The sequence below is a fragment of the Pleurodeles waltl genome, chromosome 6, assembly GCF_031143425.1.
Source record: "Pleurodeles waltl isolate 20211129_DDA chromosome 6, aPleWal1.hap1.20221129, whole genome shotgun sequence".
In the NCBI taxonomy this organism is placed as follows: domain Eukaryota; kingdom Metazoa; phylum Chordata; class Amphibia; order Caudata; family Salamandridae; genus Pleurodeles; species Pleurodeles waltl.
In genome coordinates, this window is record NC_090445.1 from 876,104,580 (window position 1) to 876,392,937 (window position 288,358).

Here is a 288,358-nt window from a genome sequence, read left to right on the forward strand (position 1 = left end):
CACTCAGTAGGAGAGAGGCCATCTGGAAACAAATTGTGGACAAGATTAACAGTGTGGCTGAAGAACGCCGGACAGTCACCGAGTGTAAGAAACGCTGGCATGACTGCAAACGTAGGACCAAAGAGAAAATGGCCAGTAAACAGGAAGGCAGCAATGCAGACTGGAGGGGGGAGTCCAGCACAACAGGAGGCCCTGGACCACATGGAGGAGATGGTCGCAGCCGTCATCCCGGAGGAGATCGTCACAGGGATTCAAGGACTGGACAGCGCAGACTACCACGACACTACGCACATGCAGGGTAAGTCGCATGGGGAATCTTAATACAATAATGGGGACTGTAAGCAGGGGGGGGATACCTACTACACAATGCATGTAAGTCAGCACATATATGAAGTGGCATGGGGAAAGGGGCACGGCAGGGGGGCATGCCCAGTACTGACTGAAGCTGGGGCACGACAAAATACAGCAACAACAACAGTCCCACGGGGACATCCTGTAATTACAACAAGAGAGCCAAGGGATAGCAGTGACAGGTGGGAAGGACACTACCTCAAATCCACATCCAGGCACTTGTATTGCAAAATCTATTCCCCATCAACTAGGTCCCTACCTGTAATGCAGTAGCAAATACACCAACTGTAACTTAACTGCAACCACAGTTGACAATAACACCTCTCATCTCTGTGCAGCTATACTACCAAATGGCAGGAACCCCACCCTGGAACATACATACCTAAATTAGGGGGTGAGGATGACATCTGCAATTACTCCTAGAAATAAGACAAAGGTACCAGTACACTCAAATGCCGAATGTCCATAACTGACACATACAGAAGCCTAAGTAAACAGCAATAGGAGCCACACAGCACTAACGATACACACATGCTGCATACGTCAGGGTCCCTCCCGTGCCTGGCTAACAAGGCTACATCACTAATGTCATACTGCTCAGACAACAACATTGAGGAGGGGACACAGGCAACTGGTCACTGAAACACACCTGCAAAGTCGGACAAACAAATAGGACATTCATACGATAAACAGGCCAATCCAATTAAATACACATCACCCAACATCATCTCAAAACATCAAGAATGTTTACATCCATACCACATCCTAACATTGACATGCATAGGTAATGCCACGTGACATGTACAGATCATGCAATGTGAATAAAAAGTGTATGGGGCAGGGCCTGAGAGGCAAGTGTGCTGCCAGGGCAGTCACAACACCCACAGTCAGTCAAAGTGTAGTGTTGTAAGTGTAACGTATACTTTGCGCATTAGCTTCAGGCTTTAGGCCTTTGTGCATCTTACCCTGATTGTACTTATACTCATTTGCTCACATCTAAGTGCCTCAGAGCAATTTGCACTAAATGATTCTCATTGCCCTTCCTATCAGTTAATGTAGCAAATAGTCAGTCCTAGGGTGTTTTTAATTAGTCAAATCACACTGTTTTGCCTACTTCTGCACTGGAGTTTGCCAGAACATATTCACTCTGTGCCCCAGTCAAGGATACCGTCTGGTACGTTGCTGATAGATGTGGTAGGGGTTAAGGTTTGGCATTCCTGCGTAGGGAAACTTTGTCATCACCATGACATATGTCTTTTACATTCACTTCCTTGTCCCAAGACACGCATGGGGAGTTTCCAAACAGAAAATCACAGCTAGATGCTGCCTGCCTTGCTGCTGATGCACAACCAGATTCCAGCCCATTCCTCTGATATGAGGGATGATGTCTCCCCTGTGATTCTGACAGGCAACCTCCAAACTTAACATGCTGTGCTATACATAGAACATGCAGAGGGAGAGTAGAAAGTGTTAGGCACCATGAAAGCTGTGTACTAATGTATTACTCTCCTGCGGACTATTTCAATTCTAACAGTGTGTATTGTTTGTGTAATTGGGGCTCACACCTAAATTCCTACAAGTCAGTTGTACAATGAAAATTCATATCAAACTAATACTGTCTTTGTCATTTGTGTATGGGAACATACCGGAAAAGATAGAAATGTGTAGGACCTGAGTGACCACCACTTCCCTGAGAAGTTCCAAAGATGTCATGCGCTCGGATGTGTAAACATTCCTTTGATGTGGGAGACCAGAGGCACTGCAAGTTAGTCTTAGCTAAATTGAATATCTGGGTGACAGAGTTATTTACAAGTGGGTCAAACTTAGTCCCCCACACCATTAGCTATCCTGCTGCCTAGAAAGCCAAGAATCACATGTTGGATAATGAGAGCCCACCCTACAAAATGTCCCTCCATAACAATAGTGAAACACCGAGTGAGGAGTAGGAGAAAAAAACGCCTATTCCTAAATAATTACAAAGCAACAGCTAGAGGCGATCAGGCAGACATGTCTGATAGCTCCATATCAAACATGTGACACACAGGTGGGCCATAGACCTACAACAATGCCCTATGACGGACAGCAGATACCTAGACAAACACAGAGTACAATGTTAAGGCATCCAAAGGCTTGTATCTTACTGCAAAATTGTCACAACACAGACACACTAATTGTACCCTGTTTCATTGCAGAGGAACACGGATCTCCTGCTGATCTGCCTGTCCATGAGTTCCCTGATGACATGGATGACGAGACCATCAACCTCCCACAAGAGACCATTGACATGGTCCTTGAAAGCCTCCAAACCCCACCTTCAGTCACAAGGAGGAGCACAGAAGAAGCAGCCACCACAGTAGAACCACCCGCCACCCCAATTGTAAGACCTGCCAGCTCCAACACAGCTGAGGACTCTGACGACACTGGCACCAGCTTCGAAAGAACTGTCGTTGGGGTCCAGCGGGAGCTGGCAAAGGAGGTGCTGGTGGGGATGCAAAATATGGCAGCCAGCCTTGAGGGGGTGCGTTCGTGCATGTTGTCAACTGCTGATCAGGCAGCTGCAATGCAAGCCAGAACTTCGCTCTTGGAGGACATTTCAAAAACACTGAAGGAAATTGGCACAGCTGTCATCCAGTTGACACAACAACTCCAACTGCAAGCCACTCAACGTATGCACGAATGCAACATAGAACCCCTCAGGGCCGACCTGGCTGCCTACCATCGGGATGTGGCTGCCATTCTGAAAAACCAGCAGGCCCTCCTTGCTGCAGTACTGCCCTTCCTTACTCAACAGGGATCAGCCCCCGGGATGTCTGCCTCCATGTCTTCTAACACTGAGGTGTGTGTTGCCCCTTCACAACCAACAACAACAAGGACACACCAGGCAACACACACATCAGAAGAAGAAGACATTGAACAGATAACATTCACACGCAAGAGTACCCGGAAGCCCTAGTCTCTGCACCATGCCCTACTCTGACCAAGGTCCTACGTTTTGACACTTGCCAGTCTCACTACAACTAACCTCAATGACTGTTCGGCAATCCACTGTATGACTTGTCCACCTTGCCAGTGAATGTTTCTCTCCTACCATTTGGCATTTCATGTTCCTCTGCACTGTCTGTGACATCACCCCAGCATGTCAGGAGCATCATCCACACCCCTTCTGTAGGATCACCATGTAATAATGCACCAGAAAGGAGTCAGCAAACATGGTGAATGGACATTTTGCACCACACCACCTATAAATAAATATCACCTGCACACCTATTGTGTCTCTGTGTCATTTCAAAATTCAACTGTGCAGTAGATAACTCCAAAGTGGCTGTGTGGCAACCATGTCGATTCTCTATACTACTGTCCTGATTTCATGTATACTGAAACATCTGTGCAGTGGCCAGGATTGCATCATAGCTTTACTATACTGAGGAAAATAACTGATGAAGGGACTAAGCACACACAATCATGCTGTGTTGGACAGAATGATGCACCATCTATAGCTATTCTACACAACTAATGGTGGCTGAGAAATGTAGGCACCATGCAATACTAAAATTTGAAATTATGCTGTAGAATGAAAGGAATGATAAACAAATTACACAGCATCAATCACCCTTACGGCGTATACTTCCATGAAGGAAATTAATGCTGAATCAGTACACACATGATGTAGGTCAGCAATGACAGCAACAAGACAAGAGTGTGAACAAATCATCATCTATAAAGCTCTCCCTGAACTTCACAATGCTGTCCGACCTATCGATTTACCTACAATAACAAGTCTGGAAGCACTCTTTGTGAAGTAGGATACATACCAACCCCAAACCTTGATGATCAATGCACACTACCAATGGTGGCTCTCCAACATGGTGGATACTTACCAAGTTAGCACACGGGTAACTGGCATGTTAAACCTCATAAGCCTGGGGATAGCGAGCATGGAACACAAATGTCATACTTAAACTTTCTGCTACACTGATGTCAAGGCCATGAAAAGGTAGCACCTAACGCATCAGGTAAAGGGTTAACAAATTTTTTATTGAAAAGTAGTAATAAAAGAGGCAACTAAGGGAAAGGTAAACCTACACTAATCTAACCTGACTACTACTAACCCACAACTGTCCCTAACTAACCTAAGCTAAACTTACTCTACACATGTAACGAAACGATCTAAACATCAACCCCCCACCCACCATTAAGAGACAAGACACATGCAGGACAACACTTACTAACCTACACACATACTATACTATCCTAAACAAACATATATATATATATATATATTTTTTTTTTTTATTAAACAGGAATCCCAACATTGCCCCCCACCCACCCACCCACACAAAAATATTAGATAGAAAGAATAAGGACCCCCCACCCTCTTACCTAACACTAACTAAGCTAATTTCCTATACTTATCCTATAACTAACCCCCCAAACCCAACTAACAGTATGAAAAAGGAAAGAGGTGAGAGGGGAGGGATAAAAGTTCAGGAGGGCAAAATGACTAAAGATTTGCCCTCCGAAGTGTGCGCCGGATGGAGCACACCTTCTTCTTCACCTCAGCCATGTCCTCTGTCAGGTTGTCCACCTTGCAAATTAACCTGTCCAATTTTCTAGACAATGCCTGGAAGGCTGCAGGGTCAATAGGAGGGTCAGTGCTGGTCTGCGTGCCGGTGGAGGTGGATGTTGGTGCTGGAGTGGAGTGGCCACGGGACAGCCCTGCTCCCAACACACGGCTGGGTCCAGGTCTTGATGAAGATGCCTGGTCCGTCGCTGGGTCCCCTTGGGCAGACCTGGTGGTTGTAGTGGGGGTGATTGTAGCTGGCACCGTTGGGGGAGCCTGTGGTGTGGCATACCACGCCCCGGATGCCCGATCCGAATTATATCTGCGGGCCATCCTCCGATACCCACACTGCACCTGCAGGATGTGCCTGTACCTCATTGCACGGCGCTCAAAATTGTTGCGCTCTGCGGCACTCAGGTTTGCAGCTGTGAAGAGAAAAGGGAAATATTGAGCATTGAATTTACAGTGGGTTGAATACCACAATGGGTCATTTGTCCATTACTATAAATGTATTGTTTGCAGCAATTGTTACAACATAGTTCACGGAAAGGCTCAGAGGAAGTACATGTGAATCATGCATACCTAAGGTCATATCACACATAGCATATCCATGTCTCAAAATGATGGATGACATCACCCTAAACTACTCATCCAAATCATACCTAAGGCATTTGACATTATGGCACCAGCTCTTCCGCATACTGACTTCAGTACATATGTCATTCTATGTGATAACACTCACACTCCTCACTCAATGGCATTTGGAATTAGTTGTGTGCTAAGATTGAACCCCTGGCCCAGAATCATATGTCCAAACTAGGGGTCAGATGTAGGAATTTAGAAAAATCAACTAGCAATTTGCAAAGCAGAACGGTGTCTCTGACACCGTCTGCGAGTCGCTATGGGGTCCCTAAAACCCACCTCATGAACATCAATGATGTGGGTTCCAAGTTGCCCCACCTTAGCAACATGGGCACTCACGGGGATGGAGGCCTGCTGGGACCAGCAGAACTCCATAGACGTGACTGCTTTTAAATTAAGCAAGTTATTTTTCCCCAAGTGTATGGCCGTTTACCGGAAAGGAAAATGAGCTGCAATTAGTTTTAAATCACAACAATTCAACTTGGAAATTTTCACTGTAATTATTGGTCCCTTAGACCACTGGCTGTTTTGCGCAGGATTATTTTAGTCCACTCACAAAGGTGAAGCTTTACAATGAGGACCCCTTCCAGTCAGCAAGTTGGTTACCATCCACTTCAAGTGGATGATAACAGCTACTCACTTTGCAACCACGTACTCGGTTGCAAATGGGATTGCCTACCACTGTGATTTGCAAGTAGGTCTGGTAAAACCCTTTAATATTTCAATTTTGAAAAGCATTTTGCTAATATGTACATGACCACCAAATACATTTTGGAATAGGAAACAGACGTTTGCAAATCCCACACATATATTTATGCCATTTGCAACGTGTAGACATTTTTCTCACTCTGGCCCAAGGTACTAACTCAAGTCACAAAAGGTGTTAAGGACGTGTAACATACTGGTTGCTACAGTCCTAGGTACCCTGTTTCACAGTAAGATCCCAGTCTTTGTGGGTGGTGTGGGAAGAACAACCAACAATCCCATGTTCAATGCACACCCAGGAGTGTACAGAAAGTTCAACAAGTTTGTGCCTTCACACACAACACCTATGAAGGGCTAGCAACACGTTGTAGTCAGCCCAACCTTGTCACATCCCAGGTCCACACATGTCAAACTGGTATGACTTAGCCCAACATAACATACTATTAGTGAGGCATGTTTAACAACACACACAGAGGAGGTAGTACACCCAGTCACATGATTCAACTGAACACCTAGGGCATTGCACTCAAGTCACACACACTTCGAGTTCACCTTGTGGAAGTACATGCCCCCGTAAGATCCAACCTACAGTGTACACAGTCCATCCTCAACTAGGAAGAAGCATTTGTCATCAAAGCCATGTGCCTAAGCTATCTGGGAGACTGTCAGTCTGATATACAGACTCAGTTGATGGCAAGTCCCTGACCAAGTCTAACATTGACCAGTGTATTAAAAATGAGTCATACCATTCCCAATTGCCGGCCTAATTGAATGGGCTACAGCCCCTCAATCTGAGAGATGACTACGTATTGCTTTGCAGAAACATAATTCAAATTTGATATCACACTAAAACAACCAAGCCAATGAATGGCCAGCACATCAAATCATGAATTCTCTTGAACACACAGTAATCCATCATGCTTCATTACCAAACAATGAAAATAGCACTCAGGCGACACTCACTGTAGGTATCGGGGTCGTCAAAATGGGCCACCTCTCCCACGGTGTACGGGGCTGGTCCACCTGTAAAGCATGAAACAAAGATTATACTCAGGCTGGGTGAACGGACAAATGATTTCTGTTACAATGACACTGTGTGAATATGACATGGTAATGATAGACTTTCACACATGCTCATCCTGCATGGATAACTTTGTATTCAACATTATCATTGGATGAGTCTCCTGCTCCAGTGTCACACCCTACTACACTCATGCAGTGGCCAGGACAGTCATGTGTCGTCCAAGTTAATACTCCATTAGTATGCCCCAACAATAATGTTAACCATACATCTCAGCATGTGCATCCCAGAGAGACATTCCAAAACTGGTTCCATGAGGACTGCATGACCACTCACAATCCAACAGGCTATGTGGACAGGTTCAACACACAGCAACCAGACACACATGTGACATATGTGTGAACAACATGACTAACTTCATGTGACGTGAAGGCAACACACATGTATAGCATCATCATGTGTTTCCAATTTTCTGTCTAGCTATGGCGTCTGCATATGTAGGTATGTTGTTTCTACATGACGTACTCACTGGCCATTATGACCAGTGGAGTACAAATAGAGCAGTTCACGTGTTGCTTTTCTGACCCAAATGCCACACTACATTACATGCAGCTACAGGCATCTGGTATGTGTTGCAAAAATGAGCCATCGGACTGGTAGCATAGGTCTTCATACACATTCTGCAACAAATACACATTAGGACACATATGTATACCTTGGTAGCGCAGCATTTGCAACATTTTGTGACGCAGACAGGGGGCGACTTAGCAAAATACAAATAGATGTTGGATTTGAATGCTGTTATTGCGTGTACATGTGTTGAAAAATATGGGGATTTATGTGTATAACCATGGGCCTAGGTTTCCCTAGCATTACACAGTCAGCTACTTATTTTGCAGATTGGCTAACAATCATCACATGTTCACACACAGATTTCTATCATTCCCATTTAATAGATTTTTACTCACCAACATGGCCACCAATCCGGAGTCACAGGTGGTCAAGCAGGTCCTGTTCCCTGGTGACCAGATCTGCCCAGCGGTGCTTGAGTTGGTGTACATTTCTCAGACTCGTAGACCCGGACCAGGTGATGGCGCACCTTCTCCCACCGGATTTTCCTCGCCTCCGTGTGATACCCCTGTATCACACGGCCCCCAGCTTCCAGCATTAGTGGCAGGAAATGGATTACTAGCCATAGGAACCCCCCCAATTCGTCTTCACCCATCCTGGACAGGCGAGGCCTACCTGACATATTGAGAGGACTAATGCTGGACAAAATAAATATGAAAGTAAAAGTGGGAAATGGGGAAAGGTAGAGGTGTGAAAGAAAAAGAAGAAGGAGAAAAATAGCCCAAATAACCCCCCAAACTATGCTACCCACAACAGACTCCCACTGACAATACAAACTATCACAGGTATAGACAAAATAACACGAAACAGACTGAGACAATGTTATACAACAATAATAGATTGACACTAAGACAAAATACAAGGCACACAGGACACAAAAGCAGTAAAACACAGGACAACACCTTTCACACAACCACACAGTCTAGATAAATCTGAGACTGCAAAGTGAAAGTGAAAGTTAACTCCCAGTACAGATTTTGTAAACAGGATATCCTATTACATCACTTCCTGCAGAAAATGGCCGCTGTTTTTATTTTCCCGTTTTGCGTCATATTTTCACGCATACACAGTTGTGCGTCATTTTTTTTTGACGCATTACAGTGCACATGATGCGGAGTGAAAAAATATGATATGAATATTGATATTTTATAATGTACATGAGATGACCAACATATTGTCCATGTAGCGTCAATTTTACCACGCATACAGCATGGGCGTCATTTTTTTTACACGTACAGTAGTGCACATGATGCGGAGTGAAAAAATATGATATGAATATTAATATTTTATAATGTACATGAGATGACCAACATATTGTCCATGTAGCGTCAATTTTACCACGCATACAGCATGGGCGTCATTTTTTTTACACGTACAGTAGTGCACATGATGCGGAGTGAAAAAATATGATATGAATATTAATATTTTATAATGTACATGAGATGACCAACATATTGTCCATGTAGCGTCAATGTTACCACGCATACAGCATGGGCGTCATTTTTTTTACACGTACAGTAGTGCACATGATGCGGAGTGAAAAAATATGATATGAATATTAATATTTTATAATGTACATGAGATGACCAACATATTGTCCATGTAGCGTCAATTTTACCACGCATACAGCATGGGCGTCATTTTTTTTACACGTTCAGTAGTGCATAGGATGCAGAGTCAAAAATATTGTGGATGTCAATTATACTTTGAAGGCAAAATATTAAGACACTTTTGGATACATTTGTATTTGACTCTGCATTGTGTGCACACATGTACGTGAACAAATTATGACGGCCATGCTGTATGCGTCGAATATGGAGCAAATTTTTCCTTATGTCTTCATGTTTTTAGCTTTGGAAAGGGGATTTGTCATGGTCAAACAGTGCGATGTGATACACATATGTGTTTGTATATGACACATGTCCGTTGTTTTATGTATAGAAGGCATTCACACTGTAATGTTTGGGATACGTTAACTAATGTATTGACCATATTTGACGACATATTTGGTGTAATTGCTGATGGCTATTTTGAAATGATGGATGGGATACCATTATGTATTCCGTCTCCAAAATGTGTCCACATTTATGATGGTGATGCTTTTATCTGTAGTCCTAACAGGGAGTGGGAGAGTCACTTTCAGTTTTTATGGGGCTGAGCATGTCCCATTATGATTTTGTGTTTCAGATTTGTGTTGGACTTGTGACATGGAGGCCACAGATGTGCCTTATGCATGTGTGTGGTTCACAAGTACATGATTCTTGTATGTTTTGGGGGCGGTAGAGGTGGACTTAGGCCACCAGCACCCTAGGATTTGACCATCCAGAATAGCTACTGTATCCATGGAGTATATTTATTATATCATGGCAAACCTGCAGCAGCGGGCTAATGTAAGGCCATATGGTATGAATGACTGTTGACCATTCATTCATCTCATTAGCCCATTTGACGTTTGCAGTAATAATGAATTGGAGCAAACTTGCATACCATTTTACTATGACTATGTTTGCAAGACTCTCAGCGTTCCCGATGTGATAATGAGAAGAATATTTTGGTTGTCTGTGTCCCTTTCTGCATAAACTGGTTTAGTGTCATGTTACAATCTTCCTGCTAGGTTCAGACTGGGACACAACTGTGATGGTCTACTTTCAAATATTAGATTGATTGTATGACATATGTGTACATGTGTGTTGGAATGTGGATCCACTATCACCTGTCTGGGTGTATGTTGTCACTGTAACTTCAAGGTCTCCTCCTGAGTTAGTGGCAGCTGATGTTGTAGCTATTGTGTATTGCTCATATCACACACTTGAGAGTAGCCATTGATGACATGGTCACGTACACATGGATGGTACCACCCAGTCTCTGAACACGTGTAATGTGACTTTCAAATGATCTCCAATTTTGGGCTGGATGAGAGACTGTTTCAGTTGTTTGGATCCGGCATGTGTAATTGTCACATTTGTACTCTTGTTGGGCTCTGTCTATGGTTATGTATCATGTCACATCCTACCCTCTGTGCATACAGTTGTGATGTTTATTTTTGGTGTGATGAATTTTAATGGCATTCTTGATCAATGAGACGACATTCATCTTCAGCTATTTCAAACTAAAGGTGGTCAGAAATGAATAGGCCAAAGCATGATGTGGTGTTTGTTATCTGTGTTTATTTACAAGTGTGGAATACAAGTGATTATAATAACTCAAGTAAAAAAATTGTTCACAAGCTGTTGGCGCCTACGCACTCCTGCTGCTTATAGCAAAGGGGTATACATTCTGCTGGGGATAGACCGCGGTGGCTTGTCCTGTCTGGTATAAGGGACCAGGGAGTGCTTGAATGCCAAGTTATGAAGCTCAGAAGAGCACTTGATGCATGAGCATGTAATGGCATAGTCACTTCATCAGGTAAGAAGTATGCTGAAAAACGCTTTGTGCAGACTGATGCGGATTCCAAGCATTCTAGCATAGCATTAATGCAGAACTGGAGAAGTGTGAGAGGCTGAGATATATGGCAATCTGGGAATACCTTAAAGAAGGTTGGAGGTCTTATTGTTACTGGTGCCATTACCTAAGTGGAACATATTCCACTCCTCCTGATTAAGGGGGGATGGGCCTAATGGCATAAAGTCACCAACAGGAGAGGCAGTGCAAGAGTCCCTCAACAACCTTTCCACCAGATGGTTTTGGTGGATGTTTATTGGGGATGGTGTGTCTCTGGAGTTGGCAAGAATATAGTTGAAGTGAAACAGTAGTGGGAATGTGGAATGGAATATGTACCATAGCAGTTCAATAAAATCAAATAGTTTTGTGACTTTTCTTTAGCAAAGGTGGTTTGGGGAGCAGGAAGCAAGGCACGTTTTGTCAAAAAAGTAGACTGTTGTATATCTAAACAGTGCAGGTTAGGTAGTGTGCCAAAATGTTTATTTGATGAATGGAAGGTTTTAGGGCATGCTGAGTGGCAAGGGTGGGGTGATGTGGCAATATTACTTGAGTCAAGAGGTATCATTATTTTGATTTTGTTGAGTATACACTCCTAGAGAAGACGGCTTGGAGGGCTGGCATGAATTATGGGGCAGTACACAGCCAAGAACAGTACGCTGCAAACAATGAACAGGGGGAACTCCTATGGTGGTCGAAGAACACAGACAATGTCGTCCTCTATATCTGTTTAGCTTCCTTGCTCAACCCTTATTTAATGGAAAGGTAAACAAGTAGCAATTTTAGGATAAGAATTCAGCTCAATAAGTCCACTATATCCATGTGTAAAATACTTTGGGTTCTTTTTCCGAGTGCCCTAGATGTGGGGACTGATAATTTCGCCCCCTCCCTCCCCCCGAACACCCGGAGTTAACAACATCGGAAATCAAAGCATTTCAAGAATGCGTAATTAATGGGGATTCCTATTTGTGAAATGATAATGCTGGGTCTAAAGTCTCTGGTAATTCCTCATTCTCCCACGCCTTTTCTCCAGCAATGTCGGTTGTAGTATCCAGGTGAATACGTCATACTACTGGCCTTGGTTTTTTTCATGTTATTGTTTGTTTAAGATAGTAACATGGTCATACGTTAAAATGTGTGGAGTGGGTGGAGCTTGCTGTGCTCATAATGAGACCTGTCCCTTTTACCCTCTGGCATTGTTCCATCTTTTGTGGTTCCAGCGGTGGCAGGAAGAGGCGTACCCACTGTTGGAGGGTGGCTCCCGACGTGGGATTGTAATCTGCTATCAGTGGACTGACAAGCGAGAGGGGATGCACTGCTGGCGCTTCATTTTTTGTATATGGATTGTCTCCCTATCGGACAGAGGAGGATAAAAGATGGCACCCATTACCCAGATGATGCATTTTTTATGATTACTGTATTTTGACAGATGTTTTCCCTCCTGATGCACCAATGAGGATGATTGCCCGCAAAGCCTATAGATTGCCAATGAGAAGTCATCAGAAGGGAGAGGGACTGCTGGGGACAGTGATGGCTATTTTGGAGAGCACGTCCGAAAGAGAGTTGCTTCTAAGGCAACATCCAAGAAAAGTGAAGCAAAACTGGCGTACCCCAAAATGCACATTTGTGAAGATTACAACAGATCCATGCACCAGAGAATAGTGCTGTTGCAGAGGGCTGAAGATTAAAAGAGAGTTCCAAGGTCTAAAAGTTGAGACCTCATTGTGTCATCTAGCCACCTATTCATTCCCCTGTATTTCCATTACATTGGTAGCTGCATGGCCTTTGGAAACCCAAGTCAGAGCTGCAGCATTGTCTCCTTGTGCTTTTATGTGGTGTCCACAAGTTATATCGCGAACAAATAACTGACTGCTGCAAAACCTAGATAGGAGTGGAGATAGACCGTCAGGTGGCCTCCTACCCTCCCTCCATCCAGCCAATCACAGTTTCATCAGTTCACCCATTTATGAAAGTAGACCAGAGTTTCTTAAGGTATATATAATCGTTTTCAAAGCTGGTTAGGCAGAATGTGCTGTGTGAGATTACCGCGACTGCAGCCAATGCTTTTCATTATACTTAATATGTGTTATAAAATATGAGATGCAGGTAAATCCTCCAACCATCACTTCTTAAAGAGTATAATAAATAATATGCTTTTTCCATTTGTGGTTTCTATGGCTAACCTTTAGTGGTTATTTCCTAAACCGATTACTGCAATAATAACAACATTTATTCGTGCTTTGGTGGAACTTAGTGTCACCAGTTGTTCCCTTTTATTGGTGTCCTATTTGCAAATATTAACTCTTTGAGGTACAATGTTCCAGTCAACAAAACATATCAATTAAAAGTAACAATACGTTTAGAGAGCACCTTAGTTTCTTGCAGTCTTTCCAAATGCCATCAATGATGTGGAGAAGTCATCGCGTCAACCGGTGAGGCATGAAAGTTGAAATCTTGAACACAGCAGAGCGATTTTACTAACGACCTTAAACGATCTCTGTTCAGAATTTCTTTCACAGGGTGTCAATTGGGTGTGTAAAATTATATTTTTCCCTGAAAAGTTTGTGATAGTAACAAACTTAACAAAATTATAAAATGTGTCACTCTTCCACGACTGATGATAGTGAAATTTCCTGGAAGATTTCTTCCACACAATCATTTTGAGAAAGAAAATTCGTCTCCAAAACACCTTAGGTTTCCAGGGGATTTCACCAGCAAGCCATTTTATGAATAACTTTTCCTCTACTCCTTTTCAAGTCTTTGATAAAAACTTTACAAACTCGGCAAAAGTCAACTTTCAAATATCACACACCTCTTCTTTTCATGGCCATTCACTTTGTAACTTGCCCTCAATGATAAAAACACACAGTCTCTGCTTGAGGCATATAGAGCGGCATTCAAATTGGTTGAATCAGACATGTCTAATTTTGCTTTAATGTTCGCCCACGAGCACCTCCCTTGCTGGTCATATTATTAAACAAGGTCACTTTTACATTTCGCTTCACCAATTTATCACAGTGCAAACAGTACAGCACATATCATCATCAGTGTTATTTCCAAAATGTAAGCTGCGCAGCAGGAGTGCATACATCCCTGAGCTAGTGTTATGTGTCGAAAAGGCATTTCCTCAGTTTCGAATCTCAACAAAAACGTGAATGCTACATTTGAGATTGTCAAGAAAATTGCATTGTTTTTGCAAGAGAAGCTGCAGTTGGCGACATTACTGCTCCTATAACACTGAGAGTCCAAGATGGACCCCAAGTAAGAATAGTCCACTGAGGCGATTGAAGAATTCCACATGGCTCAAGTTTGCTCTGCCTATTGCATTGTACAAATAAGTTGAAGGTGATTCTATGGATGTACAGTACAATACAGGGTACAGATTGCGGACTTTTTCCAGCATGACTATCTTCACAATAAATACTAAGAATAAACATTTTAGAATAAAAAACAAAAGTGTTCTTCAACTGGTTCCACAATTGCTTTGGGTTACAGAACATTGCCTTCTGTTAGCACCGCATCTGGGACATTTACCATTTCATCACAATGTTTTTTGAGTGAATCCATGCAAATGAAAAGAAGCCTTGCATTAGGTTTCTGCCACAAACGCATACAATTGATAACACCCAAATGATAATGAGAACAATAGTCCATGAAACCTATTGTGATGGTAGATGTAAGGAAACACAAGATAGGAACATAAGTTGAGCATAATTCATTGGTGGGATTCCTTCTCTGCCATTGACGTAATCGGAGCTCCTAGTTGCAGAGTATAGTCATTGTCAAGGAGAGCTTTGTTAGCCATCGTATAAGTCACTCCTTGCACAGAAGCTCTTGAGCCAAGTGTAGACGGCACTGACTCACGGTCAAGGAAAAACCTTCCAAAGTGCAGCACATGCTCATTGTCCTGAAGCATTAGCTTCTCCTTCAGCGCACGGCTGTTAAAGTTTGTTTGGGGATCTTATGGATATGTTCCCAGGTTTTCTATATTTCTTCAAGATGTGTGAAAGTTTTAAATCTTGTTTTGAACAAGTACTTTGAAAAACTGTGCTGGCAGGTGTGGAGAGACTTTTGGCATGCCACCTCTGCCGGTCTGTGTGGTTTACACAAGGTTGTTAGCGAGTCTCTGCTGATGCTCAAAGGAATCCTGCAGGTCAGATCTGTAGGCATCATCTGAAAGAAAAAGCACGATGGTTATTTGGACAGTTTGTGGTTGTGGTAATTTTGCTGAGGCCATTAGAAACAGCAAGTAACCCACCTGTGATATGTAGCTCATGCTCTTGTGAAATTCACTGAGTTCTGTACATAACGCTATATATCTGATTGTACCTTTCACTCAATGCATGTGAAAAATCAGGGTGCTAATATATCGATGTCTCACATTCTATGAATAGTACAACAGATACGTCTGTGCTCCACACTGCCCCTTCTATTAGCTGTGAATGTCACCACCTGTACTCTTTCCAAGCTCTTCAGACCCATAGTTACTCTTCCCTATTGCCAACAAATCAGCTGGCTATTAGTGAATCACCGTCCATGCTCTAAGCTCCACATCCTTGCCTTTGAATTAATGTGTGGTACTTCATCTAATGGCTGAGACTGGTCACTGTTACTCCAGAACTGTATGATCCACATGTCTGCCTGGAGAGGTTCTGAAGATATTGTATCATGAAATGTGATTGGAAACGAAGGCCATGTGCAGCGGGGGAATGCACAGCGAGTTGAGTGCAGGGCCCAGCCATGGGCCTTTTCCTGTGGGCAATGCTGCTGCACAATGCCAAAGAACATAAAACCCAACTGCGCAGGTGCAGTTATGATATGAATTCCCACAAGGTCAGACATGGAAAATGGAGGCTTAACATTTGGGGGAAGGACTACAACACTCTCAATATATCCTCAACCTTCAGTTGATGTATATGACACCGGGTTTAGTGCCTACCAGTTAACTATATACTTCTGTTACTAAGTGTAGTCTAGGTTTCTGAAGTCATCTTCCAAGCACATCACAGTAAGCTCTTTCATGTGTTCGTTCCCCGGGTCAAAGTAGTTCCTCTGCAGGCATTCCATGTTCTTGTAATCCTGGGCAGAGGACAGGAGGAAGGCTTCTCCATGTCATAAGCTTGGAAAAGACAAACTTTTTGCCTTGATCAAACATATCTCGCAGCTGGTGCTTGAGATGCATTGATGCATAGAAAAACATTGGCTCTGGATGAAAATGTTATCCTTTTACAGAGGGTACTGGGGGGATGTGGGAGCCAGTCACAAACTGTGCCACATTCTGATATCATAATTCATAATTGGCTAACAATCCCAAACGCCGTAGATTACCATTAAAGTGGCAAATGTATGTTGTGTCTGGGCACAGCAAGGGAAAGAGCTTTGAATGCAAACAACTCAGTTTTTGACAGTCTTTCGTTTCACTCAAGATCTGTCATGGCAGAATGTAAATGTGCATTACTTTCAGCCTCCCAGAAGAGGGACACTGTATGCACATTGTCACAAGAACAACCTGATATTGTGCTAGAGTGCATGTATTCACTCAGCAGATAAGGAACAAGAATACCAAAGTATGTAATATGCGATCTGCACTCATAATGCATACCATAACCCTCACAAACTACTATGGGGTGCTAAAGATATGGGTATCAAGAAAATGTTGCACAAGGAAACAGATACACACTCTCTCAGGAGAACAGGTAAAAAGGTTTGTGACTGTACACTGAAGATCTAGCGGCCACTAAATGTCAGCTTCAGCTCATCCTTGTGAGGTGACAGCAGTCTTCCTCCACCATGATTGCCTTGTGCTCTGCTGGAGAAGCGAAATAAACAAGTATTGGTCAATTGGTCAAGCCTATTGGTTAGGCCTTTGCTGGTGGATGTGAGGGATTTTATACATATATATATATATATACATATATCGGTCACAACTAGTAGGTAGTTATACTTAGGACCTAGCTTCTACAGAAAAAGCATTTTTGACTTGCCTACATCTTTGGCTCCCATTAATGAATCTTCACAAAATTTGACGCCCATTTCAGCTGCTGTCTGGAGAGTAGTGTGATGATCTGTCAAGCAGGGGCAGAGAACAATCGGGGATCCCAAGACGTGTTTTCCCCATGTTAAATCCCATGGGGTTTGTTAAACCGACTACAGCGTGAACTGCTGGACGGAATTACACCAAATTTGACAGAAAGGTAGCAGTTGGTCTAGAAAGCGCTGTTTTTGTTATTTGGTTCAAATCGGTTCACACATTTTTGAGGTAAAAAAGAAAAATCTAATTTGTATATGTAGGAGCATGAACCCTCCCAATCTCGTGCTGAGATCTGATTGGCTACTAACACTTCAACCAGGAAGTTATGGCAGCCATCTTGGAGTCCCTTAAAAAAATATCAAAAAAAGAAAAGGGGCCAGGGTAGGGTCACCTTGAGTTCCTAGTCTTGCTCTAGGGGTCCCCCAGGGACCCGGCCATGGGTAAAAAGCATTTATTCTAAATCTTGGAAAACTCTGCCGATGGATATGCAGATTGTTCTGAGAGTCTTAAAAAAAAGAGCGGTCTCCTGTGCTTTTCCTTTTCTTTGCCCCCGGATGGGCCAGGTCCCGGGGGCATTGAGGGTGAAAAAGGAGGTGGGTTCACAGGGCCCCCCTCCTAGGGTTTACTGTAGCCCCCGGGACTGCCACCTTCCCAGCACAAATCATTGTAAATTAATGCGGGGGACCTTCGAGGTCCCCCACAGCCTCACCTCCCTGGGGCTGAAATAAAATAAGGAAGGGGCCCATCATAAATTCCTGGCACCAGGGACCACCACCTCCCAATGGCTAAATTAAACATTGGAGAGGGGCCACAGGGCCCCCCTCGTGGAGCCCTATATGGCCCTGGGGACTGCCACCCTGCCACTCCAGTTCCTGCTATGTACTATGGTGCCCACTCCGGGACATAACTGTTTGCTTTTGCTTGGTGCGATCTTTGACAGCTCTCACCAAGCAAAAGCAAACAGGAGCTGTCAAAGTGTTTCTTCCTGCTGGAAGCAGAGGTTTCATCTCTATCCCTGCCCACGGAGATGCGGGCAGGGAAAGAGATGAAACAATTGCTCCTGCACACAGGGAGCTTCATGTTTAGCAGCTCCTTGTGTGCAATAGCAATGCCGGTTCCTGCAGAAGGCGGGCAGCCAGCTGGTACCGCGGGGGTCTTGAGGCAACCCCTGAGGTCCCATTGAACACTTTGTGTCCTGGGGGCACCCAGAGACATGGCTAGGCCCTGGGGGAAATAATATAGTTTAAGGCCGGGCCCCAGGAGATGGGGCCCCCGGGGTCCCCTTTCCCTTTTGAATGATGGCCAGGCCCCAGGGGATGCATTATGTATCTACTGGAGCACAATCTGTATGTGACTGTGACAAGTGGTTCTTTCTTGTCCTCTCCTGGTGAGAGCAGAGTCCATGGTTCTTCTTTTAAACTGCTACAAGTATGCAAATGTGCAAATCATCTGGAAGCTCCACCCACTTGGCCCCATACCGTCCACCTTAGTAGTATGCCAAGATCTTCCCCCTATTGTCAGACTGATGCACAGCTTCCCAAAGGGCCCTTGTTGCATTTCCTGCCTATTTTTGTGTTGTGTTCTTATATCAGAGGAATATGATGACATTTCCTCTAAACAAAGAAGCACTTACATCACATAGATAACAGAAAGAACCCTAATTTGTGGAGATTTATGTCTTTGTAGTCTCGCTGGCCTCTCTATAGGAAGATTTCATGTTATCACAGAATTCGAGAGAGAGATGCACCAGGAACAATCATGTTGCCAAAATACACACAAGGTCACTGGTGACATGTCCTTGTGCTCAATTATGCAGCTGTAGTGTAGGATACATACTGGACATTTACCCAAAGAAACAGAAAGAACTCCTTTGGTGTAGATATTTTGTGCAAAACTGTGTACTCATGTTGGATAAACAGGCAGGTGAGCTACCTTTATTGACGAGTCACTCACACAGCTACTGACAAACTCACACACCAACTCACAGATGCACTCAGACACTCACTTAGACACTCATGCACTCACACACAGACCCACTCACTCATGTGCTCACTCACAGACCCACTCAGACACTCATGCACCCCCTCACAGACCCATTTAAACATTCACACACCTACTCACAGACTCTCTGAGATATTCATTCACCCACTCACAGGCACACTCAGGCTCACACACCATCTCACAGACCCACTCAGAGACTCATGCATTCACAGACCCACTCAGAAACGTATTCATTCACTCACACACTCAGAAACTCATGTACCCACTCACAGATATACTCACTCACGTACACACTCGCAGACCCACTCAGACACTTATGCACCCACTTACAGACTCACTCAGACCCTCATGCACCCAGTCACAGACCCACTCATACACTCACATACCCACTCACACACCCACTGAGGTACACATGTACAGACTCACAGATCCACTCAGAAACATATGCATTTGGGGTTGGGTGGTTATAGGGGGTTGACCATAGGGCCTGGACACAGGGAAGGCCCTGCGGTCAATCCCGCAGTGCACTGCCAAAGGTGGTGCATGGCACAGGGTTGAGTGGTTATATGGGGTTGACTGCATGGGGAAAACCTGTGTTGGGACCCCCCTTTTGCTTGGCCTCCGCTTGACGAGTTACACTAAAACTTTCGGGACAGCAGCTGAATGAATTAGTGTGCGAGTTTTGAAAATTTTGTGAAGATTTATCAAATGGCTGCAAAGTTGTTGGCAAATCTACATATATATGAATTTATATTAAATACATTGGTTCAGAATTAACTTCAGCATCTGAAAGTCAAGTTAACGATCACAGCAATGATATGAAGTAATACACCTCTCCTGGGTGAGAGTCATACACATGGGTTAAGAGTCTTTCAAAAAAATAAAAGCAACTTTCCAAGATTTCTAATCAAGGAGATTTAGTGGCACAGACTGATGGTACTCCATTCCATAGTGCGCCTATATTATATATATATATTACCTACTGGCAGTCACCAGTAGGTAGTTATAGTTAGGACCATGTTTCCATAAGAAAATCGTTTTTTGACTTGCCTATATCTTTGGAACCATTTGAGGAATCTTCACAAAATGTTCCAAAAAAAAGTGTTGCGCTGATTCTTGTTGCGCATGGAAAGTTTTGGGGGTGATCCATCAAGCGGAGACAGAGAAAAAGGGGACTCAAATAAGGTTGTGTTTCCCATGTTAATTTAAGAATTACACCAAATTTGGCAGAAAGCCAGCTGTTGGTAAGCAGATTACACTTTTGCTTATTTGGAGTAAATCCGTTCAGTAGTTTTTGAGAAATTTAGGAAAATTCAAATGTGCATATCTCTGGCCGGGAAGTATTCGCAAACAAAGACGAGCTTGTGCAGAGAAATACACATCTCTGATTGGCTGCCAACACTTCAAACCAGAAAATGTTGGCAGCCATCTTGGGACTCAGCCTGAGCCAAGTCCCAGACAAAAGGTAAAAAGAAATGAAGAAGGGCCAGGGTAGGGACATCCGAACCCCTTAGCAATGGTAGGGAGTCCCAAAGAGTCCTTAGGGCCCCCTCATGAGCAATAAATTGCCCTTTTTTGGCGGATCCATAGATTTGAGGATCCTCCTCAGATCCTGGGGAAAAGCAAGGCCCTGATTGGCTTGCTGTAACCTGACACAAATACTACTGTGAGCATTACAAAAAACACAGAGAAATTCACTGACAAAACCAAAGGTAACTGGGACTTTATAGTTCGATTGACGTTTTACCCAGACAAAACTATATAAATTCAGCAGTTATAGTTATACGTACCTGAAGAAACTATAACTCATGCGGGAAAGTAACTTTGAGCAACCAGTTACAGTTTCTTAACATAAGTATAACTATAAGTCTAACTAAATCTGCTGAATTTCTATGGTCTTGTAAGGGTAAAACGTCAATCTAACTATATCGTTCCTGTAACTTTTGGTGTTTTCAGTGAATATATTTTATATATATATATATATATATATATATATATATATATATATATATATATATATATGCACACATTATACCTAAACGAGATGCATGTGCATCTATGATGCAATAACATGTTAAAGGTTAAAAAACTAACATAGTATTTTAATAGACAACTACGTGTGCTTCCTAAAAGCAGAACAGGATATAACCCTCTTTAGTTTTAATGCACACTAGACATTTTCTTGTTTTCTCAAAGAAAAATACTATTTGCTTTCATTTATTATAACCCGAAGACATAGTTTAATCAGAAAAGAATCACTAGAGAAAAACGGATAAACAATGGAAATAAAGAGGCACTTGCATATTAAAGTACTGACTGAAAAGCCTTGCCACTTAAGTGCATTTCCTATTAGGCAGAGGTTCCCATGTGATCATGAAATGTTGTCACACAATGCAAGAGAGCCAATGGTTGAAATAGACTGAGCTATTCCGCATTCTGTATGCTGCAGTGGATGGAAGCAAAACTTAGATGATAGATGAACAGTCCAATAGAGGATGAGGGCTGATCCAGAGACCCTCTATGAAAATAACCATGTATTTTTGTGTTTATGAGTAAAAGCTCCCTCTGGGACACCGCACGTGGTATCCTAGATGCCAACTTCACTTGGATAAGAATCAGAGAGCAGGGTAGAAGATATGTTGTGGGCCATCACAACCTCCCTTTTCATTTCAATAGGAGCCCCTGTCCAAAGGTTACTTTCAAGTCAATCCTCCGTTGACAAGAGCTAAAGTTTCGAAATTGAGACTGTGAAAAGCAGTAAAGGACTTTAATTTATTATGCACTACGAAAACTCTTCTGACCTTGGCAAAACCCTCTACATCTAGCTATTTCAATACTGTCAGATATTCCTTGTGGCCACATAAAAGTTTAAGTATGTTTTTTTCTGTACTCAAATTTCATTTCCTCAATTATTCAGTAAGTTTCCCAGGCATCACTTGTTTCCAGGCATCGGATGTCTCCCCCTCCTTTTCTCAAAGTGCCTCGAAGCTTGATAACTGTTGCACATTGTGCACCATCTTGAATGCTGCCTCACAAGGTGGACATCTTTATACAGAAGGAGAAGATAAACCGTTTCGTGAGTGGAATCCTAACTCCTAACTCCTTATTGGAATGTTTTGTAAGCAACATGTGGTCAGACTCATGACATTGCAATATCCAACCAGGGAACATGGCTGAGTTTTCAGTTCACAAAATGTGATAGCCAGCAAACTGAGTCAGTCAATTCACAATGTCTATTAACTATCCATTCACATGTGCCGTTAAGTTTCTTAAATTGAACATGCTTCTCCTCAGGGCACAACTGGCGACAAGCTAATAACTGGGGATCCACACGAACTGTAGTTTGACAGGCTATTGCAAATACTTCAGAGCGTACTGGAACATCTCAGTCCACCCATCTATTGGTTAATGCATTTTATTGTCTAACGGCTGCATGGGGGTCTACGTACCCAGTTAATGTACGGTCGCTGCAGCAACACTTGTTGCACCCACTCATCGTTGACGTCCTTCTTACCTGTGTGGCAGCTGTGCATCCAGATGTGATGGCCATCGTATTTACAGCGACACTTCATCACGTTGTTAGTAAAATCTGACTCGGCCATTTCAAATTTAGGATTCACGACAACCTGCACAGGAACAAAGAGTGCGAGAGAGATAAATCCCAAAGAACAGAGGACTCCCATTAAAGGGTCATTGAAAAGGATATGGGCGAAAATTGAAAGTCTGAACTGTGAAATGCTCTGATTTAAGCACAGCTTAAAATAGAATTTTTATGGATGTTTACGAGGCCTGCCTGCTGGCGAGCCACATGAGAATATATGCGTAACAGTAAATCCTGGATTGCTGTCCCTTGCCTGTGAGGTTTGTACAGACACTCACAATCAGGTCAGTCGCAGCGTGTAATGGGGTCTATGTTCTACTATCAGTCATCATAGCTACTGCTCCTTTAGTAATAAGTGGCGCTGGCCACGGAAGTGAAGCCATGGTGTTGTTAGATGGGATCCATCTGCTATGATCCTGTAGGGACGTGATTGCATCCATCATGTGCAGAAAGACCCTTGTCAACTACACTGATAACTGACATATACAGACCGGGGGTATATTCCACTATCGTACACTGAAGCAACTGAAACTGTGGACAGGGCATGGGAGGATGCTGTATGTGGTACTTAAATACATTGGTTCAGAATTAACTTGAGCATCCGAAAGTCAAGTTAACGATCACAGCAATGATATGCAGTAATACATCTCTCCTGGGTGAAAGTCAGACACACGGGTTAAGCGACTTTAAAAATAAATGCAACTTTCCAAGACTTCTCATCAAGGAGGTGTAGTGTAATATAGACCCAAGGAGCTATCTTTGACTAGATTGGTGATTACTTCTGACAGAATATGCGTGTGAAGTCCCTTGAATCTGCATCTACATGTAATACAACTTCACATCTACTGTAAGTCCTGAGATACACAATGTTCATTACAGGGAGTGCAGAATTATTAGGCAAATGAGTATTTTGACCACATCATCCTCTTTATGCATGTTGTCTTACTCCAAGCTGTATAGGCTCGAAAGCCTACTACCAATTAAGCATATTAGGTGATGTGCATCTCTGTAATGAGAAGGGGTGTGGTCTAATGACATCAACACCCTATATCAGGTGTGCATAATTATTAGGCAACTTCCTTTCCTTTGGCAAAATGGGTCAAAAGAAGGACTTGACAGGCTCAGAAAAGTCAAAAATAGTGAGATATCTTGCAGAGGGATGCAGCACTCTTAAAATTGCAAAGCTTCTGAAGCGTGATCATCGAACAATCAAGCGTTTCATTCAAAATAGTCAACAGGGTCGCAAGAAGCGTGTGGAAAAACCAAGGCGCAAAATAACTGCCCATGAACTGAGAAAAGTCAAGCGTGCAGCTGCCACGATGCCACTTGCCACCAGTTTGTCCATATTTCAGAGCTGCAACATAACTGGAGTGCCCAAAAGCACAAGGTGTGCAATACTCAGAGACATGGCCAAGGTAAGAAAGGCTGAAAGACGACCACCACTGAACAAGACACACAAGCTGAAACGTCAAGACTGGGCCAATAAATATCTCAAGACTGATTTTTCTAAGGTTTTATGGACTGATGAAATGAGAGTGAGTCTTGATGGGCCAGATGGATGGGCCCGTGGCTGGATTGGTAAAGGTCAGAGAGCTCCAGTCCGACTCAGACGCCAGCAAGGTGGAGGTGGAGTACTGGTTTGGGCTGGTATCATCAAAGATGGGCTTGTGGGGCCTTTTCGGGTTGAGGATGGAGTCAAGCTCAACTCCCAGTCCTACTGCCAGTTCCTGGAAGACACCTTCTTCAAGCAGTGGTACAGGAAGAAGTCTTCATCCTTCAAGAAAAACATGATTTTCATGCAGGACAATGCTCCATCACACGCGTCCAAGTACTCCACAGCGTGGCTGGCAAGAAAGGGTATAAAAGAAGGAAATCTAATGACATGGCCTCCTTGTTCACCTGATCTGAACCCCATTGAGAACCTGTGGTCCATCATCAAATGTGAGATTTACAAGGAGGGAAAACAGTACACCTCTCTGAACAGTGTCTGGGAGGCTGTGGTTGCTGCTGCACGCAATGTTGATGGTGAACAGATCAAAACACTGACAGAATCCATGGATGGCAGGCTTTTGAGTGTCCTTGCAAAGAAAGGTGGCTATATTGGTCACTGATTTGTTTTTGTTTTGTTTTTGAATGTCAGAAATGTATATTTGTGAATGTTGAGATGTTATATTGGTTTCACTGGTAATAATAAATAATTGAAATGGGTATATATTTTTTGTTGTTAAGTTGCCTAATAATTATGCACAGTGATAGTCACCTGCACACACAGATATCCCCCTAACATAGCTAAAACTAAAAACAAACTAAAAACTACTTCCAAAAATATTCAGCTTTGATATTAATGAGTTTTTTGGGTTCATTGAGAACATGGTTGTTGTTCAATAATAAAATTATTCCTCAAAAATACAACTTGCCTAATAATTCTGCACTCCCTGTATACAGACTGATGATACTCCATTCCATAGTGCGCCACTCATTATGTTGTAACAATAATAGCCCAGCATTATATCCCCCTGCTGAGGGCTGCTGCAGTTATAAGTCTCTGAATCCAAGTTATAACAAGGAAGAGGGACTTTAACAATCAGTATAGCCTAAAGTTGAAGGGAATAATGCCATTAGATCATTCCACCCATTTAGGGAAGAATGTTCCAAATTTAAAAGGGTTAAATAGAAAGGCAAATGTTGAAATGGTGGCTCAAAAGGCCCATACCAGGCATTACTAGCCCTGATCCTCTCCATCGTTTTCAGTGGAGGTCTCAACATTTTTTATAAGCCTGTTTGTGTGAAGTATGCTTTCAGTCAGAAATCTATAATCTGCCTTTCAGCAAGTTTTGCACTATATAAATACAACATATATACAAACATTCATACACACATAGTTTATCAGACAGTGGGTAGCAGCCATTAAAGGAGAAAACAGGCCTCTATGCTAAGGCACTGATGTATATTCTAATGGTGAGGTGCAGTCTGCGAGCATGAAAATAACGTTAATGATTGGACTCTATTTTTTAAATTGCTTTGTATTTATTTGGTCTTTCAATATCACTTTTTAACGTTGACTTAAAGTGAGGTAAAGTAAGTGAACAAGGAGCCATTTAAATTACCCTCTTCCCCAAATCAACCTGTTCCAGGCTGCTGATGTCATAAAAAATGTATTTTAACATTCTCTAGCTTCCCTATTTAGGTTTGCTGTTCAATCTTGTCACTAATTGTGACTATAAGGAGATTTTGGTTGTTTCAGAGATTTAGAAGGCTTCCAGATGCCACATTATGCTGAGTACCTGGAGTGGGGGAGGGGCAATGGGCCTGTTTGATTGCTTTTTACCCCCTACTCCCAGGGACTGTGGTATTACAGAATGGGCTGCAGATGCTTCTGCAACTCTTTTTGTAATACAGATTGAGCCTGTGCACATGTATCGCTAGTGCGAGCTCACGTTGGCCTTCCCTCATTTGCCGGCCCCATGCACAGGAGGGAAATAGTTGCTTCTGAGCCTGCACTGTATTAGAGATGTGGGCAGGCAAAGGAGCTGGCAGGGGTGAGGGGACCTGCACCACAGAGAACTGACATACTGTCAGTGCGCTCCTCCCCCCAAAAGTGAGCCTTGAAGGGCAAGCTCCTGCAGGCAACTGCAGTCACTCACTTCACCCGCCTGCAGGGGAAACTCTGCCCCTTTTGAAAAGCAGGCTTCATTGCCCCCTGTAAAGTGAAAGGTGGAGTGGTTGCTTCAAACAGCCTGTCTGCCTTTCATTGATTTGCTTGACCTAGGTCAGGTGCATGTTTGCGACTGGCCTGGTGGCAGGGCATTTACTGTAAAAGGATATAGCGACCATCTGTGCCTGGATACCTTGTTAAAGATGTGCAGTGGTGCAGATCAGGGCAGTGCACCCTTTACATAATACGACCTGAGGATACGACCTGAGGAATGTAAATACCATAAATTTTTCTTTTGGTTCTCATCGAAGATTGGCTGAGAAATGATGATGAATGGAGTTTACCAGGGCACCACCATCATACATCTCCCATTTTCATTTGTATGGCACACTTAGGCCCATATTTAAGAAAAATTAATCACAACTGTGCTAGCTCAGTTGTGCATAATTTTTCTTAACTCGAGCTAACGCCATTCCCTAACGCCATCCATGCGCCATAGTTAAGAAATGATGGACGATGGCGATAAAGAATGGTTAGTGCCTCAAACAAAGACGCAAGTCAGTGACGGATTGTGTTAGTGGAAATGGCACTCATGGGTAAAAAATGAAGGTAGGCTGATTAGCGGCAAAATATCCTGTGGATATTTTGCCAGCTAGTCAGTCTAGCATCAGTTTTTGACACACAAGATGGCAAAAAATGACTACTGTCTAAGTATAGACAGGAGTGATTACCACAACCCCAATGCCCACCACAGGGACCAGTGTCCCCACGACAAGCCCAACATACTCAGTGCCAGCCAGGGGGCCCCATGTACAGGGCCCCCAGTGGCACACCACACACATACATATACATTTACTGGGGTGGGCTCCCTCTTCCAGTAGTGTCCCTGTGGTGTGGGGAGTGGTGATGCTGAGGGTTTGGGTGGGCATCTATGTGCCCATTCCATGGTGTTTCCCCATGGAAATGGGCCTACCAGCACTTTAACACCTGGTCTGACCAGGCGTTAAATAAAAATGCTAATCAGGCTCAGTGCCATTATTTAGGACTGCCTCCTAGTTGCACGTCGTTTCAGCGTCAGGAGTTAAATATGGCCCTCGGGGGCTAGCATCATTTTTAGGAAGGGAATGCCTACCTTGCATCTCATTGTCACAATGAGACACAAGGTGGGTTGGTGCTTCCTAAAAATGGCGCTAACGCCAATATTTTGACGCTCGACGGGTCTAGCATCAAAATATAAATATGGAGTTAGGTTACCGCTGCTTTAGTGTCAAAATAAATGACCCTAAGGCGACGCTAACTTTCCATAAATAGGGGCCTAAATCTGTACACTGAAGGTGGCCGTGGTTTGGTCCAGAACTGTTGGCATTTTATTGCTGCAGAAAACATACAAACAAAGACAGAGGTCATCCCAAAGAGAAGTACTTGACTTTGAGTTGAAGTGGACTGAGTGGCTCATTGCTCAGTTTTATATGGTCTGGTTACAACAAAAGCACTACCTTAGAAAGCTTGGGAGGGACAATTTATTGCTGACGTTGAAGCACTATGTCGGGTGACCAATTTTTGCATGATGGTATACTCACTATACTACAAGGAATGATCATGTGAAGGAAGAAATCACAACCAAGAAAAAAACAAATAGAACATCTCTATACAATTAGCTTGTTATCTGGAGCAAACTCAGTGGCATAACTTGATACAATTCTGTCATTTAAACATATTGTTTTTGTATTTATTCTGAAAATGAACATGTTTGTGTTGTATGTCAAAGTACATAAATAATGATAAGCCAAATTAGTGTGCTCAACCTATCCACTGTAACGCGAGGTTTGCATAGGTAGATTTCTTATTTTTAACCCCACATACACACACCTTTATAATACATTTTAATTAACAGTTTGCACTTCTTTAGCAACCTGTGAACATGCTGAGTTCAAGGCCATAATTGTAGGGCAGGCGAATAACAACAGTCAATGTTTTGTGCCGAGAGAATTAACCACATTTAATGCCCTTAGCAGGGTTCAATGAGGTTTAAATAAGGGCTGACTATGCAGTTATCTGAAATAAAGGAGACACAGAACTGGGGCACATCATTAGCTGCAAATGCAGCAAGATTCTGGAGTAATTCTTCTAAAATCTTCACAAAACAAAAGCCCTACCTACCTTTCGGAAGAGAATTACAGCTCTTCTGTTCAGTCTAATCACTGGCTTTACTTTGGGCAGTTCATAGCCCTTGTGCAGCATTTTCTTTTATCATTATCGGGGTTTCAGGTGTTCCAGAAGTTCACGATTATAGCAAGAAGAGTTGGCAGCTCGCTAAAAGCATTACTTTGATGACACCGTAAAGACTCCTCCCATAGGTCTTTCTACCGAATCTTTCTGCTATTTCTACGTGCAGCAATGCCTATATCTACTTTATGCATGCCTCTCCTGTGGCACCTTTTCTGCATTACTGGTAATGCAATCAATAATAGAAATATGAGTAGCAACTCAAAGGCACTTACTTGGAAGATGTAATCCCCTGGATCGACGTCTGTGATATCCACCCACTGGCAGTCAATGTCATGGCGGTACGTGTCCCAGCAGCCCACTGTCACTCCCTGTTCTCCAAAGTTAGCACACGCGTAGCGCCTTTCCATACCTGAGCAGAAGGTAATGTCAGTACTGGATGCAGAGTAGCAATGTTTCCATTACTGTTTTTATTTGTTTATAAAACTAGGAGATAGCATGATTAGCAAAAGAGATTGCTGGTTGATAAGGTTTCTAATTTCAGTGAAAAGGGTTTGAAAACACACTTCGGGGGCTCCCTGCACAAGTAACACCATCCTTGTTTGACTGTATTTAATTATGCTTGAAATACACCAGAAGAGTAATTCAACATTTAGAGCTATTTCTTAGCATAGAAATGCCCCGTTGTCTTCAAAATGGGCACGAGGAATAATTGTTGAGCTAAGATATAGTGCTAAGTGCAACCAAAAACAAATAGCAAGTGTGAGCAGACTTTCCTGCTTCCTAAATGTGCTCCTAAGGTGGGATTTTCCCCCAATTTACTACTTGGCATTTATTTTTCCAACATTGCAATGCATTTTGGGCCTTGTAATATTGCATTTAGCATTGTATGTATAGGCGCAAAACTGTGAGTGGTTTTGGGTAACAAGTCAGGCCTATTTGGAAGTGTCATACATGACATCGGTCAATTTCCAGATGGGTATGAAATTTGGAAAAAATATGAGGCACGAATAAACATCAATTTGCGTCGAAATGTTTTTAGGTGCTGTTTAAAGTTTTTCATACTTTTGGTTCCTTTACTTACAATATATTTTTCAAGTCACATTTGAGATTTATCGTAAAATATGTAACAACACCTTTTCTGGGCTATTCTTTTAAAATACATGTTTTCCTGGAAATACTACAAGAAATGTATGGCTTGCTTTCTTTTATTGTGCATATTTTTATTTTTATTGGAATAATTTGAAAAAAGCACTAGATTTCAGTTTTGTCTCCTAATATGTGAGAGCGTGTACTCCAGGCCCCGCTGAAATTCTACAGCTAGCTTGCAATGTTTAATATTTTAATAAAACTGAAAAATATGTTTGCCATTTTGGGGGGAACTGAGCTGGAGAAATAATTTTACACCAGACGAAAATTGAAAATTCTCAAGACCATCCCTGTAGATGGAGATGTTTTCTTGAAGATGATCAGTTTTGTGATTATCTCCATCTCTAGGGGAGGTGTGAACTTAAAGAGGAGAGCAGAGTTGTCTGAGTCTCATGGAAGCCTTGAGATTTAGAGGATTATGTTTAGGGCTGTTGGAGAGAACTGGCTCTATTTTGACGATGAAGAAAGACAAGAGATCCTTGCAGCACTTTTGGGAAGAGGGTAGCAAAGTGATGTATATATTGAAAATTTCTTTGGCAAAGTTACCTACTTAAGAGATCCTGACTTTACCAGATCAGAACATAGCTTCAGGGGCGTAACAATAGCCCCTTCAGCCCCTGCGATTGCGGGGGGCCCTGAGCTCCAGGGGGTGGGGCCCTCAGCACCACACATTCACACACTGGCTGTCACTGTGCTCGGGTGGAGGGGCCCCCGGCCCTCAAGCTCTTGACTGAGTGGGAGGGGCCCTCAAGGTACCTTGCAGGGGGGCCTCCTTCACGGTTCTCTACACCACTGCATAGCTTTTGACGCATGTGGTGAATGATGAATGCAAACTTGCCAGAGTGAATTTAGGTCACAGTCTGACTAGCTTACAACTCACTTGTTTCACGTGTTCATGGTCGATGTTTGAACCATGCATTTTCTGAAGGTCACTGTTACAGGCTTCTTTGCTGTTGGAGCTGAATTAAGGTTGTTTGTGTCTTTAGGTAGATGTCCATTGATAGTGTCACAAATATTGTGTGTAGATCTAGAGGTAGGTAAAAGATTGTGACTATCTAGGTGAATAGGTCATAAGCAGTATTAAACTAGATCTAGCAGTGTCCAATAATTCATAGTTGAGTAGGGAAAATCAAGTTTAGAGTCTTTCAGGATTTAATTTGAGGCACGGAACATGGTTTTCCATTGATACAAATGTTAATGGTCAGCGAGGCATTGTTGACATCAGGTAGTTTGCTGACAGAAAACAATCCTTCTAGTATTCTCAGTACACGGAAATCTGCAAACCACCTGGTAGATGTGAAGCCAAGCTTGAGTATATGGTGTGTTAAGCCTTCTTTCAGGTGGTAAATGCCAAGTGCTTCAGGACCAGACCAGTTAATGGGAAGGCCCAAAGAGTTACTGTACTAAATAAGGAGAGTTAAGGAAAAAGGAAGAGGAAATGACAAAGTAGGCTGGAATAGGACATAAGGTGAAACAGGATCATGCACGGCCCTACTTCAACTGCCTAAAAGAAAGGTGTGAGATGTGCTGAATTTGCCATTAAGAATGTTACCCAAGTCCCTAGTCCAGAGATATTAGTAACATACACCAGTGCGTAACAGAAAGCCACGTGGGCCAGAGAGAGTGAGGTCTCGAATATGGTTACTTCAATCAGTGCATTTGTAACACATTTTTAGGAAAGTTATAGTAATGTATATAGTCAGATCAGCTTTTCCCCTAAGCAAAGGGATGGGTTACAAGAACCCTCTGTATCATGGGACCCTAGATCTTTGAAGAAAGACTGGAGTATGGGACTTAGCCAGCTCGGTGTGAATATTTACTGATTTATGTTCTGCATCAGCTGGGTTCCTGGACCCAGATAGCTAGGTCACAGCATCAGTAATATAATGTGAGATGTGCTGAATTTGCCATTAAGAATGTTACCCAAGTCCCTAGTCCAGAGATATTAGTAACATACACCAGTCCGTAACAGAAAGCCACGTGGGCCAGAGAGAGTGAGGTCTCGAATATGGTTACTTCAATCAGTGCATTTGTAACACATTTTTAGGAAAGTTATAGTAATGTATATAGTCAGATCAGCTTTTCCCCTAAGCAAAGGGATGGGTTACAAGAACCCTCTGTATCATGTGACCCTAGATCTATGGAGAAAGACTGGAGTATGGGACTTAGCCAGCTCGGTGTGCATATTTACTGATTTATGTTCTGCATCAGCTGGGTTCCTGGACCCAGATAGCTAGGTCACAGCATCAGTAATATAAGGTGTTACATAAAGATATTGGAAATGTATGCCGTTATGTATATAGATGAAAGTGCTCTGTGAAGATATTTCCATCCACACAGCAAAGAAGGAAGAGTACCAGCTCCAGCACAGGTTGGTGCAAGTTAAAATGCAGTCTGGAGAGCAAGGAGCTTTGGTTGTGCTACGTGTTCAGTTGCTGAACCGTACAGTATTGCATTGCTTGCCCTTTAATATTACAGGCAGTGTTTTCAAGCATACTGCTACCTCCAGTTGGATAATAATTGTATCTGAGGAGGCCTCCACCTCAATGTTCTGGCCTAGTCAAATGACAAGCGTATTGCATGGCTCCTTTCCAGCATTGGCACTAGATTTTAGTTCATTAATTCCTTCCAGAAACCACTGCCATCTAGAATTGCACTTACAATACCGCTCCAAGCGAGAGAAAGCACTAAAGGCTTGCTAGAAAGTTTCTTAAACTTCAAAGCAGCTTTCAACAGTATCACAAGACTGATTTCTAGAAGCATTAAATAATAGTAGGACTTTATCAGCAAGAAACTGTCCATATAACAGGCTCGTCTAAAGCGGGGTTCGAGGGAAGGCCAGGGGTCACTATCGAACAGGACTTGCACTTTATGAGGACTCCTGCTCATGATGCAACATGTAGTTATACATTTCTAAGTAAAGATGCTCTATTTATTAATACTAGACAGGTAAACTTTGAAAAAGGTCCTTCTGTTAGGTAAAGCCATGATCCAGCCTACTGGCCCGACCCCGCAGTAACTTCTGAAATACCTATGGGCTTGGGAGCTTTGCTATGCTATTTACAGGTTCTGTCTAAACGCTTGAACCCCTATGGAATAGACAATTACTTCATAATGTTTGCTCTGTTTTTTTAATCGTGTTTCGCTTTTTTGGTCTTCCTTTCACACATATGTCGGGTTCAAATATCTCAGTCTCCAGCTCTCAGCTACTCCAAAAATAACATACCTGCACCACAGTATGTATCTTCTAAGCAAAAGCTTGCTTTGTGACCTTGTGCGACCTTGGATCCGTTCAGCGTTAAGAGGTCGTAGTGCGTGAACACTTCAATGCTGTGGTAGTGTCTGGGGGAGGAAAGAGGGAGCTGGTTAGTGAGACCCAAATGACCAGTCTCTGTGATGTCTGACAACAAAATCATTACATTCAGTCACTGCCCAATTTAAAGCGGAAAAGGCGCGTTTAGAATGGCGTCTGAAGGGCTATAATTACAATCTAAATTGAAAGTCTAACTTTATAGTAACCTTTGAGCAATCTTAGCAAAATGCACATTAAAAAGTGTCATAACGGCTCCGTCTCCGTGCGTCAGCGACAACAGAGTTACTTTCATTATACATTGTTTAAAAAATAAAAAGCAGAACAGTATTCTGATATTTCACGGTTATGTGCATGTGTGATTTTGATGCTAACTTTTTATGTTTCTATGATGTTCTTCACTAGTATAATCAAACTGAACTCAAATGTATAGCCTCAAAAAGAGGCCATACAGTAATCGCATGGTGCCCTAATGTAGTTAGTTTACAAAAGGGTGAAAAAAACAAAAACATTTTAACTTTAAACATAAAGGTTCAAAAGCCCATAAAAGATTGGGGACTTTTTAAAAATAATTAATACGTTTTCTAATGTCATGTGTTAGAAATTGGGTCTCTAGTTGGCAGGAGTATGCACCCTGTCGAAGTAGGGACCCCAATCCTAGTCAGGGTCAGCTAGATACACACTTAGAGATAATGTGCTCACCCTCTGGTAGCTTGGCACAGAGCAGGCAGCTTATCTAAAGAGGCAATGTGTAAAGTATTTTGTTAAACACACACACACGCGCAAGTGCACACACACACACACACACACACACACACACACACCCACTCTCTCTCTCTCTCTCTCTCTCTAATCTCTCTATCTCTCGCTCTCTCTATCTCTCTCTCCCCCCCCCACCCAATGAACACACCATGAAAGACTCCATGAAGGTCTAGGAGAACAGATAATATTTATCTGAGTAAAACAAGACCAATATGACAAAAACCCAATCAGTAGAAATGTTCTTTGAAGTCGCGAGGGACCAGTGCAAATACAAAGTTCAGGCCGACCTCAATGGAGGGTAGGCCGGTTCGAGAGTCCATGCACCCAAACACCTTGGATGGAGCAAGCTTTGAAGTTGAGGAGTAAATGCAAAGGTGTTGCATAGGTTCTGGCCTGTGCAGTTGAGTCAAAGCATTGACGTTGAGCCTCACAGTTGGGTCCTGCATAGGTGTTGAACTCCATTGAGATGAATGCGATGCATCATTGTCGAGCCGCGCAGGCTGTGGATCCACTGTTGGCGAACAGCCTGTGCGTCAATGTCAAAGGGGCACTGTGTTGTTCCGAGCAGTGCAGTGGGACAATGCATCGGTTTTTGCTGAAAGTAGTTGCAGAACTCACTTCTGAGGACCAGGACTGGAGGGGGCAATCCAGGAAAGGGTAGGACTCACAGATGGCAGAGCCCAGCAGCACCAGGAGAGTTGCACGCAGTCTTTTTTGTCCCTGAGACTGCAGGAAAACAGGAGTCAAGACAGGAAGCCCTTGGAGTCACTGTGGGTTCAAGTGAGATGGGTCCAGTCCTTGTCCTCAGGAGGGCAGAGATCAGCAAGCAGCAGGGCATCTCAGCAAAGCAGAGAAGCAGTTCCTCAGAACAGTCAATCCATTCTAAGTGACAATCCTTGCAGCACAGTAGCCTTTACTTTAGCAAGGTTCTTCCTAGGTCCAGTAGTGTACTGATTTGGTAGGGTCAGAGCCTCAGTTCTTATACCCAAATGTGCCTTTGAAGTGCACAGGATCCTTTCTTCCTAGTCCTGGCTCAAGACTACCAGTAGGGGGTAAACAGCCATTTGTGTGGGGACAGGCATTTTCATATTCGTGTGCCAACTCCCCTCCACCATTCCTGCCCAGGAAGGCCCATCAGAATGCAGATGAATGCAGATGAGTCCTCAGACACACCTAACCTTCCTGTGTATGTGGCTGTCTACAAAATGCACAAAGTGTAGCTGTCACCTACTCCAGGTGTGTATGAGAGACAGAATACAAGACACACTGAGCAGTAAGAGCAGAGAAATGTGCAATTTCTAAAAGTAGCAAATCTGAAATATTAATGTTAAATCCGATTTTACCAGTAAAGAGGATTTATCATTACCATTCTAAAGATATGAAACCCGACAAAGCTACTTTTTTCTGATCAGAAATTACAGCTTAAAAATATATTACTTAATTCCCAATGCTAACTTGTGAAAGCAGTAGTGAAGAACAACTTTGGGAGTTTTTCACTACCAGGACATGCAAAACTTAAAAGTATATGCCCTGCCGTTTACTTACATAGCACCGTGCCCTATGGGCTACCTAAAGCCTATCTGATTGTTTACAGTGCTCATTGCTTGGGTGGGTCACAGAACAGATACTGCACAGAAAATGGTTATAAATGATTGGTCATGATGCAGGATTATTCCGTCCCTATTCTTTCCCTGGAAAGTAATGGGGGTTTTGGGGGTGGGGGAGGGGCAGCCATCCACCAGGTGGTCTCCCCCGTGGGAAGATTGGGGAAGTGGAGCTGTCCACAATTGCTCTGGGCTGTTTGGATTATTTGGGCTATTATTGGCTATAAGTTTGCCCTCTAGGTATATAGCCAGACATTTTAAGTGACCAGCCACCATTTTCGGGGCTGCAGGAAGCCAAACCACTAGGAAGGCGAGGCATGAAATTGAAGGAGGGGAAGAAGGGGAGGGAAAGGAGCGAGGGCTGCTGAACACAGCTGGCATAAGTTGGCAGGGTGAAGGTGAGATCGAGAAGATTGCAGCATGGTGAGGAAGGGGCAATATTGCTGTGGAAGGCAAAGAGCAGCCATTATTTAAATTGGAAGCAGCGGGGTGACTTGAGAGGGCCCCAGCTGGTGCAACAGTAATGCTTCAAGGGGTATCAGGTGGAAGGACTGCTTAGTAATCAGCGAAAGATGTGTCAGTATTGAAGAACCCCTCAAAAAAGTCACGTCACTTCCTGTGATCTCATTATAGCTGCAAATGACTGCATGATACCATTCCCGCTAGTCTCGCCATTTTGGTGACTTGATATCAACGGTCAAACATATTCTGCACATTTCAACATAGTTTACTTGAAAGAGTCTGTAACCTTTTATTTCCTGTGGCTGTTCACTATATTTTTTCCATTTTTGTATTATTTGAAGAATGAAGAAGAATATACCCTTCTGTGCAAATCTAGCCCTGAACCAAATGAAACTACTGCAGCATCTTTTTTAAGGTTCATGAGCTTTCTTTCCCTTGGGAGAAACATTCTCAAAGCAACTGGGAGACTCAAGATGGCCCAATGTGTATGACTTCTTTATCATCTCCAGAACTGCTGTTATTGGTCCTGGGGAGCTTAAGTTTTGTTTTGTTCATTTCGCTAATGCCTCTCTTGGTCATCCACAAACTCTTTTCTGTATCTGAAGCATTGAACAAGAAAATGATCTTCTGATCATGCACTGGTTGAGGAATCTGTTCCAAAGGAACCATTTTCAAGATTAAGTAAAGAAATCACTGATACTTTCATGCAAAAGCGATTTCATCTAGTGTATCTCTTCTAATGTATCAAAGAGTGCAATCTGCCGCTGGCCTTGGGATACCCACGATGAATCAGCTGTCACCATATTGTAGACAATCCTGTGTGACACACAACAGAAAATAGAATGCACAGAAACCACTTGAAAAACAAGGTCTTGGTACGCGTGATCTGGCTACGGATTTGTGTCCTTGAAGAGAATATTAAGTACCTCAGATATAGGATTTGCAAGGTATGTGAGTTGAGATGTGGCCAAGACAGTGTGGGATGGATTTGTGTTCATTGACTTTCCTTACACTTCATTAAATGGCTAAGTCACACTTTCCAGTCCAGACAGAAAGCTGCAGAAGGTTTTAAAAGGCAAGCAACGGAGGGAGATAACTCTCACAATGACAGTGTAGATAGACTATGCAAAGGAAACAAAGGACCAGATGTACGAAGCATTTTTCCGATCGCGACTAGAAAAATGTTTTTTCTAATGTGCAAAATGTGATTTGGTAAAGTGTTATTGAATCACAATTTGCACTTGCAATTCGGTGACTGGAAGGGCTATGCTTTGGGTGTCCCTTCCAAATACCAAGTCGGTATGGTATGCATTACTGTTTTATGACCGAATTCCAGTCACAAAAAGTGATATTTTACCACCATTTTAACAATGGTGGTAACCCATTCTCAAATGGAAAGGGGTCCTCTTTGGACTCTTTACTCTTTAAGAATGTTGAAAAATAATTTTTATGTGCCGGCAGTGGTCCCTGGGACCACTGTCCACTCCTAAAAAATGAAACTTCAAAGCCTCATTTTTTTTCTTTTTAAACACACCCCAATTCCCTTTAAGGAAAATGGAGTTCATTTAAAACAAACTATTACTTTGTTAAAAAGCAGTCACAAACATGGTGGTCTGCTGACCTCAGCAGGCTACCATCCCTGTGATTCCTCAGGGGTTGCAAATTGTGACCTTCTTCGTTAATATTCATAAGGCAGGTCGATTTGCAGCCCACTAAGAACTGCTATTTGGGAATAAAGCATTCCACACATTAGGAATACCGATTTCCTAATTGTGGGTACTAATGTATGTACATCTGGCCCATAATGACCTACTCGCAGTAAAAAGAAACATGTGTCTCTGTGATGTAAGCCAACTGCTCACATTCTTTTTGTTTTTCTGTACTCTATAGAGCCCCTCCATGGATTCATAGCTTGAAAACCGATTTAGAAACACAATGAAATGATGCAGGGAGGATCTTGGCCAGAGTCTAGTTTTAGAAAGCCAGCCATTCAGTAAATCGAGGGGGGAGATATTAAAGCACAAAGAAGCAGTTACTGAATTTAACGACTTTGCTCCAAAGACGGATATTTCTTTCCTTCCTTTGTGTACTTTTGTATTTTCTGAAAAGGATAAAAGGAATTGCTTTGGCAGTTTTTAGAAACTGTGAATATTGTGATGAATCACAAATTCAGGGCCTGATTTATAGTTTGTCTGATAGAGTACAGTCTGCCAGGGAGGCAGCGAAATTATGTCCACCACCTGATGGACTAAGGACCACCTAATTTTGAGATCACAGCCGGTCCAGAGGTGTTCTTTGTACCCTGATAGGAGCCACTGTCATGGTGGTTCTCGTCAAGGTACAAAAATATTTGGAGGACATCCTCCATCAGTTTTGAAGCTGTTCACCAAACTTTAGAAGCCCTTTTGTATTTCAATAACAAACTCCCAAAGGGTGAGTTTGCTATTAAAACAATTTAATAATGACCCCCCAATACCAGATAATGTTTTTTCCTTGTTGTGACAATCACTATTAGATTTTTCTCCTCTCATGCCAGAGTTTGCCTACAGATGACAGACAGGAAAAAATAGACAGCACACCATCTACCCTTCATTGGGGGGGGGGGGGGTTGGGGGGTCAGTGCGGTGCATTTCTTGATGGACTCTACTCCATAAGGCCATTGGAGGTAGATTTCTATTGACAGAGCCGACATCAGCACTGCTGACAGAAAGCTGATTGTCCACCTGATGTCCACCTGGCTCTAAATGAGGTGGGCAGACCGTTAAATAGGCAGACAGGGACTCTTTCACATTTGCGATGTAGTATCCTGTCCACCAAACTCTAAATTAGGTCCTAAGTCTTTTATTACATAACACATCCATGAAAAGCTTTGACTACATTACCCACAGTTCTACCTGGCTGTCTGCTTAAACGAATATGGTATAATATCTAGTCATTACATGTTGCGAATGCCATTTAAGGGAGTGTTTCTTGACTCTCCACATGTGTAAGCAAGTGCCATGTATGTGTGAGAAGCTTCAGTACAAGGCTGGTAGATACCCCAGGCAAAAATATATTTTGCCATTTGGGCACCCCCTTTCCTGTAGCAACAAGGTCTTTATTTTGAAGTAATTTGATGCGGAGTGTCAAACTTTTCTGGTGCTGAAAAGCAGCTGCCTTGCTGCGGACTTAATGTAGCATCAGTTGTGTATCTGAGTATTGGTGGGAAAATCTGATATATCTGGTGTTTACCATGCTGGTGACACGTAGAAGAGAACACATCACACCAGTGTATCTACTGTGGATAGGGGCCAGTGGGATGCCTCTCACTAGCTTCACTCGTACTGTGGATAAAATTACAAGCGTTCATCCAAATAAAACTTTTAATCACAGCCTCAGAGAGCAAACCCCTATGTGTCACTCTAATTACCCGGGTGGTGCAGAAGACAGTAGCGACCACAAAGTATGCTCTTTCATCCATAATTGAAACCCAGTGGGAAACCACAGGAAGCACTATTTCAGTGCCTTTCCCAGAAGTTGTTCTTCAGTTTAGAAGACGGACTACAATATGCTACCAGCTTTGGCAACTCACTGCTAAACAGAATTTAACTCCTAGACATTCAAGCACTGTTGTGTGTCAGCAGATCTCAAGGATCTTGTGGGTCATGGTCAATAAAAATGACTATGCACCGCAAAGAAAAAAAAGCTGTTTCCTTTACCTAAAGTTGCATCTCCAAAATAAGAAAACCAGAATGTCACTTTGAGCCTGACTTAGATCTTGGCGGCGGGGAATACTCTGTCACAAATGTGACAGATAATCCATCCACCATATCACGGTCCCATAATATGTTATGGAAATCGTAAAACGGTGGATGGGACATCCATTGCATTTGAGACAGAGTAATCCTGCCGCCAGGATCTGAATCAGGCCCTTTGTTTGGTGACCCTCGGTCCTACAATGACTTTATTCACTCAATGGAAACTTTTATGCCTGTAAGATGTGTTGATTATATGTTAAACCACAAGGCTACAGAGATGCCTGAAACAACATACAAGTTGACACTCCTCGCCAAAGGCAGCCAGTTTCTTTCAGCAAACCAGTGCTCTAATGCAGTTGCAATCTCGTCCATGACTATGGACGGGGGAATGGGGCAGGTTTGTATTTGCAACTAGAGTTATATTTGTTTCCTTTTGTGGTTGCAGGGGTTCACCCTTTCATTTTGACTCTCCCCTTGAACCAAACCTTCACCAAATCCATGTTCTGTCTCCACCTCTGAAAAAAAAGTGACAAGATTGGCTGTGACTTTACTTCACAATTACATAAAATGCTGTACGTGCACCCTCTACAAATTACGTATTTCACATTTCAGTATGAAATCGCATGGCCTGTGAAGCTGAAGGCAACGGCTCAAATAACTAAGTGGAGAAGGAGATGTGGCCTGTGGGTTCCAGGTTCTAATCCTGGTCTAGGCACTTGCTTCAACATACTGGGATTCTTGGCAAATCAATTAATCTCCCTGTGCCTAAAAAATGTGAAATGTATTTGTGTAATCCCCACTTGATTACACGATCTCATAGATTGGCTTCCAAACAGCCCTCCAAATAATGTATAGCGCTCCTTAGTTAGGTCTGGGATACATGACTAACAATACTTACAAACTCAAGTTACTTTTACCCATTTCCTCACGGCACACTGCACCAACCCAAGTGGGCCTGAGCGAAAGAAAAGGAACATCCTTCAGAAAACTGGCATCTTCTACCAGAATACATGTAGGATGCTATGAACTAATCAGGCAACTTCCTGGTATTCACTGATTAACGTATTAGCCAATTAAAATGCAGCATTCTGATGTAGAGGGTTGTGGCGATTCACAACAGATATAATGACAACGATGTAAGGTCAGATTCCATCAATGATTCATGTATGGTTGGTATTAAAAACGAGTACGCCAAATTGCAAAGAAAGTATGCTGCACAGAGGGAGGGAAAATATATCTTTATTTTGAAATTAGCCCTTTAGTGTTTCAGTAAAGCACAAGAATCCTTTCTGTGAAATGGACAGGTGGCAGTGCAACTGATTAATCGCCAGCCTTCTTTCACTAGTGGTGGCTGCTGAAAATGTAAAAGTTATGGGGCATAAACAGCTGCCCTGAATTTCTTTTTTTGTTTTGAAATTCTTTATTAGAGGGATACACCAGTTCAAAGAAAGGAGGTCATGTACATAGCCAATCTGAATACACCATCATGGTTTTAGTGAAGGATAGACAAGAGCAACGACTAATTTAAACCGGTGTGTGTGGGGTGGGGTGGAAGGGACTTAGAGTAAGAGAGAGGGAAAGGAAAAAGAAAAAAAAGAAGGGCCAGGAGGTTAAGAAAGAAGAAGGGTGGGGGAGGAGATCTTCAGCAGGGGGGTAGTAGATACAAGCACATTTATATAGAATCTAATTGGGGGAGTGTCTCGTCCCTGCTAATGAGGAACCACCTGGAGCCTATCGCGTCCCAGGGTACCATAAAATCCTGGCATGCTGTCCTCCTTATGACATCTATATGGCGTGTCTGCTGACCGATGGCATGTGGGTTGAGTAAGCTATCTTTTGGGCCGGGCGCCGGTGGTCGTATTCCATGATGTTGAGGGTCTACATATAACTTACAGACAGCTGCACCTTTAGCACTTATGGGGTAGAGGGGAACGTAGAGGATGAATAGAGTGACAGTCGATGTCGAGACATACAATCGGGTCATGTCTCTTGGTTGGAAGGACAGGTGGCTTAATAATGAATGTGGTACATCTATAACTGAATGGCACATTTCGTTGGGAAGGTGTGAAAGATGCGGTTAGTGTCAGGATAGAAAAGGCTTATGTGCCGTGAAGGGAAATATGTGAAGGAGGGGATAGCGGGTAGTGAGGGTGCCAACTGCACAAGGAGAGTTGAGGAGAGAAAGAATACATTCTAGGAAAGAGAATGCAGAGAGAGAGAGAAGGTAGCTTAGTGTGAAGAGTGAGGAGTTGAGAAATAAGGGAGGGTGGGAGCTAGAGGTACACACTTCGATCTAGTGCCACAGAGCTGTTGAGCACCCATCGCCCATTTGTTGCCCATCCATTGATTGCTGGTGGGGTACGGGTGGATCGGGACAGGAACGGGAGGAAGGGATGGAATGGAGGGGAAGGGGATGGGAAAGCTGAAGATGCAGCTATGCCAGTGCTGACTTTCAACGACTGGCAACTGATGACCAGTAGGGGTGAGGGCAGCAAAACAGCGGCAGGGTGCAAATTATGGTGCCTCTGTGAGAAAGGGAGTCCATATCTAGTTAAATAAGGCCGTCTGATCTGGTAAGTTATAAATTACCCGTTCGTATGTGGTACCATTTTCCCTATCCACTCCTCTGGGGCAGGGGGGTACGGTCGACCTCCAGTGGCGGAGGATACATATCTTTGCTGTCGCTAGCACAGTATGTAACAGTCTGTTGGGGTCGGGACAAGGTGGGGGGGATCCCATGTCATGTAAGAGCATTAGAGAGGACAAGAGCTGCGATCAGAGTTGTAAAGATGAGCTGAGTTTGGATCCCACCGATTCCCACAAGGGCTGAATTGAAGGACATTCACATAAGACGTGGGGCAGATCGCAGTGGGTCTCTGGACATCGCCAACAGTTTGCGTGAGGTAGGAGTCCCACTCTATGTAATTTCACCGGTGTCCAATACCAATCATGGATTATCTTAAAGAGACAGAACTTCAGCCGGACTTCTCTAGTACCTCTATCTAGGGCTTCTATTATGTCCGACCAGTCTTCAGGATCATAGTCCTTCTGCAGTCGGGCCTGCCATTTACAGCGTAATATTTAAAGAAGGGGTGCAGGTATAGATGCCGCGTTATCACCTAATATAGGCCTGCCATCACCCCTTTATGATGGCCCTATGTCCTGAGATAGGCAATTATGGGCGAGGTCTGGACTACCCAGGGAACAGCTCCCATACTCTGGAGTAGGCAGTGTTTAGGTTGGAGATAACAGCATTCCTGGTGAGAAAGGAGACCGTATTACTCCCTAAGTTCCCAAACGGCTTAAGTACCCTGTCATCTATAATCTGAGCCAGGCTCTCAATATAAGCCTCATTCCATTGTGGCCAATTGAGGGGGGCACCTCCTCGACGTAGGCCGTCATTGCCCCAATATGGGGCCTGAGCGTATAGAGAGGAGTGTATTTCAAGGAGGAGGTGCACCCTGCTCCAGGCTGTATGCATTGCTTTTAAGATCGGGTTGACTGGGCTGGGCTGGGCTGGGCTGGGGAGGACAGACATTGTATAGTCCGCTTAGGCCACCTCGGTGTGAGAGCAGCTGCCTTTCCGTGACCACCCACTGTGGTGAATCTAGTAGTCTGGGAATCATGTATGCTAGTTGGGACAAGTGCAGGGTAAGAGCGTAATTTCCACCGAAGGAAGTCCCAGACCACCACAAGCGCAGCGTGCTATGAGCTGTGCGGACGCTAATCGGGGACGTGTGGAGCCCCACAAGAAGGCTATGCTTGCTGCTTCTATCGATCTCAGGGACCGGAGGGGCACTTGGAGGGGTATCATACCCAACATATATGTAAATCATGGTAATGTGACCATTCTCACAACTTGTACTCTACCTCACATTGAGAGGCCTAGGTGAGACCATTTTTCAAACTCCAGTTTCATGCGAGCCATGAGTGGGTCCAGGTTATCTGCCACATCGGTTCTAGTCCTCGATTGACATGTATTCCCAGGTATTTAAGGCGGTTCGGGGTGCATTGAACCAGATATCCGTGTATCACAGCTTGTGTTGTCAATAGTGAGAGGGGCAACGCTTCGCTCTTATCCCAGTTTACCTGGTAACCTGATATCTTTGCAAAACCCTCAATGGTCTTGAGTAAGGTTGGTAGGGAGTGTCCCAAGTCCGCTAGAGTAAGTATGAAGTCATCCGCATACAAATAGATTTGAGAGACTCCCCCCTTCAGAGGTATCCCTGTTATCAGCATAGACTGGCAGATCGATGCCGCAAGTGGCTCCATTGCCAGCAGAAATAGAAGTGGCGAGAGGGTACAGACCTGCTTCATCCCTCTGCGGATTGGGAAAGAGTCAGAGATAAAGCCTCCGCAGTTGACTTGCGCCATGGGGCAGTCATAGAGCAGGCGTACTTTGGCAATGTATTGGTGCCCCATCCGATTTTTTGCAGGGTCGCAAACAGGTTGGCCCATTCAATGCGGTTAAATGCTTTTTCTGCTTCTAGGGACAGAGCCAGAGCTTCATCCATCAATCATCTGGCTTTCCACAGGATGTGGGAGAGGATGCGCAGATGATTCCTGTAGGTACGTTCTGATACAAATCTCACTTGGGTGTAATGGATTAGAAATGGGATAACCTTGCACAGGCGGGCAGCCAAGACACTGGCCAAGATCTTGATATCTCCGTTCAGGAAAGAGATGGGTTGAAAACTGCCATAAAGTAGGGGATTCCATCCCAGTTTTAGTATGACTGCTATCGTTTCTCTATTGGAAACTACACCCAGTGAGACCTCGCTACATGCTTCCGTAAGGGCCTCATGTACAGCACCAACCGCCTCTTCACCGGGCCATTTATAAAATTCCACAGGGAAGCCGTCGTCCCCTGGCAATTTGTGGGAGGTTGGAGATCGCTTGTGTTATTTCAAGCTTGCTAATCTCTCCATTTAGAAGGTCCTGGCCCTCAGCCGAGAGACGGGGGAGGTTGGTGTTGTTTAAAAAGGCCTCTATATGGGCAGGGCTAGTCATTGTTTCCGGAGTATAGAGGTGTTGGTAAAAAGCCGCAAACTCATTGACTATTTCCTGTAGGCAAGTTAGTATCTCCCAACTGGAGAACACTATAGCTGGTATGGCTTGTGCAGCCACTCTCCGACGGAGTTGTGATGCTAAAAATCCTTGCTCATAGTGTCGCCCTTACAGGCGTTGTAACGCATATTTGGCCTGTGACTTATATAGCACATTGAGGGCCCTACGGGCACGCTCCAGTCACTGGCATGTGTGTAAAGTTGGATAGGTAGTGTATTGTTGTGTGAGGTGCCTTATGTCGTCCTGTAATGATATGTGAGTTTTGACCACTGACTCCACGTTGCACTTAGCATAGCACTACACCTTCACATTAGTGACCATCAACTTCATTTTGCCTATTGACTTTATTTTAGCATTAGACACTGCCACGTTAGAAGCTGCCAGTAGTTTTCCACTTTGTATTGTGCCCATGTTTTTATTCTTCATGTTCTTTTACCACCAAGGCTTAGGCTGATAAGAATGTACTCAGACGCAGGGAATGGTCTTGTTTTGAATTGGAACCTTGGGATTGAGGCCAAGTCCTGACGTGTTATTTTCAAGGCTGGCCTAAAGCAATCAGCATTTTTTGAATGAATAAACTTCTGCAGTGAGAGGGATGTTCTAGACTTTTCCTCTCTTGTTTGTTCAAAGTATAAGAGGCCGAGACCAGCTGGACCGGGGACAGAGAGTGTTTGCAGATCTCAGGAACATCCAGGACCCTGGAGTGTGCCATCCTTCCCGTGAGGATAAGTGATCTCTCTCTCCTTGATCGATTCTGGGATTTGGCGATCTGATGCTGAATAGGAGAGAGATGAAGCAGTAATGCCCATTTCTCATGGTGATGTATATTTTTCAATTCATTATTTGCTTTGCATTATAATATAGATGCGTATATTTGCTGTGTATATTGCGGTGGAGAATCATTTGTACATTCTTTCATTTCACTGCTGTGACCATTTTTGAAAGTGTGCTTTCAGCATGCTAATCTCCTTTCAGGAACCTTGCGTACTGAAATAATAAATGTCTTCTTAGGACTAAGAAGCGCATTCCAGAGATTTTTGTCAGTGCATGAGTGTTTCAGCTCGGTCATTAGTGAAGCAAAACACGTCCTCTAGGACCTTCTGACGGGCCTTTCTATCCTTGTTGGCCATTGCCGCATCTCCCATCATTTGCCCGTGGGTGGTTGTTTTAGCTGCTGCCCACGTAACCCTCTGAGAGGAAACAGTGCCTGCGTTTTCACGCACGTAGGTGGACATATGGGTCCGTAATTGCGCTTTGCCCTGAGGTGAGCGGTAGCGGTGTATGGCAAAGTGCCAGGCCTTGCGGCCTAGGAAGGGAAGACCTACGTTGAGGGCCAGGAGGACCGGGGAATGGTCTGAGATGCCAGATTCCAATATTTGGGTATCCTGAATTTGGGCCACTACGCTGCGTGACACAAGGAAGTAATCCAAGCGTGATTGGGTTCCATGTACCGACGATAGGAAGGTGTATTCTCTGTCAGATGGATGCGTAAGCTTCCACTGGTCCAATAGTCCCTGATCCGTCATCACATCAGTCAAGATTGCTCTTGTCATGGTTGCTGCTAACATCAAGGGGTCCCATTCTGTCTAGAACTGCACCTCTGGCTAGATTCCCATCACCCCGATCATGTAACGGGTCACCCCTATTTCTGTCAGTAGGCGGTTGATTTGCAAGAAGAACTGCTGTTTAGTGCCAATTGGTGCATATACGGAGCCGACACATATCAAGGAGTCTCCCATTTTGAGTTTGACGAACACATATCTCCCCTCTGTGTCTAACCATGATTTTGTGACAGTTACGGGCAATGACTTCCAAAGCAGGATCGCCACACCGCATTTCCTTGAAACTCCGGTCCCTGTCATTTGTAGCGTAGGACAGCAGCTAAAGAGCGCCTTCCCCACCCAGTGCCGGTGAATTTACTTGATTTAACATTGTCGAGATGCGTCACCTGAAGAAGAGCTATATCTGCCCATTTGGATTGGAGATATGACAGTAATTGTTTTCATTTTGCAAAGTACGTCAAACCATTGACATTCAAAGATATGATCTGGAGTGGGTGTCTCGTAGTTGTAACTGGTCCAGCCACCCTAAACTGGAGGTGATGGGCCGAGAGTATGGGGAGGAACTGTGGTCACAGAAGGGGACAGGTGTTGGGTGTGATAAGTTGGGTAAGGACGGCGTGGGAAAGAGAGGGAGGGGCCATTGGGCGTTGGGTACCCACCTGCGTCGGTGTAGGGGTATGGAAGAGAATAGAAGAGAATGGACGTAGTTAAGATGGGGGGTAGAGGATATGAAGGGGAAGACAAAGGGGAAAGAAGGGAGGGGGAGCTGAAAGGAAAGATACAATAGAGAAAGGTAAGAGAAAAGTGAGAGAGAGAGATGGGAGGGAAATTAAGAGCTATCCTAAATTTCAATTAGGACAGAAAGTGAAAGTGTCCTCCCGTTCCCTCATGTGAGTTTTCACAGGGGTTCCCCATTCCTTCCCAAAAAAGTTAGGAAAAAAGGGCAAGTTGTGTATTTTGCGAGTGGTTTTACATGCAGGTTCCAAAGGGGGACTCATAAAATATTTGAATATTTCCACATTGTCAACAACGATGGGTGTTGGTGGCAGGGGAAAGGGTTATGACCAAGAAAGCTTTTAAAACATGTTGGTGTAACATTGCATTTTTTAACACAATTATTAAAGATTGGTTGTAGAGTTATCAGGTAGTTTATTTACTCTTGGTATGTAAGGGAAACAGTTCTTAGCATTTCCAAAATGTTGTCAAAACCCCTTTCAGAGAGCCAGGGGCAAGAAGGGGTTATCGGGACCAACTGTGAGAGTGGTGGCCTGTTACTCCTGCTATCCTGGGGCTCGACCTACTACGGGTCCAAGTACTACCCCTTTGAGCACTTGACTGTCAGTGATAGTGCTGGTCGACCATTCCAAACCCTATTGAAGGGGAGGTAGGTGTGAGACATACACAGGCGCAATACAAACAGCAATGACAATCAGCTCTAACCACAAGTCTAAACTTAGGCCAAAAGTCTAACTTTGCTACAAGTAAAGTTAGACTTTAGGTCTAAACTTATACTTTTGGTCTAAGTTTACCTTTGTGAATCGGGCTCCTTACTTTTAAGGAAAAAGTAGTATTTTAATATAAGAAAAGATGCAACAACTAAAGAATTGTAATTGTATTTATATAGCTCTACTACCTCTGACTAGGTGTCAAAGCGCTTTTTAGCAGGTAGTGTGCTACTCTGGAACCCAAAAAGAATTAGTGGTGAATTAGTACAGGGAAATATGAGGTAATTTGAACAGTGGACATGCAAATCTGTATGTTGGATTGAATAGGATAATAGAGGGATAGAAGAGGGAAGAGTCTAGAAAGTGTTATTTAGAAGATCATAATAGTAATATGAGATGTGGGATTAGTAAAAGGAGAGACGGAGGATGGAAGATTCTCTAGAAATGGATTAGGGAGATCATAGGAGTAAACCGAGGTTTGGAATGAGTCAAAGGAGGGATATATGAGGGGAGAATTTAGAATGGGTTGTTCAACAGATCATAGTAGTAAAATTAGGTTTTGGGTGTGCGAAGGAGGGGTAGAGGAGGGAAGAGCCTAGAAAGGGTTATTTTGAACCTCATTAAAGTGTTGCTGTATTTGAAGCTAATTTAGTTATTTGTGTATTTTTATAACTATTTTTCACATTCAATGGTTCTTTCGTACGTGAAGTTTTATAATGTACAAATTGTGATTTGTTGGAGAGATGGACATACCATGCTGACTTTGCAGTTCCTGTACTTTCTATGCACGAAAACTGTATATAAACCATTGAATTTGGGGGTGAGTTAGAACTCCTTTTGAGATCTTTCCTACGGGTTGCGATTCTGTCCTACATTTACTGATTTACTTCTGAACTTGATTTAGCATGTTTATGATTTTGCTAGGATGACATTAGCATACTCCCCGCACACCCATGTCCCTCAGAGTCCAAGTTTAGCATGGCTAAAGACTTCTGCCATCTTGAAAATGCCCAAAGTGGATAGGGTTCTCGATGTAGCATCTCCAGACCATAATTACAGAACACTCCTGACAAAACAGAAGAGAACTGAACCTGCAAACTGAGAAGAACCCTGAAAGGACTGGTCCTGCTCACTGTTGTACCCAGAACAAAGAATTGAACTTCAAGGGTTATACGGCTGACCTCCTTTTAAAGTTACATGGCACAACAACTGTCCAGCTGACCAGTGGCATCTGGACTTGGACTGGACTCTGCTGTCTGACCTCTGTCTAACACCTTGACAGACTCCAAGTACCTCCCCTGATATCTGAGACGTCTTTAGAAATGCACTCCTGTGGTGGGTTGCGATTTAGAGGACCAAAGTCATAAGGTAAAATCACTGAATATGACATATCTGGATCCTACCTGCACTCCATTGTGGTCAGCCTCAAATTCTGCCTAGGTCCAAATCTATTGAGACAATTGACTATCTTTGGCATGTTATTCTTTTAGGCACTATTCTTCCTAAGACTTTAAAAATGTTTATCCTTGGTTCTCCTTGTGTTTTTTTTTTTTGGTTTGGTGTCATTTTCTTTATAAAACTGTACTCTATTTTCCTAACCATGTTTGGGTTTTTCATTGTGTTGCATTTCAAATTTATTGCTGTTTTGGTATTCCACAAATACGTTATAGATTGCCCAAAGATAAATCTGTCTGCTCTCTGACATAGTCACCAGGGGTTAAGCTCGGTGTAATTTCATGACTTTGAGTGTCACCTTGACAAGGTAGTGATTAGTCTTTGAGGTGGGTAGTCATCCACCCCATATAATAGGCAATTGCTTACACCAAGGATACAGTATTACTTTTCTAACAGTTCTAATCATATATGTAAAAAATGTTGTCTACATATAAAGGCCCATATTTATACTTTTTTAGCGCCGCATTTGCGTCATTTATTTATGCAAAAGCAACGCAAACTTTCTTAATACAATTGTATTTTGTAAGTTAGTGCCATTTTTGCATCACAAAGCGGCACAAATGCGGCGCTAAAAAAGTATAAATATGGGCCAAAGTCTTTTGGCATTATGAAAGTAAATGTGAAGAGGCTGGATGTTTTATATTGGACGTAGATATCTATTAGACTGTTTTTCTGTTACCCTGCTCTTGCAGTGGCCCTCCGGCCACAAGATACACCTGGTGCATGTTAAATTTATCCCTAGTTATGCCGTGAAGGTTTTTGAAGGCTTGGCTTACTCCCAAGTTTGAAGTGAATGTTTTTTTCTGAATCGTCTTTGTAGTTTAACCAAAATATTTAGGCTAATATCAGAATCATTTATGGGAAACCTTGGACAGTGAAAGGTTTGCTTTTGCTAAAACTCACTGTTCAAAGCGGGGACATTTACTGAATTTTTAACTGTTCTGCCCTTTTGGACTCTCTCAGTAGAATGGTAGGTATTGGGAAGGCTACAGTTGCGCCTTCCCCACTTCTGCTTAAGGGAGGAGCCAAATATGCCTTCATTTCTGGCAAGCTTTTGCAATCCAGACAAATGAATCTGAGATGGCTGGAATTTCGGTAAACTCTGTCAACAGTATTTAGATTTTGCATTGAATTACTCAGGTTGGGAAAGAATGTTGCAAATCAATTTTAAGACTCCATTTCACCAGGGTTCGAGATTCATGCACCAGAAGATAATTTTTTAGGAATTACTATTTTCTGTCTCCGATGAAGATATGGGGGCTTGTTCAATTCGAATAAATGTCATGGTTGTGGGATTTTTAATGAGGGAATAACAAAAAATTAAGGAAATACAAATGTATACTAATAGTATAGAGCAGTTTAAAGCATATCAAAGACAATTTAAAAGGTCACATGTTTCTGCTTATTTTTCACAAACAGGTTCGATGGGAAATCAATGCCTGAAAACTGAAACAAATATAATAACTGAATTTATGGTCAGTGTTTTATGATATTATAGACTAATTTACAAGTACTTTTTATATTTATTGTCTGTGTAATGTCACAGTAAACATAAAGGTTGTATGCTTTGGAACCTATGAAGTTCAGAATTAGCTGGGTGAAAATTGGGGCTGAGCCATGATTCAAGAGTGTGTACATCATGTAGGGTCTTAGACATTGTGGTCCTGTTTAATTCCCTGTAGTCAATGCATAGCCTTAGTTCATTGGACTTCTTTGGAACTAAAAGCACAAGATGCCCCAGCAGGTGAAGAAGATCATCCAATTAAACCATACTGTAGGTATTCATGTAAATATTGTCTCTGGCCTTCTTTTTCAGCTTCAGATATGGAATAGCTCCTGCTAAAGGGAACCACAGCTCCTGGATCCAAGAGTGTGGCACAATCAAAATCCCTTTAAGGTGCTAAGAACAGCTTCTTATGTTTCTCAAAAATGTAAGAGTATTGCTGAAACTGGGAAGGAAGGGACTGTAGGACATTAATCATGCTGGGATCCTGAGGCATATCTAGGACCTGATTTTCGGAGTCCGGTATTCTTCAGAAAAATAGCAGTTCTGACAGCAAAATTGATTGGAGAGAGAAATTGCCCTGATTACCCAATCCACATTTGGGCTGAGGGATCACCAGAAGTCAGAAGGCACATTCAGAAATGCCCCGTTTGAATGACCACGACCAGAATGTCAGACCAAGCAAACCACAGAGTATTGTATAGGATGGTTCCCACCTTTGCAGGACTACTTGCAGTGGAACAAGGAGCTCTGGGCCAGGACAAGAAATCAACTCTGGATATACCAAAAGGCAGAGGATGCCTGCTCTTCCCACCACACTCCCTCCCCAGGCCACTTGAAAGGATTGCAGTTCCAGCAACATTTGCCACCACCCACTAACTCCCCCCTTCTCAGGTGTCCCTTGTCAATTCTAAATGCACCTTTACACATGCCGCTCAGTTTTCCGAGTCCTCCCACACACCTGCAAAGAAAAATAACCCCAAGTATCGCCCTATGTAATTATTTGATTCATATTAATACATATGTTGGATAGTTGTAAGTTAATATTTGTAGATGTATTGGGGGCAGTACAGGTCTGTAAGGACATAGCTGTACTTGGATTTCAGATAGGAGGTAGCACAAAGCAGCCAGGATTAGTGTAACAGCAGAACGTATTCACATTAGGGGTGTGCAAAATTCACCTAATTTCCTTTTGGGTGATTAATTTGAAATTCAAAATAAAATACCTTCAACTATGCAAAATAGCTCATGATGCAAATCTACCATTTGATGCTATATTATTCAGTGAAATAATTCCTCCTGTATATTTTTGACACAAGGATGCATTTGGAGATTAAAAAATGAGTGCAACTAACAACATTTGCTAATCTTCTGAGAGAGAGAGAGGGAGATTGTTTTCACTAAACAAAAATTTGGCAGATTGTAATTTGTGGGAAGTGTGGTTTGATTTGTTCGTAGTTTTGATGAACTATGAGTGCTATTAAAAATACATTTGAAACAGTTCATCCTCTGTGGCTGAACCATTGCCATCTTGCCGCTGGGTATGTCCATCCCACTGATCCACATCGTCATCACCCAATCCACCACACTGCCAAGCCCCATCACTATGCATTGGCACACAGTATCCCATAGCTTTATTGTGCAGCATGTAGCACAGGACTATGACCTGAGACACATTTTTCCTGCACATGCACAGGAGCTCTAACGCTCTAGTGTTCAGGCACCCGATGCAATCTCTGTGCAGTTTAAACGCACATTGGATGTTCTGGAATATGCCTCACTGCAAGCACCTACAGATGGCGTTGGAGGACCGTGGACACGCATCACCAAGCAGTTCTGCAAAGGATACCCAGAGTCACCCACAGGAGAATGAAAGGTATGGCATGACCTAATTTAACTATCAATACACAATGCATGCAGGGACTTTGCCCTACGATGTAAGTATCTCATTCTGAGTTGTGTGAAGTGAGATTATCCATAGGTTTCCCCCATCATTCTGCTTCATGCAATTACAAGATAACCAAGCATACAACACAGTGGTGATACCTCCTGGGGAAACTCTGTACTTGGATATTCTGCATCCAGAGCCAGCTGTGGCCAACTAAACCAAAGATTTACCACAAAAAAATCTTCCAGGTCAGAACAGGCAGTAAATTAATACAAATCACCCGAAATGAATTGTATTTTTTTTAATAGCAACATAATTGCCGTAAATAAAAATGGAACAAGTTAAAAAAGGTACACAGGTAGCATTTAAAAAAAGTTGATAAACACTCATATTGACCTGTTTTATAGTTTGGTGGATGGGTTACTTCGACACAAATGTGACAGATCTCCCATCTGCCGTATTACAATCCCATAGGTTATAAAGGGATCATAATACGGCGGACGGGATATGCCTAATATTTGTGACAGAGTAACCCCCTCCACTAACTTCTAAATCAGGCCCATATGTCATCATCCAATCTAAATGCAAGTACATTTATTATAACATTTACATCATAAAAAATGCAGCTGATCCCACTTAACCAATCTGGGTCATATATACTGGCAGACAAAACGTCCTCAAACTTACACTGCCAAATCTCGATTATGGATGAAGCACAGGCCCTATGTGACTTACAACTCAGTAACAACGCTGGGTAGAAATGCAAGTAAAATAGGTAGTACATTAGTACTATGTGCTTCCTTTTTTCTTGTGGATTAGTTGTAGGAAGTTTGTTAAGTTTGTGCTCATGAGTTCACAAGTGTTCAGTAATGTTTTTAGCAGGGATAGAATAATGGAGGTGGACTAGAAAAAGGGAAGCTGTGAGTTGTTATTGGGAGTAGTAGATACGTGTGCTTGTTAGTTGGGTGAATTTGATGAAAATAAGGCAAAATGTTCAAAAGGACGCTTGAGAGTTCATGGTAGTCTGAATGGTTTGGAGGTCACAGAGGAGGGATAGGACACAGGTTGAAGGGATTTATTTTTTTCAACATATAACTGAAATTATACAGCCATACTCACACATTTAAACTTGCAATGATGTGCATGCATACATATATGCACTTGTCACTTAGTAAAGTTATACTACCTGTCACATGTACAAAGAATCAGTAATATTTTCATGGTCTGATATACAATTGTGTGTTGTGGCTACATAAACAATGTTTTTCATCCCTCTTTATTACTGTATCTGCTTGAAATAGAAGCATTGTGCAATGTATATTTTCTCCTATTCATACATATATATATATATATATATATATATATATATATATATATATATATATAGACACACACATACATATATACATATCTGGGTGTATAGATAGATAGATAGATATATAGATAGATAGATAAGGTTTCACCTTAATAAAGATCTTGCATGAGGCATACCAATGGGGAAAGAAGAGAAATGAATTGCTATATGGGAGAATGAAGTAGGAGAGTTCAAAGAAACAGACTAATGAAAGAGACTGTTAGGCTCATCAGTGATTTCAATAATGAACAACGCAAAATAAGACAATTGTAAAGAAAAACTGGCAAATCCTCCAACATTACGTACCAAAAGACCAGATCACTGGGTGGCACACTCATGAACAGTTTCCTACAACCACTGTGTGATAGTAAAGATTGGTTAGCAAGTATTGATAATGGATTTTGGAAATGTGGAAAATGCAAAGCATGCTCTTATTGCATCAACATGAGAGAATGTAAAACCTTTGAGGCAAGAAATTGAGCTATTACTGAGAGGATTACATGTAATTCAGAATATGTTGTATGTATTTTGGAATGCATGTGCCAATAAAGCATGATGGAAGCACTGTTAATAAGATTAAATCCAGAAAATAAGAATTGTCCAACACCTGAGAGATATCTAAAACCAGAAGTGGACTTACACCATGGCTAAGCATTTTTAGGAGGTGCATAATGGAGATCTCACTGGATTTAAGTATTACGGAATAAGACATATTAAATCAGATCTATGTGGTGGGGACTGTGAGCCTGAATTACAGAGATGTGAGTCAAGGATGAACCTCCAAATGGGCATAGAATGCCCTAGAGGACATAATTTGGATACTAACCAGTGCTAAACTGTGTGTGCTCTCTCCATAAAACACGGTTTGATTGCCATGTACCTGATTGGCATATTTAATTTACATGTAAGTCCCTTGTAGAATGGTATGCCATATACCAAGGGCCTGGACATTAGGTGAGAGTTTGTATACCTGAAGACCTGGTGCCCAGATAGAGGGTGGGGGATGATATAGATAAATGAGGTAGCCCTGAGGGTACACAAGGTTCCAGAGGAGTACTGGCGGGTTGCTTGTAGTGGTATATGACCATGGTGGGGAGGGACACACTCCTGACAGTAGGTCTAGAGCACCAGACCAGGTATGCCCCCCATGAAGGCCATTCTTCTTTCTAAATTTGAATAGACCCCTGAGAAATTCAGACAGAAGTTTAGGGACAGCAACAAACTTCCAAATCAGTTTTGGGTGGACCTCATTGGTTTCGCCAGCAAGGCACTGCAGGACTGGGTGAGGGACAGCAAGGTATATAATTTCAATGGACTGTACAACCTAATCTTGAGAGAGCACATTCTCAATACCTATTTTACAGAGCTGGACCAGTACCTGGTAGATGGTAAGCTTGCTGACCCCAGGAAGCTTGCTGAGGAGGCAATCCTCTGGGTCAGCACCATACTGTCCAAAAAGTTATCTGGCAGTGACTCCAAGAAGGGTGGCTCAGGATCCCCCCAGCAGAAGGAGGGAGAAGTCAAGAGAGACCCAGACATGTCTCAGGCTAGGGGGCAAGGAAAGGCTTCAAATGTCCCTTCTGAGAAGAAGGAGGGAGGTCTGATGGGCTGATGCCAGGACACCCCATTTCTAACCTAGCTGCTTTGATTGTTCTCAACTAGGACACAATCAGGTGGACACTGTCCAAAGAAACCACCCACTTGTGGGAACTCTATAGGAGAGCCCATATGGCCTTAAGGGAAAGTAGTTCCCAGGGGCAAGAGATAGAAGATACTCTAATCTCCCTTTGTTGGGAGATAGACTTAGAGGGTAAACTTGTGATCCCTGAAGGTGGGAGTCATCACTTCAACCAGGTGAAAGCAAATGGGGTCCCTGTCACTACTCTGAGGCACACCAGTGACAGCTGGACGAAGGTAGTGGAAAGGTTGGTTTCCCCAGAACAGTACACCAGTCAGGTGTGTAGGGTAAGCCTTGCCCAGGGACAGGTCTCTGTCCGTCCCATGGCCCTGGTATTCTGGAGTGGGGTGGAGAGGTGACCCAGAGAAGGACCATAGTCAGTCCCCAGATGCCCATAGACTGCTGTAGAGGCCCATTTTCCGCGTTCTAGTACCTTAGCAGGCTGGCTTTAGGCTGTAGGGAGCTCGTATTGGAAATGGCCTCTGAACATGTTCACCCCCCAAAACTTTAGTTTTTCTCCTCCTACTTTTTGCTGGATTTTTGCTTGTTGGCATTTGGACTCTGTGCATTTTAGTACTGCTAGCCAGTGCTAAAGTGCTTATGCTCTCTCCCTAAAACGCATACACCTGATTGGCATATTTAATTCACATGTAAGTCCCTTTTGGAGTGATATACCATATACCCAGGGGCTGTAAATTAAATGCTATTAGTGGGCCTGCAGCACTTATTGTGCCACACCTACTTAAGTAGCACCTTACAATGTTCCCTGGGCCTGCCATTGCAGCCTGAAGGCAGTGCCCCACTGCCATGTTGACTTGGCACATAACCCCCCATTGTAATACATATAAGTCACCCCTAAAGTAGGCCCTGAGTAGTCCATAGGGCAGGGTTCCACTGTTATTAAATTGTAGGACATGTGGTTTTATGTTTTATAGGCCCTAGTAGTGAAAAACTCCCAAAATTGTTTTTTCGCTACTGTAAGGACCACCCCTCCCATAGGATAACATTGGGGATCCCTTATTAGATTTAATAAGGTGTAATCCCTAACCCAGAGGTGGTAGTTTTGTCATGTTTGGTATCTATGAACTTGTAATGGTAAGCCGTCTTTAATGGTAAAGTCTGATTTATCTTTAAAAATTTGAAATTGCCATTTTAGAAGTTGGCATTTTCCTGCCCTTAGCTCTCTGTGCCTGCAGCCTGCCCTAGGTTACATAACTGGGTGTAACTGACAGTTGAGACTTTGTGAATTCACCCCAGACAGTCACACAATAGGGGGATTAGTAGGTGGGCCGAAGCTAATCACAGCCTGACTTCCAGCTGAAAAGGCTGAGCCCTGCCACCACATAATAGGCTTAATGACCCTGTATTGTCAGTGCGGGCAGCGAGGAGCCAGGACAAGGGGTGGGAGGGGGGCAGAAAATTCCTGTGACTTCAGAGAACCCTTATGGAAATGTCTCTTAACACCTAGAAGCAGGGCACCAGGGTTTAAAAATAGAGCTCTCAGACCTGCTCCTCGGTTCACTACTGGACCTGTAGAAGGACTCTCGGAGGACTGCCTGTTGCTGTGACATGCTGTGCACTCTGCAAGACTTCTGCTGAACCTGGAAGGACTACTGTGCTGCCTGGAGCCTGTTTGGAACTTCCAGAGGCCAGCCCTGCTATAGAGCCCTGCATCACCACCTACACCCAGGACTTCAGAAAGTGACTCCAAGGGCTAGTTTAGTTGGTCTCCTGTTCTGTGCCGCAGGGGCATAACAATCTCCCACCATCTTAAACCTGCACCTGAGCTGTGGATCTCTGAGAGGTCTCCATTCATTCTTGGACCATTGAATGTGGTGCTAAAGGTACCCAGGTGGCCATTTTCCAAAACTGAAGAGTTGCTATTTTGATCCTTAAACTTTGAAAATTCATAGAAATTCAGACCTCTGGTTCTACTAATTCATGTTCAGAGTTTTGGTGTCAAATAATTTATTAACATTTTGTCTATTTTTCTAAATTGGTTTGGGATATTTATTGTGTTGTGTTTTCACTGTTTGTTTAAGTCGGCAAGCCAAGTAACATTTTTTGGGTTTTTTTCAAGGCCTGTTAAATGAACACAAAATGATACACTACCACCACTGCTCTATGTTAAGAAGTGAGGATGGGCACAGTAGTCATATGACATTACGAGGGAATGCGTAGGTAGCCCCTCTGGGTCAAAGAACAGATTGTGGGATTTCACTTGACCACATAAATAATATCCACAGTCTTTTACAGTCAGCATGCAAGGGTCATCCCGTTTCGGTATCAGCAGAGCACTCCACCCCTTCTAGTCCACTGGTCATCACAGGCAAGGAGGCAGAAAGCTAGAGCTTCAGGGTAAGTGGTCTTGACTATGTGAGTGATGGACCCTAAACTAGCAGGGAGACTATAAGACCTTGGTCCCTATCCTTGCTCCAGCAGCTAGAAGTCTTGGTGACCTTCTCTCTTGTTGAACAGCTTATGATTTAGTACCTGGTCCTTCGTTATTCTTATTTTGGGAGTGGACTTCTTTGAAGTGCCCTCTCTCTGTCTGCCACAGCAGGATGGACTCCAATTTTGGCTGACCCACAACACAACCGAAGGAGTAACGGGGATCACACCTGGCTGACAATCTCCATGGAAATATGCCTTACAAATATGCCTCTACCATGATTCCCTTGTCCTACAGTGCCACCCTTTCAGATCGACCATCTTACAGTACAGTGAGCCCAGGCCCCACTGACCCGTAACTCTACCTGGAATCAAAGAGACCTATGATGTGCTTAGCGGATGCTCTGCCCCCATTCTTCCAATGTGTGTGTTCACACCCCAAATCACAGGAATGTCAGCAATCTGCATCTCCTGTCTGGGGATTGCAGTCCTCACCTTCACTAGCCTTTCCAGGCATTAGACTTCCAAAATGGAACCCACTGGCCTCCATTTTATGGACCATGCACAGGCACATATACATCCCAGTACACGCCAGCATCATGTGTTACCTGCCCATGTACACAGTCACACAGTAGGCCCAGTGTAAGTTAAATACACAGCACTGGAACTTACATGAGTGGGCACGTAGGCAACACTCCAGTGACACAGGTAAAGGACTGTTCACACTAAGGATTCTTCCTAAACACAAAACAGGTATGTTGTCACCAATGAGCTTGTATCACTTAACTCCTGGCAAAAGCAGTAGTCCTCTATCAATGAGAGGGGAATGCGTGGACCTCTCTTCCTGGTTTAACAAGACCACTATACCATGAGACAGGCCTAGGCCATGGTGCACATGAATAATCTATGTTCGCTGATAACCAGATATCTACCAGGGATCCAAATATCCATGCAGCTGGAGCATTCAGAACAAAGGTGCACATATGTCACCATGCAGGAGACTTTTCCATCCCAACAGATGCATACAGAATTTTCTGCACTTCTACATTCCTCCTCATTTTATTTCCAATGTGCCCCTTCTAAAAAGATTCTCAGTTTCAGAGTATGTTTGAGAATCTAAATAAAAGGGGCAAGAGCTAAAAATGAAATAATTGCCACAGAAGAAGGTCTCTAAAGCACAAAGGAGATCACGTTATCTAATAGGCTGAGCTACTGAGAAGCTCAACACATGCAAAAGAGCATTGTCCAAGATTTGAGAAAAGTGAAGGCCATCTTTGTTCCATGTTCTTCTATGGTACAGAATACAGCTGTGATATTCTTTCAGATTACATGTGAGGCTGAGTGGTTCACTGTTATAGATTGCTGTCAGGCATTCTTTTCTGTACCATTTCATGAGGAAAGTCAGTTCCTCTCTGATTTCTGGTTCCAGAACCGTGTTTGGCTTGGTGCCAAGCCCAGAAGAGGTATACCAAGAGTTCCTTGATCTTCAATCAGATGTTCAAAAAGAATCTTGAGTCCCTAGTCATGGCCTGCAACCCAATCCTAGTTTAATATATTGACAACCTATGGGGGATGTTGAACATACAGGAAGCTAGTAAGCAAGACACCATTGCTCTGTTGAGCCACGTAGTTGAGAATGGACATAAAGTGTCCCCTGAGCAAGTTACAGTACTGTCAAAAAGAGTTGCATTACCTTGGGCATGACATCAAGAAAGGATTGCTGAAGGTGTCACAAGAAAGGATTTCAGTAATCCTTCAAATGAATCCGCCAGCTACCCGAAGACAAGTTAGGATGTTTATGGGAATGGTGGGCTACTGCCACCAGTGGATCCCCAACTCTTCCCTAGTGGCCAAGCCTTTACAGAGGCAACACACAAGGATGGGTCTGATCCGGTACTCTGGGATAACAATTGCTTTGTTGCCTTCCTCGAGCTGAGTAAAAGTCTCTGTTGTGCCCCGCCACTGTTAATTCCTGATTACAATAAGTCTTCTGCTACCTTTTGCAGTGAGAGGGAGGGCTGCTCCCTCTCAATGCTTACACAAATGCATGGCATTGCAAGAAGACCTGTGGAGGCCTGTGGTCTACTTTCCTGCTACATTTGACGCCGTAGCAGCAGCGCTGCCCATCAAAACTAGCCAGGGGCGCCACAGTTTGGGAACCACTGAGCTATTTCTAGTTCGGACACAATAAAACTGCAGCCAGTGGTTCACAAACTGTGTGCGGCGTCCCTGGCTAGTTTTTATGGTGCACCAGGGAGCTGCGGCTCCAGAAGTGTGAGAATATTGTGATGGATCATCCGGTTGCTGTGTTTGTGCCCCACTCAGTGGAGTTGTTTTTGACCCAAACCCACACACAATATTTGACAAATAGCAGGTTAACACGTCATGAACAAGTTATCTTGGTTGCCAAAAATGTGAATGTCATAGGCTGTGCTACTTTGAATCCTACTACAGTTACCCCATCCTGAAGCTGAGGAGAAAAGAGTGTGTTTTCGAGCATGACTTTCTAGACATCACTGAACTATGCACAAAGCCAACACCAGATATTCAAGATGAGCCACTACCTGAGTCTAATTTCATACTGCTTGTGGATAGGTGTTGCTTGAGAGATCATGGAGGAAATCTGAGAGCTACCTACGCAGTATGTACAGTCTCAGGCGCAGTTGAAACCTTCTGACTTCATTGAGTTCTTTGTGCACAAGGGGCTGAACTGGTTGCTCTTACTAGAGCCTGCTGTGTTTCTGAACAGCAAAGAGTGACAATTGTCATGGATAGTCAGTATAGCTTTGGTGTGGTTCATGGTTTTGGAATGTTTTGGTCACAATGAGGTTTCATGACCTCTTCTGGAAAGGAGAGTATGTCCATAACTTGCTAGAGGCCCTGCAGATGCCTACTCATATTGAGGTTGTGAAGTGCTCTGCACACCACAGCAGAGATGACTATGTGACAGTAGATAACAAATAAGTCGCAAAATATTGTGCCAATAGAGATTGTACATTCAACCTGGAACACTACAATGAGACAACAGATGAGACCAATTACAACACTTTGTTAACTACAGCTGAAACTTGGGAGGAAGTTAAGAGAATTCAGGAGGACGTGCCAGAGGCAGAACAACAAGTATGGATCAGGGCAGGTTGTGTCAAAAGAGATGATGACATTTGGGTTTCAGCAGATGGGAAGACCTGTGATGCTAGATAGTCTGTTGCCTCCTATGGCTAGACATTTTCACAGTTCTGCCCTTGTAGGCTGTGATGCCATGGTTCATTTGTTTTGGCAGACTGGCTAAAGTATGCGTTTTAACATCTTTGAAATGGCCATGATACTTTCCCCCTTGTGTTGATGAGTCTTCACAGTATTCCAGATAGGAGGACAGGACTGCCCTCCATGAGACAATCATGGGCAGAGCAATAGGACTGCCAGCTATGTTTGTGAATGCACTTGTGAACATTAGAGATGATATGATTCTTGATTATTGGCTGATGTGGTGCGTTCTCTGTCTCACTAGGTCTGAGCAGCCACAGCCCCGCCATATCAAGAACAGTGCAATCACCTCAGTCCTGGCAACTGGGTCCTGGTGAAAGAACAAGCAAGAAAGTCCTGCTTGGAACCTTGTTGATGTGGACCTTTCCAAGTTATCTTTTGAAGACTACAGCAGTTAAATGCAGAGGTCTTCCCAACTAGATCCATGCCTCCCATACTCACAGAGCGGAGTGTCCCCTTGGTAATGTGACAGCATCCTTCCCAGAAGTACTGTGGTGCCCGAGAGACAGAGGGAGCAGGCCACACAAGCTGTTGGGGACCTACCAGAGCTTGAAACCACACATGTTTGGTCTGAGGGTGGGGTCTCAAAGAGCCAACAGCTGAAACTGAGACAAGACAGCCTCATCCTATGTTGGTGGATGAGTCAGAAACAGACCCTGACAAAGGGCCAAGTGCTGTGAGAATACAAGTGAGACCTGGAGACTGCTGGCCAAGAAAGCAGGATAGAGAAAGACTGAGTCTGCTTGAAGGATGACTATCTCAAATTATTCCAGAGGATTCTGAGGATTCTGGCTTGAGTGGCAATGAGGATGAAGGACCTGCACTAAGGAGGTCAAAAAGAGTAGGGGTACCCTGTCACAGGTACTCCTCACCTGAAGGGACATACTTTGCTACTGATGCCAGAGAGAGTGAATTTTTAGATATTGAAAACAACCGTACAAATAAAATTGAGCCTCCTTGAACTGAACTTTGTGGCCAGACTGTGATATAAAATTACTTTGCCACTGAATGCATAGACTCGATTAGTTATTGTTGTGATTTCTGAGCTGTGCACATATTACCAGCTTAAAAGGAACTTTGATAGGGAATTAAGAAGAGTACTGAGGCCCTAGGCAAAGCTGAGGGAGCGTAAGGTTGTCATTTAGAAGAATGCAGAGTAGGGCTAAGGACATCTTATGAAGATCTGTAAATAAAAATCATCACATTTATTGGACTTCATTTTGCCATTTTGCACAGGTGGAACTCGACAGAGAATACTCTGCTGCTGCTATATTCCACCCAACGATCTAGTTGTAGAGGAGTCATGGAAACTAATAACACAAATAGAACTAGAAAAATAGTGGTAGGCACATTAGTAGTTGCAGTTGTGATATTAATCATTTTATTGATAGGGCTAGTTCACCTACAGCTAGTGCAGTGGAAAACAAATCCAAAGTTGACCCCACACCTTCACATCCCATTGGTAATAACAGGAATTATTCTCTTAGTGAAAAGCTGTTACATGTAGACACATCTAGAGGATATTTTTCTTTAAATGCTTATTTTAAATTGCTTTATGAATACATCAACACTGTGGAGGCAAGGGATTGCTATGTTTGTACACAATTACCAACATCAGCTGTAGAAAGTATCGCATATCACCATATTCCCTTGAATTATGGAGTTAAAGGTAGTCTTTTGTTAAGTTTGCTTTATGGGCCAGGACATTTTCAATATTATTTTTTTAAATATGTTTTAATTCTTTTTGAGATTCCCAAACTGGAGCATTTGAACAGCGGACCTGCTCCAAAAGAAATAGGGATAGTTGTGAGGTTCTTTAGACCCATCACAACATTACATATTGTCTATGCGCATCTAAACAAATTGACTTGCATCCTGACAGATGTTGAGAAGAATCTTTTGAACTTAGTTGAAGATATGAGAAAGGATTTAGGCCTGTACTATACTTTTTTAGTGCCGCATTTGCGAAGGGATTTAGGCCTGTATTTATACTTTTTTAGTGCCGCATTTGCGTCATTGTTTGACGCAAAAGCGGCACAAACGTACAAAATACAATTATATTTTGTAAGTTTGCGCCGCATTTGCATCAAAACGGGATGCAAATGCGGGTCTAAAAAAGTATAAATAGGGGTCTTAGAGTCTGCATGGAAGGCAGAGAAAGACCTTAAGAGCCAGCATAGATGGGCTAAGGAGGAAACTGAGCATTACGTTGCTGGAAACCTAGCTGCTTTTACATTGCACTGGAACATTTGGGTTTCAGCAGATGGGAAGACCTGTGATGCTAGATAGTCTGTTGCCTCCTATGGCTAGACATTTTCACAGTTCTGCCCTTGTAGGCTGTGATGCCATGGTTCATTTGTTTTGGCAGACTGGCTAAAGTATGCGTTTTAACATCTTTGAAATGGCCATGATACTTTCCCCCTTGTGTTGATGAGTCTTCACAGTATTCCAGATAGGAGGACAGGACTGCCCTCCATGAGACAATCATGGGCAGAGCAATAGGACTGCCAGCTATGTTTGTGAATGCACTTGTGAACATTAGAGATGATATGATTCTTGATTATTGGCTGATGTGGTGCGTTCTCTGTCTCACTAGGTCTGAGCAGCCACAGCCCCGCCATATCAAGAACAGTGCAATCACCTCAGTCCTGGCAACTGGGTCCTGGTGAAAGAACAAGCAAGAAAGTCCTGCTTGGAACCTTGTTGATGTGGACCTTTCCAAGTTATCTTTTGAAGACTACAGCAGTTAAATGCAGAGGTCTTCCCAACTAGATCCATGCCTCCCATACTCACAGAGCGGAGTGTCCCCTTGGTAATGTGACAGCATCCTTCCCAGAAGTACTGTGGTGCCCGAGAGACAGAGGGAGCAGGCCACACAAGCTGTTGGGGACCTACCAGAGCTTGAAACCACACATGTTTGGTCTGAGGGTGGGGTCTCAAAGAGCCAACAGCTGAAACTGAGACAAGACAGCCTCATCCTATGTTGGTGGATGAGTCAGAAACAGACCCTGACAAAGGGCCAAGTGCTGTGAGAATACAAGTGAGACCTGGAGACTGCTGGCCAAGAAAGCAGGATAGAGAAAGACTGAGTCTGCTTGAAGGATGACTATCTCAAATTATTCCAGAGGATTCTGAGGATTCTGGCTTGAGTGGCAATGAGGATGAAGGACCTGCACTAAGGAGGTCAAAAAGAGTAGGGGTACCCTGTCACAGGTACTCCTCACCTGAAGGGACATACTTTGCTACTGATGCCAGAGAGAGTGAATTTTTAGATATTGAAAACAACCGTACAAATAAAATTGAGCCTCCTTGAACTGAACTTTGTGGCCAGACTGTGATATAAAATTACTTTGCCACTGAATGCATAGACTCGATTAGTTATTGTTGTGATTTCTGAGCTGTGCACATATTACCAGCTTAAAAGGAACTTTGATAGGGAATTAAGAAGAGTACTGAGGCCCTAGGCAAAGCTGAGGGAGCGTAAGGTTGTCATTTAGAAGAATGCAGAGTAGGGCTAAGGACATCTTATGAAGATCTGTAAATAAAAATCATCACATTTATTGGACTTCATTTTGCCATTTTGCACAGGTGGAACTCGACAGAGAATACTCTGCTGCTGCTATATTCCACCCAACGATCTAGTTGTAGAGGAGTCATGGAAACTAATAACACAAATAGAACTAGAAAAATAGTGGTAGGCACATTAGTAGTTGCAGTTGTGATATTAATCATTTTATTGATAGGGCTAGTTCACCTACAGCTAGTGCAGTGGAAAACAAATCCAAAGTTGACCCCACACCTTCACATCCCATTGGTAATAACAGGAATTATTCTCTTAGTGAAAAGCTGTTACATGTAGACACATCTAGAGGATATTTTTCTTTAAATGCTTATTTTAAATTGCTTTATGAATACATCAACACTGTGGAGGCAAGGGATTGCTATGTTTGTACACAATTACCAACATCAGCTGTAGAAAGTATCGCATATCACCATATTCCCTTGAATTATGGAGTTAAAGGTAGTCTTTTGTTAAGTTTGCTTTATGGGCCAGGACATTTTCAATATTATTTTTTTAAATATGTTTTAATTCTTTTTGAGATTCCCAAACTGGAGCATTTGAACAGCGGACCTGCTCCAAAAGAAATAGGGATAGTTGTGAGGTTCTTTAGACCCATCACAACATTACATATTGTCTATGCGCATCTAAACAAATTGACTTGCATCCTGACAGATGTTGAGAAGAATCTTTTGAACTTAGTTGAAGATATGAGAAAGGATTTAGGCCTGTACTATACTTTTTTAGTGCCGCATTTGCGAAGGGATTTAGGCCTGTATTTATACTTTTTTAGTGCCGCATTTGCGTCATTGTTTGACGCAAAAGCGGCACAAACGTACAAAATACAATTATATTTTGTAAGTTTGCGCCGCATTTGCATCAAAACGGGATGCAAATGCGGGTCTAAAAAAGTATAAATAGGGGTCTTAGAGTCTGCATGGAAGGCAGAGAAAGACCTTAAGAGCCAGCATAGATGGGCTAAGGAGGAAACTGAGCATTACGTTGCTGGAAACCTAGCTGCTTTTACATTGCACTGGAAACATAAGGGGAAGGTGTGTATAGTTAAAGAGAAATCCACAGTTGACACTGTATATGTGGGTAGGGGTAAATGTGATCACACATTTGAAGTAAGAGGAAATTGGAGGTTGTCCTTGGATGGAGAAGATCCTGTCATACCTGGAGTTTATTTTATTTGAGGAGAACATTCTTACTTTAAATTGCCTAAGGCAGTGGTTCTCAACATTTTGACTTCTGTGGACTCCTCTTTATCATTACTGCAACCCTGGTACCCCCACTGAGTCACTACTGGAATCTGGGTACCCCTCCAACTGAGTCGTTACTGGAAGCTTGGGACTCCGGCCTAAACATTGTCAATGATTTGAACCGCAAAACAATACAGAGAAAAATACAGAAACAAGCATTCATCCAAGAGATACACAAATGATAACACATTTTACTTAATTTGCAAACAAATAAAAAAAAAAATAATAATAATTTTACCAGGAAGGTTGGAGCTTTTCTAAATTCAATTAAAGCCACACATCAATCATACTATATTCTGTTTGATGCACTAGCACTGCTCCCACAAATCAATTTGAGGATACTAATCTAATTGTTAGTCTCCAATTTCAAATTCCTTGACATTTACAGTATGTTTTACAATTGTTAATTGTACATTTAGCCACTTGAATTATATGCACGTTATGAATCTGTTAACATTAATTATCTAACTGGTTGTGGACCCCCTGAGGAGGCATAATGGACCACCAGGGGTCCCCGGACCACAGGTTGGGAACCACTAGCCTAAGGGATGGTATTGCATATGTTATCTAGCTGTTGTCTCTCCAAAGATATATAATGTGGAGCATTTTAATTATCCATTATGGGAAATTAGTTTGAGGCCTAAATGAGGTGTTAGTGCTGGAGAGTTAGTAGGAGACATCTTTGGTGCAACACTCCATCACTAGGAGTGATTTTGAATGACTGAAGATCAGTAAGCTGTCTACTATGGCTGATAAACTGTCCACTAGTACAGCAGGAGCTCGTTGTTTGTATTTAATGAAATGGTAGCCATAAGATCTATGTTTTTTTAGAATCGTCTTGCTATAGACATTCTGCTCGCCAAGGAGAGCGAAGTCTGTAGGATAACCGTTCAACAGTGTTCCACCTACATAGCTGACAAAATGAAGGATTTGAAGGCATGTATTGGGAACATTTTAGGGCTGAAAGAAGATTTGGAGGAGCTGGAATTGACAGGTGCTTGGGAAGCAATTGGAAATGGAATTAATGCAGTTGGCAAATAGTTTAGAAATTTAGGAAGTAAAATAGTACGTTCTGTTTTGGGACCAGTTGTGATTATCACCATTTGTGTGAAATCTTTGGTTTTTATCCTTAAGATGTATAAGAGGGAAAAAGCAAAGAAAGGTGTGAAGAGGAAGGGAGAAGAAATTGAACTGGAGAAGTGTCAGTGTAGATAAGATGAGATGAAACATCCAGAGGAGGCTAGACAAAATTACATGAAACCTATGATGTTTTGATTGGCTCATCTGATAAGAGTCTTATCTTGATTTGTTATCAAAGGGTGGGAGATTGGAGTAGCATATTTCTGGCTGCACCCCTACACATTACAGAAGTAACAGGAGAATGTAATCAATATAATATACTCTGTGTGCCTCCTTAACTTTATTCATGTAAAGTTAGGCATCAACTATATTACTGAAAGTTCGGTGTAGAAACTAGTGTTTTCATTTATACATGTGAGTTCTTATGTTTAGTTTAACATATTGCCATATTGCCATTGTCATATTTACACTTGTATTTTGAAATACTGCATTTATTGAAAGCAAATTGCACATGCATTTGTAGTTTTATTGTTCATGTGTACCATTTATTCTGATATTATGCGTGAGTGGTTAAAAGCACATACTAAACGTGGCTTGCTAAGTTAGCATGAGCAGGCCTTCATTTAACCTGTGAAATGCATTCTTTTTCCTTTACATGTTTTTCTTTGCCGGTGCACATTCTTGGTTTCTTAGCTAGTGAAAGGAGTATTGGTCATTAGCGATAGAAAGGCCTGAGAAGAAAGATCTTGGCTCTGACTGGACGATTTAGCAAGCATAGAAATCATCCTATTCTTTTCCTATCTTGGGCGAAGAAAATCAAGGCTAACATGGTTGTTGGTGTTCCATTGGATGGGAGAATCGCTCCATTGTTGCGAGTGCACCTTTTGAGAAAGAGAAATAACTGGGTTTTTAATGACGTGTTCCAAAGATAAAGATGCTCCTGGAACTTTCCACTTTAAGTTAGTGTTCACATTGGTAGAATTAAAACAGATTCTTTTAGACTCCAAGAGGTACAGACCTCTTAGACTCCTTTGTCCTTACAATGTTTAGCTTCATGATAACACTGGATTCTTTATTGCTGAAGACTTCTAATGAAGTCCTTGCGATGCTGACAACTACCTTGCTCTGTCCCAAGACCCATAAACCTTATCCTTTTTATTCTAGAGCCTATCTAGATGTCCCGATTTTTGTTCCTGCTGAATAGAAAGAATCTGAATTATTTTTTAGAATGTACATTTTTATTTCTGAGTTTTTGCATTGCTGTGACTATAATTTGAATATGTTGAGGAGACTGAACTTGTTTCATTTTACCAAATCTGATTTTTTACCCTCATAATCTGATTTTGATATGCTCATACAATGAAGTGATTACTAATTCTGTAATTTTGATATGCCTGATGTTGAGGAGACTGAACGTGTTTCAACGTTTCAGCTTACCAATTCTGATTTTGTACCTTTATAATCTGATTTTTTATATGCTCATACATTGGAGTGATTATTAATTTGTAATAAATTAACTAAATTTCAATATTGATTCCTGGTCCTCTTTGTGTAGCCAAATGAGCTCCACGGAATTGTAAATTGTAGATTTGACGCTAACTCTTTTTCCTCCCAGTAAACTGAAAAGATCTACTGCTTCCATGCGTATGCCTGCAGGTGGACCTAGGAAATGAAATCATTATGTTACGGCCTTGATTGCAACAAGAGTATAATAACTGCTTGTACCTAACAAAGTGAACTGTATGGTCTCGCTCATTTTGTTGACTGTTGGCTGCTAATTCTGCACGAAACGTGGGTCAATGAAGTATAGGTAATGGAAGGTTTATGGTTCTATTATCCGTCCAACAAAAGCAGCAATATGGAAACTGTGCCGTGCCACAAAAATGATAGCGTACATAACGTGGTAAACTAATGCTTGTGGCCACTAAAATTGCATAGACATGCAGTTTTACTGATAAAACTATATAGCTTTATAGCACACAACCGATAATCTTAAATAGTTATCATTTGTGCATCAAGTAAAGTGCCTTGATTGTATCAATCTTATTAAAATGTATGTTTCCATAACACTTTTGAATTTTAAAAAAAGGGCTTGATGTGTGCTTTCCTATTTGCTGATATAGTTTGAAATGTGTATCGTTATTTTACATTTTATTCTGTGTTAGAAAAAAAACCTGACATTCTATTCTATCCTTTCCTTTCATTCTGTGTACCCCAGCAATATGTTACTTGTCACTTTTACAAAACATTTCACTTTGGGTTAGATAAAGGACAGTAAAAAACAATCTGTATATTAAAATGTGTAAGCAACAAGTTTGTCACTAGACAAACAGCCTGACATACGGTCTTTGTCTTTGAACACACAGCAAATGTGACAAGATAAACACAAAATGTTAAAACATCTTTATAGCTCATTCACCTTATGACCTATAGCATGATTATTTTGGGGGTGCTTCAGCCCCGCATCCCACCTAGTAGCACCTATGAGCGACAGTCCACATTCAGTGCCAATCATGTCCTCTAAAATACCGCAACGTCGTCCCAGCCATCTGCTCTCAAACTTCACACTAGTCTTTGACAGAGGCTAAAAATTAGTCATCAAAATTTGCTACCTGTTATTGCGCCCATCCACGCCCCCTCTCTCCGAACAGGCATCATCTTTTATCCCTGATCTGGGGACATCCATAAGTACCAGGTCACAAGTTCACAACATGGTCAGGCGAGCTGTATTTGAACCCTGTCCCTGAGTACAGAATTTCATTTAGAACAAGGTGATTTCATTTTCCCTTCCTTGCAAGCACTGGCATTAAATTGGCTGCTCAGTTTTCCCCTGACCATGCTGCAGGTAGTATTTCAATGTGCCTTTATCAGAATGAGAGGTGCTTTGAACAGTTCGGAAAGAGTGTTCACAGAAGGTTACTTTGAGAGCTGGATATTCGAAAGCCATGGCTGGAAAGGTGGCGTGCAGCGCGCTGTGATGTGGTCAGACATAAAGGGCCGGGTTCTTCGTTCCTACAGTCATGCCAATATTATTCAAGATTACCTATACCGACCCAGGGAGAACAGAACAACGCCCTAACTCAAGAAAATAAATAAATGAGAAAGGTTCGTTTATATAAATCCATGCAGTCACTGGGTGAGAGGTGGGGTGCAGTGAAGGAGAGAACACGTTAGCAATGTTTGCGGAAATCATTAGGTAGGTAGAGGTCTATCCCTGTGTGACTACGGTGAAGATTTCTAAATCAAGACACTTTATATTTGTATTAGGAAGGAATTCTGATTCCGCAAAGTGTGAAATCTAAGACGTATATGATAATGCTTCTTCACAGTTGCTTATGAGCACAAATGAAAGGAAGATGAGTAGGAACGGAAACACTTGAAATTCAGTGTCTTGCTCTGGTATGGAGCTGCATATGCATGCCTACTTGTTGGGAAAGACCGCCTTTTGCTTAGTATTCCCCCATATTTTTGCCTTCACTATCCTGTTTTTACTGAACCCATTTGTGTTGGTATTAGGACTCTGCCCACTTTATCCCTGCTAACCAGTACTAGAGTGCTTGTGCACTCCCTTGCAAACATGGTAAAATTGGTATTCACCTAATTGGTGCATTCAATGTACTTAAAAATCCCATGAAAATGATACTATGTGTACACAAGGCCTATATGTTAATAACTACCAGTGGGATGCGGCACTCATTGTGACACCCACAAAAGTAGCAGTGTAAAACATGTCTCAGGCCTGCCCTTGAGCTTGTGGTGCAGTTGTTAACTGTCATTTCGAACTGGCAAAGTAAACCTTTTGCCAGGCCCAATCCTTCCTTTTTAATACTTACAGTATAAGTCACCTCTAGGATAGGCCCTGAAGGGTGATAGAGCAAAGTGCAAGGTATTTAAAAAGTAGGACCTGCGTACTTTAGTATTACATGTCCTTGCAGTGATAAAACTCTTAAGTAATTTTTTCACTGCACTTTCATCGATTAACACTAGGTTACCTTATTACATTTAATAAGTGATAACTTCTGTTTGGGAAGAGCTAGAGAAATACTTCTTCCACTCATTGAATTTATAAATTAAAATACTCTGTATTGGTAAAGATGGATTTTAAATTGCTATTCTCAAAATGCCTTGTTTAGAAAGTTGGCATTTTTCTGTCTAAACCAAACAGGCCTTTCTATCCCAGCCTACACAACTGTTAATGGCTTTTCTGTGGGGTGATGTGTATTGCTTTCAGACAAGGGACAAAAGGGCCTTGAGTGTGGGGAGGGATTTGCTCTCCTGAGCAGGGTGGCCAGGATGCGTTGTACCCAGCCCTTCTTGAGGTTTAAAGGGTTGTATGTGGTCTATATCCAGCCCCTTTCTGACTACAAGGATGACTGCCCTATAGCTGGCAAATATAGCTCACACCTAGACGGATTGGAGCCACATCCAGGTAAAAGAGAAGAGCTGTTGAGAACTAGTTCAGGGTTGGACAAAGGTGGTGACCTCCACACAGTGGATTGGTAATGGGTATAAATGTGACACTCTCAGAAGAACAGTCCTGGACTTGTGGAGACTCAGAAGAAGGACTTCCATGCTGTCTGGAGCCTGAACGTAGACTGGGCCTGTTTGTCTTGAATCCAGGACCCCAGAAGTGACTTTAAGGGTAATTTGGCCGACCTCCTGTTGACAATGACGGACCCACATTTCCTGCCAATACGTAGTTCTGATTGTCCGGAAGCTCTTTGTGCTGAAGACGACCTCAACACCAACGTGAGGTTCTGGCTGAGGCAAGAGTCTTCAGCAACTCACCATCAATAAGCCTCTTTCCTGATCCAGCTTTAAGCCTAACTGCTGAAGACCTGGTTGATGAGTGCTTCTAATGTGAATCTGGACTAAGTTAGAAGGTACGTTCCATTGGACAAACCTGGTCCCCTTACCTAACCTGCACTTCATCTCAGTCAGACTTTGACCCTGTCCAGCACAACCAGGTAAACGTGATTGGCCCTTTTGTGCAATTTGGTGATATTTCCACTGAAAACTTAAAAAATTCACATCTCCAATTCTATTTATTGGAGTTTTGTTTTTTGGTATCATTTTATTTATTAAAAATTACTTTGTTTTTCTAAATTGGTTTGGGGGTTTCCTTGTGTTGTGTTTTCACTCTATTACTATTTGAATACTGCATAAATACTTTACACATTGCTGCTAATTTAAGCCAGACTGCTTTTGTGCCAAACTACTAGAGGTTTAAGCACAAGTTTATTTACTGACTTTTCTCTTTTTACCCTGTCAAGGATTATTTTTATTACTTGAGTGAACCTATCACCCCTCTCTACTAATAACTCAGTTTCTTACAGTACTGTTCTGGTGTTCTGCCACATCCTTCTGCCCTCCTGAGGCCTATGTATTCAGATCCTGGTGGAATCACAGGACACTTTCTTAATACTTGAGATTGTGAGAGGAGGAGTTCCCAGGGCAGAGAGAGAGTGTTTCCTATGGAGCAATCTACTCTAACCTTTCTGCTGTTGGTGTTGTGAAAGACAATAAAATTGTAGGCCAGCATCCTTAGGTGTCTTTTTGGCTGGTGGTGTGATAAGCTCTGTGAATTAGCAAAAGTGTCTGTCATGCAGCCTTTTCTGATTGAGTAGATGTTGGGGCTGCTCAGACCAGCATTATGATCTGATTTGTGAACCCTTTAAGGCATGGTTAATTCTCAAGCATCCAAGTCAAAATGTTTGATGAGCAACAAATTGCTACCGCCATGGCCCATTATTTTTGTTTTTTTAGATGGATCTGGGTGCCATCTCCAAACATGTATAAGTTAACCTCACACACCCCTTATATGTGGGTGAGAGAGACAGGTGTGCACTGAACTGGGAAGGTGAGAGGAATGAACTTTGCAGCACTCCTCAAGTGTTTGAGGAGAAGAATGAAAGCTTAACTAAGTAGGTGTGACTTTCCAGGTTTGATATGAGCCATGGGATGGTGGTAACCTTTATGCCTGCAGCCTGTTATGACTGATTTAGCATGACCTTAAGGTAAATGGGGACAGTTGGTGCACAAAGGTGCACTAGTATCATATTGCAGGCCTTGCCTTTTTCTCTAACCCTGACCAATCCTTCCCCTCTATCCAGCAGGATCATTTTGGTTCCACATTTGCAGCAGAGAGAAATCAGGCCGGCACTAGGTCAGAATGATGCTTTCCTCCCAGGTTGAAGGTTGCTCTTTATCAGTGACTCCATAAGTGGCAAAGCCAATAGTCACCACAAAGTCACCTTAATACTTAGCACTTGCTCCAAGAAGCTAACATAGCTGCAACATCTTTGTCTCTGTAACAGATAATTAATTTAAGCCAAGGATGGTTCATGCATGTTTCAGATCTAATCTTTACATACAAATGTTCATACCTACTACATCAACATTTTGCAGACTTGGCATCATTTGACATGGGGTTTAATTATCGCAGACTTTTACCTCACTGTGACAAATTGCCTTCTAATCTGAAGCAGCTGCTTCTCAGGGCAAGCAATAATATTGTAGAGGAATCATTTTAACAAGCATTGGCACAGCCTAGGAGTGTCCTATGCCAGAACTATTGGCTTTGCCAGGATGTTTTAGCCATGTAGTACACCAGTGTGGCTGCTGTTCAGCATATCTAAAAGTTATTGGGGTAAAGAAGAGGGGCATAGAATGTCGTAAAGTGGAGTAGAGTTGAGTGTTATGGAGTGGTATAGAGTGATGTAGAGTAGAGTTGAGTGGTGTGGAGTGTGATGGAGTGGCATGGAGTGTTGTAGCGGAAGATGAGTGTTGTAAAGTGGAATGGCATAGAGTGGAGAGTAGATTTCAGTGGTTTAGAGTGGTATGGAGTGTTGTAGAGTGGAGTAGCATAGAGTGTTGTCAAGTGGTGTAGAGCAGAGTGGAGTGGCATATAGGGTATTGTGTAGAGTGGAATAGAGTGTTGTAGAGTAGAGTAGCATGGAGCGGAATAGATTTTTGTAGAGGGAAGTGGCATAGAGTGAAGTAGTGTAGGAGAGTGGAATGGCATTGAGTGGAGTAGAGTATTGTGGAGTCGAGTGACGTGGAGTGACCTAGGAGGTCATTCTGACCCCGGCTGTAGGTGTTAAGATGGCGGTAGTACCGCCAACATGCTGGTAGTACATACCGCCACATTATGACATTGGTGGGTTTGCTGCAGCCAACCCGCCAATTTACCATTCATACTGCTACGGCAGTAGCAGCCGCCAGGCCAGAGATATCAATCTCCAGCCAGGCGGCTGCAATAGTACCACCATGGCATTTTGAGCCAGCCTACCACCATGGTTTTCATGGTGTTAGCAACACCACGAAAACCATGGCAGTAGGCCCTACCAGTGACAGGGAATTCCTTCCCTGTTACTGGTAGGAGGCTCACCCACCCCCCAAACATTCCCCAGATGCCCTCCACCCCCCTTCAACCACGCTCCCCCTTCCGATCCCCCACCCCCATAACACACACACACCCGCAGACATGCACCACACATACACCCACTCACTCACACTGGCATACACACATACATCCAGTCATGCTCGCACACATCCGTGCACACATTCACCCTGACATGCAGACATGCATTCACAATTCCATTCTTACATGCATTCAGACACATGCAAACACCCACGCAAACACACACTCACACATTCATGCACACAACCCCCTGTCACACACACAACACCCCCTTCCCCTTTTGGAAGCCCAACTTACCTTCATCCAGCTGGTCTTCCATCAGGGAACGGGATGGGGCGCTGCTACCCCCATCAGCACCCGCCAGCAGAACACCACCAGGCCATATCATATGTCATGATATGGCTGACGGCAGTCTACAGGCATGGCAGTGCTGGTGGTAGCAGCGCCACCTAACTACCATCTGCCAGTATGGCCACGGCCGGATTTCAGCCCTTCTTGTGGCGGAAGTCCGGCTGTGGTCATAATCTGGTGGACGGATGGTAGCCCGGTGACGATCTTTTGGCAGCCGTCAAAGCGGCAGTAGGCGGTTTATACTGCCAATGTCATAAATTGGGCCATAGTGTCTTAGAGTGGAGTGGGATGCAGTATATAGGAGAAGTGTGTCATAGAATAGAGTGGAGTGAATTGGCATGGAGTGGCATAGAGGGTGCTGCGTAGAGCATTGTAGAGTGGAGTAGTGCTGTAGAGTGGAACACCATGGAGTATCATAGAGTGGAGTAGAGTTTAATGAAGTAGAGCATCATAGAGTGTAGTGTTGTAGAGTGGCCTTCAGTCAAGTGGTGCAAAGTACAGTGGTGAAGAGTAGATTGGCGGTGGCATAGAATGCATTGATTGTGAGTGAAGTGGAGTAGAGTGCATTGGTGTAGATTAGTGTAGACTACAGTGGCATAGAACAGAGTGGTGCAGAGTAGATTGCAGTGGCGCATAGTAAAATGTTTTGGAGTAGAGCGAAGTGGCATACAGTGAAGTGATTCAAGGTAAAGTGGTGTGGTACAGTGCAGAGGTGTAGAGTAGAGAGACATTAGTGCAGTGGCATAGTGTAGAGTGGTGAGGGTTTTTGTGGCATGAAGTGCAGTGGTGCAGAATAGATTAGAGTGGCGTGGAGTGATGCAGTGTGTACTGGCATAGGGTGCATTGGCATCAACTGCAGTAGAGTGGAGTAGAGCTGAGTGGTGCAGGTTAAAGGGCAGTGGCATATAGTAGAGTGGTGCAGAGTAGAGTGGTGCAGAGAGGTAGCGTAGAGGACAGTGGTGCAGAGTAGAATAGAGTGGCATAGAATGCAGTGACCATGAGTGCAATTGTGTAGATTGGCACAGAGTAGAGTGGTGCTGGGGTCAGTGGTTAAGAGTGCAATCTTGCAGAGTAGAGTGCAGGGGTGTATAGTGTAGTGACATAGAGTAGGATGGCACAGAATAGAGTGGCACAGAGCACAGTGGTGCAGAAAAAAAGTGGTGTAGAGTACAGTGGTGCAGAGTAAAGTGACATAGAGTGCAGTGACATAAAGTGCAATGGTGTGGCATGATGTAGCATGCAGTGTCTTAGAGTGTAATGGGGCAGAGCAGAGTGGTATTGAATTCAGTGGTTTATTGAGCTCAGTGTCCTAGAGTGCAGTCTTGCAGAGTACAGTGTCCTAGAGTGCAGTGGGGTACTGTGCAGTGGCACAGAGTAGAGTGGCACAGAGCAGTGGCATACTGAACAGTGGTGCTTAGTACAGTAGAGTGGTATAGAGTGCCACATTGTAGAGTGCAATGGTGTTGAGTTCAGTGGCAGAGTGCAGAGTAGACTGCCATAGAGTGCCATGGTGTATACTAGAGTGCTGTAGACTGCATTGGCATGGAGTACAGTGGTGTAGAGTGGTGCAGAGTAGAGTAGCATAGAGAGAAGTAGCGTAGAGTACAGTGTTGCAGAGTAAAATAGAGTGGGATAGAGTACAGTGATGTAGAGTAAAATGGCATAGAGTGCAGTGAAATAAAGTATTGCAGAGTAGAGTATAGTGGCTTAGAGGGCAGTGGTGCAGAGTATACTGGCATAGAGTCTAGTAGGTAGAGTGCATTGGGTTTGAGTAAAGTGGTATGGAGTGCATTGGCATAAAGGACAGTGATGTAGACTGAAGTGGCACAGAGTAGAGTGGAGTGGTGCTGAGTGGAGTAGCACTGCGTGCAATGGCACCATGTGCAGTGGCACTGAGTGCAGTGGCATAGAGTAGATTGTTTCAGAGTAGAGTGGAGTGGTGTACAGTAGAGGATGGTGGTGTAGAATGCAGAGTAGATTAGAGTGCATTGGCAATGAATGCAGCGTTGCATAGTAGAGTGACATAAAGAGGAGTGGTGCAGAATGGAGCTGTGTAGAGTGCAGTGGCAAAGAGTGCAGTGGTGCATATTAGATTTGTGTGGGGTAGAGGACACTGGCATAAAGTAGAATGATGGACAGTAGAAAGCCATAGATGAAGTGGTGTAGAGTGGAGCAGATTACAGTGCAGTGATGCAGTGTGGAGTGGAGTGATGTACTGTGGTGTGGTGCAGAGAAGAGTGGAGTAGCATAGAGTCGAATATGCGGAGTGTGGCAACACGCTGCTATTACAGACAACACATCTTCAATCAAAATGGCCATTTTATTTGCACTGACATACAGTTTTACTTATAAAAGTATACTGTGCACAAATGATAATGTGTGGAAGTGTCAATACCTAGTTTATTGATTTGTTTTGACTGTATTAAAACGTTTGTCCCCACCACCCTTCATAATTACCAAAAACTGTACTTCATTTGTGGTTTTCTAATTATGATATTTACTGAAATATCTGCACACTTAATACACACTCAATTATTTTGTTGTGTGCTACAAAACAAATAACATCGTAAAGCCATCCTCAAGCACACCCCCAGTAGCCAGAATTATTGTCATGTAAATCATCTAGCTTTGAAGTCTGAGAAAGAAATTTAAACACCAAGCTACCTGGAAGACAGAGCCTGACAACTGACCTCTGTCTTTGAATGCACAGCAAATGTGACACGATGAGAACATGATTTAAAGGTCTGCTCACTGAAATCCAGTACTGGGGGAAAATACAGTAAATAGGGTTTGGGCAAGGGAATGGATGAACCCAAGCTTGATAGTCTTAAAAACAGAGCCAACAAATAGACAGCAAACAAATGTGAGTTACAAACCACAAAGTCAATGGTAAGAAATGGGTGGAATGCTTTCGAGGTGTCCCCAAGATGTCATTAGTGAACCACTGCGAGGCATCAACCTAAAACTGGGACTTGGGGACTCAGTCAAATTGATGCCCATGCTGGAAGCTTGCACATGTTTCCTGCTAATGGTACACATTTCACTAAAGCAACAACAAAGAAATGTAGGCATTAAAGCTTCACCTCTATAGAATGTATACACATTCTATAAAGATTTCAACTGAATGAATTATTAAAAATGGTCTCTGGGCAAATAACAATATGTCTCCATGTATGCAATGAAATCATCCTCGTTATCAGCCTTAACCTGAACCCACAATCTTCATGAACATGTTCAAATATTAGCATGAGATTGCCCCAAAATGTGCATCAATTCTTAATCAAAAATACATCATACTATTTCTAACATTTGCACGGTGCTCATGCAAAATGTGAACTAAGCTTTTTCAAAACAAGTGCAACACTTTCTTAAACACGCATTAAGCTTCTAACATAGTTACTCGTTTCTCTGTGCATTCACGATTCTTTCTCAAAGCATCAGTAGTTTTTGTCAAATTATCCTTAAAAATTCTCCAAATTTCAGCAGGGCTCTTTAATCTAGGTATTCTGCCCTACATGTATACTAGCTGTGCGCTGAATTAGCGTTTTTTTAAATGCTAATTCCATGCAAACCTAACTCCATATTTATATTTTGGGACTAGATCCATCTAGCGCCAAAGTTATGGAGTTAAAGTCATTTTTTGCTAGCGGGTAAGAACATTGTGTCAATGAGATGCAAGGTAGGCATTCCCAGGCAAAAAATGACTCTAAGGCCCAGGTGCTTCCCATGCACAAATGGTGCACGGGAGGGAGGCGGGCTTAAATAATGGCGCTAAGCTTGCTTAGCGCCATTATTTAACGGCTGGGTCAGGGCAGATGTTAGGGGACCTGTGGGCCCATTTCCATGGTGGAACACGATGGAATAAGTCCATAGGTGTCGTCTCCAGGTCCCAGGGACCCCCCCCCGCCCCCCACCTAAACCAGAGGGACAGCAGAGGATGGGGGACCCCATCCAAAGTAAGTAGAGGTAAGTAGAGGTAAGTAATTTGCATTCTTTTTAGGGTTGAGCCGGCGTTGCATGCGCTCACGCATGCGTATCGCAGCGAGACGCTTTAGGTATTAGAAAAGGGCTCGGAGCCCTGTCGAAGTCACGTCAGTGTTTTTCATTGGTTCGTGGGCTTGCCTATTTAAATCTGCTTGCTTTCATTAGTCGAAGGCATGCAAATGTCATGCCTTTTCCGGTGGCTAGCCCTCCTCGAGCACATCGATCAAGTACAGAAAACATGCGAGGCTCGCTGTTTTCTGTCCGGCTCGTGGACTACTTTTTCTCTATTTCCCTAGCGCGATTTCGCTTGGCAGAAGTCGAGCACTTTACACAGTTAATTGCACTTTTTCGGGTTATGTACATAAATGCACTTTTGCCGATAGGTGAAAAGTCGGGTTAGGAGTTTACAACGCTATCAGCTCTAACATGAGCAAACGCGAGACCCGTTGCATTGCAAATGCTTGTTTTTAATGCCATTGGGGGCCATGAAAAGGGCCCCCCTACATGGCACTGGGTGCAATGGCCATGCCCAGGGGACCCTTGTCCCCTGTGATGGCCATTGGGGTGGGCAGCATGGCTTCTGTCTTTTATAAGACAGGAGTCATGTGGTATGGTAGGTTTTGCATCAGGAACTGAGGCTGGGACGGTTAGAGTCATCATTTTTTACTCTAACCAGCCTAATGTAATTTTTTGATGCAAAACCCCCTTCTCCCATACAGCTACCTCCACCCGGCTAACATAATTTTTCTTGACATTAGCCCTCCCATTGCACCGGATTGCACAATTCGATAACTAGGATGCCCGGCCAGGGTCCTGGAATGGCGCTTGCTGGCGGTAAAGTTTTTCACACAAAACTGCGTTAGTGCAGTTTTGCGTGAAAAAGTATAAATATGGGCCTATGCATCCCTGAAATGATCAACCCAGTTAGAATTTCATAAAATGAACACACTAAGGCCCATATATATGTAATGTCAGGTGTCCACATCTACTGCCCTTTTGCAAGCACCACTTCTAACCCTGTTCTGCCATCTCCGTTTTTTTCCCTGTGCCACAAGTGCAAGTTCTGCTGAACTCCCACGTGCTCCATTTCTTTGCCAGTCCTGCCAGCTCCAACTATGGCCCAGCCCTGCCATTTCTTATTCAACTCAAGTTCTACTCCCCTTCTTCATCCCTCTTGGCAGTCCCACTTCCGTGCCACTCCTGAAACTGCAGTTGTGGTCGTCAGTTCCAAAGATTCACCCTTACAAGAACCGACATGCAATTGTGGTTTGGGGCTTTTTTGATCTGTGGGAGTTTTCCTTCTTGGGATTTTTGGCATTAATTTCCTGAGGACAGATTTTCTGCATCCAGTGCTACTGCGAGGGGTCGCCTTTACTTCGTAACCTCTAAGAAAGATGTAAAGAATGAACCCTATGTCTAGCCCTAAAATGCAGGTGTCTCTGTTATTTAAACTTAATTTCCCAAACACCAGATTTAGTACTCATACTTTCGATTAACATAACTGTGCATTATCAGGCCAATCAATACTGATTATACTACTGAAGCCTATCTCATTAAGCTTGCTCTGTCACGAGTGACAATACCTTCAAAAAGAATAATCATGGATGTCTTCCTTGAGAAATCTAGTACCATGTGATAGCTGCATGTCTGCTAATACCTGGTGTCATTGATCTCTGAACTGTTCTTGACTTTTATGTTGTGGCGCTGGGCATAGGATTGATTGTCACTTTTGGTCAAGCATGAGACTGATGTGTGTTCCATGAAGATGGGCTTTTTTGTTTTTGTTCTGTAAAGCTGGTCATGTCATCAATGGGCGACTTGAGGAAGTTACTGTGTAAGGGCTCCTTGTCTGGCACTGCCCACTTGTAATTGGATGTGTTTTATGTCTATTCCACGTAATGAATGCTTGCTCTTTGAAGCTTTTCCTGTAATTATTGCTAAATATGTGAAGCTGATAATGCAGTTGATGTGTTTGCTTCTAAGGGCTGTTTCAATTAGATTACCACCTGCCACCATAAAGCACTAGTTATGAATAAATACCTTATGTCTGTGAAGCTGCCCATGAGAATAGCATATGTTTCGAAAAGGTGTCCAAATTGTTTTTGAAGGTTTTACTTGATTTGGATTATTTGTGAGGATAGTGATGTAATTGAATCTCCCCTAAAGCTTTTGATTGTTTTGTAAGTTGTCAGGTGAGTTTCATGTAATGTAATGTAATCGTTTCATGTAATGTAATGTTATAGATGGTATTTATTTCGTGAATCCAGCCATATTATTGATGCTGGCCCTGTTACGTACGCATTGTGATTAATGCTTGTTCACTAATATTGCCTGTGCAATATATCACTTGTTATGCAAAGCAGGGTAGTTGTTAGCACTTGCTCTATGAAATTGCCAGTGTGAGTGGTGGACATCCCCTTTAAAGTATGTCAAGTGGTGGAAAGTGGTGCTGATGAAAGTCCTAATGATGCTTATCTGATACGATCCATGCTTGCGGCTTCTTTGCCACATGATATTAACAGTATTACAGATGCATGAAACAGTGCAAGCCTTTAGATTTCTCAAGTGATGGTGCAAACCCTAAAATGTGAAAATGAATGGTTTTAATCTTGGATTATAGCCTAATCCGTGACAGAAAACCGTTCACTGAAGTTGGCCAAGTTTGATTTGATGTCATAACAAATTAAGATGGTGTTGAGATTGTCTATTGCCCCTTCAAGATGTCTCTTTGTGGTTTGTAACAAGGCGCTTTCTCTGTTCGCTTGGAAACTACCTCGATAGCCACAGTTTGGTGAATGAAGTAGACCGAGTGAAGACACCCTTACCAGTAAAACATGTCCTTGTCCACCTAAAGCTAGATTTGTGTTTGATGTTTGGTTAAGGAAGATGGCTGCTGGTTCGAGTGTTCTTGCCCAGTGATTGATATTCTGTCCTTTAGAACTACCACTGAGATTGCTGCTTTTTATAATAAGATGGTCGAAGACCGGATACTTGTTCTGCTTGTCCTCTGTGAGTCTTTCCATGATCTTTCAATTTGAAACAGTCAAGTGCATCAGCATACATGATGTATTCTAAAAGCTGTATGATGTAAATTGAACTTTGTTTGCAGTCTCCATGGTGCCAAATCCTGGAAAGAATGTCATGTTTCCTTTCCGACAGTCTGTTTTGGCAGTCGTTATGATTCCAACTTGGCAAAATATATTTTGAATGAATTGATCTGTTCAAAAATCTTTGTCATGATGGATTTTACTTGTCAGAGGCAAAGTAAGAGTTAGTAATGAGCCTTCAGTGTGCTCTTTTTCTTTAAAAAAGGATGTTATTAAGTCGTAATTGGACCACACAGAAAAGACACAGTAGGGAGCCAACATAAACCCATAAAAGGCTTACAGCACACTTTTGCTGATCAAAAACATGAGTTGGAATGAAACAGGATCGGAATGAATAAAATGCACACTTTGTAATGAAAGTGATGGCCCTGGGTTATCCTGTGTCTATTTTCTGCTATTCTTTTGTGATAAATATGTTGAAAAAAAGTTTTCCTTAACGTAATAGCTCGGCTAGTAAAAACAGACCAGACTCACATGTTTTGGCTGCTGGATTCAAAGAGGGTGTTTACCTCTTATCTTTCTGAGAATAATTCAGATTGTGCTTAGATTTTTAGGAAATCTACTTAAATTAAATGTCCATACAATTAATCTAAATTGAACTAATTTCAACAGTCAATGCTTATCCTGAAATTATGACTTTAATCGGTGAACACCACTTATCTAACATAACATAATGGCATTTCTAAAGAGATTACTGTAGTGGATGTAGGTAACAGCCATTTTTAGGTCGAGCATGGTGTGCAAGTGCTGCTTTTCCCAACTGTTGGTATGTATCTGGGCTTTTAACCCCACCCACCGCACGCCCATCACTATCACTGGTTCATGGGCTTGCCTTTCAAAAATCCTATGTTATCAAGGGTAAATGCTTTTTGTTGTCCCTTCCTGGGTCAGTTTTGTTACCGCCTTAGGGACCGACCTTGTTATGTGGATAAATTGCATTTTTGTCAATAACTTTGACTGCAAGCAAACTTCTTTTTCCTTTTGTGTCTCTCCTTCGTGCTCATGGCTGCAATGGCATTTTGAATTGACTCGTCTATGTTGACTGTTTTACTTTTTTTATATCCTTGTGTGGCAAGAAAAGTTTAGTAAGAAATTTACAACACTAATAGCTCTAACTCATTTTTCCAGTTTCAGCACTGTGCAGGAAAGATAAACTGAGCTCAACAAAGGGATCCTTTGATGAGCGGGCGCGAGGGAACTGGCCACAAACTTCTAAAACTGGTATTTCTTTTCCTTTTTGAAACCAGACATTTGATTTATGTCCATGTCCTGTATTGTCCTCTCAAAACCTCCTCTGTGTCTAGCCAACTGGTGTTTTCCTCAAGATATAAGATGGTATGTATGTTATTAGTATTATTTATATTTGCTAACATGCTTGCTTCTCCTTACGAGGAACGCAGAGGACAGTTCTTTCCGTGATGATTTAACATCACAACAGTTGCCTCTCATTAGCTATCTGCATTATCTTTAACATACCTAGATATACAAAATAAGGCAGTCTGCGTATGAGCGGCACACAGGCAACAGTATTTGCCCCATCTAAGTCCATGGGTCTCACAGGAGCATGGTAGATGCCAGCGGGGATGTGCTCTCCCCCCTGTCTCCCTGGGCCTTCTATGACTTCTTGGCTGCTGCACAATGACATTCTCTGGGAAACCATTGAGCTTAATCGCTCCCTTCCGCTTCCTGTCCGTTCCATTCTGCGGGGCACATGTGCTGGCATACAGCCTCTTAAAGGGGAGGCCAGCGGCTTCCCTGTCAGGCAGCAGGTACCTCACAAGGGTATGTAAGCAAGCACAACATGTAGGGGTACGTGAACAAGCACAACACAGGTCTGTTGCGCATCCACACCACACCAGAGAGGGCTCTATGAGCAGGCACATCACAGAGGTGCATGTGGGTAAACACACCACACAGCGATACATGAGAGCAGGTACGCTGCGCAGAGGCATGTGAGCAAATATATCATACATTTAAAGTAAGCAAACACACCACACCCCATAGACACATCACCCAGATACAATACGCATAGGTATGTGAGTAGTCATGCATCATATGGGAACACGAGCAGGTCTATCCGTTGTGGGTATGACAGTGTGCAAATCACACAATAATTTATTTCGAATGTTGCACAGGAGTCTGTGTGTGTGTGCGCACGTGTCAGCTTAAATGGGGCCCTGTGAATGTTTTGAGCCCCCTGACGAGCTGCTCCCCTTACCACAGGGCAGCAGGGGCCCTTGTGATGCCCCTGGCACCTAGGTTATTTGTGGGATGTCTGTCAGCATGTCTCATTTTGTGCCTTCCATGTCTCTGTTGTGTTTTTTATTTCCCAAACTTGCGGTGCTGCTTTTTAGGTCGAGCGCGCAAGTGTTCTGACTTGTTGTAATCTATCTGTGGGGTTTTAACCACACCCACTGCACCCCCATCACTATATCACTATCACTCGTTCACTGGCTTGCCTTTCAAAAATCCTTTGTTATCATTAGTAAATGCTTTACGTTTGTTCCTCCCTGGGGCAGTTTTGTTACCGCCTTGACCATCGACCCTGTTACATGGACAATTGCACTTTTGCTCATATGTTTGACTGCAAGCAAACTTCTTTTTCCTTTTGTGTCTCCCCTTCGTGCTCATGCTCATGGTGGCAGAGGCGCTTTGAATCAGCTTTCTTATATCATCTGTTTTACTTTTCATTTTCAGTTTATGTGGCAAGAAAAGTCCAGTTATGAATCTGCAACACTAATAGCTCTTTTTGATTAAATGTGCAGTTTCGCACCTTTGCCACTGTTCCTACATCAATGCTTCAGCCTTGGTGCCCAGACCTGAATTTGATCTCATATTCCTCCTGACAGATGAAATGTCTGGGCAGAGGACACGACAGTGAGTTGAACTGGTTGTTTATCAGTGTTATGACAAGTAGTATGCCTACACAGAGCTCTGTGCTGTCCTAATGTTACTTACTTATAAGGCCTGGCACAGTAAGGAATTCTACTCATTCCGAATGCCATTCTAACCCTGTTTGAAATGCAAACAACCGTATGCACCCAAATTGGGACTCCAAATAGTGCTTATATTTTGCATTTCTTTCCTTACACACATTTAATCAGGAAATTTGATCAGGAAATATTTTCTAATTTCACAAAAGGAAATGTTAACTATCCCTAAAGGACATTTAGGCCAATGCCAGTGGGAAGAAAGACAAGGTTCAGGGCAGAGAAGGTCAGCTTTCATAAGAAATTCATCTATAGGCATCCAGTCAAATCCATGTACGTTTACATTTTCAAAGGCCAATACTTCAAGCTGTTGCTTGTAAAGCGTGAATCAGCAAGTGCTTCGTTATTAACACTGTCCTCTTCCCAGGTATGAAATCCCGTTACCTCAGGAAATTCCACTAAAAAACACAGTATTGCTATGTAGACCACAGCTTAGGGATTTCTAATCGTAGGCAGTACCAGGCTACATAGTGAGGGCTAGGTTAGAATCAAGTACATAAATCATCAAAGGGAATTACTGTAGACACAGATTATCCACTTGTTTTTTGTATCATTTTGCTTTTTGTGCCTGTATCCAACATTTTCACCATGCCAGGAGGAAGAACTACAACAATAGTCTTTGCAACTATTTTTACATGGTATTTTCCTTACCACATTATTTTCCTAGCACAGTTTCCTCCACGTAGTACATGAAGGAACATGACACACAAAAAAACAGGACTGAGTACCATTTGTGTCTTCTTTTACTTTTTGGTATTAATACCATAGCCAGTAATTACTGGTGCAGTAGGGAGCGGCATTAAGCAGGTGCAGTTTTACTTTGCACAACGTGCTCATTCTGTCTAGATCATCTCTGGGTGCCCACACTAAGTTAGTATGGACCCCAAAATAATGACCCCTCCTATCATTCAGTATCTTTTTTGTGTTCTCTCATGGTTGGAACTTTTGTCTTACAACTGGGAGTAGTTTGTGTTGTAAGTGCCTTGTTAGTAATAATTCTCTAGTAGAGCTGCTAGCCCTGAAGATGTGTAATGTACTATTGCTCTCTAGGGGCTAAGAATATGGTTGCACTGCATTACTTTCTGCCATTTTGTATTTACATGGTTATGCGCTCTAGGGGCTGACAGTATGGTTATATAACCATGTTTCTTTAAAATTATATTTTTGTTGTGGTGCCCTCTAGGGGCTATTTTGAGCATTGCAGTCTAATGCCAAAAGTTTATTTCTGATAAAGGTTTTTTATTGGTTTTACATGATGATTGTATATGTTTTACGAATCTCTCCTTATTGCAGTTATGACAATGATTCAGGCCAACTTAACATCCTTATTACACTATGACTGTTTGAACACTCTTGATATGTTTGGGTAACCCTTCTAGTTTAATTCTCTCGCTTGGCTGTCTTGTGTCTTTTTTTCGGGAATTGTGTTAGCCAGCCAGCAACTCTGATAGTGGGGTGGTGAAAGTGGTATTCTATTGGAATTAGCATTGCAGATTTAAATTAGGATGCTAAATGCCAAAATTTTCATTTTTGCTGCAGATAGATGAAGAAGGTAAATGGAAGTGCTTTAGTTATATGCAGGGCCACTGGAATTATGTGGCAGGAAAAGACCAATTTATGAGGGAGGGTTGACCAATTTATGTGGCAAAAAAAGTCCAGTTATCAATTTACAACTCCAACTAATGCAAGATCTATTGCATTGCAAATGCTATTTTGTATAGGGAAAAGTGTTTCATGAAGAGATAAGCTTTTATTTGTTCTGAATTGCAGGAGAGTTCAAGCAGTTCTGATGTTGGTGAGGATGTTGATCTGGGCTCTGCAAACCTAGACTCAAAAACAAAAGGTAGGCCTTCTAATTTCTTGCACATTTTTGTTTCCAGTGTGGCAATGACCTGACTTGTGCAATGGGCGTTAAGGGGCCCAAGGAAAGTGTTTCTGCACTGTGTGCTTTAATATGTGCCCAAAAGTGTTAAATAATAAATACATTCTAAAACTGTAAAGGTCATGGGAGTACAGCGCGAATTTCAGAAAGACACTCAAAAGTTCCATGACACTCTTCATTGGGAAATCATGAAACCAATATGTGAGAAAGGCGGAACTGCTACGAGGAATCTCAGCACAGAGCTTGGCCCTGTCACTGAGAGAACTTCTGCCGTTGCTGGCTTTTGGAGATGGTCGGACTCCAGCTATAGTTCACAAGCCACTGCGCTGAGACAGGTTTCTAAATTCTGGTTTGGCACACCATCCACCCAATATCACAGCAATGAGTCAGAGGCTGCCAGCCATGGAAAGGGCTCTCTGCGGCTGGATGACTGATCTCAGAAAGTCAAATTGAAAGTCTAATCACAATGAACCAAAGTAGCAAATGAATCTACATGACATTTTTATCTGTGTATCTTTCGTCTGAGTGGATATTAAATGTATGTTTTATGGTGTCGGAATCTCCAAAACTGCACTCCTATAGTGGGCATTAAAGCATGGAGACTAAGGTGATGCAATAGAAGAACACTCAAAGTAAATCTGATAATTAAATGTGATCTTAACTAGGTAAGGCGTGTGTGACCCGAGCGATAGCTTTGCTGCCTTTACACTGTACACGCATGGCCTGTGTTTCCTGAGTGATAGCTCTGCTACCTTTTAACCTCACCTGAAAGACCAGTGTGACATGGCTGATAGGTCTGTTGTCTTTACATAGTACCTGCAAGGCCTGCATTCTCTGAGCAATAGCTCTGTTGTCTTTATACCCTACCTGCAAGACGTGTGAAGTGTGGGATAGCTCTACTTTCTTTAATCCTATACCTGTAAGACCTATATGACATGACTAATAGTTCTGTTGCCTGTAAAATGTTCTGCAAGCTAGGCAGGACTGCACACTAAATTCAGCCCTGGCCAAAAATATTCAAACCCGTCCCACAACTCAGGAGGCTCAGGACTAGATTAGGGCCATTGGGGCATGATTGGGACCTGGCAGCCCCATTGGCCTGCGGCCTACTGGGAAAATGCCAGAGTGGCAGAAAGGGCAGTCCAGCTATTCCTGCAAAACATGTGACCTGGCAGATAGCTCTGCTGTCCTTGCACTCTACCTGTGAGATCGGTGTGACCTGATGTCTTTACACCCTACCTGCAAGACCACTGTTCCCTAGTGATAACTCTGCTGTTTTACATCCAACCTGCAAGACCTCTGTGAATTGAACCATAGCTCCACTCTCTGTACATGCTACGTGTGAGTTCAGTGTGACCTGAGCAATACCTCTTCTGTCTTCACACCCCACCTGCAAGACCTGTGCGACGAGTAATCGCTCTGCTGTCTTTACATTTCACCTGTAAGAACAGAGTGATCTGACGAAAACCTCATCTGTTTTACACTCTACCAACAAGACCTGTGTGATCTGCTAGTCTGTCTTTACATCCTACCTGATAGAAGGGTCCTGAGTATTTTGAGGACATGCTAAGTATTTGCCTATGGTGATATCTGTCCAAAGGTTAATCAAGAAAAAGAGCTAACAGTAGCAGTCTTGGTTTTTTCCATTATAATATAAAAGTCATATTAAGTGTTTTTCCATCAAGCCTCACAGAGACATTATTTAATTGGGTACCATTCAATATCTGTTCCCCCTCTCCATCCCATTTCTTTCCTGATTCTGTTTATATTTTCTACACCAGTGGTTCCCATGCTGTGGTCCGGGGACCCCTGGGAGAAGCCTACTCAGAGGCTCCGTGGCTGCGTAGAAAATTTAAGAATATTAATAGATTACGTCCCCAGTTTCAGTAATGACTCTTTAGGGGGTCCGCATAATTCAATAATGATTCAGTGAGGGGTTCCCGGGTTCCAGTACTGGTAAACTGGGGGTGCACACAAGTCAAAACGTTGGGAACCACTGTTCTACACCCACTGATTACCCTTTCTTTTGCCAATTGTGTAGAATATAGAAATAATGGTGATGCATATACATGGTAAAATGTAAAACGTGGTAATTTGCATATTTAAATTGAGAAAGTGTCCATTACAATGTGGAATGATATACATTACAACACATATTTAGAAGGGTTTATTGAAAAGTCACTAAAGTACCCATATTGGTTCAGTGATAAACACCTCAGCCTCCTAGTGTACACAAACCGCATGAGCAGTGTCCTCTAGCACGGACATTTGGGAGGGGATTTAAAGCTTTGCTGCGGATGTCTTAACTTTCTGCTATAGATTTTCTGCAGGTCCAGTATGCTCTTGTGGTCACAAAGTTCTAGACAGGTTCATATTAAGACCCTTAATGTTTTTTACAATCATGTGGCTGTGGAGTAGTTAAAGAGGCCGGTTTACGATACCTGTGGCACTCGTGCCAGATCCAAGAGTGGCGTCCAGCCCTGGGTCTGAAGTCTGCCCTGCCCACGTTGTGGATTTGGGAGGAGAAGCGCAGCAGCCTGCGGTGCCCATAGGGCCAGACCATGTCATCAGCGGACTTGGAGAGGCAGTTCTCTTCGTGTGCGCAGTAGAGCATATTGAGGGGCCGGTCCTCCAGGTAGGCAGACTCCTCCACCAGCTGAGCATTCATAACCAAGTCTGGGGCACCTAAGAGGGAGAGCAAAAAGACCTGTTAGAGGAGAACTAGAAAAAATACCTTCGATAAGAGACACAAGACATCTTCAGTAAGCGAATCCAAGTCTTAAAGTGACACAGCCTTGCCCAAACCTATAGCTACTCAAGAGGCACATGCTTGCCCAAACCTCTAGCTACTTAGTTGTGACTAGGCCTGGGCGGAGTTCACGAAGTAACCAAAAAACTCCATCGCACTAAGTGGAGTTCCGCAAGCGGCAGAGTGCGTTAGGTAACAGTGTTTGCGTTAATTTTAGCACCAGGTGTTTGTCCCATGTTTAAAAATCAGTGCGAATGGCCCCCGCGCAGTTCAAAAGGGTGCTGCTTCTTTTCTGCCACTTGAGTATATTTTCTACTGGAGCAGCAGCTTCCTCAATACAAACAAAAGGTTTCTCCACGTGACTGGTCGTGACCATCTGTGACCGCCCATAGTGAGCATGAGTGAGGAAAAAGTCTGTTCCGCTCTGTGAAGTTTTTAGGAACTCCGCACTCTAAGCGAAGTGCGGAGTGGGAAAAACTCTGCAAACTCCGCTAGCGGAGTGGAGTTCACCGCCCACCCTTAGTTGTGACCGAAAAGGAAAATATTAATTGACTAACTTCAGACATGAATGGTTAAACAGGATGTCACCTAAAGAGCCCTGATCTCAAACTTAACACTGTAGCCAGTAGCCCTCACCTCCAATTACTATTCACAGGAGTACTCGGCGGGTAGTATTTTCCCAGTGAGTGAATAAGCCAGGGAGTCAGTGACCCACTTAGTGAATAAGTAAATAAGTGAGCATTAAGAGAGTGAGCGAATACCAATGTGCGTAAGTTATGTGGTCATCTGAACTACAATCTCAAGATTAATTATCTTTTAGTTCTGTTGACTGGGTCTGTCACATTTTTAAATTATATTCCATAAAAGAAGGCCCTATGTTTCAAAAGGCTGAAGCAAAAACTGCTCTTTTCTATCCATTCTCACACTTGATCGATGCAGTCATCGGAGTGTATGTGGGTGCTCACTGCACTGATATCACAGGATAGTCTCAAGCAACAGGTCACAGGAAAGGGAAGACATGCTTTCGTATAGTGCACTCAGGACTGAACTCCTATGAATAATAAATGTTGCACGTTTAACAAAAATTGGTGAATTTCTGGCTTGGATAACACACCTACCATCTTTAAAAGTAATCCCTGCCACTTCAATGGAGACAAGAAATGTGGGTGGACTATTTAATGCTTATCTCTCACTCGCATACCAATTCCAAACTAGAGTCAATGGTTCTTACCTTGCGGCTATACTTGCCCTTGATAACCCCCCTCTTTCTTTGAGACCTCAGACAGGTAGAGTTGATGAGAACTATTGAGATGGCCTTCCTAGACATCTTCAGCATCAACGCCCCAGGCCTAGGAAGGCAGACTGTGACTGAGCCTGCTAAGCATGACCACCGGAAACAATTCTCAACAGAAGTGCATGTCAGAATCTCACGACTTTAATATCGGGCTACCATAATATCTTAGCAAAAATACTGACAGCAAAAATATCAAGCAGGTAAGTATATGCAGATAAGTATAGATTTACTGTTCTAAGCGCCACGTGTATTTACTTTGAATATATATATGTTGCTGAAGTACATGCATTTACAGTTAAGTTTAGTAAATACTTACCTACAAATACTTACCTTCTCTATATCTTGATTGTTAATATTTTTGCTATAATATTCTAGTAGCACAATATTAAACTATTGATATCCTTATACCATACCACTGAAAGTGACCTACTGGAACCAATTGTTGCAGTTCAAAGTGTCCTGCAAAATAGACAAGGCCTACTTGAGTGACAGACTTGAGCTGGCCACTTGGGGACTTGCAGGATGTTACATCCTACGATGGACTCGGCAATAAACCTGCACATGACTATGCACATCTGCACAATCAACACGTTTGCAAGTGGATAAATCACGAGGCAGGTCCGTGGAAGCTTAGGGTACCCAAAGGTGGAGCACCATGAAGGCAAGTCAAAGGTGAGACATGAATTACATACACTTCATACCAAAACAGAACATCTTAATTTTGCCGTCCTTGAGCACTACTGAGCAGGGCCGTTACTCACGAGCGAAACTGAGGTTCTCGCTTTGCTTATCCTTGTAATTCTCTTCAACATCCTCTAATCTTTACATTGTGTAAACTTTGCTCAACTTTTAAGTGGGCAAAAAGTGACGAGCAGTGCTTTACATAGCAGAGCAAATCTAATACAGTGACCTAATCAAAATGCTGTACGTGGGCAAAGGAACGAAGACAAGAATAAAGTCAAAGAGTAATGGTATAGGAAATTGGGTTGTGGATGTAATATACTGCTCCTTAAAGAACTGAGTCGTCAACTCGTTCCTTAATTGGAGCACCACTGGGACAGTCCTCATGGTTATGACGATGTTTTTTTCATATATTTGGTGCATAGACAGAAAAGGCCTGCTGTCTTGTTCTTTTATTGTTTACACTTCTTAGTCTTGAGTCTGATAATGTTCCGGCTCTGGGTATCCCGAGAATCACCAGAGATGTTGAGGTTATTTGCATGATAAGTGGAGGTGTTTGAGATGATAGCTTTGTAAGTGATGCAGCTGGTATGAAGAAGGTGCAGGTCGACAAGTGGTACCAATGGATTCCATCACAATGGGGGTGATACAATCATATTTCTTCACACTCTTGGTCAGAAGTGTTGAGGTGTGAGGGGGTCGGTGTGGATTCTGTGAGGTAGCAGAGTAGGACATTACCATCAACCAGGTGATAGAGTACAAGGGCGTGAGCAACAGTTGTGATGTTGTTTTCTGGACAAGACTTTCTGTATAAGACAGAGCTGTTAGCAGGCTGTCTTTGTGGTTTTTGGCTATGTGTTCCTTGAGGGTGAAGTTGGTGCCCAAGGTGAATCCAAATTACTTGGAATTCAGTGAACCTTGGGCTTCAAAGCCATCAAGGTTCATGTCATTGAGCCAGTTTGCACTTTTCTTGTTTGTTATTCTAAGCAAATAACAAAAATTCTGTCTTGGTTGGGATGAGCTTCAGGTGAGCCCTAGAGATCCAGGTCTAGATGATGTGCAAGCAATATTTGAGGAGTTGGATGCCAGAAGCAGAGGAGACTTTCAAGTGGAATTGTGGTATTGTTGGCATATTGGTGAATCTTGATGCTGTTATCTGCAAGTAGAACTCTTAAGCAGCTCTGTTAAAGGTTGATGAAGAAAGGAGAAAGTATGGAACCCTCAGGGACTCAACAGGTGATAGGAATCTTTTGTAACCTGGACGTGCCCATTGACCAAACTGGAATTTGGTTGGGAAGGTATGATGAGCACTAGTGGAGGGCATTGTAGATTAATCTGATTTGAGCTTCCAGGGTGAGTATAAGAGTGTGATGGACGAATGTTAAATGCAGCTGTGAGGTCTAGCAACATCAAGAAGCAGAGGTCACTTTCAAACACTGGCCAAGAGGACATAGACTACAATATGTTATGCTGTGACCTCCATGTTGCAGTGTGGTCTGCAGCCACACTTGTGGTTGTGCAGACGATTGTTAGTATTGATGTGATCTTGGAGTTTAACATAAACAGCTTTGTCAATGATTTTGCTGATGAATGGTTGGTGAGTAATGGGCTGGTAGTTGGCTAAGTCATCTGGATATAGTATAGTTTTCTTTAGGGACAATGGTAATTAAGGGTAAGAGAGTACCCTAGAGAAGTGACTTGTACAGAGTTCAGTATGTCGAAGCAGTGGGTGTCAAAGATGAAGCAGGCTTGGTGTTATTGAAGTCCTATCAGATCCTTTGTATTTTTTCACTGAAGAAGAGGTTGATGGCATTGCACTTTTCTGTGGAATGAGGGCTAGGTGGGTCCAGCAGCGGGTTGGTGCAGTTCTTGATTGTTTTGAACAGCATTTTTCTTCTTTTGGTGGCTTCATTCAGGGTGTTAGTATAGTAATTTGCTTAGGCTGATGCTGCGAGCCATCTGTGTGTTGCATGGTGGGACTTCTGTATCATGAGTCCCTTGCCAGTTCTGTTTTAATTCCATTTTTTATTGTCTGTGGATAGATCGTTTACTGTCAGGCAAGATCTTTAGAGTACCAGGGACCTTAAAGCTTTGCCTTGCACTTGCATGTTGTAACTAGAGTCTGGATATACCCCCCAAAAATATTGAAGATGTTTAGATGGGTGATGACATTGAATCTGTAGTTCATATGGTGAGACATGAGTTCAAGCAGTAGGTTGTCTATGGAAATGTCTTTGAAGGATCTTGAGGTTTGGTCTTCTCTTTTGTGTTGACCTTGGATTGGTGGTAGATTGCAAAGTAGGGAAATAGGGATGCCAAAGACATTAGTCCAGTCCAGAGGTAGGGGTGGTTTTCATTGGTTTGTTGGTGATGTTGAGAAGACAAGTTCAAGGATGTGGCCTTTTTGAGTTTGCTGGTTATGTGACATGCAGTGCCACGTTGAGTGAGTCAATGAGACTGAAAAAGGTGTCTCTTGTTTTTTTTATTAGCTTGTGTTGTCTGTTACATGGAATTCAACCACGAGGGTAGTGTAGGCATGCTGAATTCATCAATGAAGTCCTTGTCCTGTTCAGAAAGTCTGTAGATGAGATGGAAGGTGGCAGTCTGAATTTCAGAAATTGGGAAGATGTATGTCAGGAGCTCTAAGGTTTTGAGTGTTATTTGCTTTCTTAGGGTTTAGGACCAGGCAGACCTATGGATGACAGTGAGGGCTCACCCCTTCTTATGTGTGGGGTACACTTTATGGATGCTCTAGAAGTAGCCTGTCAAAATTGTCTGTGGCTCTCTTGTTCCTCAGCAAATTATTCCATGTGGTAAAACTGCTGCTCACATTTTTTTGTTTTTCCCTCTGCTTTTCTCTTCTGGACACTCTTACCATACATTTCTCAGTAAAACTGTTTTGAAGACTGATTATCATTGGAATACTACTAGTCTTTGTCAGTTTTGCCATTTTCAGGCATTTCCTACTCATGCATATTCAATGAAAGCTCATCAGCAAAATTGTTTGCCAGGCTATAGCCTACTGTAATTGTGAAAGTCTACTTATTTAACCCCTACCCATCTTTGACAAGGTGAAGGCTTTACTCTCACTGACGATGTGAACACAGTGAGCCACATTTGTCTCTTGTACCTGTAAGGGGACTTATGGAGAGGCTTCCAGCATGGTCGCCCCCTCCCCATTGGCTTTTTTTTCTGTGTTATACTCTAAATTCCCCAAGAAGGCAGGTGGATCACTCAGCACTACCTTGGCACCGCCAGTGGATAGTCTATGGCAGGGAAGGCAAGAGGTTTATAATCCTAGGTGACCTCCTTTCAACTCTCTTTCTCTCTTCCCATGCAAAGCAACAAATTCTTGTTCACCTGTCCCTTTGATTCAGTCATAATAAAGGGTTTTTAATGCGGATGAAAAATCCGGTAAAAACAAAGACCATGGACAAGCTCATGGCACCTGCTGTCAAGTTAAATGTAGTCTTAACTGATTTTGATATGGATTCTGGGCCGGCTTGAAGTAAAATGTGGTCTGCTGGTAGCATTTATCTTTTAACTCTTCCCTGGGAGGAGGCTCTACCATAGTTGTGTCTTCATTTGATTTGAGGGCTTTGATTGAGATTTATCACAGGTGGTTGTCCCTGGTTACTTAGCTCAGTATTTTATACTCCTAGTGTGTCACAATGTAAAGAAATAATATCATAATGCATTACTGCTGCTTGATACCAAATGGTGGTCATGTCTATCTGTGAAAAATTCCTGAGTGTGCGTACTGTGAATCGCAGTTATCCAGGTAGAGCGGTTTCTATTGAACCAAGAAATATATGAGTCATCAAATGTGAATGCACAAGCAATACATATACTGCTCTTGTTTAATCCAATAAATGCAATCCATTGCGTCCAGGCAAACAGCGTACATCCCTTGAACACTACATATTACATTTTCATTTTATTAATACAGGCACCCAGAAAACAGAGTTAGGCCCTGATTATGAGAGGGCCAGAGTTCTTCAACCACTGCACAAACTACAGTTTGCGAAGTGGTCAAAGTTCTGAATTGTGCAAAGTTTTCTGCAAAAGAGGCAACAATTACTGTATTTATTGTGACATGCGGAATTCAGTGGGTTGAGCACCAAAATATGCTTGCTATTCCTAAACAACTCAGAATAGTTGAGGTTTATCACAGCATATAAATTCCAAACCCTGGAGTGTGGGAATTCATTAGGCACGACACATAGGGGGTCATTACGACCCTGGCGGCCGGCGGTAAGCTGGCGGTAACACCGCCAACAGGCTGGCGGTGTTCCGACAGCTATTATGACCGTGGCGCAATAGCCACGGCCATACCGCCGGCCACTCCAACATACTGCCAGGCTTCCGCCTGGCGGTCATAATCCCCAGGGCAGCGGTGCAAGCACCGCTGCCCTGGGGATTATGAGTCCCCGACCGCCAGCCTGTCCGTGGCGGTAAACACCGTCATTGAACGGCTGGCGGTAAGGGGACTTGGGGTGCCCCTGGGGGCCCCTGCACTGCCCATGCACTTGGCATGGGCAGTGCAGGGGCCCCCAGGCAGAGCCCTGTCGCGCATTTCACTGCCCGACTTTTGGGCAGTGAAATGCGCGACGGGTGCTACTGCACCCACTGCACATCAGCATTGCCACCGGCTCTATTACGAGCCGGCAGTAATGTTGATGTGACTTTTCCGCTGGGCCAGCGGACGGTAACACTGTTACCGTCCGCTGGCCCAACGGAAAAGTCATAATAGGGAGCCAGGAATACTGCCGGCAATGGCGGTATTCTGGCTCCCGCAGCCTAGGTCGTCTTTTTACAAGACCGCCGAGGTTGTAATGACCCCCATACACTCCTAATCAAGGCTTTAGTAAGGCAGCCCCCATTCTTGCAATAGACTTTCAGAGTATTCACTCCCAAGCTTTTAAATATAAAGTGGCTCATACACATTATTGTTGCACTTACTTTGCGCACAGGTGACTCCAGCAGAGAAACGTCCTGCTCCTCGAGGGCAGTGCACCACGCTGTGCTTTTGGCACTGTTGGACAGACAGCTCAGTGCCGGAGCACCTCACTCCACTCATTACCACTTCACCTGCCCCAGGTGTACCCTGCCAGTACCACGTGTCCTGAACAAAAAATACACAGAAGGAACAAAAATTACAGGAATCCAGACTAACCTTAAAAATCTATAAAGTATACAAAAAAGTGGTGGATCTGATGCTTGACTTAATCTCAGCCACTGGTAATTACTCAGAGCCACATCCCAATCCATATAGTCATGTGAGAGAGGAGGTGGGACCTGGATTGGCAGCGAGGCTGAACAGGAGGTCGGGGTTTGAATAACTGCCTGAGCACCCATGAAGTCCCTCATTGCTATCCTTGGCAGCCTCTTTTAACCTCCCTCAATACACAAAGGTGTCTGAAACCTCTGCTTATGTTCTGAGACAGTGGGAAGGTTGGAAATGCTGCAGTAGTCATAATGGACAGCTCGAAACCTACTCTAATTAAGGATTTCCAGAACATATTTCAGTTCACTGCATGATATCAGTGTTCTGTTGGGTAAACGAGTGAAGAGAGGCGATACTGTGTGATACAAAGTGGCACCATGTGAGTTGCTAGAGCTAGAAACCTCAAACATCATATCATTCCTCTCCGCCTCACTCTGCACACCATCCACTACCTCCCTCTAAATCACACTACACATCCAACGGAAAGCTACAAAAAAATCAACCTTCAGACTTCGAGAAGGGTATCTCACGTGATGCTAAAGTGATGTACTTATCTAGAGAAAATGCAATACGAACAACTGCACCATGACAAACAAGGCAGAAATACGAGGAACCTCTGACATACAAAATTCAATCACTACATTGTAAAACAGGTTCCTGTAATAATCACACCTTTGGAGATGCAAGTAGTCTGTAGAAGATGCTGGGCACCAACCTGCAGTGCTTGGCTCCCGAAGCCGAGTCCCAACTGACGGCACACCACCATGGCTTCATTCAGGCCCCAGAGATCACTGCACACAGCTCCCCACTTTAGAACGCCATTCACCTCTGCCAGCACCTCCACAATGCCTTCATCAAGCGTTCTCCCACCAGTCAGGCGCGCCTACATGTAGGAAATAAAAGTATAATTTGAAGACATATTCAGGAAAAACAATCATTCAGTAATAGGAAAGAAAAAACTTTAGACTCCACAAAACTAAAAAGAGACACAAGGGTTGAATAGTTATTCATGCCAGATAGAGGGTAATGCCAAGGGTGGCTCCTCCATAATGACAGAGGAGTGTGACCCCACTGCCAGCAGCGGCAGCTGCAAACCTTTTCCCCAAAAACTATAATAAACTTTGTTTATGGAGAAAAGGGGTGGGGCCACGGGGATGATGAGCAATGACGGGGAGTGCTCAGCACTCCCCCTCACTGCGGATGTATGTTTGGCCGGTCGTCTTGGGCCTGCCAAACACACATGCGCAGAAGGGTCTCTCAAGCCCAGCAACACAGTTTCCAGGCTGGAGAGAGCCTGCACAGGCTCTGAGGTTTGCTTGGGAGCGCCCTGGCTGGGTGCTCCCATTCAATCCTGACGCTGCTCTGAGCAGCGTCAGGCTTAGCTGCAGGGCAGTCTGGGAGCCTGTGCCTGCAGCCAGATGGAAGAGCAGAGGAGTAGTGCGGCACGGGAGCGTAGGTTAGTGTTTTTTATATATTTTTGTAATGTAATTTGTGCCTCCCCATCATCCCTTCTTCTGCGCGTGCCGTCCCGCCCCACCCCCTCTGTGACCCACGAGCCGCTACTGGGTAATGCTTGAGAAAGTATAAATTATAATAATCAGATCCCCAACCCGATATTGGGCTTGCCTCATGTGTCTGAGTTCTGCATCCAATGAAGGCGGATTACTGGTCTCGGCCATAGCAATAATGACAATTTTCCAAATTACAAAACACAGTTTTAGGGAATAGATCACTGCAATGGAAATACACATTCTACATGAAGTTTTATACAAGGATACAAAGCTGTGATCTGAATGTGGTTATGAATCTTGCGGCCAGATTTACTAACACTTTGCTCCAGGTTTGTCTTACTTTTGTAACACAAACACAGTGTAAAGTATTATGGTGATATTTACTTTTCAACATAAATCTGCATTATAAAGTTGAATAGGGCACTCGTGTAACAAAGCCCCATGCAGCACTGTGCTGCGGGGGGACCCCAAGCTACAGGGGCCCCCTCAGAACAGTACCCTGGCCTCAGAGCTCATGAGTGAATCCGGGGGGGGGCATGTACTGTGCAGGAGGGCACCCTCAAGTTTGGTTACGCCACTGGGCTAAGGTAACGGAAGGAGTGCTATGTACTACTTTGTGCTAATTTGCGCCAAGGGGGCATACCATCAGTTGTTCTTTGGCATTCCCTTGCAACCTCCCGTGGATTTTGATGCAAAACTCTGTGTACTAATATTGGTAGACAGGTATTTGTGGCAAAAACCTTTGCCTCCTTTAGGCAGGTGTAAATGTGGAGCGAGTCTTAAAAGTCTCCACATTTTTCCAAATTTGCATGTGTGCTGCACTGTACAGCACACATATAAAGTGTGAAATAACGAAACCATATTTTTTTGTGCTGGAAGGGCCCCCTTCAAGAACAAAACCTAAACTTGACAGAACGCACACACCCTTCCACTGCAGTGCAGGGTGTGTGCATAGGTACATAGAAGCCTAAAGTGCCCCAGCAATGGTAGAGAGAAAACCAGCTCCATATCTTACTAGATGCGGTGCTGCTCTGCTCTCTCCCTTTTATGCAGCAACTCTGGTTGCCCCACTGCTTTGAGGAAAATGTTAGTAAATCTGCCCCTACGTGTCGCCAAAAGAAAAAGGCAATTCCAAGAACCATTGTTGACAGTGGAACACAACACAAAGATCCTCAATATTCAATGCCTGGGTAAAAAAAAACAATGCTTTAATTCAGAAGCGGAAGTGCCAATGCAGCATGGTTCGTTCTTATCCAGTGCGATTTTACTACACTATTCTGAGTTCTGCACCATATACTTTCCTCCGTTTGTGGTGTGATAACTCGGAATGTTGTGCTTCTTATTTGCTCAAATTCCGGCAGGTTTTACATGTTGAAAATCGTATATAAAAAGCTGAAGAGCGTTGAAATGGATGCACATCTTGGAATTCGGATTCGGATGCAAACCCACATGTGCTGTAATGTCTGCGGATCTTAAAATCCTAATTTGGGCTCAAACTCCTGCTTGCACTAGAAACGGAAATCCAGAGGAAGTCTTAATTAGCGTTTTAATGCAATTTATTAGCTTTAATGCACGAATTCAAATTAGACTTCCCCACCCACAGTAAAAGTCTCCCAGTTAGCATTTTTTGCCTTTTGTGATGCGTGATTCACGTCTAACACTGTCTTTCAGTAGTTACTCAGTTTGATTTGTGGACCTCTAATTAAAATCAGATGTTAGTTGTGGGTTCGTGTGTTGCTGCTTGAAGAAATGAAACTAATGGAACACATATAAATGAATATATTTTCATCTTTATTGTCTTCTTTTTAAGAGATAAGCAGACATAGTGTGTGTCTGGCCCTTTAAGAGACCTAGCTAGTATCCTTTTACAAATAAGAAGACTCCAACTTTTAGATAAGCATTGTCACTGCCAATTGGTCTGGCTTATGAATGAATAAATGAATGAAAATGCTTTTTGTGTCACTGTTGGATGTAGACACTCAATAAGCCATCATAATCCTTCATACATGCACTCTATCACTCATCTTTTCACTCATGCATCCATTCATCAATTCACTTAATACACAACACAATACACTGGTTCTTGAAGAGCGCAAACTTTTCACCTCAAGGGGTCTCCAGGCGCTGGGGGGGGGGAGTGGGCGGGAGCTGCAAGCCCCATCACACTGTTGCTAGCAGTCAAAAAGCCATATTTTAGGCAGCTGCCTGAAATCCTTCAGGGAAGAGGAAAAGCGCAGGTGGCGGTGGAGCTGGAGGTCGTTCTAGTATCTGGCGTCGAGGTGGGAGAAAGAGTGACCTCCTTAGCATACACAGTGGATTTACAGGGCGTGGGCCTGGAAGAGAGAGGCTGAATGGATGTCTCTGGTTGGTTGGTGGAAGGAGAAGTGGTTGCTGATGTAGGCTAGTCCAACGTTGTGGAGGACTTTGCATGGGTGAATGAGGAGCTTGAAGAGGCATCTTGACGAGGAGCCAGTGGAGGGCCCTAGGGTGTGGGGTGATGCTGGTTCTTCTGGGGAGGTCGAGGACAAGTCTTGCTGCTGGGTTCTGAATGGTCTGGAGGTGTTTCCTGAGCTGTTTGGTGGTTCCAGCACAGACTACGTTTCCATAGTCGAGCCGGCTGGAGATGAGGACCTGGGTGACTGTTTTCCAGATAGAGATGGGATCCATTTGAAAATCCTGAAGAGCATGCACAGGATTTGAAAACAGGCAAACGGGACAGCGTTGATCTGTTGTTTCATGGTCAGTTGAGTGTCCAGGATGATCATGAGGTTGCGTGCATGGTTGTTGGGATTGGGTGGAGAACCGAGGAGGGTGGGCCACCACTTGTAATTTCAGGGGGGGGGTTTGTTCCTTAAGATGTGGATCTCTATTTTGCCCGAGTTAAGTTTGAGGCAATTGGTCCTCATCCAGGAGGCAATGTCAGTCATGGTGTTTTGGAAGTTGGTCAGTGCGGTACCATCTGAGAGGGAGAGGGTGAGCAGGGTGTCGTCAGCATAAGAAACAATGTTGAGTCCATGGGTGCATGTGATGTCTGCCTGAAGAGTAATGTAGGTGCTGAATAGGGTTGAGGGACGAACTCTGGGGGACACCACAGATTATATCTTTCAATGCGGAGAAGTAGGGAGGGAGGTAGATCCTTTGAGTTTGGCCGAATAGGAAAGAGGCTCCATTTGAGTGCGCTGTTTTGAATGCGAATCCTGTGGAGTCTGGAGATGAGCGTGTGGTGTGACACGGTGTCGAAGGCTGCGGATAGGTTGAGGAAGATGAGAGCTGCTGTCGCTCCTTGGTCAAGTAGGCACCTGATGCTGTCTGTAGCTGAGATCAGTGCGGTATTGGTACTGTGGGTTGGCCGGAATCCAGATTGGGAAGGGTCAAGCAGGTTGTTGTTCTTGAGGTAGACAGTGAGCTGGTGGTGGATGGCTTTTTCCAGGACTATAGCGGATAAAGGGAGGAGTGAGATAGGGTGGTAGTTTTTGAATTCGATGGGGTTAGCTGAGGGTTTTCTTTAAGAGGGGCTTTACCTCGGCATGCTTCCAGGCACTGGGACGGTGGCTGTGGAGATGGAGGTGTTGAGGAGCTCTGTGAGTGCGGCTCCAATAGTTTCTCCTCCTAGGTTGTAGATATGTTGCGGGCAGGAGTTCATGGGGGACCCGGAATGGACGGAGGCCATGAGGGAGAGGGTGTCTTTGGTGGATGTCAGCTAGCTTGTGGTAGTAATGGGACAATAGCTTGTCACAGAAGGCCTGGGAGGGCTGGATCGTGTTCTCTGTGGTGGCGGGGCAGGAGAATTCTCTGACGATGCTGAAAGGTTCTCTGGAGTGGTTGGTGTTTGCTTAGATACAGGTGGTGAGTGCTTCTTTCTTGGTCTCTCTGAGTCTGGGTGGTATCATTTGAGCTTGGTCTTGAAAGCTTCTAGGTTGGCGGTGGTCCTGTTGGAACGCCAGTGTCTCTAGTTTCCTGCAGTGTTGTTTGAGGGTCAGACATTCCATGGTGAATCGTTTGGGCTTTCTCCTGGTGGTCCTCTTTAGCAAGGCAATAGTGTGGGCAGCTGAAGAGATCCAGTTGGGGAAGTTCTGCACTAGGTGTTTAAGGGTGTCTGAAGGTGCGGGTCTGGTTTCTTTGAGGGCAGCGGTACAGGGAGATTCTATGATGTTGCTCCAATTTCGGTGGGGGAGGCTAGGGTGTTTCGCTGGGGCTTCTGGTGGTCCCACAATGGTGAAGTGGATGAGGTTATCATTGTTCCATGTTACCGCAGATGTGTGGGAGAATTTGGTTATGATGCTGGAGGAGAAGATGGGTTTCTAGTGTGTGTCCTGTGCTGTGCATGGTGACCAGCTGAGAAAGGCTGATGATGCTCATGTTGTCAAGGATTGAGGCAGAGTTGGCATCATTCAGGTCTTCTAGGTGAATGTTCAGGTCCCCTAGGAAGATGAAGTGGCTGGATTCAATAGCCAGGGGGGTGATGGAGTTGCAGAAGCTGACACATCGGCCAGTGGGTTTGTAGGCAAGGGCTCCTCTGATGATGGTTTTGGTGTTGGGTTTGATCTGGAAGTTGAGGTGTTCTATGATCGGTGTAGTGTCATCTGAGGTGGTGAAGTGGAGGGGGTCCTTGTGTATGATGGTGATGCCTCCACTGTGTTTGTTGGGGGGGTCGTGGTGGATCATCATGTATCCAGAGGGTGTAGCGATGTCTGGTCCAGAGGAGGGGGTGAGCCAGGTTTCGGTGATGAACATAATGTTGAGTGTGAGGGTGGTGAGGGTGTCCCAGATTTCTATGGCATGCTTGCAGAGGAGTTGGACGTTCAGTAGTACGCAGTGGAGTTGAGTTTTGAGGCTTGGGGATGGCTGGGTGTAGGTTGCGGTTGTTCCATCATGGCAGGAGAATTGGCAGTGTGACAGGAAAAGTGGCCTTTGGTGCATTGCGGTGAGGCAGTGCAGCATTTAGAGTCCCTGATATTTGGTCTGAGGTTTTTGACTTTGTCTGATGAGTATAGGCTCCGTGTTGCAGATCTAGGGGTCCTGGGCATGGTCCAGGCACAGACGGGCATAGACGGGAATGTCCGCTGCATGGTCGTACAGCAACCTCCATTAAGTAGGTCCTGGGTGGCTGGGACTCCGGGGCGGGAGGAAAAAAAGCAGAAAACATAAGGATCCTAGGGAGGCCTAAGTGGGGGTGAACTGAGAAGCAAAAAGAGCAGGGAGGCTGTGGGGGACCTACAGGGCTAAGCAGGCGATAGCTGGACAGCTTGGCAGAGGGAGGCAGCAGACTGGGCAAGACACTGACTGCAGGTGCTATGTAGTGCTTTGCAGCAGTTTTAAGTGACCAGGTGGAGCTGGAGGGCCTGGCTCATCCTTCCATTCACCCTCTGACACAACCACAGTAAAACATACAAAAATTCAACAACAAATGCAAAAATTTACAGAATACAAATTTTAAAAAAGGAAACACGCTGCCATCTAAACATGGAGGCCATATGTTTTTATTAACAAAACTAAATATAGCAGCAGGTGTTTGTTGTGCAAAGGTATCATAAATAGTATATCATCATTTTATTAAAGTTCAATCATGGCCTCCATACTTAGAACCATCTAGCCATCTTGGAATGATGAAACAATGATGCACTATGGACAACAGCATTACATAGTGATCTCCTGGGTTAGAGGAATTGGCCTCAGGCAATGCAGCACACTTCAGATTAAATCAGCGGCAATCCAGCAACCTGTTACCACTGCGAGGATACTTGAAGGATCCTCTTAAGAAACATTAAAATAAAAAGAGGAGAAGCAAAGACATAAATGGAGATTTCTAAAATGAGAAACTTCAAAACCCAAGAGCTGGCCACCCAGCCCTGATACTGAAGTGCACTGATTTTCAGATGGATGTACAAAACGTGATCAGAAAAAAGCATTATTCACAGGGCAATGACTGATGCAGGCTGAACCATTACCAAATGCAGTTCACTGTCATGAATGGAAGCAGAATGTAAATGACACGCAGACAGACCAATGGCAGAACAAAGTAGATCCAAAGGTCCTTTATGTATCCATATGGCTTTATATTTGTATAGGTGGATGTATATATTAATTAATGTTTTTTATTACAGGACCCAGGCAGTCATCGAAGGAGGGATTCTACCAAGAATTATTACATTGTGATTCTCCCCTCTTATGGTTTGTCAGGGGCAGTAACTAATATCAAATTCATTCCTCACAAAGGTATTCAGACATTTGGTGTAACAAAAAATGCCCATCTGTAGGGTTTAATACAGAAAAATAACAATCCACCCTGTTGATATTTACAAATGTTTTTCACAATCAAGATGTCATACCTATTGTGTTTATCATACCTTTTTATAATAAACAGATCAGACCTAAGTCAATAGAAATATTTTCCCCACATGAACCAATTGGACCTGTAGCTGTTCTCTATGGACTTTAACATATGGTTTTCAAAATGGATATTCAGGGCTACAGCCTTTATCGTAACTTTTCATTATAAATTATCAAACCTATAACTTTTATAATTGGCTTGTCATCATAAGCAACACAAACCTACTGTGTTAGTTCATAAGCCTTCCCACTTGGCAACCATCAGGTATGCCATTACAGAATTACAAATATGTACAAAATACAGTTGTCAAAATAGGAGAAATTCCTTTTTAATTGAGTCTAATAAGGATTTCCATGGTGCAAATTGTCTGTCCCCGTGGTTTGTTCAGGTGGGTCATCAGCACCAAACCTCTTGCCTACTACAATATTCTGTGAGATTGCATATAACAAAATGTCTGCCTACGGGCTTTAGAACAGTGTAATACCAATCCATCCTTATTTTTCCCAATAAGTAAGTAAGGGCTACTTGCTTTGTCACAACATTTCATTATAAATAGATCATACCTAAGGAGTCTGACATAACATTCCTCAGTGAACTGATCAGGTCCCTGCATTTTACCAGAGGCTTGACAATATATTCAATCCAGGCCTACGCAAGATCCCAGAAGCAGGCATACATTTATAAAATTACAAATATGCACAAAATTACAGTTGGCTAGACAATATAGTGCCCTTCTCAATAGGGCCTAACAAGAATGATCATAATGAACTCCCAGGGTTTATCAGCATGGGTGACCAACACCATATCTCTTGCCTGCAACATTAATCTATGAGATTACAGATAATCTTCTATGGCTGTTGAATAATGTGACAACAATCCACGTTAGAGGCCTCTGGTTTTACCATATACTTATCACAATAAATAAGCCAGGTCTACTGCTTTTGTAATAACTCTTCATAATAAACAGGCCACGGCATAACATTTCCCTGCAGACCAATCAAGCCTATCTCTGTTATCATTGGCTTGTAACCACAATCAATTCAGGCCTACTTTCCTGAGCATATGTTTTCCCACAAGGCACCCTTCAGTTATATAGGCATAAAACTGCAAATGTGTACAAAATTACAGTGGGGAAACTAAAATAGTATATCTACTATTAGGGCTTAACAAGGATTCTCACACTGCAAATATTATATGCTCATGGTTTGTCAGATCAGGTAACCAACTCCACTACCTTTGCCTACTCATGCAATACGTTGATATATGAGATTCCATGCAACAAAAAACTTATATAAAGGCTTTATTTCAGAGCAACACAGTAAATCCTTAAATGACTTTTGAATTTAGCATACACATTTTACAATCAATTTGTCCAGCCAACTGCTTTTATTGTAACTTCTCACAATAAACAATCAGGCATATAGTCGTTATCCCTGGCTTGTCAACATAATCAACTTAAGTCCATCAGACCTACAGTATTAAAAGTACAACTATATACAAAATGACAGTTGACAAAGCAAAATACTATCTCTACTAAGAGAGTCTAAACTGGAATTTTGTAGTGCATAGCTTCTATCTCCACAATTTGTTTGGTTAGGTCAACACCAAAACCATTGCCTACTACAGTAATCTGTGAAATTTCTGGTAACAATCCATGCATAAAAGCCTATTGTCTTTAGTGCACGTTTTTACAATAAGTAGGTCAGGCTTACAGGCTTTGTCATAATGCTTCATAATAAACAGCTCAAAACTAAGAAACCTTGCATGCGTTTTTCGATGAACTTACAAAGCCTTTACTCTTTAGCATAGGCTTTACACTTTACCCAACACCAGCCTGTTTAGGTGCATAAACAGGCATCATGCATTCAGTATACAATTACAAATATGTACAAATATGTAGAAAAATACAGCTTGGAAAACAATACACAACCCCTCTCAACAGGACCTAGCAAGAATCATCACAATGAAGCAGGTTTTGTCAGGGTCGGTGGCCGACGTCGAAGACTTTGTCTCCTGTGGTAATCTATGAGATTCCATGCAACTAAATACCCTTCTATAGGCTATAATGCAGAGTAATCACACTTTGCACTTAAAAGTCTATCGACTTTAACATATGCTTTTCACAATAATTTTTCAGCTGTAGTGACTTTATCATAACATTTCCTAATAAATAGATCAGGCCTATAATAATGATCATTGGGTTGGTACCATAGTCAATTCAGTCCTGAGATATCAAGTTAAAACTTTGTCATATGCCAATAAGTGCAAAACATGAAGCCTTTTTAGTGAAAGCACACAAACTCAGCTGAGGCAAATTCGGCACTCAAAGGAACAGCATGCAGTTGGAGCCCTCACTCTCTCTAAAAGCCATTTTCTGTTGATCACATGAGGTCGGGTGACCGTTTCACTGTCAAGTGAGATCTAAAAGTCCATATAGGTTATTAACTGCCCTCCTCCCACCTGTTGTGTTGCCAGAGAAAAGCACCATAAATTATCTATTACACTTTAATAGCTTTAGAATGCCGTGTCCTTGAAAGTTCAAACTCAGACAGCTATATCACTAAACAAAGTAACCACAGCTGTGTGGAGGGCAAGCGATTTTTTTGTGAAAGCACACAACATCTACTTAATCAAAACATGTACTCCTGTCTCCAAAGCACATAATCTTGTGAGTCTCACATATTTGTCTGGCAGCAGGTATAATGCCAAGTCAGACCATAAAAATACACTGACTCTCGATTGGCACACCCTGTGGGTTGAGATGGAGCTCTGGGAGATATTCAAGCAGGAACAGGGGGTTGATTGTTTTCTGCAAGAGTGTGCTCAATTGGAGTTGATGCCACTGGACTGAAGCCAGAGCAGAAATGTAAATGTGAGCTTGCTTATAGTCGCCTAATATAGGCATCTTCCAGTGGGAGGCCTGGCTATTTGATTGAGACCTAAAAAGGCTAGTTTAAAGGTGAACTTCTATATAAATTAAGCAAATTATCACACACTCTCCAATCACAGATGTTGTCATTTTATCTTCACTGTTCCTGATATACTTTTAGCTGAACTAAACTGCAGGCTTGGACTCTGAGAGGCTGGTTCTCATCAGTTACACTGTTGTCTTTCCAAATCGGTGTAGGCTGGGACAGTAAAGTGTACCAGTGGAGTCATCAGGTGTGGTCATCACCAGAGAGCTTGGGCTTTGCTCCTCAATTCATTACTGAATAAATGCAAGTTGCACCACACTTATGTGTCTTGTCTTTGAAGATATTAAAAGTTGATTATTTTATTTGTTCTATATCTTCTTTTTTGCATTGTTTATGTAACATGTGAATCCCTGTCCTCTGGGGATGATTTAAATGAACCATCAGCAAAAAAGAAAGTAACTAACTCTGCTTCATCCTCAAATATTGTTGTTGCTATAGAATTCAGGGTTCTCCATTGACAAAGTAAGGAAGCAACTTTAGGGACCCACCACTACCTTACCATCAAAAAGCTTTTATCTTAGCAGATGTTCTGTTTTCCTCTGCCAAAAAGCTGTTTTGACTAGAGTTTTGAACACTCTTTCACCATTTCTGGATCCATAATGTTATAATTACAGTAGGAATATTTGCCGATTTATACTTTTAGCATATTTCCACATTTTTATCTACAACTGAATAATCATATATAATATTGTATTTATTTTACAAGTTTTGTTTAGCATGAACCAAGCCATGAAGGGATATCAATGATATGCCAAGAACACCATTAAATGAACAAATAAATATGTAGAAAGCAAGATAAGAAGTAGTGGTGTAGACAGTCGTCTTTGGGTAAAAACAATAGCAATTATTATACATAAATATGCCATTATCTTGAGAGGGCATATAAATAAAGGTTACAGATTTTCATTTAGAGGCCTATTCACAAACTGCATTTCGTAGCACATTTAATAGTACTACAACAGTACTACTGATGTACTACAAAATTATATTCATAAACCTACATGTGGAGGTTCCACCTCTCCTATCTATTATATGCAGAGATCTCTGCCATGACTGCTGAGATTTGTGCATATATAAGAATACATTTTGGTAGTAGATGTGGGCGTGATGGGGAGAGGCTTGAAAATGCTGAATGTTTATGACTAAAGAGAACGGGGTTTTGAGATGCATAAGGAGAGATTAAAGGAGGGCCAGGGAGCTATTTAGGGAGCTGTTTAGGGAGGAAGTGCACCCCCTCACAAAATAGTAAGCCTCTTCTTAGTTTCAAACTGCACTTCTAAAATTACTACAGCCAAAGGGACCCAAAACAGTTGAAAATGTACTCCAACTTAAAGCTGGAGTAAGTTTAGTCCCACATGCGGCCACTCCTAGGTACTGCAGCGGCCTCCCATGGAAAATAATGGAGGTAGGCACCCAAAATAAAATCCCATAGGAAATAATTGTTAAATACGTTAACTAATTTTAATTTGAAAAAATATATCCAATTATTTTAACTTTGAAAACACTTATATCAATCATACATAAATAGTATTTTATTTAAATAATTTATTGACCTTTTTTCAATGTATGTATATGTGTTTTTTTTAAAAACATTGATTGTATAAAATTATTTTGGTACATAACTTTTAGTGTCTTTCTATGCATAATCAATAAATATAAACATTGTACTTAAAATGGGTTTCATTACAAAAATATATTTTGATATTATTTTTGTTTGATATAATATACCAACATTCATTAAACAGTATTTTAAATTAAGGTAGTAGTGCATTATTTTTTTTAAATACTCTACATTTAAAATAACTATATAAAATGATGTTTCATAGATTTTGCCTACTTGTAGCCAAGAGACAAATAACACGCTGCTGGAAGTCTTCCAACTCCCACTTCGGTTCTGCAATGGAGGGAGGAACTGGAGAAATTACAACACTGAGCCTGGAAGAATACAGGGAGTTGCATAAGAGACCTATGTCCATGGCAGTTGATGTGATGCTACAGCAGTTTCATCTGCAGCTCTCACACAGTGACTAATGGACGTAATTCCTCTACTCCAAGAGGAAATCCTTAAATTACATGGGTCCCCCACACATCGCCTGTTTCACGAGTCAAATTGCCCATGCAATCTTTACAAAGTCCTAAATAGCGCACACATGATAGATATGACAACATTGTTATTGGAATGTTGGCGGGTGGCTGGGAAGGTTTTTTTTGTTAAAGCACGGATGATGATGGTATGAGAGTATGGCCCTCATTACGAATTCGGCGGACGGTTTAGATCACCCGCCAAACTTCCGACAGGGAGGTTGCTGCCATAGTGGCTACCTCCCCATCTGACCCATTAAGAGTTTCCCGCTAGATCAGCAGCCGGAAACCTCGGTTTCCGCCCGCTGGCCTAGCGGGAAACAGCCTAAAGCACTGTCTCTGGCTCGTAATCGAATTGGCGGAAATGCTGTAGGATGCAGGGTGCACCATTTTGTAAAATCGGCACACCCTCTATACTTCTTATGATCCAAAGTAATGTTATGAATGCACCATGTCATCATTTTTGGCGATGTCCACCTGGTCTGTGCTTTGTTTGTATTAAAATTAATAAAATATGTTATAATATTAAAATGTAACATACAAAATGTACATTTATTTTTTTTAACATTAATAAAACTTTTGTTAATTTTTCTGTACTTAACCATTAGGACATTTCCTCCCTGGTTGTGGAAGTCAAGTGTGCAGAATGTAAAATGGGCTAAGTCACTGCTGGTTGTATTTGGCATTTTAATGACTTCCACTCTACATGTAAGCAAACACCTTTGAGTAATTTTATACTCATAAACTCATAAATGGTAAGTAGCCAAAAGTAGTAAAAATACTCAAACGTTTAAGAGTAACTTTACAGATGTAGATTTACTCACGTGTAAAGTTAACTTTGTATGCAGCCCCAGAAATGTTTGCATATTGTGTCAGGAAGGGGTTAGAAGGATCAGCATGTGGTGGAGTACCATCTGGTAAACATCAGTTACCAGTCAGTTTGAGCTCATACACTTAAAGAACGGTACAGTGCAAGAACACAGCACATTTCAGCATATACGTGATAAGACAAACTAGAAGCAAAAATAAGGTGATAAGTTCTAGTGAAGTACATCAAAATAGAGACTGTGGGAGGGAAAAGTAGAGAAAGTCATTAGAAAATAAATGCAATGTGTGATTAATGGTTGAACTCTGTTCTAGGCCAGTGAAAAGAGAAGGTGATGTCTTAACAGTATTTCAATGTCTGGTGTAATGAAGTCATGTGGAGCTCAGGCGGGTAGCTGGGGGCATATCATGTGAATACTTGGTTTAGAATGCGTGGATTCTATAATCCTGGGGTTTAGAGCCACAATTCTTCAGCGCAGTGGAGGTAGCTTTGGTCCTCTGAAATAGTCAATTCTGACAAAATAGTGAGGAAGAGTTTGTATACGATCTTGAGTATCGGGCATAATGTTCTGAAAATGTATGTCACTAATCAGGAGCTATTAGAGAGCTATTAGAGAGAAATCAGTAGTTGGTGATGTAATTAAACATCCTAATGCCAGCAACCAAGTGGGATACTGCACGGACAGCTTCCCTAACAGGACCCTGTCAAAGAAATGTGTATTGCTCTGAAGGGTTATGACAAAGCTGTGGATATTATGAAAGATCTTATGATGCTTCATGGACACAGTTTTGGGGCAGTTGAATACACATACCTTATTCTGGTACCCCATCTGTGGAACATTGCACCTGACTGCTGCATCCTCCTCGTGCTGACAACCCTTTTTACTGGCCTCCTGGAAGCTGCACTTTGTGATGGACTTCTCATGACCACTGCATAGCACCTCGCTCATGTGGATTGGCCCCAGACCTTCAACCAAAGATGAATGCTGATGAACTACAGTAGACCCAGCAGTAGGCAATTTAAGTTTCAATTCACTTTTTGGAGGGTGTGGGCCATGGTGGCCTAGAGGAAGTGCCTACCAAACCCCGGAATAGAGTAGGGGACCACATGATCTGTTTATTATCATAAACATAGGACACATCCATATTAGGTTAAAATGACAATGTTACAAAATGGATTGCATGCTCTAAAATAAACTGTTCCTGATCGCTTAAAACAGTCTGTCCAATTACTTACTTTTGCAGTTTACTCTATGGAATTTTCCTTTTTAGCATTGAAAATGCATGCCATAATAAAACAAGTTGAGCCAAACACAGGCAACCATAACAAAATATATCGCTGTGTATAGGCAGAGCATGCTAAACATATTGCATGTTCTCATGTTAAATACATGTTTATCATCCATGAACCTGTTCGTGCACATTAACATACCATCTGACAGGAAGTTGAAAGAGGAGTCTGTTGAAGAAAAACATAGTAGCTTGAGCAACCGCAGACTAGATTGCAGGACATCAACAAGCTGAAGAAGAATTAGAGCAAGAAAGAGAGGACTAGAAAGCTGCCTTCTCCTTCCACACTCCCAAGATTTGGTACAATCTCCTCATCCGTATCGGAACAGCCCTCAGCATCTTACGTTTCAGAAAGGAACTGATGACCCATCAGTTCAAAGAGCACTATCTCCGCACACAATGGCAACCTGCTGTTCTTGTAGACAATCTTAAATTGTACCTTATGGCTCAGACCCTTTTTTCAGCATTCTGCTGATTTCTAGTTAGGTTTACACTACTCAGACCCCAATATAATCATACATTTTACATGACATGATGTTTTATAGTGTTGTTATTCACCAACGTTGCACATGACAGACTTGTCAGTCATAGCACACTCACCTTGTCCTAAATGAGCGCCGAACAGCACCTCCTTGGCAGATCCAAATCCCAGCTCCCGGCACACAATGCTGGCAGAGATGAGGTTCCACTTATCGTCACATACGGTGCCCCACTTGCCATTCTTCAGTACCTCCACTCTTCCCTCTCCAGTCTTGGCACCGGCTCTGAGTCTGACCAAAGGCTCCTAACAACAGTAAGATCAGACAGCAAAGAGAGAGAAGTCCAGACACTTAATAAACCACAAACACAAATCACTTCTAAATCTTGGATAGTCAGGAATCAAACCTCTTACAGACTTTAACACCTCTAAACTACCTGTATAGATAGGGTTTATCCTTGGAATCCCGGAACAGATCTTAATGACATCCTTTAGACACATTTATGAAGTTAAATGCTCAGTTGTCACTATCTCTGAACAAATTTTACAACCAACACTATATTTCCAAAATGGACGTTCAATCTGCTTACATCACATGTGCAAGATATGGGTACCATGGCCTCCCCAGTACAGGCATTTAATACAGGTATTTAGTACATCACTAAGATTAATTACTCATAAAACACCTGGCAACATAACCAGGGATGAGCCCCTTAAGGCTGTACAGTCTATGCAAATTATTTTGGTTGTTTTCATTGTGCCAATACATCAATTTTGATCACTCCAGAAAGCACTAGGACAATGTCAACATACAATATGGCAAATTAAAAATATACTAGAAATTTTGAACTAAGGCCAAAACTGATTTGCATATAGTGGGTTGATCCGTGTAATAGTAAAGAGGAGCTAGAAAATGATAAATATAATTATCAATGGTTAATATTAAATCAAGTATTCACATTCATTAGGTTTGTGTTGTCTATGTAAGTCACGCTTAGCTTGAGCCCGGGACTCTGGCCTACATCTTAAATAAAATGATCACCTTTACAGGCCAATATTTATGGGTAGAAATACTTTTGTTGTGCCTTCCGAGAAAGGAAGTAGTGATTTCTGAAAACTTTAGAGAGATACTTGGGAGCAGATTGTGCTGATTATAATTTTGATGAATTATACAAACAAAGAGGTGTTACTATATCACACAAAACATGGTACTACTTTTTATCAGCCTCTAAAGAGTGAAAGTTGTATTCAGCCCACCAGAATCTGATCATGTTGACTATTCTACAAATAGACCTTTGCATCTTGGGTCAGCTGAATCCACTAAAGTGTTTTCCTCATTGGAATCAGTGCTCTCCTTGTGAAGGATAGGATTCTAATTTGTTGTAAAACTTTAACAGTTCTTCATTCACAGTACCTCTGTCCTAAAGGCTTTACGGAAAGGCTTTCCATGCCCACTGCTGTACTGGGGTCCTGCAATGCAGCGGACAACGGCGTGAATTCCTATCTTGCAGGCAGGTTTCAACTTGTCGGGTGAGAGCTGGATCTTGCAGCTTGCCAGGTGGGGCTCACTCCCTGAGCAGTTCACCTTGTGAATCCAGAACATGCTCTTCTTGGTCATCACTCTCATCCTGGACAATAACAAAAGTGCAGTTTACAAGGACGAGTGTTGGTGAAGGAAATGATGGAAAAATACAGAGAGCAATATGGATTGATTAATATGAATGTGAGTGATGGAAGCAAAAGGAAGCATACATGAAAGAAGGAAAGAATTAGAAATAACTTTATTTCGTTATTTCGTTATTTATTTGAACAAATCTTGAAGTAATGTTTAAGCAAAGTGAAGAATGAAGAACATTTTAGAATGAATGGCATATGTGAAATGAAAGAAAAAGGAATGAGAACGAAACAAGGCGCGCACAAAATAAGAAGGCAGAATAAGGGGGGACTGTTGTTACAAATGTAATAAAACACTTGAAACAAACTGAAGAAGAAGACAAGTTAATGTATTGAAAGAGAAGAAGGCAGACAAGAAATATCTCAGAAAGTACAGGGCCTACCTGCATTACAGCTTAAAAAGGGTAAAGTACTTACTTGGATTTGGGGTCTTTCATCTTCAGGTTCCAAAGTTTCCTGGAAAGAATAAGCTTGATGTCAGTACAAATTTTTTATTAATATAGTTGCTGGGGGTACATTGTGTTATATTTTTAAAATAGCAGTGTCTAACATAGTCTTAGGTTAAAAAATAACTACAGTATTGATGAAGAAGACAATGTGCATCAAACAATGCTGAGAGCGGTACTTCCTATTGTAATGTTTGAATAGCGGGATGTCTGTACTTCACAATTAAAAATATTTGCTATTTAACACGTGTCTATCTAATGTCTGTTTTGCTTGAACTTTTGTTGTGGTGTACTACACTGTGCCCTAACTCTGATGGGAGTTAGAGCCAAAGCATGGGATTACACATACATTTTCTAAAATGGAAAATGGAAATTACTTTTAAGCATTGACATTTTGGGTTATTGTAATACATCTTGTTCTCTCTTCAGAGGGCATGACGCAGACTTGCTGACTACATGAAGTGGCAAATGGTTTTGGAGGCATGCATGATTGAAATAGCACTGTGAAGCCACTTTTGAAAGTCAATGATCAATGTAAAAATGTCAGGTCATCGAATCAGAGTGAAAAGTCAGAAAACATCAGCCTTTCAGTAATAACCGTATTCAAATGGGCAAGAGGTTTAGCTAGAGTGTTGCTCCAATGCAAATGAAGGATGTTTATGATGTTTCAATAAAACAGCGTCGGATATCACTTAATGTAAAGAGATGGACTTTGCTATACAAAATGTTTTCCTATTCAGGCAGCCACATGTGTAAGATACAATTAATGTTCAAGTTCTGTTAGTCTTCGACATTGGTTATTTGAGATATTGTGTAGTTCGTTTACTTCTATGTCTCCAAAATAGCTGTTGTACATAGGCATTTAGCACGGATGATGCAATGTCGGTTATCCTTTTCCGAGAACCCGACAGAAATCACAAAATCTATGTTTGCCAAATAGTTACCATAGGAGGAAACAATCCCCGCATAACAGAGCAAAAATGTACAGAGAGAGTGCAGACTCCAGCAGTTGCTCAAACCTATTGAACTATTCCCCTTGAGCCGTGGAGCAGACTAGACATCATAGCATACAAGATATATCCAAGATTGATGGTGTCCATTCATTGGCTGAAGTTTAACCATTACCCCCTTGTAGTAGCCTTCATGGCCCCTGAGGTCATCCATGACAGCTGCCTTGAAAACCAATGACATCTGAGGTCAGCGTACTTACCATATTTTCACTCTACACATTTTGGCCCCTATTGCAAAAGTTTGTGTTAGAATCTAATTATCGGCTGTCTGTGTTGTGTATTATTCTAGCGGTTACGTTATTCCAACATGTAAATACAGACATGTTCTTTCTAACAGAAAAAAATATAATCGGACATTTTTATTATTGTTTTTGATCACCGTGTCAAACTGTATCTGAGTCACCAGCGTGCAACACCCTCTTGGAGTAAGCTTTGATTACTCTGTCAAGCTACCATTGGAGAGTTAAGAGTAAAGATGGACTACTTTCTTACCACAATTTAGTGCAATATTCCCAAGGACCTCTGGACAGAAGTCAGGCATCCGGGCCATGATAGCCCCTGATGAGTTTCATACCATCATCAAACATGGCAAGCTCCTGAAAATGTTGTAAGACACACCAGGATGCTTCAGGCAAACCCTTCCTATGCCGCCTACCAAACACTATTGAGGCCTGGTCTCTGTGGCAGGTGTTTCTACAGACTAGGTGTAAAAGTCTGCTCATACCATCTACTGTCTATTCAGTTCTGCGTGTCAATAACCAACACAACGAGTGAATTAGAGCTCTACTAAATTATAACAAGCTGACAAATATACCACATCAATGTTCATGTTGTGTGCGCCCTTTTCAAAAATGCTGTCTGTGTCTATAATTTTAGGAGCTACAGTGCAAGAAATGAAGGACGTTTCACTCAACTGCCCACGATGTAAATGCAAAATATGATGGAATTGTCCTAATAACCTATTTAGATGGACTTTTTAGCCTCTTATCTTCATTGCACTATAACTTTTAATATCTTAGGTACTAAACGTTCTTGTACTTTTTCCCTGAGCTTGTTAGAGAACATTAGCTAACACTGAGGCTCCCGCTGATGTAGTCCTAATGGACCGGTGTAAGATAGAGCCCCGTTTCAGCATTTCTAATAGCGTTCTGTGCATTAAGTGTAACAGGGCTGTGTGCATCAGCCCTACCATCATTATCCTTATGAAAAGATGAAAAACGAAATAAACCGAAACATATGATTAGCCGAAAACAGATATTGGGAGCAAAATTTCGGAACCATATGCCTCTTCCTTCTTTTGAGAAGCTTTGTGTGTACTTTACTGCTACGGGCATTTCTTTCACGTTTTACTGATCAGCTTTCTCAGTAGAAATGCAATGTTTGGTGAAGGTAGAAAACCCTCCCACTGGCAACATTACTTTGTGTGTGTGTCTGCGTGTGTGTGTGACCCACGCTGTCTGTGTTTGTGTGTGTGTGAACGACTTCAAGACGTCCTTCGGTTTCTCATATCCATTTGAGCTGCATCACATCACAGGGGCAAAAGATAATAATTTAGGTGTCTGGCGTTAAGCTAAATAATAGTGGCAAAAGGCGCAGTCAAGAAATAAAAGCAGCGTTTGCTTTAATTGTGTTAATTTCCATTACTGTATTTTAGAACTGCGGCAGCGTATGTGTAACCGTTGTCCTCTCACCGACTGGGGTGCTGAGCAATCCATCCTTTCCACGTGGGAAGGAAAGCGAATGAGTGAATCCCATACAGGGCAATAAAACGAGGAAATTCATGAAAAGCAGAAAGAAAGAGACAAGCAAACAAATTGAAACTCAGAAAGGACACAGAAAGAAAATAAACAAGCAAGAATGCTGCAAAGAGAAAAAAGAAGAAAAGAAGAGAGAAGAAATGAATACAGAAAACTAGAAGGAAAGACAGAATGAAAGAATGAAAGGAATAACGGTAAAAATTCACAGGGTGCTAGATACAACATTACAGCACAGATAACATGCTGGTATCTTTAGTTTGACTAAATGCAAGCATATTTGTTAAGTTGGCCTTTCGTCTGAAACATAGGACAGTCAGTGTTCATTAGACTTTATCTGTGGGAGTTTTTGTGTACCACTGGCATCCCAGGGTCCTTTGTACTTTAGTGTTGTACTTGTGTAATGCTTAACCAAATAGATAGTAGCAGTAGTAACGTATGCATGCAGTTAAGACTCATCTCAGGAGGAGGTATTATGTTTGGGAAACAGGTACTAATATAATACAGTAGTCACGCCAAATAAAATCAATGCCCGGACAGCACAATATCTTATCAAAAGAAAAAGAGGGAGACATAATATAGGAAGAGAACAACTTGAAAGAGAAGAGAGGGAAGCATCTCCTGACACAGAAAATAAAAAGGGATAAATAAGATGAACATTCAAAGAACATGGAAGTTGCCACAGTTGATCTCTGAACACAGGCTAAGTATATTGAAACTTGAGAGGGAACTACAAGTTAGCTGCTTCCTTGTTTGGTGAAATCTACCTTGTAAAATATAACCGTTGGTGGTGGATGAAACATAATATCCACTTTTGCAGATTTGGGAGTGCATTACCATTTTTACATGGTCCGGCTCACTTGAGGTAGAGTCCCCATTCCTATTAGGAAGGAAAAATAAATATATCACTTTGCCCTACAGTGAATGTATAATATGGAGCATGTGATATTACAATGTAACCAATCCCAATGCAGCTGGTAACAAGAATTACCAGCCGCACCAGGATTACAAGGGTCTGGGAATAACATTTGAATCCTGTGGCTAGTGAGTTTTAACCCAGCCTTTCCCATGCCCAAAGCAGGCCAAATTTCTGGTACAAAAAGCACCCTCTAATGGGGAATGACATGTGGAAAATAGTGCAGAAACGGTGATTACTGCACAATATTCTCCAATTTGGCTGCCAGAATTACTGTGCCATCTAGTCAGCTACTAGTAATGATGACCTTATAAAGATAAACAAAAAAGGGAAACACCTTTTTCATTCAAATATTTTTGAAAAACTCCTATCAGGCCATTGACGTCCATTATCACTGGGACATTGAGGCTTGATACTGTCTGGGTCCATTAACTCCCCAGGTTGGAATTTGGGTTACTGATGAGGGGGATGAAGTCCAAATCAAGCAACAACACCAGTTCTTGTCAGGGTGATGCACAAGCCCCAAATTAACCTGTGCTTAATCCTCTGGTACCTTGGCACAAGGCAGTCAGGCTTAACTTTGAAGCAATGTGTAAAGTATTTATGCAGCACTTCAAACAGTAGTAAAGTAAAAACACAACATAAGAAACATTCCCAGGTACCCAAGTGTCAATTTTCATCTCAAGTGCTTCTTGAGAGGTTGTGATTGCCTGGAGAATGTCCCTTAATATGGGGCCCACCGGTTGTCCCTTGAGCTCACTGTGTCAACCCCAACGCGTTGAATCAGAGCCTCCAAACTTGTGACCAGCTTTCTGGTTCTTTTCTCATATGGCCTTTACCCCTGTACTTATTGAAGAAGAAAAGCAGTGTGGCAAGCTGCTACCTTACAAAGTTTGTATTGTAGGCAGGCCTTGTTGCAGCACCAGTAGATGAGGGTGAGGAAGATCCCCCATGCCTCACCTGGGGACTCGGCTCGCCATCCACTAAAAATCCTGGGAGGAGCTGACAGAGGGCTGGCAGTTGCAGGAAGATGAATCCTGTGTAGCTAGGAGCACATGACCCAATCCCCAAAGCTGTTCTTTGGTCACTCTGCGTCATCTCAGCAGAGCCCAGTATGAGATTCACATGGCAGGGTCAAGGTCTGGTTCAGGAATGGGCCAGCAGCCTGCAGTGTCTTCCTCCCTCGGGGCTTATGTAACAGTGGCAGAAACTCACTGTGGGTGCAGGATGTTCTGACTCCACTCATTGTGACGATGCCGGTGGGTGTTCCCCTTGTAGAAATCCTGGGCCTTCAGGTACTCTACTCACTTTTCTGGAGAACTGCTGGTGGAGTGTCAGGCCCTGCCTTTATGCTGCCCAGCAGATGTGGTTAACCAGGGCCAGTGATGCAGGCTTCAGGGTGAGTAAGGGAGGGCCATGTTACAGTGCAGCAGCATTTTCCTGATATTCGGGCCGGTTCAATGTCCATAGCATCTTCTGCAGCTCACCATGGCAGCCCTGCATGTAGTTAGTGCAGGGGAGGCACATTATGGACACTCATAGGTCCGGGCCCTCTACATAGACACTCTCACTTCTGGCTGGCAGGACCGTCAGTTCAAAGCAGGTATCAGGGCTCCGGGCCTGCCCACTGCTTCTCACATTCCCATGGACCTCCCATTGCAGGCCCAGTCACTACTGCACTTAGTACCTCTCATGGGATAGTAAAGTGAAATGAATCACCCAGGTACTCACATCACACATCTGCCATTCTACCCACGTGCAGCGGTCCCCAGCTCCCACAGAGCCAACTCTAGCCCTCTATGTCAGAGGGTCAGACTCCACTGTTAGACCCGCTCTAGGCTGCTCACCACCTCTATTGGCCCAGGTAGTGTCCCCATTTCGGAGCCTCCTCAGCACATCTGCTGTTTGTTCATTCCTGTTGGGTGACTGCGGGGACCCCTCCCGGCACCTTGTTTCTCCGCCGTAGGGTATATGGGTCAAAAGGGGAGCCCTCCTTCACTCGTTGCAGGCCTGCAGCAGCCACTCATAGGGCCGCTCCATTTTTTCTGTGCCCCAGCTGCCATCTTGGACTGGCGGCCACCTCACTGTGTCCAGGGGGCCTATCTGTCAGCTCTCTTATCCTGGCCCTTCATGTGTTAGTTAGAGCCACATCTCACCCCCACACATTCTCCTTCCTTCCAGCAGTGCCAAAGGGGCTCTAGGGGTCCAGGATGGAGCTGGATGGGGGTTTGCCAGTCGGAGCGCAGAAATGTGCTGCCTACTCCATTGCTGGCTAGCCATGCTACCCTTCTTGCAGCCATTCATGTTCGATATTGTCTAAACACACTGATGCACTCCAGGAGCATTTGACCACCTTATGAATGCCTGAGTAGGATTTCAGAGACCAAAGTAACCATCTGCATCCTTGGGGAAGCCAGTGGTAGGGTTGTGTATTCTGTAACACTGTGCCCTGACTTTTATTAGCTGAGGCTCATTGTTGGTTAGAGCTGTGAGAAGGTAGCCTCTTTCTAGCCTTGTTACCCCCACTTTTGGCCTGTTTGTGAGTGTATGTCAGGGTGTTTGTCACTGTTTTCACTGTCTCACTGGGATCCTGATAGCCAGGCCTCAGTGCTCATAGTGAAAACACTATGTTTTCAGTATGGTTGTTATGTGTCACTGGGATCCTGCTAGTCAGGGCCCCAGTGCTCATAGGTTTGTGGCCTATATGTATGTGTCACTGGGACCCTGTCACACAGGGCCCCAGTGCTCATAGGTGTGCATGTATATGTTCCCTGTGTGGTGCCTAACTGTCTCACTGAGGCTCTGCTAACCAGAACCTCAGTGGTTATGCTCTCTCATTACTTTCAAATTGTCACTAACAGGCTAGTGACCAATTTTACCAATTTACATTGGCTTACTGGAACACCCTTATAATTCCCTAGTATATGGTACTAAGGTACCCAGGGTATTGGGGTTCCAGGAGATCCCTATGGGCTGCAGCATTTCTTTTGCCACCCATAGGGAGCTCTGACAATTCTTACACAGGCCTGCCACTGCAGCCTGAGTGAAATAACGTCCACGTTATTTCACAGCCATTTTACACTGCACTTAAGTAACTTATAAGTCACCTATATGTCTAACCTTTACCTGGTAAAGGTTAGGTGCAAAGTTACTTAGTGTGTGGGCACCCTGGCACTAGCCAAGGTGCCCCCACATTGTTCAGAGCCAATTCACTGAACTTTGTGAGTGCGGGGACACCATTACACGCGTGCACTACATATAGGTCACTACCTATATGTAGCTTCACAATGGTAACTCCGAATATGGCCATGTAACATGTCTATGATCATGGAATTGCCCCCTCTATGCCATCCTGGCATAGTTGGCACAATCCCATGATCCCAGTGGTCTGTAGCACAGACCCTGGTACTGCCAAACTGCCCTTCCTGGGGTTTCACTGCAGCTGCTGCTGCTGCCAACCCCTCAGACAGGCAGCTGCCCTCCTGGGGTCCAGCCAGGCCTGGCCCAGGATGGCAGAACAAAGAACTTCCTCTGAGAGAGGGTGTGACACCCTCTCCCTTTGGAAAATGGTGTGAAGGCAGGGGAGGAGTAGCCTCCCCCAGCCTCTGGAAATGCTTTGTTGGGCACAGAGGTGCCCAATTCTGCATAAGCCAGTCTACACCGGTTCAGGGACCCCTTAGCCCCTGCTCTGGCGCGAAACTGGACAAAGGAAAGGGGAGTGACCACTCCCCTGACCTGCACCTCCCCTGGGAGGTGTCCAGAGCTCCTCCAGTGTGCTCCAGACCTCTGCCATCTTGGAAACAGAGGTGCTGCTGGCACACTGGACTGCTCTGAGTGGCCAGTGCCACCAGGTGACGTCAGAGACTCCTGCTGATAGGCTCCTTCAGGTGTTAGTAGCCTTTCCTCTCTCCTAGGTAGCCAAACCCTCTTTTCTGGCTATTTAGGGTCTCTGTCTCTGGGGAAACTTTAGATAACGAATGCATGAGCTCAGCCGAGTTCCTCTGCATCTCTCTCTTCACCTTCTGATAAGGAAACGACCGCTGACCGCGCTGGAAGCCTGCAAACCTGCAACATAGTAGCAAAGACGACTACTGCAACTCTGTAACGCTGATCCTGCCGCCTTCTCGACTGTTTTCCTGCTTGTGCATGCTGTGGGGGTAGTCTGCCTCCTCTCTGCACCAGAAGCTCCGAAGAAATCTCCCGTGGGTCGACGGAATCTTCCCCCTGCAACCGCAGGCACCAAAAAGCTGCATTACCGGTCCCTTGGGTCTCCTCTCAGCACGACGAGCGAGGTCCCTCGAATCCAGCGACGCTGTCCAAGTGACCCCCACAGTCCAGTGACTCTTCAGCCCAAGTTTGGTGGAGGTAAGTCCTTGCCTCACCTCGCTGGGCTGCATTGCTGGGAACCGCGACTTTGCAGCTACTCCGGCCCCTGTGCACTTCCGGCGGAAATCCTTCGTGCACAGCCAAGCCTGGGTCCACGGCACTCTAACCTGCATTGCACGACTTTCTAAGTTGGTCTCCGGCGACGTGGGACTCCTTTGTGCAACTTCGGCGAGCACCGTTTCACGCATCCTTGTAGTGCCTGTTTCTGGCACTTCTCCGGGTGCTACCTGCTTCAGTGAGGGCTCTTTGTCTTGCTCGACATTCCTTCTCTGTTCAGGTCCAATTTGTGATCTCCTGGTCCCTCCTGGGCCCCAGCAGCGTCCAAAAACGCTAAACGCACGATTTGCGCGTAGCAAGGCTTGTTGGCGTCCTTCCGGCGGGAAAACACTCCTGCACGACTCTCCAAGGCAAGAGGGATCCGTCCACCAAAGGGGAAGTCTCTAGCCCTTTTCGTTCCTGCAGAAACCTCAGCTTCTTCTGTCCAGTCGAAGCTTCTTTGCACCCGCAGCTGGCATTTCCTGGGCATCTGCCCATCTCCGACTTGCTTGTGACTTTTGGACTTGGTCCCCTTGTTCCACAGGTACCCTAGATTGGAAATCCACAGTTGTTGCATTGCTGGTTTGTGTCTTTCCTGCATTATTCCTCTAACACAACTATTTTGTCCTTAGGGGAACTTTGGTGCACTTTGCACTCACTTTTCAGGGTCTTGGGGAGGGTTATTTTTCTAACTCTCACTATTTTCTAATAGTCCCAGCGACCCTCTACAAGGTCACATAGGTTTGGGGTCCATTCGTGGTTCGCATTCCACTTCTGGAGTATATGGTTTGTGTTGCCCCTATCCCTATGTTTCCCCATTGCATCCTATTGTAACTATACATTGTTTGCACTGTTTTCTAAGACTATACTGCATATTTTTGCTATTGTGTATATATATCTTGTGTATATTTCCTATCCTCTCACTGAGGGTACACTCTAAGATACTTTGGCATATTGTCATAAAAATAAAGTACCTTTATTTTTAGTATAACTGTGTATTGTGTTTTCTTATGATATTGTGCATATGACACTAAGTGGTACTGTAGTAGCTTCACACGTCTCCTAGTTCAGCCTGAGCTGCTCTGCTAAGCTACCATTATCTATCAGCCTAATCTGCTAGACACCCTATACACTAATAAGGGATAACTGGGCCTGGTGCAAGGTGCAAGTACCCCTTGGTACTCACTACAAGCCAGTCCAGCCTCCTACATTGGTTGTGCAGTGGTGGGATAAGTGCTTGAGACTACTTACCACTCTTGTCATTGTACTTTTCATAAGAGAAAAATATACAAAACAAGGTCAGTGTATATACACATAGCCAAAAAGTTTTGCATTTCCTCTTTTCACTCTTTTCTAAGTGCTGAAAAGTACCTCTAAACTTTCAAAAAGTTCTTAAAAGTTTAAAAAGTTTTTTCTGTCTTTCCAAAAAAAGTTCTGAAAACTTTTTTCTCTTTTTTCTATCACTTTAACTCTCTCTAAAAAATGTCTGGCACAGGCAAAAATGTTGAACTGTCCAAACTTGCATATGATCACCTTAGCTGGAAAGGAGCAAGGAGTCTCTGCATAGAGAGAGGTTTGAGTGTAGGGAAGAATCCTTCCTTAGAACTGTTAATTAATATGCTTAGAGTACAGGATAAGGCCATAAGTGCCCAATCTGGTGAAAAAGTAGCTAATGGTTCTCAATCTGATCCAGGGACTCCCCCAGGAAAAGGTTCAGGAAAGAAACTTCTCAGCCTGCCCATTACTAGACAGTCTAGCATAGTTGGTACAGAGGTTGAATCACACCATACTGATGGTGTGCTCTCACATTATGCTGGTAGCCAAGCTGTTAGGGTGCCCTCTGTAAGGGACAGGTCTCCTTCTGTTCATTCCCATCATACCTCTGTATCTAGAAATGTCCCTGCCACCCACCCTGATGACAGATTGTTAGAAAGGGAGCTCAATAGATTGAGAGTGGAACAAACCAGACTGAAGCTCAAGAAGCAACAGCTGGATTTAGATAGACAGTCTTTAGAATTAGAGAAGGAAAGACAGAAGTTGGGTTTAGATACCCATGGTGGCAGCAGCAGTATTCCCCATAGTCATCCTGCAAAAGAGCATGATTCAAGGAATCTGCACAAGATAGTTCCCCCTTATAAGGAGGGGGATGACATTAACAAGTGGTTTGCTGCACTTGAGAGGGCCTGTGCTGTACAGGATGTCCCTCAAAAGCAGTGGGCTGCTATCCTATGGCTATCATTTAGTGGAAAAGGTAGGGATAGGCTCCTTACTGTGAAAGAAAATGATGCCAATAATTTTACAGTTCTTAAGAATGCACTCCTGGATGGTTATGGCTTAACCACTGAACAGTACAGGATAATGTTCAGAGAGACCAAAAAGGAGTCTTCACAAGACTGGGTTGATTTCATTGACCATTCAGTGAAGGCCTTGGAGGGGTGGTTACATGGCAGTAAAGTTACTGATTATGAAAGCCTGTATAACACAATCCTGAGAGAGCATATACTTAATAATTGTGTGTCTGATTTGTTGCACCAGTACCTGGTAGACTCTGATCTGACCTCTCCCCAAGAATTGGGAAAGAAGGCAGACAAATGGGTCAGAACAAGGGTGAACAGAAAAGTTCATACAGGGGGTGACAAAGATGGCAATAAGAAGAAAGATGGTGAAAAATCTCAAGATAAGCATGGGGATAAGGGTAAAACCAAAGATCCCACTTCAAATCTTAAACACTCTTCAGAGGGTGGGGATAAAACAAATTCTTCCTCTTCTTCCCAACCTGCACACATTAAAAAGCCTTGGTGCTTTGTGTGTAAAAATAGAGGCCATAGGCCAGGGGATAAGTCCTGTCCAGGTAAACCCCCTGAGCCTACCACCACTAATACATCAAGCTCTAGTGCCCCTAGCAGTAGTGGTACTAGTGGTGGGACTGCTGGCAACAGTCAAGCAAAGGGTGTAGTTGGGTTCACTTATGGGTCCATAGTGGAAACTGATGTAATCAGTCCCAAGACAGTTTCTGTCACACCTAGTGGCATTGGCCTTGCCACACTGGCTGCTTGTCCCCTTACAATGGATAAGTACAGGCAGACAGTTTCAATAAATGGTGTTGAGGCCTTGGCCTACAGAGACACAGGTGCCAGTTTCACTTTGGTGACTGAAAACCTAGTGCCTCCTGAACAACACATCATTGGACAACAGTATAAGATTATTGATGTCCATAACTCCACTAAGTTTCTTCCCTTAGCTATAATTCAGTTTAGTTGGGGTGGAGTTACTGGCCCTAAGCAGGTGGTGGTATCACCTAGCTTACCTGTAGACTGTCTCTTAGGTAATGACCTAGAGGCCTCAGGTTGGGCTGATGTAGAGATTTATGCCCATGCAGCCATGCTGGGCATCCCTGAGGAATTGTTCCCTTTCATTTCAAGTGAAATGAAAAAGCAAAGGAGAGAAGGCCTGAAAACTCAGGATCCCTCTCCATCAACAGATAAAAAGGGTATCACAGTATCCCCTAACCACCCTACCATTCAGGATACTATTCCTGTGGTGGGAGAAACCTCTCCTGGGGTGGCACCTGTTCCAAGGGAATCATCAGCTAGCAAAGCTGGACTCCCTGAGGTGGAAGTACCTCTCTGTGGGATAACTAACATTGGTGAGAAAAAGAGCACCATTTTAGTTAACATGGAGCATCCCTCCAACCCTCCCAGAGAAACTTTAGTGCAGAAACTCTGCACTGCCTCACAACACTTAGGACAGCATCCCTGCCCTAGTGTGGAGCTGATAGGACAGCATCCCTGCCCTGCTCCAACTCAAGAGAAACAGCATCCCTGTTCTCTCTTCCAGCCAGATGGACAAAGTTTTTGCCCAGCTATGGCTTTTCTGAGACAGCATCCCTGTCTGGCATTTCCATCACTACAAATAGGTTCAGTGGACAATTCCCACTGCTCTAAACTAAAACTTACTGATAGAAACTCTGAAAATACATCTTCACATTGTTGCTTAGCTAAAAAACTTCAAACAGGGTGGTTTACATCCCCACAGGGAAGTAACCATATAGTGGATGATAAAGGGAGTAACCAGTCTATTGCAGAGCTACTCTCTACTTATCACCACTTAGACAATAAAGTCTCAACTGGCCAAGGTTAGCCTTATTGTCCTTCGTTTGGGGGGGGGTTGTGTGAGAAGGTAGCCTCTTTCTAGCCTTGTTACCCCCACTTTTGGCCTGTTTGTGAGTGTATGTCAGGGTGTTTGTCACTGTTTTCACTGTCTCACTGGGATCCTGATAGCCAGGCCTCAGTGCTCATAGTGAAAACACTATGTTTTCAGTATGGTTGTTATGTGTCACTGGGATCCTGCTAGTCAGGGCCCCAGTGCTCATAGGTTTGTGGCCTATATGTATGTGTCACTGGGACCCTGTCACACAGGGCCCCAGTGCTCATAGGTGTGCATGTATATGTTCCCTGTGTGGTGCCTAACTGTCTCACTGAGGCTCTGCTAACCAGAACCTCAGTGGTTATGCTCTCTCATTACTTTCAAATTGTCACTAACAGGCTAGTGACCAATTTTACCAATTTACATTGGCTTACTGGAACACCCTTATAATTCCCTAGTATATGGTACTAAGGTACCCAGGGTATTGGGGTTCCAGGAGATCCCTATGGGCTGCAGCATTTCTTTTGCCACCCATAGGGAGCTCTGACAATTCTTACACAGGCCTGCCACTGCAGCCTGAGTGAAATAACGTCCACGTTATTTCACAGCCATTTTACACTGCACTTAAGTAACTTATAAGTCACCTATATGTCTAACCTTTACCTGGTAAAGGTTAGGTGCAAAGTTACTTAGTGTGTGGTCACCCTGGCACTAGCCAAGGTGCCCCCACATTGTTCAGAGCCAATTCACTGAACTTTGTGAGTGCGGGGACACCATTACACGCGTGCACTACATATAGGTCACTACCTATATGTAGCTTCACAATGGTAACTCCGAATATGGCCATGTAACATGTCTATGATCATGGAATTGCCCCCTCTATGCCATCCTGGCATAGTTGGCACAATCCCATGATCCCAGTGGTCTGTAGCACAGACCCTGGTACTGCCAAACTGCCCTTCCTGGGGTTTCACTGCAGCTGCTGCTGCTGCCAACCCCTCAGACAGGCAGCTGCCCTCCTGGGGTCCAGCCAGGCCTGGCCCAGGATGGCAGAACAAAGAACTTCCTCTGAGAGAGGGTGTGACACCCTCTCCCTTTGGAAAATGGTGTGAAGGCAGGAGAGGAGTAGCCTCCCCCAGCCTCTGGAAATGCTTTGTTGGGCACAGAGGTGCCCAATTCTGCATAAGCCAGTCTACACCGGTTCAGGGACCCCTTAGCCCCTGCTCTGGCGCGAAACTGGACAAAGGAAAGGGGAGTGACCACTCCCCTGACCTGCACCTCCCCTGGGAGGTGTCCAGAGCTCCTCCAGTGTGCTCCAGACCTCTGCCATCTTGGAAACAGAGGTGCTGCTGGCACACTGGACTGCTCTGAGTGGCCAGTGCCACCAGGTGACGTCAGAGACTCCTGCTGATAGGCTCCTTCAGGTGTTAGTAGCCTTTCCTCTCTCCTAGGTAGCCAAACCCTCTTTTCTGGCTATTTAGGGTCTCTGTCTCTGGGGAAACTTTAGATAACGAATGCATGAGCTCAGCCGAGTTCCTCTGCATCTCTCTCTTCACCTTCTGATAAGGAAACGACCGCTGACCGCGCTGGAAGCCTGCAAACCTGCAACATAGTAGCAAAGACGACTACTGCAACTCTGTAACGCTGATCCTGCCGCCTTCTCAACTGTTTTCCTGCTTGTGCATGCTGTGGGGGTAGTCTGCCTCCTCTCTGCACCAGAAGCTCCGAAGAAATCTCCCGTGGGTCGACGGAATCTTCCCCCTGCAACCGCAGGCACCAAAAAGCTGCATTACCGGTCCCTTGGGTCTCCTCTCAGCACGACGAGCGAGGTCCCTCGAATCCAGCGACACTGTCCAAGTGACCCCCACAGTCCAGTGACTCTTCAGCCCAAGTTTGGTGGAGGTAAGTCCTTGCCTCACCTCGCTGGGCTGCATTGCTGGGAACCGCGACTTTGCAGCTACTCCGGCCCCTGTGCACTTCCGGCGGAAATCCTTCATGCACAGCCAAGCCTGGGTCCACGGCACTCTAACCTGCATTGCACGACTTTCTAAGTTGGTCTCCGGCGACGCGGAACTCCTTTGTGCAACTTCGGCGAGCACCGTTTCACGCATCCTCGTAGTGCCTGTTTCTGGCACTTCTCCGGGTGCTACCTGCTTTAGTGAGGGCTCTTTGTCTTGCTCGACGTCTCCTCTCTCTTCAGGTCCAATTTGCGACCTCCTGGTCCCTCCTGGGCCCCAGCAGCGTCCAAAAACGCCAAACGCACGATTTGCGTGTAGCAAGGCTTGTTGGCGTCTTTCCGGCGGGAAAACACTTCTGCACGACTCTGCAAGGCAAGAGGGATCCGTCCACCAAAGGGGAAGTCTCTAGCCCTTTTCGTTCCTGCAGAAACCTCAGCTTCTTCTGTCCAGTCGAAGCTTCTTTGCACCCGCAGCTGGCATTTCCTGGGCATCTGCCCATCTCCGACTTGCTTGTGACTTTTGGACTTGGTCCCCTTGTTCCACAGGTACCCTAGATTGGAAATCCACAGTTGTTGCATTGCTGGTTTGTGTCTTTCCTGCATTATTCCTCTAACACGACTATTTTATCCTTAGGCGAACTTTGGTGCACTTTGCACTCACTTTTCAGGGTCTTGGGGAGGGTTATTTTTCTAACTCTCACTATTTTCTAATAGTCCCAGCGACCCTCTACAAGGTCACATAGGTTTGGGGTCCATTCGTGGTTCGCATTCCACTTCTGGAGTATATGGTTTGTGTTGCCCCTATCCCTATGTTTCCCCATTGCATCCTATTGTAACTATACATTGTTTGCACTGTTTTCTAAGACTATACTGCATATTTTTGCTATTGTGTATATATATCTTGTGTATATTTCCTATCCTCTCACTGAGGGTACACTCTAAGATACTTTGGCATATTGTCATAAAAATAAAGTACCTTTATTTCTAGTATAACTGTGTATTGTGTTTTCTTATGATATTGTGCATATGACACTAAGTGGTACTGTAGTAGCTTCACACGTCTCCTAGTTCAGCCTGAGCTGCTCTGCTAAGCTACCATTATCTATCAGCCTAAGCTGCTAGACACCCTATACACTAATAAGGGATAACTGGGCCTGGTGAAAGGTGCAAGTACCCCTTGGTACTCACTACAAGCCAGTCCAGCCTCCTACAAGAGCCATCCATGTTAAGTATTTTATGAGTCAACCACAACCCACTTGGTAAATGTCTGAGTGTGTTTCGTAGGTTAAACAACCCATCTCCGCACTTGGCCATTGTAGGGGATGAGGTACCTGTACTGCCACATCAGACTCTGACTTTTCAAACCCTGAGGACACTTTCATATTACACTGACCCTCATGACTACGCCCTATGTCTTCTCCTGTCCCCACAACATTTCACCACAATATTTTGTCTATTAGCCCACTAAATTTAACCATCTGCACTCTATTGCGCATTTCACTCAATTAATCAAAAATTGGTTAAAATAAGTGAAAACATTAAATTTAGTTAAGGGTGAAGCAGGAAAATGCTGCTCTTAACACAAATCCTAAAAAAAAATTAGGAATTTCACCAATTAAGGTAGTAAGAAAACCTCAGCTTCCTCCCCTCCATCAAAAGTGAAATGTTAAATACATATGCAAATAAGAGAGTGACTCAGTGTCTTGAAGACTGGGTGAGAGCTTCAATGATTGCGTGATTACTTTCAAGAAGTGGGAGACGATATCAATCGTTAATTGGGCTATCATGTTTTTGTGCATACGTATTATTGTTCTCTAAAAGTGAGTGACATTAATGAAATTATTAGTGGGTTTGTTTGTAAGGCGATTACATTTCATTCCACTGTGTTAAATGGTCCACACGTCATTTAAATTTGTATTTTTTATATTATAGGTGGTGTTGCACTTATTTTCCATGCTAAAGTGTGATTTCGTCTAAGGCTCTGATTTTGAGTTTGTCCGAATCCAGGAGCTTTTTATCACACTGCATAAATAGTAATACCCTTGAGTTTGATATTTATTGGATCCAATAAAAAGCATGCATTATGGGTTTCTGGTGAATAAAGTACACATTTTGGTCCTTTGTGCACCAAAACCCTCAAGGTATGGAAAATACTGGACGCCTCTCCCCTGCTACATTCCGACAGGTTTGACCTGCCGAAATGTAACTAAGGGTAAGATATTCACCTCACTGGTAATTACCGGATGCAGTAAATACCAGCCAACATGTAATTCTGACCCCTGTGCGAACAGAGGTTTATACAGGGGTCGGAAACCACAGACCTACTCATAATTTGGGCGTATGTGTAAACAGTAGTGAAATCGTACATTATATAATGTTGTATTATATGTGTCAAATAATGTATGAGGTGAACAAAATTCATTCTGATGTGTTGTACTCACAGTTGTCCCTTTGTAAACCTTAACTCAAGCTTTTATCATATATATGTTTACTACATAGTGGCAGTCTCCACTGTGTAGTTACACATTAGGTCACAGTAGAGAGTTTTTTGTTTTGCTACTAACATTGGTGCCATTTGATGAATCTTCACGAAACTTTTCCAAAAAAGTCTATACACCTCAGTACTTTCCTGGAAAGTTTTGTGGTGATCCATCAAAAAGGAGCTGAGAAACATGTCCCAAACTTTTTTTTTTCCAAATCACATTCCAATAGGAATTTTGGGAAGAGTTACAGAAAATTTGAATGAACAGAAGTACACCAAATTTGGCAGAAAGCTAAGTAATTATGTTTTGTGTCATTTTTGTGTTTTGGTGCCAATCTGTTCATCCGTTTTTTAAGAAACGAAGGGGCAAAATATAGTGATATCTGGATGGTTGGTCCTGCAGGAGTGCTATGGTACTCCTGCAGCCCAGCAAACTTTAAAAATAAAGATTGGTCTAGTGTGTTTTTTCCCATCGTACCCTTGGTACTTCAAAAATATGAAATGTTGAGGCTGCCATTTCAGGACTAGAAGGAATTGATCACTTTGTTCTGAGTTATTTAAAAAAAATTAATTCAAAGGGTTTTGTAAGAAGTGTTCTGGGCCCCTAGCCGGGGACCCTTAATGTGGTACTGAATGATTCTTGTGGGAGCTGGGATAACACACAGCTACGCAAGCATCAACAAGTGAAGTTTGCATGGTCTTGCAGTACTGCTGGTGGTGTGTCAGCTTTGGTACCACAGGCTTACCAAAGTATCAAAAAATAACAAGAACAAATGTGGGATTGGGGTCTGTGGCTGTTAGGCTCCCAAGGAGGGTTGGATGCAGGTCTAGCCATTTGGTCACTACCTGACAATACACAGCCATAGGTTGTGTACTGATGGGGTGTTGACCACAGGCACTTGAAACACAAAAAGAGAGTATCTGGAGTGGTTTAACCCCACACATGCTCCCGTCTTGGCTAGAAAATCATCAATACACAAAAAGGTGTGGGGTGTAACTGGAAGGAACTGGACTATTAGGCCCTGTTCAGGAGGCGCACTAGTTGGGTGCGTATTTTCCAGGTAGAAATATGTGTAATAAGTGGCTGTGTCTTTTGGGGGAGTTCCCTTTTACGGACTAGGTGGTCTCACACACATTATAGTGTCATGCTTCATCATTTGACCACCTAGCCCCACCCATGTAAGATGAGACTACCTGGGTGGACTCAACCTCGTTGTTAAAAGAACTGCAGAGGGAGTGCTGAAATTAAATCTAGCTGGATGGTACAGGGATCCAGATAAGGAATTGGTAAATAAAATTACCTTACTAATCACCTGTTTCGATTCGAGATTATTTAATATAGGTGTTTGTAGGTAAGAATAAAAACTGTGGTAAGGACTCTGTTGAGAATGATGACTCACTGAGTCCAAAAATGAGGGACCAACATGTTTCTGCCCGCACTAAGAGCTGGAAGGTCGGGGCATTCGTCAGGGTCGGGGATCCCTATAGGACAAAGAGCGTGAAAGCATGCTTGAAAGGTAAAGTAAATAAACAACAGGCCTACCTGAACATTTTATTTTTTGGGGGGAGGCCTATGAGGAAGATATAAACAGTGCAGGCAGCCTGGCCCTGCAGCCAACACCACACCATGGATGGCATAAAGTTATGTTCAATGAGGGAGTTGGATGTATATGATAACAAAAACAGAAATTCACAGAAACCAACAAAGATTGTAGTAATATTATAGTTAGCTTCGGTTTTAAAATTGTACTATACATTTTTTTTAAATCACAAATTCGGAAAAAACACAAAGGTTAAAGCGTCATTATAGTTAGGCCTTGTAATAAATAAAACAAACATTTAAAGACCATCAAAACACTGAAATTCACCAGTTCTACTTTACTGACCTAACTATAACATGTGCTCATTCCATGCACTACGTGACTTTAAATACTACATCACTCATGACATGTTAAATGAAATAATTGCTGATATTACTGATTACGTCATCCAACCAATATAACAGTTTGCTATAAACCTTTCCTAGTGGCAGTTATTCAGCAGGTTACATGCAGACCCAATACGTCTGGGTGTATCCTTTCGCAACAAGCAGAACATGAAGGATATGTGTGAAATTATGCACATTAAGTAGATATTGTGCTTTTTTTTAGGGTTGAGCCTGCGACTGCATGTGCTAGTACATGCGTCTCGCTTGCAAGACTCTGTTGGGTACAGTAAAGGGCTTGAAGAAAAGTAGATAAAATTCTGAATTCAGAAAGGGGTAATTTGTGTAGACCCTACAAGGATTTCCTACAGAAAAATAACAGCTGAAATAAAAAAAACGAAATTTAGGTAAAAAACCAGCCATTTTTCTCCACGTTTTACTCTGTAATTTTTTGCCTGAGGTGCCAGATTTTTTAAAGCAATATACCATTACATCTGCTGGACTCTTCTGGTTGTGGGGATATATAGAGCTTGTAGGTTCACCAAGAACCCTAGGTACCCAGAGCCAATAAATGAGTTTGCAATGGGTTTTCATTCTATACTGGGTATACATCAAATCATTTGCTGAAATCTAAAGAGTGAAAAATAAGTATCAAGAAAACCTTTGTATTTCCAAAATGGGCACAAGATAAGGTGTTGAGAAGCAGTGCTTATTTGCACATCTCTGAATTCTGGGGCGCCCATACTAGCATGTGAATTCCAGTGCATTTCTCAAATGGATGACTTTTTTACACACTGTCTTACATTGGGAAGGAAAAAATGTGGAGAAAGACAAGGGGCAATAACACTATTTTGCTATTCTATGTTCCCCCAAGTCTCCTGATAAAAATGGTACCTCACTTGCGTGGGTAGGACACACCACATTTTTACATTGAAATCTGACGTGTTTTTTGCAAAGTCCCTAGCTGTAGAATTTGGCCTCTAGCTCAGCCGGCACCCAGAAAAATCTACCAAACCTGTGCATTTTTGAAAGCTAGACATCTAGGGGAATCCAGGATGTGGTGACTTGTGGGGCTCTCATCAGGTTCTGTTACCCAGAATCCTTTGCAAACCTCACAATTTGGTCAAAAAATCACTTTGTCCTCACATTTTGGTGATAGAAAGTTCTGGAATCTGAGAGGAGCCACAAATTTCCTTCTACCCAGCATTCCCCCAAGTCTCCCGGTACAAATGGTACCTCCCATGTATGGGTAGGCCTAGCGCCCTTGACAGGAAATACCCTAAAACACAACATCGACACATCACATTTTCCCAAAGAAAACAGAGCTGTTTTTTAGGAAGTGCCTAGCTGTGGATTTTGACCTCTAGCTCAGCCGGCACCTAAGGAAACCTACCAAACCTGTGCATTTCTGAAAACTAGACACCTTGAGGAATCCAAAATGGGGTGACTTGTGGGGCTCCCACCCAGTTCTCCAATCCACCCAACTCACTCCAATCCACTACAGTCTACTCCAGCGCACCCCACTCTATCCCAATCCATTCTATCCCACCTCATCTCAGTTCAATCCACCCCAATCCAATCCAATCCATCCAGCCCGCCCCACCCCACCCCATTTCAATCCAATCCACCTCACTCCAATCCACCCCAATCCAATCCTCCTCACTCCAATCCGGCCACCCACCCCAATCCACTCAACCCCACTCCTGCCCATTTCATCCCATTCCAATCTACTGAATCCAATCCACCTCAATCAAATCTAATCCATCCCACTTCAATTCAATCTACCACACTCCAATCTAATACACCCCACCACAGGCCTATCACTCCAATCCATACCACCCTCCCCAATCCAATCTAATCCACCCCACTCAAATCCACCTCACCCCATTTTAAGCCACCCCACTGAATCCAATTTACCCCACACCAATCCATACCACTTCACTCAGTCCAGCCACTCTACCCAATCCAATTCACCCACTCCACCCAATTCCACCCCACTCCACTCTATGACCCTTTCTGCCACTGAACTCAATTCCCTTCTACTCAACTCCACTCGACTTTACTCCCCGTACTCTACTCTACAACACTTCAACAAATCCACTCTTTGACACGCTACTCCCTAACTACACTTTGACACTCCACACCACTAACTTTAAGTCATGCTGGACAGCAGCCACAACGGTGTACAGCACGGCAAAACACATTGCCAAAGCCAATAGCCCTTCTATAGGCTAGACCTGTTGGCTTTGCCAATGCTTGTTACTGGTACTTAGGTGAGTAAGAAATGGGATGGGTCTGTTGACATCAGCAACTTATTAAACTTTGAATACAGTTCAAAAACAGAGTTCACCTATTATTTACCCTAATGAGACATGTCATCTAAATATTTCATCTGACATAGAATTTTAAGTCAATAACTTCACTTCTATATTCTAGGCAATTATAATGAATGCACTACTAGGCCCTATGGACAATCCTCTATAGCATGTAAAATTACCGGACACATATTCTTAAAATGAGCAGAATGCTGCAGGCCATTTAAACAACAATTACAATCATAATGTGATTTGAACCGTCTATAAGTGAGTCCCCCATACATTACGTATTGCATGACAATGTTTATCTCAGAAGTTTCACTGAACTTTTGAAAATAAATATCTGACAATTATAAATATCCAGTTTTAATAGAAATTGTCTATAGCACTGCATGACAAATTCTTAATGCCAGTATATATGCAATCATCAACATGAGAATAATGGATTATAAAGGGACGCATTTGTTTTTCTCACATATTTTTAGTAACAGGCCTTTGAATTAAGACACAACCTATTTGAAATTTATCACTGTAACCCACACAAGTTACGCACAGTCTTGACTTTTCTCCGTTGACGTGCTGCGTGCACATTAAACCTCACTGGTAGCTAAACTGTGCACCATATAACTTTTACTGTACTGAATGAGACATGTCTCCCTCCAGCACTTCCTGTTAGGATGATGTCATCGGTGATGTGATCAGTGATATCATTTAACATATAATGAGTGATGTAATATGTGAGGTCATAAGCAGTGCATGGTGGGGGCACAAGTTATAGTTAGGTCTGTAAAATATAACTGTAAATTTCAGTGGGTGGTTTAATTTGCAATTATTAGTTTCCACATTATTACAAAACTGAACTATAATGTCACTTTAATCTTTATTTTTTTCAGTCACTATATTTATAGCGAGATATGTATATTTTATACACACATACATAAACACACACTGCACTAATACACACATTTACTGCCACAGTACAAAAAAAACTGACTTGAAAAACACTGTTTACTACTCACAGATTTAATTTAAAAATGACTTTTCCACAAGAGAAACAACTTTTCTAATAATCAGGAGGCCTCTTCTATGTGATTTTACCTTACTGAACAAATTTAACCACTCACCTGCTTGGTTTTGGTTAAATACATTTTTTAAAGATAAACACACAAAAAAAACATAGTATAAACCATATGTGCATAGTGTCATAGGCTATTCATTAATATTATTGCGGGAGCATCATGAACCACTCGTACATTCACCTCTTCGCACACTGTACAATGGTAATACATATCATAATACACTATGCACATCTGCATGCACCCAGTTTACAGAATTGTCACACGCATGTACACGTAAGTAGAAGCGTGAGCTAAAGATTGCTGAAAAGGCATAGCCACAAACCGTAAACATATAGCTGCTCCTTCTAGGCCTTCATTTCTTGACAAACACATTCACAACCATGACATACCGGAGTAGCTCCCCTGCTAATGACAGTGTTTAGGGATATGAGCTCCGGCGCTGCGGTGCAAACAGATGCAGGCACATCACTTTGTTGCCAACAGCACAGTGGTTTTGCTGTGATTGCTGTATTTAAACACTGCACAAACCAATCTCCATATTTTTATGAAATCAAAGAAAGGAGGAATGGGTTTTACTTAGAAATCATACGTTTACTTTTTGACTTCCTAAAGACATTTGTCATTACGAACGTGCTGTCTCTGCAAATTGCTCATTTTCTCATTTCTAGCGCAGCCTTTAATGCAAACAAAACACGTAGACATCCTTTTTGGGCCTCTTGTCATCACAGATCACACCAAACACGCACGCACGCACAAACACATATATAAAAAGGACATTTCGATAACCCTCTTCAGCCATTGACTACTGTGCGTGAGTTGGCCTTAGGCACTGACTCACCGCCCCGTCCTTCAGTTTTGATTTCAGCCTATAGTATTTCACAAACGCGGACTGCTTAAAAAGTAGACCATGCACACATACTGGTATCATGCCGTGCCTTTTATTATGTTTTTTTAAAATTTATGATTAGCTCCCGCAAACTTTACTCCCTCACCAGCTGTCAGTTTCCTTAGTGGTGTTTGCTGCCCTGCCAATTGACGATTAAGCTTTTGGTTTTGGCACTGCTTGTTTAATTAACACAACAAGTATTGGAAAAGCCCATCAGACGTATGAAAGGGCATCGTTTAAACTAAACGAGCAGCGAGCAGACTTCAGTGCAGACACCTTAAGATGGTGGGTTAAATTGCTCTATCTCACGTCACAAATGGAGGCTCCCAACAAAGTTCAACATGTGGTGTGTATAAATCACTAATGCTAAACCAATAACAATGTTAACATTGATTTCGTTGTCTCTTTTTAAATGGCCCCATGGCTCTGGATTATATTTACATTCCATGAGGGCATGTCGTTTTATCATAAAACTGACTGCTACTCTGGGTGAAAGCAGCAAAGACAAGGCCACAGTATGATTTTGTAAATAGAAAACATATAGGGCCTGATTCACAAAGATAAACTTAGACCAAAAGTCAAAGTTTAGTCCAAAAGTCTAACTTTACTATGAATAAAAGTGTAAATTTAGACCAAAGGCTAACTTTACTACGAGTAAAGTTAGACTTTTGGTCTAAGTTTAGACTTTTGGTCAAAAGTTAGACTTTCGGTCTACGTTTACCTTTGTGAATTGGGCCTATACTGTTTTTTTATTCTAAGAAGAGATTAGGTTTTGCAGGAAAGATCCACACTGACACGACAGGCTATATAGTAGTGCAGTTGTAATAAAAAGACCATTTTTGGACAGGTTTTACTTTACACGAGAAACAGTTCTAGTATCATTACCTGTAACAGTAACCTGACTAAGATGATGTCCACCACTGGCAACAATCCATCCTCTGGAATCACCAGCCTTACATTTCTTCCGACTGTTCTATGGTCTCCCTTTCTAGGTCTCACCTGCAGACCGTATTAGTAGTTAGTTGTTGCAGATCCACCTTCTCTAATACTTGAAAAAAATATGATTGGTGGCCTTTGGGTCAGCCCCCTTGCTCTTCATTGAATGGCTTTCTTACCTTTGCATTTTCCTGCTCCAAACTGGATGACTTACCTCCTTATTCTTTGCTTGTCCCACCACTGGACTATTTCTTCTTCACAGTTTTCTGTTTGGATGTTTGTTATTCCACTACGTGAGTTCAGGAAGCTACTTTTTTTATTTTTCTCCCCACGGGAGAGCTGAGAGCATGTGAATGATTTCTTGCTCTTTCCCTTATGTGCTGCTTCACCCACATATGCCCCTCGCTCTCTGTGTTGCTAGCTCCCTTCATCCACACCTAGTCCATCACTATTCGACATTCGCTTTTTCGAAAAAAAGTGTGCCTCTTAAGTCACTCCTCTTTTACTCCTCCGCCCCCCCACCCCACCCCTATCGCTACTCGGCAGCATAGACTTCCTACTCCACATGTCCCCCCGATTCTCTGTTTTTCCCTACCCTCCAGTTTGCATTATATTTGACATACGTTCTTTTAGTTCATTTTTTGGGGTGGTCTTGCCAACTGCTGTTTGCTGCTGAGTTGCTCCTTTCTTAGCATGTACTTTTGCGCACATTTCATTATTTTTTTTTTTTTTACGTCCAAGATAGGTGTCCTCCATCATAGAACAGTGAAGTAAAAAAGCCAAAACCATGGCCGTGTCATGCCTCACGTATAAGTGCATCATGCTGAACTGCTATAGTATAACAACTTTTTCGTTTTTTTGGCAAATACTGTTCCACATTAGCAAAGAAGTACTTTTTCCCTTTCTTTCAATGTGAAGCAGCATCTACAAAAAGCATTAGCAAAGCCTACACAGCTTTAAAAAGGCAGGACTATTAGACTTTCCAATGCTTGTTTCTATTAGTCCATTAGCTGAATCTACTACATCTTGAAACATGCTTATGGAGTGCCGCCTTCTAATTTTCTTTAGCAATATATGACTGCCACCATCGCCACAGTCCCACCTGCCACTATGCTAAGAAAATTGCATTATGACAGCTACACGAGTGAAGGGAGTAGAAGCGTTCCTTTCAAGAGTTCAGATAGCCATTTATAGCCTCACTCCTCACTGCAAATCACTCTAACGTTCTGGTGATTAGCGTGATAGCAAATGTCTCCCTAAACCAGGCACTGAAGGCCAAAGAACAGCTTCACCTCTTCTCGCCTGTCGCCCTCCCAGCCTAATAATACCTCAGACTGTGGTACCACTCCTTTCTATTCTGACTGCAAACTGAAAGGGCCCATGAATAATAACAGTGTTACTATAATCACAAAATGTCTGTTTACGAATAACACTAACTACCCCCCATTCAGACCACAGACAGCCAAACTGCTCACTGCTGTGGAAAACCTGCACCCAGGCCCCAGCATGCCCTGAAGCAATCTGTGATGGGGCGTCGTACTCAAACTTTCCTCCACCACAACAGACGCACACACCTGCGTATGTAATCAAGTGCCGATTTGTTCGGTTAATACCAAACCGTGGGGGAGTGAAGTACGTGAATAAATGGAAAAGTGAAAACTGAGAAACCACATTGGAGGAAGGCAAGTCATGGAAAAATAATTTTAAGGAAAGACAATTTTAAGAAAGTGCAAATAAATTAAAGGAATTTGTTTTGTTAGGGAGTAAAAAAGGTTTTCTGATTTCAGAGATTGGTGGAGTTTAGGTGTGTTGATGGGAGTAGTTTAGGCCTAGTGAGGGTTTTCAATGTTCTGTGGTGGGCAGTGGTGACTGGCGACATTTCACAGTGGTGGGGAAAGCAAACAGGGTATACAGAAACACTCAGGATGCACTGCAGAGACATTTTTTTTATTTGCATGAGGCACTATGTAAGGGACCCCGTTGCCACACTCGGTGATCCTGCTGTTATCGTAGCAAAGTTTGGACACTTAAAACGATGTGTGCATCACTTTTCTACCCTCTCCCCTCTGGTACTCACTAGGTGTGGTTCCCAGAAGTGTCTCAGGAGTACCCTCTGGCATGACCAACCAATCAGAAAGTGGAAAGTGCTGAAGAGAGCCGCTGTCCATTGAGTGCAGGTGAGTTACCAGGGCTGCATGGGCTAAAACTATACTAGCACTGCCTGGATGGTTCTTGGCTCTCGCAGCTCATCTATCCATCACAGACAGAACAGACAGCAAGTACCAGAGAATAACCTGCCAACAATGAGAGACTGAACAATGAGGATATTGTGACATACAGCACGGCACAAGGAAGTCTATACCGCAAAGTGCAGATCACAAGGATCGCACACAAATGAGCACAGGCTCCTTATTTTGGAAGCATCCAATTGTTCTGACGGATGTTCCCCCAAAACCACAGGGTTCTGGGTCACAGGTCCTCACCTCATATGCAGAACATTGTTTAATCAAACAGGTTACTCACACAAAAAATTAATTTTAGGAGACAAAAAAGTGAAAATGAGATGGTCCGTGGAATGACTGACCTGTGAGCCTTATAAGTACAGCAGAGTTCAGAAGTATGGTTCCAGTTGCAGGTCTAGCCACAGAACTGTTACCCTGATGTGTTTCGCATTGCAGGAGGTAACTCGAATTCACCCGAGTTGTCCTCCGGCTCCGAGGATGGCCTGGTGATGTCCCAGAGCCAGCTACCCTAACTAATCCCAACGCTGCTCTTATGCTGTTACCCAGCATGACAGGAGCGTCGGGATTGGTTGGAGCGGGCTGGCTCACCACTCATCCTGGCACTAGTGGCCTGTGCTGTCTAGCTACCTGGCTGTATAACAGCTAGGGCTGTAGAAGTTTAAACTGTGCATGTCAAGCTGGTGGTTGCAAGAAGGGCATCCAAAGTGACATGCGCAGATTACACTGGTGTAGCCACCGGACACCACTTTTCCCTGCTCCCAGTCTGCGCTGCAGCAATGGCCAGGCCTCGCAATGCCCTAGCACTCAGCTCCGGGGCTGGCAGAGCAGAAAATAAAATGGTAATAAAGCCACTTTATTACCATTTTATTTTTCACTTTTCCAGTGTCCACAGCAGGGGGTGTTGACGCTCCTCTGCCCAAATGGAGCAGCCTCTGGTGGTGGATAGACTTTAGGAATGGTGAAGGGCTTTTAAGGTTCAGGAATGGGTGGAGTTTAAGGGTAGTAAGGGGATTTAGGGGCCAGGGAGTTCATCGGCAGAAAGAGTTTTAAAGATAAGGATTGGGTAAAGGTTAGGGTGGTGAGGGATTGTTAGAATATAGATGTAGAAAAGGCTTTTTAGGGTACAGGGGTAGGTAGAGTTTGTGGATGGTGAGTGTTTTCTAAGGATCAGCAATGGGTGGTATTTAGCGGTGGTGAGAGTTGTTTTAGGTTTCAGGGATGTGTAGAGATTAGTGCCGTAGAGGAGTTTTAGGGGCTGAGCAATGGGTAGGATTTATTCGTAGAAAGGGGTTTTTAGGGTTCAGCAAAGGCTGAAGTATAGAGGTAGTGTGGGTTGTAGGGGTCAGGAGTGGCTGGAGTTTAGGTGTAGTCAGGGTTTTAGGGTTTAGGGATGGGTGGAGTGTATTGGGTTAGGGATGGGTGTAGTTTGGGCATGAAAAGGGGGTTTCTTATGGGCTGGGATAGGAGGTGTTTAGAGGTTGTGAGGTGCCAGAATGGATTGTGTTTAGGGGTTGTCAGGGGTCAGCTAAATAAAATCATCTAAAATAATTGAGAATGTAAAATGTATGAATCAGAAATAATGTTTCCTGAAATAAAGCACTGAAATGAATACCTCTTACGAAAATGTTTCTGAAACTAAGTCCTACAACCATTGCACTTTCACCAATTGTGAAAAGAAAGACATTCTATGAATTGGTTTTCATGAAGTGGTGAATGCCATTCATCATTCAAATGTCTATTATACAATATAAGTGGAATGGTTCTTGTTAATGGTATTCCATTAAATTGTCTTTCGATGAAATCACAAACAACTGAGAGGGAGGAGCTGAAAGAGGGTGGAGGCTGAAGAGAGTGAGGTAAGGCATGCGGAAATGTTAAAATTAAAAGAGATGACGAGGCGTATATATGAAGACATTTCTCAGAGGTCTGGAACATCAGAAAGGCTGCGGCAATGTTAAAGGGATGTGATGCTTGTCTGATAGGTGTCAGACTTATTCCAAGGTTAACTGGACAATTGTGTGCAAGGATATGCCTGCCCGTGCCTGTGGCCTTACTTGTCTGATTTTTGTGGTGAAGAATGATCTGCCTAATAATTAATACTTCTGTGATACCAACTACTTAATTGCGGTGTTTGCTGATGATGTATGCATAGTCATTCATAATATTCTCATTTTTAATGTTCACAGACAGCATGAAAGGCCACACACTGACATTCAACAGAACACATTAAAGGAAACTCCTAACATGCATCCAACATGCCCCGATATGTCACAAAGTCAGCTATCATACTACTCACCATCAGCAAACACACACTAACACAACATGCTTAACACATCTCCACCTTTGTTCGTGGATCTTTTTGTTCACATCAAACAAAGAGAAGTCTTTAGTTCAGCCACCTTAAGACATTGGCTTGCCTGGGTTGGCCCGATTCAGCCATTGCTTCAACACAGCATCAAACACATCTTGGCTCAGCCCAGGGGTACATGAACCTCTCATTTCGTCGTATTGGCTGTTTTTTATTCCACTTCATAAACCTCCTAAGAACTATCTCCATTGCAATGAATGAGGGACTATTTCACATCTGAAAAGCACACTCAATAAGCACCCTTTTTGTCACATTCAATTATGTCTTTCATGCATACATTGTATACAAAAAGTAACCCATATTTTTTTTTTTTTTTTAAACAATAAGCCACATAGGTTCCTTTACAGCAAAATAAAAATGAATTGCTAGAGATGACAAAGGGACTTTCCTCTTATAGTTCCTATTAGAAGAACAACAGCCTTATATGGTCACCGGCACCCACATTGAACTACCTGTCCACTGATAGGAGAGTATGCCCCCTTGCTCCCGTGCTTCTGCCAGCAGGCAGCTACTAAAAAACACATATTCAACTCACCCAGAGGCTTTAGCTAAGCTAGTAGTTCTGCATTATAACTGAAAATGCAGGCCAGACTTGTTGAGTTCACAAACGCTTGTTTTAATAGGCTTCACGTGCTAGCTTTACTTCGGATGCTAACACTAGTGAGAGAGCTTGTAACTGGCTCTAACACACCTACGAATGAAATTTTTCACTATGATTTAAGAGGCACTGCAGTTGAATGCAATAGGGCTTGAACTCCACTTATTTGCGGCCAATTCTTCCACTATAAACGTAACCCTTGCCCTTGAAATCGTCATCTGGGTCTACAAAAATATATGGATGCTCGTGCTCCTGAACTGGCTCTGTGCCCAACACTCGGCATGAATGTCAGGTGTGAAGCTAGATGGATGCTGCTGGGAAGCAGAGCACTGGGGCCTAGATTTACAAAGATGTTATGTTTAGTTTGCTTTATGTTTTTTTAATTCAGGCCGGACACAGAATTCAGGTTGATATTTAGAAACTAATGGACATAGCAATTTGCGCTGGTTTGTAACCATTAACAATGCAATGTAGCACAATGGTCTGCCTTGCGTTATTTTACGTTTTCATGGGTGGTACATGGGTGTTCCCATGCATCCACCCAAGGAGTCTCAAGTAAATCCTTATCACAAAGACTTTTGGATATGTATTTGTGCCAACATCCTATGCTTCCTTGGTGCTGGTGTAAAGAGGAGAAATACTTTTATTTCTCCTCATTTTTCCTTCTTTTATGCAAAGAGGAAATTGCCATTCAGTATAGTTTTTTTTTTGCAAGAAGGAAACCCTCCTGCACATAAATGATGCTGAGCACAATGCAGACAGCCTTGCACAAAGATGCCTGTGTTGGTCACTGGCTGCAGTGAGGATGCCAATGCACAGAGAGAGCAGCACTGTGCCACTTTTCTGTAGATATGGTGCAGTTCTGTTCTCTCCAGTTGACACACTGCAGCACCGCAACTTTGCCTACTGCCCTGAATTGCATCAAAGCTTTGTAAATCTGGACCTTAGTGTTCTTCAGTGGATGCAGCAACTAATGGACACTTACACCAAAAGTGGCCCATTCTAAATAGCGTGCAGTAGTGTCTTCACGGGTGACACAACCCACGCCATTCCAAGTTTACACCGGGTAAAACCATACATTTGTTTGTGTACATTTTCCTCCTGCATAACGGCCCAGAATTTGGGGACCTTGTGCAGTAAGGGACCTTACAATTATTACATATAGGACCATTATCTCACAATGCCTATTAACGGTGACAGAGACACTGGCTAAAATCGGTAACTCCGGGTCCGGTATCTCAACTCCAGTTACCGACCATCACATAAATATGGTACTAGTGTACTGTTTTGTCTGACGTAGGCCTTCAAAGAAGGCTATTGTAAAAATAAGCGAATACGTCAATTGACTGGAGCCTCACTTTGCAATTATCCTTATTTTTCTCTTTCACTGTTGCTTCTATCTTTTGCCATTTATAGCAGCTTACTTCCACTATAGACAAATCTGAGTGAAATCTAGCCTAAAAAAATAAAAAGTATTGAAACGTATTGATTTGAACATCTCTCCCATTCTTTTTTTTAACTCAACCATTTCTCCTTTGCTTTTATATTTCTCTCTAAAAACTATTTTATGACTAACCACGGAGAAGAAGCAGCAGAGTATTGCATTAGGGGAAATGCTTAAATCTACTCTGAAATCAGCAGTGTCTTGAATTGTTGCTACTAACATTCCATAAATGGCTTTTCCTACTTCACTGCTGGGTGGATCTTGCTACAAGTAAATCCGCATATTTTAAATAAACTGTTTGGAAAATGAAAAACCCGAAGCCTACGGCTGATAGGTCTGGTCGCGGAGGAGGGAGTCCTAGCAACGTTCTGGAAATATATATGCATAAAAGGAAATTGAAAGGAGCAAGTCCATAAATTATAGAGTCATCATTTGTGGGCATCCAACCCTGGGCCCGCCTAAAGATGACAGGACGCTAATTTCAGTCCCACCTTCATATGCTTCAAGTATGTGCTCTCCAAGGACTTACCTTCCAAATGCCTGTGCCCATGTATCTCAGCTTTGTACGTTTGGAGTTGTCCGACCACTCATCACCCCTCCTGTATGACCTAAGCCTGGCATTTGGCGCTGTCACAGAAAACCATAAAGGGGAGCCCTATGCTCTCACCAAGGGGAGGGTCGGTGGGGTGAGATATTTTTACTAACCATGCTGTACTTGGATCTAATGTAACTTAATGCCCGAGATTGACCTTTTAGAGGGTGTGCCATTTTACCTGTATGAATACGTTTTGTGATCCACATCAAAAGGTCTGTTAATGACTTCTCTACCTGGACTTCCCTCTGCCCATTCCTAACAGTGAGGCACCGGCAATCACTCATTATCCCTGTGGTTCAATAACACACCTTTTACACACAATGTACACTATACTGTTGTTTAATTGACTTTGTTTATGTCATTTAAGGTCTGTGGCTCGTAACTTATTTCTGTATATTTACATTATTAGCTCCTCTCAATGCCCCATTTATTTACTGTAAGCCCAAAAAACGATGTTGATTTGTATTAACCTCATGACTTTCGTTAGATGCACTGAATCCTTTAGTCACTGAAGAGGTTTTCAGTCCTATTCCTCATATCAATGAACAGTACGGTCTTTTGGCCCCAGCACGTTACTCCCTGCGGTTGGTTAACACAGAAGGACTCTCTTTCTCATCAAATTACACACCTGACAGGGTCCTTCACTCCCAGATCTGTAACAATGTGAGTTATGTCAATTGAAGATGTATTTTCGTGAATCTTTGACTCTAGTTACCAACATTTTCCAATATAACTTTCTTACCTTAATTAGACTCGGAGTGGAACCAAAATTAGGCGTTTCCCTTAATCCTACAGAATATTTGATCATTATTTCACTCTGATTCATTGAGAATCACTTATATACAGTATATTGTCTCCTATTATTGACGGTCTACTTTGTAGTTGACTGTTGAAGTACTAATAATCGTAAAGCTTCCAATTTATTGCATGACCCTTAGGAGTTTTCATACCTCTCGGTTCACTGGTTCTAGATGACCCTATCAAGTGTCTACCTGCCCCCTTACTCTAGCAATGGGTCTCAGTAAAACAAGATCAGCAATTTTATCTTAATGGCACCTCACCAAACTGTGGCGCACCTTTTACCCTAGTGTGGGTTGCTTGTGAGACTATATCGGGTCTCTGGGAAAACTTTGCATTTGGTACTACGGTCCCGTGTACCAGGACACTCTCAGCCTTCATTCACCCACTCACACATAGCCTTACTTGCAGACACTCATTCAGTCGAAATGGGGGAGCTTATTGCGAGAGCTGCGTTTCTTAGGGTCCACATACATCACTTAGAAGCCTAGGCCTCTGGGGTTTACATTTTATCTTGATTGATTTACTAACACAAGGAATTTCTCTACTGATGTAGACCTAAACCAAAATTCTGAGATTAATGCTAACGAGTGAGGTCACCAGTAGCACTATATGCCGAGAACAATCCTGGGATTTGTTTCTGAAGGAAAGTCTCCTCAGAAGTCTTTCAACAGGACAGCCCACTTCTTCTGCCTGGTTCAGTCTCACAATCACACTGAGGACCAGTTACATCCAGCTACAACATTCTACATGAGCACAGGCATGTGTTACTGATTCCCATGATCAGCTTAGTGTCCCTTTTGCGCGAAAGCTGTAGCACATTCATCGAAAGTCACAGTCCTCTAAAATGGAAATAAAGCACACAAGCAACATACTACCTGTGACTTAATACACAACCGCCCCTTTGTTAAAGTCAGGATGTTCAAAAAGTTTTGCACCATACTGCGAAATATTAATGCAAGAAATATGTGGCACCACATAGCAGAAAATAAAGTAGCACTTAAGGACTGAAATTCATAAATGCCCTCAAAGGAAAATGGGATGCATTACAGAAAACAATGAAAAGTTTCCTTTTCATTTCTTCAGACTAGGCAGTGGTCGCTGGGACCACTGCCTGCTATGAGAAAATGCTGGCACCCCCATTCACAAAGGGGAAAGGGTCCCTTGGGAACACCTTCCCATGTGCAAATGAGTTGTCACCAACTTGAAGCTGGTGGTGACTGCGATTATTTTGTGACCGCACTCACGGTCACAAAACAACCTTACATACCACTGCGACTCACTATCTAGATGGGACAACCTCGGCACATCCCTTCCAAATAGTGACTCGCAAACCTATTTTGCGATTCAAGATATAAATTTCTGCATCGCAAAATTGGGTTGGTACATACCAAAATGCTTTTTTCTTGTCACAAACAGCCCGATTCTGCGTATCGGACTGGTTGCAACAAGGAAAAAGTTACGTACATCTGGCCCATGGGGATGATCCCGCTGCATAAAACTGTGCAGAAAAGTTACACTGCCAGGCAGCTCACGTTTTTACTGTTCCTGGCATAGTTTAGAATTGCAAAAAGGGTGCACTGTCACAGTCATGTGGGCGAATTCCCTCACTGGCAAATGCACATTTCTCACCCAGTTCATGGAAGGTGTGCTGCTTTACACACGTTCCATTACCTGAATTTGGACCTGATTCACTAAACATCTTGGGATCTCAAACACTCAGAAGTGAATGTGCGACTACAAAATGGTTTATCAATCCCATTTTAAAAGTTGGTAAGGTTTTATCGACTCCTAAAGTGGGACTGCAGCTTAGTAGCAATTCAGTATTTGGAAAAGGTGTTTTGTGGGTGTCTATTCCAAATACTGAATCAGTACCCTGTGTATCATTGGCTTGCAACCATAATTGCAGCTGCAAACCATTAAATGGTATAGACTTTCAAGTTGGGCTGGTAACTCATTCGTATAAGGAAAGGCTTCTTATTTGGACCCTCTTCTCTTTGTGAATTCTGGAAAATGTCTCGGAAGAGATAGGCTGGGGTTCAGAGAACCACTCCCAAATCTCTAAGAAACTTTTAAAAAACGAAATATTTTTGATTAAAAGCAGCCCCGTTTCCTTTCTTTACTTCAGTGACAGAAATGGTAGTCTGATGTGGCGTTCAGCCCACTGTCCATGTGATTGTATCCAAAGTGACTCACAATTTGTGACCTACCTAATGGATATTAATTAGGTAGGCTGATTGCAGCTCACTCCAATTTAAAATGTTATTAAAAGACACGTTAATACATAGGTCCTTTCGCATAAATTTGATACTAATTTAAAAAAGAATGGTCGCAAATTGTGACCAGTTGATGTGACCCATTTAATGACACACCTTTCCCTTGGGCTAAACTGTGCTTCAATGGACTAGAGTGTCTGTCTGGAAGACTACATTAGATCGATTGAGAGATTGTAAAACACCTACAGGTCTATAGCCCTGAAAAGTGGAGTCAGGCAGTAACAGGCTGTAGACAAGGCAGCAAACTCTTGTCAAATGCAAGACAGGCAGTCCTCTTGCAAACGCTTTACACATTAAGACTCACTGCTATTAAAGTTCAGTAAACAGAAGGCAACTTAGTGGACTGGAGAGAGCAACATGCGGGAACTGTGCAAAATAGCCATGTTGTGGTGTGAGTATTGTTCCTTTACTGTGAAGTAATGAAGGGCCTTTGCTGTTGAGCATCCCTGTGTGTCCTGCCTCAAAAATATATCATAGGTAGCAGCGGCTCATCCATTTGAGCTGAGGGGCCACACCATCCCTTTTTACCAGCAAGAAAACAACAAACGTAAGCCTGACAGACACTCTTCATTTTGAGATCAGGCTGTCAGAAGCTAGACCTGCACTAAATGTGCAGGCTCCTGGCTGCTTGAGGTGAACTTTGCCAGGCTGAGGATGTCACAGCCTGTGGGCGGGATCTCCTCAGCCTGGTAAAAGTGCATCAAGGTACTCCCCCTTGCGATGATGGGAAGTGTAACTGATTGCCTCGGAACTGGGTGCTTCAGTTTTAAGTGACCAGGGTCAAGTGTCAATCAGTGACACCTCGACCCAGAGTATGGCATTCCATACTCAGAAGACTGAGCTGGTTAGAAAAATATAGACCCCATGCCAGTGCTTGCAGGAGAGCCAGAATTCTTTCCATATGCGAGAGCCTGCCACAGCCTGGTACATAAAGCACCAGTTGCTGACAGAGTGGGATGGGGTCTGGGTGATTGCTGACACCACCCCACTCTGTCAGAGTAAGGTCAGCCAGTGAGAGAAGGCAGCAGTCCCAACCCTCTTGGGAACTCCGAGGCTTCCATCTCCACAGTGAAGGTAAGTTTTATGTGTTTTATGTGTTTCTTATTTTTGGTGCGTGTGTCAATGTATGAATGTATGTGTATGTTGTGTGTGTGAATGCATGGGTGTGTCTGAGTGTGTATGTGTGTGGCCCCGCCTCCTCCTTTATAAATGGTCTGGCCGCCACTGGTCATACGACTCGGAGTTGACTACTAGCTAATCTTTACGTTTTGTGTCCAGTAGACCTGGGCTTCAACCCCCTATATTCCCCACTTCACCAACATGTGTGATCACTTGGTTCTTCACTAACACCCTGTGGCTCCATTCCATTATATGCCAATAGTTAGCACACATACGCGTTCTGCTCCTGTCGGACGAACCATCTCTTCAGTCCATTCCTGGGTCTCCCTCTCTGTCCCCGTCCCGGATGACATTCTGGCAGAAAGCAGGCAAGCGCAAAAGGCACCCTCACCCTGGGCCACAGGTGCACTCTCAGGAGCAGCAGGTGGTGCTGGACAGCCTGGCATCTGGTACTGGCGGGGCCATCTCATGACACTTGCCCCACTTGCAGTCTGTCCCTGGATGGTTCACCTTCTACCTAACATGGCCTGTGGTGGCGCGGAAAGCAGACTAATAATTTATGCTGTTGGCCCTACATATTAAACCTGTCAGCCTCTGTCCAAAATTCAAACCTCCAACAATAATGGACTTTTCCAAATCATAGTTCTGTTCATGTATTTTTGTTAATGTTTTTGTAAGTTCTTATTCCTTCACTCCACATGGTCTACTCACAATATCGAGGAGCATACTAAGATAGTCGGCATATTACCAGTGCCTCACAATCTCATCTCAAATCACTTCACCATGCACCACTTCTTTGATGGACCTTCCTGGAACTTAAAATAATGAGCCGCAATGTACGAGGCCTCAACAACCCCATCAAACGTGCAGCCATTTTGACGCTTTTCCTACAGGAGACCCATTCGCTCTCCAAGGACATTCCTATGATGCAATCACAATGGTTTCTCCTTCAGCTTTGGTCCTCCAACTCCACAACAAGGGGAGGGAGGTGATAATTCTTTTCTCACAAAGTTTTAAAGGAGAGATTCTGTCTGCAATAGCTGAAGTTAAGGATTGTCTCCTAGCCTACAGGCTTCAGTTGGGCTGCTTTCACTTTACTCTTGCCAACATTTATGCACCTAATGAACATAAAGAGGCATTTATTACAGGCACCCTCGCAGCTGTGTTCTTCTCACTGGACGCTTCTATATTAGTCAGCAGTGACATGAATCAGGTGATGGACAATGATCAGGACCAGTCTGGTAGGCGCTCCGATCAAAATGGGGCCTTTTTAGTCCAGGGGCTTCATTGGTTAGATGACTGTGGGCTTAAAGATGTCTGGCAGAAGTCGCAACCCAACACGCAAGAAGACACCGTCTATTCTGCAGCCCACAAATTATATGCCCAGATCGACCCCTTTTAGCGACACCGGTCCTACAGGCACATGTCTGCAACACATTCATTGCTACCTGTTCTCTATCAGATCATGCCCCCCCCAACCCTAGCTGCAAGCATCGACTTGAGTCGGAATAGGGCATTGTGCTGGTGCCTCAGGGACAGCCTACTCCAATCCCAAATTGCATCTCTCTGCAAGGTGATTGCCAATTTTCTCCACAATAATGATAATGAGGAGGCATCTCTAGCCACTCTCTGGGAGTCAGTGAAATCAGATATACGAGAGGAACTCATAGCAATATCAGGCACTGACAACTGCCACTGGAAGGTAAAGTGGCAGAACCAGGAGCAGAAAGTCTTAGAACTTGAGGCCATACATGAATGCTCAGGGGCCCCAAGGTTGTGGAGGAAATTGGAAAAAGCACAACTACACCTAAAGCGCCTAGATCTAGATAGGGCAGGATACCACCTGAAACAAAAATTCTACGTAGGAGCAACCGCTGTGGCCGTATGCTTGCATATAGCCTCTGGGCCAAAATCCATACAGGCTCGGCCCAAGTAATTTGCTCCAGCCCATCCACCGAGACTCACACAGCTACACAAATTGCGTCAGAGTGCCAACAAGTCTATAGCACACTATAAGAAGACTCAGAAAGCATCTGCGATGAGTTCTTGGGACATCTTGAGGCCAGCTCGCTTACTTTCCTTACACCACATGGCTCCAAGGCCTTAGAGAAACCCATCAGAATAGAGTAGGTCATCTCAGCCATTTCCCACCTGAAACCCGTGAAATTCTTTGGACCAATTACTTCTTTTCACAATTCTACAAGGTCTTCTGCCAGGACCTGGCCCCACTACTCACACGACTTTACAACTCCTTTGATGACACTGGCTCCCTTACTGATTCTGTGCTAGAAGCCTCAATCTCTGTTATTTCAAAGCTGGGCAAGGACCCAGCTCTTTGCAGGTCATATAGATCCATTTCACTGGTGACTCCAAACTGTTTACTAGCATTCTGGCCCACTGCCTCAACCTGCTAATGCCTGGCCTAATTGATACGGACTAAGCAGGCTTTATTTCCACCCATCAATGTGGAGCTAACACCAAATGCATTTTACATTTATTGCATAAGATACACAGATACCAGAAGCAGGCTCTCCTCCTCTTTATTGATGCTTAAAAAGCATTTGATAGAGTCCATTATCCCTATCTGTTTGTGGCCCGGGGGCACTTTGGCTTTGGAGATAAATTCCGTAGAAGGGTCTGTTGTGTATAAAGTGCTCCTACGCATCAGTAAGAGTTAAAGGGATGATGCCTCAGTCCTTCCCTTTCCAACGCAGAACACGACAGGGGGTATCCCCTTTCCCCCTCCTTTTCACCTTATATGTGGCACCCATAGACCAAAAGACACAATCCAACCCAGCTCACTCAGGGATACAGTTCAGAGGAGACCACTACCTCATTAGCATCTGTGCTGACGACATGATCCTAGCCATCATTAACCCGATGTCATTGCTCCAGCCCTCGTAGCAGAAGTCCAAACTTTTGGGAATCTATTAGGCCTTAAAGTAAACATGCAAAAGTGCTGGATCTTAAACTATTTGGTAATTCTTCTTCATGAAGCTCACCTGCACTCAATGTTTCCTTTTGAGTGGGTGAAAGATTGTATAACCTTCCTTTGGATCCAGCTAGGGCTCGCTGTTCCTAAAAGCGTCACACTCAACTATGCGGCCCTTACTTCCCAAGTATTAGCCGACCTAAACACATTTCATGGCTGGGCTTCACCTTTCATGGCTGGGCAGGATAGCGACCAATAAAATGACAATCCTTCCATGAATTCTGTATCTCTTTCAGGCCCTTCCACTGACCCCTCCAAAACAAACCTTGCAGTCCTTACAATTGGAACTCATCAAGTTCATTTGGGATGGTAAGAAACCCCACCTTCAGAATCACCTGCTATATCACACAACACTGGAGGGGGGAATGGCAGTACCCCTTTTACTGCAATACTACCAGGCCTCTCAGCTCCAATTTCTGGTAGAATAAATTCAACCACTCTTGGAGAAAAACTGGTGCTTTATGGACCAGGCTGTGGCAGGCTCTTGCATATGGAAAGAACCCTGGCTCTCCTGCAAGCACCAGGCATGGGGTCTTTATTTTTCTAACCAGCTCAGTCTTCCGAGTATGGAATGCCATAGAGAACAAAGCTGGTTCAACCTTCTTTCCGTCCCCTATGACCCCAATTTTGTCTAATCTAGACTTCACCCAGGGAATGCAACAAGACAGGTTTCGGCACTGGCAGGAGGGTGTGTGCAAAAGCATAGGGTGCCTGTTTGATCTCCAAAGGGTAATACCATTTGAGCAACTAGTATCTGACTATGGGCTCAAAGAAGCAGACCATATCCATTACCTTCAGGTATGACACCGGGTGATGCAACCCTCTATTAAACCACATCAAACTCTAGAATTGGAGGCGGAACTTGATAGGGCTCTTTCTGATAAAGAGTGGCAAGACATCCATTATAGAAACCTGGAACTCAGCCCACAACATGGAAAGCACTGAAACGGTGAGCAAATAGTGTCATACTAGTACTTAACCCGAGCACGGCCCCAGGCATGCAACCCTGAATGCTCGAAAGAGTGTTGGACGGGATGTGGGTGTACCGGCCCCTTGCTCCACCTTATATGGCATTGTCCGAAACTAGGCCACTACTGGGAGCATATCCTAGATGACATAGACCAAACCTTTAACACTACAATCCTGAGATCAATGGTCTACACTAATTTGGGGCTTCCTAATACACTGACATTCCCTCTTCGCTCTTTGAGGGGGAAACAAATGGCCTTGGCATTGGGCAGCCCACCAGGTCATTCTTACCCTGTGGTGCACTGATAGGATCCCTGACTACACCACATGGCTCCACAAATTATGCTTCACACTGTGAATGGAAAATTTGTCCCTAGCTGTTGACCAACAAAGTGACTCTTATCAAAACTTATGAGCACCATTCATACATATACTATGTGCAATGTATCTTAAACTGCTCAACTTGCTCCCAGTGACAAAGCTCACTGATAATTTATCCCCAACCTAATCTTCCTGGCTATCACACACTCTTCAATAACTACCAATATCTTTGATAAGCTTCCAACATAGATCACCTAGATATCTCTAATGAAGGAATTGGGGGAGTGGTGCTTGTTTCAGTTACTTTATTTTTTCCTTTTCAAAACTGCCTTAGAAATGCTGCCGGTCCCAGGTTGTAGGCAGACAGCTGTGTCAATCTAAGGTCTGAACATTTAATTGATGCTGCCATCCCCCTGGGTTGCGGGCGACCAGCTGTGTATGTTTGCAAATTGCTGAGGCTCTAATAAACCGAATTGATCCATAAAATTGACAATCCAATGAAGTATGTACATTAAAATAGTTTGTATGTAAAACACATCCACAGGAACCTCCAATTCTACTTATCACATTTGATAACCATTGCCAGGCGAATAATTGATTAACATCAATGCCAAATTTTTGAATTCTATGTTGCTAAAATTGAAAATCCTTATCCTATGATACTGATTCAATGTTTAAGTTTAAATCCACTAGTGAAATATTCATTGGAACATCCAAGGTGGGAGAGTTCAAGAGAAGTAGAGTCATTATAATTGTATCTACCCTCTTCATCTCACAGTCCACCACAGTTCACTAATCAATAATTCATTTTTACAATAAAAATCCAAGTGATGCTTATCAGCTAATAACAGGTGATTCTAGAATTTCAAATTGAGCTTCATCGATACAAAGTACCAAGAAACTAACCTTGCTTCCACTCTTATTGCATGGCCCATGGATGGCTTAGGAAGATTTAGTAGCGGTTTTATACACCGACCCTCAACTTTAGTCCAGTTATGAAGCCCACTTATAAACAATCATTCTGTACCATGTAAATATTTAGTTGACATTGTTGCTTTAAAAACATCTAACACTGGTACAGAAGAACCTCCATAATCTCCACTGTAACTCTGCTATGGCTGAAACAGCCCTTGGTTTCTCTGCTTCTACTTGCATCTTCCAGTCCAAAAGTGGAGTAAATACCATTACAAGGTATTTTTTTAAATGTACTTCTTATACTTTGATGTTATTTAGAAGCAATTGAAACGTTTTCTTCCTTTGAACATGTTGGAGTGTGTCTTTTAAAATTATTATTAACATGAAAAGCTTGCAATACATTGTGTAATGAAGCTGCATAGAGAATGGGTTAACATAGAAAATAATGTACGCGTTTGAAATGTGCCCACGGGAGTGACCAACAATGTATACGAAGACTAATGAAACTTATTAATGATGGATTCATTATGTACTAATGTTATGAATTTGTATCAACATATTATAATTAGAGTCATATATTAGGGGTTTGTTAACTAAATTACTAGGCCTTAGTTAGCGAGGGTCTGGGCCTAGCTGCATGGTCTCATATTTAACTGTGCTTTTCCTAACATGCAATGTGCTGTCTTTCTGAAGGACACAAAGCTGTACTTTTCCAGAAGCTAGAGATGTGTGTGTAGCCGTAGTAAATTCTTTCTCATGGGACCCGACTTGCTCAACGACACATTCTTGCTGAATGCAACAGTGTAATTCGTAACAGGTGCAAGGCTGCCTGGAGTAGGAGAAAACAATGGGACCACTGACTGGAGCGTAAAGTGTAACTTTTCTTACCTTACATTCCACCCGATTAAGACGTCAATAACATGGGCCAATCAACGGCATGAGAACTGTGTTCTGTGGAAAATTCTAGTGAGGTGTGTAAGAATTATTGGACAGAGATAATGATACGCCAAATATTATCCAATGGGGAATTAAGGGCTAGTTCAACAGTTTTGATATAACCGCACGACCCGAGGAGAAATCAGCCATTATTAGCCAAATTATTTGGACATTACTGGCCATTATTTAGACATTCTGCCTTAAGCTACACTTTGTCATTGCTCTTTTGAGCCTTTGCTGTTTATTTTTCCTGATACTTTAAACCATCCTCAATCCAAGTCCTTACTGATGCTTACTTCTCCTCCATATGAGGGAAGAGTCTTATTTTTTTTAAGCTATGCCATACTGAGACTTTGCCATGTCCTATCTTTGCTGATGGTGAATCGACTGATGTCCTGAGGACGAAGACTGACGCTGTTTGCTGATTCATTTGGAGGGGTAACTATCTGATGAAAATTTGAATTGTCTGTTTGCCTTTTCTTTCTAGGTACCAACTGCACTTTTGATAGAGGCCATAGTTAGATGTTTTCCAAATTTGTGTTTGCTAAATTGTTTTGCATGAAGTCCAACATGCTGATGCTAATTCGAGGTTAGTTAAGGTGTTCAAAAATACCTGACGCAAATAGACAAATGATTGAGTTCTTGCTTTGTTGAATCTTGCAGTACTGAGACTTTGCTGAGCTGCTTCTTATTACTGATGTGTTACTGCTCAATGAATATTCTCTATGCGTTCAAATTATGTATCTGAAGAGTTACTAATGAGATTGATTGCTAATGAGATTAACGGAGGTGATTATTAGATTGTAATCAATGGGGAATAAATATCCTAACACTTAACAAGATTTATGTGGTTATTTCTGACTGAAAGGTCATGGTACTTTTCATTTATTGATTCTTAATAAATGTTATTGATTGTCTTGTTGATTAGTTACTAAGAATATTGATTGGGTTATTGATATATTGATTTTGTGATGCCAGAAAGATACCTCGTACTGGGAAGTCTCCAAACGAACGTGGTCAAAAGGTTAATCGGCCTAGGCGTGTCTCCTTGTAAGTTTACTTATCAAGGTTCTGACACTCTATCAACCAAAAACCATGTTTTTTTTTTCAGATCTATAATTTATTTTATAATATTTATTAAAAACACCCAGTTTGCTTTGTCAACCTACTGTGGTTATATTCATTATAACCAAATTGTCCGTATATAAAAGACAGGGTACATATCTTGTACCCATTTTAGGTGAGAAAGAATTCTCCAATGCAAATTACCGATATTCTCGAACCTTCAGATTGTAATGGCAGGCATACTATTTCATGACTCATTAACCCCCAGGTCAAGAGACATATTTATAGGAAAATGATTGCTATCCTCCTCATGAAGTACACTCACCCCTTTACCAATTCAAAATCTCATGCTTGACTCTGGTCTCGCAGCAGAGAGTGATGCTCCCATTATGCATTGAAATGCTACAAGCACTCCAGACTCATATACACCATCAAGCCACACCACCTTACTAGCAGGTAGGTACATGGAGGCCTCGGCTCAATATAGGGTGTGTGGGCCTCTCCCTCTATTGTAAGAGACGAGTTTGAAACAGCTCTAGAAATCTAACTTCACTCTACTCCACAGGACAGAGGGGAAAGCCAAGGGACAATTGAAACAACAACAGTGAACTCAATAGATGAACACCACACTTATTTGAAATTTACCTCACTGACTCTAAGCTGGAGTGAAAGGGATTTGAGAAGCCATGAAAACTAAGGGTGGCATGCGATGGGTCAAACTCCTACATAAAGTCTTAGTCTGAGGCCAAGACCTGAGCTGTCCTTAGTGCCGGTTAATTTCTCGTTGTGGTTTTACGAGTGGGAAGCCCACTCATTACTAAATTCCGTACACAGGCTACTCTGCAATGGCTCCCTGTATCTGGTGAACTGTCCTGCGAAGCTGTGGAGCCACACTATGGACCCAGGTACTGCACTCCAGTGATGCAGATAATTCACTTTGGATATGTGACATTTCTTTGATTACAGTGTGCGCCTGACGTGTGTATGGCACATTGAGTAGCACAATTTCACAAGCATTTGAACAAGACTGCTGTAATTCTGAGAATTATAGTCCTCCATCTTTTTATGCATTCAAGTGACCTGTGATGTTCGTGAAGCTTCCATCATGAGATCTCTCTCGGTGTTGCCCAAAGCAGATCCCAGCTGTCTTTCGTATTGCAGCTTAGATACTTTCATTTGATTAGAACAGTTAGAAAAAATGCTAAATATGTGTTGCGAGCAAAATACATTTTAATATATTTTTAAAATAAATACAGCGATCTCTTGTTTCATGTCAAGTGTGAATAGCTAAGACATTCCTGTTTTAATCTTGCATCACGATGCCTCCAGTTTTAGTTTTCAAACTGAAAGCCTGGGAGAGCAAGTACCAGAATGCAAAGCAAAAAAATAAGACTTTGCCTATGTGTAATCAATATTGGACATCTCGAGCTTCGGAAGAACCACTTTGTAAAACGTTTTACTTCTGGAACCCCTCTGAAAACGTTTGCTCGTGTACTGTATTTACATTTTATTTAAATTAATGCTGAATTTATATTACACCGAGTCATTACTTCAACAGGCGTTCGCTGTGCACTTCCTTTCACAGCCAGGCAGTTGTTTCAGAGAATAAAACGTAACGGTCCACAGCTGATGGTTTTTCACAAACCAGTGCAGCGGTGTATGCGGTGCAGCCCAGGCCCCGCCCACCTTTTGCGTATTCACATGAAGGTAGCGGAAATCACGCAGTCCCTCATCTATGCCAATGAGATTTGGAGTATGGACCAGTAGGAGCAGTCGGGACAAAGGTCTAAGGCAGTAAGGAGATACGGCTAGAGTAAGCAGACGAGCAGGATAAGACTTGGAGGGTCAATGCTAGGGTGACCAGAAGGCCCAAACTTGCCGTGAAAGTCCCGGCTTTTGACCAGTTGTCCCGGCGGTTTTCTGGAAATGAAGCTCATGTCCCGGTTTTTAAAGAGAGTCGCCTGAACACAGGCTTTAAAATCACATTTTATGTTCATAGCGCCTCTTTGGTATACCTATACTGATAAGCGCTGTCATTCTATGCGCTTGGTTAAATTAAAAGTGTCGTCCTTCTCTTATTGCGAAACAAATGTCCCGTTTTTTTGGCTTTAATATTCTGGTCACCATAGTCAATCCTTGAAGTCGAAAAAGAGAAGTGCAGGTACTCTGCTCGTTTCTGAGAAGTGCTGCACTCCAATTATAAGTATTACGTTTTTCTTGAGAAGTGCAGGTACTCTCCCTCTCAAAATAAAAAAATGCCAGTACTCAGTCCCGGACAGTACCGACACATTTAAAGGACTGAACCTAATAAATGCACTCCCTACTGCAGGGTCCTGAGGCATCGGTGAGATACTGCAGACAGAACGGGCAGTCTTCACCCATATGCGCGGAGGATTCTGGTTATACGTGCAATAGCTGCCTCTCCCTTCTGCTTCCACCTAGATTGTCTCCCTTGTGCGGTTTCTGCTTCACTGTCTGGTCTTTCGAAGGTCTAACGTGTTGCTAATTTGCACATGCACTGAGGATTGCTGAGTATTAGGAGTCATCTAGACAAGCCTAAAGGTGACCATTCTTATCACAATGTGTGCACTCTTTGCACTGCAGTGCTCACTGCTGATGTGGTACTTGCAGTGACAAACTGGTAGTAATGCACTATTTATGCGGGGAGTCTTGGCCCAATGGTAACGAACCCTGGGGTAATGTTTGCACTGCCACGATATTAGTCTTTCTCGGCAATTCATAATATTAGCTCTACCGCTCCCTGACGGTTCACGATTGATGAAACCTGTCTGCAGGCTTCTAATGCTTCTGTGCACTCACCATTTTTATTTATTATGCACTCACCATTTTAGCCAATCACCTGCCATGCAGTTATTTGTTCAAGAATTAACACATACGCCCACTTATTAATTATTCATGCATTGTCACTAACTTGTTCATTGATTCTACCATTGACTCATTCTTACATGCATCATCGAAGCACGTACCCACACACAGTTGCACAAATAATATAATTTCAGAAATAGCCGGACACATTTGCTTTGCGTTATCCAGCAGCACCAGTTGATGGTGAAATAATTAAGCAAAAAAAAAAACCTCGACAACCTTGTCTCAGACGAGAAGACACAATCCGGTACCTTCGTTTTTCTGAAATAAGGCTTCAGATGTGGGAGTTCTTTATGCTCATGTTTTGAAGAATCGTTTTTCCACAAAAACTCTCAGGTAAACTCACAGAAGCACGCATATCTGTTCTATTTTTCCCTTCATAATCGTAAAAAAGATAATTTTGGGATTTTCGGACATTCCATCATGTATAAACTTGCTGATTGTGTCAGAGCTGTCAGACATTTCCCATCGCTCAGACTGTCCTGACTAAATCATACCCGAGATGCGGCTGTAAATTAGCCTGTTATTTCTAAGGTAAATAATTGTAATTTTTCTAAAATTACTCTGAATGGCTAATTCCCGTAGAATTCAGGGAGATTAGTGGGGGATTAAACATTGGAGACATAATAAGGCGTTAAATGGCTGCCTCCGTCGGTAAAGGCGGGATTAGAAAATGCTGAGTCTTAAAAAGAGTCAAGTCATCAGTGGATCTGGAAAGATGAGGAGGTCAGAACCAGGGCAGAATTCTTCAGCTCGCATACAGGCCGTGTAGATTTCTTGTTAAAGAGCACTAGAGCTGGCGCTTTGCTTTGCTGGGATGTCAGAGTTGGCGCTCTAAGTGCCTTATGTCATGCAATTCACTTCTCTTGGCAAGCTGGCAATGCAAACATGGCCAGTTCAACTAAAACATTTATGGAAATGAAATAGAAACAACGAGAACGGAACAAGCACGGCAATACTCCCAGTGTTATTTTGTGTTACAGTTGGAAAGGTAGTTGGGTGAGTGCCTGATGTAGATATTTGTATTAGCTGCTGACCACAGGCCCACCAGCAGACAAGACTTGCCTAGGGCCTGATTTCTGATGAAAGAGGTAATGGAAGATCTACCAAAATGCAGCTGGCCTTACTTCATCAAAGGCCGTGACTGTTCTGCTGCCCCATACACAGTGGCTGCTGTGCCTACTTTTTTGTTGAATAAAAATTTGCCATGCAAAGCATAGCAAACTTTTTCAGAAAATAAAGTATTGCCTCCCGGACATCCTGGGTAACATGTATGTGCAGTAGCTATGTTTTCTTAGATAGGGGCACACTCCGTGAGTGCACACATTGATTGCAGAAATTCTGTTTTGCAACACAGGCCTTGGGATGAATTCCAACAGAGGGTTGTGCCTTGGAACTGGCTTCTTCCATTATGGCACTGTTCTATGCAGCAATGGCAAAGTCTTCTAAAGTGAGTGGAACATGAGTTGCCAGTCTAGCCAAGGACGTAATATTGCCATAATTTCAGATGAAACACCCAATGGCCAAATCAGACTGTAAGTCTTGTCCTTCTATAGTAATGCGATAAGCATCCTTGTAACAAGTCCTTTATTTTAGTGCCACAATAGTTCAGTTTGTGTCGTCTCAGATATAAATAAGCAATATTAAGATTATGCTCTTGCCTTATTTCCATCAGAGCGAAGGTCCAGTTTGGGAGTATCAGCTTGAGCCACAAACAATAAGGATTTATTTTTTAAGAATCCCACCTGAAAAGTCAAGGTGAGCAGAATCACTGGCTTACTACATAAAAGCACAAGTTTTGCAGAAGTATCCCCCTGTCACACCTGCCTCCCAGGGCACATATCCCAATGGATGATTGGCATTTTCGTTTATGCTGATAAGATCTCTACCACTGACCTACAAAATGTAATCTCTTCCAGTCCTGGCAACTTGACCACACCACGACAGGACCTCAGAAACAACCAAGTGATTGAGGCTGGAAACCTATGCTGGACCCTGTTTTCAGCACCTTCGGGGTGCTCAACATACCACAGTGTCTTAACTCACAAATCCTCAACTTTATCCTATATGTTTGGCCCTCTGCTAAATCATCACTCCCGAGATCCACTTAACCATGTATGCCAGCAGCTCTTCAGCATCTAGCATAGCACAAACATTCAACCACCAGCACATGCTCTCCCAGCACCTATTGGGAGAACGTTCCGTGTCCAAATACATCATGGAGAGTGAGCAGGGGTAGTACAACTAAACAAATCTGGATAGGAAGGCAGGAAAGATTGCCTTCTAGGGCACATTTGTGTGTGCTGGCCCATTAAGCCATACAAAAACAGTCTAACTTTGAACGTGATCCGGCATACGGCTGCTATGTTATTTGCCCTCCCTAACTTAGCTGGGAAAATAGTGTTTAGTTCCATTACACAATACAGGTATTAGTTGTACTCATTGCTGACAGGGGAAAGCCTCCAATCCCACCTTGAGTGGTGGTGTCATTATGTGGGGAATAGCTTTTACCGGAACAGCTACCTATCATGAACATGAGGACTAATGAAAAGATGGCAGAAGACCAAGCTAGTCCAGTATTACAATAGAGTGAGTTGCTACCAGAGCTCATAAGCTAACCATTATTCACATTAATACCACACAGCATAAGTATCACTCTCGCAGCCAGTAGTCAGCAGACTCACTTAAGTCATGAAAGTGACCTTTGAGCAAGATACACTTCAGGCTTCTTGCACCAGAGCAACCCGTATTGGTAACACTCCATTGTCACTATTACTCACTGTTGCAAACTCCTGCAGAATCGAGTTCAATTCAGATTTGCCCTATGGTAACCCCATGTAGAATCCAAGCTGCTACCTGCTTACAAACACCTACAATGACCCAACAGCCTCATAACAACCCATACCACCTCCCCGTTCTGATTTTTTTTACCACAACTGAACACATACCACACCCCAGATTTTGTGCGATTAACTATATACCAAAAACATATTGTGGTACAAAAATATAGTGGAAAATATTTTCTATCCCTTTACCTATTTATAATGATAATTAAAAGCATTTTGTTCAAAATATCACAATTTTTAAATTAATTTGAATTATCATTATTTAAAATAAAAATTAAAATATTTTTAATAAGATCGCTATATTAAAACCATATATTAAACAGAAGTTAACACATAAATATACCCTGTTTTATTAACCATGTTTTTAAATAATACATACAGCTTTATTAACCATTTATAATCAGTTGACAAATACATTACATTATTAAATTATACATTAAAATTAATATATTATACACATAAAAACATTTTTAAATAAAACATATGACTATAATTTGTATTCAAATATAAAACACTATAAATATATGATTGTTATTAATTCAAAACGTATATATTTCTTAAGCCATTATTATTATTATTTAAAAATGTAAAACACAAACAAATGTTTATAAAATGCTATACAATATAAACAAGTACAAAAATGTACAAAGCACAACATAGTAGAATATAATATGGAAAATAGGTTTACAAATACATAATTATAAATTAAATTCGTTCAAAATATCTACTAAAGCGCCAGGCTAAAGTGGCATGCAGTAACCAAACTCCAATCAGTAACTATTGAGAATAAATAAATAAATAAATACAATTTAATTACACTATGTTTACTAAAAACAGATCTTGAGGAAAATGCATACACTTTGAATGTAAAAAAATGCTATTCCAAGTCTAAGCTGGCAAATATTAAAGAAGGTATGTACAATGGGGGAGGAGATCAGATTTACTATTCTAGATACTGTCTAACAAACACTGGTGAAAATGCATACATTTGGAGGGTCAGAGGGATTAGTTCTAGGGCCCTATTATGAGTTTGGCGGACGGGAACTCCCATCAGCCAAAACTCCCAATGGGGTGGTCACGACCATGCTGGCGACCTCCCCGCCAGCCCCGTCAGCCCAGCAGGAAAGTGGCAGCAGCATTTTCGCTGGCTTATAATAGAGCTGGTGGCAATGTTGCTGCACGCAGGGGGCACCAGCACCCTCGAAATGTGCACTGTCTGCATAGCAGACAGGGTGCATTTCAAGGGTGCTGGGCAGAGGGACCCTTGCACTGCCCATGCCATGGCCAGTGGAGGGCCCCCCTGTGCCCCCTGCAATTGTTCCTTGCCAGCCTTTTCTTCCATGAAAAGGCTGGCGGAGAACAACGTTGTCATCAGCAGGGCAGCACTGAGTTCAGCGCCGTCTTGGTTGATTGCAACCTGCACAGCCATCAGCTCGTCAGGATCTAAGATCCTGATGGGGAAGGTGACTGCCAAACCTTGCAATGTGGTGGCCCGACTGCCACAACTGCGGCGGTCCGACAGCCACCATTGAGTCTGAGAATATCGTAATCAGGCACTAATTCCAGTATAAAAACATTGGGTGAAGTGCTTACATTTGGGGGTTGCCTTAGTCAGTCTTACTATTCTTTCCTCAGTCTAATTAGCATTGGCGAAAGTGCATACATTTGGGATGAAAGGTCAGATTTACTATTCTAATTCAAATATAACAAACATTGGTGCAAGCATTTGAGGGAGAGGTGTTCGAATTTTCTGACTTTAGTCTAACAAACATTAGGAAAAATGCATCTGTGGGGTCAGATTTAATATTATTACTACAAACTGTCAAACATTGCGGAAAGTGCATTCATGCGGGAGAGGACGAGAGAGCATTCATGGGGGAGATTTACTATTCTAACTCCAATCCAGCAAACACTGGGGAAAATTCCAATCCCAGTCTAACAAACATTAGGGAAAATATATACATTGGAATGTCCAGATTTGATATTCTAACTCCACTCTAACAAACAGTGGGGACATTGCGTACTTTGAGCAGGTCAGATTTACCATTCCATCTTCAATCTAACAAACGCTGAGAAAAGTGAATACAATAGGGTAAGGGCAGTTTTAATAATATAACTCCAATCTTAGAAACATAGTGGAACAGGCATTTGTTCGGGGGTCAGATTTACCTTTCTAACTCCAATTTAAAATACGTCTGGGAAAGTGCATGCATTTGGAGGAGGGGAGGGTGATATACAACACACACAAAAGAAGTAAATATGACAATTATTTAATACAAATATTAATAATTAAAAAGTCATAGATTAATTAAAAAACAAAATTCACTGTCTTAAAAAATAATGTATACATCAGGATTTCACAAAATTGTTAATTATTTTCAAAACCCAGTCATTCCCCCAATATATTCCACAAAGCTAAAATACCAAACCGTTGTAAAATAATACCAATATTTAAAAATCAATATAATTTTAAAATTTAAACAAGTATAAATAATTACTATACGGTTTACAGACCCAAACCCTAACACACAACACTATCCATAAAAATACATGAAATTATAGCCAACAACATATATAAATATTTTTATAAATTCAAATATTTATTCATATTGATAAAATAAAAAAATAAGTATAATACATGACTCAATAATTACTAATTTGGAAAATATTTAACTTAAATACTACCCACCCAATCCCACAGTGCACCCCACAACACGGTGTTAAAATGTAATACTTAATTTAAATGTCCATTAAACATGTAAATAAATAAAGAACATTTGAAAACAGAATTAATTGACATTAATTAATAAATAATTAAAACAATACCAAACTCCCAATAAATACCACAACGTGAAATTAAAATTAAATTTGATCTTTAAAAAAAAATATATATACCAAATATTTGAACAGCAATACACGTTAGATCCTTGTTTCATAAAGAAAAACAATCAGTACATATAACACTAAACATAATTAGTACACGGAAGTGATAATCAGAAATCCTAAACAGTGAGTAAAAGCCCTAAATGGGGGGGGGGGGATTACCTAGTGCTTTGTAAAAATGCTCTAGATGATATTTCAAACCCCTCCTCACTGTAAATCGCTGAAATATAGCAGCTTCTTCAAAGATAAAGTGGATAAAAACACATATAATGAACAGAGCCAACAGTTCTTGAGCTAAAGTGCCAATGTGCTAAATCATCTTCAGATGACTCACAATGGGATTTCATACCTGCCCCATTATTGCTCCTTTTAAACCACTAAAGTGCACCAAACATACATATGATAAGCAAAAAATATATATATTTATCCTCCTAAAGGAACTAATGTATTGAACCGTCTCTGGAGAAGTCAAAATTATTAGTTAATCACACTAATACGATTCCAACCTAGTGAGACTAGGGACTCACTATCAGGCAAGCTTAGTTTAGGGTTGTTACATAAATCATTCCTAACAAACATACATTGTTGTCATACAAAACAATTTGAACATTTGTTTTTATATGAAAACAATAACTTAAAAAGTTAACAAAAATTAATGTGTGATTTAAAAAAAAAGCCTTAACCTTTCTTAGCCCCAAGAAACTTAGGGGGTGATCACGACTTTGGTGGTAATAAAACCAGACCACCAAAGTCGTGGAGAAGACGCCACCATCATACCGATGATTTCCCCCAAGCATATTACAATGTTCCTGCCAGGGTGACCGCAGGAACACTGTATTAAGTCTTCCCGCTTGGCTGCCCGGTGGAACAGTGCTACAATATTGGTCTTGGCTCCTTTAAGGGAGCCACGGTCAGTATTGTTGCTTGCTCAGCATACTAGCTAAGTACAACCGTTTCCACACTTGACTCACAGGGTAGCGTGGGTGAGGAGCCACAGGCTTCTCAGGGAAGTAGTGTGGGGCACCCAAGCTCAGCACTGAATAATCAACCAAAACACAATAACTTCAATGTCCATCTCAGTGCTTCTGTTTCAAGCAAATGAAAGCACTTTATTTTTCAGCACACCGTAGTACTAAATAATACATATTCCAGCTTAATATACATGCAAGTGCCCCTGAATGTCATCACCCCTTGTGGCACTACACCTGTCAATTCCTTGGATTACTCCCCCCTGTGTGATCCTTCTCGACTTGGCCCACCTAATTTTTTAGTTAGATAAATGTATGAATCAGGCTCAGCTCCAGCCCTTAGTTTCCCCACAGTCAAATGTGCACTCCGTTCATGATTGTTTTCAAGTCTTCCCCCTTAGTTGTTCAGCTTCTTTCAAGAAGTAATGATGGCTCCTCCATGCTCCTGTGGTTAGGTGCCATATTGAGTGACGTTATTCTCAAACCATTGGTAGGCAAGGTGTGGCCCACATTGGTCTGAGTACCTGCCTGACATGAGACCTATGATGCAGTGGCTCTGACATAGGTGAGGCTCCAGCCACAGTGGTCTACTTAGATAGCCGGGGTACCATGACTCCGCCTGAGGTGACACGAATAGATGCAGCCCATTTGGGCCAAAGCTAGTATCAAAGCAGTGTGCCCTTGCCCAACCAATTTCAATTGCACCTCAGTCAAGCCTAAAGATGATCACAGCATAGCAGCCCCTATCAGGCCAAAGGAAGCCCCAGTCCTGATCAGGCTAAATTATGAAAATGTCAAATGCAGCCTGATGGGGCATAAGGCAGAGCATCTTGCGATGGTTCCTGCTAGAAACCAGTGATAAGAGACTGGGATGGTCCTCTGCGATTCAGATCACTCCAGCTCAATATGAAGTTGTCAGCTTTCTCTGGATGTCTCTCAGTCCCTTAGGACATGTTGGGTCTCTCTTCTTCTGGATTAGTCTCTTCTCTTGCATGGCCAGACAGACTCCTTTACACATCAAGCAGGCAGGCATCTAGGCACTTCAGGCAGATCCTCATTTCCTCCAGGAAAAAACTGCAGACTTCAGGTGATTCCCTCTCACCTCTGGGGAAACCGGCTGACAGGAAGGTTAACAGCCCTGGTTGCACATCAGTTCTTCAAGTACTCCCCTGAACACTCCCATACCTAGTCATGATTGGCTTACAACTGAAACAAGCAGAATCAGTTTGGGGTGATTCTTTTTTTGAGTTTTCTTCTCAGGATGCTCCCCAGACACAACCTTTGTATAGAGTAATGCTTCTCACAGCAGGCAGCACTGGGCTTGTCTACAAACCTGAGAGCCCATAACACAGACACAATGAGGCCTGAGTTTTCTGCACCTCGCTGTCATAAACCCAGCTGAAATAGTAACCAGCGGTAGACAAAAAGGGCAGGACAGATCTACAAACTTGTCACTTCACACATCTGAACTGCAGGCTTGCCCCTCACCCCTACCATCAACCAAATGGCAGTGCCCATGAAGACTAAACAGCAGCCCTTTGCTTGCAAAAGTTGTCCTGGAAATTCTAACAATAGCCCTGTCTCATTCTCCTCACTTCTGTATCTGGATCTCTTCCCTTCAGCCAAGGAATGCAGACAATATAAGTCCACTATCTGGGAGTACATACCTCACACTCCATCTTGTGCTATGCTAGGCCAGGATCATCCAAAGGTTCATCGTAAAATAGATCTCACTGGATTCAGCACTCAGGTGCACTCACAAACAGCCACACACTTGACACACTGGATGCCAGTGCAAAGTGCTGAGCATACGGTTGACAGCAAAACTTTACACAAGTGAAGCCAAACGGCCTCACTCTCAGAGGCACAGATAAACCTGTCTGGTCACACTAATGATCCTTCCAAAACAGAGTATGCTGCCACAACAGCTTCATGCACTACACCCAGGAGAAAGACAGTAGTACTTTTCCCATAAAGGGGGCATGCCTGGTTCACCACTCCATGTCACAAGACAGGTTCAGAATGTCACATGGTCAGGTTCAGGCCTAGGTCTCTGCGCACAAGCTTAGATTAGTGTGACACCATGGCCAAAATAAAAGTCAGGACACCAGCTATGCCTGCAGTTGGGCACTCAGGACTAGGAAACACGGCTTTTACCATGCAAAGGGCATTACTATCCCAATGCACCCACATTTGAATCTCAATACCAAAGTGTTTCAATATTTGTCCAATTACCGAATGTGTAGAGCAGGCCTAGATAACTTTAAAATTAACAAGTCAAGACCCCACATCTACAATATATGGATGGAAACCTTTTTTAAGAATGCAACATTTATAATACTCAGAGGCACATGTAGTAGATTTATGCAAAAGCATGAACACAAGTATAACTATAACAAACCTAAGGATCTTCACATATATTCCCAAGGAATTGTTAGAATCATTCAAAATAGCTTCATCAAGAAACATAAGGGTACTAATTAGTAATGCAGCACAGAACGCATTAAATAAAAAGTTTACTCCAGTGACTAGGATGATCTGTTTCAACAACAGAAATTAACCCCTTACCTGCAAAGGCTTTTCCTCTTCCAGGGCTGAACCTTTTTTTTTCAGATGTTTGAGGCAATTCAGGGTTAAGCCTCCATAACGTTTTTTTACAAAAGCCATCCTAGCAAAATTAGCATCCCTTTTTCACACATGTTGGGTATTCTAAAGTCAACCAAGATTTGTGATTTTCCTGGAATCAGACTAGGGCCCATGCAAAGACTACATTGATTTCATATGGTCACAAGTTTACATCTGTTCCTGTTGCGGGCACAAGGCCCAACCACACAAGTGAGGTAAAGTTTTTCTCTATAGAAGAGTGTAGATGCTGTGTGGTAAGAATTCTGAGGATCCCCACAGATTCAGAAAGTTTCCCTGGCAGAATTGAGGATCAGATGTGTGAATTTAACCAAAGTTTGAGGTTTTGAGGATATTCTGAAAATGTAGGTGAATCCACACAAACCACAACACTTTGGATTTGCCAGGGTCTTTAGGTTTTAGAAATGCCAGGGTAGAGTTCCATGGTTCCCTCCTGACCCAGAGCCCAAATAGTGCAGCTATTCACAGTGGCATTTAAGAGGAAGTTGGGATGTACCCCCTCTCTGTCAGCCTATGTCAAAAGTAATCACAAAAAATACAAACCGTCTTTCCCTCGTCATGGGGATGCTTTATGACCCATGAAAGCAGAAATATTGTTCGGGCTTAGGGATTGGGTTGGAACCTTTTGTTAGGAATGACTGCTACCTACTTCATTATTTTTTTAAAGAATTAGCCTGGTACCTAGTGGACCTTGGGGGTGCTCCTCTAGAGACAGAAAGGTTTTTGGGCACAGCCTGAAGGTGAGGCAGGCTACCCCATACCTCTGTTTTTTTAAAATCATTTTTTGTTTAAAAAAAAAAAAAATCTTTCCATTGTGTCTAATGGTCTGTCAGCCGCATGCTCCCCCCAAGTGTGAGATTGTGAGTAATCTCCCGCCCTCACCCTCCCACCGCTCATAAGTGAACGGAAAAACTGTTGGGCTCATTCTGGGGTAAGAGCACAACCAGGTGCCTTCATCCCCTTATTTCCCTCTCTACTGTGTGGCAGCTTGGCAGATAATACACCCAATCTGCACCTCAGGAGTGCAGAATGTCTGTGGGACTCATTCTGAGATTGAGGGGAGGGTGGCCTGATTCCTTGATGGGCCAGCTCACCCTTCTGTTTTTTGTTGCTTGAATTTCTCTCATGCCTATGTGGCTTTCTGACAGATAGGATGTAAACCCTCAATCTTTCCCTAGTGGCCAGAAAGACTATTAGGCCCATTCTAGGGTGGGAGCACAGCCCATTGACCCCTTGTTTGTTTCCATTTTTCCCTGTTGAGTACTGGGCTCTCTGCCCCCTTGGGGGTGGATTGAGGTGACACTATGTTCAGGGACGGCAGAAAGACTGTTGTGCCCATTCTGGCATGCAGACACAGCTCAATGCCTGGGTAGGCTGCCCCAGCCATTGTTTCCTGTTTTTCTCTGATGTCTAGCCAGCTTATTTCACCCAGAGGCACATTGGCCTATCAACCCCTCCCCCCCCCACCCTCAAGAGAAAATACATTCTGTTGTTCCCAGAGGCAAGCAGTGGCCCATCTTTGGTGGGGCACTCCTAGCCAAAATACATATTACCTGGTGTCTAGTGAGTCCTCCCTGCTATGGGATCATGGGACTGGGGTGATCACCAAACAAGGATAAACTAGGGAGAGGCAGCACAGGAAAGAGGACACTGTTCTCATCTTGATCGTGATGCCTGAGCAGCACTGATCAAAGTGAAAACAGTCTGCACCTAATGGTGCTGGCTATTTTTTTCTTTACAAGTACCAGAATTACTTTCTCAGGGAAAGAGGAAAATGTAATGTTCATGTCGTCCGCATTCCAGAGGCAATGAGGAAGACATGAATATATCACATCTTCTGCATTAAAGCAGCTAGGAGCCTTCAAGGAGATACCCTTTAATAGAATTTAATTTATAGTTCCAATTACAGAACTCTACAAAACTACTCACCGCTTGCTATGGTAAATCAAATTTTATAAGCGTAAGCTATTTTTAGGCCTTACTAGCCCCTTCAGGAGAGAACTTGAGCTGGCAAAGAACAGCTGTTCCATTCATATGGAAAGTGAATGAGCAATAAAGATGCCTTTAATTCTTGATTTTTATCTTGTGTTATTGGATGTGTGTTCAAAGACAGAGGTCAAATGTCAGCATCTGTCTTCTTACAAATTGCTGATTTTTTTCTTCTGAAAAATAGTGTTCCTCTAACTACAAAGTAAGAGGATTTTGTAAGGTGAACTGTCTGATAATGGTGCTGGGAAAGGTATGGTTACAGGATGTCTGTGTTGTTTCTAACACACAACATTTTAATAGCTTCTAAATGAACAGTGCAAATATATCAAACTATGTCTGCCATTAAGAAAGCACACTGTTTTATAATTATTGGTGTGATGGAAACAAAGTTTTTATTGGATCAAATAAGTAAGAACACTTTACGTGGTGATGTACAAATGATAAATATTTGCAGAAACCTCATTTCGAAACATTATCGTTTGTACTCTATGCACTATGTAGTTTTATCAGCAAAACTTAATGACAGTGGGAAATTCTGTGGTATTTTCAATGGACAATGTGCTGACTTTACATTGCAGTGTGCTAACACGTCATGCTTTAGTAATATATTTATTTAAAGGGAGGGTTTTTAAACATGAAATGAAGAACATTCCTGCCCCTGCCCTGATGTCAATGCTGTTAGTGAACTAAGAGGCAAGTCAGTTGTCATGCGTACCCGATTTGTGGACCAGATTTGTAATATACATGGAGCAAAAGTGTAATCTCAAACCAGTTTTTAGTACAGCACACATTCTGAACTCACATATTTGAAGATAATCTCATATATGATAATGAAGAAAAGGCAGCTGTTTAAAATAGTATATTTTCCAATGCTCACAGAATTTGACACCAGCATATGGTCAACACTGCAGTTAGGTCAAGTAGATTATTTAAGTCACTAGACCTGCAACATTTTATGATTTTTCGAGACCTGAATTAAAAGAAAACCCAAGCAAGAGGACTTCTTCCCCATCATCCATTTGCCCTGAAAGTGATACCACTGCATTTCCCATCATCCACCTGCACAGGAAGTGACAGCACTAGTTTATCACCAAAACAATCTTTAAAAGAAAAAGCCAAGCAAGAGGACTTCATTCTTCGTCGTCTATCTGCACTTAAAGGGACACTACTGCATTTCCCATCATCCAGCTGCATAGAAAGTGACATTGATGGTTTCTCACCAAAACCATCTTTAAAAGAAGTTGGGCAAGAGGACTTCATTCCTCATCACCCATCTACACAGAAAGGAACACCACTGCATTTCCCATCATCCAGCTGCACTGAAAGTCACACCACTGTATTTCCCATAATCTATCTGCACAGAAAGTGATACCACTGCTTTCAGACCAATATCATCTTTCAAAAAAGAGGTCAAGCAAGAGGACTTCATTTTCTATCATCTAGCTGCACAGGAAGTGATCCCTCCATTTCCCATCAACCATTTGCACAGGAACTGACATCATTGGATTGCCCATCATCCATCTGAACAGATAGTGATATCACTTATTTCCTGCCAAAACTGTCTTTAAAAGAAGAAGCCAAGCATAAGGGCTTAATTTCCAATTGTCCAGCTGCACAGACAATGAGCACTGCATTTCCCATCATCCATCTGCACAGAAAGTGGTATCATTATATTGACCATAATCTATTTGAACAGGAAGTTACATCATTGGTTTCCTGCAAAAACTGAATTTAAAAGAAGCTGAGCAAGAGGACTTCAGTTCACATTATCCATATGTACAGGTTTTGACAGCACAGCGTTTCCCATCTTCCATCTGCACAGGAAGTGACATGGCTTCCTGCCTTCTCCATACTTGAATAAACTTTTCAGGGCATCCTATTGACCGGGCATATCCTGAAAAAAGCAGACACAGAATAGAGAATTGCCTCTTTGAGCCAGTTAGGACCAGATGGGGTCTAGGGCCAGAACCCCTGATTCAGTGAAACTTACAAGATAAGATACAATCCTATGTAGCACCCCATACTGCCAATCCCTACAATTTCACCCAGATATAGATAACTCTGACACTCACATAGTATTCGTACAGCACACAACCCTAACCGAGTTAACATCCAACTAACTACCACTCATCCTCAAACTGCAAAATAAATATTCCAACTTACTCTCATTAATTCTTACTCTGCAGTACTCCACACTTTAGATATCACAGATCTCATAAACTATCACAAACTTGACACCCGCTTCACAGAAACGTGGCTAATGCCAACAGCTGCACAGATTGTAGACATCCTTCTCCTCACAGGCTGTACCATCCATCATGTGGACCGTGGATGTAAGAAGGGAGGAGGATACATTGCCATCCATAACTCCTCCTGGTTCTGCACCCTATGCAAGCAAGTAACACTCAAACTATAATTTCCCACTTTCTGCAACTGAGACTGCCACCTTCCTCCTCTACAGGCCTCCAGGGCAGAACAAGGACTTCATTGATGACTTCTCAAATCTCTTCCGTCTGACATGTCTACACCTCCCTTTTGGTTGACTTCAACCTCCCACTAACTACAAGCTCCAAATCTAAATCAAGAGACATCCTCTTCAACCTCCTTGATATACTCAGTGCGGTACAGCATATCAGACAACCAACACACTCCAAAGACTACATCCTCGACCTGGTATTCTCTACATCACCAACATTCCCATGCAAACCACCCATAATCCTGAATCAGACTGACCACATTTCCATCCCTTTTTTTTCCTGCTCAGCATCCTACCAACAAACCAAGTTCAACACAAAAGAGAATACAAAACCTCCTGATCCTTCTAAGACTTTTCCATGGACAACAAGATGCTTCAACTCATCCATTACTCTATCAGTGCCACATCCGATGCTAACACCCTCCTAAACAACTTCTATAATTTTTTGGAAAGCTATGAGAGCATCCACGCCCCAAATCTAACATGAAGTGCAAGCCAAGTCTTTCAGCACCTTGGTACTCTAAACAACTTGATGACAATAACGATTGATCTGTTAGCAGGGCAGAAAATGGTAGAAAATTAGCACTCCCAAGGACCTCTTGATAATAAAGTGCCTCCCTACAACACGCAGACAGCTCATCACGTTGGCCAAAGCACGTACTACATCAATATCATCAGTGAAGCCACCAACAGAAGCAGAAGGATGTTCAAAATAATGAAGTACTGCATCAAACCCCAGCTGGAACCACCAATTTCCCACTCCACAGAAAACTGCAATCCCATCAACCTCTTCTTCAGTGAAAAACAGAAGATCTACTAGCAGATCAATGACACCAAGTCTTATTCTTCTCTTACACCCACCCCTTTCTGTAGAAACCCACGGTTGTCAACCTTCAAATCCTACTCTCTCCCAGATCATGCTCAATTTCCTCAGAGCCACATCTTATGAAGATGATGTCTTGTCATTGTCATTATTCAAAGCTCTCTCTGAGGACTTACCCTTACTTACCATTGGCAATGCTTCCATCACTCAAGCGATCTTTCCAGAACCTCTCAAGACTTGCAAGATCCACCCCCTCCTAAAAGAAACCTACACTAGACTCTGATGGCCCTGCTAACAATCACACCATCACTCACCTACTATTTGTGGGAAAGATCATTGAAAAAACAGCCTATGTTCAGCTTCAAGATCGCATCACTGCTAACCATCTCCTGCACGATTACCAGCCTAGCTTCAGATCATGCTGCACCACTTACTTTATACTGCTGGACCTCACAGCTGCCTTTGACACACTGGACCTTCTTACCCTTATATGCACCTTATAGTCTTGAATGGGACTGGTTCTTCTGCCTTTCCAACTGACACCGGTTTGCTCAGATGGACCCCTCCAGGTCCCAGAACATCCATATCACCTGTGTGGACTCCCAGGTTTCCATACTTTTGCCTGTCATTTTCAGATTTTATATGGATCCACTTGGTGCTCTACTCACACATAACAGTATCAAGATTGACCAGTGTGTTGATGATACACAACACTATTTGAAAGTATCCTGGGCTCCAAACATCCCATGCCTTAAAAACCGCTGGTACATCGTTCAGACCAGGATGTTCAGTGCCTACATGATGCTCAATCCAACAAAGACATAACTTATTATCTGCCAAGAACAACAAACAAGCAACAGTACAAACCTCGCTCAATGGCATAAATCTTGATGGCTTCAAACCCTAACTTTCACCAAATGCCAAGTCACTTGGATTCCTCCAGACAACAACCTTACCCTCAAAGAACACACTTAAAAAAAAAAAAAAAAACGACTGGGTGCCAGCTCTTTCCTATAAAGGAATTAAAACTGTTTCTTCCAGAAAGTGATTTTAGAATTGCTGTTCAATCCCTCGTACTCTCACATTTGGATGGTGGTATTGCCATATTCCATGGCCTCCCAGACTTCACACTAGCACCCCTTTGGAGCACCCCACATGGTGCAGAATGTCTCATCAAGGGCCTGAAGAAGATATTATCCCCATCCTGGTGGAATTCCATTGACTCCATCTTCAAAACCAGCTGCATCATTTACAAAACGAACACGATCAGCACCCCTTCTTATCTCACCAGGACACCATCAGACTGCAGGCTGAGAAGTGTAAAAAAGAAAATCAAGACAGCAGGCCTTTTCGGTCTATATACCCAGGACACGGAACAACATCCCTCTATCCATCAGGGCAGATCACTACATCACAATGCATTGTGCATTCACAGCCAGCTTCCTCTCCTATTACTCAATGACTTTATGCTAGTCTTTGATTCTGTGCAGCATTCAGCTACCCTTTGGCTAGGTTTACAATATGGAAATATCAAATACTGACATATATACATGCATACATAAAATGTTACCAAATCTAAAAACAATGTTGACTCAAACAACCTACTTGGGGCCAGACCTGTAATCAACCACCTCCCTCCTAAAGATATGTTGTTCCACCAGGGTTCAACACAGCACAATATCATCACCACCCCAGCAGCCGTTAGGTTCATCTCTCCCTCTTTATCCCAATTTGTCAACAATCACCCCAATGCTGGACTCCCACAGAACACAGACAAGAATGCCCTGAGACTTCAAACTTGTGGTTTTGTAGATCATGCTCATAACCAGCTTTCAATCATATTAAAAACTTAGATGTTCAGAGATTCAGTACATTAGTAAGTGGTTCAAAGCTTTAGCAGGCCATTCCTTGGACCTATTGTTCAAAAAGAATATTTAAAATACAAATCCGTGTTCCAGAAACATACTTTACTGATCAATCCTACATAAGGTAAAGGTTAAGCACATCTCAGCCGAGCAAATGAATCACCTAGACTAATTGTCCCTTGGTGCAGTTTGTTGCAGCAATTTTGACTCATTGCATTTGAACTGCCCATAACTGGCTTACATTTTAAGATCATTCCAATCTAGAAGAGTCCCTGGAAATCTGTCATAGACATCTCATTGTATAATAGGAGAGGTAGATGTAAGACAGATGTCAATATAGCCGGTTTGCACTCATAATACTTGCTACCTATGTTGGAATGATTTTTGGAACAAAATCGGAGCAGGTAACATATACTCCTACTTGGGGTTCTTCAATTGTGAGGTTGTTAATATCATGAAAGGACTGTTTTTATTACCCTTAGCTGCATAATGCAGTTAATTTCCAGTCTTTGACTCTTATTTCTTAAAAACCAATCCAACTTAAATTACAAAAAAAGACCATTTTGAATGGCTGCAGACCACTTAGCTAGAGCTACTAACTAAGCTCAGTCCATACTGGACTGCCTTTTATTCTCTACTATATAGGCTGTATCAGTAGTTTGGGAAAGGTACTTGGGCACCAGGAAATTCTCATTGCTCTGTAGCAAACTCTGAATGTCGGCCCACTATTTATATCCACAGTTTCCTCTCCACTGATGAAGATTCTAAAATCTCACCCAGTGATTAGCTTCTAGAGTCAGAAAAAAATTATTTCCCCCTGCTAAACTGAGAGGGTTTAACTGGCTAATAGCCGTTTCTCAACCTATGCAAAATTATGGTGAGAGTGAAGGCAAACCAATAAACAGGAATAGTAGAGGAAAACCACCTTGTATTGTATCCTATTTTTGCTTTAATGGGAATCAGGAGTTTAGCTTAGCCTTTGGCTTGCAGGCCTGTGCCCCGTCACCTAGTGATTTTTAACCTACTTAGCTTGCTCTGCTTTTAACACATTTATTTATTTCTTCCAATATGTCTGCCATGTTTATAGTTAGGAAGATGTTTTAGTTTCACGTTATCAGTGCCACTATCAGTACGTAGGTATTCGCATTATGTACTTTCGTGTGACAGTAAAATAATGATATGTCCAAAATGAATGCTATTATTAGAGGTGTCTGTCTAAAAATCCCCTTGATCCCGCTAAATGACCCCTGGATAGGTCTGACAGGTACTTCATTGATACGAAGTCTGGAATGCATTCCACTCCCAAAAAAGCAGAAATGTATTGCAGAGGCTACAGTACTGGACTGTGATCAAACTATCAAGTGGGTGATCACAATGATACCAACCTTAATGCAATCTGAGGTAAAGTGGAGGATCACGTTTATAGTTCTTTGTACCATTGATAAGACCTACTGAACAAAGCTCCAGCTTCATCCAGAATCTGAACAGGCATTACATCAATGTATGTATGGTATTTTTGTGCAGCATAGAAGTGATCTGATAACGTTCCTTTAGTTTTCAAAACATGCTGGCTAATCAATAGACATCTGAGACTCCCCAATTCCGAAATGCAATGAACCTCAAGCTGAGGATAGCACAGAATCAAATGTGCTTCATAAAGTGCCTGAAAACTAAACTCTTTGCACTGACATTTGACTAACTTTGCACTCTGCAATATTTTTAAGGTGACATGGAGTGCTTTTCACAACTTAAAAAAAAATAGATAGTGACTTTCTGGTATGACTGATGAGCAGAGACTTAGCAGTTTATTGGTAATATATCCTTCAGACAGAAGATTAAAGTCTGAGAATATAAAATGATAAATAAGGCCCACACATTGTTTGATAAAATAGGGGCACATAGTGCCTGATTGATAAGGAATCAACACTTAATGATCAATACTGACCCCGGGGACAAACTGATTCCTCAGTGAGTAGAATATAATGATCCCTCAACAAGGCCTGCGCCCTGATTTATTAAAGAGGCACTCATGAAGATTTTATCCATCTAAATGATACAACTTATTGCACTGTCAGGGGTAGTAATAACTATATAAATGCAATTACAATACAATATAACTTATTGAGCACACCATCATGGCTGCCTACTAATTCCTCAGAAAAGAACACAGTCTTGGGCTGATAAAATGATTGCAAAGAAGCTCCAAAATGCATCAGACTTAGCCACAAAAAGTTAGATACAAACTAAAAAAAGGTATTGTGTATTCGAAGCACACCAACACGCTAATCAAGATTCATTTTACTGTATTTGCAAATTACTGCCAAACCTTCTGTGCCCGGATCCACCAGTGAATCATACGTCCACGGGTTCCTATGTGTTTTTCTTGCATTTGTGTACACCTCTACTGTGGCCCATGTTATTATCTATGGTACACTCCTGGCCTGCCCTGCTTTCACAAGCATCTCAGATGGTAGTATTTGGTAGCGTTTCTAACGGTTTGTAGACAAATACAATCGGATTCCTGGAGGTCATCCATAGGAAATCGTTTCCTTTCTTGAATTGTCATTACTCCTGTCTGCTTTGCTCTTTCTATTTGGCTGAAAGGAAAATTCTGTAGCTGTTAACATGGTATCACCTGCCCATTGGTTGCAGAAAACTGTCTGCCATGCATGCACAGTTCAACCTGTTAATTCACACCCATGTTCTAGTACTCGATCAGTAAGGTGTTTTGAATCACACACATATTCTCACTGCAATCTGGCTGCAGACAACTGTCACAAACAGCAGTGTAACTAACACTTAATTAAACCTATTCTTAGAGTGGGCTTGGTTATGCCCCCGGCTCATGACTGAATGCTTTTCTTGTTTATTTCAACTCCCTGCTCCTGCTTTGATTGCTTCTGTTCCTATGATTGTTTTGTCTCTCCTATGTAGAAGATATGTTTCCTCCTCATTTTCAATTGGTTATGTGTATCCTTCCATTACTGACACTCAGAAAATTCAGCTTCTATTTTTTTAAACATCTCAGACTAGGCACTTCCTGGGAGTGCCTGTTCTGTTTCTTTCTTGTACCTTCGATGAATGCTTAGTATTCTTTGTAATCACCCCATTTGCATGAGCACCCAATGTGTTAACGATCTTAGAAGTATAGAAAATAATGTTCCAAATTGGCTGAACAGTATGTTTATGCTTCACAAATAGTTGCCACATTGCATGTAGGTGCAACAATGCAGCCATTTTGGAACTATGGGGGTCATTACGAGGCTGTCTGTTCAAGGACTGCCAGACTTGCGGTCACGGTCGGACCGCCGCACTCCAGGTGGTCCGACTGCCACATTACGACCCTGGCAGTCAGACTGCCAGGGTTCCTGACAGGCTGACGGTTGTCGGGGTTGTGCTCAGCCACAGCGGCGCTGAACTCAGCGCTGCAGTGCTGATCACAACCCCACTTACTGCCAGCCTTTCCATAGCAGGAACCCCGCCATGGAAAGGCTGGCGGTAAGCAAGTGCAGGGGGCCACCCTGCGCAGCACCATCGGAATGCACACTTTCTGCTATGCAGACAGTGTGCATTTCGAGGATGCTAGTGTGCTACGGTATCAGCTTTGGCTCCCCTAAGGAGCCGCGGTCAGTACGGTAGCACTGTTTCCACCGGTCAGCCTGGCGGGAACATCGTATTACAATGTTCCAGCCAGAAAGCCCGGCGGAAACATTGTAATATGACTGGGGAGAGTCACTGGCAAGGCGATGGCGTTCTTCCCACAGCATTGGCGGTCCCGTGACGGGACCGCCAATGTCCTATTAAGGCTCTATATTGTCTCTATTTCCAAAATGGCTGCAATGTCGCATGTACACGCAACTTCGTGGCCAAATTGGAACTATATACAACACTATTTCTCGATGACCCCGCCACTATTGCATAACTCACTGCCAGCATAATTCAGCAAGCATTGTAGAGCCAACAGCACAGACAAAGAGAGACACATTTAATTTGCCAATGCTTGACTTAGAGTAGAACACACACACACACATGACCCCTTACCTGGTCCTTGGCATCACAACCTGACCAAATCCCTTCCCCAAAGTGTATTCTAGGATCTCTGCACACAAAATCATTGATGTCTGTTCTGAACACAATTTATCAGTTGAGCAAAACCATTCTTGTCTTGGTAAAGAGTTTATAGGTGGGTGAAACATTTCCCCACCCTTATGCACTCTGGCCAATTGTCTTTTCCACATTCAATCTACTTTAACGTCATGACGAATTGTGAGTACTCACACTTTTCACAAGTCACATGGCACACTAATAGGTATTCAGCAGGCCAATTCCCTCTTCCTCATTCGTGTGCAATGTTTCAATCACATTGCACCTCACATTGAAGCTGTAGATTTAAGTCTTCACAGGCTACCAGCTGATTCGACTTTAGGTTTGGTGCATCCCTTTCAAAACCATCCATTTTGGCACTCCCAGAAAATAAATTGAACATCTCTAGTTGGACTGGTGATCTAAAGTGAGACACCCTCTGCTTTCTCACATTCCCCTACACTGAAATAAAAGCACACTGATTGCAAACTTGTTTAAAGACGCCCCCAAAATATGAATCCGTCTCCCTTTTGAACTCCGGGTTCCCAAGCACTGACCAGCCCGAACTGTAGTAGTATGCACCCAGTAGTTAAGATGCTGCTAATTACATATGCGCAATGGGTGTAACTGAATGGGACTCAGAAATATTTTCTGCTCTTTCTGTAATACCAAATTGCCGTGGCAGCATAAAAATGCGTGTAAACATTTACTGCACGACTGTGGACGTCTGTGCAAACTGACTCCAACATTTTTCTAGTTTTTCAAAGTTTCTTAAAAAATGTAAATATGATTTTGCATAGCCGCTTTTTGGATTATAAAGAGCTTGTTTCTCTTTTATTTATTTTTTATGTTTAACATATTCTGCAGCATCAACGTTGCACATTTTTAAGTGCATTTCCCTCCTTCGTTGTGCTTCAAAATGTGATGTTTCAAATGTAATGCTGAAAATCATCATATACAACAATCTGACATGCGTATTTGAAAATAAATTAATAAAAACACAAACCCGCGACTTTACTAAGGCCCCTTTCTTGTCACGGTTGTAAAGCACAATCGTGGTACCTGTAGAATTTGTCGTTAGGCTGCATCTCTCCTGGGAATCCCATCATGCCACACACCACTTTGCTGTTTCTCATGGTCCAGTCCGTACTGCAGACCTGCCTCCACCGTCCTGCGTGTTTTATCTCCACAATCCCCTCAGTCACAGGAGCGCTCGCCTTGGCTCGTGCCAGAATTGGCTTGATCCGAATCTCCTCAATTTTCATTCCCTGAATAAAATAAAAACATATTTAGAACACATTTAGAGTTCTTTCTTTCTCAGGGATTAAGATCACAGCCAGGAGAGGTTAAGTCATTCTCCAGTGTAGAGCAGAATGATTAAAATATCTTTGAAATATGAGTCAACCGCGTGATCAGATAGGCAGCTATTGTTTAATTACTGTCCGCTCGATACAGTGTAATAGACCTCATAGGCGTGGCCACAGAGTTCTTTTACGCAGTGGCGAACAAAAGGCCCCCGCAGCGCGAGGTGGCCCCAGCCATCAGAGCCCCCCTCAGCACAGGACCTGACCTGAGTGAGTCGGGGGTGGGGGCCTCTGTGAGTTTTGCAGAGGGCCCCTCTTCAGATTCGTTACGCCACTGCTTTCTGCTTTTACCAACACAGCTTCCCGATTGACCAGGCGAATAATTGCGCAAAAGGATTCTGATCATGGGCTCACGTGTGGACAATCTCTGCGCATTGACATGTGCAGCTGGCTCGAGCAGCCATCACTACTGAGGTTGAGATAGGAGGGCCGGGTTAAAGAGTCAGAAGGGTGGAACAGGATTAATAGTACAGAAACAGTGAGAATACCTGCAAGTAGTGAGGTCAAAGGAGTGAGGAGCGACGTTTGGTTAGAGAGTGAGGGTAAGGAATAATGGGCGCATGAGCAGGGAAACAGGGGGAGGCAGGTTCGGGAAAATGACCTGGAGATTAAAGAAGGTTGATTTGGGCGATTTACAGTCGTTCCTCTGCTTGAATGTTTTCCATTGCATTATTTCGCCCGCAAAGCAATTTATTTACGTAGTTGTTTACATAGATTACTGGAATCTATTCTTCATCAGTGCCGAGTAATTCGTCTTAATTTTTTTTTCTTTGCATTGTGGTACACGTAGTACTTGAAATGGGAAAAACAAAAATCTAAGTGCCAGAATGCGAAAAGTAAGCTACCCAACCTTGACATGGAGAAGTTCCTAATAGGAAAAGTAAAACAGCATTCTCAAAATGCAAAAAGTGTTCAAGGAGCGGTTGAAAGTGTCACACATGACATACGCACAAATTACTTACAGACGTTTGGCATTTTGGGGAGTGGTAGTTGCACTGATGGCCAATCACTTGCCTAGGTCTGGCGTTACTCAAGACCTTTACTGTTACTAAACTTACATGTGTAAAATGTATACTTATAGGGACTTTCAGACCACTCTCTTCCCCCATTGGTTTGAGATTAAGTCACATGTTTCCGCCCACTACAGCATACAGCATGGGGTAATGGGTCAGTCTACTTCAACGACTGGCTAACTTCGCTGTCAGTGACAGCATTCGGCCCTTTCAGAAAGACATATACACACATTAGTCTCATTCAGTACCATGACCATGGAAATGTGTACTTTTTGTTACCAATAAAATATATTTGCCTTTAGACAATCTATATTTATATTTATATAGATTGTCTAAATGTATATATGGATTGACCATGGCCCATCATCTTTCCCTACAATTATGCTTTACAAAAACCATGACAAAACAAAACAAGCTTTGACAAAGACAAATGTCTAGCAGCCAACGCCACACCAATTGGCTTTGCCAATGCGTGTTTAGAAGTTTGACTGTCAGCAGTTACCTTCAATCAGATGTGTGCATTTCAAGCTCTGGTTTTTACTTTGCTATACTTTCTGTCATTTTCTCACTTCAAATCTAGTTTCTAAATGCCAAGAATAAATCAGTTTTGGACTGTTTACTTTTAAATCTGGCTCCTTCATAAAGACAATCACCAAATTGCTCCGAAGGACTCGGGGCCACTTACCCAAGTGCTGGACACTTAGCATTTTGTTGGATTGAGATACCAGACCTACACCTACACAATTACCTTTTCCCTGACTGGGTCACTCAAGTTTTCACTCTAATCTCTTCGAATAATTAGCATACTGATTTCCACCACTTTAAATCAGTCGGGGTCCTACTCCCTTTGTTATTCAGGAGACTTGTGTTATTTACTTTGACATGGAAATATCTTAAAATCACTATACAAAAGACATTTAAATAAGACACGCAGAGGCCCAATACCTGTTCCCCGTTATATCTGGTGGGCGATATTAGGGACAGAATTATTTGCTTGATTTATTATGGGTCCTTTTGCGGGCATAGCTCAAAAAACATATACGGTAGATATGTCACTTTCTCCCCAAAGTTCCTTATTGTTACTGTGCATAGTACATTTCCTTTGCCCGGTAGAAACCACTAACTAGCCAGTTTCACCTACCTAATTTGTTGAGGCAATATCTTAATATCATCCACTCACTTGATGTAGATAACAAAAGAGTCCCAATAAAAAAAAACTAAAAAAAACGTCCCTGTCAATAACCGTTAATGAATTGTAGTTTTAGGCAGTTAGAGAATTAAAAACATATCTTTCTTTATCCCTTCTAGTGATGGAAAATATGTCTGTGACGCATCTTTACTTCTCCGAAACCCCTGGAAAAACGGGCAGTCTTGAACTTAGAATTAAATTTCACTACACCTATAGGTCTTGTACTTGTTTGATTCTTCCCAAGCAATCCAAGCTACAAAATTATTTTGTTACCACAAAATCTAATTAAGCCAGTCGCGTGACCGCTAAATGACTGAAATCTCAACCAGACAGCCAAAGCGTCCACAAGTTAAGAGTAAAATATTCAATCTAGAAGTACAGACCTACTCTTGAGTTGTTGTGAATTTACTTGCTGTTGCCTTTGTTTTGAATACTTTTATTTATGAACTACACAAGAAAATTATTCTTCCTTATTCTCAAAAGTTTCAAAGTTTATTGAAAGATCGAAATATTATTTGATCGTCATACAGCAAATAAAACGATTCACCATTCAATTCAATAATTGCATACTTTAAATAATAAAAAGATAAATAGAAAACTCTGACTTACTTAAATTCATAAAATGGAATAAAAATGAAAAACATCTCAAAATTGGTATTATACATTAATAAAATTGCTCTTAATTTCAGAGCAAGAGCCACTAGAATTTCAATAGCTATTTTGTCTAACGGCCCAGGCTGTGAAAACAAATGTGAAGACTGGCACCACTACCACTTGGGCTGTTTCGCTCTTACAAATTCTGAGAGTGTTAATTTGGTCTGTAATTAATAGATTCCTGTGTAAGTAGACAATCCACCTCCTTCTAGGCAAAGTATATTTAGGACCAAAAAAAGTAGATGTTTGTCCATTTCGTCGGTACAAGTGCAAAATCGGCAACTTCTGGTGCCATCTACCTAAGAAGCACAACATGGGATAAAAACAGCTATAGGGAGGGTACCATACCTAAACTGCAGGAACAATCTACGGATGCGTAATGGTATGATTTAGTCTAGGAATTCTTTGTGAAATAAAAAACATTTTGTCAGTGTACCTCTACTGCTGTCCTGTTCGATTCTTATGTTTGCCAACTCCAAATATCTTTGCCTAACCATTAGGAAGGCATTAATTGTGGTAACCCATGGGACATCCCAAAACTCTAGTAGTCGCAGGTCAGGCCATGCTTTCTTCATATTCTTTAACCACTCAATATTCAACGTTGCCTGCTTACACCATCTTAACCTCACTGAGGCCAGACCTATAGCTTTGGAGTTTTGCTAGTGGTCCATAAACGGACCCAATACAATTGCAGTCTCAATGCTGCCAACTCAGCAACGGGATGGATTCCAACGTCAGCAGTGCCAGGCAACAGTGGAGTACCCTTCTCTACACCTGTGATGGTGCTAAGAAAATGATTCTCCTTGACGCACAGGATACTCAAATTACGTCGCTCCAGGAGTTCTACCCCATATAGAGCTCAACTCCTTACCTGCATTTTATACATGTCTAACGCATGATTAACTGTGAACCACAGTGCTTTCTTCACCATTCTAATAACAGCCCCCTGCTCGGTGGCTTGTAGCCTGAGAGCTTTTAGGTAACTGAGGGAGCCAGGACCCAGAATCCATCAGTTTCACACTTAAATAATCAATCTCAGCAACCCTTGCCAATACCTCATTATTCAGTAAAACCACACCATGGAGCCTCTTTCTTTTTGTAAATGTCATCAACTTGGTCTCAGCAAGATTTACTTCCAAGTCGAAATCTTTACAAAATGCACTAAAGCTGTTCACTTGGTTTAGCAACCCCATCCTGGTATTACTTAACAGAAGGGTATCATCAGCATAAAATAGGCCTGGGATTTTCTGTCCTGCTAGTGAGGGCGGGGGGGTCATTGACATAGTTAATTAACTACCCAATGCAATTATTAATGTAAAGCAAAAAGAGGGTACCATATTGGATCCGCATGTAGCTCCCTTCATGTAGAAAGAAGTATGCTAATATTTAATAATTCTTTCGGGACCCCCACCTTCCAAAGAGTAGCCTATAACTTCCCTCGGGGGACTAAATCAAAGGCCACACAGAGGTCTTTAAACACCACATGTAAATCTCCTCCTCCTAGATCCACAGTCTTCCACTTAATCTGCATAGGTCTAAACACTTGCTCAATGGAACTAGTTGAAGGTCTAAATTGAAGGTTTAAGTCCTGCTTGTAGATTTGAAATCACATTATTCTCATCAATCCAGTCGACTAATTGATCCAAGAGCTGTCTCTACAAAAAAATCATCTGAAGGTTATCCAGAAGGCTAATTGGACGGACGTTTGCTGGATCACTAGGACTTGCCTTTTTAAATATGGCCACAATTTCAACCCCCTTCCATGTCTGGGGAAGAGGAGCAGCGGTGGTAATTGCATCTGCGATTGTATTATTTATGGCACCCAAAAACGGGTATTAGATGTATACAGATTGCCAGGAATTCTGTCCAGACCAAAGGCCTTCCCTTGTTTAAGTGCATTGACTGCTGCTAAGGTTTCTTTTAGTGTGGACTCCAACAGGGCTGCAGTCTCCTAACTATCAAATTGGGTGGCTCCACATTAAATTCTAGACCAGAAGGGCAATAATAAAGGTTGCTACAGTGGGCTGTCCATTCACATGGGAGTATTGAGGACCCAGTTGGGAATTGCAGCTTTCCATTACAGATAACAAGAAACCCAAAAAATATTTGGTCATTGTTTCTGCCGGCTTTATATAAACAAGCACACAGTTTATCTTCCCATTCTCTTTTTTGCTTGCTTTAGTTCATTCCTATAAGTGGATCTAGTGCTTCTTATCTCTCCAATATCACCAGCCTTAATTGCAGCTAATAGAGTATTGATTGGCCTTCCTGCAGCTTTGTTTAAATCACCCACTTTTACAAGGTTGTCTATCCAAATTAGAAGACCTACACACACATAAAATTGGCCCTCAATATCTCAAAAACATGCAAAGGCTTATTCATAATATTCCCACAATCATCCCAAAATGTCAGCACAGCCTCCATATGAGCACCAAGAGACTCATATAGTGTGGCTATTGCCTCCGGGGAATGGTTGACAGTCTCCCATTTTACATTTCCACCATTATTAGTAATTTTCCCTGGAGTTTGGCGAAGTATAGAAGATAGAAGCAAATTGCTGATGGAAAGTACTAAAGTGTCGTGGTCACTTTTATCATGTTGAAGCACCTTCATATCAGTCATGTATTTCCATAATCTGATATTTAATAGGACATAGTTAATTAGACTTTTATAAAACCCACACATGAATGTTGGAGCAAAATGGATATCAGAGGGCAAACAGCCATTAAAAGGACAAAACCCTTGTGCCAAGGCAATATCTAGCGATAATACCTAGCACCTGCAAAGCTGCTCTTGATAAACATCTTCAAGGGGACGCATTAGGTTCTGGTATATGCCAATCTTGGTCTTCCTTGCAGGTTATCTCCCATGATGATTATGTGATATGATTCTTTGGAACCTGAGGAAAGTGTCTAATGTATGAAATGTAGCTGACTCGCAATTTTTGGCCACGCTTCGAGTATGTCTGTTAATTAGCACTATGCAAACCTCCTACCCAAGGAGCGTACCATCCTTGAATATAATTAGATCCTAGACTTAGTTCAGACACAGTGCAATCGAGTGCCACACTTATCCATATGCATAAACCACTGAATGGTCGCCCCATTACCAACCCACTTGCTGGGATCCAAAAACTCTTGTATCCATTTCTATAGATTGGTCCAGCGGCCAAGTTTCCCAGAAAAAACATGTTGGGTACTGATTAATAAAATTCCCCCATGATGGATTGTTTAATTTGGACCTGATCCCTGTAATATTCCAGCTCAGGATACGCACCATAGAATCCATAGTAGTTACGGCAGTAACACCTGATACTTCCTTCTCACTCCCACCCTCCCTTTTGCCGAGACTGGTATTGCAACAGTCGTGGGTTAGTCAATCAACTTACTCCAATACATCAAAGGGGGTATGAACCAATACATTATAAAACCCACTGTGGCATTGCAAATCAGTTGGGTGAGGTTTTTACGCTAGAATGAGACCCTAGCAACGACAGAGTTGGTCATTCCAGTAAAAAAAGGCAGGATTACAAAAATAACTCAAGAGCAAAGCGACAGTTTTCTATACCCGGCCCTGTGTCCGCACCACATCGCTCAACAACTTTCATTACACAATCCCCAGGACGATCTACCCGACCCTGCACAATCCAACCCACCCTGCATGTAATGAATATACTGAGTGCCATTTTGGTGGAAACTTTCTTATTTCTAATCAACAACTGCAAACATTTGTTGGCAAGGACCTCGTACATTTCTTTCTGTCCTTTGCACAGCTTTGGGACTCCCAAAGGAACAATCACATAAGGGGAGGATGCAGAGGGCAAATTAATAACTGGGAGCTTATGACTGTGGACAGTGTCAATAGTCTTACTCAGTGCATTGCTTCATCTGGTCAATGATGATTGTTCCCCTCAGGGGCTTCTAGCCCTGGATAGTGGTAAAGATAGAGCAGGAAGGGGCCTATGTTGGCACAGTTTCGAGCAGTGCATTTATGGGGTAAAGTAGAGATACTTGACGCAACCACTGGTCCGACTGCATCAGCGCAGCTCATAACCTGCTGGGATTGTGGATACATATTTAAAGTATCTTTAAGCATTTGGTCAATTTTCGCGTGTTAGAAATGGGACCTTTGGTTGGCAGTCAGGTTACCCCCTGTCCAAGCAAGGACCCTCACTCTAGTCAGGGTAGTCGCACACAATCCAAATTATCCTGTGCCCATCCTCTGGTAGCTTGGCACTGAGCAGTCAGGATTAACTTAGAAGGCAATGTGTAAAGTATTTGTGCAATAAATCATACAATAACACTATATAGCTCCACAGAAATACACCACACAGTGTTTAGAAAAATATATAATATTTATCTGATAAGATGCAGGTCAAAACGATTAAAATGCAAAAAGTGTATGTTGAGATATCAATGTAGAAGTGATATAAAGTGTTTTAAGTCTTTTAAACGCAATCAGAGTCTCTTTCAAGCACAAAGTACCTGGTTCGCGTGAAAAATCTCCGCAAAGAACCACAGAGGAGGAGATGCATGGAAACAAAGGGGTGTGCGTCGATTTCTTAGGCCACACACGCCAATGCGTCATTTAGTTTTCATGCAGGGATGGCTGTGTGTCGATTTCTGGCACTCAGTCGTGGATCCTCTTCAGGTTGCGGGGTTTTCGGATGCCCCGGGGGCGATCGTGGATTTCCTGCGCTGGCAGGATGAACTCACAAAAACTGCGTTGATTCGGTGGGCGTTGTGTGGATTTTTCTACCGCACGGCAGGCGCTGTGTCACTTCCTCTCTGGAAGTCAGGCTGCATTGTTCCGGCTCAGCTGTGCGTCGATCTGGTGGGCCGTGCATTGAGTTTCTGGTCGCTACGCTGGCGCTGCATTGATCTTCTCAATGTGGTCGGGCTGCATCGTTCCGGTTTGGCGTGCAGTGAATTTTTCACCGCGGTGCAGGCTGTGTGTCGTTTCTGGCAGGCTGTGCGTCAAATTTCACCACACAATGAGTCCTTCTTGTAGAGATGGAGTCTTTTTGGTCCTGAGACTTCAGGGAACAGGGGGCAAGCTCTATCCAAGCCCTTGGAGAGCACTTCTTCGCCAGAGAGCAGCAAGGCAGCAGGGCAACAGCAAGGCAGCAGTCCTTCACAGAAAGCAGAGAGGTGAGTCCTTTGAGCTGCCAGGGAGGTCTTCTTGGCAGGATGCAGGTTCTGGAGTAGGTTCTCTTCTGCAGGAGGTGTCTGAGTTGGTAGGGCGGGCCCTGTTTAAATACCCAAATGTGCCTTTGAAGTGAGGGAGACTTCAAAGAGTGGCTTAGAAGTGCACAAGGTCCCCTTTCAGTTCAATCCTGTCTGCCAGGGTCCCAGTAGGGGGTGTGGCAGCCCTTTGTGTGAGGGTAGGCTACTGTCCTTTGACATGCAAGTGTCAGGCCCTCCACCCTCCCAGCCCAGGAAGACCCATTCAAAATGCAGTTGTATGCAAGTGAGGAAGACTATCCTGTGTTTGGGGTATGTCTGAGTGAATGCACAAGGGAGCTGTCAACTAAACCCAGCCAGACGTTGATTGTAAGGCATAAAATGACTTAAGTGCAGAGAAATGCTCACTTTCTAAAAGTGGCATTTCTAAAATAGTAATATTAAATCCAACTTCACCAGTCAGCAGGATTTTGAATCACCATTCTGGCCATACTAAATATGACCTTCCTACTCCTTTCAGATCAGCAGCTACCCCTCAAACAATATATGAGGGCAATGAAGGGAGCAGGCCTCACAGCAGTGTAAAAACAAATTTAGGATTTTTACACTACCAGGACATGTAAACTACATAGGTACATGCCCTGCCTTTTGCCTACACAGCACCCTGCCCTGTGGGCTACCTAGGGCACACCTTAGGGGTGACTTATATGTAGAAAAAGGAGAGTTTTAGGCTTGGCAAGTACTTTTAAATGCCAAGTCGAATTGGCAGTGAAACTGCACACACAGGCCTTGCAATGGCAGGCCTGACACAAGGTTAAAGGGCTACTTAAGTGGGTGGCACAATCAGTGCTGCAGGCCCACTAGTAGCATTTAATCTACAGGCCGTGGGCAGATATAGTGCACTTTACTAGGGACTTATAAGTACATTAAATAGTCCAATTGGGTATGATCCAATGTTACCATGTTTAAAGGGAGAGAGCATATGCACTTTATCACTGTTTACCACTGGTAAAGTGAGCAGAGTCTAAAAAACCAGCAAAAACAGTATCTAAAAAGTGGAGGGAGGCAGGCAAAAAGTTAGGGGTGACCACCCTAAGGCTGTCAGGTCTACCATCGCGCCAATATTGGTGAAAGGTCAGTTTGTTTGGGCTTGTTTATTTCTAATCGTGGTATCATCAACTTGCGGAGGAGCAACTGCACACCTGTCCATTTTCCATTAATAGAGGTCGTTGGAAGCAGGAGCTTTCACATCTTACAGAAGCTGATGCAGGAGCAAGTTAGTTAGTGCTAGGCTTATTGACCCACTGAAAAGTAAAATCCAGTTAGGTTCTCAGAATATATATTTGTGGACCTACTTTCATATTGTATCCTTGTTAAGTCTGTAAAAAGTAACTTAATGTAAATATGTTGGTGTTGACAATCCCTGAGACTCAATCATAGAGTAGCTGCCATGGAGGTTTTTTCTTGATTTTTTTTTTATAAATCATTTTTTTGGATTGTAGTAGGAGATATCATACCCTAAAAAGCGATTGGGCAGAATATTGTTTATTATAACCAAATGTAATTGTTTTGCTGATAAATAAACAAATATCCATCCATCAGCCATGTCCATTTTTCACATCTCATAATACTCACTCCCCCTGTCCAGTCCATAATAATCCCACCTCTGCCCCAGATCTTCCTGTGAATTTTTGGGTTGTGCAAATGGAGTTTTCCTGTTGGGTGCACTAGTCTACCCTGCCCTCTTATTCGGCCAATGCAGGTAGGTGTGCTGAGTTCCACTTCCGGGCTATGTCTCATTTGGCAACAGGCAGTGTCCCACGCTAATCACTCACTCCATTATGATGCTGCCGAGGTCATCAAGCAGCACCAGTAGGGTATCCGAGGGGTAAGCTCCAATGCCCTGTCCTGCACCAATGAGAGCTTGTTCTCTTTTTTCTGTCAGTAACATGCCAGCACAGGACAGGACCAGATCACAGGAAATAAGTTAGCCTCCTGAGTTGTGCAGCAAAAGCAAATAGACTGGGGGATCCTGAACCCACAAGAGGGTGCAGATAGTGGAATTCAGGCTGTGGAACCATTTCTTACGGAGTGGGAGTGAGAAGTTATGAAAGACATAGATAAAAGGAGGTAACACCATCATTTTGAAGAGGGCCACTCACCCCATAACATGAAGGGGCGGCTTCTCCATTTCTACAGGTTCTGTTTTAGGTTAGTGAGGGAGGAGGGAACCTAATAGTTCATGTCAATTCCAGGAGCATGACTACCTAAGTAGTGGAATGATAGACAATGCGTTAGGATGGTGATGTTCCACAATCAGTTCGTCAGATCACCTTTGAAGGGTACTAGCAGGGACTTTGCCACAAAGCCAGAGGCCTCTTCATAAAGCTGAATTATTTCAAGGCATTTGGGGCCAGAGGGCTGTGGATTATCTTGGAAGAGTAGTATATCATCCACATAGAGTGCAATGCACTCCTCTGGCTCAGAGTCCCATGCCCAGCCCTGTATCCAGGCATGGCAGCATATAATGCGTGCCAGGAGCTCTATGTTAAGAGTGAACAGGAGAGGGGAGAGAGGGCAGCCCTGCTGGGTGCCTCAGCAGATTGAGTAGGGGGCAGACAGCGACTCGGGGAGGAATGTTGTTATAACAATATGGAGAAACAAAATATCGCTAGGTAAACAAACAAAGGGAAGTAAGGATTTAGTATTCTTCCTCTTTTTTGTTGTTTTTATTCATTTTTCCCATGAAGGAGATAAGTGCAGATACATACAATAGAGGAATATCTAAACTAATAGGCATAGTTAATATCATATATTGAGTCAACAGTAGCGACAAAGGAGTATAACTTAGTCTATGTGCGCCTTCTGCCTTGTGAGAGTTAAGCAAGCTCAACAACAAAGATATAAACAGAAATTCTAAAAGAGATAAATCACTTCTTAATTGGTGAGCTGATGTAGATGCATCCCAATCATGTCCGCAACATTGTACATGTGGGTCAGCTAGGTGTTATTTTCTCTACCATGAGCGCGAGTTAAGGAGAGGGATGGTGCAGATGAGATGTACAGGTAAGAGGGGCCGGACAACATGTCCCTGGTGTGGGTCTTACAGAGTGGTGAATTAAGAATAGGATACTTGTCATAGGGCCCTAAGCAGAGTAATGTGTAACACCTCAGGTAGTTGGTGAGGGTTGTGTGGTGTCGGTACGAGACTCGTGAGGCTGGGAGGCAGTGAACAGTAGATAGGAACGCAGCTGGTGCTAGGTATCTCTGGCCCTGTATGTCAGGGTGGTGGGGATGCATATATTTCGCTAATAATGTCACAGTATGCCATGCTGGTGATCCAAGTGGCCGTGGAAGGAGGGGGACGTCCAATGGTGGTGAATCGCCTGGTGCTATAGCCTATCAGTGCAGGTAGTGGGTCTACATCGAGCTCGATTTCAAGCTGTTGGGATAACTTTAGGAAGATTTCACCCCAATAGCGCTAAACAGCCCTGCAGGACAAGCCATATGGATGAAATCCACCTCAGGAGTATGACATTTAGGACAATTTGTGGTGCACACTCTATCGCATTTATGTTGATCAACAGGGGAAATGTAGGCACGCCGTAAAAATAAAAATTGAAGAAGTTTATGATTTAAGAGACACCAATATGGTTTGGGTACAACATGCTGCCTGCCCGTATCTTATCTGTGATAGGCCTCCCTAGGTCAGGTTCCCAATATGATCTGAGTTTGTCATCATGGGTTGGTAGCAGTGCTATACTGGTTCGGTATATCTTGGATATCAGTCGTATACCGTCCTCGTCAGAGATAATTAGTGTCAGGGGGTGATTTGTCCCGGACGATCAAGTATGTAGATATGACAGACTTTATTGCATTATGAATGCGGTGGAGAATGAAATGGTCCATATGTATGGCATCATTGAAATGTATGTCTCTGGAGTGTGTTAGTGCATGGCCGCATGGAAAAAGGTCATCAAACGTGTGAAGACCATATTGTGATAGGGTGTGCTTCACTACAGTCTCAAAAGTAATAGCTAGTAATGGGTTGTCGCCCAACCTCAAGGCCGGTGAATAAAGGAGGGTTTCACCCAGGAGACGCTAGAGTTTACTCCATGCCCAGGAGGTGGTAGACAATGTTTGAAAATCCTTAGGGTCAAGGGGAATCCCTTTTGGCAGGATAGAGGAGAGGGGAGAAGGGCAGCAAGGTCCAGGTCGGGCTTGGCATACAGAAGCATAGCATATGTATGACACTAATGATGAGTGTATTGGCAGTGGGCAGCTAGGTGGTAAAGTTGAAGATGAGGGATCCCAAATCTGCCTTTTCATAGGGGAGCACCAAAGAGTCCCAGCTTGTAAGTGGTCTCCGGCTGGCTGAAATAGGTTTAAGTAGTAGATCACGGTAAGGAAGAAAGAACAAGTTGTTGAGAGGTATGGGGATGTTGAGGAATAGGTAAAGGAAACGCGGAAGAAACATCATTTTAATAATTGCAATCGTATTGATCTATCAGTCTGTGTCAACAACGTATCTACAGCAAGATTGTAATTGAGCTGTAGCACTTGGTCTTTGTCTGTATGTATTATGATAACTGGATATTTAACTGAGTCATCGCACCAGATCAGTGGGGGTTCACATAGAGCTTGCCCTGTAATGGGGGTAATGGGGACTAGCTCACATTTGGACCAGTTGATGCAAAGGCCAGATAGTGTCCCAAAACGTGTCATCCCGTGTAGTACAGGGGTAAGGTTTTCCTCGAGTTTCCAGATGAATAGTAGGGTGTCGTCTGCGTAAAGTGAAATGAGTAATGGGCTAGATTTTAATTGTGGACCGCGATGCAGGTGGTGTAGAGTGAGATGCAGACTAAAGGATCTAGTGCTATGATAAAAAGCAGTGGTGATGAGGGCAACCCTGGCGGGCACCTCTTGTCATAAGAAATAGGACAGTGATAGAACCATTAACTCTAATGTGTGCCGTAGGTTGTGTATATAGAAGTTTTACCAGAGAGATAAAGCCATGGGGCACTCCCAGCTTGCAAATCACAGCATGAAGGAAACACCACTACAAGAACTCAAATGCCTTTTCGGCATCCAGCAAAGCTATAGCTGTGGATACATCCAGGCAGATCCTATTTAATACTGAGAAGACAGCCCTCTGGTTTAGAGATGTTGAGCGGTGGGGGACAAATCTCAATTGTGTCAGGGATATTATTTGGTCCAATAACAAAGAAAGCCAAGATGACAGGAAATTTGCTAGTATTTTATTATCAAGTTTTAGTAATGACAAGGGTCTGTAAGAACCACAGTACAAGGGGTGTTTGCCAGGTTTGAGCAGAAGTGTTATTACTGCTTCGCGCATGTATGGGGTAGAGCTCCATTTTAGAGCGATTCCTCATAAACCACAAGTAGTCGGTGCCAATATGTGTTAAAAGTGTTTGTAGAACTCACCAGTATAGCCATTGAGACTGGTGGCTTTATATCCATTGAGTGGACCTATGGCCTGAACGATCTTCACATGAGTTAGGTGTACTAAGGATTTGTTGTTGTGAATTAGAGAGCCAGACCTTCGCCACCTCTTGTAAGTATTCTGACTGGGCCGCAGTATCCCAAGTGAGTCAGTGGGTATATAATCGAGTGGAGTAGTGGAGTAGAGTGTCTAGTACTTCCCTATTAGAGGTGACACGCGTGTCACCATCAGTGCGGAGTTCTGTAATAAAGAAGTGCCTTTGGGGGGTGTAGTAATCAAGCCAGGGCATTCAGCTCTGCCATATCTACACTCTCTAGGGTGTTTGCCCAGATAAAGTACTTCTTTCTCAGCCAAGTCTCGATATTCTGTCAGAGTCCAGAGTGCCGGGTGGATCAGGACCTAAGGGTGTAACAGTGTTCAAATCTGCCAGTTGTTCTTAAAGGTGTCTGAGACTCCTGCTGATGCCCCTGAGGAACCCTGAATGTTCCGATATTAAATGTTCCTGATATAAGCTTTAAATGCCTCCCAGAGGGTATCGTGAATGTCTACTGTACCTTTGTTAAGCCGATAATATCCTAATATGGCTGTGGCAATTCAGAACAAAGCAATTCATCCTGCAGCACTAGTGTAGGGAACCACCACTGTCTCTCCTGGCCTCCCCCAATGGGAATGCTTAGGGCAATCAGGATAGGAGAGAGGGCAGACAGTGTGCGGGAAAGATGGTACGTAGAGGTCAACCAAGGGCAAAGTGCAATGGTGAGTAGGCAATAATCAATGCACAACTATAAATTGTGCAGAGCTGGGTAGTGAGTAAAGCACAAGCTTTAGGTGTGCTTAAGGTGCCAGGCGTCGCGTGATAGGTGTGTATTGCAGATGCCATTGAGGATGGTGTGTGAGTTTAGTTTTGTGACTGGAGTCAATGCAGCGGTCTCGGTTTTGGGGTACATTAGTAAATTGAAATCCCCAGCTACTATAAGGTGATCAAAGTCTAGGTGCCCAATTTGGGTGGCTAGGGATAAGATAAAAGTTTTGGAAGTCTATGTTTGGAGCATAGATGATGGCCAAGAGTATTGAATTACCCACCAGAACACCAGTCACCAACACATACAGATCATCAGCGTCTGCGACAGTGTTAATGTGTTTAAACAGAATGTTTTTATGAATACGTATACATACCTCTCTGGAGTAGGAGCTGTAATTAGCAAAGAATCAGTGCTATCCTCATGCATAAGTGAAGTTGTGGTTTCTCCCAGGGGGTAGATGCATTTCCTGGAGAAATGCTATATATGCACAATGCTGAGAAATATATTGCCAGACCTGTTTGCCTTTACGACGATCATTGAGGCCCCTACTGTTTCAGGATATAAGCAAAAGGGAGAGGTCTTTTCTTTTAGGAGCTTATGTATGGACCATCTAGTGTGATGGATGATATGAGAAAATATGGATAAGGAGCGACTATAAATAATACAATAGCATTTCAAAAAGCACCAATCAGAAATATTATAACTTTCAATAACAACATCAATCCTGACATAGGAAAACCCAGTACCATCCAGTATAGTAAGTCCTAGTAAACAATAAAACAACATAGTAGACGTGTGTGTGTGTCTACCACTTGAGGGTGACAACACCATGGCAGACACCCAATTTGCGGGGAGCAAGTGGTGGAGTGGCCGGCAGGATCCAAGAATCTCCATTACAGATTAAACTACAAAAATAGATCATGAAAACAGATACAAAGCAAGGGCTCAAGGTAGCATATTTGGGTGACATGAGATCAGGAAGGCCATTGCCATCATCCAGTAAGGAAAAGATCAGCACTTTCACTAGAATGTATGCCCAGCGACGATCTATCAAGGTGGTGCTGCGAGAGGTGGAACGCTCATTAGAGTGTCGTTTACAGAACTCTTGTGCCTCCGCCACACTGTCAAATATTTGTCATTTTCCATTAACATCAGTTCAGAGACACGTTGGGTATAGCAGAACCCCAGCTTCTGGAGTGTGGGTTTGACATCAGTGAACTTACGACCTGCCTCCTGGATCAGTGCTGTCAAGTCCAGGTACAGGGTGATGGAGGAGCCCTACCACTGCAAGGGACCAAGTTCTCTAACTAGATGTAGAGCTGTGTCCTGATCCTGAAAGTTTACTAGGTGAGCAATTAGAGGTCTTGGAGGACATCCAGGATTTGGGCATGGGCCCAAAGAACGGTGTGCCCTTTATACCACAAAGGCTTGGGCAAAATTGTGTGCACCAAACAGATAAGTCAGGAGTTTTTCCACCAAAAGATCTAGTCATACCGTGTTGGTAGATTTCGATATCCCCAGTATGTGTAGGTTATTTCACCTGCCTCTTGCCTTCAAATCTTCATTTTTCATAGCCATGGTTTTTAATAGCTTCTCCATATATCCCAGCTGTTTCATGGACTGTGCAGCACCATCCTCCTGGTCAGAGACACTCCCATCTGTGCCATCCAGACGGTTTTTGTGCGGGTCATTTGGCCAGGGTATCAAAGCGGTCATAAACGGTCCTGCGTCCCGCCCGGAGCTCTGCCATAATTGTGCTAGTTAGTGAGTTTGGGTCAGTATTGCAGGCTCCTTGGTCTTCCATCATCTGTGGAGACTGCACAGCCCTGTGTTTAGTATTTTCTGTTTCTTGAAGTTGAGTTTGGTCAGTGTAGCAGGCTCCTTGGTCTTCCACCAACTGTGGAGACTGGGTGGCACCTGTATTTAGTATTTTCTGTTTCTTGAAGTTGAGGCACCCTTGTTTGGGATCTTTATACACCATAGCCTGCCAAGAAATGAGGGATAGTGTGGGCTGATTGGTCCCAGGACCAGAGTGTAGTTAGGCAGGAGAGAAACCACCCAGAGCTATTGTTTCCACTAAGAATCGTGACTCAGCCGAGTCCCAAACAAAAAAGGAAAAATAAAGAAAAGGCACCAGGGAATGAATACCCTGACCCCCTAGCCCTGTTGCTGGGGTGCCCCTCGGACCCAAACTGCAGAGGATCCGCAGAACCACCTAAAAGTAAAAAAAAAAAGAAAAACAAGCACTAGTTCCTGTGCTTGTGTTTTTCATTAGCCCCCAGGTGGGCCAGGTCCTGGAGGCATATGTAGTAAATATATTTTGGGAAGGGAGCGCATGCAGCTCCCCTCACTAGGGGCACTGTCTGCCCTGGGGACTGCCACCTTCCTGGGGCTTCATTGAACTAAAAAAAAGAGGGCCCCCCCTCCGTAGGCCTTTAAATGCCCTGGAGGCCGCCACCTCCCCAGGGCACAAAGGTTGTCAAAAGAGCAGGGGAGCAAATGGTCCCCTTCCCTGGCCATTTACAGCCATGGGAAACACCACCTCCTTGAGCCACAAATGGCCCTGGGGACTGCCACCCTGAGGGCCGGCTTCCTATCTCCCAAGGGGTCCACCCTCGGGATATAGCAGTTTGCTTTTGCTTTGTAGAAGCATTGACAGCAAACCGTAAATTCGCTTCCAGTGGGCTGAAGCAGGAAAGCTGACAGGAAAACTATGAGGATTGCTCCCGTACCCAGGTAGCAGCATTTTTAGCTTCTCCTTGTGTGCGGGAGCAATGCCGACTCCCACAGGAGGCAGGGAGCCAACAGGGACCTTGGGGGTCCTGAGGCTCTCCTAAAAGTCAGTAGTGGGACCTTCTTTGTCATTTGCTGTTGAGACAAGAGATTGTCGTTCTTGCTTTTAACCACTACAAGTATGTAAAATTACCTAGAATCCCCGTCTATTTCGCCGTTCACATATGCGCTAGCAAAATGCAAAGTCTTCCTGCCTTTTTCGGGGATGATGGACAGATAACTAAAAAGCCCCTGGAGAGGGTTTCTCAGCAGATTTTAAAGATGTACTCTTGATGCAAAAGAATATAAGCACAACTCCAAGAAACAAACAAGCATTTACTACATAAAATTAAGAGAAAGTACCCTTGTTTGGTGGAGATTGAACTCTTTGTAGCCTTCTTCACACCAGGATTCGTATTATTGAAGATTTCTGTAGGTAGCTACTTGAGGAACTATCACATTACCAAAATTACAGGCACTATACATTTACCCAATGAGGTAGCGCTTACTAGTAAGGCAGTAGGAAAGTACTACAGGTGGGTGAACATTTTGTGCGAAAGTCTGGATCCTCCTTTAAATAAATAAGCAGGAACTATTTACAAATATAAACAAAACAGGTGCCGCAGTTGAAGCTTTGCTTCCATAAAGTAAAAATGATCCTAAGTTCTTGCTCTTGGCAAAGGTCAACCCCTGCCACGCATGGCCAAAGAGCATGCGTGGTGTAGAGTTGGATGCCTATGGGGTTGGCCGCAGGGCCTAGCAGCAGGTCAGGACCTGCGGTCAACTGCCACCATGCATATCTCAAGGGTGTGCGCAGCACGGTGCTGGATGCATGTGGAGGGTTGGCTGCAGTCCTTGTGGCCAACCCCGGCCCTGCACAGCTGCAGGATATATATGGGGCTGAATGCATGTAGGGGTGTTGGTTGCAAGGACTGGCTGCAGGCCCGGCCCTGCGGCCAACCCCCCGCTGTATAAAACAACATAGACATTCACTGAACAAATCAAAGTTTACAGACTGTATAGTTAGGAATTAGCAATACAAATACCTTAGAAATTCACTGAAAAAAACAAAGGTTATATAGTTATAGTTAGGCTCTGTATCTACACACACAAAACAATAGAAATTGAACTGTTAGAGTTATTTCAAGTAACTATAACTTGTGCCCTATGGTAACTATAAATCTCTTCCTACAAACGTCAGTGCCTGAGAACCTGGCAGCTTTGCCAGCAACTACATAAATAACAGCTGAGTTATATTACTTAATAGTCTCAATGTTTTGATAAACTAAGATACAGGGAGTGCAGAATTATTAGGCAAATGAGTATTTTGACCACATCATCCTCTTTATGCATGTTGTCTTACTCCAAGCTGTATAGGCTCGAAAGCCTACTACCAATTAAGCATATTAGGTGATGTGCATCTCTGTAATGAGAAGGGGTGTGGTCTAATGACATCAACACCCTATATCAGGTGTGCATAATTATTAGGCAACTTCCTTTCCTTTGGCAAAATGGGTCAAAAGAAGGACTTGACAGGCTCAGAAAAGTCAAAAATAGTGAGATATCTTGCAGAGGGATGCAGCACTCTTAAAATTGCAAAGCTTCTGAAGCGTGATCATCGAACAATCAAGCGTTTCATTCAAAATAGTCAACAGGGTCGCAAGAAGCGTGTGGAAAAACCAAGGCGCAAAATAACTGCCCATGAACTGAGAAAAGTCAAGCGTGCAGCTGCCACGATGCCACTTGCCACCAGTTTGGCCATATTTCAGAGCTGCAACATCACTGGAGTGCCCAAAAGCACAAGGTGTGCAATACTCAGAGACATGGCCAAGGTAAGAAAGGCTGAAAGACCACCACCACTGAACAAGACACACAAGCTGAAACGTCAAGACTGGGCCAAGAAATATCTCAAGACTGATTTTTCTAAGGTTTTATGGACTGATGAAATGAGAGTGAGTCTTGATGGGCCAGATGGATGGGCCCGTGGCTGGATTGGTAAAGGGCAGAGAGCTCCAGTCCGACTCAGACGCCAGCAAGGTGGAGGTGGAGTACTGGTTTGGGCTTGTATCATCAAAGATGAGCTTGTGGGGCCTTTTCGGGTTGAGGATGGAGTCAAGCTCAACTCCCAGTCCTACTGCCAGTTCCTGGAAGACACCTTCTTCAAGCAGTGGTACAGGAAGAAGTCTGCATCCTTCAAGAAAAACATGGTTTTCATGCAGGACAATGCTCCATCACACGCGTCCAAGTACTCCACAGCGTGGCTGGCAAGAAAGGGTATAAAAGAAGGAAATCTAATGACATGGCCTCCTTGTTCACCTGATCTGAACCCCATTGAGAACCTGTGGTCCATCATCAAATGTGAGATTTACAAGGAGGGAAAACAGTACACCTCTCTGAACAGTGTCTGGGAGGCTGTGGTTGCTGCTGCACGCAATGTTGATGGTGAACAGATCAAAACACTGACAGAATCCATGGATGGCAGGCTTTTGAGTGTCCTTGCAAAGAAAGGTGGCTATATTGGTCACTGAATTGTTTTTGTTTTGTTTTTGAATGTCAGAAATGTATATTTGTGAATGTTGAGATGTTATATTGGTTTCACTGGTAATAATAAATAATTGAAATGGGTATATATTTTTTTTTGTTAAGTTGCCTAATAATTATGCACAGTGATAGTCACCTGCACACACAGATATCCCCCTAACATAGCTAAAACTAAAAACAAACTAAAAACTACTTCCAAAAATATTCAGCTTTGATATTAATGAGTTTTTTGGGTTCATTGAGAACATGGTTGTTGTTCAATAATAAAATTAATCCTCAAAAATACAACTTGCCTAATAATTCTGCACTCCCTGTATAATGTGCTCCTTTAATTTTTTATGCTTTCATACTGTGCTTTTATGCTCCTCTTCAACTTGATCAATTGTTCAAAGCTTTGGCATCTTTGGAGACATGGGATGTGCTACTAGAACTTCTAACACAAAAATGCTGTACAATAAACGGTGTCAAATGGCAGCGTTTTACCTGTTAATTTAAGCTGGAGAACCAATTTAGGTCTGGGATTAGATAGCATAGCTATTTTACAGACCTATTACTAACTATATACATAGAGTGGGCTTTGGGTCTATTGTTTCAATTACTGGTTTTCATTCAACAACCTCTTTCAGCCATTGGATGGAGATTTTTTAAATCATATGTTAGCCCAGCCCAGTGAAATATTCATCTCTCACCTAATGCTTTTGGCTGTTTGGTGTACCCTTCCACCTCCACTCCAGAGCTTGCATCAAACAACATGGCAACTATTTTCCCGCTACAACCACTCGGCATGCTCCTGCTGGCTTCTTTTTGAGTGCCTCGTCCTAGCACATTCAGCCCCCACCTATTGACTTTGCCAATGCGTTCTTGCTGGAGGATGTTTGATGCTTTGAACCCCACAAAAGCCATCACCACTTCTGGACAGCAAAAATGTAATACTCCTCATCCTAGCCGTTTCCATAAGTGTGTACACACATTCCCTTTCCGCCTTCCATGTATTTTTGGAGTTGTTTTTCTTCGAGATTTTTCTGGTTTGTTTTTTTCGTCAGTCTTCCCATAAATAGATGTTTTCCGCAGGTTGGTGAGCGAGAGAAGATGCAGAAAGGTACAATTATAAACCACCGAGGGAAGGGCAGACGAGGGAGCTGGGGGGGAGGAAGGAGGAGGTTCAAAAGTGAAGGGAGCAGTGAGTTTGTTGACTTTGTTTGCAGATGACTTAGCTTTCTGCTTTTCCAGACCCTTCACCACTTCACTTCATTCTAATAATTATTTTACCAAAAGAAAAAGTGCTCGATAGCGTTTAACACATTTCTGAAAGGTATATTTTCACTGAGGAGCAGCTTTCTGCTGCCTTCACCTTCTGAACAGACTCTCCCAAGAAGAGGTAGTGTCTGTTTACTTGCGGCATTTGGTGCGAGCGAGTGACTTAATGAAGAGCAGGTGAAAGGGAGAGTTTGCTCTACGAGTGGCTACTTTCTGGGGTTATTTTATCGCAAAAATAGGTATATTAACTAATTAATGTATTTAATAATTTATTGTTTCCCGAGAAGAATGTTGCGCTATGAACAAAAGCAGCAAAAGCAGCAAGAGATAGTGTCGCAAAAAGACAGCCAGTTAAAAAAAAAAAAAAAAAAAACAAGCACTGGCAACGCCAAATGGTCTGGAGTTGGATGCCAGTCTTCTAGAAGTTCTTAATTAGTTTTGCCATGATTTTCACAGAACTTGTTGGGAATATGCCGGCCCCTCATCAATCTAAAAATAAAAATAATTTGATATAGGCAAAAAAGTTGTTTTAGTTAAAAACACACACACACACACACACAAACAACCACCCACATTCACACACATTACCATAGTAATCCCGGGCACTGAAGGGAACTACTTTGTGGGTGTATGTGTTCCTTGTAAAAGGACAGAACTATCACTTGTAGTGAGGTCAGCCAATATCTGAAGTTGGCTTGTACATTGCCCCTTAATGCATGCTTCAGTGGGTAGAAGAAGAAAGGGAATGACACCAAGCACAGACTAATGGATAATGTCTGGCTGAAACCCTATAAATATCTATGTTATACACAACTCTAGTAAAATGAAAAGGTGTTGGCTAATACAGACCTATAAAAGTCAACAGTCTGGCAGTGTTTGCACGCCTTTTGCCTTTAGGAAAGAAAAGAAAGAATAAAACAAAAAGAAGGAATGATATAGGGAAACAATAACAAACAAAGGAAAGAAAATGGTAGAGGGCAGGATAGAGAGATTAAAAGTGAGGAAAAGAAAAAAGGAAGGAAAGAGAATGAAATAAAGAGAAAAAGCATAGAAGGAAAGTAAAGAAGGAGAGAGATGGTAAGCATGAACAAAAAAAGGCAAGAATGAAAAAGGCAAGAAAGATAGAAGACAAAAAATGAAAGAAAGGAAATAAACAGAATAAAAGAAAGAATGACAGAAAAGGAAAAATAAAGAAAAAGAGAAGAAGTTGGGAAGTAAAAATGAACAAAAAAATACATGAATGAAAAAGAGAAGGAAAGAAAAATTAAGAAAGACAAACAATGAATGAAACAGAGAAGGAAAGAAAGAAAGAAAGAAAAGGGCAGAGAAATAAGAAAACAGAAGGGAAGAAAGAATGAGGGAAAGCAAGAATGAAGAAAGCAAGAGAAAGGAAGAAGAAAAGAAAAAAGATTGAGGAAGAGAATGAAAGAATGATAGAATGAAAAAGAAAGAAGAGAATGAATGGAAATAGAAGAAAGGCAAGAATCAAAGAAAGAATGACAGAAAGAGAAGAAGTAAAGAGAAGTAAAAAGGAAGAAAGTAAAAGGCAACAAGAATGAAAGAGAGGGAAGGAAAGAAAGGAGGAATAGAAAAACGTAAAAAGAGGATAACTTAATACAGAACAGTTTCAAAAACACACAATCTGGAATGCTGTGGAATAGCAGTATTTCTGACAAGCAAAACACTCCAAAAGGGGGTTATAACATGATTGGCAGGAGATGTGATAAAGACAGAATGTGCATCAGAAGCGTACTGCTATCACATCAGGCCCTAAACACAAAGGAAACAGTAAAGTAATTATGAAGTAAAAATAAAAGCTCTGGCACTGAACGGAATTAGCTTGTGTGCAGATGTGCTCCTTGTTCGAGAGCAAATTGCAGTCAAAGTGAAGTTAAATCACCAGACCTAAAAATGTGTTTAAAGGGCCCATTTTAACTGGCTAAGATGGGGAAGAAATTGCAGCTCAACAGGAAGAGCATTCCGAAGCTGGAGACCGGGAGACTCTGCCTCCCCCATCAAATGGCAGTATATCGACAGGTTCTGAAGAATCATAAGGGTGTTAGCTTCTGTACTTCAAGGCAATCAGGTAATTTCAAAACAGTGATCAGACCTCTTGTTAGCAGCAGCACTTTATGTAGCATTACTACTCAATGGCACTTTACCTTGAATTGGGTTCTGGCTATGTCAGTCTATATGAGGACATATGTAGCAACAATTAATATAAAGTGCAAAATCAGGGAGGGAAATATTTTGCACAAAAAAGTTCATTGAGGTCTGCGGGCAGACAAAAACAATGATCAGCAGAGCTTGTGATATCAAAATTGCAAATAATACAGCTGGCAATTCTGTGAGGATATAATGTTGATGAACCATTCTGCAGCACACATAAAAAGAGCAAAGTGCCATTGAAGATTGTTTTTGTGCAGGAAGGTGCCCCTTCCTGCACAAAAACAATCTCCCCCGCAGCACAGCCATCCTTGCACCATGGCGCAAGGGTGGCTGCATTGGCACGCAGCAGCAAATTTAGCGCCGGCGCAGGGAGCAACACAGGGGTGCGCCGTATTCAATTAAAGAAGGCACATCCCTGTGTTTTGAAAATGACGGAGCACGGCACTGCCAAATGTGGTGCAGCGTCGTACTCCATCATTTTCTTTTAAATTTGTAACTATATTTTGGACCAAACACACCACAAGACACATTGTATATTGTCCTGAACACAAAAACAAACTTGTATGCCTTTCACCCTTGAGGAGAGCCGCACAGGCGTAGGACGGTTTCCTGGTATACGTAGTTTGAAGGGAAGTCATTCATTGAGATTCACTCAAGGGATTTCTGGTTTTCAGTTTGACTGGTGTGCAGTGCACCACAAAAGCTAGAGTCTGGCTACATTGTACTGAACAGCAAATGGGAGAGGTTTGAAGAGTGAACCATCACAAGCGTGAAACTTCCTGACAGTGGGGGTCTTTGTGAATCACCTTTTTGTAATAAATATGTTGTTAACTTAATTTAATTTGCCTTTTCACAGTCACATTGATGCATGTTGTTGGTTAGTCTGCCTCCACACAGTGCTGTTGGAACAGTTTCTTCAGCGTGAGCATTTCTGGCCATTGTCATCACAACGATAGTTGTACGTCCTGTGAAAACAAGCCCTTCGGGAGAGGCCAGAAGATGACTGCACTACTTCAAGTTGTTTAAACGTCTGAACAGAAATTGGAAAATAAGGCTGGAAAAGTATTTTCTTTTTATTGTAACAGAATCAAGAGTCTTGCAGGCATTCTTGCCTTGCATTTCAATGAGCAGAGCAGCCTGAGAAGATTTATGGCCCAAATGAATGAGATAAGCAATGCTCTGTGTGCGATATCATGAGTGCTGGCAGGGAGGGGCCCTGGAGGAAAAGACTTGAGATGCGATGCAAGGCTAAGTATGTTTCACATCATTGCTTCTAGGTTTAGCTACATTCTACCAAAAATGGCATATTGTGGCTTTCGTGAGCAGTGAGCTAAAGGACCAGGTGTTTCTTTTGTAATAAAAGCTTATTTAAGGACCCAAAGGTATGTGAGGACAGCACTGGAATAAAGTCAAAACAAATGTCAGTGACATGGGAGGAGATGGGAGAAATGGAATGCCGCAATAAAGAGCAGGCAGCTACCAGCTTAAAACACCCACAGTGAAAGAAATAGTCCACCACAGCAACATATAAAGAAACCAAAGTGGAATAATACAGTGGTTGGTCATTGCTCTGAAACAGAAAAAGGAGGGAGGTAAAGGCAGAACTGACCACTAGCAAGCAAGAATTTTTAAAGGACTCTGCAACCAACAAATGGAAATGCTTTAAGCCATAAGTATACTAAAAGTGTACACAAGGTCAAACGCTTACGCTCGACCTTAAAATGATATCAAACTGATCAATATGCATGTATTTTAATACTGGAAATGCAGAAATTCTTCTGACAAATTTTACAGTTAAACCAACATTTTCCTTAGTTATCATTCTAGTATGCCAAACCCCTTGTAGTGACTCTTCTTGTATGCCTGTATTTACAGTATTAGCTTTGGATGCATCCAGTACACTCACAAACTGTCTTGTGTTAGGTGATTTTAATTTTCATATTGATGGCACAGTTGAGCATGCATTTCTACTCTCTCTTGATCACATGAATGGTTGTAATAGCACTTGGATAATCAACTTCCTCATCCACCTTACTGGTCACAATTTAGACTCGGTTTGGCCATCTGCCAACATTATGATTTCTGATGAAGCTATTGCCCTGATCTGATCGGACCATTATCTTTAACGCCTAGTTCTTAACAACCTACCTAATGTCAAATGTAATGTAAACCTACAAAAATAGTTTAGACAATGGGAGAAAATAGACTGAAAGATTTCTAACTGGCTCTTTTGTTGATTCCCAGTGATTTTGGATCCAGAAATACAGTACTCACATTCTGCTAACTGGGCTGAACCATTTTAGATGAGATTGCCACTGTAAGCATTAGGCAAATTGAGAAACATTTCAAGGAGGGACCTTGGTTTTATGAAGCATTAAAATCCTTTAAACTCTCAGCCAGATATGAAGAATAAAAATCAAGATTCCATTATGATCGCCAATCAAAATCAATCTACAAGACCAAGTTATTAGCTTACAAAAAGGCCATCCACGCCACAAGAAAACAATATTACGTCACAAGGATTAATAAAGCCATCAGTAAAGAAGAGTTAGTAAGGAACTATCTTCTCCTTTCTCTTCTTTTCCCCCTGAACATGTCTTAGAACTATTTGTGATGAATCAACATTCATTTTTACCCAAAGATTTACTAATATTCACAATGCTATTTCTTAACAAGCCATTTCTAGAATTTTCTCAGAGTGTAAATTACCTGTCCAGCCGCCTGTTCATACTGGGACTGATAAACCTCTCTAAGGGACAGTTCTCTTCTTCATCAGATGATTTTGTTTTAATCATTAACAAATGTAAGTTTGGATCTCCTTTAGATATGAGCCCAGTGCATCTGTGACAAACAAAAGTGATCTTTGCATCAAGAAGCTGTTGCATGACATAATCTCACTACCTTTAAATGCTGGAGCGGTCCCTAGTCTGCTTAAATGAGGCTTTGTTAGACCATTATTAAAACACCCAACTGGATTATATGGATCTCTAAAATTATCATCCTATCACTCTTCTGTCAGCGGTGGCTAAAATGATAGAAACCATTCTTGCTTCTTAAATGTGCAGTTTGGTTTAATCCTCTGCAATTTTAGAGGATCCCCAGGTAGGTTTCCATCCCAACAGAAGCACACACCCTGCACTAACAGCTGTTCACGATGATCTACTGAAGCCTGTTAAAGAGCTACTCCACCTGTGTCCTGATTTTACTGTACTTGACGGCAGTCTTCTATACAGTCAATCATGCAATGCTCTTAGCTAGGGTAGCCGAACAAGGCATCAGCCATACTGCTTGAGATCTCATAAACAGTAACTTGTATGAATGGTTGCCACTTGCATTAGCCTTCCACCACCAAGGTCCTACCTTCCAGCCATCAATTTCAGGATGGTGGTGAGTTGTTATCCCCACCTCTAGAACTGCCAAATACGTGGCATCTAAGAATTGGATTGTAATATGCTCTGACCATTTTTTATATGACCTTGTGCGGAGAAGTCTGGTGGTGTGGTGACATGGTATCAAGTGTTAGCCCTGAGTCACATCCTCGGGGCCTGGTAGAAGTATGCAAGGGAAATGTTCCACCGGAAGGCCCTGTTGAAAGCACAGTGCTTTTTACCACCCACCATTCTCCCCCTATAATTCAACAACTCCTCCCAATAAGGGCAGCTAGACCCATCAAATGCTGCAGGAGAATGATGGGTGGTGAGTGTGATTAAGCCTGGTTGAAGAAGGCCTGAGTATACAATATCACAACACTTAACACTCTGACTTCAACTAGATTGAGTCCCAGGTCTTCATCAGGGCTTATGTGATCTTCTGTTGCACTCTCACCCTGCAAAGTGCTCTGAAGTGGTCTTTAGTTGTTTGACTCGCTTTCACAGAACAATACAAATTACACAATTAAATACAATATTTTCTCTGATTTTTTTTTTAAGCAATGCTGGTTACTCATGGCACAATATCTTACTTTCACTTTGAGGGTCAATGACTGTCTCTCCTGTTCAAACTTCGGTGAACGCTTCTCTGAGCAGAGCACGCCTGCATCTTCTGAGTGCTTACAGTCACTCACTCCCCAACCATTTGAGTCACATTGCGCCAGGGTGGTTTCTGTGCCAGCACAGCGAACATTATCCATCCAAATGGGACCTGCAGACAACAACCAAAGAATCACTATTATGTCTTTGTCTTCCAAATAACAAAGTAAATTCACTGATCTCATGTTACTAACCTTGTTCTACTTTCTCGTCACTGTCCTTACTCCATGCTTGACATTAAGTCAGATGTTCTTATGTACAATGGTTAATAAGGAAATGTTCTCCACTGAACCTCTCCTGCCATGGATAATTCTCTCTTCTTTGCCTACCTTTTCATTTTATTTGTGTCACTCCCACCCAAACAAACAGCCTTTAGCTCCTAACATCCTGTTTTTCTTTCTGCAGCTGATGGGGTGGCATCATTATGAGTTCACAGCCTTTCACTTTGAGCTTTCACGGATACAAGGTTTTTTGTTAAAGTTTAGGCAGTGCTTCCGGTTTTGTTGTATGAGATGAAGATGCAAATATTCCCTGAACAACTGGGTTTTCAAAGACCCTCCCTTTTTCAAGGCTTAATCCAATCAACTTTCAAGTCTGTGAAATGCATTTACATTTTTATTTTATGATAGCTGGAGAAATCCCATCTTCACCAGTCCCAAGAAATGTTATCATTGGTGCGAGGTACAATACTGATTTGGGAACCATATATTTCCACTAGGGGACAGAATGAACCTTCTGCGTATTTACAGCTCTTCTAAGCAAACTGGAGGTCTTTGGTAAAGATAAGCCCCAAGTGCAAGGGTTATGGCAGCAGCCACAGAAGGAGTTTCATGGGCCTGCCTCCAACCTGCAAACCTTGGTGAGCTAGCTTCTAAAAATCCGGAGAGTTCTGCCAACACAGGGGGGGAAACACTGGTTCCAATCTTATCAGGTCTGCCGGCAACTATGTTGTGATGACTTCTTATCTTGTGCTAGAGGTTCCTATGCATTCTATGTAACCATGTGTTGACAACACTTTCCAGCTATTGGGATGGAGTGCAACACTGGGGAAACTGTCAGTCCAGGCTTATTGGACTTTGAATGGAGCAGGCCAGTGGTTGTCCTCAAGATTTCAAGAGAGTCTTAATACCATCTGTATATCAGGTAGCTTATATTATCCATGCCATTCTTCTGGCATTCTGCATCAAAAACAGAAGGACAGGGCCCTTGGGGTGGGCAAACTATATTTTCCACAGCCAAGGGTCTCTCGTTCACCTTCGCACATGACTTCTGAGGAAGATTGAGGAAGAACCTGTGACCTAAATCCAAGTTCCTGTATTTATGTCTCTATTTTCAGTCACCAGACCTTCCATTGTCAGTCATCCACAATGCTTACCTGATGGCATGGAAAAGAACAGGGTACAATTGCATAGCTACTGCTGGAACAGTTCGCAGATTGCACACTTTGCCAAGTACTGTCCAATGATGGGGTTACATTGCTGCGATTGTGAGCCTTTTCAATGCTTTGGATTCCTAAAGACAATATTTAAGGGTTTTTAGTTTCTACCTGCAGGCCCAGTGGGTAAAGTGTATATCTTTAGGAGTCAACATCCCACCTTTTCAGACCCTTTCAGAACTGTAAGCTTGTTTAAAACTCTCTGTGACCTTCATGAGACTTCCCCACTAGTAGATGAGTGGTAAGGGGTGCCATTTTATTCTCTGGAGTCAACATCTGTATCCTGGTACTGGCTAACATGTGTTTTCCAATTACTAGTACCATTGGTAGACAGTTGCATGATTTAGTGCTATGATAATTTAAGGTCCTCACATCAGTGTGTTGTCACACAGGGAAGTCGTGCGCCCAAGGTCAAAATGTAAACAAATAGTTTCCTCCCAATTCCACCTGGAAACTTTCAGCTCACATTTCCTGTGAGTACTACACACATTATGAAAAAGAGTGGTAGGCAGGCTAAATGTGTGGCCAGCACTAATTATCTACGTGGAGTGAACTAGGCGCTTTCATATGTTTCATTTGTTACCAGTAGATCATCGGGCAAGGACGAAAAGTCATCTACACATCTTCTGGTCCTTCTACTAATCCTATGAGTCGTCATGGGTGAAAGTTTCATTAGGTGTATAAGGCATGTCCACTTGAGCAATGACTGCATCCTGAGTGGAGTCACTAGGAGGCCTATCAAAAAAGAATCTTGGATTACACATATACGCCCATGAAGTGCTATATAAAGTGTTTCGAGTTCTTTGCAGTAGAAGGGGCATGGTGGAGCGTGGGGGGGTAAATAAAAATGAAATAAAAAATACAAAAAATAACACTTACCTCCATCGCCTCACTGCTCTGCTTCAACCGCTCCTCTGCTTGCTGCAGGCAGAGGATCCCAGCCTGCCCTGCGGCCAATCCTGACAGCAGCATCAGGATTGGCTGCGAGCACCCAGGCAGGGCGTTCCTAGGCAACCTGGGAACCTGTGCAAGCTCTCTCCGGCCCGGCAACACAGTTGCCGGGCTGGAGAGAGCCTACTGCACATGTGTGTTTGGCCGGCCTGAGACAGCCTGACAAACATACATGCAGACTGAAGGGGAGTGCTCAGTGCTTGAAACTCCAGTGGCCGCTCCCCTTTTATAAAAAAAACCCGATAATAAACACTGTTTATTATCTTTTTTTGGTAAAAGATTTGCAGCTGTCGCTGCTGGTGGGGTGGGGGGTGACGCTCCTCCACCCTAATAGAGGAGCCGCCCCTGGTTCTTTGAATGTGTAAAGACTGTACCTCATCTTGTGACCATGTATAGTAAATGGCACTGCATATTGGAGTCTTTCTTCTGGGAAGGCAAGAAGATAAACTTAAGCCGTGTGTCATCCTTACTGACCAAGTACTAGGACAAGGACGATGAAGATAGCTGTAACTGATTGGTTACTTATCTGCACTAGTTTCCTGCCATAGGAAACATTGTTCAATTCCTTGCTGTGTTTCGAACAGCTTGGTTTTTAGGAAGGCACCTAGTGATAATTTACCTGGTGGGGCGAAGCCAGAAGTAAAAAAAAAAGACAAAGGAATATGGTAAGTAATCTGGTCATATCTTCTGTGCATGACAATGGCCTTATCTGGAGAATGTTTAGGGCTAGAAACTGAATTACTCATGCATAAGAAAATGTTTGTTGTCATCAAGTCTGCAATCGCTACTGTTCACTGTTTCATATTTTTTATGATTCCTACCACTTAATATACCTTCACCTGATTTCACACACATACCTACTTCTCATTATCATATTGTGCACCTTATTGCGCCTTTCACCAAATTCTTAGAGTATCAACACTGGTTGATTTATGGAGTAACTTACTGTTGGACTTTTGCTTATGCAGGGTCATCCCCAGTCTTTTTGCCTCCTGCCTCCTATTTTTGTTTCTGACCTGTTGCTGTTGGCTTTTCAACTCTGAGCACTTTACCACTGCTAACCAGTGCTAAAGTGCATATGCTCTCCGTGTAAATTGTATGTAATTGGTTTATCCATGATTGGCATATTTGATTTACTAGTAAGTCCCTAGTAAGGTGCACTAGAGGTGCCAGGGCCTGTAAATCAAATGCTACTAGTGGGCCTGCAGCACTGGTTGTGCCACCCACATAAGTAGCTCTGTAATCATGTCACAGACCTGCCGCTGCAGTGTCTGTAAGTGTATTTTTACACTGTAAATTCGACTTGGCAAGTGTACACACTTGCCAGGCCTAAACCTTCCCTTTTCTTACATGTAAGGCACCCCTAAGGTAGGCCCTAGGTAGCCCCAAGGGCAGGGTGCAGTGTATGGATAAGGTAGGACATATAGTAATGTGGTTTATATGTCCTGACAGTGAAATACTGCCTATTTCGTTTTTCACTGTTGCAAGGCCTGTCTCTCTCATAGGATAATATGGGGGCTACCTTTAAATATGATTAAAGTGTAGATTCCCCTAGAGAGTAGATGGACATGTGGAGTTTGGGGTCCCTGAACTCACAATTAAAAAATAAAATACATCTTTTAGTAAAGTTGATTTTAAGACTGTGCGTTTGAAAATGCCACTTTTAGAAAGTGAGCATTTTCTTGCTTAAACCATTCTGTGACTCTGCCTTGTTTGTGGATTCCCTGACTGGGTCAGTTTGACAGTTGGGATGTTTTTCACCTCGCACTAGACAGTGACACAAAGGGGGCTGGGGTGTAACCTGCATTTCCTGATTAGCCATCTCTGCGAGGAGGGAGGGGTGGAGTGGTCACTCTCATCTGAAAGGACTGTGCCTGCCTCTGACAATGGCGGCTCCAACCCCCTGCTGTGTGTCTGATGCCTTGCCTGGGCAAGGCAGGATTTCACAAGTAGGTGTGAGTCCCCTTTGAAGAAAGGTGACTTCAAAGACTAAAATGGGTATAAGAAGGGCACCCAAATCTACAGACTGGAGAAACACTTCTGGAACCAAGAGGAACCTCTGCCTGGAGAAGAGCTGATAGCTGAGGAAGAAGTGCTGCCCTGCCTGTGACTGTGCTTTGTGGAGCTTTCCTGCAGTGCTGCTTCTGCCAGAGTAAGAGGGCAAAGACTGGACTGTGTGTGCCTTCCATCTTGTGAAGAAATCTCCAAGGGCTTGATTTAGAGCTTGCCTCCTGTTGTTTGAAGTCTCAGGCACAGCAAAGACTTCTCTCTGCCAGCACCTGGAGTCTCTGGAGAGACTCCTGCTCTGACAAGTGGTGCCCTGTCCAGTCCCTGGGCCCTTGAAAGGAAAGCTGGTGAAAATCCAAGGAAATCGACTTTGGACGACTCCGGACCGACGCCGCTGCTGAATCCGGTAACGCCGCCTGCACCTGACGCCGTGACCTTCGCTGGAACGCGACACTCTTCGCAGGCCCGTCGCCGCAGCCGCCCCGCTGAAGTCTGCGACTCCGTGGAAGTCGCCGCACCACGTCGTGACCGACGCCGCTTGAAGTGCACGGATTCAACGTTTCGCACAGACGCCGCGATTCCTGACTTCGCGCCTCGGCTTGTTTTCACTCTTCACCAAAGGTACTGTACTTGGGGATCTACACGACTACGTGTCCGGCGCCGCTGGTGTCGGTTTGTTGGGAACGACTCCGTCACGACGCCGTGTTAACATCTCATTGAAGCATTTTTGTTTCTAAGCGCTATTTTTGAGTTTAATCTTTAAAAATTCATAACTTGACTTGTGTATGTTGGATTTTTGTCGTTTTGGTCTTGTTTTGTTTAGATAAATATTTCCTATTTTTCTAAACCGGTGTTGTCATTTTGTAGTATTTTCATTAAGTTACTATGTGTGTTGGTACAAATACTTTACACCTAGCGCTCTGAAGTTAAGCCTACTGCTCTGCCAAGCTACCAAGGGGGTAAGCAGGGGTTAGCTGAGGGTGATTCTCTTTAACCTGACTAGAGTGAGGGTCCTTGCTTGAACAGGGGGTAACCTGACTGTCAACCAAAGACCCCATTTCTAACACTTACCATCATGGGCACCCCAGACATGTCACCAATTAATCTCATCGTTAGACCTGCATTAGGCATGTAGCAGTGTATTATCTCATTTGACTGGGCCCAGAATGAATATTGACAAAAACGCCTCGTCCTCATCAGACCTACCTATCATTCAATTACACCTAAGTCGCAGGTGTCCTTTACATCACATTCTTAGGATGTGAAGACAATCTGAACTTTTACGACATGCCTCAGAGAGACAAATAAGAACTGTACTTGGACATATAATACTATATGTTTAGACGTGGTTTAGAAGATGTGGTTTTAGGGCACAGAAGCAATTGCCAGATATATGATTATTGTCAAGAACCACAGACCAACCCGTGCTTGGAGGGAATGTTCATAGGAAACATAATGTTTTATACAATATATTTTGGGATCATGATTTTACGAGACTGGCGATACATTGGGTGCTAAGCCAAACACAGGGAGAGCAAAGGGACAGAATTAACAATGATTGATTCCAACGAAGTTAAAACAAGAGCAAAAAGAGATGTGTAACTAAGTCAAACTTCAAAAAGGCAAAAAACAACACCAACAACTGAGCACAGACACAAACTGTGTCTTGGCACACAGAGGGAGCTAGAACCTTTGCATTCAACAGCCCTGCATTCAGCAGTACCTGTGGTTGGGCCCTAAGAAAAACCTTTGGCCTCTGCAAGTACACATTTTGTTTTACAGGTTAAGGACTTGGTTAAGTCATGCAACATGCAAGAAATTGACGTTCTTGTGAGCCGTCTCATGGATAAAAACCAGCAGGAGAATGCCTATAGAAATAGGGCAGTGTTGTCCTTTGTGACGTTATTAAAACTTGCCTTGAGTTAACGAAGTACTCAGCTCAGCTTACCATTTCCTTGCCCATATTTGGCACTGTGAGCCCATGTTACTGCTGACTCAAAGCCCAGCTCCTTGCAGACAACACTTGCTACTTGAATGTTGAAGTCATCATCACAGACAGTCCCCCACTCCCCATTGTAGAGAATCTCCAGGCGGCCTTCATTTGGTTTCCTTCCTGACCCGGCCAGTCGTAACTGGATTTTGGGAGTACCAGAGAGATGCTGCTGCCAACCTGGCTGCGCCCACCAGATTAAGACCAGGAGAAGAGCACAGATATGTCCAGCTGTGTTCAGTGCCATGGTAGATCCTTTGGTGTGGAACTTCTCTTCAGAGGGACACCTGAAAATATTTAATAATTCATTGAAATAGAGTTCATAATCCCATCTCCCACTTTTACTCCAAGATGAAAAAAAACATGGTTGCCATCATGTTCAAACCATAAATATTCATATGTAATATAAATTACATCAGTGCAGTACAATAGAAACATCTGGCATCATAAACAATAAAACGCTATTTTAGCTCTATGCACTACACCACATTACAGAGACTTTTGGGCCTGAGGGAATTCAAAGCCTAATACAAGAGGCTCACTTACCAGAAGTAGGGACCTTACAAAACATTTGTGCCTCCAACGCCTTCACTAAGGCATGCGGGCGTAAACTCACTCTACATCCTACAGAAGCAGCATTCATGGGGTAAATTTAGCAGGCGAGCAACATAACATTCAGCCTGTAAACACAAGGGCTAACTAGCTCTATTGTTCTCTGTTTTATTTCTAGCAAAGTAGGGGTCTTTTCAGGGGTGACTGGTGTCCATGGGTAAAATGGGCGTTGCGCTGTGGAGAGGCAAGAACAGGAACATAAACACAGAGCAGCTGAAAATAAATCACTGCTTGGAGACAGTGTGCTGAATCTCCTGAGTGAACTCTAGCAAACTCTGCAGATGTACTACTGCGCAAGTGACAGTCGGCTGGCAAGGTTTTCCTCGACCTGCAGGCACAAGCAGTGACATAATCGGAGAGAGGGATGATTTACAATGCTATTGATCTGTTGCTTTTGGGGGGCAAAAACAGTGTCCTAGGGATGATTTAGCAAAGCTGCATTCACTTCAATATCTAGGGGTGGGGCAGACCGATAAGGAGAAGGAGCGAGAGAGTGGCAACAAGTTGGTGATTGCACAGAGAAGCAGGCTGTAAGAGGAGGCTAAGGGCTGCTCTGCTGGCAGTAACACATGTTTAATACTGCATTTGGTTTCACTTTGAAAAAAGCACCATAGAGCTGAGCATAACAGAATGCTCCTTATCTCGACTGCAGAAGAAACCAGTTGTGCACAACAATTGCGCTAGTGGACAAGAGGTACCCATGCAGTAAAGCTTCTGCCTGCATCAGGGGCAGCATTACCCTCACCCCTCCTCTTTAGCAGCAACAGTGGGGTGGGCTTCTTGATGGGCGACTTCTGTCTGCAGCTCGGCAGACAAAGGTTCCTAATTAACTTGGGAGGGCGAGTGAGTGAAAGGAAGGATGGGTGAAATTGTGGCTGGATAGGTGTATGGATGAATGAGTGAAAGGATGGACGTAAGAATGGAAGAGAGCAAGCCAGGGACGGTGTATGAGTGAAAGGGAGGATAGATGGATGGATGATGAGAGAAAGGATAGATGGATGGCAGAATGAGTGAAAGGATGGATGAGTGGAATGGAAAATGAACGCATGGATGGTGTGAAAGTATGGCTGGATAAGCAAAAGGATGTATGTAGAGATGAATAGTAGAGTAAAACAATGGATGGATGAGTGAAAAAGTCAAGGATAGATGAATGTCTGGATGAAAGGATGGATGATTGAATGAGTGAAAGGTGAATTGATGGATAGATGAATAGGTAGCTAGTTGGATGAGACTGTGAAAGAATGGATGGTTGAGTGGAAGGGTAAATGGAGGGATGTACGAATGGATGGATGGAAGAAAGGGTGGATGGATGGGTGTAAAGGCAGATGGCTGAGTGAAAGGGTGGATAGATAGATGAGTCAAAGGTAGGGTAACGGATGGATGGAGTGAAAGGATGAATAGATGGAGCCAAAGGGTGGATTGATGAGCGAAAGCATGGATGGATGGATGGATGGTTGAATGGATAGCTCAACAGATGGATGAAAGGGGGATGGATAAATGAAAGGACTGATGATTGAGTAGATGGATTGGTTTGATGGATAGATGTCCCAGGACCAGTGGCGGCTCTCCTTTATGGGCTCCATGGCTACAATACATCCTCCTTGTTTTGTGGTCCATCTTTATTGTATCAAGAGTAAATAATTATTCACTCTTGATATAATAAAATAAATGCAGACCTGCTTCGGGTTCAGCAACAAACTGAGGCAGCTAGTGACATTGTTTGATTGCTGACACAGGTGAATGAAGGCCCCTGCATCAGCCATCAGAGATACTATTCAGAACTGATGACATCCCAGCACTGTGAGCATGAGTGTGTGACTGTGTGTGAGGTAATGTGAGAGAGAGTCAGTGAAAGAATGAGTGACAGTAAGTGAGAATGAGTGACAGTAAGGACCAGTATGTGTGAGAATGAATGTGAGCTAGTCAGGGAGAATGACAGTGAGCGTAACTGAGTGTTACCGTGTTGTGAGACTGAGTCACAGTAAGATTAATTCAGAATGAGTGAGAATGAGTGGGACTGATTGAGACAGAGTGGGCCCAAGTAGAATGGGTGAGACTGCTTGAAGTAGTGAGACCAAGTGAGACTGGATGAGTTAGAGCTAGGCAGTAAACCTAGTGCATGAAAGTGAGAGAAAACCTTTCAAGAAAAAGCTGTTTGGAATTTGAGCTAAGGATTATGCCCCACCACTTTTAAAGGTCACCAGCTTCCACTGAACTCAGGACTATTAACCATATCTTAGGAGCCAGCTTTTGTCTGCCAACCATTCTCAAGAATCCAAATATCTCTTTCCAGAATTCTTGGATGGAGGCACACTGCCCAATTAAATGAGACCAATTTGAGACCATCCCTGAATTACGTCAGAAACAAACAACCTGAGCAACTGCGGTTAACCTCAGCTAAAAATTGTGGGGGTTCTATAGAGTAACCATTAATTTAGAATAGCATTCTCCACCAACTGGATTCTCTCAAAGCCTTAAAGTTATTAGTCTGATCCCACATCTTTCTAGTCAGTTCAAGCCCTTCATACTTCTCCCATATGTTAATTGCCTTTTGACATGGATTGGGACCCTTCATAGAGGCAAGCAACCTTTTCCATTCCACTGAAGCCATCACAATTTTTTGACTGCCCCAAACCAGCTCAATCTCTGGATTGCGAAATGTGCTGGCCAAAATTCTATAGGAGCCAAAGAGCAGAAAATTGCCTTGCACCGATCCTTTGATTTCCAAGGGGCTCTTCCAACTATCTTCAAGCAAAAAATCTGCAACCTTACAAAACCCAACTCTCTCCCATGTAAACACTATATCAAGATTCAACTTAGCCCTGGCTTCCCCAGGCAGTTCTGTTAGGGGCATAGCTGCATTAATGTGTGGGATTGCATATCTTGTGTAGAGATCCTTACATTTCCTAAAAAACACCTCAAAATTTTATAACAAACTTTCTTCAGCAACTTTGTTAATTTTAACACATTTCGAATATTGTATTCACTAAGCGTTGGCCGAATTAAATTGTTCTTAAAAATTCCTCCTGATCTAAGTTTTACATTAAATCTGGACATGTACTGTGTCAAAAATGCAAATAATAATCGCTCATATTAGGGAGTGTCAACCCATCTTTCTCCCATCCTTCATATAAAGTGCCCAGTGCTAATCTGGCAGTTTTATTTTGCCAGATAAATGATGTAAACATAGACTCCACTTTAAAAAAAAAATGATGTTGTTAAAACAGATGGAATGGTTGAAAAACGAAAACTGAATAGCAGGAGAACCATCATGTTAATCAGGGCAACCTTCCCTAGAATAGTTAAAAGGAGTGAATTCCACCGTACAAACAGGCTTTTTACTTTTAAAAGTAGAGGAGCAAAATTAAGATCATATAAGTCCGGAATTGCGGAAGAATATGGTTTAACCAGGGATCTCTTTGGCTGGTCATTTACACAGAGGGCTATATTTGGAAGCAAGCTATCACAGTTACAGCAGTGAAGAATAACTTCAGTTTTCTTCCGGATAATTTTATAGCCTCCAAGCTCGTGATACAGTGATAAGATCTCAAAAGCCTGCTCCTGCGAGCGCCGATCTGCAGCTAAAAGCAACATTATATCATCAGCATACAATTTTTATTTTCCCCATCTGTGCAATGGGAGAATGGATATTTTTGTTCTCCCTAATCGCAATTACCAGAGATAAAAAAACAAAAAAACAACACCGCCTATGGGGACATCCCTGCAGAGTGCCATGGCAAATTTGTAACATACCAACCTCAGCGGCATTAACTATGATCTTAGCTTCCGCATTCTTATAAATCTTGTAAATCAACCTTGTGATTTGGGAATGAACCCCAAAACTTATCTAAGATACAAAAAAGTGTTTCCCAGACAACAAAGTCAAATGCCTTCTCTGTGTCACATAGGAGAAGTATGGCAGGAATGTCATTAACAGCAAAGTAGTCCAACATCTCCGCTAAATAATGTGTATTTGTACCTAACAGTTTGCCGGCAACAAAACCATTTTGGTCCTGATGGATTAACTTTGCCACTATGGAGTTAAATCTATTAGCTAATAGTTTCATAATGATCTTACAGTCTGTGTTTCACAATTTGATCAGGCTATAAGAATTTGGGTCGTCTCCATCCTTACCTTTTCTTTAAAAACTAACCACATTCCCCTTAATAAAAGATGCCAGTATGGGGCCATCCTCGAGCAATTCATTTGCAACCAATTAAAATAGTCTGTTTATACTCCCAGGGGCAATTTATAAAATTCAGCTGAAAAGCTGACAGGGCCACAAACCTCGCAAATTTGGGAGGCTTTTCACCACCTTAGCCAGCTCTTCCTTGGAGGAGCGTTGGGCTATATTTTCCATATCTTTTTCAGAGAGAGTACGAATATTCATATCTGCCAAAACATTACCCAGAGCATTTTTTAGCACTCACTTGATTCTGACTAAAGATCTGCCTATAATGCTTAAGACCAATTTCACCCAGTTTTTCTTGCTCCTTGCATCTAACCCGAGAAAATTGCCACTTCAGGGCATAAATCGTATTCCTCACTGCTTTTTCTCGTGCCTGTCATGCTAAGATTCTTCCAGTGAAATATCTCTGCTCACAAGCCTTCTGCATAAAAGCCAGATTAGCAACACCACTTTTAGTATAATACAACTTACTTAACGCCTTTCTAGCCTCTTCCAGCTTTTTCCTATTTAACATGGAATGGTGTCTCTAAAATGTGTCTTGCAAATCCAGAACCATCTTTTCTCAAGTCTGTTTATGTTCTCTAGCCCATCTAGAATTTGCGAAGTCCTTTGCTATTGCAAGCCCCCTTATATATGCTTTCACTACATCCCATACTAAACTTGATGAGGTGGACCCATGATTCCCTATCAGAAACTCCTTAATCTCTTCTTCACATTTCCGCACCCATCCCTCCTCCTGTAAATTCTGGTTGTTGAAAACTCACCTCCTGGGTCATGGAGTACCTTTCTCCACAAAATTCTCGAAGGTAAAAACTGCGTGATCTAAAAAGCCTTTGGGAAGAGTCCGTTAGTCCTTAAAAATCAAGGTTTTAGAGACTAAAAAAATTGGATATGTGAAGAACTATGTAATCTTCCTGATAGGCATGTACATTCTATTTTAGTTGAAAAGGCCTCTCTCAAGGAATCGATAAGTGTGAGGGTTTTCTGAAAATTATGCAAAACTTTTGCAACATTAGGTTTTTAGCTGTTTTTTAAATTTAACTGAGGAGTCTAATCTCGCGTCCTACAACAAATTAAAGTCACAACCCAAAATAATCTCTCCTAGTACTTGCAATAGTGACTGAAATAACTCCTTAAAAGGCCCAGCGTTATCCTCCACTGGGGCATACAGATTCAAGAAAGTGAGCCATCTAGAGTACACCAAACAATTGACCAAGCCCCAATGCCCATATTTATCATTGTCAGAATTAAGCACTTCGGCCCCAATTTCTTAGCCAGAAAAACAGCAGTGCTGCGTTGGGCAGCCTGTGTGGACGAGAAACCTCTGTAACCAGCCCAACCTTTAAACATGGAAAACTCTGAAAGCTTTCCAACCAGAATGTGGGTTTTCTGCACTGGAACCACCTAAGGGCTTTCCGCTATAACTCAGGCTTCTACAGCACGCAACATTTTATTATTGTTGAGCCCATTAACATTAAAAGAAACAACCTTCAAAGTGACCTTAGACATCACACGTCCCTTATATTCCCAAATAGTACACAAAGTTCATTTAAAAAGTGCAGATAATGCATAAAGTGCATAGCGTGGAAAGGTGCAAATGCATAGAAAATACAGTCACCCGGCCAGAATTTGAAGGGCATCAGCTTACTAAAATGTAATCTAAACTGCCTCTTGTGTTGCTGAATAATCTCATATAATAACTAAAGTGCATACAAGCATGTCCCAATGACACTTCCAAAAAAACGACATGATTAGGCCACCATTCCCAAGAAGTGGAGTCTGCCACTCACCATCCATTTAACATTCCACCATTTCAAAACCATTGTCCCACCAAGCCACTCCGACATAGACACCCCATGATTTTAAATACTGAACTCTATACTGGTGTATACCCCTTCTATCCATCATATTGGATCTCCTTTTATGAAGCATACCAACCTCCCCCCCCCCACCCTCTGACCCCACCTCCAGCAAACCCACATGCCCTTCTATCCCCATGCCTCAGTGGTGGCCCATCTTTCCACCCATGCCCCACGTGCACCCTGACCCTCCACCCAGGGAATATTGGCACCATGACACTGTGCCAAGACCTGCAGCCTCTTTCCTCAGACCCCTCCCTCAAGAATTCTCAGCTACACATATTTTGAACAATAAATCCCCAAACCCCAATGTAGGAATTAAATTAAAGCAAAAACTCTAGGAACTTTGTGGCATCCAGCACATCACCAAACACTTTAACGGAACCCTTATAAAGCACTTTGAGCTTGGAAAGCTGAATTATCTAAGCTCGCCTCATGCTGACTGAAATTTAGGAATCAAAGTCTTAAATTCATAGTGCCTTCGGGCTGCCTCTGCAGTCATATCTGCAAATATTAAAAAATCTGAACTCTCCTCCGACTTGAAGACTTTCTCAATTATTGCCTTAGCCAAAATCCTCTCTTTAACTCTAAAATCGGCAAAGTTCACTAGCAGGGTACAGGGAGACTTGGCCTGAACACTAATGTGAGCCAGGACATGGTGAGCTCGTGTAATTGTTAAATCCTGATCAAACTCTGGAATAACAGATAACTGAATAAGTGTTTCTACCAATTTGATGCATCCAGCAGTATCTTCACTAAGCTGCGGGATACCCATGATCCGAAGAGTGGATCATCTTGCATGATTCTCTATCTGCTCCTGTGTTTCTTTCAGCCATGCCAACTCCTTCTCAAGGTATTGATTACTCTTTTCCAAATTATGTACCATTTCCTCGGGTCAGACACTCTCTGTTGCATCTCATTCAGTTGAGTAGAGATACCCCCAGCTGTACACTGACTGGGTCTAGCCGCTCTCTCAAATCAAACTCCGCTTTTACCTGTGTGGGTTTAATAGCTTTTATCTCTGTTAGGAGCTCCGAGAGCACGGAATCAAACCCTGAGGAGCCTCAGCCCACGCCACCTTAGTCTGTAGGCCTGTAGTACCACTCTACCCTTGCTCTAGTGCCAACACCCCTGCTCCTCTAAACCAACATTAATCTGGTCACTGCCAACAACTACTTCAAGTAGGTTTCTAAGTCTCACTACGGCTTCAATCTTGGCACTGTTAATAGTGTTCCAGTTAATTTGGAATGAGGGTACAAACCTCTGCCTCCGCCCTCACCGTGCTGGCATCTTTTTTTTTAATGCATTAGCAATTCTTACTCATCTTGCTGCAAGCTATCAAGCAATCAAGCCAACCCAGTGACTTAACAGAGGTGCAGCTGACCAGCAGGGTGGGGCAAAGGGGGGGGAAAAAAAGAAATGACCAACCCAAGTTAGTCTAAAGGCAACCAAAGCAATCCCAAGGCAGGTCATGGCAGGCACTGCAAGCAGCACACGCAACACAAGTCACAGAGGACAATTCCTCAATCTCTTCTTTGCCTGGCATGAAGGCAGCCCGCTCCAGTGCCAGCATAGGCCAAACAAAATTACATCAATGTTACCTAGCCCTTAATATGCCACTTCAGTCCACGCTCACCTCATTCTGCGTGACGAGCCTCTTAAAACAATAATCCCCCTGCCAGGCACTGGTACCATTCAATAATCATCTAATCCAGGTGGCAAGTTCGAGTTCAGTGTGACGAGGGAAAGCACTACCCCCGGAAGGCTTCCAGGGATGCTAATATGCAGGGACTCTTCCACGGCATTTCGCCTACGCATTCGAGCCAACGCACTGCAGTTCAAAGGAGGTGGGCCCAGGGTTCATTGGCTGGAAGCAAGGAGACACACTACAGCAGCAGCGTCATACCACCACAGTTACTGCTACAAACCTGTTATTATTGTTATTATCATTATTATTATTATTATTATTGTTGTTACACCATCCACCTGCGCCATAATTGAAGTTGCCCTATTTAATGCAGTGCAGGTCTTGTCTACCGACCTCTATCATTGTCTTTGTCCACTTTGTTTTCAATCCTGTGCTCCATTGGTCTAGCCCTTTCTAGTGGTGACTCATCTCTCTTCCTACTGCCAGAATGTAGAAAGTCTATTGGCTATTCCAATATGATGTACAAAGTACTGTGTTCGGTAATCTGCCAGAGTCACCTCCTTGCCCCTACCAGTCACTCCTTTGGTGCTCACGTCCAACCTCTTGCTTATCTCACATGGAGACACAGCACACACTTTGTGAAAGCCCATTGTAATATGTCATCTTTCATCAATAAAAGACACATCACATCTTCCTCATTTTGGGTTTACTAGCTGCACTGGAAAGTCACCAGTTGTGCCTGTATGCAGAGACAGATGTAAATGGTAACCACATGGGCACATTTACCAAGTTTCTATCAAATGGCTCGTCATGGGCACAGAAAGAACTTGGTACCTGTTGTTTGGTCATAGGGCATAACAGACTGCACAATTTTCTTAGATTGTTAAATATGGAGCATACTGTTCTCCCTAGTGATGGTTAAGAGAATGTATCTGTTTATGTTTTTCCCAGCAAATGTACAAACAGTGCAAGAAATGAGAAGAAATGCACAAAAAGTCCAAGAGATGAGCAGAAAGACACAAACAGTGCAAGAAATTAGCAGAAAGGCACAAAAAGAGGGCAAGAAACAAGGAGAAAGACAAAAACAGAACGCAAGAAATGAGCAGAAAGGCACAAACCGAGGGGAAGAAAAGAGCAGAAAGGTGGAAACAGGGCAAGAAATGAGGATAAAACCAGCGGAAATAGAGGGCAAGAAAAAAACACAAAATGAGCAGAAATGCAGAAACAGAGGGCAAGAAACAAGCAGAAAGGCACAGAGGGCAGGAAACAAGAAGAAAGGCACAGTCAGAAGGCAAGAAACAAGCAAAAAAGGCACAAACAGAATGCAGGAAACGAGCAGAAAAGCGCAAACAGAAGGCAAGAAAGGAGCAGAAAGACACAAACAGAAGGCAAGAAGTGAGCAGAAAACATGCAGACAGGCAGAAACAGAAGGCAAGAAGCAAATAAAAAGGCACAAACAGGGCAAGAGACGAGCAGAAAGGAACAAACAAGTCAAGAAACAAACAGAAAAGCACACACAGAGGGCAAGAAACAAGCAGAAAGGGAGAAACAGGGGGCAAGAAACTAGCAGAAAACGAGACGAATCACACAAACAGGGCAAGTAATGAACAGAAAGGGAGAAACAGGGGTCAAGAAACGAGCAGAAAATAAGGAGAAAGGCAGAGACACAAGCTAAGAAATGAGCAGAAAGGCAAACAGGTCAAGAAACGAGTAGAAAGGCACAAACAGAGCACACAGAATGAGCATAAACGAGCATAAAGGCAGAAATAGATGGCAACAAAGAAGCAGAAAGGCAGAAACAGTTCAAGAAACAAGCATGAAACAAACAGAAATGCACAAGCAGAAGTCACAAAACGAGCATAAAGGCAGAAACACAGGAATAAACGAGCAGAAAGGCAGAAACAGAGGTCACAAATCTAGCAGAAAGGCAAAAACAGAGTGCATGAAAGGAGCATAAAACAAGCATGAAGGCAGAAATATTAGTCAAGAAACCAGCAGAATGGCACAAACAGAAAGGCACGAACAGAGTAATAAACAAGCCGAAATGCAGAAACAGAGGTCAAGAATCAAACATAAAGTCAGAAACAAATGGCACGAAAGGGGCATAAAACACACAGAAAGGCAGAAATAGAAGTCAAGAAACTAGCGGAATGGCACAAACAGAAGGCAAGAAGTGAGCAGAAAACAGGCAGCGAGGCACAAATAGGAAAGCAGCCATACAAAACCTGAGCAACAGGAACAATAGCTCTCCTAATTTGCAATGGGACTGGTCAGCTAGGGAAAACCAAATGATAAAGTAATCCCAACAATGTCTTATAACATGGACGCTGTGTATCTTTCCAGTAGTTGGCTGGTGCTCTTGGGGAGGGCTACACAACTGAAAAAGCATGATGTTGGCATGCCCTTTATGACTGGGGATGCTGCAAAATGGAAAGATGATGGTAGCAGCAAATGGGAAGTCTGTGGGCAGATTAAAGCCTACGATGTAGACACAGCAGTCTTGGTTCCAAGATACGCATGCACGCCATATAGAGGCGAGACCTAAAAATGATAGAAAGAATGCTTGAATTAACATCTGCTTCTGACAATCAGCCACATTCCTGTCCATCATTTTTCACTTGCTGCGCCACTTTAGACAGAGACCAACCATATGCAAATCAGTCTTGATCCTGCTGCAAATAGGAATAGTTCAGCCCTAACTGCTAGACTAGTCCCCTACAGACAGAAACACAAGCAATGCAGCCATCATAGGCCTTCCCAGTGAGGTAAAATTCTTAACCTCACTCAACTCTTCTCTGTATTCACACAAACAACCAGCCAAACTGTAAGTACAATCTTCGCCTCACCTGGGCTCATCATAGTAACAGGAAACCTCCCTATCATCTAGATCAACTACCATTTTACCTCTTCCACCATCAACATCACAACAAGATCAAGAACTGACTTCAGGTACTTAGAGAGTTGCTGGGACCCAACATCCCTTCACTCGATCTACAGTTCTCAAAGATTTTACTAAAAAGAAGTAACAGAAGTGCATTGGTACTAAAACGTGCTTTCCCAAGCATGCTTTCGTTTCAGGACAACAGTCAAACGATATAAGACATTTGGCTCAATTAGAAGATATTGAAGATATAAACAGAAATCACTGACCTTTAAGACCAATGGAAGACATGCAACAATCTGCATGAACATCCCACCTCTAATGACTCACAGACCCAATACATCTTGCATCAAAAAGGCAAAAGCACTACATTATAACGGGATCTCCAATCCCAAAGACCTCCCAAAAAACGTGATAGAATCCTCAACACATTTATCAACACAAATCAAATCCGCTCTGACCAAATATTCTTGGAACAAGATAGCCACCATCAATACCATCAGGTCTAAATTTAATAAGACTACAGTGACTGTCCAACACTGTTGGCCTCCTTCAAGCAGATCTTGGTATGCAAATCCTCCGATCTGATCAACATTAATGGACCTTCAGAATCTACTATAGACCTCTGCTCTGCATAAAGCTTTAAGAAAATCCTAATCTCAATGCTTGCTGCAACCCTAACTGTGACCACCACCAACAAGCCCCTGTCATCAGACAACTTTGTTTCAGACCGTCAGATGCCTCACATACATGTCCCATCAAGCAAAATAATCTATGAGAACTCTTTCCAAACCTACCTTTTCCACAGGATCTCCAGCCTAACATTGGCCTTTGCCTATCTCGTATTTACTCTGCAAATTGACTCTTGTGGGTACCACACTTTTTCTTTGCTGGCCATTGCAAAGAATGAAAGAAATGGTAGCATATCCATCTGTGTAACTGCATCTCACTTGCCCTGGAAGAACTGTTCTGGCTTTCCATTTCTAGATGCCTTACTTTCAAGGCTCTTTATATTACCCGGAGGGTGATCTATAGGCCCCCAGTTCATCGAAAATAAATCTACAAATATATTCATAGAAGAAAATGCTCTACTTTATGTTGGAATCTAAGCGGACTTCTCACCTTTACAAAAAGAAAAGCAGTTGTGGAACCCCCTTCTCTGTACTAGCAACAAAAGATTTGAATTCCCTGTTGACAAAGACTAGAAACATCCAAAACCACCTGTTATTTAGGACCACAGCGAATTATTTGTTCCTCCCAAAATGAACCCATGGTGAGCCACCACTAGAACAGTTTGACAGCACAAAACTCTGGGGCACACCCGTCCGAATCTGAAATGAATCACCCTATGGATGGCAGATACAAGCCTTGCCCAGCTATTTCTCACTCCCCTTTACTCCAGTATAATAAAAAAAGCAGCTTCTAAGTCATAGCAGCAACATAAGCTCAGCCTTGCTATATGACACCAAACCACTTCCCACATAGGCAGCACTGCATTTTCACACAATCCCTACTGTCACATCTATGCGAAAAGGTGTAACACTTGTCACTGTTGTTGCTTCACTACAAGTCAAAGTGCAAAAACAAAAACCTGATAAGAGCATATATCTAGTCTTTATGTATGCCATCAAAAAGCAGTCACATAGTCCACATGACACATGCATTTAGGCCCCTATTTATACTTTTTTTTTGCGCAAACTTACAAAATACAATTGTAATGACGCAAATGCGGCGCTAAAAAAGTATAAATATGGGCCTTAGTCCTCCATCCGAATGCTCAACTGGACTACTGTGCTACTTGTTTAGAAATTAACTTTGGCACGCTGCAGCCCTGAGTCAAGCAGAACAGTAATACCAACTAAGGTATTTCTCTACTAGAATATCGGGCCCAGTGTTACTGCAACGAGATCTTCTTAGTGTGGGAACACCCAACCTGATTTTACATTTTGGAAAGTCTAGCAATAATATTGAGTGCTGGTAAGGTTGGGGCTGTGGGTCAAAGCACAGCCTGGCCCCTCACCTAACCCCCTTTTATGGAACAGAAGAGCCTGGGCGGCTTCCCGCCTATCTTAAGCAAACCTTGCCTTGGACAATCCTAGCCCCCTACCCACAAGAGCCCTACCTCTAGGGATGCCCGCTCCCATTTACCACCTGCTACAAGTAGCCGGTAAATTTGATCTGAAAATGCCTGTTTATACCCAGTAAAACCAGGTCCATATGTTACCCATCCAAGAATAGCCGGATTTAGGTGTATGGATATTTGGTCGGAAAAGTTATTTTTCATCTACAGTTATCCCTGCACCTAAATCCAGCTCTCTCATAATCGGGCGTTTTTAGGAAGAGCGCCCGCAATCCTCTCTGTGTTCATTGCAACCCTTACTGCTTCCATATTGTACTGGAATATGTCACATGTATCTTGACTCTCATCCTGTCAAAAGCAACAATATATATATGAATGTTAAACACATCTACCAATATTAATTGTTAGCTAAAAATTACCAGCTAATCTACCACCTTGTGGACGTTATGTTCGCTGAGGTCAAAGCCAGGTTAAACAAAAGACATAGGTTTAGAACTGTTGGCAGAATGTCAGAAAAGTCAATTATCTTATAGGGTAATTAGCAGTAACTCGCAATTATCCTGCAGGACTCAATACAAATTATGTCTTTAGAAAATGCTAGTCAGCGCTCTTCCCTGCGGCCCTCAGTGAGGCACCAAGAGACGCACGCTGGAGACGCCGACCCTGTATTTCATTTTTTCATCTACATTTTGCTATGATTACATAACTACTTCTAGTGCACGCTGCACGCAGAGGTGTTTTCTAAAGCAGATCTTGTGCTTCAAGCTGCGAATTATTGGCTCGGTAATTATACACTGGAAACATTCCTGGAAGGATATACAGGGTATTTGTGTCTTATATACATACGACACATAAGAAGATCTGTTAGACTGTCAGACATGACTTACTTTCAGTCTGAAATAACACTCTCTGGCAACATATTTCCATTTCGACCTGAAACTGCCATTTGTTCATTGTCAAGGTTTAGCTCAAAAGTAGCATGCAAAACTTTTTTAAAAGCTCAAAATGTAAAACCAAAAAATAGAAAGCTCCACTCCATTCATTCAACTAAACTCAGGTTTGCACTGCGGATGCTTTTTTCTCACACAAGTTTCAAAAACGTTGTCAAGGAAACAGGTCCCGGCGATGTTTTGATTAAAAAGGAAAGACTTGATTTTAAGCATGAAATAGCAAGTCGCGTTTGGCTATTGTTTAATCTTAAAATGCTAGCTCACCAGACAGGGATGCGGGCGCGTGAACTGCTCAGGGCAGGCTACGCTCAGTGACAGTTTCCTCACTTTCTTTCTCACAGGCACGCGCTCCCCTTGCTCGCTGGCTCGCGGCGACGACTCCTGCAGGCTTAGGGCTGCTCGATGCCACTCCTCCTACCTCGGTGAAGAGCAGCCGTGACTGCCAGGGCGACTGAAGGGAGGCTGACCGTGCCTTTTATTGGGAATGCCAGCCCACAAAGCCCGGTTACCTTTGAGTAATCCTAGAAAGGGGAGGAAAGGAACGTTTTCTTCGAGTATGAGCAGCAGGGAACTCCTCCGTGCTGTCACTGACTGTGCACGTATAGGGCCAAGACATGGAATCTCCATCCAAGCTTATGTGGACTAAGGACCAGAGATACAAAGCAATTTAGCATTTCTTAATAGTCCGAATCGCTATTTCGGGCCGTTAAGAAATGCTAAATGAGCTTTTCAGATGTGCAGAGCCCTTTAACCCCTTCGCTGCCAGGCCTTTTCCCCCTCCTGTGCCAGGCCTTTTTTTGCCTATTTGGGGCAGTTCGCGCTTAGGCCCTCATAACTTTTTGTCCACATAAACTAACCAAGCCAAATTTGCGTCCTTTTTTTCCAACATCCTAGGGATTCTAGAGGTACCCAGACTTTGTGGGTTCCCTTGAAGGAGGCCAAGAAATTGGCCAAAATACAGTGAAAATTTCGTTTTTTTCAAAAAAATGGAAAAAGTGGCTGTAGAAGAAGGCTTGTGGATTTCCCCCCTGAAAATGGCATCAACAAAGGGTTTGCAGTGCTAAACTCAGCAGCTTCCTAGCTTTCAGGAACAGGCAGACTTGAATCAGAAAACCCAATTTTTCAACACAATTTTGGCATTTTACTGGGGCATACCCCATTTTTGCATTTTTTTGTGCTTTCAGCCTCCTTCCAGTCAGTGACAGGAATGGGCATGAAAACAATGCTGGATCCCAGAAACCTAACCATTTCTGAAAAGTAGACAAAATTCTGAATTCAGCAAGTGGTCATTTGTGTAGATCCTACAAGGGCTTCCTACAGAAAATAACAGCTGAAAAAGAAAAATATTGAAATTGAGGTGAAAAAACCATCAATTTTTCTCTACGTTTTACTCTGTAATTTTTCCCTGCAATGTCAGATTATGGAAAGCAATATACCGTTACGTCTGCTGGACTCCTCTGGTTGCGGGGATATATAGGGCTTGTAGGTTCATCAAGAACCCGAGGAACCCAGAGCCAATAAATGAGCTGCACCCTGCAGTGCGTTTTCATTCTATACCGGGTATACAGCAATTCATTTGCTGAAATCTAAAGAGTAAAAAATTGCTATCAAGAAAACCTTTGCATTTCCAAAAAGGGCACAAGATAAGGTGCTGAGGAGCAGTGGTTATTTGCACATCTCTGAATTCCGGGGAGACCATACTAGCATGTGAATTATAGGGAATTTCTCAAATAGATGTCTTTTTTACACACTCTCCTATATTTGGAAGGAGAAAATGTAGAGAAAGACAAGGGGCAATAGCACTTGTTTTGCTAATCTATGTTCCCCCAAGTCTCCCGATAAAAATGATACCTCACTTGTGTGGGTAGGCCTAGCGCCCGCGACAGGAAACGCCCCAAAACGCAACGTGGACACATCCCATTTTTTTTAAAGAAAACAGAGGTGTTTTTTGCGAAGTGCCTACCTGTAGATTTTGGCCTCTAGCTCAGCCGGCACCTAGGGAAACCTACCAAACCTGTGCATTTCTGAAAACTAGAGACCTAGGGGAATCCAAGATGGGGTGACTTGCGTGGCTCGGACCAGGTTCTGTTACCCAGAATCCTTTGCAAACCTCAAAATTTGGCTAAAAAAACACATGTTCCTCACATTTCTGTGGCAGAAAGTTCTGGAATCTGAGAGGACGCACAAATTTCCTTCCACCCAGCGTTCCCCCAAGTCTCCCGATAAAAATGATACCTCACTTGCGTGGGTAGGCCTAGCGCCCGCGACAGGAAACACCCCAAAGCGCAACGTGGACACATCCAAAATTTTGGAAGAAAACAGAGGTGTTTTTTGCGAAGTGCCTACCTGTAGATTTTGGCCTCTAGCTCAGCCGGCACCTAGGGAAACCTACCAAACCTGTGCATTTCTGAAAACTAGAGACCTAGGGGAATCCAAGGAGGGGTGACTTGCGGGGCTCGGACCAGGTTCTGTTACCCAGAATCCTTTGCAAACCTCAAAATTTGGCTAAAAAAACACATGTTCCTCACATTTCTGTGGCAGAAAGTTCTGGAATCTGAGAGGAGCCACAAATTTCCTTCCAGCCAGCGTTCCCCCAAGTCTCCCGATAAAAATGATACCTCACTTGCGTGGGTAGGCCTAGCGCCCGCGACAGGAGACACCCCAAAGCGCAACGTGGACACATCCAAAATTTTGGAAGAAAACAGAGGTGTTTTTTGCGAAGTGCCTACCTGTATATTTTGGCCTCTAGCTCAGCCGGCACCTAGGGAAACCTACCAAACCTGTGCATTTCTGAAAACTAGAGACCTAGGGGAATCCAAGGAGGGGTGACTTGCGGGGCTCGGACCAGGTTCTGTTACCCAGAATCCTTTGCAAACCTCAAAATTTGGCTAAAAAAACACATGTTCCTCACATTTCTGTGGCAGAAAGTTCTGGAATCTGAGAGGAGCCACAAATTTCCTTCCACCCAGCGTTCCCCCAAGTCTCCCGATAAAAATGATACCTCACTTGCGTGGGTAGGCCTAGCGCCCGCGACAGGAAACACCCCAAAGCGCAACGTGGACACATCCAAAATTTTGGAAGAAAACAGAGGTGTTTTTTGTGAAGTGCCTACCTGTAGATTTTGGCCTCTAGCTCAGCCGGCACCTAGGGAAACCTACCAAACCTGTGCATTTCTGAAAACTAGAGACCTAGGGGAATCCAAGATGGGGTGACTTGCGGGGCTCGGACCAGGTTCTGTTACCCAGAATCCTTTGCAAACCTCAAAATTTGGCTAAAAAAACACATGTTCCTCACATTTCTGTGGCAGAAAGTTCTGGAATCTGAGAGGAGCCACAAATTTCCTTCCACCCAGCGTTCCCCCAAGTCTCCCGATAAAAATGATACCTCACTTGCGTGGGTAGGCCTAGCGCCCGCGACAGGAAACACCCCAAAGCGCAACGTGGACACATCCAAAATTTTGGAAGCAAACAGAGGTGTTTTTTGCGAAGTGCCTACCTGTAGGATTTGGCCTCTAGCTCAGCCGGCACCTAGGGAAACCTACCAAACCTGTGCATTTCTGAAAACTAGAGACCTAGGGGAATCCAAGGAGGGGTGACTTGCGGGGCTCGGACCAGGTTCTGTTACCCAGAATCCTTTGCAAACCTCAAAATTTGGCTAAAAAAACACATGTTCCTCACATTTCTGTGGCAGAAAGTTCTGGAATCTGAGAGGAGCCACAAATTTCCTTCCACCCAGCGTTCCCCCAAGTCTCCCGATAAAAATGATACCTCACTTGCGTGGGTAGGCCTAGCGCCCGCAACAGGAAACACCCCAAAGCGCAACGTGGACACATCCAAAATTTTGGAAGAAAACAGAGGTGTTTTTTGTGAAGTGCCTACCTGTAGATTTTGGCCTCTAGCTCAGCCGGCACTTAGGGAAACCTACCAAACCTGTGCATTTCTGAAAACTAGAGACCTAGGGGAATCCAAGGAGGGGTGACTTGCGGGGCTCGGACCAGGTTCTGTTACCCAGAATCCTTTGCAAACCTTAAAATTTGGCTAAAAAAACACATGTTCCTCACATTTCTGTGGCAGAAAGTTCTGGAATCTGAGAGGAGCCACAAATTTCCTTCCACCCAGCGTTCCCCCAAGTCTCCCGATAAAAATGATACCTCACTTGCGTGGGTAGGCCTAGCGCCCGCGACAGGAAACACCCCAAAGCGCAACGTAGACACATCCAAAATTTTGGAAGAAAACAGAGGTGTTTTTTGCGAAGTGCCTACCTGTAGATTTTGGCCTCTAGCTCAGCCGGCACCTAGGGAAACCTACCAAACCTGTGCATTTCTGAAAACTAGAGACCTAGGGGAATCCAAGGAGGGGTGACTTGCGGGGCTCGGACCAGGTTCTGTTACCCAGAATCCTTTGCAAACCTCAAAATTTGGCTTAAAAAAACACATGTTCCTCACATTTCTGTGGCAGAAAGTTCTGGAATCTGAGAGGAGCCACAAATTTCCTTCCACCCAGCGTTCCCCCAAGTCTCCCGATAAAAATGATACCTCACTTGCGTGGGTAGACCTAGCGTCCGCAACAGGAAACACCCCAAAGCGCAACGTGGACACATCCAAAATTTTGGAAGAAAACAGAGGTGTTTTTTGCGAAGTGCCTACCTGTAGATTTTGGCCTCTAGCTCAGCCGGCACTTAGGGAAACCTACCAAACCTGTGCATTTCTGAAAACTAGAGACCTAGGGGAATCCAAGGAGGGGTGACTTGCGGGGCTCGGACCAGGTTCTGTTACCCAGAATCCTTTGCAAACCTTAAAATTTGGCTAAAAAAACACATGTTCCTCACATTTCTGTGGCAGAAAGTTCTGGAATCTGAGAGGAGCCACAAATTTCCTTCCACCCAGCGTTCCCCCAAGTCTCCCGATAAAAATGATACCTCACTTGCGTGGGTAGGCCTAGCGCCCGCGACAGGAAACACCCCAAAGCGCAACGTAGACACATCCAAAATTTTGGAAGAAAACAGAGGTGTTTTTTGCGAAGTGCCTACCTGTAGATTTTGGCCTCTAGCTCAGCCGGCACCTAGGGAAACCTACCAAACCTGTGCATTTCTGAAAACTAGAGACCTAGGGGAATCCAAGGAGGGGTGACTTGCGGGGCTCGGACCAGGTTCTGTTACCCAGAATCCTTTGCAAACCTCAAAATTTGGCTAAAAAAACACATGTTCCTCACATTTCTGTGGCAGAAAGTTCTGGAATCTGAGAGGACGCACAAATTTCCTTCCACCCAGCGTTCCCCCAAGTCTCCCGATAAAAATGATACCTCACTTGCGTGGGTAGGCCTAGCGCCCGCGACAGGAAACACCCCAAAGCGCAACGTGGACACATCCAAAATTTTGGAAGAAAACAGAGGTGTTTTTTGCGAAGTGCCTACCTGTAGATTTTGGCCTCTAGCTCAGCCGGCACCTAGGGAAACCTACCAAACCTGTGCATTTCTGAAAACTAGAGACCTAGGGGAATCCAAGGAGGGGTGACTTGCGGGGCTCGGACCAGGTTCTGTTACCCAGAATCCTTTGCAAACCTCAAAATTTGGCTAAAAAAACACATGTTCCTCACATTTCTGTGGCAGAAAGTTCTGGAATCTGAGAGGAGCCACAAATTTCCTTCCAGCCAGCGTTCCCCCAAGTCTCCCGATAAAAAATGATACCTCACTTGCGTGGGTAGGCCTAGCGCCCGCGACAGGAAACACCCCAAAGCGCAACGTGGACACATCCAAAATTTTGGAAGAAAACAGAGGTGTTTTTTGCGAAGTGCCTACCTGTATATTTTGGCCTCTAGCTCAGCCGGCACCTAGGGAAACCTACCAAACCTGTGCATTTCTGAAAACTAGAGACCTAGGGGAATCCAAGGAGGGGTGACTTGCGGGGCTCGGACCAGGTTCTGTTACCCAGAATCCTTTGCAAACCTCAAAATTTGGCTAAAAAAACACATGTTCCTCACATTTCTGTGGCAGAAAGTTCTGGAATCTGAGAGGAGCCACAAATTTCCTTCCACCCAGCGTTCCCCCAAGTCTCCCGATAAAAATGATACCTCACTTGCGTGGGTAGGCCTAGCGCCCGCGACAGGAAACACCCCAAAGCGCAACGTGGACACATCCAAAATTTTGGAAGAAAACAGAGGTGTTTTTTGTGAAGTGCCTACCTGTAGATTTTGGCCTCTAGCTCAGCCGGCACCTAGGGAAACCTACCAAACCTGTGCATTTCTGAAAACTAGAGACCTAGGGGAATCCAAGATGGGGTGACTTGCGGGGCTCGGACCAGGTTCTGTTACCCAGAATCCTTTGCAAACCTCAAAATTTGGCTAAAAAAACACATGTTCCTCACATTTCTGTGGCAGAAAGTTCTGGAATCTGAGAGGAGCCACAAATTTCCTTCCACCCAGCGTTCCCCCAAGTCTCCCGATAAAAATGATACCTCACTTGCGTGGGTAGGCCTAGCGCCCGCGACAGGAAACACCCCAAAGCGCAACGTGGACACATCCAAAATTTTGGAAGCAAACAGAGGTGTTTTTTGCGAAGTGCCTACCTGTAGGATTTGGCCTCTAGCTCAGCCGGCACCTAGGGAAACCTACCAAACCTGTGCATTTCTGAAAACTAGAGACCTAGGGGAATCCAAGGAGGGGTGACTTGCGGGGCTCGGACCAGGTTCTGTTACCCAGAATCCTTTGCAAACCTCAAAATTTGGCTAAAAAAACACATGTTCCTCACATTTCTGTGGCAGAAAGTTCTGGAATCTGAGAGGACGCACAAATTTCCTTCCACCCAGCGTTCCCCCAAGTCTCCCGATAAAAATGATACCTCACTTGCGTGGGTAGGCCTAGCGCCCGCGACAGGAAACACCCCAAAGCGCAACGTGGACACATCCAAAATTTTGGAAGAAAACAGAGGTGTTTTTTGCGAAGTGCCTACCTGTAGATTTTGGCCTCTAGCTCAGCCGGCACCTAGGGAAACCTACCAAACCTGTGCATTTCTGAAAACTAGAGACCTAGGGGAATCCAAGGAGGGGTGACTTGCGGGGCTCGGACCAGGTTCTGTTACCCAGAATCCTTTGCAAACCTCAAAATTTGGCTAAAAAAACACATGTTCCTCACATTTCTGTGGCAGAAAGTTCTGGAATCTGAGAGGAGCCACAAATTTCCTTCCAGCCAGCGTTCCCCCAAGTCTCCCGATAAAAAATGATACCTCACTTGCGTGGGTAGGCCTAGCGCCCGCGACAGGAAACACCCCAAAGCGCAACGTGGACACATCCAAAATTTTGGAAGAAAACAGAGGTGTTTTTTGCGAAGTGCCTACCTGTATATTTTGGCCTCTAGCTCAGCCGGCACCTAGGGAAACCTACCAAACCTGTGCATTTCTGAAAACTAGAGACCTAGGGGAATCCAAGGAGGGGTGACTTGCGGGGCTCGGACCAGGTTCTGTTACCCAGAATCCTTTGCAAACCTCAAAATTTGGCTAAAAAAACACATGTTCCTCACATTTCTGTGGCAGAAAGTTCTGGAATCTGAGAGGAGCCACAAATTTCCTTCCACCCAGCGTTCCCCCAAGTCTCCCGATAAAAATGATACCTCACTTGCGTGGGTAGGCCTAGCGCCCGCGACAGGAAACACCCCAAAGCGCAACGTGGACACATCCAAAATTTTGGAAGAAAACAGAGGTGTTTTTTGTGAAGTGCCTACCTGTAGATTTTGGCCTCTAGTTCAGCCGGCACCTAGGGAAACCTTCCAAACCTGTGCATTTCTGAAAGCTAGAGACCTAGGGGAATCCAAGATGGGGTGACTTGCGGGGCTCGGACCAGGTTCTGTTACCCAGAATCCTTTGCAAACCTCAAAATTTGGCTAAAAAAACACATGTTCCTCACATTTCTGTGGCAGAAAGTTCTGGAATCTGAGAGGAGCCACAAATTTCCTTCCACCCAGCGTTCCCCCAAGTCTCCCGATAAAAATGATACCTCACTTGTGGGTAGGCCTAGCGCCCGCGACAGGAAACACCCCAAAGCGCAACGTGGACACATCCAAAATTTTGGAAGCAAACAGAGGTGTTTTTTGCGAAGTGCCTACCTGTAGGATTTGGCCTCTAGCTCAGCCGGCACCTAGGGAAACCTACCAAACCTGTGCATTTCTGAAAACTAGAGACCTAGGGGAATCCAAGGAGGGGTGACTTGCGGGGCTCGGACCAGGTTCTGTTACCCAGAATCCTTTGCAAACCTCAAAATTTGGCTAAAAAAACACATGTTCCTCACATTTCTGTGGCAGAAAGTTCTGGAATCTGAGAGGAGCCACAAATTTCCTTCCACCCAGCGTTCCCCCAAGTCTCCCGATAAAAATGATACCTCACTTGCGTGGGTAGGCCTAGCGCCCGCGACAGGAAACACCCCAAAGCGCAACGTGGACACATCCAAAATTTTGGAAGAAAACAGAGGTGTTTTTTGCGAAGTGCCTACCTGTAGATTTTGGCCTCTAGCTCAGCCGGCACCTAGGGAAACCTACCAAACCTGTGCATTTCTGAAAACTAGAGACCTAGGGGAATCCAAGGAGGGGTGACTTGCGGGGCTCGGACCAGGTTCTGTTACCCATAATCCTTTGCAAACCACAAAATTTGGCTAAAAAAACACATGTTCCTCACATTTCTGTGGCAGAAAGTTCTGGATCTGAGAGGAGCCACAAATGTCTCTTCCACCCAGCGTTCCCCCAAGTCTCCCGATAAAAATGATACCTCACTTGCGTGGGTAGGCCTAGCGCCGGCGACAGGAAACACCCCAAAGCGCAACGTGGACACATCCAAAATTTTGGAAAAAAACAGAGGTGTTTTTTGCGGAGTGCCTACCTGTAGATTTTGGCCTCTAGCTCAACCGGCACCTATGGAAACCTACCAAACGTGTGCATTTCTGAAAACTAGAGACCTAGGGGAATCCAAGGAGGGGTGACTTGCGGGGCTCGGACCAGGTTCTGTTACCCAGAATCCTTTGCAAACCTCAAAATTTGGCTAAAAAAACACATGTTCCTCACATTTCTGTGGCAGAAAGTTCTGGAATCTGAGAGGAGCCACAAATTTCCTTCCACCCAGCGTTCCCCCAAGTCTCCCGATAAAAATGATACCTCACTTGCGTGGGTAGGCCTAGCGCCCGCGACAGGAAACACCCCAAAGCGCAACGTGGACACATCCAAAATTTTGGAAGAAAACAGAGGTGTTTTTTGTGAAGTGCCTACCTGCAGATTTTGGCCTCTAGCTCAGCCGGCACCTAGGGAAACCTACCAAACCTGTGCATTTCTGAAAACTAGAGACCTAGGGGAATCCAAGATGGGGTGACTTGCGGGGCTCGGACCAGGTTCTGTTACCCAGAATCCTTTGCAAACCTCAAAATTTGGCTAAAAAAACACATGTTCCTCACATTTCTGTGGCAGAAAGTTCTGGAATCTGAGAGGAGCCACAAATTTCCTTCCACCCAGCGTTCCCACACGTCTCCCGATAAAAATGATACCTCACTTGCGTGGGTAGGCCTAGCGCCCGCGACAGGAAACACCCCAAAGCGCAACGTGGACACATCCAAAATTTTGGAAGCAAACAGAGGTGTTTTTTGCGAAGTGCCTACCTGTAGGATTTGGCCTCTAGCTCAGCCGGCACCTAGGGAAACCTACCAAACCTGTGCATTTCTGAAAACTAGAGACCTAGGGGAATCCAAGGAGGGGTGACTTGCGGGGCTCGGACCAGGTTCTGTTACCCAGAATCCTTTGCAAACCTCAAAATTTGGCTAAAAAAACACATGTTCCTCACATTTCTGTGGCAGAAAGTTCTGGAATCTGAGAGGAGCCACAAATTTCCTTCCACCCAGCGTTCCCCCAAGTCTCCCGATAAAAATGATACCTCACTTGCGTGGGTAGGCCTAGCGCCCGCGACAGGAAACACCCCAAAGCGCAACGTGGACACATCCAAAATTTTGGAAGAAAACAGAGGTGTTTTTTGCGAAGTGCCTACCTGTAGATTTTGGCCTCTAGCTCAGCCGGCACCTAGGGAAACCTACCAAACCTGTGCATTTCTGAAAACTAGAGACCTAGGGGAATCCAAGGAGGGGTGACTTGCGGGGCTCGGACCAGGTTCTGTTACCCAGAATCCTTTGCAAACCTTAAAATTTGGCTAAAAAAACACATGTTCCTCACATTTCTGTGGCAGAAAGTTCTGGAATCTGAGAGGAGCCACAAATTTCCTTCCACCCAGCGTTCCCCCAAGTCTCCCGATAAAAATGATACCTCACTTGCGTGGGTAGGCCTTGCGCCCGCGACAGGAAACACCCCAAAGCGCAACGTAGACACATCCAAAATTTTGGAAGAAAACAGAGGTGTTTTTTGCGAAGTGCCTACCTGTAGATTTTGGCCTCTAGCTCAGCCGGCACCTAGGGAAACCTACCAAACCTGTGCATTTCTGAAAACTAGAGACCTAGGGGAATCCAAGGAGGGGTGACTAGCGGGGCTCGGACCAGGTTCTGTTACCCAGAATCCTTTGCAAACCACAAAATTTGGCTAAAAAAACACATGTTCCTCACATTTCTGTGGCAGAAAGTTCTGGATCTGAGAGGAGCCACAAATGTCTCTTCCACCCAGCGTTCCCCCAAGTCTCCCGATAAAAATGATACCTCACTTGCGTGGGTAGGCCTAGCGCCGGCGACAGGAAACACCCCAAAGCGCAACGTGGACACATCCAAAATTTTGGAAAAAAACAGAGGTGTTTTTTGCGGAGTGCCTACCTGTAGATTTTGGCCTCTAGCTCAGCCGGCACCTATGGAAACCTACCAAACCTGTGCATTTCTGAAAACTAGAGACCTAGGGGAATCCAAGGAGGGGTGACTTGCGGGGCTCGGACCAGGTTCTGTTACCCAGAATCCTTTGCAAACCTCAAAATTTGGCTAAAAAAACACATGTTCCTCACATTTCTGTGGCAGAAAGTTCTGGAATCTGAGAGGAGCCACAAATTTCCTTCCAGCCAGCGTTCCCCCAAGTCTCCCGATAAAAATGATACCTCACTTGCGTGGGTAGGCCTAGCGCCCGCGACAGGAAACACCCCAAAGCGCAACGTGGACACATCCAAAATTTTGGAAGAAAACAGAGGTGTTTTTTGCGAAGTGCCTACCTGTATATTTTGGCCTCTAGCTCAGCCGGCACCTAGGGAAACCTACCAAACCTGTGCATTTCTGAAAACTAGAGACCTAGGGGAATCCAAGGAGGGGTGACTTGCGGGGCTCGGACCAGGTTCTGTTACCCAGAATCCTTTGCAAACCTCAAAATTTGGCTAAAAAAACACATGTTCCTCACATTTCTGTGGCAGAAAGTTCTGGAATCTGAGAGGAGCCACAAATTTCCTTCCACCCAGCGTTCCCCCAAGTCTCCCGATAAAAATGATACCTCACTTGCGTGGGTAGGCCTAGCGCCCGCGACAGGAAACACCCCAAAGCGCAACGTGGACACATCCAAAATTTTGGAAGAAAACAGAGGTGTTTTTTGTGAAGTGCCTACCTGTAGATTTTGGCCTCTAGCTCAGCCGGCACCTAGGGAAACCTACCAAACCTGTGCATTTCTGAAAACTAGAGACCTAGGGGAATCCAAGATGGGGTGACTTGCGGGGCTCGGACCAGGTTCTGTTACCCAGAATCCTTTGCAAACCTCAAAATTTGGCTAAAAAAACACATGTTCCTCACATTTCTGTGGCAGAAAGTTCTGGAATCTGAGAGGAGCCACAAATTTCCTTCCACCCAGCGTTCCCCCAAGTCTCCCGATAAAAATGATACCTCACTTGCGTGGGTAGGCCTAGCGCCCGCGACAGGAAACACCCCAAAGCGCAACGTGGACACATCCAAAATTTTGGAAGCAAACAGAGGTGTTTTTTGCGAAGTGCCTACCTGTAGGATTTGGCCTCTAGCTCAGCCGGCACCTAGGGAAACCTACCAAACCTGTGCATTTCTGAAAACTAGAGACCTAGGGGAATCCAAGGAGGGGTGACTTGCGGGGCTCGGACCAGGTTCTGTTACCCAGAATCCTTTGCAAACCTCAAAATTTGGCTAAAAAAACACATGTTCCTCACATTTCTGTGGCAGAAAGTTCTGGAATCTGAGAGGAGCCACAAATTTCCTTCCAGCCAGCGTTCCCCCAAGTCTCCCGATAAAAATGATACCTCACTTGCGTGGGTAGGCCTAGCGCCCGCGACAGGAAACACCCCAAAGCGCAACGTGGACACATCCAAAATTTTGGAAGCAAACAGAGGTGTTTTTTGCGAAGTGCCTACCTGTAGGATTTGGCCTCTAGCTCAGCCGGCACCTAGGGAAACCTACCAAACCTGTGCATTTCTGAAAACTAGAGACCTAGGGGAATCCAAGGAGGGGTGACTTGCGGGGCTCGGACCAGGTTCTGTTACCCAGAATCCTTTGCAAACCTCAAAATTTGGCTAAAAAAACACATGTTCCTCACATTTCTGTGGCAGAAAGTTCTGGAATCTGAGAGGAGCCACAAATTTCCTTCCAGCCAGCGTTCCCCCAAGTCTCCCGATAAAAATGATACCTCACTTGCGTGGGTAGGCCTAGCGCCCGCGACAGGAAACACCCCAAAGCGCAACGTGGACACATCCAAAATTTTGGAAGAAAACAGAGGTGTTTTTTGCGAAGTGCCTACCTGTATATTTTGGCCTCTAGCTCAGCCGGCACCTAGGGAAACCTACCAAACCTGTGCATTTCTGAAAACTAGAGACCTAGGGGAATCCAAGGAGGGGTGACTTGCGGGGCTCGGACCAGGTTCTGTTACCCAGAATCCTTTGCAAACCTCAAAATTTGGCTAAAAAAACACATGTTCCTCACATTTCTGTGGCAGAAAGTTCTGGAATCTGAGAGGAGCCACAAATTTCCTTCCACCCAGCGTTCCCCCAAGTCTCCCGATAAAAATGATACCTCACTTGCGTGGGTAGGCCTAGCGCCCGCGACAGGAAACACCCCAAAGCGCAACGTGGACACATCCAAAATTTTGGAAGAAAACAGAGGTGTTTTTTGTGAAGTGCCTACCTGTAGATTTTGGCCTCTAGCTCAGCCGGCACCTAGGGAAACCTACCAAACCTGTGCATTTCTGAAAACTAGAGACCTAGGGGAATCCAAGATGGGGTGACTTGCGGGGCTCGGACCAGGTTCTGTTACCCAGAATCCTTTGCAAACCTCAAAATTTGGCTAAAAAAACACATGTTCCTCACATTTCTGTGGCAGAAAGTTCTGGAATCTGAGAGGAGCCACAAATTTCCTTCCACCCAGCGTTCCCCCAAGTCTCCCGATAAAAATGATACCTCACTTGCGTGGGTAGGCCTAGCGCCCGCGACAGGAAACACCCCAAAGCGCAACGTGGACACATCCAAAATTTTGGAAGCAAACAGAGGTGTTTTTTGCGAAGTGCCTACCTGTAGGATTTGGCCTCTAGCTCAGCCGGCACCTAGGGAAACCTACCAAACCTGTGCATTCCTGAAAACTAGAGACGTAGGGGAATCCAAGGAGGGGTGACTTGCGGGGCTCGGACCAGGTTCTGTTACCCAGAATCCTTTGCAAACCTCAAAATTTGGCTAAAAAAACACATGTTCCTCACATTTCTGTGGCAGAAAGTTCTGGAATCTGAGAGGAGCCACAAATTTCCTTCCACCCAGCGTTCCCCCAAGTCTCCCGATAAAAATGATACCTCACTTGCGTGGGTAGGCCTAGCGCCCGCAACAGGAAACACCCCAAAGCGCAACGTGGACACATCCAAAATTTTGGAAGAAAACAGAGGTGTTTTTTGCGAAGTGCCTACCTGTAGATTTTGGCCTCTAGCTCAGCCGGCACCTAGGGAAACCTACCAAACCTGTGCATTTCTGAAAACTAGAGACCTAGGGGAATCCAAGGAGGGGTGACTTGCGGGGCTCGGACCAGGTTCTGTTACCCAGAATCCTTTGCAAACCTCAAAATTTGGCTAAAAAAACACATGTTCCTCACATTTCTGTGGCAGAAAGTTCTGGAATCTGAGAGGAGCCACAAATTTCCTTCCACCCAGCGTTCCCCCAAGTCTCCCGATAAAAATGATACCTCACTTGCGTGGGTAGGCCTAGCGCCCGCGACAGGAAACACCCCAAAGCGCAACGTGGACACATCCAAAATTTTGGAAGAAAACAGAGGTGTTTTTTGCGAAGTGCCTACCTGTAGATTTTGGCCTCTAGCTCAGCCGGCACCTAGGGAAACCTACCAAACCTGTGCATTTCTGAAAACTAGAGACCTAGGGGAATCCAAGGAGGGGTGACTTGCGGGGCTCGGACCAGGTTCTGTTACCCAGAATCCTTTGCAAACCTTAAAATTTGGCTAAAAAAACACATGTTCCTCACATTTCTGTGGCAGAACGTTCTGGAATCTGAGAGGAGCCACAAATTTCCTTCCACCCAGCGTTCCCCCAAGTCTCCCGATAAAAATGATACCTCACTTGCGTGGGTAGGCCTAGCGCCCGCGACAGGAAACACCCCAAAGCGCAACGTAGACACATCCAAAATTTTGGAAGAAAACAGAGGTGTTTTTTGCGAAGTGCCTACCTGTAGATTTTGGCCTCTAGCTCAGCCGGCACCTAGGGAAACCTACCAAACCTGTGCATTTCTGAAAACTAGAGACCTAGGGGAATCCAAGGAGGGGTGACTAGCGGGGCTCGGACCAGGTTCTGTTACCCAGAATCCTTTGCAAACCACAAAATTTGGCTAAAAAAACACATGTTCCTCACATTTCTGTGGCAGAAAGTTCTGGATCTGAGAGGAGCCACAAATGTCTCTTCCACCCAGCGTTCCCCCAAGTCTCCCGATAAAAATGATACCTCACTTGCGTGGGTAGGCCTAGCGCCGGCGACAGGAAACACCCCAAAGCGCAACGTGGACACCTCCAAAATTTTGGAAAAAAACAGAGGTGTTTTTTGCGGAGTGCCTACCTGTAGATTTTGGCCTCTAGCTCAGCCGGCACCTATGGAAACCTACCAAACCTGTGCATTTCTGAAAACTAGAGACCTAGGGGAATCCAAGGAGGGGTGACTTGCGGGGCTCGGACCAGGTTCTGTTACCCAGAATCCTTTGCAAACCTCAAAATTTGGCTAAAAAAACACATGTTCCTCACATTTCTGTGGCAGAAAGTTCTGGAATCTGAGAGGAGCCACAAATTTCCTTCCAGCCAGCGTTCCCCCAAGTCTCCCGATAAAAATGATACCTCACTTGCGTGGGTAGGCCTAGCGCCCGCGACAGGAAACACCCCAAAGCGCAACGTGGACACATCCAAAATTTTGGAAGAAAACAGAGGTGTTTTTTGCGAAGTGCCTACCTGTATATTTTGGCCTCTAGCTCAGCCGGCACCTAGGGAAACCTACCAAACCTGTGCATTTCTGAAAACTAGAGACCTAGGGGAATCCAAGGAGGGGTGACTTGCGGGGCTCGGACCAGGTTCTGTTACCCAGAATCCTTTGCAAACCTCAAAATTTGGCTAAAAAAACACATGTTCCTCACATTTCTGTGGCAGAAAGTTCTGGAATCTGAGAGGAGCCACAAATTTCCTTCCACCCAGTGTTCCCCCAAGTCTCCCGATAAAAATGATACCTCACTTGCGTGGGTAGGCCTAGCGCCCGCGACAGGAAACACCCCAAAGCGCAACGTGGACACATCCAAAATTTTGGAAGAAAACAGAGGTGTTTTTTGTGAAGTGCCTACCTGTAGATTTTGGCCTCTAGCTCAGCCGGCACCTAGGGAAACCTACCAAACCTGTGCATTTCTGAAAACTAGAGACCTAGGGGAATCCAAGATGGGGTGACTTGCGGGGCTCGGACCAGGTTCTGTTACCCAGAATCCTTTGCAAACCTCAAAATTTGGCTAAAAAAACACATGTTCCTCACATTTCTGTGGCAGAAAGTTCTGGAATCTGAGAGGAGCCACAAATTTCCTTCCACCCAGCGTTCCCCCAAGTCTCCCGATAAAAATGATACCTCACTTGCGTGGGTAGGCCTAGCGCCCGCGACAGGAAAGACCCCAAAGCGCAACGTGGACACATCCAAAATTTTGGAAGCAAACAGAGGTGTTTTTTGCGAAGTGCCTACCTGTAGGATTTGGCCTCTAGCTCAGCCGGCACCTAGGGAAACCTACCAAACCTGTGCATTTCTGAAAACTAGAGACCTAGGGGAATCCAAGGAGGGGTGACTTGCGGGGCTCGGACCAGGTTCTGTTACCCAGAATCCTTTGCAAACCTCAAAATTTGGCTAAAAAAACACATGTTCCTCACATTTCTGTGGCAGAAAGTTCTGGAATCTGAGAGGAGCCACAAATTTCCTTCCACCCAGCGTTCCCCCAAGTCTCCCGATAAAAATGATACCTCACTTGCGTGGGTAGGCCTAGCGCCCGCGACAGGAAACACCCCAAAGCGCAACGTGGACACATCCCAAAATTTTGGAAGAAAACAGAGGTGTTTTTTGCGAAGTGCCTACCTGTAGATTTTGGCCTCTAGCTCAGCCGGCACCTAGGGAAACCTACCAAACCTGTGCATTTCTGAAAACTAGAGACCTAGGGGAATCCAAGGAGGGGTGACTTGCGGGGCTCGGACCAGGTTCTGTTACCCAGAATCCTTTGCAAACCTTAAAATTTGGCTAAAAAAACACATGTTCCTCACATTTCTGTGGCAGAAAGTTCTGGAATCTGAGAGGAGCCACAAATTTCCTTCCACCCAGCGTTCCCCCAAGTCTCCCGATAAAAATGATACCTCACTTGCGTGGGTAGGCCTAGCGCCCGCGACAGGAAACACCCCAAAGCGCAACGTAGACACATCCAAAATTTTGGAAGAAAACAGAGGTGTTTTTTGCGAAGTGCCTACCTGTAGATTTTGGCCTCTAGCTCAGCCGGCACCTAGGGAAACCTACCAAACCTGTGCATTTCTGAAAACTAGAGACCTAGGGGAATCCAAGGAGGGGTGACTAGCGGGGCTCGGACCAGGTTCTGTTACCCAGAATCCTTTGCAAACCACAAAATTTGGCTAAAAAAACACATGTTCCTCACATTTCTGTGGCAGAAAGTTCTGGATCTGAGAGGAGCCACAAATGTCTCTTCCACCCAGCGTTCCCCCAAGTCTCCCGATAAAAATGATACCTCACTTGCGTGGGTAGGCCTAGCGCCGGCGACAGGAAACACCCCAAAGCGCAACGTGGACACCTCCAAAATTTTGGAAAAAAACAGAGGTGTTTTTTGCGGAGTGCCTACCTGTAGATTTTGGCCTCTAGCTCAGCCGGCACCTATGGAAACCTACCAAACCTGTGCATTTCTGAAAACTAGAGACCTAGGGGAATCCAAGGAGGGGTGACTTGCGGGGCTCGGACCAGGTTCTGTTACCCAGAATCCTTTGCAAACCTCAAAATTTGGCTAAAAAAACACATGTTCCTCACATTTCTGTGGCAGAAAGTTCTGGAATCTGAGAGGAGCCACAAATTTCCTTCCAGCCAGCGTTCCCCCAAGTCTCCCGATAAAAATGATACCTCACTTGCGTGGGTAGGCCTAGCGCCCGCGACAGGAAACACCCCAAAGCGCAACGTGGACACATCCAAAATTTTGGAAGAAAACAGAGGTGTTTTTTGCGAAGTGCCTACCTGTATATTTTGGCCTCTAGCTCAGCCGGCACCTAGGGAAACCTACCAAACCTGTGCTTTTCTGAAAACTAGAGACCTAGGGGAATCCAAGGAGGGGTGACTTGCGGGGCTCGGACCAGGTTTTGTTACCCAGAATCCTTTGCAAACCTCAAAATTTGGCTAAAAAAACACATGTTCCTCACATTTCTGTGGCAGAAAGTTCTGGAATCTGAGAGGAGCCACAAATTTCCTTCCACCCAGCGTTCCCCCAAGTCTCCCGATAAAAATGATACCTCACTTGCGTGGGTAGGCCTAGCGCCCGCGACAGGAAACACCCCAAAGCGCAACGTGGACACATCCAAAATTTTGGAAGAAAACAGAGGTGTTTTTTGTGAAGTGCCTACCTGTAGATTTTGGCCTCTAGCTCAGCCGGCACCTAGGGAAACCTACCAAACCTGTGCATTTCTGAAAACTAGAGACCTAGGGGAATCCAAGATGGGGTGACTTGCGGGGCTCGGACCAGGTTCTGTTACCCAGAATCCTTTGCAAACCTCAAAATTTGGCTAAAAAAACACATGTTCCTCACATTTCTGTGGCAGAAAGTTCTGGAATCTGAGAGGAGCCACAAATTTCCTTCCAGCCAGCGTTCCCCCAAGTCTCCCGATAAAAATGATACCTCACTTGCGTGGGTAGGCCTAGCGCCCGCGACAGGAAACACCCCAAAGCGCAACGTGGACACATCCAAAATTTTGGAAGAAAACAGAGGTGTTTTTTGTGAAGTGCCTACCTGTAGATTTTGGCCTCTAGCTCAGCCGGCACCTAGGGAAACCTACCAAACCTGTGCATTTCTGAAAACTAGAGATCTAGGGGAATCCAAGATGGGGTGACTTGCGGGGCTCGGACCAGGTTTTGTTACCCAGAATCCTTTGCAAACCTCAAAATTTGGCTAAAAAAACACATGTTCCTCACATTTCTGTGGCAGAAAGTTCTGGAATCTGAGAGGAGCCACAAATTTCCTTCCACCCAGCGTTCCCCCAAGTCTCCCGATAAAAATGATACCTCACTTGCGTGGGTAGGCCTAGCGCCCGCGACAGGAAACACCCCAAAGCGCAACGTGGACACATCCAAAATTTTGGAAGCAAACAGAGGTGTTTTTTGCGAAGTGCCTACCTGTAGGATTTGGCCTCTAGCTCAGCCGGCACCTAGGGAAACCTACCAAACCTGTGCATTTCTGAAAACTAGAGACCTAGGGGAATCCAAGGAGGGGTGACTTGCGGGGCTCGGACCAGGTTCTGTTACCCAGAATCCTTTGCAAACCTCAAAATTTGGCTAAAAAAACACATGTTCCTCACATTTCTGTGGCAGAAAGTTCTGGAATCTGAGAGGAGCCACAAATTTCCTTCCACCCAGCGTTCCCCCAAGTCTCCCGATAAAAATGATACCTCACTTGCGTGGGTAGGCCTAGCGCCCGCAACAGGAAACACCCCAAAGCGCAACGTGGACACATCCAAAATTTTGGAAGAAAACAGAGGTGTTTTTTGCGAAGTGCCTACCTGTAGATTTTGGCCTCTAGCTCAGCCGGCACCTAGGGAAACCTACCAAACCTGTGCATTTCTGAAAACTAGAGACCTAGGGGAATCCAAGGAGGGGTGACTTGCGGGGCTCGGACCAGGTTCTGTTACCCAGAATCCTTTGCAAACCTTAAAATTTGGCTAAAAAAACACATGTTCCTCACATTTCTGTGGCAGAAAGTTCTGGAATCTGAGAGGAGCCACAAATTTCCTTCCACCCAGCGTTCCCCCAAGTCTCCCGATAAAAATGATACCTCACTTGCGTGGGTAGGCCTAGCGCCCGCGACAGGAAACACCCCAAAGCGCAACGTAGACACATCCAAAATTTTGGAAGAAAACAGAGGTGTTTTTTGCGAAGTGCCTACCTGTAGATTTTGGCCTCTAGCTCAGCCGGCACCTAGGGAAACCTACCAAACCTGTGCATTTCTGAAAACTAGAGACCTAGGGGAATTCAAGGAGGGGTGACTTGCGGGGCTCGGACCAGGTTCTGTTACCCAGAATCCTTTGCAAACCTCAAAATTTGGCTAAAAAAACACATGTTCCTCACATTTCTGTGGCAGAAAGTTCTAGAATCTGAGAGGACGCACAAATTTCCTTCCACCCAGCGTTCCCCCAAGTCTCCCGATAAAAATGATACCTCACTTGCGTGGGTAGGCCTAGCGCCCGCGACAGGAAACACCCCAAAGCGCAACGTGGACACATCCAAAATTTTGGAAGAAAACAGAGGTGTTTTTTGCGAAGTGCCTACCTGTAGATTTTGGCCTCTAGCTCAGCCGGCACCTAGGGAAACCTACCAAACCTGTGCATTTCTGAAAACTAGAGACCTAGGGGAATCCAAGGAGGGGTGACTTGCGGGGCTCGGACCAGGTTCTGTTACCCAGAATCCTTTGCAAACCTCAAAATTTGGCAAAAAAAACACATGTTCCTCACATTTCTGTGGCAGAAAGTTCTGGAATCTGAGAGGAGCCACAAATTTCCTTCCAGCCAGCGTTCCCCCAAGTCTCCCGATAAAAATGATACCTCACTTGCGTGGGTAGGCCTAGCGCCCGCAACAGGAAACACCCCAAAGCGCAACGTGGACACATCCAAAATTTTGGAAGAAAACAGAGGTGTTTTTTGCGAAGTGCCTACCTGTAGATTTTGGCCTCTAGCTCAGCCGGCACCTAGGGAAACCTACCAAACCTGTGCATTTCTGAAAACTAGAGACCTAGAGGAATCCAAGGAGGGGTGACTTGCGGGGCTCGGACCAGGTTCTGTTACCCAGAATCCTTTGCAAACCTCAAAATTTGGCTAAAAAAACACATGTTCCTCACATTTCTGTGGCAGAAAGTTCTGGAATCTGAGAGGAGCCACAAATTTCCTTCCACCCAGCGTTCCCCCAAGTCTCCCGATAAAAATGATACCTCACTTGCGTGGGTAGGCCTAGCGCCCGCGACAGGAAACACCCCAAAGCGCAACGTGGACACATCCAAAATTTTGGAAGAAAACAGAGGTGTTTTTTGTGAAGTGCCTACCTGTAGATTTTGGCCTCTAGCTCAGCCGGCACCTAGGGAAACCTACCAAACCTGTGCATTTCTGAAAACTAGAGACCTAGGGGAATCCAAGATGGGGTGACTTGCGGGGCTCGGACCAGGTTCTGTTACCCAGAATCCTTTGCAAACCTCAAAATTTGGCTAAAAAAACACATGTTCCTCACATTTCTGTGGCAGAAAGTTCTGGAATCTGAGAGGAGCCACAAATTTCCTTCCACCCAGCGTTCCCCCAAGTCTCCCGATAAAAATGATACCTCACTTGCGTGGGTAGGCCTAGCGCCCGCGACAGGAAACACCCCAAAGCGCAACGTGGACACATCCAAAATTTTGGAAGCAAACAGAGGTGTTTTTTGCGAAGTGCCTACCTGTAGGATTTGGCCTCTAGCTCAGCCGGCACCTAGGGAAACCTACCAAACCTGTGCATTTCTGAAAACTAGAGACCTAGGGGAATCCAAGGAGGGGTGACTTGCGGGGCTCGGACCAGGTTCTGTTACCCAGAATCCTTTGCAAACCTCAAAATTTGGCTAAAAAAACACATGTTCCTCACATTTCTGTGGCAGAAAGTTCTGGAATCTGAGAGGAGCCACAAATTTCCTTCCACCCAGCGTTCCCCCAAGTCTCCCGATAAAAATGATACCTCACTTGCGTGGGTAGGCCTAGCGCCCGCAACAGGAAACACCCCAAAGCGCAACGTAGACACATCCAAAATTTTGGAAGAAAACAGAGGTGTTTTTTGCGAAGTGCCTACCTGTAGATTTTGGCCTCTAGCTCAGCCGGCACCTAGGGAAACCTACCAAACCTGTGCATTTCTGAAATCTAGAGAGCTAGGGGAATCCAAGGAGGGGTGACTTGCGGGGCTCGGACCAGGTTCTGTTACCCAGAATCCTTTGCAAACCTTAAAATTTGGCTAAAAAAACACATGTTCCTCACATTTCTGTGGCAGAAAGTTCTGGAATCTGAGAGGAGCCACAAATTTCCTTCCACCCAGCGTTCCCCCAAGTCTCCCGATAAAAATGATACCTCACTTGCGTGGGTAGGCCTAGCGCCCGCGACAGGAAACACCCCAAAGCGCAACGTAGACACATCCAAAATTTTGGAAGAAAACAGAGGTGTTTTTTGCGAAGTGCCTACCTGTAGATTTTGGCCTCTAGCTCAGCCGGCACCTAGGGAAACCTACCAAACCTGTGCATTTCTGAAAACTAGAGACCTAGGGGAATCCAAGGAGGGGTGACTTGCGGGGCTCGGACCAGGTTCTGTTACCCAGAATCCTTTGCAAACCACAAAATTTGGCTAAAAAAACACATGTTCCTCACATTTCTGTGGCAGAAAGTTCTGGATCTGAGAGGAGCCACAAATGTCTCTTCCACCCAGCGTTCCCCCAAGTCTCCCGATAAAAATGATACCTCACTTGCGTGGGTAGGCCTAGCGCCGGCGACAGGAAACACCCCAAAGCGCAACAAGGACACATCCAAAATTTTGGAAAAAAACAGAGGTGTTTTTTGCGGAGTGCCTACCTGTAGATTTTGGCCTCTAGCTCAGCCGGCACCTATGGAAACCTACCAAACCTGTGCATTTCTGAAAACAAGAGACCTAGGGGAATCCAAGGAGGGGTGACTTGCGGGGCTCGGACCAGGTTCTGTTACCCAGAATCCTTTGCAAACCTCAAAATTTGGCTAAAAAAACACATGTTCCTCACATTTCTGTGGCAGAAAGTTCTGGAATCTGAGAGGAGCCACAAATTTCCTTCCACCCAGCGTTTCCCCAAGTCTCCCGATAAAAATGATACCTCACTTGCGTGGGTAGGCCTAGCGCCCGCGACAGGAAACACCCCAAAGCGCAACGTGGACACATCCAAAATTTTGGAAGAAAACAGAGGTGTTTTTTGTGAAGTGCCTACCTGCAGATTTTGGCCTCTAGCTCAGCCGGCACCTAGGGAAACCTACCAAACCTGTGCATTTCTGAAAACTAGAGACCTAGGGGAATCCAAGATGGGGTGACTTGCGGGGCTCGGACCAGGTTCTGTTACCCAGAATCCTTTGCAAACCTCAAAATGTGGCTAAAAAAACACATGTTCCTCACATTTCTGTGGCAGAAAGTTCTGGAATCTGAGAGGAGCCACAAATTTCCTTCCACCCAGCGTTCCCCCACGTCTCCCGATAAAAATGATACCTCACTTGCGTGGGTAGGCCTAGCGCCCGCGACAGGAAACACCCCAAAGCGCAACGTGGACACATCCAAAATTTTGGAAGCAAACAGAGGTGTTTTTTGCGAAGTGCCTACCTGTAGGATTTGGCCTCTAGCTCAGCCGGCACCTAGGGAAACCTACCAAACCTGTGCATTTCTGAAAACTAAAAACCTAGGGGAATCCAAGGAGGGGTGACTTGCGGGGCTCGGACCAGGTTCTGTTACCCAGAATCCTTTGCAAACCTCAAAATTTGGCTAAAAAAACACATGTTCCTCACATTTCTGTGGCAGAAAGTTCTGGAATCTGAGAGGAGCCACAAATTTCCTTCCACCCAGCGTTCCCCCAAGTCTCCCGATAAAAATGATACCTCACTTGCGTGGGTAGGCCTAGCGCCCGCGACAGGAAACACCCCAAAGCGCACCGTGGACACATCCAAAATTTTGGAAGAAAACAGAGGTGTTTTTTGCGAAGTGCCTACCTGTAGATTTTGGCCTCTAGCTCAGCCGGCACCTAGGGAAACCTACCAAACCTGTGCATTTCTGAAAACTAGAGACCTAGGGGAATCCAAGGAGGGGTGACTTGCGGGGCTCGGACCAGGTTCTGTTACCCAGAATCCTTTGCAAACCTCAAAATTTGGCTAAAAAAACACATGTTCCTCACATTTCTGTGGCAGAAAGTTCTGGAATCTGAGAGGAGCCACAAATTTCCTTCCAGCCAGCGTTCCCCCAAGTCTCCCGATAAAAATGATACCTCACTTGCGTGGGTAGGCCTAGCGCCCGCAACAGGAAACACCCCAAAGCGCAACGTGGACACATCCAAAATTTTGGAAGAAAACAGAGGTGTTTTTTGCGAAGTGCCTACCTGTATATTTTGGCCTCTAGCTCAGCCGGCACCTAGGGAAACCTACCAAACCTGTGCATTTCTGAAAACTAGAGACCTAGAGGAATCCAAGGAGGGGTGACTTGCGGGGCTCGGACCAGGTTCTGTTACCCAGAATCCTTTGCAAACCTCAAAATTTGGCTAAAAAAACACATGTTCCTCACATTTCTGTGGCAGAAAGTTCTGGAATCTGAGAGGAGCCACAAATTTCCTTCCACCCAGCGTTCCCCCAAGTCTCCCGATAAAAATGATACCTCACTTGCGTGGGTAGGCCTAGCGCCCGCGACAGGAAACACCCCAAAGCGCAACGTAGACACATCCAAAATTTTGGAAGAAAACAGAGGTGTTTTTTGTGAAGTGCCTACCTGTAGATTTTGGCCTCTAGCTCAGCCGGCACCTAGGGAAACCTACCAAACCTGTGCATTTCTGAAATCTAGAGACCTAGGGGAATCCAAGGAGGGGTGACTTGCGGGGCTCGGACCAGGTTCTGTTACCCAGAATCCTTTGCAAACCTTAAAATTTGGCTAAAAAAACACATGTTCCTCACATTTCTGTGGCAGAAAGTTCTGGAATCTGAGAGGAGCCACAAATTTCCTTCCACCCAGCGTTCCCCCAAGTCTCCCGATAAAAATGATACCTCACTTGCGTGGGTAGGCCTAGCGCCCGCGACAGGAAACACCCCAAAGCGCAACGTAGACACATCCAAAATTTTGGAAGAAAACAGAGGTGTTTTTTGCGAAGTGCCTACCTGTAGATTTTGGCCTCTAGCTCAGCCGGCACCTAGGGAAACCTACCAAACCTGTGCATTTCTGAAAACTAGAGACCTAGGGGAATCCAAGGAGGGGTGACTTGCGGGGCTCGGACCAGGTTCTGTTACCCAGAATCCTTTGCAAACCACAAAATTTGGCTAAAAAAACACATGTTCCTCACATTTCTGTGGCAGAAAGTTCTGGATCTGAGAGGAGCCACAAATGTCTCTTCCACCCAGCGTTCCCCCAAGTCTCCCGATAAAAATGATACCTCACTTGCGTGGGTAGGCCTAGCACCGGCGACAGGAAACACCCCAAAGCGCAACAAGGACACATCCAAAATTTTGGAAAAAAACAGAGGTGTTTTTTGCGGAGTGCCTACCTGTAGATTTTGGCCTCTAGCTCAGCCGGCACCTATGGAAACCTACCAAACCTGTGCATTTCTGAAAACTAGAGACCTAGGGGAATCCAAGGAGGGGTGACTTGCGGGGCTCGGACCAGGTTCTGTTACCCAGAATCCTTTGCAAACCTCAAAATTTGGCTAAAAAAACACATGTTCCTCACATTTCTGTGGCAGAAAGTTCTGGAATCTGAGAGGAGCCACAAATTTCCTTCCACCCAGCGTTTCCCCAAGTCTCCCGATAAAAATGATACCTCACTTGCGTGGGTAGGCCTAGCGCCCGCGACAGGAAACACCCCAAAGCGCAACGTGGACACATCCAAAATTTTGGAAGAAAACAGAGGTGTTTTTTGTGAAGTGCCTACCTGCAGATTTTGGCCTCTAGCTCAGCCGGCACCTAGGGAAACCTACCAAACCTGTGCATTTCTGAAAACTAGAGACCTAGGGGAATCCAAGATGGGGTGACTTGCGGGGCTCGGACCAGGTTCTGTTACCCAGAATCCTTTGCAAACCTCAAAATGTGGCTAAAAAAAAACACATGTTCCTCACATTTCTGTGGCAGAAAGTTCTGGAATCTGAGAGGAGCCACAAATTTCCTTCCACCCAGCGTTCCCCCACGTCTCCCGATAAAAATGATACCTCACTTGCGTGGGTAGGCCTAGCGCCCGCGACAGGAAACACCCCAAAGCGCAACGTGGACACATCCAAAATTTTGGAAGCAAACAGAGGTGTTTTTTGCGAAGTGCCTACCTGTAGGATTTGGCCTCTAGCTCAGCCGGCACCTAGGGAAACCTACCAAACCTGTGCATTTCTGAAAACTAGAGACCTAGGGGAATCCAAGGAGGGGTGACTTGCGGGGCTCGGACCAGGTTCTGTTACCCAGAATCCTTTGCAAACCTCAAAATTTGGCTAAAAAAACACATGTTCCTCACATTTCTGTGGCAGAAAGTTCTGGAATCTGAGAGGAGCCACAAATTTCCTTCCACCCAGCGTTCCCCCAAGTCTCCCGATAAAAATGATACCTCACTTGCGTGGGTAGGCCTAGCGCCCGCGACAGGAAACACCCCAAAGCGCACCGTGGACACATCCAAAATTTTGGAAGAAAACAGAGGTGTTTTTTGCGAAGTGCCTACCTGTAGATTTTGGCCTCTAGCTCAGCCGGCACCTAGGGAAACCTACCAAACCTGTGCATTTCTGAAAACTAGAGACCTAGGGGAATCCAAGGAGGGGTGACTTGCGGGGCTCGGACCAGGTTCTGTTACCCAGAATCCTTTGCAAACCTCAAAATTTGGCTAAAAAAACACATGTTCCTCACATTTCTGTGGCAGAAAGTTCTGGAATCTGAGAGGAGCCACAAATTTCCTTCCACCCAGCGTTCCCCCAAGTCTCCCGATAAAAATGATACCTCACTTGTGTGGGTAGGCCTAGCGCCCGCGACAGGAAACACCCCAAAGCGCAACGTGGACACATCCAAAATTTTGGAAGAAAACAGAGGTGTTTTTTGTGAAGTGCCTACCTGCAGATTTTGGCCTCTAGCTCAGCCGGCACCTAGGGAAACCTACCAAACCTGTGCATTTCTGAAAACTAGACACCTAGGGGAATCCAAGATGGGGTGACTTGCGGGGCTCGGACCAGGTTCTGTTACCCAGAATCCTTTGCAAACCTCAAAATTTGGCTAAAAAAACACATGTTCCTCACATTTCTGTGGCAGAAAGTTCTGGAATCTGAGAGGAGCCACAAATTTCCTTCCACCCAGCGTTCCCCCACGTCTCCCGATAAAAATGATACCTCACTTGCGTGGGTAGGCCTAGCGCCCGCGACAGGAATCACCCCAAAGCGCAACGTGGACACATCCAAAATTTTGGAAGAAAACAGAGGTGTTTTTTGCGAAGTGCCTACCTGTAGATTTTGGCCTCTAGCTCAGCCGGCACCTAGGGAAACCTACCAAACCTGTGCATTTCTGAAAACTAGAGACCTACGGGAATCCAAGATGGGGTGACTTGCAGGGCTCGGACCAGGTTCTGTTACCCAGAATCCTTTGCAAACCTCAAAATTTGGCTAAAAAAACACATGTTCCTCACATTTCTGTGGCAGAAAGTTCTGGAATCTGAGAGGAGCCACAAATTTCCTTCCACCCAGCGTTCCCCCAAGTCTCCCGATAAAAATGATACCTCACTTGCGTGGGTAGGCCTAGTGCCCGCGACAGGAAACACCCCAAAGCGCAACGTGGACACATCCAAAATTTTGGAAGCAAACAGAGGTGTTTTTTGTGAAGTGCCTACCTGTAGGATTTGGCCTCTAGCTCAGCCGGCACCTAGGGAAACCTACCAAACCTGTGCATTTCTGAAAACTAGAGACCTAGCGGAATCCAAGGAGGGGTGACTTGTGGGGCTCGGACCAGGTTCTGTTACCCAGAATCCTTTGCAAACCTCAAAATTTGGCTAAAAAAACACATGTTCCTCACATTTCTGTGGCAGAAAGTTCTGGAATCTGAGAGGAGCCACAAATTTCCTTCCAGCCAGCGTTCCCCCAAGTCTCCCGATAAAAATGATACCTCACTTGCGTGGGTAGGCCTAGCGCCCGCGACAGGAAACACCCCAACGCGCAACGTGGACACATCCAAAATTTTGGAAGCAAACAGAGGTGTTTTTTGTGAAGTGCCTACCTGTAGGATTTGGCCTCTAGCTCAGCCGGCACCTAGGTAAACCTACCAAACCTGTGCATTTCTGAAAACTAGAGACATAGGGGAATCCAAGGAGGGGTGACTTGCGGGGCTCGGACCAGGTTCTGTTACCCAGAATCCTTTGCAAACCTCAAAATTTGGCTAAAAAAACACATGTTCCTCACATTTCTGTGGCAGAAAGTTCTGGAATCTGAGATGAGCCACACATTTCCTTCCACCCAACGTTCCCCCAAGTCTCCCGATAAAAATGATACCTCACTTGCGTGGGTAGGCCTAGCGCCCGCGACAGGAAACACCCCAAAGCGCAACGTGGACACATCCAAAATTTTGGAAGAAAACAGAGGTGTTTTTTGCGAAGTGCCTACCTGTAGATTTTGGCCTCTAGCTCAGCCGGCACCTAGGGAAACCTACCAAACCTGTGCATTTCTGAAAACTAGAGACCTAGGGGAATCCAAGGAGGGGTGACTTGCGGGGCTCGGACCAGGTTCTGTTACCCAGAATCCTTTGCAAACCTCAACATTTGGCTAAAAAAACACATGTTCCTCACATTTCTGTGGCAGAAAGTTCTGGAATCTGAGAGGAGCCACAAATTTCCTTCCACCCAGCGTTCCCCCAAGTCTCCCAATAAAAATGATACCTCACTTGCGTGGGTAGGCCAAGCGCCCACGACAGGAAACGCCCCAAAACTCAACATGGACACATCCCATTTTTTGAAAGAAAACAGTGCCTACCTGTGGATTTTGGCCTGTAGCTCAGCCGGCACCTAGGGAAACCTACCAAACCTGTGCATTTCTGAAAACTAGAGACATAGGGGAATCCAAGGAGGGGTGACTTGCGGGGCTCGGACCAGGTTCTGTTACCCAGAATCCTTTGCAAACCTCAAAATGTGGCTAAAAAAAAACACATGTTCCTCACATTTCTGTGGCAGAAAGTTCTGGAATCTGAGAGGAGCCACAAATTTCCTTCCACCCAGCGTTCCCCCACGTCTCCCGATAAAAATGATACCTCACTTGCGTGGGTAGGCCTAGCGCCCGCGACAGGAAACACCCCAAAGCGCAACGTGGACACATCCAAAATTTTGGAAGCAAACAGAGGTGTTTTTTGCGAAGTGCCTACCTGTAGGATTTGGCCTCTAGCTCAGCCGGCACCTAGGGAAACCTACCAAACCTGTGCATTTCTGAAAACTAGAGACCTAGGGGAATCCAAGGAGGGGTGACTTGCGGGGCTCGGACCAGGTTCTGTTACCCAGAATCCTTTGCAAACCTCAAAATTTGGCTAAAAAAACACATGTTCCTCACATTTCTGTGGCAGAAAGTTCTGGAATCTGAGAGGAGCCACAAATTTCCTTCCACCCAGCGTTCCCCCAAGTCTCCCGATAAAAATGATACCTCACTTGCGTGGGTAGGCCTAGCGCCCGCGACAGGAAACACCCCAAAGCGCACCGTGGACACATCCAAAATTTTGGAAGAAAACAGAGGTGTTTTTTGCGAAGTGCCTACCTGTAGATTTTGGCCTCTAGCTCAGCCGGCACCTAGGGAAACCTACCAAACCTGTGCATTTCTGAAAACTAGAGACCTAGGGGAATCCAAGGAGGGGTGACTTGCGGGGCTCGGACCAGGTTCTGTTACCCAGAATCCTTTGCAAACCTCAAAATTTGGCTAAAAAAACACATGTTCCTCACATTTCTGTGGCAGAAAGTTCTGGAATCTGAGAGGAGCCACAAATTTCCTTCCACCCAGCGTTCCCCCAAGTCTCCCGATAAAAATGATACCTCACTTGTGTGGGTAGGCCTAGCGCCCGCGACAGGAAACACCCCAAAGCGCAACGTGGACACATCCAAAATTTTGGAAGAAAACAGAGGTGTTTTTTGTGAAGTGCCTACCTGCAGATTTTGGCCTCTAGCTCAGCCGGCACCTAGGGAAACCTACCAAACCTGTGCATTTCTGAAAACTAGACACCTAGGGGAATCCAAGATGGGGTGACTTGCGGGGCTCGGACCAGGTTCTGTTACCCAGAATCCTTTGCAAACCTCAAAATTTGGCTAAAAAAACACATGTTCCTCACATTTCTGTGGCAGAAAGTTCTGGAATCTGAGAGGAGCCACAAATTTCCTTCCACCCAGCGTTCCCCCACGTCTCCCGATAAAAATGATACCTCACTTGCGTGGGTAGGCCTAGCGCCCGCGACAGGAATCACCCCAAAGCGCAACGTGGACACATCCAAAATTTTGGAAGAAAACAGAGGTGTTTTTTGCGAAGTGCCTACCTGTAGATTTTGGCCTCTAGCTCAGCCGGCACCTAGGGAAACCTACCAAACCTGTGCATTTCTGAAAACTAGAGACCTACGGGAATCCAAGATGGGGTGACTTGCAGGGCTCGGACCAGGTTCTGTTACCCAGAATCCTTTGCAAACCTCAAAATTTGGCTAAAAAAACACATGTTCCTCACATTTCTGTGGCAGAAAGTTCTGGAATCTGAGAGGAGCCACAAATTTCCTTCCACCCAGCGTTCCCCCAAGTCTCCCGATAAAAATGATACCTCACTTGCGTGGGTAGGCCTAGTGCCCGCGACAGGAAACACCCCAAAGCGCAACGTGGACACATCCAAAATTTTGGAAGCAAACAGAGGTGTTTTTTGTGAAGTGCCTACCTGTAGGATTTGGCCTCTAGCTCAGCCGGCACCTAGGGAAACCTACCAAACCTGTGCATTTCTGAAAACTAGAGACCTAGCGGAATCCAAGGAGGGGTGACTTGTGGGGCTCGGACCAGGTTCTGTTACCCAGAATCCTTTGCAAACCTCAAAATTTGGCTAAAAAAACACATGTTCCTCACATTTCTGTGGCAGAAAGTTCTGGAATCTGAGAGGAGCCACAAATTTCCTTCCAGCCAGCGTTCCCCCAAGTCTCCCGATAAAAATGATACCTCACTTGCGTGGGTAGGCCTAGCGCCCGCGACAGGAAACACCCCAACGCGCAACGTGGACACATCCAAAATTTTGGAAGCAAACAGAGGTGTTTTTTGTGAAGTGCCTACCTGTAGGATTTGGCCTCTAGCTCAGCCGGCACCTAGGTAAACCTACCAAACCTGTGCATTTCTGAAAACTAGAGACATAGGGGAATCCAAGGAGGGGTGACTTGCGGGGCTCGGACCAGGTTCTGTTACCCAGAATCCTTTGCAAACCTCAAAATTTGGCTAAAAAAACACATGTTCCTCACATTTCTGTGGCAGAAAGTTCTGGAATCTGAGATGAGCCACACATTTCCTTCCACCCAACGTTCCCCCAAGTCTCCCGATAAAAATGATACCTCACTTGCGTGGGTAGGCCTAGCGCCCGCGACAGGAAACACCCCAAAGCGCAACGTGGACACATCCAAAATTTTGGAAGAAAACAGAGGTGTTTTTTGCGAAGTGCCTACCTGTAGATTTTGGCCTCTAGCTCAGCCGGCACCTAGGGAAACCTACCAAACCTGTGCATTTCTGAAAACTAGAGACCTAGGGGAATCCAAGGAGGGGTGACTTGCGGGGCTCGGACCAGGTTCTGTTACCCAGAATCCTTTGCAAACCTCAACATTTGGCTAAAAAAACACATGTTCCTCACATTTCTGTGGCAGAAAGTTCTGGAATCTGAGAGGAGCCACAAATTTCCTTCCACCCAGCGTTCCCCCAAGTCTCCCAATAAAAATGATACCTCACTTGCGTGGGTAGGCCAAGCGCCCACGACAGGAAACGCCCCAAAACTCAACATGGACACATCCCATTTTTTGAAAGAAAACAGTGCCTACCTGTGGATTTTGGCCTGTAGCTCAGCCGGCACCTAGGGAAACCTACCAAACCTGTGCATTACTGAAAACTAGAGACCTAGGGGAATCCAAGGAGGGGTGACTGGCGGGGCTCGGACCAGGTTCTGTTACCCAGAATCCTTTGCAAACCTCAAAATTTGGCTAAAAAAAAACATGTTCCTCACATTTCTGTGGCAGAAAGTTCTGGAATCTGAGAGGAGCCACAAATTTCCTTCCACCCAGCGTTCCCCCAAGTCTCCCGATAAAAATGATACCTCACTTGTGTGGGTGGGCCAGGTGCCTGCAACAGAATAAGGCCCAAAACCTGAAGGGATAGAAGGGATAGCACAGCAAGTTTATAAGGGCATATTCTTTTATACATCTTTAGACGGACTCTGCTTTGGGGACCCACATAAGTGAGGTGTCATTTTACTTGGGAGACTGAGGGGAAAACTGGGGAGTAGGAATTTTGTGCTGGAGCGGTGATCCTACTAAGAAAAATCAGGAAAATATGCTTTTTTATGCAAATTTTGAGGTTTACAGAGGAGTCTGGGTAAGAAAATGTTGGGGGAGCCACGCAAGCCACACCTCCCTAGACTCCTTGGGGTGCCTAGTTTAAAAAAGTTTCTGGGTTTTGTAGGTTTCCCTACATGACGGCCGCACCCAGGACCAAAAACATAGGTGGGCCCTCCCCCCCAAACACAGGTATTTTTGGAATATATCACTTTGATGTGTGCACATACGTCCGTGATGTGCCACACACTAAAATTGTGAAAAGAAACACACTTAGGTTATGTGAAGAAGACCCCTCACCCACCAACCAAGTTGGTGGCATGCTTCATCATCGGGGTCCCACCCGAGGCACCTAGCATGTCTCAAGTGTGCTGCGACGCCTGATTACAGCGGAGCAGGTTTTGTCATTTGTACCACACATACTGGTTGAATTTGGCACGAGGGTGAGTGATGGTTCAGTAGATCAAATTTTATTAACAAGAGATTTCACAAAAGTGAAATGCACTGGTAATAACTGAAAGGCCAAAAAACTGAACCAATGACTCACAGCTCGTGAGCTGTAAAGCCACGACAAGGCACCAACCGCTTTACAGTCCATTCACACACCTTTCATACATGACATGCACTAGACCATTCACGCCGCCAGCCACTGGCCCAGCACATTACAAGACTCGCATCCACAGACAGCGCCAGTCAAGGGCCCATCACTTTCATACGCCAACATGCCTGATACAGCAATCACACCAGCTGATGAGTGTGTGGACTGGCGTTTGGCCAGCACTGCCAGCCAAGCGCCACCCCACCCACACCACCAGCCAAGCGCCACCCCACACACACCGCCAGCCCAGCGCCACCCCACCCACACCGCCAGCCAAGCGCCACCCCACACACACCGCCAGCCAAGCGCCACCCCACCCACACCGCCAGCCAGGCGCCACCACACCCACACCGCCAGCCAAGCGCCACCACACCCACACCGCCAGCCCAGCGCCACCCCACCCACACCGCCAGCCAAGCGCCACCCCACACACACCGCCAGCCAAGCGCCACCCCACACACACCGCCAGCCAAGCGCCACCCCACACACACCGCCAGCCAAGCGCCACCCCACCCACGCCGCCAGCCAAGCGCCACCCTACACATGCCATCCCCTTTTTTTTGTTTTTAAACAACAAAGAAACCACTAATCATAAATTAGTACAAAACTACAAACACAAAAGCTCTAACTGAATACATGACTAATGCCAACCGGGAAACCGAACATATAAAAATATAAAACACCAGTTTACGCTCACGGAATTTCCCAATAATTCTTCTGTGTGTGGTAGCTCCTGAAACAGCCACCCACACACAGCCCAGGCTTTGAAGGACAATCAGGGCAGTACATCCTACTCTCCTTCCTGATACCTCTTCGAGCACAGACTCTACATCTCTTAGCAGGAAAGTTTTTTTTGGCCGTGGGAGGAATGTGCTCAGCAAAGTGACGATCTTTCAATCTAGCCACATCCTCCACCACTGCTTCTCTAGGAACTCTTGCCTGTTCCAGCACAACAAGGCTAGCTATGATAGACTCCTGAAATTTCACAAATGTCATCCTTGACTCTGGAGAACTATCCTTAAACACAACAAAAGCATTAAAAGTTGCCAAGTGGAACAAGTGAAGCGCTAATTTCTTATACCACACATAAGACTTACGAGCAGCAGTGTAAGGTTCTAACCTCTGATCTACTCTATCAACACCACCCATGTGCTTATTATAGTCTAAGATGCACACAGGTTTGCGCACTTCGGCAACCTGACCCCAAACAGCCACAGGTGAAGTACTCTCATCATGGATGGTGCTTAGCATGTATACATCCCTCTTGTCTACAAATTTCAGAGCTAGCAGCTCATCATTCCGCAAGGCACTGCACTGTCCCTTCTCAAGTTTTTTACAGACAAGCTCTTTTGGATAGCCTTTCCGATTAGAGCGGATTGTGCCACAAGCAACAGTGTCCACTCTGAACAACTCCTTGAACAACCGAACTCCAGTGTAGAAGTTATCTACATATAAATGGTGACCTTTGTTAAACAGTCGTCTACCAAGTTCCCACACAATTTTCTCACTAACTCCAAAAGTGGGAGGACAACCAGGGGGGTCAATATTGGAATCCCTACCAGTGTAGACCCGGAAATTATAAACATATCCTGTACTACTTTCTGACAGCATATACAATTTAATTCCATACCGTGCCCTCTTGCTAGGAATGTACTGCCTAAAAACCAAACGACCCTTGAACAGGACCAAAGACTCATCTACAGATATTTCTTTCCCTGGAACATAGATCTCTGAAAACCGATCTACCAAATGATCAAGGACAGGTCTAATTTTAAAAAGACGTTCAGAATCAGGATGATCTTGTGGCAAGGCTAAAGCATTATCTACAAAATGCAACATCCGAAGAAGAAGCTCATACCGGTTACGACTCATGATGGCAGGAAATATAGCAGTTGCCATCAAGGGACTAGTAGACCAATATGAAGACAGTGATGGCTTCCTTATCAGTCTCATCAAAAAAGTTAAACCCAAGAACTTTTTCAACTCTTCCAGATTTGTGGGAATCCACCGGCTAGCTCTAGAGTGTGGCCTAAGTCTGGCAGCGTTGTCCCTCAAAAACTGCTCTGCATACAAATTAGTCTGCTCAACAATCTCTTCCAAAAATATATCGTCCATAAACAACTCAAAAAAGTTGACGGGCAAAAAGTTTTCAGTATTAACTCGACACCCTGGAAAACCAGTAAACGCAGGCAACTGTGGCTGCTCCATGTTTGGTGCAACCCATGCGTCAGGTCTTCCAATGGGAAGCCTTTCAGCCGCTGACTCCTGCACCATTGGCACATCACTGTCCTCCTCTAAAACAGGCCCTTCATCAGCACTGAGAGTGGCTTCATCATCAGATGATTCATCTCTGACAGAAAATTCACTTCCAGAATCCAGCACTTCCTCCTCTGCCTCAGATGCAGAGTCAGTCTCATATTCATGGTCAGAAGATGACTCAAAAAGCACACTAAGAACCTGCTGAGCGGTCATCCTACGGCTAGCCATGATCCTTCCTACAAAAATTAACTGGACAAATACACCACCAACAACCAGCACTGTGTAAGATAAGTAACAAAGTATAGGTTTATCACTAAGAATTATAAACTCAAAAACTATACTGCTCACTTGCCTGAAAAAGCTTGACTCACCAGCAACTACTCTGCACAGCCACAGCAATCACCAATGATATCCCACTAAAAAGAGAAAAAAAAAAGCAAATTAGACATAAGACAACACAATAATCATTGTGCATAACTCTAAGGACAATTTCACACACAATCCTGCATTCAGTACACCACCTACAAACATGTCATTCATGCATTGCAACAATACTCACTTGGAGTAAATTTATTTACTTACCTAAAACATGCAACTACGCAAACCGCAGGACAACTACTACCAAAACTGCAACAAGCCACAGCAAAGTCAGCAAAAGCTTTGAACTACAACAAAAAGGAGAAAAACTGTTATTATCATAAAAGCAAATACTTCGCCAGTTGACAAACACTCCGCCACTAACCATTTTTTCATTTTCCCTTGTGTCTAGTCTTCTCTGCTTGGGGGAAGATGGGCCTAAAAAAAAATAGGCCAATCTACCCCCAAGGGGAGGGGGCAGAAATCGCCCAGATTACATTGCACCCTTTGGGGGGGGCGACCCTTGCCCAAGGGGCCACACCCCCACACAAAGCACACACACACACACATATAGTATCCCTGGCGCTATGGGGATTCTGCCCCCCTTGGGGACAGAAAGGCCTAAAAAATAGGCATATCTGCCCCCAAGGGGGGCAGAACTGCCCAATAATACATGTGGGCCCCTGGGGCTGACCCTTGCCCAAGGGGCGCCCCCCAACACAAATAAAAAAAAAAACAACAATAAAATCCCTGGTGTCTAGTGGCTTTCTGCCCCCCTTGGGGACAGATTGGCCTAAAAATAAGGCCAATCTGCCCCCAAGGGGGGCAGAAATGACGATAAATACATTGCCCCCCCAGGGGGAGCGACCCTTGCCCAAGGGGCCAACCCCCAACACAAAGCACACATACAAAACATAATATTTCTGGCGCTATTGGGATTCTGCCCCAGGCCTAAAAAAATAGGCCTATCTGTCCCCAAGGGGGGCAGAACTGACCAAAATACATGTGGGCCCCTGGGGGCGACCCTTGCCCAAGGGGCCGCCCCCCAATACAAAAAATAAAAACCAACAATAAAATCCCTGGTGTCTAGTGGCTTTCTGCCCCCCTTGGGGACAGATTTGCCTAAAAATAAGGCCAATCTGCCCCCAAGGGGGGCAGAAACGACGATAAATACATTGCCCCCCCAGGGGGAGCGACCGTTGCCCAAGGAGCCAACCCTCAACACAAAGCACACATACAAAACATAATATTTCTGGCGCAATTGGGATTCTGCCCCCCTTGGGGGCAGAAAGGCCTAAAATAAATAGGCCTATCTGTCCCCAAGGGGGGCAGAACTGCCCAAAAATACATGTGGGCCCCTGGGGGCGACCCTTGCCCAAGGGGCCGCCCCCCAACACAAAAAATAAAAACCAACAATAAAATCCCTGGTGTCTAGTGGCTTTCTGCCCCCCTTGGGGGCAGATCGGCCTAAAAATAGGGCCAGAAACGACGATAAATACATTGCGCCCCCGGGGGGAGCGACCCTTGCCCAAGCGGCCACCCCCCAACACAAAGCACACATACAAACATATCTTTCTGGCGCTATTGGGATTCTGCCCCCCTAAAAAAAATAGGCCTCTCTGCCCCCAAGGGGGGCAGAAGTGCCCAAAAATACATGTGGGCCCCTGGGGGCGACCCTTGCCCAAGGGGCCGCCCCCCAACACAAAAAATAAAAACCAACAATAAAATCCCTGTGTCTAGTGGCTTTCTGCCCCCCTTGGGGGCAGATCGGCCTAAAAATAGGGCCAATCTGCCCCCAAGGGGGGCAGAAACGACGATAAATACATTGCGCCCCCGGGGGGAGCGACCCTTGCCCAAGGGGACACCCCCCAACACAAAGCACACATACAAACATATCTTTCTGGCGCTATTGGGATTCTGCCCCCCTTGGGGGCAGAAAGGCCTAAAAAAAATAGGCCTCTCTGCCCCCAAGGGGGGCAGAACTGCCCAAAAATACATGAGGGCCCCTGGGGGCGACCCTTGCCCAAGGGGCCTCCCCCCAACACAAAAAATAAAAATCAACAATAAAATCCCTGGTTTCTAGTGGCTTTCTGCCCCCCTTGGGGGCAGATCGGCCTAAAAATAGGGCCAATCTGCCCCCAGGGGGGGCAGAAACTACGCAAAATACATTTGCCCCCAAAGGGGAGCGACCCTTGCCCAAGGGGTCGCTCCCCCACACTAATAAACACACACACACATAGCGAAATCCCTGGTGTCTAGTGGGCATTCCTGCTGCCCGATCGCATCGCGATCAGGCAGCAGGAATGCTCAAAGAGACATCGAGGGAAAGGAAAACCCTTTCCTTTCCCTTGATGCCTCTCTCAGAGCACCCCCACCCCGCACGAAGGTGAAAAACTCACCTTCTCCCTTAGACGCGCTAGAAGCAAATGGTTTCCAGCGCGTCTTTCCCCCTTTCCATGAAATCAGCGCGCGATCGCGCGCTGACGTCATGGGGGGGGTGGGAGTGAAAGGGGAAGGGATTCCCCTTTCAGCCCTGGCCTGGGGGTGTTGGGGGGCAGCCCTCGGGGGAAGCGCTAGCGCTTCCCCCGACTGCCAGTCCCAGGACGTAATGGTTACGTCCATGGCGCCACACGGGCGCTGCCATGGACGTAACCATTACGTCCCTGGCGGGGAAGGGGTTAAGGAATTGCAAATTGCGATTCCTACCCAGTAAAAATCTCAATTTGCGATCCTCTAAATAGGAATTCGTAAATAGCGATTACCAATTTGTGATTCCTAAACAGATGTACAAAACATTTCCTAAATGCAAACTGGGCATTTCGGAAATGTAATTACCATTGACTTCAAGTCGATGGCAACCACATGCAATTTAAAAAAAGCACCCAAAGATGCTTTTTTTTAAAAGTTGCAATACAACACACGTGCCTGTAGGGCATTTGTGTGTCTAAACATGGACCTCTATTGTGGGTGTGCATTAAGAGGGGCCTTTTGTCCATAGCCATCCTTGGTTTTGAATTTCCAAAATAGCAAATCACTATTTTGAAAATGCAAAACCGGCCCATTGTCACAAATGACATGGGATTTCTTAATTGCGATTTCCTAACAGCGATTCATACTTTGTGTGAATTGATATTAGGAAATCAGTATTATGATGCATATCATTTTGCATTTTCTAAATAGCAATTTATATGGAGTCGCTATTTAGGAAATGCAAAATTGCATCTACGTATATCTGGCCCTAAAGGCACTATAATCTTTTAGAAATACTATTCCCTACCCAGACCATAAACACAAGGGGATAAACATGGAAAAACAGCTGAATTTTGAATTTTGATGTGCAAACATCTTTACAAGTACCCACCGTTATGCACTTACTGTAAAACAGACTAACACAATTTTAAATAAACCCATAATTCCCCCACTCTCAAGGAGGTACTGAGCCACCCAATGACAAATGCTGATATTAAATGGGTACAGCAGTCTCTATGATCAACAATATGCACTGGGCTGGATTGAGAGGGAGAGGTGCTGTGCTCATCATCCTCTTAAAAGCGTTATTTTAATTGTCTGTATCACTCACCTCTACCTGGATATCAATATACTGCATAAACCTGATTAAAGTGGACAAGTGACATGCACTTTCTACACACAAACATGGCAAGTCATTAGAAATCTTTTGACCTGATAACTGGAAATTGTTACTCACGGTGCTCTCTAGTCTGGAAACAACAGACCAAGAAGGGAGTATGAAAAGTGGTAGGGCTCCTGAGCGCTCTCCTCCTCATCCTCTAACATGTTAGAAGTAAAGGCGGCTCTCCCAGTGATGGAACCACTCCCCTGGCTATAGACATCACGAACACGGATCACTGTCCGGCAGCTCATTTTAAGCTTCCTTCTCTGCCACGGTTTTTGGTGGTGCTCCAAGTAAGATCACAAGGGAGACCACGGCAGTCTTGTGCTTATCTGCAGACAAGTCACCAAATGTTCCAGGAGAACTATTCGAACATGACAGGGCACTTACTCTCTGGGTACTGTGAATGTACCCCTACCTGGGATTTTCAGTGCTCGTACGCAGTGAAAGCAATGCCACCTTGCTGTTTGGGTGTTCTCAGGTGAGAGAGCCGAGCTTCAGGGTGCCCCACATTCAGCTGAGGACTCCTAGGACTATGTAAAGATCAAAACGGACGCAGTGTGAAGACAAAAATGTGCAATTAGCAACAGAGCAGTCACCCCTAACTGCTCCTATCAGAGTCACCAGATCCTCGGGGTCTGTGCACGTTCCCAACACATCCACCACTGAACAGCTCCAACACTCTGATAGATAAATCACAGAGACTGAGAGAGTTCAAGAGGGGAAGGGGGGATTAGGAAGGGAACAGCTAGGAAGTAGACCTGTATTAAGAAAAAGGTTAGAACACACAATTTGAAAATTATATCTCCTGAAATCAATATTAGACTATGATTCTAAGCCTAGTCACTCTGAAAACATGAACAATCTAAGAGTTGAGTTTAAAATGACTAAGTTTCAAGATGGCCGGATACCTGTAGGGGAATCAAGATGAATTAAATGAAAACGTTCTTATTCAAGTACTTTCCTTTACATGAGAATCAGAAAAACATTCTGACTAAATTTTAAGCCAGTCATATAAATCCTGTTTTGAGAATGTATACTAGGACCATACAATATTGCATCTAGAAACTCTGGCCTTCTGTGTACTCTTAAAATGTTTCAACACAAATTGGGCATATTGCATATCAACGCAATGAATATCAAAGTCAAATCATCATTAATCGAATCGCACGTCTTGCCGATTCGTAAAACACAATGTAAATGTCAAGAAATAACAGCTCACAATAAATAACAAGATCATAGTACAATGAAACGAATCGCACGTCTTGCAGATTCTTAAGCCACCATGCCAATGTCAAGAAATGGTAGCGCGCAATGAACAACAAAGTTAAATCCTCATGAAACGAGTTGCGCGTCTTGCTAATTCGTAAAACATCATGTAAATGTCAAGAAATAGTGGCGCGCAATGGACAACAATGTTTAAACCCCATAAAACGAATCGCGTGTCTTGCCGATTCTTAAGCCACCATGCCAACATCAAGAAATGGTAGCACGCAATGAATAACAAAGTCAAACCTTTATGAAACAATTCGCGCGTCTTGCCTATTTGTAAACTACCATATAAATGTCAAGAAATGGTAGCGCACAAGTAATCTGTTACTCATTTAAGAATTAAACCAAGAATATGAAAATTCTCAATAACGGTGTCGGGAACAGTCCAAACACCGTCTTACTGCCTGGAACAATGATCACCAAAGAAGGATGAAGGGCAGAAGACTGGAAGATCCAAATAGGCCGCCGGGAGAGGAGCTCAGGAAGAAGCTGCTGCTCTGCACCGGGACCTCTGAATAGTGAGCATTGGCAGTTGGGCTGGCTCTCTTTTATAGAGTCTTGGCGCAGCCCAGAACCACGCCCAGGCATGTTGCAGGGAAAGTCTCTGGAAGGCCCTGGAAAGGGGCCACACCCTAACACACTCTGAAAACCTGCAGCAATACATTGCAAAGGAACAGTATTTGTAAGCATATTAAAAATAAGTTTTCAGGATTGAACTCTGCAATGCAAAAGGTTAAACCACAACATATCAGCACAATGCATAAATTACGTTGTTTTGAGAGTGCTGGGTTTTTTCATTTTTGTCGCCATTAGAGCACGTACTGTTCTGGTGTTGACAGTACTCCCCTCTTCCAGACGCACTCTAGGGCCTGGTTTGCTTGTATTAAGATGATGAAAGCGTCTCACAAGTACTGGAGCATGAACATCAGATGCAGAAACCCATGAGTTACTTTCAGGAGCATAACCTTTCCATGAGATTAAGTACCAGATTACGCCCTCTCAGTTTAGAATCCAACACTTTCTTGACTTCGTATTCTTCTTCCCCTTAAACTAGAACAGGAGCTGGATGAGGGTGGACCTTTTGGACTGCCTTTTTCAAGAGGGAAGTGTGGAACACTGGATGAATCCGTAAGGATCTGGGCAATTGTAGTTTATAGGTCACCGGATTGATTTGCTGAAGGGCAGTATAAGGACCTATGAATTTGGGGTTAAACATGTGCTTCTTCTTGAAGTCTATATGTTTTGTGGAAAGCCACACTTTGTCACCTGGTTGATATTGCGGTCCCTCACAATATTTCTTGTCATAATGCCTTTTATATTTTTGTTTGGATTTTTCTAAATGCTGTTGAAGCAGTTTCTGGGTTTGATGTAAATGCTGAATGATTTCTGACACAGATGGAGTAAGAGAACTTTCTTGAGGAATTGTGATGGGCAAGGTGTCAGGATGATAGCCAAATAAACCAAAAAAGGGTGTAACGCCAATAGAGTGTGGAATGAGTTATTGTAAGCTAACTCAGCTAACCAGAGCATAGATGTCCATGAATGAAGTGCCTTTTCAGCGTAGGCACGTAGGTATTGTTTCAAAGTCTGATTTAGTCTTTCCGTTTGACCATCTGTTTGAGGATGGTGACTAGTAGATAGTGTAGATGTCACTTGGAGTGTTTTACACCATGTCTTTCAGAAATTGGAGGAAAATTGTGACCCCGATCGGAGAGGATAACCTTTGGCAGTCCATGAAAGCAAACCACTCTGTTCAGTAAAATAGTTGCCAATTCACTAGAAGTGGGCAATTTTTTACAGGCGATGAAATGTCCATATTTCGTGAGACTATCTACTACCACCAGAATTACTGAATGCTGTTGAACCACTGGCAGACCGGTAATAAAGTCTAAAGAAATGTGCTCCCATGGACGACTTGGGGTTGGAAGTGGATGTAACAACCCTTTTGGTTTTGAATTACTTGTTTCAATGCGAGCACAAACTTCACAGTTGTTTACCATTGCTTTTACATCTTTTGTTAGGGTAGGCCACCAAAAATAGCGTTGGATCAGTTCAAGAGTTTTAGGAGTACCTGGGTGACATGCTGTAGGTATAACATGCAACCAATGAAACACTATCTTGCGAAGTTTGGTAGTGGGTACGAACAAACAAGCGTCATGAAAGGGTAAACCTTGCTTGACTGACCTTTTGGGATCTGCTTAAGCCCATGTTTGCCATTTTTCAACAGTGAAAGAGTTGCGAGTTTCTTCAAAGAAATCTTCAGTTTTTATTATACATAGAACCTTGTCAGGATCAATGATAGCTCTGGAGGCTTGAAATGCAGGCAACGTGGTAGACTTTGCTGGACAAGGCGTCAGTCTTGCGATTATCTTTACCAGGCCGGAAGGTTACTACAAAATCAAATTAGGCAAAAAAAAGCATCCAGCGTAATTGCCGAGGGGTCAAAAGTCTGGCGGAACTCATGAATTGAAGATTACGATGATCAGTATATACTTTGACATTGTATTTGGCACCCAACAAATGATGTCTCCATTCTTCAAAAGGCGTCACGAATTGCCAGAAGTTCTTTTTCAGCAATGACATAGTTCTGTTCGGCTTCGTTCAAATTCCGAGACACATAAGCTACACATTGCTACATCTGAAGCATCAGCTTCCACTATGAAAGGTTGATTCGCATCAGGATGAGTCAAGACTGGGGCAGTGGAGAAAGATTCCTTCAAAGTCGAGAAGGCTTGATCAGCTTCTGGGGACCATACAAACTTTTCTTTCTTTCTTAGTAGCTTAGTGATTGGAGCCACTGTCTGGGAAAAATGATTTATGAACCTCCGGTAAAAATTTGCGAACTCCAGGAAACATTGTACATCACAAACAGTCTTTGGGGTTGGCCAATCAGATATGGCTTTTACTTTCTTTTCTGCCATCACTATACCATGAGGAGTAAGAATAACCCCTAAAAACTCAACTGTGGTAACATGAAACTCACACTTGGTTAGTTTGCAATATAAATGGTGTTTTCGAAGGGCTGCAAGAATTTTCTTGACGTGTTGGACATGTTCGTTTTCATTGTCTGAGTAGATCAAAATGTCATTGATGTAGACTATGGCAAATAAGTAAAGGTACTCTCTAAGAAGGTCATTCAAGAAAAATTGAAATGCTGCTGGAGCATTACACAGACCAAAACGCATGACGGTGTATTAAAAAAGGCCATATCTTGTCTTGAACGCTGTTTTCCATTCGTCACCCTCTCTCATTCTGACCAAATGATAAGCACCTCGAAGGTCAAGCTTCGTGTAGATTTTTGCTCTCTTTACTTGTTCCAATAAGACCGGAAATAGGGGTAATAGGGGTAAAGGATATTTATTCTTGATGGTGACTTTGTTCAAACCCCTATAGTCGATGCAAGTTCGAAGTTCTCCATTAGCTTTTGTAACAAAAAACAAAGGTGAAACTGCAGGAGACTGAGAGTGGCGAATGAAGACATTCTCCAAAAATTGATCTAGGTATTTTCGTAAATATTGATTTTCATGTTCTGACAGGGCATATATACGACAGTTGGGAAGTATCGCCCCTGGGGCTAGATCAATTTGACAGTCATAAGATCTTTGAGGAGGTAGAGTCTCTGCTCCTTTCTCATCAAATACATCTTTGTAAGATGAATACTGTTTGGGCAGCTGAATTTCTTTCTCCACAGCAGTAGCTATGTAAGAGTTGCAAACTTTTGGCACTTGAATATTTTGGAGACATTGTTCATTACATAGCGCAGATGAGAACACAATTTTTCATTCTGCCCAATTGATCTCCGGATTGTGATGAGTTAACCATAACAAGCCGAGGATAATCCCATATTGGGGAGCATGGATCACGTCAAGGAAGATTTTCTCTTTATGTTTCTTTCTTTGCTTCTTATCTTCACAAATCATCGACAAGGGGATAGTCTGAAGAGTTAGCGGACCTCCAGTCAAGAGTTTTCCATCGACTGCCTGGATGATTTCTGGGGTCTTCTTTTCAATACATGGGATTCCCCATGCACGAACCAATTGGACATCAACAAAGTTCCCAGTAGCCCCAGAATCGACTAGAGCTTTTTTGAAATAGATCTTTTTCTTGACCTGAACTCTTATTTCCAGTTTAAGATGTCTAGATTGTGAAGGGTCCACGGTGACACCCAAGAGCAACCCTTCTCTGCATCTTGGGTGTTTTTGTTTTCCAACTCGACTGGTGCATTGGCTGCTACCTTTTGAACTGGACCTTGCTTGTCCTTTGGTGTGATTGGACAATCTTTGGCAAAATGACCTTTTCGCCCACAATAAAGACATTGTCCATTTTTTCTGCATAGGTCCTTTTCATCTTTGGTCAAAGGTCTTCTGATGGTTCCAATTTCCATCGGTTCCGGCGTTCTTTCTTTCGGAGTTCTTGAGTCTCTGTTATCATGAACGCGCCATGAATATTTTTCAATCTTTTTGCGCGTTCCTTTACATTCTGCTAAACGATGATCAAGTCTCAAGACAAGATTTATTCATTCTTGACAGTCTGTAGGTTGTGGGTCGATTTGCGCTAAGATATCTTTTAGTTCCTCTTTGAGTCCCTTGTAAAACAAGACCGCTTGTTTTTCTTCAGGCCAGGATGTCTCGGCAACCAGCTGGTTAAAGTTGGCTAAATACGACACTAGGTCTTGATTCCCTTGGCACAAATCTAATAATTCATGATCTGCTGACTGTGTTACAGTTCTACGATCAAAAACTCTCTCAAATTCACAAACAAAATTTCTCCAGTTGTACAACAAGGGACTATTTTTACGCACAAGAGGAATTGCCCAAGTAGCTGCGTCCCCAGACAGATATGATAACAAGAAAGCTACTTTGGACTGGGCATCGGGGAAAGTATTTGGTCTGCAGGTGAAGTGTAGTTCCACTTGAACCAGGAAAGATTGCGCTTTCAAAGGGTCACCTGAGAAACGTTCTGGGGGAGCTAAAGGAATTGCAGAAGGAACATTTAGGGAAATCGGATTACTTCCAGAAGCCTGAGAAGAAGTACCTGGCCAAGACACACCTGTGGGACTTTGTTCCTTCTTCTCTACCTTATCTTGCAACTGACTCACTCTCTCTGCTAAGCTAGTTGTCAATTCTTTGGATGATACCACCTCTGCTTGGAGCTGGGTGATAGTCTTGACAAACTCGTCTAGCGTGGCCATGCTGAGAACATACACAAGCCAGGAGGATAATAATTTGTGGGCTCACTATTCTGTCAGAGTCACCAGATCCTCGGGGTCTGTGCACGTTCCCAACACCACCACCACTGAACAGCTCCAAGACTCTGATAGATAAATCACAGAGACTGAGAGAGTTCAAGAGGGGAAGAGGGGATTAGGAAGGGAACAGCTGGGAAGGAGACCTGTAGTAAGAAAAAGGTTAGAACACACAATTTGAAAATTATACCTCCTGAAATCAATATTAGACTATGATTCTAAGCCTAGTCACTCTGAAAACATGAACAATCTAAGAGTTAAGTTTAAAATGACTAAGTTTCAAGATGGCCGGATACCTGTAGGGGAATCAAGATGAATTGAATGAAAATTTTCTTATCCAAGTACTTTCCTTTACATGAGAATCAGAAAAACATTCTGACTAAATTTTAAGCCAGTCATATAAATCCTGTTTTGCAAATGTATACTAGGACCATACAATATTGCATCTAGAAACTCTGGCCTTCTGTGTACTCTTAAAATGATTCAACACAAATTGGGCATATTGCAGATATATACATATATATATATATATATATATATATGTATAATAAACACCATAAAAGGATTGTGCACCATAATAAATATCTTAGAATAATGGCATACAATAAACAAAATGAATTAAACTTGAGGAGAGAATCGTGTGTCTTGCCGATTCGAGTGCCACCATGTAAAATACCAAGAAATGGTAGCACGCAATGAATATCAAAGTCAAATCATCATTAATCGAATCGCGCGTCTTGCCGATTCGTAAAACACGATGTAAATGTCAAGAAATAACAGCTCACAATAAATAACGAGATCAAAGTACAATGAAACGAATCGCACTTCTTGCCAATTCTTAAGCCACCATGCCAATGTCAAAAAATGGTAGCGTGCAATGAACAACAAAGTTAAGTCCTCATGAAATGAGTTGCGCGTCTTGCCAATTTGGAAAACATCATGTAAATGTCAAGAAATACTAGCGCGCAATGGACAACAATGTTTAAACACCATAAAACGAATCGCGCGTCTTGCCGATCCTTAAGCCACCATGCCAATGTCAAGAAATGGCAGCATGCAATGAATAACAAAGTCAAACCTTTATGAAACAAATCGCACGTCTTGCCTATTTGTAAACTACCATATAAATGTCAAGAAATGGTACTGCGGAAGTAATCTGTTACTCATTTAAGAATTAAACCAAGAATATGAAAATTCTCAATAACGGTGTCGGGAACAGTCCAAACACCGTCTTACCGCCTGGAACAATGATCACCAATGAAGGATTAAGGGCAGAAGACTGGAAGATCCAAATAGGCCGCCGGGACAGGAGCTCAGGAAGAAGCTGCTGCTCTGCACCAGGACCTCTGAATAGTGAGCATTGGGAGTTGGGCTGGCTCTCTTTTATAGAGTCTTGGCGCAGCCCAGAACCACGCCCAGGCATGTTGCAGGGAAAGTCTCTGGAAGGCCCTGGAAAGGGGCCACACCCTAACACACTCTGAAAACCTGCAGCAATACATTGCAAAGGAACAGTATTTGTAAGCATATTAAAAATAAGTTTTCAGGATTGAACTCTGCAATGCAAAAGGTTAAACCACAACATATCAGCACAATGCATAAATTACGTGGTTTTGAGAGTGCTGGGTTTTTGCATTTATGTCACCAATAGAGCACGTACTGTGCTGATACACAGTGACAGCAATTCCACCTTGATGTATGGGCGTTCTCAGATGAGAGGGCAAGCTTCATGCTGCCCCACATTCAGCTGAGGACTCCTAGGACTATAGGGAAGATCAATTTGGACGCAGTGTGAAGACAAAAATGTGTTTATTAGTGACAGAGCAGTCACCCCTAACTGCTTCAGCCAAAATCCATTCAAAAACTGCCAACCAGCTGCCAAACTCAATCGCCACCCTCAATCCCTCAATCCAAACGTTGTATAGAGTCCTGAGGATTCTGTATTCCAAACAGAATCCTGAGGGTGAACCCATGCCCATGACCGGGTTGAACAGCAGCTCAGTATGACATTGAGCTTTCTCTTTTTTTAACACAAAATATCTATACCCTAATACAAATAAAATAACTACTTGACAAAAAAATCAACTACTGTGTTCCCATCCAAACAATGCCAAAAACCTGCTCTTAAAAGTCAAGAAAAAAACCAACCAAATACATATAGCTTCAAATACATTATGAAGTAAAAATCAGATATACACTAATAAAAAACTGAAATGTCTGAAAACCCAGGTATACAATTTCATAACAAAACCTTAAGAGCTCTCTGTGAATTTTGGAACTCCATCTGAAGGGGGCATCAGGAATAAGATTATTCGGACTATTGTCTGTCATGTCAGAACGATTATCAGTTTGGTAGCTGTGAAAGTTTTGGTCTGCCATGGGATTCCTCCCAATGCTTCTGTCGGGAAATTTGACTACTTTTGACACATTCCACTAATTTCCTCCCAAAACTCTGACAGCATTTCCACACACTGTGTCTATAAATACATGATCAGAGAACTTCGTGTCTCCTTTTCTCACAAATCCCAGAGTCTTAATACAAACCCAATCTCCCACCAGATTAGAGATACAAATGGGGAGATCTCTGTAGTGGTGTGTGGAGTGGTCCTATAAAACCACAACATGGTTTGAACAGCAAACTAGACATCACACCAGTGCCCACTGCACGCAGTCTCCTAACACAGAATTAAAACGTTCTATGAGACAATTTGTCTGAGGTTGATAAAGTGAACTTTTCAAATGTTTGATAGAACTTTCTTTAAAAAAAATCAACTTCTTCAGAAACAAATTGTACCCCATTGTCGAAGATGATGTCCTCAGATAAGCATTCCTGCATAAAGATGTCTTTCAGGAACTCAACTACCGATTTCAAATTTGGTACCTTTATGAATTTGACAAAAGGCCACTTAGAATAATAGTCCATAAGGACCAAAGCACATCGTGAGTTACATGGTAGCATATTAAATGGTCCTACTAAATCAATACCTAGTTTCATCCAAGGCCCCATAGGACATTCTATTGATAACAAAGGTGGGGTGGATGGTTTGCGTGACTTATCACACGTGGCACATACTGGACACCCTTCACTAACAAATCAATATTCCCATCCATTTGCGGCCACCAATATGACATGCGTACCCTTCTTTTAGTTATAGAAGAACCTAAGTGACTTTCATGAGCTTTCTCTAGTATAAGGTGCCTAAGTTTCACAGGAGGTATCAGTTTATCAACCCTCAAAAGTACACTATCTTCAATGGTTAACTCGTCTGAAATTGTTTTGAAAGGCTGAATATTAATTCCCAACATTTTTTCGCGAGGCCACCCCTCTCTTACAAATTTCATGACTGTACATAAATCTGTTTCATTAGCAGTGCCATCTTTTCCACTGCACTTCAGAGAATGGACTAGCACTATTTAGTTCAATTGATACTATTAAACAACTTTCATCTTCAAAAGGAAGATCTTCCTCATTGACGCTCAAAGTTGAGTTTCTTGACAGATAGTCAGCTTGTGTTCTTTCCCCCTGAAATCTGTATAACTTCAAAATCAAATTGGAGAAATCTTGCACCAAACCTTGCAATTCTAAGAATGCTGGTTTTAACATTGGTCCCACTTAATATAGCTACTAATGGTTTGTGATCAGTTTGAAGTATAAAATGTTTACCCCACAGATAACATTTGAACTTCTCTTTAGCCCACCAACAGGCCAAAAGTTCTTTTTCTCATACAGAATAGTGTGTTTCTGCCTCTCTGAGAACTCTGGACACACAACCAATCGTATATTCTTGTTCACCACACTTCTGTGTCAGAACAGCACCTACACCAAATTTTCTTGCATCAAGTGCCAAACAACATATAAGATTATGGTCAAAAGGCTTTAGAGTGCTTGAATTAGTCAGTTGTTTCTTTATATCTGCAAACACGGCTGCACACTCTGAACTCCACACAAAACCGTTTTTGTTTCTTAACCCCTTCCCTGCCAAGGAGGAAATGGTTACGTCCTTGGCTGCAGTGCTCAGTTGTCATGGAAGTAAGCGTTACGTCCTGGGACTGGTTCATGGGGTGAGTGCTAGCAGTCCCCCCATGAGCCAGGGGGCATGGATGGAAGGGAAATTGCTTCCCCTTTCCTTTCCTTTGATGTCTCTCTTAGCATTTCTGCAGCCCGATCGTGAAGCCCATTAGACTCCAAGGAGTTTGGTATTTTTAAAGTAAATAATCAAGGAGAGCGACCACTTGAGCAAGGGTCGTTCCCCTGGGGGAGCATTTTTTAAAGTCCTTTTCTGTCCCCTTCCCCCTCCCCCCAGGGACAGATTAGCCCATTGCAATTAGGCTGATCTGCCCCCAAGGGGGGCAGAAACCACTAGGCACCAGGGATTTTTTTTTATTTTTTACAGATGGGGAGCGACTTCTTAGGCAATTCCCTTGGGGGGCAATTTTATTTTAGGCCATTTCTGCCCTCCTTGGGGGCAGATCGGCCTATTTTTCTTAGGCCACTATGCCCCCAAGGGGGGGCAGAAACCACTAGACACCAGGGAATATTTTGTACCAATATCATGCAAGGGGAACGACCCCTTAGGCAATGGTTGCTCCCCTGGACGGGCACATTTATTTTAGGCCATTTCTGTGCGCCTTGTGGGCAGTGTGGCCTATTTTTGTATGGCTCGTCTGCCCCCAAGGGAGGCAGAAAGCCCACCAGACACCAGGAAGAACGTTTTTAAGAAAAAGAGGGCGGGGTATAGCCATACCTCCACCCCAAAAAAATGGGGACAAAGCTGTTCTGCCCACTGGTGGGCAGATGGAGCAATTACCCCCCATCCTCTCCCCCGGGGGCAGAAAGCCTACCAGATGCCTGGGAATTAAAAAACAAAAAATAGTGGGGTGGTGGCTACCAACCAGTATGGGCATGGTTATGCCCCCACCCCAACTGAAGGGGGTAACAGTCTTTCAGCTCTCCCCTTCACACTAAAATATCTTATCCCATCGGCAAGCAAGAGAACATTTGATTATTTAGGGTTTTGATTTTACCTTTGGGCCATGAGAGCTTGGCTAACTCTCAAAATCATCCCACTTGGAATGGAGAGGGCTGCACTTTTTGGACTTTGGATGCTGCCACGTAGAAAAATCTGCAAGACCTAGACACATCAGAAAACTAAACATCTGGGTAAGTCCAGGGTGGTGTGCTTCACAAGCACCCCACATTACTTTCTTACCCACAATGCCCTGCAAATCTCCAACTTTGCTTGAAATCACACATTTTCCCCATATTTTTGTGATGGAACCTTCTGGAATGTGCAGGAATCTACAAAATTCCTACCACTCATCATTGTCACATCTATACTGATAAAAATTCTGCCTCACTTGTCAGCCTAAAAATGTTTTTTTTCAAACTGCCCTTTTGAACCCGCTTTGGTTCCTCCTCCATTTCGACATATTTATGGCTCTTCCCTCTCACAGGCACTTGGCCCACCTGCACAAGTAAGGTATCATTTTTATCGGGGGACTGAGGGGATTGTTGGGTGCTAGGAAATTTGTGCTGCTGTGATGATCCCACACAGAAATGTGGAAACAAATATGATTTTTAGCTAAATCTGAGGTTTGCAAAGGGTTCTGGGTAAGAAAACACTGGCAAGTCAACCTCCCTTGACTCCGTAGGGTGTCTAGTTTTCAGAAATGTCTGGGTTTGGTAGGTTTCCCTAGATGGCTGCTAAGCCCAGGACCAAAAACGCAGGTGCCCACAGCAAAAAAGTGTAGTTTGTATTTGATAATTGTGATGTGTTCACATAGTGTTTTGGGCCATTTCCTGTTGCAGGCACTAGGCCTACCCACACAAGTGAGGTGCCATTTATATCCGGATACCTGGGTGAATGCTGGGAGGAAGGACGTTTGTGGCTTCCTTCACATTCCAAAACTTTCTATCACCGAAATGTGAGGAAAATGTGTTTGTTTTGCCAAATTGTGAGGTTTGAGAAGGATTCTGGGTACCATAATCTGGTGAGAGCCCCACAAGTCACTCCATCCTAGATTCCCCTAGATGTCTAGTTTTCAAACATGCATAGGTTTGGTAGGTTTCCCTATGTGCAGGCTGAGCTAGAGGCCAAAATCCACAGCTAGGCACTTTGCAAAAACCAGGTCAGTTTTCTTTGGGAAAATGTGATGTGTCCATGTTGTGTTTTGGGGCATTTCCTGTTGCTGGCACTAGGCCTACCCACACAAGTGAGGTACCATTTTTATCAGGAGGCTTGGAGAAATGCTGGGTGGAAGGATATTTGTGGCTCCTCTCAGATTCCAGAACTTTCTATCACCGAAATGTGAGGGAAAAGTGTTCTTTTTGCCAAATTTTAAGGTTTGCAAAGAATTCTGGGTAACAGAACCTGGTGAGAGCCCCACAAGTCACCCTATCCTGGATACCCCTAGGTGTCTAGTTTTTAAAAATGCACAGGTTTGGTAGGTTTCCCTAGGTGCCGGCTGAGCAAGAGGCCAAAATCCACAGCTAGGCACTTTCCAGAAAACACATCAGAATTTAATGTAAAAATGTGATGTGTCCATGTTGCGTTTCCTGTCGTGGGAATTAGGTCTATCCACGCAAGTGAGGTACCCTTTTTATCGGGAGATTTGTGGGAATACAGAATAGAAGAACAAGTGTTATTGCCCCTTGTCTTTCTCTACATTTTCTCCTTCCAAATGTAAGACAGCATGTAAAAAAGACAATTATTTGAGAAATGCCCTGTAATTCACATACTGGTATGGGGACCCTGGAATTCATAGATGTGCAAATAACCACTGCTTCTCAACACCTTATTTTGTGCTCATTTTGGAAATACAAAGGTTTCCTTGATACCTATTTTTCACTCTTTGTATTTCACCAAATGATTTGATGTACACCTAGTATACAATGAAAACCCATTGCAAGGCGCAGCTCCTTTATTGGCTCTGGGTACCTAGGGATCTTGATGAACCTACAAGCCCTATATATCCACGCAACCAGAAGAGTCCAGCAGATGTAACAGTATATTGCCATAGCTGGAAAAAGTTGTAGAAGAAAACGTGGGCAGAAATGGCTCTTTTTTCACCTCAATTTCAATATTATTTTTATTTTCGCTGTAGGAAAACCTTGAATGATGTACACAATGACCCCTTGCTGAATTCAGAATTTTGTCTACTTTTCAGAAATGTTTAGCTGTTCAGCATCCAACATTGGTTTCACACCCATTTCTGTCACTAACTGGAAGGAGGCTGAAAGCACAAAAAATAGTGAAAATGGGGTGTGTCCACTGCTATCATGAAGTTTTTTAATCAAGTTCTAAAGGTTGACATCGTTCCCCACACGCACAGGAAGGATTTTGTAATGTGCTTTAAAAATGACAGGTCAATAATCTGATTAGACGAAACTCTGAAAGCATATAAGAAACATCTGTGTGCTAGGTTGTCAGGCTTTTTGCATACATAACATGCTCTAACTTAACCTTGAACTTAGACAAGGGTCTGGTAAGGTTGTGCAATCTATCAGGTTGTACATATTAATAATTAGATATATTTAATTAAAGAACGGATGGGTGTCTTTACAGCATGAAGCATATTAGAAATGGGGTCTCTAGTTGGCAGTGGTTTGCGCCCTGTACAAGTAGGGACCCTCACTCTGGTCAGGGCCAGGGAGCCACACAGCTAAGATAAGGCTTATCTCAGAGGCAGTGTGTAAAGTATTTGTATACACACACACACATACACAGTAACACAGTGAAAACACTACAAAAGGACTCCACACCGGTTTAGAAAAATAGACAATAATTAACTTAACAAAACAAGACCAAAACAACAAACATCGAACATACACAAGCAAAGATATAACTTAAAAAAGAAATTGCAGTCTTAACCCAAAGGAATCAATTGTTGTCTCTTTTTAACACACGGTACCTGGGATGTGTCAAAAGCCAAGACAATGCAAGTTGCAGAGAATGTGAGATTCCAGAAAACAACATGATGCGTTGGTTCCTTACTGCGAAGGGGAGGTGATTCATTGGTTCCTTGCTGACAGGGGAGGTGATATGTTGATTATCCCCTCACAAGAGAGAGGATGCTTCGGGTCCTTACTGGTAGGGGAGGAAATGCATTGATTCTCTCCCCTTAGGAGAGGGGATGTGATGGGTTCTGGTCACGCAGCTTCGGTTCCTTGCAGTGGAGCAGGATCGATGCGAAAATGGCACCCAGGGAGGATACATGGGAAATTCCAGACGCACAAGGATGAGAGATCCAAGGTGGAACTGGTACTGCATCAGTCCTACAGGCGCAGCGTCTATCCTTCCACCACAAGGCAGGCGCTGCGATGATTCTTCAGGCGCTGCGTCAGTTCTTCAGCCGCAAGCACAGCAATGTATCAATTTTCAGCTATGGCGATCCAATGTGTTGATTTTCTTCTTCAGGACACCAGTTTCCACTTCCAAGAGCCCAGCGAATGGATTTGGCTCCACTTGCAAGTCGGGACTCTCAGCAGAAGAGTCCAGGCTCTGGTAGATGAAGTCTCTGATGTTCCTGGGACTTCTTAACAGGAGGCCAGCTCAGTTCAAGCCCTTAAAGAGCCTTGCAAAGCAGGATGTAGAAAGAAAAATCCAGTCCTTTCACTCCTAGGACAGAAGCAGCAAGCAGCAGGCCAGCACAACAAAGGAAGAGGAAGAGTGGTAGTTCCTCCTACAGCACCCAGCTATTCTTCCTGGCAGAATGTCGAGAGTCCAGAAGCGTTCCGAATTTGTGGTCTCAGAGGCCCAATACTTATACTCATTTCTGCCTTTAAAGCAGGCAAACTTCAAAGTGAATACTTTGTAGTGCACAATCCCCTGCCTTTACTGCCCTGTCACCAGATACACCCCAGAGGGTTGGAGATTGCTTTTTGTAAGGACAGGCACAGCACTATTCCGGTGTAAGTGTCAGCTCCTACCTCCACTCTAGCCCAGAAAGACCCATCAGGATATGCAGGGCACACCTCAGCTTCCTTTGTGTGACTGTCTACAGTGAATTCACAAACATCCCAACTGTCATCCTGATGTGTATTCCACAGGCAGGCAAAGGCACAGAATGGGCAAGGATACATGCTAGGCCCCCTATTGTTTATTCCTTTTATTAAAGTATTGCCTGTTTTTTACCTGAAGTAATCACAGAGGCCAAAAAACTAAAATGAATATTGATATTGTGTTTGTTTGTGCTGTAAATGCCATGATCATCACTCAAATAGAAAATGCCCTTCATGTTCTCTTACCTGTTTTCGAGTCTAATTGCATTAAGAAAGAAGATGGAAAACATTTGTGTATGGGTACCATGTGCTATGCATAGATGTAATTTAGGGGTCACCAGGGGTCACAGCTGTGACCCCTGGCTTGCCCTTTGCTACTCCTGGCAGTGCCTTTGTGACCCTTGGCCTCAGAGGTGGAAAATTCAGTGCCAGGAACACAGTGGCAGCACGTCCTATGGATGCCAGTTGGGGCTCCAGTCTATCTTTGTTTTTTTGACAATTGTTTATGACACTAATAGTAAATAATAATTTATTATTCACTATTAGTGTCAAAAATGGAGTACGATTAGCTGGAATATGCCCTTCCATGGCAGCTGAGATAAGTAAAAAATGCTTTTAAATGTATGCTATGTGCATGCTTGCGACTGAGATTATGGTAATATGAGAGAGATTGTTTGTAAGTGTGAATTTCTATGTATATGTAGATATATGTGTGTGAGTGAAAGTGGAGATCAAAGGGCATGTGATGCCACTTCTGCTACCCCTGGCATTTCGGTGAATTGGCGTCCATGATACTATGGTATGCTTGTGGTTTGATCATGGTGTATTGACATCTGGGTTCTGGTCCCAGTAATGGTATAAGAAGTGTTGCCACAGCATATAATGCCAGAGACAGTTAAATAGCAGTGTTGCTGCAGTGCATGTTTAAGAAACTCAGGCAAACTGGTGTGGATTTTTATGGTGGTATTCGTATAGGTTCTAGAGGACTGAGGTGGTATGACACACACATCTACTATGATAAACTTTGTTTAGATGAGACTATTTCTACCAGGATAAACAAGATTAAATTCTCCTCACTGCGTTGATTGAGGCATTGATGCAGATGAGGCTCATCAGCTCTTGGGAGTCTTTGATTGCCAGACGACAGGCAAGTGACTGGAGGATTGTGTAGCAGCTGGAGGGTGTAATTGAGGATGGGTCACCACCTGGTCAGACAGACATTTTCATGCAATCTTGTCATCCAGTAGTAAGGGGATAAATGAAGGAGACTTTCCAGGTTTTTGGGGCACATAATCAGACATAGAAGAGGGTGCGTGGAAGGCTATTCTGTTGGTATGGATCTGAGCCGCACTCAGGGAATTTGCTGAGGACTTTAACACAGGGTAATTTCTGTTTTTTGGAGATGGCGAGTGATTGCATTGTTGGGTGGAATATTAGAAGTGCTGGGCTATGGTCCTATGTTTTGTTTTTTGGTGGTGCTTGAGTTTGGTCCTATTGGTTCTCCATTTTGTGCTGTGATTTAAGGCTGACTTAAAGAGTTTGTCTGGATGGTGTGGCATGGTGTGTGTATCTCTTTGTGCTCTTTTGGGGGGGGGTGCATCTAGTCCTTGGTGCTGGTTGTTGTATGGTGGGGGAAGTTCCCATGGATATGTGGAAGGTTATCCTTGTGGGTATCATGGAGGAGGACCACACTCTTTGATCACCTGTGAATCCACTGGTTCATTGACTGTGCTACATGCCACATTCAATGATGTCACTTCCTAAGATGTCAGCAGGGTCTAAGGTCCTGTTGCACTTGGTTCTGCTACAGAACTATGCCTGGATTTCTTTTGCTTTTCTGATCAACTGTTTTTTGGAATTTTCACTCCGGGTGATACTCAATAATGGTGTCTCACCCACGGTAATCACATGGTAAATTAACTGTGCATATTTACTGTCAGTGTCCGCCTTTTAAGATAAGGTCACTGCAACACAGCAAGGGTAAGGGGCACTTGGCTGGTAACATTTGAACACTTGTGCACACGAGTGTGGGCTGCGCATGGGAGACTACTGTTGTGTCCAGCCTGGTAACTGCGCACAGGTAGCTTGGCACAATGGGAACTCTGCAGGGCAAGGTAATCGCCTGGGATAGGCCTCATGAGGGTAGTGTACACTATTAGGGAAAGGCAGTGTGCTTTACTGTTTAACTATAGTGACACTCCATTATACACATAGGGAGGTGACTGCCTTAGAATGTAGTTTCTCTTCCCCATGGCCTACAGAGACCATTGACATCTTGAATTTGGGTGTAACCTGTATAAGCAACTTATGAAATGATAACTGTACATCCTATGGGTCATTCAGATTCCTGGTCCATGCCAAGAGCAGAGCCCAGTCCTTTTGTCACCCTGCTGTGTCTAGTAATTATATTTTCTCCAGCAGCAGGAACAAAGTCTACCCCCACATAAAAGGAACAATTAGCACTACTTCTCCAAGCTCCTGAGTAGAAAAGGGTGGAACATAATGATCTCTATCAATCACCCAGCCGTCACATTGCACTATTGATGGGCCTGCCCAAGTCCAGTGAACAAAGGAGAGTGCCCAGACAACTGGAGCCAACCCACCAGGGGACTTCCTTTGAAATTCTAGTGTGCAAGTCCCTGACATTGATATCTCTGATAGGTGGACCCCAGGAGCTTATGTGACCAGTGGCTCCTGGATGCCATCATTTTGACACCATTTTGGATTGCCCCAATGTGCTGAACAGGAGGTTTGGGTCAGGGGTGGAGAAGTGATGTGGCACCCCAGGATTGGTTAGGGGTGCATGTCTTCTGGAACCTTCCTCTCCCCTTTATAAACTCTTGCTCCATGGGAAGATGCTTGCTTTCCTGTGGATTTTTCTAACTACTGTGATGCTGGATTCTGGGACTTTCATGGAGAACTGTAAGGAGGAACTTCCTGGCCCCACCCATGACCCAGGACTCTGTCCAGTTGACCCCAGGACCAGTGGGTCTCCACAACGGCCAGTGAGGCTGACCGCCTTACTCCCCCTGAGGACCAGTTGAGGGAAGCCCTGGACTTTTCTGTGCCCACCAACAAAGCTACAAAGGAGAACTGGTGCAGGGAACCAGGAGGATAAGCTTTTGGAAGACTGCACTGCTTTGGAGGTGAGGGGGATTGATGTAACTGGATAGAGCTCTCCATCAGGAGTAAAATGAGCTCAGGAATGTCCTAATCGGCCCAACAGGACCCAAGTTTTGGTATTCTAAATTTTGGCGACTTTTCACCCAGTTTTCCTCCCTTGGAGTGTGTGGGTGATTGATTTCTCCTGAGGTGGACCGGGGCCGGGGGCTTGGCACAAGAAAGTTGAAACTACTATGTTGGGGGAGAGGGCTATGCCTGCCCCCTGCCGTGTTTCTATCTCACCCGGAGACCCCATCCCCAAGGCAGATTCATGTTCCTGGAGCTGGGAACCCAACCCTAACCCCAATTTACTCCTAATGACGGGGAAGTGCCCAAGGATTCAAAGGATGGGGGAGTGCCATTGCGTCCCGTTCAGGAGGCCCATGGGGCCCAGGGCCCAATCCCTGGGCTCCGCTATATCTCAAGGCCCCGGGAGGCAGCCCAACAACTGTCTGCCCACTGGAACATTTTATCGAGTTTCCATGATGATTGCATATGTTTCATTGATTCATCATTATCACAATTATGACAATGACTCATGCCAGAGTAATATAGTTATTACACAATTACTGTTAAAGCTTACTTGATATGCTTGGGTGACCCCTCTGGGGGCACCAGTGATTACACAATGTCATCTATGGTATATTCCATCTGCCATATTTGTAAATTATTTCATGTGTGCTTAATGAATGTACCGCTCCTTTTTCTAAAAAAAAAAAGTACTGACTCAGCAATTATTTAATTAATTTTATTGTTGTGTGCCAGTGATTGGTGATTACTAGCACCACACCACCTCCCCTGAGTAGGCATTAGACTGCTCCCCCTCACTATCCTGTGTGAGTCAAGCTGTACAATGGGTTGTTTGGTTCCCACTGAGGAAAATTGAGGAACTAATACTTGTGTTGGCCACACAACTAATAGCTCAATTTACAACAGGTCCCATAACCACCTTCTGCCCTCCAATGAGGGCGCAAAAACATGATGTCACTTCCTATGATGTCATTATTGGTGAAAGAGGATTGGATGTCAATTCCTCTATCTCTGACATTTTGGTGAAAAGACATCAATGGGAGTAGAGCAATTTTTACTAATTTGCTTAATTAATACTTGCTGTACATAAACACCAATTTCAGTCCCTTGACATTATGTCTAAGATTAAGTGCTGCTCAATCCTAAGGGCTCAGAAAGTGGAATAGGCACCACCTGGTGAGTTAGGGTCCACAGCAAGCGAACCCAG

At 43.6% G+C, this 288,358-nt stretch overlaps 2 protein-coding genes across 2 annotated transcripts; one reads left to right on the forward strand and one right to left on the reverse strand.

The window, feature by feature from the left end:
• Positions 1 to 13,576: 13,576 nt before the first annotated feature.
• On the reverse strand, positions 13,577 to 230,102 carry LOXL4 (lysyl oxidase like 4). The gene is made up of 15 exons (XM_069239653.1): positions 229,928 to 230,102; positions 215,402 to 215,730; positions 208,994 to 209,172; positions 181,686 to 181,891; positions 114,667 to 114,705; positions 113,990 to 114,203; positions 112,698 to 112,881; positions 111,620 to 111,774; positions 97,799 to 97,966; positions 96,819 to 96,981; positions 89,574 to 89,817; positions 33,238 to 33,353; positions 29,138 to 29,274; positions 22,895 to 23,006; positions 13,577 to 15,521 (listed from the first exon to the last, which is right to left on the reverse strand). Exons 2-15 carry the CDS (start codon positions 215,688 to 215,690, stop codon positions 15,451 to 15,453), a joined length of 2,277 nt encoding a protein of 758 aa, XP_069095754.1. The 5' UTR covers positions 215,691 to 215,730; positions 229,928 to 230,102; the 3' UTR covers positions 13,577 to 15,450.
• On the forward strand, positions 224,679 to 225,356 carry LOC138301714 (octapeptide-repeat protein T2-like). The gene has a single exon (XM_069242228.1). The coding sequence runs from the start codon at positions 224,679 to 224,681 to the stop codon at positions 225,354 to 225,356; it is 678 nt and encodes a 225-aa protein (XP_069098329.1).
• Positions 230,103 to 288,358: the final 58,256 nt, after the last annotated feature.

Bases quoted from the DNA above. Each gene is read 5' to 3' on its own strand.
- LOXL4 (XM_069239653.1), bottom strand. From the start codon at position 215,690: ATGGCACTGAACACAGCTGGACATATCTGTGCTCTTCTCCTGGTCTTA. The intron at 96,982-97,798 runs GTTGGTGCCCAG...TTTTTTGTTCAG, and splicing joins TCGGGAGCCAAGCACTGCAG to GACACGTGGTACTGGCAGGG. The intron at 15,522-22,894 runs GTAAGAAGGACG...TTTTTCTTTCAG, and splicing joins GATGCACAGCTGCCACACAG to ATGATGCCTACAGATCTGAC.
- LOC138301714 (XM_069242228.1), top strand. From the start codon at position 224,679: ATGTATCTGTTTATGTTTTTCCCAGCAAATGTACAAACAGTGCAAGAA.